The 288,358-nt window shown below is 41.0% G+C and overlaps 11 protein-coding genes and 2 non-coding genes across 24 annotated transcripts in view; 3 read left to right on the forward strand and 10 right to left on the reverse strand.

The window, feature by feature from the left end:
• Positions 1-18,429: 18,429 nt before the first annotated feature.
• Positions 18,430-22,484, reverse strand: LOC125884052 (alpha-2 adrenergic receptor). Its single transcript, XM_049568793.1, has one exon. It carries the CDS (start codon positions 22,151-22,153, stop codon positions 20,852-20,854), a length of 1,302 nt encoding a protein of 433 aa, XP_049424750.1. The 5' UTR covers positions 22,154-22,484; the 3' UTR covers positions 18,430-20,851.
• Positions 22,485-79,726: 57,242 nt separating this feature from the next.
• Positions 79,727-140,713, reverse strand: LOC125884047 (protein Dok-7-like). 5 transcript variants are annotated; one of them, XM_049568781.1, is made up of 13 exons: positions 140,693-140,713; positions 140,287-140,557; positions 140,141-140,186; positions 138,452-138,682; positions 132,608-132,808; positions 124,931-125,050; positions 116,213-116,311; positions 114,738-115,543; positions 109,133-109,181; positions 108,312-108,950; positions 105,256-105,344; positions 100,352-100,421; positions 79,727-81,549 (listed from the first exon to the last, which is right to left on the reverse strand). In XM_049568781.1, the coding sequence occupies exons 2-13, from the start codon at positions 140,338-140,340 to the stop codon at positions 81,413-81,415; spliced, it is 2,541 nt and encodes an 846-aa protein (XP_049424738.1). In that variant the 5' UTR covers positions 140,341-140,557; positions 140,693-140,713; the 3' UTR covers positions 79,727-81,412. The 5 variants fall into 5 exon arrangements, with proteins under 5 accessions (XP_049424738.1, XP_049424737.1, XP_049424736.1 ...); XM_049568780.1 differs by lacking the exon at positions 140,693-140,713 and adding an exon at positions 88,370-88,549 and having other exon boundaries at positions 108,312-108,926; XM_049568779.1 differs by lacking the exon at positions 140,693-140,713 and adding an exon at positions 88,370-88,549 and having other exon boundaries at positions 108,312-108,929.
• Positions 140,714-141,625: 912 nt separating this feature from the next.
• On the reverse strand, positions 141,626-157,471 carry LOC125884051 (hepatocyte growth factor activator). Of its 3 annotated transcripts, XM_049568789.1 has the most exons (15): positions 156,819-157,471; positions 156,653-156,716; positions 156,168-156,261; positions 152,755-152,828; positions 152,522-152,665; positions 150,770-150,901; positions 149,391-149,501; positions 148,877-149,051; positions 148,058-148,155; positions 147,070-147,111; positions 146,677-146,941; positions 145,718-145,857; positions 145,265-145,405; positions 143,668-143,804; positions 141,626-142,062 (listed from the first exon to the last, which is right to left on the reverse strand). In XM_049568789.1, exons 1-15 carry the CDS (start codon positions 156,882-156,884, stop codon positions 141,889-141,891), a joined length of 1,857 nt encoding a protein of 618 aa, XP_049424746.1. In that variant the 5' UTR covers positions 156,885-157,471; the 3' UTR covers positions 141,626-141,888. The 3 variants fall into 3 exon arrangements, with proteins under 3 accessions (XP_049424746.1, XP_049424747.1, XP_049424749.1); XM_049568790.1 differs by lacking the exon at positions 147,070-147,111 and having other exon boundaries at positions 141,627-142,062; XM_049568792.1 differs by lacking the exons at positions 147,070-147,111; positions 148,058-148,155; positions 148,877-149,051 and having other exon boundaries at positions 141,627-142,062.
• Positions 157,472-160,166: 2,695 nt separating this feature from the next.
• rgs12a (regulator of G protein signaling 12a) lies at positions 160,167-206,775 on the reverse strand. 3 transcript variants are annotated; one of them, XM_049568775.1, is made up of 18 exons: positions 206,611-206,775; positions 203,479-205,315; positions 200,937-201,029; positions 182,976-182,997; positions 179,950-180,119; positions 179,103-179,195; positions 177,180-177,323; positions 176,405-176,587; positions 176,143-176,293; positions 175,573-175,670; positions 175,073-175,258; positions 174,686-174,759; positions 174,465-174,591; positions 173,889-173,985; positions 172,281-172,339; positions 171,693-171,804; positions 170,906-171,457; positions 160,167-161,442 (listed from the first exon to the last, which is right to left on the reverse strand). In XM_049568775.1, exons 2-18 carry the CDS (start codon positions 205,234-205,236, stop codon positions 161,156-161,158), a joined length of 4,206 nt encoding a protein of 1,401 aa, XP_049424732.1. In that variant the 5' UTR covers positions 205,237-205,315; positions 206,611-206,775; the 3' UTR covers positions 160,167-161,155. The 3 variants fall into 3 exon arrangements, with proteins under 3 accessions (XP_049424732.1, XP_049424733.1, XP_049424734.1); XM_049568776.1 differs by lacking the exon at positions 206,611-206,775 and adding an exon at positions 206,444-206,463; XM_049568777.1 differs by lacking the exons at positions 200,937-201,029; positions 203,479-205,315; positions 206,611-206,775 and adding an exon at positions 195,955-196,259.
• A 946-nt stretch (positions 206,776-207,721) lies between these two features.
• Positions 207,722-215,323, reverse strand: msantd1 (Myb/SANT-like DNA-binding domain containing 1). Its single transcript, XM_049568182.1, has 4 exons — positions 215,271-215,323; positions 212,533-213,416; positions 212,156-212,449; positions 207,722-209,058 (listed from the first exon to the last, which is right to left on the reverse strand). Exons 2-4 carry the CDS (start codon positions 212,784-212,786, stop codon positions 208,767-208,769), a joined length of 840 nt encoding a protein of 279 aa, XP_049424139.1. The 5' UTR covers positions 212,787-213,416; positions 215,271-215,323; the 3' UTR covers positions 207,722-208,766.
• Positions 215,324-215,746: 423 nt separating this feature from the next.
• Positions 215,747-231,913, reverse strand: dtx4a (deltex 4, E3 ubiquitin ligase a). 3 transcript variants are annotated; one of them, XM_049568930.1, is made up of 9 exons: positions 231,318-231,913; positions 230,506-230,720; positions 227,967-229,146; positions 218,851-218,912; positions 218,349-218,510; positions 218,181-218,242; positions 217,752-218,072; positions 217,572-217,661; positions 215,747-217,471 (listed from the first exon to the last, which is right to left on the reverse strand). In XM_049568930.1, exons 2-9 carry the CDS (start codon positions 230,711-230,713, stop codon positions 217,241-217,243), a joined length of 2,316 nt encoding a protein of 771 aa, XP_049424887.1. In that variant the 5' UTR covers positions 230,714-230,720; positions 231,318-231,913; the 3' UTR covers positions 215,747-217,240. The 3 variants fall into 3 exon arrangements, with proteins under 3 accessions (XP_049424887.1, XP_049424886.1, XP_049424885.1); XM_049568929.1 differs by lacking the exon at positions 231,318-231,913 and adding an exon at positions 230,938-231,282; XM_049568928.1 differs by lacking the exon at positions 231,318-231,913 and having other exon boundaries at positions 230,506-230,864.
• Positions 231,836-231,907, reverse strand: trnaa-cgc (transfer RNA alanine (anticodon CGC)). The gene has a single exon. It is a non-coding gene; the product is annotated as a tRNA-Ala (tRNA).
• A 5,931-nt stretch (positions 231,914-237,844) lies between the features above and the next one.
• Positions 237,845-244,792, reverse strand: si:ch211-119e14.1 (uncharacterized). The gene is made up of 4 exons (XM_049568774.1): positions 244,573-244,792; positions 244,034-244,145; positions 243,646-243,789; positions 237,845-239,024 (listed from the first exon to the last, which is right to left on the reverse strand). The coding sequence occupies exon 4, from the start codon at positions 239,020-239,022 to the stop codon at positions 238,426-238,428; it is 597 nt and encodes a 198-aa protein (XP_049424731.1). The 5' UTR covers positions 239,023-239,024; positions 243,646-243,789; positions 244,034-244,145; positions 244,573-244,792; the 3' UTR covers positions 237,845-238,425.
• A 2,865-nt stretch (positions 244,793-247,657) lies between these two features.
• On the reverse strand, positions 247,658-258,589 carry coro1b (coronin, actin binding protein, 1B). Its single transcript, XM_049567773.1, has 12 exons — positions 258,269-258,589; positions 258,007-258,151; positions 255,665-255,870; positions 255,296-255,418; positions 254,859-254,988; positions 252,008-252,189; positions 251,752-251,871; positions 250,809-250,913; positions 250,561-250,706; positions 250,307-250,364; positions 249,810-250,154; positions 247,658-249,719 (listed from the first exon to the last, which is right to left on the reverse strand). Exons 3-12 carry the CDS (start codon positions 255,866-255,868, stop codon positions 249,597-249,599), a joined length of 1,536 nt encoding a protein of 511 aa, XP_049423730.1. The 5' UTR covers positions 255,869-255,870; positions 258,007-258,151; positions 258,269-258,589; the 3' UTR covers positions 247,658-249,596.
• A 777-nt stretch (positions 258,590-259,366) lies between these two features.
• trnar-ucu (transfer RNA arginine (anticodon UCU)) lies at positions 259,367-259,454 on the forward strand. Its single transcript is given in 2 exon segments — positions 259,367-259,403; positions 259,419-259,454. It is a non-coding gene; the product is annotated as a tRNA-Arg (tRNA).
• A 626-nt stretch (positions 259,455-260,080) lies between these two features.
• LOC125883479 (oxysterol-binding protein 1-like) lies at positions 260,081-276,192 on the forward strand. Of its 2 annotated transcripts, XM_049567771.1 has the most exons (17): positions 260,081-260,418; positions 261,422-261,594; positions 261,838-262,046; positions 262,187-262,355; positions 262,800-262,911; positions 263,087-263,270; positions 264,172-264,289; positions 264,617-264,674; positions 264,943-265,107; positions 267,012-267,257; positions 269,144-269,264; positions 269,547-269,650; positions 271,335-271,430; positions 271,620-271,807; positions 274,832-275,067; positions 275,182-275,220; positions 275,330-276,192. In XM_049567771.1, the coding sequence occupies exons 2-17, from the start codon at positions 261,458-261,460 to the stop codon at positions 275,470-275,472; spliced, it is 2,325 nt and encodes a 774-aa protein (XP_049423728.1). In that variant the 5' UTR covers positions 260,081-260,418; positions 261,422-261,457; the 3' UTR covers positions 275,473-276,192. The 2 variants fall into 2 exon arrangements, with proteins under 2 accessions (XP_049423728.1, XP_049423729.1); XM_049567772.1 differs by lacking the exon at positions 275,182-275,220.
• Positions 276,193-282,094: 5,902 nt separating this feature from the next.
• LOC125884228 (N-acyl-aromatic-L-amino acid amidohydrolase (carboxylate-forming) B-like) lies at positions 282,095-286,671 on the forward strand. The gene is made up of 6 exons (XM_049569084.1): positions 282,095-282,339; positions 282,429-282,624; positions 282,763-282,856; positions 282,951-283,058; positions 283,183-283,295; positions 285,400-286,671. Exons 1-6 carry the CDS (start codon positions 282,095-282,097, stop codon positions 285,643-285,645), a joined length of 1,002 nt encoding a protein of 333 aa, XP_049425041.1. The 3' UTR covers positions 285,646-286,671.
• Positions 286,672-287,821: 1,150 nt separating this feature from the next.
• Positions 287,822-288,358, reverse strand: part of LOC125884229 (claudin domain-containing protein 1-like) — a 5,719-nt gene continuing 5,182 nt past the window's right edge. The window contains exon 4 of the mRNA XM_049569085.1: positions 287,822-288,358. This exon is cut by the window's right edge and continues 105 nt beyond it. Within this exon, the coding sequence (XP_049425042.1) occupies positions 288,243-288,358 (116 nt within the window). The 3' untranslated portion in view covers positions 287,822-288,242.

The raw sequence follows: 288,358 nt of genomic DNA on the forward strand, positions 1-288,358 counted from the left end.
TAGTAGTAGCACTAATTATAATACTACGAATAAGAATAAGAAGCAGCTTGTAAAGTTACAACGTGCTTTACATGTCAATAATTAAGTCAGTAGTGCATGTGTTGAAACTTTACATTTCTTTACGTTTCAACAGCGCTGTGGTTAACGTGTAGTTACGTTTATGGTTCGAAAAAATCATGTTTGGGCTAAAAATACATGTTTAGGTGGCAAATCACAGCTGGTTCTGCACACTTAGATCTGTGTAGTGTTTCACTCTATTCCTGAGCTTTCATCAGAGCATACATGAATACATGACAAGCTGGAAATGCTGCATATGTCTTTTCTTAAATATACCCTCTTTTGGTGGAAAAGTCACCGCTGGAAATGCTGCTGTTGTCTCACCAAAAAACATACAGTTTTGGTCACGTCTTGCTAAAAAATACCCACTTTTGGTAGCTATAAATGTGATCGTTTGCAAACGATACTTTTGAAACATACAAATATAACATATCTTGTACAATGCCAACATTTTCTTCTGCTTGTTAAAAAGGAGATCACTGTTATTTCAGAAATCACATCTGTGCCAGTCAGGGATGTTGACACTGAGGGGGCTTGAGGGTGTGAGGGATGTGAAGTGTGTGTGAAGGATGTGAAGGGTGTGAAGGGTATTTCCCCAAAGACTTGACTCGAGTTGCAAATGTGAATCTTTGTTAAATCCCATGAAACAAGCCTGAGCACTGCCATGAATACAGACTGCTTTCTGTGTCATAGATCCAAAGTGTAATCTTATTAAGGTGGATAATCCTGTGAAGGATGATGGTAAAAGTGACATTTAGCTAAATATATTGAGCTGTTTACAATCACTAGTCCACGTTCAGCGAGGCGAATTTGCGGACGCACAAATAAGAATCAGTGTTAAATCATAAACAATGGCCGGTGAGTGGTAAATATGACCAGGATGGTCGTATGGTTGTTGTTGACTGGAGCTAAAGGATGTGGTATCTTCCTCCAATGACAACAGAGCTGTAAGTTTCAGCTTCAGAAACCCAGCATCTGTGGGAACAGCTAAAATGTAATTAAAACAAGAACCTCTTATGAATGAAAACCAAACATCGGAGTAAGCTAAAATAAATTTTAAGTGGGTTTGTTTTCATTTCAGCCTTCAGCCCAGACACTGGTAATATCATGCCAGGCTCTGCTAATTTCCCCGATGGCCTGGCCTGTAATATACAACATGATATTCAATTTGAGGTGGAGCATTTGTTTGGGCGGCAATAATTCTTAATGGAAGATGAACACTCAGACGCGTGTGTGGTGCCGGGTGAGGCGTGAGCCACTCCATTAACCGAAAAATCCCAGACCTGCCCCGAGCCGAGTTCCATTACTGCAGAAAGTGGTGAATGGGAAAAACTGCTCTATCAATAATTCTCCTGTAGTCCCAGCTGACTTTGCCCGCTGTCTAAACTCATTTGCAGTTTGTTTGCTGCTATGTGAATGATGCTGTCAGAAAATTAGAAGCAAAGCCCTCCGTCAACTCGTTTTCTTTGACGCAGCATGTTGGAAATAATCTTGGATTAACAGAGAGCACACAGAAGTCAACAGCTGATAAAAAGTAAACAACGAACTAATGTGATGATATAATTGGGTGTTTTAATCACTAAGTTTGAGTCTAATATCATTTAGCTGAAATCTATAAACCAATTTGTGAGGTCTTGTGTTTCTCTTCAGTACTCACCCTTTGTGTTTCTTGGACTCCGCCGTGCTCCTGCGGGTAAAAAGTGGGACACCAAAGCCAGAACCGGTGGGCCTGCAGGTGCTGAAACAAATCCAGTGATCAAACAGCAAACACTGTGTGCCAGCCACAGTTAGACTTAGTCAGCTGTGGCAGGATGAGACTTCATTCTCTGTGTGGGTGACGGAGAGAAAGAGGCCCGGCAGGAACAACAGTGGGAAGCACATAAACACTGTTCAAACAGTTTTCACAGAGATGACGTCTCCGAGTGAGGACACTGCGGCTCATCTATCGGCGCTTTTGTTCACATGAAAAAAGAATGTCACGGTCTTGTAATGCTGTTATGAAGCTGTTAAAAAGTTGAAAAGGAGCTACTGTAGGAAGCTGACATTAAAGCACATTGTTAATACTTGCGCTGTGTCCCATTTCTCTCCTCCCCCTCGCACTCGAGATTGCACAAGACTTTTAGCAACCACACTCGGCATCAAGGGCTACTCATACAGGGTCATAACTGTGCTTTCTCGAAGGTGACTCATGGGTCCAGATTCACCCAGTGCAGCCCACCATCCCCAAGAAGTGTCTGAGTGGACACCAGATTTTAAATTGGTTTTGCGTAATAGTTACTCATTTAATTGTTGTGTAACAATGTGCTAAAGGATTCTCCACATTCCCAGTGATGTAATTATGGAGGCCAACTTCACTGTGTGGTATTTGTCAGTAATTGAAGAACGTCAACTCAGGTTTTTAAAATTCCCAGTGACAATAGTAAGGACATGACCCCATTGTCCACAGAAGTAGCTGTTGTATGGTACCTCATAACAACTTGCAAGTATTGAAGATGAGCTTCAAAGATTTACTATGCAGGATTTTCTTAAAAATAATGTGTGGACTCAAAAGAAGTAGTCCCTCTCATCCATCACACACTCGAAGTGTGGCAGTGTATTTATCAGCAGATACTCTGTCCTCTGCTTGTATTTTCTTATCTTCTTTTGTTGCTGTGTTTGGGACGTTCCTGGGACAGCGCTTGGGCGAGATCGGGACTCTAGCAGTAGGTAGTGAGAAAGTAGAGAAAGCTACAAAAATTGCAGACACGGCACTAAAAAAATAACCCAAAAGCAAACATAGCTAACGAGAGTGAATCTGGATATCACTTACAAACAGTAACCGACAATTCCTGCATAGTATATGTTTAAAGGGTACGAAACATTCAATGAAGAATTCTTTTGATTGGTGGTAATCAAGGAATGGACACATTCTGACTTTATGGCAGCTTCAGGTGAAGGGAGTCACCATTTGTTTTTCATCATGCAGGTAACTCAAGATGAATTATGGTCCTCTCTGGTGCTCATGGTTTCAATAAGATTAACTGAATGAGTTGTGGAGAATCACACTGACGGGATGCACGATCTAAGCAGCTAACTAACATTAGCTCAAGTGGGTAGTCAAACATCCAAATAACTAATGTAAAAATGAACTGCTTGGCAACCAGACCAGGCCTCTAATTGAGACAGGCCTTTATTTGTCAAAATGTGTAGCTATATCAGGCTAGTAAAATGGACTGGACGTTAAATTGAAGCTTTACAGTATTCACTGCATTGTGGTGTCAGTTTCACGGAACTGAGATTAAACAATCTACAAAAAAGTATGTAGAGTCTTAGCTGCCTTCGTGCCTCTTAAACACACACACACACACACACACACACACACAGTTTTCATTGTATTCTGACTTTCAGTTGTCGTACTGTTAGTTGTTTTCCCCACGACAAGATCAGGATGATGGTGGTAGCTATGCATGCTCGTTGTGTTGCCCATGCCCTTTCCTTTCATGAGACAGTTTTTGCGTTTTGCGTAGTTATCAATTTTGTTTGTTCCATCTGTGCTGTAAAAGCAGAAGGGGACCCACACCCTTGAACTGAAAGATGACAGTGCATCTCTGACTTGTTTTCCCCCACAGTCTGACTGTGTCATGGGTGTATAAAGAGAACCGTTCGAAGCAGGGCCTTGTTCATTCCTATGAAAGTTGCTGAGTGGTGCATGAAGCCAAAAAAAATTCGACTTCCAGGGTATAAAATTACAGAGGTCTTCCACATCGTTGCGCCCATAGAGCACATGCACTACACTTTCGCAGGCAGAGTAGCTAACTTCTGGTTTAGTGCTCCGCAAACTTGTACGGAAAAAAAGGATTTAATCATGCGTTTTTCTGAGACTTGCAAAACATTGTCGGACTGATCAAGTCCTGATTGTTAAACAAGTCATTTGGTCGCACGGCATTATTTGATGGACCCGGAAGTTGTAATTCCACTGTTTGGCCACTACGAAAATTGTCTTCAAAGCCAAGCGCACTTCTTGGGGGCCTTGACCTTGTCCACCATTTTCCACCTGTGAGTTTATTCTTCACCGCAAGCTGTTTACTTCCGTTCACTTGGCTCTCATTTATTTGATAAGCGCCACCACGAGAAGTCATGAAGTAGTGACTCTAATATTTGGCACCAGTGCATCAGTAAGATATCACAACAGGAAGTAATATAATATATTCCAAGATTGATATTTTGTGCAACACCTACTGTATATGTAGTTCTTTTGCATCAGTTTTACTACTTTTTGAATTTAATGTGGCATCGTGAGTTCAACAGTGTAATAGGAGTGCAATGCTGTATTGATCCAGAACTCTTAGTCTCGTGTGTCCTTGGGAGAGAGGTCTAAGATTGGTGAGCATCCAAACTATCAAGAGGGTCGTCTGTTAATTTAAACGGTTCTTGCTATGACACGAGTACAATCCTGGTTCAGCTGAGGACGTCTGAGGAGGGAGACAAACATTTCACTGACTCATAACTTGACTGATACTACAGATGCTATTGAGATTTATCTACGGATGCTTGAGATCTCCTGGAAGAACGTGCATATTGAAAGTGGTGTTTATCATTTGTCAGTGAATCAACACAAACCCACTGTTCATCATCCTGAATGAAATCCTACAGATGTAAAATTGTGCATCGCTTGAAACTGAACTCAGCTGGCAATGAAGTCATTATCTGACTTTGTGATTCATTTTAAGGGGTGCAGGTTAGATTTAATTTGGTCACTTATAACCTTATTTATCATTCTGGCAAAGTTTTGTTTTGCTGCAAACATAACAGATCCCTATTGTTTCCCTGTAAATCCATTATACCTCTCTAAGTTAATGTTTTAAAGAATTCGGTTGCCTAAAATCTTGCATTTCATCATGTAAAAATTCTCCATGTATAATACTTAGCATTACTGTTATTGTCAGACCACAACTGTACAGCAGCAGGTGCATGTTGTCCTCAAATAACTCCCATCCTCACATATTCATTTCAGAGTCCAGTGCTCATTTCATCAAACTTTAACAGACTGTGGTGTGGGTGAGGACGCTCAAGAAAAATCTTTGCTGTGACACACACTAATGCACGTCTAGAGGCTATACTGTACAGGTAGTCACTTCAGAAAAGAAACAAAAGCATCTTGAGACCTTGGGGCAGATGTGGATGTTTGCTTTGATGATGAGGCTGTGTAGGACTTTGTATTCTGCTGCTAACAGTACATGTAGAACTGATGACCTCCATCCTCTTTACCACCTCCACTACCTTATTATCTCAGTTACTGGCCAGTCCGTGACTTTCATCCTTTTGGAGGTCCCTCTCTGATTACACCATTTACATAAAACCCGACTGTAAAGCCTTCAATGGCATTTAATTTCCTTTACACATTTGTCAGTTCACCTCAAGATTCAGTGTCTAAATGCAGGCTCAGAATTGGTGTTTGATTCCACACAGGACACAAACAGCGGTCTGCTGGGTGAAAGTCCAGTTTTGTTTAACCCATCCACCACCTGTTCTTCCCACCCTACTTAGACTTCCACGCTCTTTCTACTGCGTTTTTGCCTTGGATGGGTTTACAGTGTGTTTAGTTAATAGCTCAGTGCGTCCCATACAGATGCTATACGGTGTCTTGTGCGTCAGTATCAGAAGTCAAGGGCCACTGACCAGGCTGTCATATTTGATGCCCTGGAAATGAGGACAGGGTAATATAGGAGGGGCTGCTCATATGAAACCACAGAGAATTGTAACCTGACAGTTATTTACAGCTCCTCTCTGCTTTATGGGGCTTTGTAGTGTCTTTCAGCTCATTATTTTGGTTTTATGGCTGCAACTACAGCTGTTTTGATAAACTCTCGCTGCTCTCATAGCGTCACTTCATGCAGCTTTACAGACCTGGGACTGGTTGCACAAAACACCTTAACTTTTCTCCTTAAGTATGATACTTAAGGCTCAATTTCTCCTTAGCTGAGGGACTTACACAGTTACACAGAACCCCTTAAAAGGTTTCCTATGTCAAGGAAAAACTAATTGACTGCGTTGAAACAGATTTTACAGCAGTACAAGTTTCCATGCAGATTGTTTGTTTGCTCAGACTCACGCTTGTGACGCCTGTTATTGTCTCACATAGTTGGCTTATAGTTAGATAGTGAAAAAATGGCAGGAGAAAAGAAGACAAGGAAACCATATTGATCAGAGGAGGAATGCATGATACTATTACAAAGTTGATTTTATCCCCAAATACCAGAAAACACATCTCCTGGTTGCAGAACACTGTCCTCTGGGTGTGTTAGTTTTTTTCATTTATCACCATAAACTCAGTCATGTTGCAGTTAAGATAGAGTCAGAGGTACCTTGGTTGCTAAGGTCTTTTGTGCAACAGTCTAGGGATTCCTTAAGTAGAAGACAAAGGCAAGTATAAAATGACAAATACTTAGGTGACCATTATAAGGAAACCTTCAAGAGAAGACTTAAGAGTGTTTTGTGCAACCAATTTTATTTTGACGAAACCTTAACTAGGACATATAGAAAACTCTTAACTTAAGGTGTTTTGTGCAAGCAGCCCAAGGAATATTGGCAAAAGATGGTAAGTACACACACATTTGCTGTTCAGAGATGCAACCCAGTGGCCAGAATAGATGATGTTAATGTGTGTTTCTGCAAACTACGGATATGTTACATTTGTACATTTCATATGTAGCACATATGTTGAAACTTAACGTTTATTTACGTTTTGATTTATGTTTTAACAGTGTTGTACTTAAAGGTACAGTGTGTAGGATTTACGGGGATATAGTCACAGAAATTGGGTACATTAGGCTATTTCTAACTATATTTTGATTAGTGCGTAATCACCTGAAAATAAAAATAGTTCCGTAGAATGAGCTGTTTATAGCTACATATGAAAGAGCTCCTCTTGCATAGAGTCTGCCATGTCATTTCTACAGTAGCCCACAACGGACAGACCAAACACTGGCTCAAGATTCGGCCACCACAGTTCTCCTACATGCTTGGCACTCACCTCACTGCTGTACGCAACTAAATCCTACACTCTAGACTTTTAAAGGGTTGTTAGGATTAGGCACAACAACAACTTTTGTTTAGGTTGGAGAAACAACCTTTTTGGCTTATAAACTCATTAAAAACTACACACTTTTGTTACTGCAAACACCCCGGCAGTATGTAATCTGAGCTACATCACACCTATGAAATGTACAAATGCAGCATATCAGTGGTTTGCAGAAACTGCAACGCGAAGATTTTATTCTGGGCTATAGAACTTATTGTTGAGTCCTGCAGTACGCTTTGAATTAGTGTTGATTTGTTGGTTTTGCCTTAAGGTCTGTAAATGATAACTAGTTTGACAGCACAAATGCAACACACACACACTCTTCTGTACTTAAAATCCCTCCTTGGCCTTACAGCATCCTCTGTTATCCCCCAGTGTAAAAGCGTTAACTTTGACACACAAAACAGTGGCCCTACGAGATAATAAAAGACATCTTGTTTTCTGTGCTCTCTCACGCCCTGCACAAGTAATTATCACCAAATTCACACTGTGCCCCAGGCATTGAGTTTCAGGCTATAATTATATTTTGTAAATTAGATTCGACAAAAAGGCCCTGCCACATTGTTGGACACTGTTAACATGGGAAAATTACTCATTATGTATGATTGGATTTGAACAGCTGTGACTGGTTTTGCAGTCGACTTGGTGATGCAGAAGAGTCAACCTCTGCCATGCTGTTTGCCTTCATGTCTTCCCCGAGGCTGGATGAGCTTATTGGAGCAAACAAAACAATAAAAGTGACTTATGGGGTGTTTAAGGGTGCGCCTGTGCTTCTGTATCTCAGTGTTGTTCCCTATGAGCACGGGATAATAAAAACAGTGCAGCCTAAATGTAGAGATAAATAACCTTTGCTTAGGTGAGGTGGTTGGAGTGTTTACAGCTACGAATTTACAGATCAACAGGTCAACAGAATGCTTGTACACAACTGAAGTGTTAATTTGATGCATTTGTACTTTTCATGTCACTTTCTAGGGAATCACTGCCCTTTTTACTTCACTACATTTATGAAACAGGTACATTTACTGGGTGCCTCACAAACTAAGTTTCCATATATGGTAAAAATATGATAATGTTCTTGTATATCATGAAGCAGGGTTATTGATTAAACTACCCAACAGTGTATAAAATTCTTCATATTAGCATGCTCTTATCCAGCTACAACAGTAAAATTAATGTATCAGCAATCTAATATTTATAGTTATGGCTATTTTTCTTCATTGAGAACTGCTGATACATTAAGTACATTTTGCTATAAATACAACAACTGACACTAAGTCCTGCTGCTCAAACACACAAAATGTGCGTTACTCCACGACTGAAAATAGTCCCCCAAAATGCATGTTTACTCCCATCCCAGTCTGTTTGACAAATAAATGTGGATTACACTTAATGTTTACCTACAAAGTGTCATACTTAATTACGTAGTTACATCCATGTTTTGACACACACAGTATGGGTTAACCCTGTCCCCTAGTAATTAGAATCAGAGTGTTTTATTGCAAAGTAAATTTGCACTTTCAAGGCATTTGACTTAGTGAAGATTGGTGCTTAACATCCAAACACAGTGCAAAAGTACATTTGTATACAACTCAAGTTTTTTCAGAAATATGTTGTGGTGACAACGCTGTGTCAACTTTAGCCTGTTGCATCCATTGTGTCTTTTCAAAATATACTTCTGTTTTCACAGGAAATGTACAGTTTACATATAGTCTCTTTCAAAATAATGTACTACGTCAATGTGTTTTTTTCCATCGACAACAAACACACGTGGTTCAGTTTAGGTAACAAAAGCACATTCTTGGGTTTAGAAAGAAATAACAGGATTTGGCTTTACAGTAGCGTGGGAAGTGAACACCAGTTTCCCGAGTGAAAGTCAGTGGACCCATCCACCATCCCTCCCACTCCCCCTATTTGGACTTTTCTCCCCTTTAACTTATGTTGTCGTCCAGCCACACTGATGGCACCTGTGTATCATACCGACGTGAAATGAAGGCTTTTTTTAGTCTGAGTCTGACATGGAAGTTACTGTCCAAATGCTGGTATTCGACAACTTTGGAATGAGGCCAGGTTGCCAGAACAGACAAACCAAACTCTGGCTCTAGAAAGGGCCATCCATTTTCGCAACGTCCACTGGAATCTGCAGCCGCAGTGCTAGATGCCACTAAATCCTACAATCAATCATCACCTGGAGCGAGCTGTGGAATATGGAGTCCAGCAGGCTAAGTTTCACCATCAGGGCTTCTTATGATGTTCTTCCCTCTCCAGCACACTTACATCTCTGGTTTGGAGAAGACCCAGCATGTCTCCTGTGCGCTGCCCCAGCAACCTTGAAACATACCTTAGTGGGCTGTAAGATCTGTCTGACCCAAGGAAGGTACACCTGGTGGCACAACCAAGTGCTGAAGTGCCTAGCTTCTGCAATTGAGCACAGGAGAACCACAGCAAATGCCATCCTGCAATCGGCTCAGACTACCTTCCCACAAACATCAGCCTTCATCCGGGAAGGGGAGAAACAGCGGACCAATGCCTCCATGTCAGACCCAAGCCCACTAAATGCAGCCAGGGACTGGGAAATGTGCATCGACCTAAGCCAGAAACTCACCTTCCTCCCAGAGATTGCAGTGACCAACCTGCAGCCAGATCTCGTGCTCTGGTCAAAGTTCTGCCGCCGTGTCTTCATCATCGAGCTGACGGTCCCTTGGGAAGATGCCATCGACGAGACTCATGAAAGGAAAAAGCTGCGCTCTGCCAACCTCGCAGCTGAGGCAGAAGATCGTGGCTGGAGCGTGAAGGTACGCCCAGTAGAGGTGGGCTGCAGGGGCTCCTGAAGGAAGTTGGCATAGGAGGGCAGACCTTGAGGAAGACCATCAAAGAGCTCACCACAGCTGCAGAGAAGAGCAGTCACTGGCTGTGGCTAAGAAGAAAGGAGACAGCGTGGGGAGTTAAATGACCACTTAGTCCCATGCAGCACACACCCAGGTCTGATCAGCTTGTGGTGGGCCTGCCTCAGCTGAGGGTGTCTTGTGATAAATGGCTGAAACACCCAGTGAAGCTGAGGTACACAACTGAAGATGTGCTGCATGGGAAGAAACATCACTAAGTGGTCATCATCAAGCTCAACCCAACCCAGAGGACATCTCTCTTTCAACCCACTCAGGTAAAGCATCGAACTGAATCATTACGGATTGTAACACCTAGTCCTGCTAAGAATTCTACACATTACACCTTTAAATGTTTATACGAATGATAATAAAAAAAAATAATAAAAATGCTGTAGCCACTATGAATGGATAGTGTATTGCAGTATTGTCTATTTTGGCAGGATTCAAATGAAATACAGTGTCAGTGAACAGTTTACTGAAATGCTCAAGATCAACATTTTTTCACTCAGCATGATGTTTCCCTCACATGTATTTGCTGTGTATAGAAGACTCGTGCCTGACTTGTGTGCCTTTGTTTCACTGCCGTCTTGTTCTATGCCTGTACTAAATTCCACTGTTTGTGGTCCAAAGTAAATAAATCTGAATCTGTAATTTCTAGGAGACAGGACCAGTCAAGCTCTCTGAAAAATAACGGCACTATATGATGAACACAATGATTTTTATCCTCAGTACATTATGAGCAGTACGTATACTGAGGCAACAGATACAGAGAACCATGGTTTTGGCTCAAGCTTCTGTTTCAAAAGTTTCTAAAGTTAAATTGAGGAGAAAATCTGCAGCAGGTGTTCAGTCACTTTCCAGTTGAGTCATTTGCACTTTCTCGTAACCGAGACGTTTGGCAGGACGGCCGGCCGGCTTTCTGCTCGGGCAGTGAATTGTGAGCTCAGCTGTGAGAGTTAGTGAGCAGTGACTGAGGTGCTCTCCATCATCATGTGCGACAGCTACACTGTGATGTATGATTGGCTAAAGTCAACAGATGGGATAATTCATCATACACCGAATGTAGATTTAGGCGTCATATAGCTTCGATGCTGCTTCAGCAAACTTGACCGCATTACATCAAATACTAATCAAATGTTGATTAATAAGCAGCTCACATAAATAGACCATGCATTATTAACACTTAAAAGGTGGTTTTTATTATATTTTAGAAAAGGTTGTATCAGTTTATGGTTTTAAATACATGTGTCGTGTGCTGCTGTACACACTTAGTGTAAATTCTTTTCACATGATGCTCTGTGGAATATTTTGAGACTTTATAACGTCTCCTGATCAAGACCTGTTTTAAGAATCTATATACGCAGTTGTGAAAGTTGAGGACAAACCAAGCGCTCCTTTATGCATTCACGGTTCTTTGGGCTGTAGCTCTGTGGTGGTTTGTGGTAGAGTGATTTGGAGTATACATGTGGAAAGACTGGAGTCTCAGCTTTCATTTGAATAACGTGGTCGAGTTAGAGCCCGAAATATACAGAGTGGGTCGGGATATCGGTGCTGTTTGGAGTTGTTGGAGTTAGTTGTTGTTTATTTAGTTGATGTTAAAACTGAGTTTGGGGCATGTAAAAAGTTTTTTTTACAGCCTTGTAGCTGAGGTTCTGCTGTTAAATTTGATGGGCAACATTACTATATTCTTCTGGTCAGTGTATTGATACACACCAGGCCTTTATTAGCAGCTCTAGAGGTCCCCCAACTGGGGGACTTTAAGGTTCAATAAGCGCAGTTGTGTTTCTCCGACTGGCCCCATGCATTCACGGTTCAAAGGGTGAAAAATCCGAGGACGACTTTGAAATGTGCTTTCAAAGGTAAACACATAAATTTGGATTAAACTTTTTTTTCCCCCTAAGAACTGTGCCACCAAATAGCTCCTTTGGGATGGAATTGCTGTTGCAATCTCATGATAGCCGTCCCATATTTCCCCTCTGCCGGGATCTGATGTTTGGCAGAAAATTGAAGGCAGTCAGGTGTGGCAGCGTTGTAACGACAGGACTCGGAGGCCTTTCATCTTTCACGAAATTTGCCAGGTTTAATGATAGCATGAGAAACCTCATCTGCTTTTGAGTGAAGTATGTTGAGGAGAGGCAAGCATCAATGCAACATTTACTCTCAGACAATGATGTAATTTTCAACAAGTGAATTTGAAAACATGCTAATTAGTCAGACTATACCTCCTGATTAGGTTAAAAAAATTGTACTGGATTGTTTGGAGTGTATTCCCTAATAAATATTCAGCATTTAAGCATTGCCTAATGCATATATCCACATGTATGAATTCCTGTGGTTGCTCTTCACTATAAACTTCGAATATATTTCATTTTTGTGTTAAAAAAAAAAAAAAATCAACAAGAAGGCCATTTTCTTTTAACTATATTTACCTATGTTTATCTTAAGGAAGGTGAGAGGCAGATTTTGAAGAAGCATTAACATACCAGCATGTATCTGGTTTGTTTCTAGCTCAGAAATACATAGTATTTTATTTGCTAATTGCTCAGCACTTATTAAAAGTAAAATTAAAGCTGCACCAATCAAAACCTTCATATCACTAACAGTGGATCAAATGACTGAATGAATGTGTTATGTGAAAGGAACTGCTCATAGTGACAACCCCACAGAGACTTAGAAGGGCACTCAGAGAAGGCAGACCTCCATCAAATGTCCGATCTTGCAATGTTAAAGGTGCAGTATACGACATTCAGGGCATTGATATAGCCGCAAACAACCACTTGCTATGTAAATATGGCGGAGTAGTGGGTTCCTAAGCAGAGAATGAAGTCACGCAACGTCTGTGCACGTCACTGTCCAAGCTTCTCTGTTCTTTGTTTTGGTAGCCGGGCTGGCCATGCATGTATGTTACTACATTTGAATCCCTGAGTGTGTGTGTGTGTGTGTGTGTGTGTGTGTTTTCTACTGGCTAGCTAATTGCCAGGCTAATTGGGTGTTCGTGGGAGAATGATGCTCAGGCAATACTGGTCCAGGCTATATAACTAGGGTTGCAACAGTGCGATAATCATCTCAGAAAATATTGCGGTTTCATGGTATTACAGAATTTTTATTATTATCAGTTCCGTCGACCCTTAACGGAATGAAAACAGAAGTGTTTTCCTTTAGTTGAAAAAATGTTTTATTCCTATACTTGGAACTTGAAATCACTTTCTTCTGGGAGGATGTATAAATAATCTCCCAATTTTTATTTTCATATCATAGTATACCTTAAAACCGGTATACCGCTACAAACCGTTGTCAATTGTAACTTTAACGACTGTGTCAAAATTATTTGTGTATTCACCTCCTGACCCAAATTTGATGGGTTCGTCTTTGACCCGTGCTACATCCTTCTACCAGGTGTGATGAAAAACAGGCCAGTAGTTTTTCCATAATCCTGCCAACAGACAAACCGAACCACAAAAATAACTCCCTTGGCAAAGGTTATTTTCACCAAATTCTGCAGTTCCCTTCAACTCTTTGGAGCTTTTTAGCCTCCTTCAGCTTGTTTTGGTTTTATGGCCCAAGCTTTACTATTTAGTTCACTCCATGGATGTATAATTAAATCTGGATACTGGGCCCCAGGATGGCCCCTATTCAATTCTAATAAGAACTGCTCCCCTGGCACATATGCCACAAAAAGTTTCTAGCTTCTAGGTTTACTTCTGAGGTTTGCGGACCCTTAATATAAACCCTGACCCTATTTTATAGGCCTCTGCTCGAAAATTGCATAACCATAATGAAATGAATATATCTCTGCAACCACAAGGTCTGTTTGAATACTTTTGGTGTCATGGTAAAGGGAACACTTGTGAGATTTGTTAAGATGTGTAAATATCAGTATATGTGTTATATGTGAAGAGTAAATGAAGATGGCGCACAGCACAAATGAAATATTTTGAGGTTCGCCTAAAAAAAAAAAAAGCATTTTCAGGATGAGTATCCCTTTGGAATGATGCAGCAACAGCTCTAAACCTCTATCACATCATAGTACAATATGTGAACATTAACTCTGCAAAGGTTGATTCTGATAAAGTGAAGCAGAGCAATATTAGAGAGGTTTTAGTACAGAAAATTCAGGCGAGCTCTCCAAAATTGTACCATGTTTGCATGTGATTTTTGTCATGTACAATCCTATATCTTTCGTTTTTTGTTTCTGTAAATCCCTACTGATGTTTAGGGTGTACACATAGAACTGTCTGTTTTGTTTTTTTTACTCTATTTCCCACTTCAAACTGACCAATATGCACCTACTACATTTGAACCTGAGTTTCTATTCTGAGCTTTGGAGGCTCGTATCTCCGCGACAGCTTGGCCGATTTGAGTGATTGACACCTCGTTTGATTTGTTAGAGCCAATAGAATGACGCTATACCCACCAAAACAAGATTGACAGCACTGTAAGCCAATCAGAGTCAGCAGAATGTGTTGTGAGGAGATGCCGGCTGTAGTCATTGTTTTTGTTCCCCGGAACCTTTTTTTCTCCCCGGATTCATTTGAATGACGGACAACTTCCGGTAGTACGCGAACGGAGCGTGAATCAACAGCAGAATGCACATTTTACGGTGAAATTAATAAGGTAAGAGCCATATTACAAATATATTTTGGCAAAGAGATTTCTGTTGTTGTTCTTTGGGCTGTAGCTCTGTGGTGGTTTGTGGTAGAGTGATTTGGAGTATACATGTGGAAAGACTGGAGTCTCAGCTTTCATTTGAATAACGTGGTCGAGTTAGAGCCCGAAATATACAGAGTGGGTCGGGATATCGGTGCTGTTTGGAGTTGTTGGAGTTAGTTGTTGTTTATTTAGTTGATGTTAAAACTGAGTTTGGGGCATGTAAAAAGTTTTTTTTACAGCCTTGTAGCTGAGGTTCTGCTGTTAAATTTGATGGGCAACATTACTATATTCTTCTGGTCAGTGTATTGATACACACCAGGCCTTTATTAGCAGCTCTAGAGGTCCCCCAACTGGGGGACTTTAAGGTTCAATAAGCGCAGTTGTGTTTCTCCGACTGGCCCCACCCACAAGATCCTGCTCGGCTCATAGACTTTTCATCGTGATGAAGTCAAAGATTCAGTTTGAGGAAAGTTTTACAAATATAAAACCACCATGGATCAAACAATTCATAATAGAAAGAGTCATAGTTGACCTTGTTTGCAGTTTGAGGTGTCCTGTCAACAGATTTAGAGATGTTTCTTTTATAGTGGTGGATTTTTTTGCTGTGATACTGCAAATGACCACTGGGAAAGAAATTGAAAGCAAGTCTGAACAGTGTTCCTGGGGGTCTGGTTCACTCACAATGCTCTCATCAGCCTTCATCTACAGAAGCAGTAAACCCTCTGTACACTGCCAACCATTCAGAAAACAAACAAAATCATTAGCTAGCTTGTGAGTATAGTGGAGCACTTGGCAGCTAAAGGGCCAGCTCAGGATTATTGTTCATGAGGGTTTGCTCAAACCAGTTGATGTTTTTTGAGCCTCCATCTAGCAGCCATCAGTGGATTAGCGCTGGATATAACAGAACAGTCGTCATGTCAGAGTATTGCAGAGGGTAACAGGTTCCTTGTAGCTTCAAGTGAGTTGCTTTATATTTTTTTGGTTACATTCTATTAATCATGTGAAATGCCTCTTGAAACCTAGTTTTCCCAATTGAAACTGTGCGACCAATCTCTCTTTAATCCACAACCAAAGCCGTTTCCCTGGCGACACCTTCACCTTGATTTCAAGCCAGAAAAGAAATGAATCACCTTCCACTTTTCATGAATTGCTGTCTCAGTGCTGACTTCTCAAACAAAGTGCAGACTGTAGGGCTTTTGAAATCTTTAAAATCTCAGCACCCGGCAAAGTTATCGTCGAGTCACTGCAATCGATCACAAACAGTGTTGAACCACTGTTTGCTTTCTGCCTCCCTGAACCTTAGGGAGTGTATGTGCAGCCAAAAACATTTTATTTATCCACTGAGGAGAGCACTGTCCTTACCAAACCTATAAATCTGAAGAAGAACATTGGGAGAACGGCACGCGTAATCGGATTCATCTCTCTTTGACCTTATGAGGACATCCATTTAGCTTAGGTTTCAAAGCGTGCTATGATTTAGCACAGTCTGAACATAAAGTGACACTTTTGTTTTGGACAGTGAGAAAAACAATAGAGCACTTTGGCTAAATACAATATACACAGACTGGTGACAGAGAGATATTTCGCCTGCTGTTTTCCATCAGCCACTTTACACCTACCTGTTTATTCTCGTTATTCAAACAATCAAACAGACTGGGATACTGTTTTCTTCTTTCATTTTTGGGGACACAAATCTCTGATGGCTGCAACCAGCAGTTGGAACAGCAGCAGATGGACTCATAACATGTTACTAATGGCTTTTGGCTGCGCTGTCAGCTGTGTTGTCAGCCACAGCAGAAAAGTAGGAGGAAAACAACAAGAGTTTGGTGTGGGGAATTTAGTTTCACCTCAGTTCTGCCCACAGGGCCTCGGGGGAATATTAGATTATGAGACAGCCAGAGCCAACATCAAACCTGTTGAGCTGAAAGGTCACAAACACCCTGAGACAGGCATGACCACTGTCCATTAGATCGACTGAGCCTATTATTCTTTTTTTATTTTTTGACCCCATCGTAGCATCCTGATTGATTTCTGAGTCCAATCTCAGACTGCTGAGAGTGGAATATTGTTTGGAGCTAGAAATGTGTCCACTTAAAGTAGTAGTGTGTAGGATTTAGTGGCATCTAGTGGTCAGGACTGTAGACTGCAACCAGCTGAAACGTCTATAAGGATTCCTTCAGTGTTCATTGTTCAGGGTTTTTTACCAAGACCTGAATTATCCACAGAGGTCTCTTCCTCTCCAAACAAATGGACCAGGTGACTAAACCCGGTAAAAACACTGAATAAAGCAGTTTCATCTTAAAAATCAAATGCTTTCTGACACTGTTCGGCTTGTCGCAGAGGGGCTGCTAACTACAGTGGCTGACCTAGATCCACGAATAGCCCTATCTAGATCCAGCGTTTGGTTTGTTAGTTCTGTAGAAACATGGCAAAACAACATGGCCAACATATTCTTACTCCAAACTCACATATCGCTGCTTGTTTAGTGGAATTGTAAATGACGAGCTAGGTTGGGTGCGTCCATTGTTGACATTCTGGGACACCGTCTCAATTTACATCCTTTACACAAATTGTGACTTTTGTTTTCATAGGAGAATGGACAGCTTCTGCTCATTAGATGCATACACTCGTTTTTCAAAATAAAATTACAACGTCGGTAAAAGACCTGCTTCTGCAACAAACTCATGGTTAGGTTTAGGCGACAAACGCACATGGTTAGCTTGAGAAAAACTGCATCATGGTTTGGCTCAACATTCAAACGGGAAGCAAACACCGGGCTCCTGGGTGAAAGTCCAGTGTTTGTTGGACCCATCCACCAACCCTGCTGCCCGCCCTATAGGGACATTACAGTTACAAGTTACATAGTTTTCCAGCAGCATTTCAAAATGATGCCATCCAGCGGCATTTCATACTGCTGCGTAAGGTTTTTTTTCCGTTGATGTCTGACGGGGAAATCACTGACCAAACAGTGGTATTTGACAACTTTGGAACGAGAACGGGTTGACATGGCGGACTCTGTGGTCGAGGACGTGCTCCCATGTAGATATGAACAGCTCATTTTAAGGTAACGAAAACACAATACGTCTTATTTTTAGGTGATTATACACTAAGGAAAACATACTTATCATATTCTATTCCATGTCATTCAATATATCCCCCTGAATCCTCCACACTGGTCCTTTAAATTGGCCACATTGTGTAAGTCTGTTGACAGAGATAATGAGCAGTTACAGTATGTAGTTACCAATCTGCTTGTCATTGTTCAATCTTTCCACCAAATTAAGACATGTGACTACACAACACAGTGAAACCAAATGTCAGATCGCACCCGCTTTGCATAAATGGGGATTTTCTCTTTCATCTGGAAAGTAAACTGCTGAGTTGGGTTTAATTAACACGTGTCGCATGTTAATTTGATGAACAGTAATTCGTCTGCACTTTGAGAAACAACTGCGCTTCATCTGGAGCTGTCAACATCTGTCAGGGAAGGAATGATGGCCTTGTAATTAGCTGCTGGAGTACATAGTCTCTGCCTCTCTAACTGATTTTCCATTAAAAAAAATAAGCCTGCAAAATCATTTCATATGATTGCATCTATTGATGTGCGGGACCATTAAAGGGCTCCGTATCGCATAACATCACACCAGGGGTTCACATAAGACTTCATCTTTTATTTTTGCACGACAGCAGACAGCTTAAGCAGAGGAAAGATGTGTACTGCACTTTGCAAAATGTAACTCCAAAAACAAAAGACAAAAACTTAACAGAGAGGTAGTTTCTGGAAAATTAAATGCAAAATAAATGCATTTGTTCTTTCGTACTCAGTAGTCTATGGCCACTGTGAAAATAACATAAAATAACTAGCTTATAGTCTGAAATGTCAGCCCTTCTCAGTGCCGTCTAAATCTTTAAGGTCCAGTCAAAGATCAGAACAAACAATTTTGCCATTTGTCAGCTGTGTTATGAATTACCATGATGATACTCTGATGGTGTAAATGCTCTCAAAGGATCCAGATACTTGAACAACACAGGTAATTTATTTTTCTTACACCCTTACTGTTTTTACAGCAGAGACGCTCATATAAGGCTGTAAAAGCTGACACGGCCAAGAACATCATGGCAAACAGACAAAATGAAAGGAATACTTTGCCAATTTTTAACCAGGTCTGTGTCTTCAAGGTATGGCGAGTGTGTGCAAATGAGCAGTGTAGAGCCTCGCCTGTGTTGACAGCCCCGGGAACTCCCCGCCTGTGCCGTGAGCAAAACACGTCCTTTACTGTCACAGATGATGTGTTTCATGTCATATGTTGGCTCACAGACAGGCTGAAAGCTCCAGGAGCTGGAGGCACAGGGGGAGGCTTTAACACCTTTCATCTGCACACACTCTCCACTCCTCCGTGGCACAGACCTGGTTGAAAAGAGGCAAAGTATTCCTTGAAATTCAGTGTTTTCCTGCCTAAGGGTCGGACTCCTCACAGAAGCTGCAAGATAAATCTGGACCATTTATTTCATTTTCATTCATATTCTCTGACTTTCTCTTTCCAATACTTCTCTTTTTCTTGTGAAATTCTAGATAGTTTTAGCCCATCAGGCTTAAAATAAATAATTTAAGAGGGAAAAATAACAGCGGCAAAACTGCAATTGACTCAAAGACATATTGAACATGTGTCAAGGGGCCACGTGTGAACAAAGATTCATTTTCAGAGGAAACAAGTGAAAAAGAGCTGGAAACCTCTGCTCTATGTGCAGGATTATCAGCCTGGGCTGACTGGACAGCTGCCACAAGCTCCAGGCTTACTATGGGTGAACTGGTTTGTGCTGACTGAACTGAAACTTTTCACAAATATGCAAAACTAAAACAACACTGACATGGCAAATGGCCTTAAGATGGGTTCTGCCTTGTCATTTTATCTTAAAGAAATAGTTTGACACTTTGGGATTCACACTTTTTGCTTTCTTGCTGGGAGTCGATCTGTAACACTCTCATATCTGCACAGTAGCTATGAAGCTGCAGCCAGTAGCTGGTAATCTTAGCTTAGCATAAAGGCTATAAACAGGGAAACAGTTAACCTGGCTATGTTCAAAGGTAACAAAATCCATCTGCCAAATCATCTCAACTGTTGCTATGGCCCCCCTGTCCACCCCTTGGCAGTGCCACTGCTTGAAAAGCTCACTGATTAACACACAATGTCTTGTTTGTTCAATCTGTGGGAAATTCAACGCTTATAAGAAAAACGGTTCTATTTTACAGGATCAGTAACTTCATTGAGTTTCCACTGGTTACCTGGTAACTGGTACAGACAAAGACTAGCACATAAACCCCTGAGAAACAGCAGATTGTTTTTTTCATGCTCCCATTTCTCTACAGATTAAACAAACGAGATATAAAGTGTTAATTAGTAAGCTGCAGACGAGCCACGAGGCAGATATTGCTACCATTAGAGAGAGACAGTCCATCTGTTTCCCTCTGTTTCCAGGCTTTATGCTAAGCTAGGCTAACCAGCTGCTTGCTCCAGCTACGTCTTCACCGCACAGGTGTGATAGTGGTATTGATCTTGTCGTCTAACTCACACACAAAAGCGAAAAAGCATTTTTTTCCCCCCAAAACGTCAACTGTTGAGTTAAGGCTCTGTTTTTAAAAGGATCCCTGTGTCAAAATCAAGTTTTAAAAACGTAAATATCTCAGGTTTGTGCTTATGTATGTTGCATATCCTAAATTAATATGTTACCACACAGCAAATCTGTGGCCAAGTAGTCATCTAACACAAAAATATAGAAAAATTGTACACATTGCACAGGGAGTGACATGAACTAAGTGGGGGTTACAGGGGGCCCTGGTGCTCCATTTTGCCCTGGGGCCCCCAAGCAGATAAATTCGGCCATGTGTATCTTTCGCAGATGTATAAAGAGCTTCATCAATGATACATTAAAAAGCATTACAACACACTTAAGTAGGAAGAAAATAATGATGGTGCTCACTATTCGGACTGGGAAAGCCTGTAGTGAAAACACACAGTATGTTGAAGCTTGTAGAGACACCCATAGGTGCTTGACGGTGTGCACTGCCATGACTGAATTACAACAGGACAATGAGACGTAACAGTGAGTAAGGAGTGGCAGTAAAAGACAAAACAGGCTTCTTATTTTCACTTTGATATTTCCACAAAGATTGTCACAGTGGTGCAGCAGTTCTGCATCAAATCTAAAAGGACTTTTTCCACGACTTGCAAAGGATCTTCTGGAAGGCGCGTCTGAAGTCCCGGTTGAAGATGGTGTAGATGGCAGGGTTGAGGGAGCTGTTACAGTAGCCAATCCAGAAGAAGAATTTAAAGAGCGGGTCGGGGATCTTACAGGAGTCCCTGCACACACCGTACAGGCTGTAGCTGAAGAAAAAGGGGAACCAGCACACAACAAACACCCCCATGACCACAGCCAGGACGAATGTAAACCTCTTTTCTCTGGCTTGATAGACCTTTTTCCTGGCTAAGGAGCTCCGGCGACGTTTCCTCCTGGAGGCGAAGAGGTCCATGGACTTGTTACTGACTCTGGAGATGCGTGTGGACTGTTTGGAGATGGAGTTTTTCTTTCTGTTGGGCTTCTTGGCTCTCTGGGCGTCCTCCCGCTGAAGTTTGTGACCTTTGCCCTCTGAGGAGGAGCTCTCCTCCATGTCAGCATCCTCAGTTTGTGGCGCGATGGTGACGGTGCGTTGGCTGGGCGTAGGCGGGCACTGACAGTGACCGTTCTCTCTCTCGCCATGGAAAGGGGAGGTGGCTTTGCTCAGTCCATTCTCAGTATGTGTAACGCCATCTGGCTTGGGATTCTTTCCCGACATGCTTCTGGTTCTGGTTTTGGCCACCTGATATATTCTGATATACACCAGCACCATGATTAAGCACGGAGCGAAGAAGGACGCGGTGCTGGAGGAGAGGATGTACCAGGTGTCATCATTGATCTCGCACTGTGGCTGAGAGCTCATCTCATTGTTGCTGTCTATAGATATGAGCGGCGGGGATGAGATGAAAGCAGATATGAGCCACACAATTAAGATGATGCACTTGACGCGTTTGGGAGTCCGCTTCAGGTTGTACTCTACAGCCTGCGTAACGGACCAGTAGCGGTCCAGGCTTATTGCGCACAGATGGACAATAGACGAAGTGCAGAACAAAACATCCAAAGCCAGATAAATACCGCACCAAACTTTTCCAAAATACCAGTAGCCCATGAGTTCATTCGCCAGGGAAAACGGCATCACCAAAGTGGCGACCAGGATGTCCGCGGTGGCCAGGGACACCAGAAAAAGGTTCTGTGGGGCTTTCAGCGCCCTGCTCGTCAACACCGCAATAACCACCAGAATATTCCCAACAACCGTAAAGAGAATGAGAAAACTTACAAGAGCAGCAATGCTGGCTGTCGCTGCTAAAGAATATCCACTGTCCAGACTCCAGGAGGAATTCAGATGGACCACCGTGAACGCGTCCATTCCGCTGGCGTTAAACGAGTCCATCCCGGCTGTGCGCGCTTTGTGTATATCCCGAAGTGTCTGGATCTTGGCATTAACTCACACTCAGCCCTCTAACGACTGAGGAGTCCATCGAAAGCGCGCAGCTCCGCGGCCAATTTACAAATCTGACGACATGGATACGCGCGCATGAAAAGATCCCCACTTAACGGAGTCTGTGGCGGTAATTGACAGCCTGTTGATCACGTGCATCTCAAGACAACTCACTCAAGTAAAAATTATATCCCGTGCCCCCTTTCATAGTCTTGTCACGCGTCTCCTGATTGTCAGGAGGTGAGAGTGCCGTCCAGCCGCAGCTCTCCTTCCCTCAACATGGTGCGCTCTGGCTCCTAATGATGCCCCATGTGTTGTTCTCAGAAAACTCACCCACTGCTGCCCCGCCCCCGCCACACGGCATTATTTTCATTTTGTTTGAATATGATGAAGCTAGGGACAAGACTGTATTTCAGCCTCGTGTCTCAGTTTCCAAATTATGAATAATAATAATCTATTTTTGTGTTGTAACCCTCAGCATTTCCAGTTTTTATGACTCAAAATGAAATCAGTGTTTTTAGCGTTTTGACAGATTTTCTCTCCTCTCCTTCTTTTACCAAACCTCAGCTCACTGGAGGTCACACTTGCTGCACACACAATGAAGTCTTTTATACTCTATAAGCTTCTTAGCATTATCTGTAATCATAAAGCAAAGAGGTTGTCAGGTTATTTGAGGTAAAACACAGCAATGTGCGAACAAAACCCTGGCAGACTTGGAGTTGTGTGTGTTTGTGACAGCAGTTTGAAGAGGAGGGAGTGAAGGAGTAGTGTGAGAGAGTTGAAGGGGGTGAGTTGAGCGAAGTTGAAGATGTGAGGATTGATGGGATTTTGAAGTTAAGCCCATCGTTTTGGATTGGGTTTTTTAACAGTCTGCCTCTTCTTCCACACCTTCATGTCCACATTTTTTAGGCTTGTGTTTCCACGGCTCATGCACACACACACTGCTTTGGGTAGAACTCACACATCACACATCACGCAGTCCAGTTGGAGCGAAGGTCTTTTCAGGTTTTTTTTTTCTCTTATAAAACAGTGAGTGATAGGAGAGGCTCTGAGGATCATAATTTCCACAGCACCATGGCTGTTCTCCACTCTGCAGAACAGCACGCTGCACACGCCTGTAATGGAAGTCAAGTAGCCATCTTTTTGTTTTCAAGAGCCACGAACCTAAAAGGTTGAGAACTTCTCACTAATAGTACAAATTGCTGCATTTCACATCTAATGTTTCGTAACAGAAATGTTCAAAATGGCATCTAACAAACCACATAAAAACACGAGGTGAGACAGACAAAAGTTACACAATAAACCGTGTGCTAAGTAGGCTGACAGTGAATGTGCATTAAAGTGTATATTTCAATGAGCCTAAAATTGAGTGACTCTTCAGTTAATGGTCGTGCATGATCCCTGCCGGTCTCAATGAATAGCATTTATCATTCAAAGATATTTTGTTCTTACTGAAAGTTATCTGTGAGGCAGATAATTTAAGAAGAAATAATAGCCCACTATAAACCCGATCCTTGAAAATCCAGCAGAAATGTACATTTGATTTTAGCCCTGGATTCAAATGCATTCATGTGAGCGATTACGATTCACACAAACATAGTTAAAGAATCATTTCTCTCTAAACTAAAATATACCTGCAACAACACTCACATGATTGATTTGGATTTCTTACACATTGCTCAGCTTTGTCTGACATCTTTTTAAACTCTATGAGGGTTATGGTGGATAACAGTGAATTTTTTTTTTGTTTGTACAAAAGACACGTCATTATTTACATGGACTATGTTTGCCCTTGAGGTGTTTCTTCCTTCTTTCCCCTTGATTTTTTTCTTGTTCATAAGTGAATTTGACCAGGGGCAGAGATGGTTGTTATTAATAATTGGGCTTAGGCCAAACCAAGGGGGGTCAGGTGCATGTTCCCCTGTGAAGACCCCCCCCCCCCACCCACCCACACCCCATTTACAGCAGCTATATGGAATTTCTTTTAGCCATTAGAGATGAGAGAATGCCTAAAAATCTGTACATTTGGGAAAAGCATAATAGTTGCGAAGGAAAAATATCATCCTGTAGAGCCTACATGCAATTTTGTATTTAATAAGGATTAGCAAGTATCTGTATCTGTATCTGTTCAGCCACCTTAATGATCTGTATCTGTTCCTGTATATGTGTCTTTGTCTGTATCTGTGTTTGTGTCTGTATCTGTTCAGCCAACTTAATGATCTGTATCTGTATCTGTGCCTGTATCTGTAACTATAACTGTAACTGTGTCTCTGTCTGTGACTGTATCTGTATCTGTATCTGTTCAGCAAACTAAATGATCTGTATCTCTGTCTGTGCTCGGAACAGGTGGCATTTAAATTGAGAGTGGGCGGGACTCAAACCAAAAATTAGTGGTAGCTGACTGGAAGTTGTGATTTTAAGCCTGGAATAGATATGGGTTGATCAGAAGTTGCTGTATTTAATATTTGTCAGAAAACTTTTTGCAGAGCAGCCTCAGAATTTAGCTTCAGATCATTTTTGATTACAAAAGTAAGATATTGAAAACAGCTACCCAAAGCAGGATTTTCCTTCATCCTGAGTATGGATATTGATGCATTATACTCCAATGATAACAGGAAAGTATATGTATCGTATACTCTTTTCATCCGAGCATTCGGATCAACCCTTGTATTTAATTTCTCTCCAACTATTTTGATGTTTTCTTTCTGAAAATATAACACAACAGATGTTGAGATTAATTTTCACCCCTGCCACTGTAAAAAGAGGCAAAAACTGTTTGATGTCACCATTAAGTTACATAACATAGGTCAGGTAGTAAATTCAAATAGTAAACAGCATTACTAATTGAACTGAAACATATTTTTGTGATATTAATCTGGAGTAGAGTTCACACAATGAATGCTTAGCTGGCAAATCTGCTACATTTAAATCCAAACCATAATAATCTGGGCTGCTCTAACTGTAAATCAAGAATCCCCCAAAATGCCAAATAAATGTAGTCTTTAATACTCTGAATTGAATATTAAGCCATCAGACGAACATTAGCTCAATTATATTAATTACTTTGGGAGATAGCAAAGATTTGGGGCTTTTGAGGAAACATTCAGGGCTGGAGCCCCAGAAGCCACCCCACTGCTCCACCCCTGAACTTGACTTGTGCTTTAAGAAGAGTCTGAGAGGTTTAATAATAAAAAATGAGTGTTAGTCTTGACTTTTAGGTACAGTTGCACTGCTTTAGTAAAAACACATAGTCCAGTGTCCAGTGCCCTCTTCAGCAGTACTTCAATATCTGTTGCAGAGGGAGGTGAGAGTATGACTCACAGTCTTACCTCATCCTGGTAGCTTGTCCGGGGAGTTGAACCAGTGACCTTTGAGTTACAAGCCTGCCTCTGTCAGCTGGTCTCTTAAAGCTCCCAGTAGCTTCCACACCACGGCAGCAGCAGACCTGCAGGTCCACTTCCACAAATTCAGAGTTGCCAAATGAGAACAGAAAAGTTATAATTCATTCTCTTTAGTGCTACTCTTGTGTTGTGAAGTATATTCTTCAATTATTGATTGGACGCTCTTCTCCATGTACTCTTATCTTCTCTTGAGACAAAAAACAAACAAACCTGGCAACGCTTTTCTTTGCAAGAGGAGAGGAGGGTAAACAGGTAGTGGTGGTCTGTAGGGCTCAAGATGTGTTGATTGTGCATGAGGTGCGATAAGCTGTCAGACATTTCATGTTTGTTTAAAGAACTCAGTGATAGAAAATGATGCCTCTGCTCTCAGCCATAATTACTGCTCTGCTCTTGTTGGGCTTCACTGTCAGTGCGTATCGCCTCAGTATGAAGGGTCTTCTTTTGTGCGTTTCATATTCCTTCACAAGCTTTGTCTGTTTTTACGGATCTTAGGTGTATTTTTTGTGTCCTGCTTGGTTTAACCAGTTCGGATGTTTGGTTGTTTAGACAGAAATGTCAGGTGTGAAAATGAGTGCAGGGCATGGTTATTGGTTTTTGTCTGAGATCAGACTGAATCATGATAAATTACTGTATTACGGTCCCACTGCACATGTGAAAAGACTTTTTGTGTCTGCAGAAGGAGCTGTGTGAAATAAACGCATTGTGTGTATCCTTGAGGTCTAACAAATGTGTTGAATGCATTCCTTCTTCATAAAACATTTACAAAGCCAGTTTATAAAAAGTATTTTAAATATGGCAGTAACAAGAAACGCAGCAGTCAACCAGCAAAGGAGAGTGCAAGCAAGTACACGTGGATGTGAACAACGCTGTATTTAAAATACAATCAGCAGGATTGTGTATTAAGTTACCTGTGTGAGCACGTGCCTCCATGTGCTTCCTCATTCATATGTACAAGATGAACAAAGCAGGAAAAAAGAATTCAGAAAGAGGTTGAAAAAAAAAATGCACCAGATAAGGATGTTATCAGCCTATTGAACGGCCATTTGTATATCCGAGGTTGTGAAATTGCTGCAGTTCTGTTAGGGTTCAATTTCACTTTCTTTAGGTGTAGACTTAGCCTGTCCTTTGAAAATTTGAAGATCTGAATCATCAGCTGGAGACCCCTCCGTCGACTGAGATTCTTAGTGTGCTTCCAGACCTAGAGTCATCTTGCTTTGGTCCCAGTCAGGGACTAATTTTGTCACAAAGTTGCTTAATTGCCTAGAGTTGGTTCGTGTTCTCACGGACATATTGCTTGTATTGTTCATTTTAGACAAACCATACAGTTTGGAAAAGAGGTGCAGCTCCAACTAGAAAACAATGTTTTGATGTATTGGATGTGCCGAATGTGCATTTTAAGGCAGTACAGGAGGACTCATGCTTGTTTAACCCAAACACTGCGTAATGTGACTGCAGTTGGTTTAGATCGAGGTCTGAGCACGTTCACACCACAAACGAACCGTACCAGTCATTTGTAACCGGACCGAGACCACCTCTTCAGGAAGGTCTCAGTCTGGTTGTTTTGGTGCGCACCAATTGCTGTGTTCACACCTGAACCAAAAAAGGCAGGTGTGAAAGCACCCTTGAAGTTCAGCAGTTGTTTTTTTTTTTTTTTTTTTTTTTTTCAGGCAGTGTGCAATGCACATCTAGGGATGTTTCGGTGCCCCAGATTAATCTGTAGAATGAGTACTCTGCTTTCATGCTGCTCTCCAGCACAGGCAGCTGCAGACCCAGAGCCAGCCTAAATCTGAGTGAGAGGGATGCAGTAGCACAGAGGAAGAGAGGCTTTGCCTGGTCGCGCTCTTAGATATATCATTTTCCTCTGCCTTGTGCTTAGAAGTGGTGAATTTGTAGCTCACAGCAACTTATTACAACACAGTCTCTGGCTTTTGCTTGATATCTAGTGTCAGCAAATTTTCTTTTGCACATTTCCAGTCTGTCATTAGCGTAGTGTGCATGCATTAGCTTGGAGCGCTAACTTGGCTTGTTAACAATATTGTGTGAGTATTACCGTCACCCTGAACACCCCATCGAACTTTGTTCAAACTCTCAAGCTCTATATGGAAAAAAGGAACAAATGTTTACCAATCCTGGGTAAAAGTCCTGTGTTTGTTTAACCCCTACCACCATTCGCAGATTTTCTCGCTCTTTATATTACATCACCTGACTTCTTCCTTTGCCAACGTTGTAATTATTAAAATCACAAGAGTTTGCTGCCTAGGCCACTAGGTTTAGCAGGCCCCTTTTAACCCATGTGACGCGTCAAATGCTGGAATGCACCCACTGAACAACAGTGTTCCGCCCTAGTCCCACCCTACTGTGCTGTGACCATGTACCATGATTGGTGTGTCAGGGTTAGCGGCGGTTAGGGTCAGGGCAAAGAGGTCATGGTTAGGGTTAGTACTAGCCAATCACAGCAGAGTAGGGCGGGATGAGGCGATGCACTGTCATTTGGTAGGTACATTCAACCTGTTCTCATTCCCAGGTAATCAATACTAGCACTTTTTGCACCCCTCAGCATATGAGAACAACGCACAGGGCACCCTTTAGCATCTCTTGGTGACTCAAAGCTGAAACACATTGTAAAATGTGGCTAATATTGTAGAACAGCCATGGATAGATTTGGGCAACAAAACTACTTGGTTAGGTTTAGAAAAAAAGTCATGCTTTGGGTTATACAGTAATAAGTCCGATTCCTACATAACGAAACATGACGTCAATGTACAAAGTCTCTGCATAAATTGCGTAACGTTACGCTGACTCAGCATTGACTTATGGTTTCACACAGGATATGAACTTTGGCCTCTAGGATGAAAGTCCAGTTTTGTTTGACCCATGCGCCTCCCCTCACTCCCGCCTCATGCAGACTTTCTTGGTATTTGATGCCTTGGGAATAAGAATGGGCTGGTACATTCTGGCATTTACCATGTGATGCTTCTAACAGCCGAACTGGCTAAAAAACTCCTTTAGATTTAGTTTAATTAGTTTCCCTGCGGTCACTTGTTTGCAATCAGTTCCAATGTGTCTTTATGTGAGGGTGGATGAGTGAAGGTCTGTGGCTTTAGAGCAATTTAATGGTGAAAACAAGTTCACTATCAGAGAATTTGACTTGAAATATAGGAGACACAGAGAGAACCCTATTGCCATTTAATCTTGAGAACCAAGATGAGAAACTGCAAATCAGTTCTTTTAAACTTTCGAAAAGTGCTGTGATTCTTCACCACACCTTCACAGATGCATCAGCTTGCCAGATGCGTAGCATGCACAGAGTTGAAAAGAAGCAGAACTTGTACAGAAGATAAGGTTTATAGTGTCAGCAGTGTCGAGTACCCAGCAGCCAGTCGAGGAGAGCTGAATGAACAAACGGTCTCTGCAGAGCGCTGCTGAGGAGTGAGTGGCGTATTGTTAATTGAGCGCAAAAAGCACTTGTGAGGCATGACAAGGAACTATGAGGGGGAGAGCCATCTGAGTGAAAGCTCAGCATGAACCCTTTTGTTGGCCGATCATTATGGGCGACAAGCCTTACAACCCTCATTAGACATTTATTTGCAGGTAATAATGCAGAATTATTTATTTAATTTACACATTAGGTGTCAGGGAAATAGTTCATGCAATGTTAATGCATCTGAATTGTCCACTTGATTGAAAAGAACATTTTAAGTTTGGAGCGAGATGCATCTTCACTGACTTCTACACTTAATTAAAATCGGACAAGTGATTTTGGTAGCTCCTCCTTCAAGCCAAGTATTACCATTAATACAATTACTAAAGTCTTTTTAAAATCAAATCACACATTGTTAGTTATGTGTGTGCGCTTTCATATGAGTCAAAAGTATTTTCCTTCAGTTACAGTGCTCAGCTGGATGTGTAAATTAGGGCCTAAAATCTTCTCCAAAATTATGTAATCGCATTGCGGCACATGCATCAGCACGAGCAGCTCTTATTGAGGATAATGTAACGTCATTTACAAGGCTAAAATGTGTTAATGATGATTAAAGTTGCTGCCACATGCTGTCAGTTGTTGCTGTACAGTCAGTCCCATTGAGTGATACGATGTAATTAGTGCTGGAAATGGACAGCCCATTGATGTATAGCATGAATAACTTCCCGACTCATTTGGATTTAATGGCACTATTTCTCAGTTGTTCCCTTCAGTCAGGAGAACAGTGCAGTCCGGTCAGGATAATAATTTTTGTTGAGGCAATGTTAACTTAATGGTGGTGGTGAGCGTTCAGGCTGCATTTCCAATGATTTTTAAACCCCCAATCACAGACGCCTACAAGTTATCCTGTGCCCAGGAGGTAATAAAATATTACCTTTCAGAGCTTGTGGGCTGCGTGGAGGTCGGATAAACTATGATATAGAGCCAGCTCACATTAGTGTGAAAGAATGATGAGAAACTATTTTGGAGAAGTATAATACACTGTTGTTCTGGGAACAGTTATGAATTGGAGGGATGTTAACTTCATTGTCTGAATATATTATTGTTTAAAGTTTATTTCTTACCCTAGAAAACACCAGTGGACAAAAAAACCCTCACCTCAGACTAAGGTCTTTGTACGCCTCATTTTCACAGCATGGTATGGTTCAACTTGACTCCACTCTAATTTGTTTTCAATTGCAGAACTCCGTGTAGCTCCGTGTAGGCGGAATTCTTAGTAATCGCTATAGCAACACTGCGTGAAACTGGGAGGACTCCTCATCGGCAAACAAGAAAGGGGCACCCTGCAGTGTATGCCGTGGTTTTGCAGGCTGCCATTTTTCAAAATCTCGGTCACTACTGATGATAGCTTGGCTATTCAAAAAAGGCTGGTTGGTGCAGGATGTCCCGTGTCGTGCTAGTGACGGTTCTCTCTGACCAACCAGTGGTCTCATGCAGTGAAAATGTGACATAAGTGGCTGTACTGGAAGTTTGGATCAAGTCATCATGATGACAGCACATGGGATTGGATAACAATGAATTTTTATTTATTTTATGATGACATGATGATCTCATGATGACAGCATTCTGATGACATGATGACATGACGATGACATGTTGATGACATGATGATGACATGATGATACCATGATGACATAATGATGACATGAGTTTCTGATGACATGATGACGACATGATGATGACATAGTGGTAATGGCTTGATGATGACATGATGACGGCATGATGACATGATGATGTGATGTTGATGACATGATGATGGCATAATGATGACATGGTGATTACATGTTGATGGCATGTTGATAACATTATGATGACATTATAATGACATTATGATGACATTATAATGACATTCTGATGACATGATGACGACATGATGATAACATGATGACATTATGATGACAAGGTGATAATAGCTTGATGATGACAGAATGATAACATAAGGATGACATGAAGATGACATATTGATGACATGACGATGACATGTTGACATGGTGATAATGGCTTGATGATGACATAAGGATGACATGACGATGACATCTCGATGACATGATGATGACATGTTGATGACAATATGATGACAATATGACATGTTGATGACATGATGATGACGTGATAATGGCATGTTGATGATGACATTGTGATGACATGATTATGAAATGATGATGTATTATGACAACATGATGATATGTTGATGACATTATGATGGCATGATAATGACATGACAATGACATGACGATGATATGTTGATGTCATGTTGATGACATGATAACATTCTGAGGAAATGTTCATGAAATGATGATGACATTATGATGGCATGATGATGTGATGACATGATAATGACATTTTGATGACATGATGACATGAAGAAGACATGTTGATAATGGCTTGATGACAGGATGATTTTTTTCATTTCATTTATTTATTCCTTTTGACCCCTCTCTGGGGTAGACAACAAAAAATAATGAGGACAGGCGGCAGCCAATGCACAGCAAAATAAATAAAACAGAATTTGATGATATAAGGATGACATGTTAATGACATGATAATGACCTGTTGATTACATAATGACATTAATGAAATGATTATGGCATTATGATGACATGATGACGTAGGACATACAGGCATGACATGTTGATGACATTGTCTTCATCAGCAGATCGAGGAGTTGTTGAGGAAATATAGATCACCCTCTCCAAATGTTATCAGTAAATAAAATCAGTATTATAATTTGTTATTGCTCTCATATTTCTACACCTACTAATAGGCCAAAATGTGCATATTATTGACTCTTGTCCTTGGCTTTTTGCAGAATAATCCAGATCCATTTACACTGCTGGATTTACGACTGACTCCAAGTCCATATGCCAGCAAGTCCTATATCTTAATAACTGTCGGTTGGAAACAGACGGGCCACTGAGCTTATTAAAAGTTAGAATATGACCCTAACCCACATTCACAGTATGGTTGTGATGACAACTGATAATGCCTGTTTAATGAACTCATACTATACCCTGTGAGGGTCTTAAGCCTTGTTAATACTGGTTAATACTTGCAATATGCTGCTTGAAAATATTCTAGCTAATTAATAAATGTTATCAAATGTCTAGGGGCCACTAGCTGACATTTAATACCTGATTTACAAAAACATTTATTAAAATCAAGTTGGTAATGTTTTTCCAATATTAGGATACTATAACATAATAAGCATATATGTATAAAGGGTAAAACACGTGACAAATTATTTGGAAGAAACCTTTCACAGATATGGCAGAACTCCTCTATCACTTCTTGCCTGCAAACACAGCTCAATGTGAAATGTGTCAGCATTTGAAAATGTTTTTGTAGATCACGATCAGTGCGCACACACAGCTGCATTTATTGATGCAGTAAATTTTTATGAAATATGTCCCCCGGCTGACAAAATCCTCTTTGTCTGCCTCGTGTTACATTTACTGCTGGAAATTTACTGGTTCAATTAGCTGTTGACCCCACACACAGTCATCAGTCACATTAAGTGCGTCACAACTCTTCACTGAATTTCAAGTAGCAGCATGTGATGTAGGAGGCCTCTCCAGTGTGGCTTTCACTGACACATAAATACAGAATATTAGGAATTCGTCTTGTTCTCGTACGTGCTTCGGCTAATATAAACAAACTGCAATTGTAAGTGACAACAGACACAATTTGCATGCCGTGTCAAGTTGAGTTCATGCCAGTTTTAAGGGCAGCTGCTGCACTGGCTGTCAACACTTTCATATTTTGAAGGCCTGTCACTGAGAAGCATCTGTGTTAGACCTGGAGCCACTCCAAAAGGTCCTTTAATGCTGAGCACAGTGTCGGCTGTTGTACCTACAAACTAGAGGCTGACATCGTATCAGAAATCCTGTCACGGCAAGCATCATTACATTTTGACGTCAGGGTTGAAAAAGAACAAAACTTCCTTGACTTCCTAAAGTCACTGTGTGTGCAACATCTGTTCCAGGATACAATACACCTGTTTTTACAAATTGGAACCAGCTCAGTCGAGTGAACATTTATAAGTGCTGACACTGATATTCGCTCTTACTTAGGTTTGGAAGTGGCTCTCTAATAGACAACACAAAAATAATCTCCCAGGAATTAAAGCTCCTAAAAACTTGGTTTCATATTCAAAGTATTTCTGTCATGAAGAAACTCACATGAAATATTCCTGATTAAATGCATGATTAAAAATTAAAGTTGGGAGGGAAAAAGCATCCTCAATCATTATTCATTGAGAGTAAAACACTCAGAACTGAACCAAATTGATTGACAGAACCCGGCAACATTATGGATATATAAAGAGAACTGGATCCAGCAATGGAGGCCTAACCCTGTTCATTCCTATTTCTTAATGGACCATGAAACAAAAAAACACAACTTCTGGGTATAAAATTACGCATATCTTCAGTATTCATAGGTCCAAGTTTTCTTTCAGTCACGCCTCTCAACTGCTATGTCTCGAGCTTGCTCACATGGATGACAGGTTATAATAACTCTGGATTTGGCTGTTAGTGAATTGTACAACTTTTGGGAAATAGTGATTTTTAAAAAGGACTATTTCAGTGTTTGTTTCAATCCAGTGATTGACCAGCCCAGTCAGCAAAAGAAAGTGTTGCATTTGCATATTTGATACGCATCATATCAGCAAAGTGACGTAGTATATGATTTGACTTTGTCATTAAAGGGTGGGGGGCTGTGACATGTCATCATGTCACCCCTGTTCGAGTAGTACACAGTGTGAACCCTTATTTTGTGTAATCTTGTTTTGTGTAGTCTGTTATGGTTAAGTGAATTTTCTGATTCTGCATTAGCATAATTGTTAAGGTATTGTTACTCTTCAGTTATACGTTCATCATAGCAAGCTAGCAGCAATACTACAGGACAGTTTCACAAACACAGATCAATAACCTTGCACACATGTATGGGCACATAAAATCTGATAGCAGCGGAAATCTGGCAATTTGAGATCAGATATGTATGTTCTACCTAATTGGCAGAAAAGGGGGGAATATGTGGTGGCGAAAAGGCCTAGAAATATTTGACCCTTAAGGTCAAGTTGGAAGCAAAACATGTTTACTAAAATTGAGTCATTTTGAATGGTCTCACTCTGGGGAGAATTCTAAGAACAGAGGGACCTAAAAAATACTGTGACATTGTGTGGCAATGTGACAGGAACAAGTTGTGGTAAAGTATTAAGATGGAAATAAGCACAAGTTCAGGGAAACTCTATGAGGCTGTTGAAGTTGTATGCTGTGTCTTCAATAAAATCCTGCAAGGCTGCAGATTGACCCCGAGCCATAGTACCTCTCTTCAACAGTGGATGGCGTGTCACCTAGGCAAGACACCTTGCCGCTAAGCTGTAGACCACTGTTCAAAACAATTAAACAACAAAACCAGTTGTTTTACTTAGTCATTCCTGTGTTTCCAGAAGCTTATTAGGCTTCCAACGTGGGTGTTTTGTGTGACCCATTGGTGGGTATAGTGCTATGAAAAGTGTTTTTTTTGTTGTTGAGACACTGCTGCGTAAAACAGGATCTTTCCTAACCATAACCAAGCAGTTTTTGTGCCTAAACCTAACCACATGTTAATCGTGCTGTTGAAACATAAAGTATCAATATATCCACTACATATTTAAAGGTAGGGTCTGGAGGATTTTCCAGTTGCTGTTTGTAAACACACATTCAAATTTGGCCCCTCCTATCAGGCTCAACTGCGCGCTGCCCCTACCCCTTCCGGCAGTTGGGTGTTACACAAAATGATTCAAAGCTCAATCCTCACACTACATCAAGCCATATATTAGCTAAACGTAAAGTTATTTGCATCGGTTGATAGTCGGAATTAGCCTCCACAACAAACTACGTAGGAATTACAGTTGTAATGGAAAAGTTGATAAATTAGCAAACTAGCACAAGCTAACCGGCCTGTATTTGGGATTTACCTGTCAAACAGAAAGCAGGCCAACTCCACGTTGCTGTATATCCCGGGCCTCTCCTTCAGTGTTTGAAAGCGGGTGAAAACCACCCCGATATTCACACGAGTTTTGGCCCGCGCTTTATCGGCACGGCGTTTTGCCTCACTTACATTTAATTTCCTTTCTTCGTGGGTACGTCTGTATCCGCCATTTCTCCCGGGTGTACCGGGCCCGGAGGTACAGAAGAAGGCTTCACAGAAGAGATTCAGGCAAGGCTCGCGCTGGTGCACGCTCGGACACGCTCGGGCACGGCACCTGAGCTTTCTCATTGGCTGAGGAAATCTCCGCCCAGAAGTGGTCCGAGCTCACAAAAACATCAAAATACAATTAAAGGGCAGGAGCTCTGCAAGCAGAGTGACCACCACACATGAGTAGAAGCCCATAGGTGATGATTAAGCAGGATTTCATTTGTATATGTCTATATATTGTTTTGTTTGAAAATCCTCCAGATCCTACCTTTAACATACAAATAAGGTTTCCGTTGGTTGCAAAAACATACAGCGCCAACAGTCTTTCTGGTAATTAGGCTGGATTTACAGACATCTCTTTTACAATGTAGGTCTATGGGGAAAAGTCTTTTAGGGCCCCATGGCATCACTTGATGGCCCCAGAAGTTTTAATTACAAGATTTTACCATTAAATCAAATTGGCTTTGAAGTTCCCAAGGCGCTGTTCCCAAGGGCTTGGGCCACATGAGCAACCAACTGTCATCAGATTCAGATGTTGCTAAATCCTCATTGGTTCACGATAGTGCACACATTGCCTTTTCCCAACTGAGCCCGGCCCACTCTAAACCACTGAAGAAAGCACAAACACAGAAATCTCTCAAGTGAAATAACCAAAAGTGTGGCTGTAAGAAGATGAATGAGAAAAAAAATGTTTTTGGGGCCCTTTTACAGAAGTTGTGAGCAAAAGGTTCTGTCGAGTGGCCTGATGCCATTTCAAGTGTTGCTTTATTTCTCCAAAGTTAAACTCAATGAAACGTACCCTTATGTAGATTCCATCTGTGACTGGTGCAGATTGCTCCTCGCTTCTGTTGCCAGTAAGTTTTGGCACTGTATATTGAGAAAATCAACAGTTAATTTACCAAATTTTGGAGGTTTGTTTTCAACATGTTGACCGATAATTTTGGACAGCCAATACAACCAGATCCTCTGACTGCAATATTTGTGATCTCAGGTGAAAATAACTTCAGCCAGATCGACGATAATAACCTTTGTAACACTACCTGCAAGCCCACAATTCCTTGTCACACTAAGTATGGATCGTAGTATGTTCAAAAACCACATATAGCCTTTAAAAAAATCCCACAGGTTTTTGAGTTCACTTCCTTCCTTCAGCAAAGAATTATTTCACAACACCACAACATCTCTTGAGGAACAAAACTTTTACTTATTCATCGCTGTCAAATTCTTTTCTAGATGATCAACGAGCCATCTGCCCAGCAGCCAATAAAACTAATAAGTGACGTGCAATTTAATGCATCACTGCAGGGTGTTCAGCATTGTTCTGAGCTTTGACAGGTGTTTTAATAAGAGCAGTGCTGAACACAGGTCCCTGATGAAGCAGAAATGCATTGGTGCTTGCTCTCGTATTTGTTCCAAGCAGGCCAGCTGTTAGGATATATTGGCAGGGGCACAACATTTTCCAAAGTGGGCCCATTCACACCCACTGTGACTGATGAAATTACTTAAGGGTATTAAACCATAATATCATAAGATAAAATCCTGAGTGAATTTATTTTTCTAAACTTCGAGGGCTACTTGGTCAAATTCTGTGCAGAACTTAAATTGCGTAAAGAGTATATGGCTGTCAACTCTCAGTTTTAAAATATAAGTGTGCAGACATATTTAAATACGCCATTTTGAAAAATGGAAATGTTCCCTTTTCCCTTGCCAAACTTAAGCGTAACTTTTAAAGATAGCATAACATGGTTGGTAACATGGTAGGGTCACCTTAGACCTTTTCATGAGTATATTGCTGTCAACTCTCAGTTTTAAAATACACTAACATACTGAAAACCTGTTGGTTGGTAGAGAGGGCTGGAGGTTCGATCCATTTCACCTCATATTACTCTAGATCGATGCTTCTCGACTTGTGGGTCGCGGTCCAAAAATGGGTCAGGGGTCCACGTGTCAAGTTTGTAAAAAAACGCACTTTATTTTGACGTACAGCGAAATTCTGGTGCATAGCTTTTATTTGAAGTCCCATTTTCTGCTGAAGGGTGAGTGACTTATAATACTTGACAGCAAACGAGCTCGACAACATGGCCATCTGAGTTTGCTGCTTGTATACTAGTAAACTGGGTATTGGACAGGTTTAGGATATGGTGATAGGATTTTTTTTTACAGGTTACTAATGTTTTATAGACTGATAGAACAATTAATTGATTAATCAAGACAATAATCTACAGATTCATCAATAACAGAAGAAATTCTTGGTAATGCTGTGCCATAGGTCGTCTTCAAGAAGACAGCCACTTCAGAGTGTGCTGATAGAGGGCTGTTAGAGATTTTAGCAAGGCTGCAGCTTTTTGTCTGTGAGTAAGAATGGACTCAGGGAGGATTGTGAGGAGCTACAGCAGACAAATGGAGGGTTTGGTAAATGTAGTGCAGCAGACATTACTTTGGTTTGATCAATAATAATGGAGAGATCTTGTAAGGGAACAGGATTGCCCAGGGAAGAGGAGCAGCTGCTCACTAAGTGAAGTGCCCAAACCCAGCAGAAATATTGCAGAGCATTACAGTAAAACACCTCACGACTGTAATGTCGGGACGAGCAGATCACTCGAATAATGTGTGCACATTTTCAGGGTATTTCAGCTGGCTCTCTGCTTCATTAACATCCCTCACAAAGCAGCTGTGGAGTTTTTCTGCCTGTCATTTGTTCTTTATAATAGACTGAATATGTGAATAGCTCCCAATTTTCCATCATGTGATTCTGGCAGTGCTCCATGACTAAATCAAATGAGCAGTTCCCTCCTCATTAAAAGTGTAATCTTTCACTCGCTGACGTCCGACATGGGAACACCGACCTATCAGTGCCCTTTAACTGCAGTGTGGTCTCTCTAAAACAGTGTCAGTCACCAGGTCTCATAAGATTGATAACTTGTCAGACACTCATCCATCATGCACCCGAGGTTGATGTGAGACACTGATATCTTAAGTTGATTTTTATTCATACACAAAAGACGCTAACAGGCACTTCCCCTCAGCAAACCTGTGAGCTTTTTGGCTTGAATAAGGTATTTTAAGATCAATTAATAATAATAACTTTGCCAATTAAGTTCCTGTTAGTCATATGATTGATTAAATTAATTTATCAGATCCAATCTTAATCTGTACACGGTTTCTTAATTGATCCCTCTCAATCAACACTTATGATCCACTGTGGCAGTGTACTTTTCTGCAGAGACTCTACCCTCTGCCTGTATTTTCTGATTTTCTTCTCACAGTATTTGCTCAGGAAGTTTAGGGGTGTGTAGTCCCACTGTGCTCAGATGAGGTCGGGGCTGTATAAGAAGGTAGCCACTAGGTGCCAGACCAAAAGCAGCATCCAAGAGACACAAATGCAAATGTTCCGAGGCAAAATGCCAAACAAGAGTGAATCTTGGGTTGGCTTTTACTTTGACCTTGGTTGGCAAGCGTTTTATGTCAAACATTCATTCATTTCCCATAACTGCTTATCCTCTTGGGGGTTGCGGGGTGCTGGAGCCTATCCCAGTTGACATTTGGCAAGAGGTGGGGTTCAGGACAGGTCGCCAGACTATCACAGGGCTGACACATAGAGACAGACAACCATTCACACTCACATTCACACCTACGGACAATTTAGAGTCACCAATTAACCTGCATGTCTTTGGACTGTGGGAGGAAGCTGGAGTACCTGGAGAAAACCCACAATGACACAGGGAGAACATCCGAGAGAGATGGGATTTGAAGGATGTTATGCTGTCGGACTGTCGAATGTGTGGAGGTAGGGTGTTCCAGAGCCTGGGGGCAGTGCAGCTGAAAGCCCTGGCACCCATGGTGCTATGGCATGAGGTGGGAATGGTCAGCAGAGGAAGAGCACAGGGAACAGTAGGGGGTGTACTCCTGGAGAAGGTCATGCGCCATGCAAGACTTCAACATGCAAGGGACCACAGTGTAATTTAAGTGTTTATTAATATTCATGGTAGGTTAAGATTTGTCATTTAACAGCCATAACAGACAAAAAAAATCAATATTTGACTGTGACATTGACCCTCACAGTTTATACACATGTAAGTCTCTGCCATCTGTTTCCTGAGAGAATAAGAATAACACACATAAACGAGTCTGTGTGTTTAGCTAATTTGTGTTCACAAAATGTTTATTCAGGCCCTGGACATGCATGTGACATTGAATACTCAGCTTGACCATGCTCTTGTTGGGATGCACACGACACCTAATAGCTGTTTATACTTTCCATTTACTCCCATTGTATTTCAAGTAGATCAGGCTGGTTCAGCTTTGATAAATTCATGAGTTGTTTGCTTTTTCTTTTCTATTTTTTCTTTCTGCAGTGGTTTTCCAAGAGATTAAGCAGGCCGTGATTATCTGTGTATTATGCATGTCTTTTCTAATTCAATCAAACAGATACAAATTGTCCTTTTCGCACAGTGTGAGTCATGGTGTATGAGTAACACAGTAAATGAAGGTGCTTCGGGGATCCTTTGGGCATCAGTGTTCATGTACTGGGTCTGTATCTTCCCTGGTAATTTGCTCAATATCACATGTTCCTAATTAGAAACACACACTGATTCCTCATTGACCTTCAGAATATGTGATATTTGTAAATCAATTTCACTTAATTTTTAAAGCAAGTATCTGCTCTGCTTATGTGTCCTTGAGCGAGACCTCACTGCTTAGGGAGTTGTGCCAGAAGAGATTTTCTCTCTTTAAAGATCAATAAAATATTACATTATTATAATTTCTTCTTTGGATATTAATAATGCATTGCACTACTATTATTATTTGTCAGATTTTACATTCATACACAGCAGCGTGTAAGATAAAGTGAGGAGCTTAGCTACCTCAATATTTTCCCAAGAAATAATGAGCAAGACCCTATGAATAATTGATCAGGCACAGATTTATTTATTTTTTTAATCTGAAAGGGACACTCACCATATGCCGCGTGTGCTTTGCCATCATGACCTTCTGAAACATTCACGTCACTCATCTTAAGCTGTGCTCAGCATGGGAGCAGAGTAGAAGATAAAAAGTGCTCACTGAATGGCGGCCTCTGTGAAATAATAAGCAAAGAGAACTCAATGGGGATTCACTGCAGGATAAAAAATCCACTCTACAAGTCATTCCATTTATTACTGAGACCTAAAATCCATTTTGACCGAAAAATAAAGAAGACTGCCCGAGGTCAGATAATTGTGGCTCTGTGCAAAGAAATGTACAACTTCTTTCTTTGATGTACGTGGTATAGTTTCTTTGTTGTTATCGCCTAATTTCAAGGCATCAATACCAACAGCAAAACAACTTTAAAGTTGTATGAATGGGTCAGATGATTGTGTAATATGAAAGGGGTTGCTTAAAGTGATGAACCCACAGACAATTATCACCTTACTCTGATCTTTACCTCAGTTCTGAGAAACGTTTTAGCATCTTTCAGTCCATTGTTTTGGTTTTACTGCCTGTGTTCATACTGTTTGCTTTGTCTAAGGGCTCATTTATGCTCAAAGTTTGATACGGAGATGGAGACAGATGGAGCCCTCTGTCAGTACTCTGCGTTCATTTCGTCCATAATAATGCACATTTCCTGAAAGTTTGTTTGTTGTTGTGTGAAACTGTCGACTCTGCTGTTTAAAGCCATTGATTGGCTGTATCTATGCCAACATGAAGGATGCGTGGAAGTATGAGGGTTGTGATATTTACAGCATTTGAAACAGACATATGTATTTTTGTACATTAAGGGAGTATTAATGAGCCTTTATTGCTCTCATAAACCTCATCTCCAGCTGCAGCAGGCAGATGATTTCAATGGAAAAAGCTCTGATAAACTTGCTGTACGCTGCCTGCCCAGCACTAATCAGCAGACAGAGTGGCCAAAAAATTAATGAATACATGAATAAAGTTAAAAAATGTGCATCACAAACTTCAGCCAGAAAAGTATACACAGAGGAGAGCCACTAGACAATACACATGGTGCAGAAGTGCCCTCACAGTCAAGAAAGCGGCGCAGATAACAAAACATTTATTATGCCTTACTTTAGTGGATTATAATATATTGGGTATGGAATTAATCTGCATATGCTCCGATTCAGATGAGACCATGGGTGTCAGCTTTTGAGCCACAAGAATGTGAAGCTTCTTGTTTTTTAGCCGAGACAACTTCCAAAAATGCCCTTCACTCTGTGCTTTTGCTATGTGATTTTTGTTGAGGTCTTGCTGCCCTTATTGGTCAGTTAAGAGGAGTGAGGAGACAGCAACCAATGACGGCGTAAAACAGTCAATAAAACAGGTTTTAAATAATTGTGAATCCCCACAACCATGAGAGGTCCTTGAGCGTACCGTCATGAATGTCATAAAACAAAATATTAGGCTGATTGGTCCAGTAGTATGCAAGATTAGCTGCAGACAGACAGATACACACATTTTTGTATTGTATTGTCTGTCGCTCTGTAACTTGATGTGGAAGTTGCTGCTGTGATACAGGTCGCACTTGAAAATGAGACCTCCAGTCTCAACGTGATTTTACCTGTCCTAAATAAAGGCTTAATAAAAAATACACACATGCACACCCACATGCAGACACATGGCCAAGCCATTAAAAAAATACTTCACTGCACATATATTTGCAATATTGCTCATGAGTAGTAATCTTAGTCCTCCAAAATAGGCTTGAAAAGACAGTATCACCACAGTTTGCCGTTAGTTTCCCTTTTAGAAATAATATCAGGAGCTCAAGACTCTCTAACCTTGAGAATCTCTTTTATGCAATGAATAATGGGTGTATACTGTATGATACACTGATGTGTCATTAAACCCTAAATGTTATAATCAATCATACCTGCCTGTATTCACCCATCAATTTGCCAGGACAGACAGGAGCATGATTAATGAGTATGAGTTCAAAATATACTCTGCATGCAGTAAATAATATGTATGTGAAACCTAATGGGATTTGTCTATGCGTCAGTATAATAATGAACTCTTAAAGAAACTCTTTCACAGTCCTGCAGGCAGATATTTATGATTATTAAAGGACACTGAATTTTAATTCATCCCAAGCCGTTCACTGTGAACCTAGACTGGACCTGAGGACTTTAAAATCACTGACAGCTTCAACATAAGAGCGCCTCACCATTTCAATCCATTGGGCATGAAATGGGATCTAAACAAGATCAGCTCATATCACCATTCTCAGATTATCTACGAGTGAAGCAAAGCAGAACGATGGGATGGAGACTGAGATGGAGATGGTGCAAGTGCAGTTCAGTGTGTGGTCAGATGGTTTTCACGTGCCTCATCAATACCATCAGTGATTTTAAAAAAACAGCAGCGGGTGGTCGTGGTGATAATGGGGATAGCTACATAAGTACATGTTTAGGTGCTGGACACAGACATGTAGTTGTCTAATCACCAATCCAAATTTTTTATTTTTTAAATTTGAGATATATTAACACATAATGTTTACTTATAGGTAAAATCATCAGTTTTCTCAATCATTCAGTTAAAAATGCAGGTTTCTTACAGTGTTTTAATTTTTACACATAATTTACTATTTGCTAAACCTTCCCCAAACAGCCTTTTATAATCTATTCAAAAACAAAACCACAAGAGCAATGTAAGTATATTTAGAGTGTCCTTAAATGATGGTTATATTAAAAAGTCAACTTGAAACAGCATTTTTTTTTTTTTTTTTGCTAACGGAGCTAGCGTTAGCTTAATTAGTGAGCTATCTTCAGCTAACAAAATCTGGTGGCAACAGTTGTTCATTTGAGGTAGACTGTACTGACAAATAATGTTGACTTGTAGGTTAAAAAATTTTCAATTGATTCATTTCGGCCTCAGTTAATCACATTTAAAATAAAGGTTTCATACAGTGTTTTAATATTTTTTGCCCATAGGCCATGGGTGCAGATCTGATGGCAAGTTTGGGGGGGACACAATCAGTTATGATTTTTTTTTTTAATTGCACACGTGCAAATCATGCCCACTGAGCGCTTGAGATTGCCAGCATATTTCACGATTTCATAGAGGCTCATCACCATCACCAAGTCATTCAAAAGCACTACAAAGAGAATCATATGCTTACCTTTACTGTTTATTTCTCTTAAACAGCCAGTAGTACATGGAGCCAGGCATCACCCTCCTTTTCACTGCTTTGCTGTTAGTTAATGCTACTTCTACACTGAACAAAAATATAAACGCACCACTTTTGTTTTTGCTCCCATTTTTCATGAGCTGAACTCAAAGATCTAAAACATTTTCTATCCACACTAAAGACCATTTCCTCACAAATATTGTTCACAAATCTGTCTAAATCTGTGTTAGTGAGCACTTCTCCTTTGCCGAGATAATCCATCCCACCTCACAGGTGTGGCATATCAAGATGCTGATTAGACAGCATGAATATTGCACAGATGTGCCTTAGGCTGGCTACAATAAAAGGTCACTCTGAAATGTGCAGTTTTGCTTTATTGGGGGGGGGGGGGTCAGAAAACCAGTCAGTATCTGGTGTGACCACCATTTGCCTCACGCAGTGCAACGCATCTCCTTCGCATAGAGTTGATCAGGTTGTTGATTGTGGCCTGTGGAATGTTGGTCCACTCCTCTTCAATGGCTGCGCGAAGTTGCTGGATATTGGCAGGAACTGGAACACGCTGTCGTATACGCCGATCCATAGCATCCCAAACATGCTCAATGGGTGACATGTCCGGTGAGTATGCTGGCCATGCAAGAACTGGGATGTTTTCAGCTTCCAGGAATTGTGTACAGATCCTTGCAACATGGGGCCGTGCATTATCATGCTGCAACATGAGGTGATGGTCGTGGATGAATGGCACAACAATGGGCCTCAGGATCTCGTCACGATATCTCTGTGCATTCAAAATGCCATCAATAAAATGCACCTGTGTTCGTTGTCCATAACATACGCCTGCCCATACCATAACCCCACCGCTACCATGGGCCACTCGATCCACAGCGTTGACATCAGCAAACCGCCCCCCCACACGACGCCTCACATGCTGTCTGCCATCTGCCCTGAACAGTGAAAACTGGGATTCATCCATGAAGAGAACACCTCTCCAACGTGCCAGACGCCATCGAATGTGAGCATTTGCCCACTCAAGTCGGTTACGACAACGAACTGCAGTCAGGTCGAGACCCCGATGAGGACGAGCATGCAGATGAGCTTCCCTGAGACGGTTTCTGACAGTTTGTGCAGAAATTCTTTGGTTATGCAAACCGATTGTTGCAGCAGCTGTCCAGGTGGCTGGTCTCAGACGATCTTGGAGGTGAACATGCTGGATGTGGAGGTCCTGGGCTGGTGTGGTTACACGTGGTCTGTGGTTGTGAGGCCGGTTGGATGTACTGCCAAACTGTCTGAAACGCCTTTGGAGATGGCTTATGGTAGAGAAATGAACATTCAATTCACAGGCAACAGCTCTGGTGGACATTCCTGCAATCAGCATGCCAATTGCACGCTCCCTCAAAACTTGCGACATCTGTGGCATTGTGCGGTGTGATAAAACTGCACATTTCAGAGTGGCCTTTTATTGTGGCCAGCCTAAGGCACACCTGTGCAATATTCATGCTGTCTAATCAGCATCTTGATATGCCACACCTGTGAGGTGGGATGAATTATCTCGGCAAAGGAGGAGTGCTCACTAACACAGATTTAGACAGATTTGTGAACAATATTTGTGAGGAAATGGTCTTTAGTGTGGATAGAAAATGTTTTAGATCTTTGAGTTCAGCTCATGAAAAATGGAAGCAAAAACAAAAGTGGTGTGTTTATATTTTTGTTCAGTGTAGTTTCAGGGTCTCAGGCATGTTATGTCCACTCACTTCTCATCTCTCGCCTCTCACGGATTCCCATTTCTCCTCATCATCTTCCCTTTTTTTCCCAGTATATAGGACTACTGTATACATTTGTTCAATTTCAATCATTTAAGCTATTTAGAATTGGGGGGGACAATTTGTGTTTTTCAGAATTTGGGGGGGACATGTCCCCCCCATCCCCCCCGGGATCTGCACCCATGCCATAGGCTAATTTATCATTTGCTAAACCCTCGCCCAAACCACCTCTTATTCTTTAAAAACTAGAAGTAATCTTATGTTTAAGTAGATTTACAGTGTCTTAAAATGGTTCAGGTGGCAGTATTAAAACAACTGGAAACAGCAAAAAAAAATTTTTAACCAACTCACTGAGCTAACGTTAACTTAATCAGTTAAAAGTTTACGACAACAACAGTTGTCATTTATGATCTGAGGAATATTGAGACATAATTTAACTTGACTTCTAGGTACATTTGTTAAACCTGTCTCCAAACAACCTTTTTTAGTCCTTTCAAATCCACAAAAGGAAATGTAAATCTCATTTATAGGGTCCTAAAATGAGTTAGCCTGACATATTATAAAGTCAAGTGGAAACAGCATTTTTACCGAACTCATGCAGCTAACGTTAGCTTACTTAGCTAGCTAGACTCTGGTGGCAACAGTTGACATTTTAGGCAGCAACATTGAGAGCTGCTGACTTGGAAGCAGACAACTGCTTTTGTCTGCTTTGGTGTGAAATGAAGACCCTATTGATTTAAAAAATTACAAAAAATTTCAATGGCAAATTGGGAACGATGTGGCACTTGTGCAACAGCAACTAACTGAGGGGACAGGGTCGAGTGGTTGGTTAATGTAAGCAAAATTTTAACAGCTTTAGAATAGTCTACATTAATAACTAGGATTCAGTTGTTGCTGCCACCTGGTGGCAATTCTTTTGGTTTTTGTCTTTAAACATTGCCTACAGAGACGAGGAAATAGAGTTACAGACAATCATTCAACTGTTAAAAAAGATTTACAGTATAATCTTGCATGTGTCCACCTGCAGTCAAACATGGTTTAACTGATTGGGTCCGAGAGTAGATTCTGGCACGGCAAATCCACTATAAAGATGAAGACACAGTTACAGTACACCGGGGTATCCCTCAGCCCACAGCATCACAGCAGATAACAGATCGAAATGAATATTAATGCACTTGTCTGTTAATGGGCTGACTGTGCTGGCTTGAAAAACACTTCAGAGGACAAGTTTTGTCAGCAGTTTAGAAGTCGCTCTATGTCGGCAAAAACAGACCTTGGCGATTTCAGAAAGACCATTAATGACTCTTCTCTCAAAGTTTATGGATCAAGGCAGCTTTTGTTGTCTCCTAAAAGAGAAAATAGTCTTGGAATAAATGCATCTTTGCATAAAAATCTGACTTGTCACAGCTGCTAAGCACGCTATTCACAAAAATGTTGATGTCATATCCATAAAGTACATCTTATGTCCTTTTAGAAAATACATTTATATTTAAATAATTCCAACCACAGAAGAGTCAAAGAGGTTTTAAATGTTACTCACATATGTTACAACACTGCTGTAATCTTCAGGCAGCACACTTTGTAAGATTTATGTCATTAAAGCTTCAAATGTAATGACATTCTAACTCTTCTTTGCATTAAAGCCTGGGAGTTAGCCTGCTTATAATAAAGAGTTATATTTTCCTGAGAAGAAACAAGTCAATTCACATACAGTAATTAAAGATTTGGGGCGAGGAGGGGAGTGGTCAGTGTCATAACCCGACATTATTCTTTCACTGTGGACAGGAACACAGGGCATTGCAAACAAGGCTGACTGCTTTGTAGCGGCACTTATCAGTTCACTGAGCTGTGAGCGGCTCAGCAATGCCACACATCAGTGGATCATCTGGACATCTGTGCAAATAATGTCCGACGCTGTGTGAAAATGAAATAATGAATCACTGCCATCCCTCTGATGTCTCCACAACTCTATCTGCTCACTCGCAGTAAGCCGCTTGCTTGAATCACTTCAGCAAGCAGAGAAAAAGCGCATGTGAGGGCGGACGTGCTCCCCATCGCCATTCCTGAAAGGCGTCAGAGCCGCTTCACAAATTGAATTCCATTTGCAACAATAGCTCATTCTGATAACAATAAAACACTCAGAAAGGGAAGGTTAATAGATCTTTGACTCAGCTGCCTGGCGCCCGCTCCTTTGCAACAGCTTCAAGCTAAATTAAAGTTTGATTGCCGTGGCGTCACTGAAAATTTACCAGGGTAAATTGGGTTTAAAGGTCCCTTAATTGATTTTAAGAGGCAAATAAATTTATGATTAGGGCTGTGGAGACCTCATGAATCATATTTATTAGTAATCACATCAACAATAATTAGAAGATGAGAAACATCACCATGTTCTGTCCCTTTGATTAAAGGACGTAATGTGGATTTAAACTCCAAGATCCTCAGCAAGAAATTATTTTTGTCATGTCAAAGTGTTCTTTGTCCTCATTTCACTCAGTATTCATGAAGTAAGTAAGATAAATAAGTAAGGACAAGATGAGGACTTAGGTGACTTGGACTCAAATCATACATGAGTCACAAATTTACAACACATTCACACTCCCAACCTGTGAAATACTGACACTTGGTCAGTGGCCCTATATGACAACCTATGATACTTTTGGTACCCCTTCCCCACCAGCATCATTGTGTCTTTTCAAAATAAACGTACTGTTTTGCATGAAATGTACAGTTTCTGCTCATTAAATACACTTGGATTCTCTTTTGAAAGCAGACTTTACGTTTACTTCCTTAGGGTTTAGGCAACAAGAGCAGGTGGTAAGGTTTAGATAAATAGGCCTACTTCATGGTGTGGCTTAAAATAAGTAGGTTATTTCTAATGTAATGTAACGTCCCATCATAAATGCCACATACATTACATGACAGACGTCACTAACATAGTATATTACAAATACTAGCACACTATATTTCACATGAGAAATGAACAGCGGGTTCCTGGGTGAAAGACCAGAGTTTGTTGAACCCATCCACCGCCCCTCCCATCCACCCTATACGGACTTTCTCGCTCTTAATACTACACCAGTTGCTCAGAGCATTTCAAAATGTAGCCGCCCCGTGTGTCTCATACCGCCGATAAAGGGTGCTTCTGTGCATCGGTCCCTGACACCTAGGGCCACTGACCAAGCATTGGTAAGTTAGTAGTGACACCAGGATTCAAGCTTGACTTGGACTTGAGTTTTTTTACTTGAAAATGCTTGATACCTTCCCTCGGGCCCAAATATTTTAAAATTATGTTATACAGAAAGTGCCACGAATCAATTTCACTTTATTTCCTGAACTACCTAACATAAAACAATGTGCAATATCACTTTAAAGGAAGAACAGTCTCAGAGAAGATGTCTTACAAATATGGGAAGTGAACGTTATTGACAATTTTTCAATACAAGATGAGGTAAAAACAACAAGACAGGATGGAAACTAATAAACTTCATTCTGCTGTAGTAGTATAAGCTATGAAAGTGCCAGTATTAGCATTAATTTTTATGATTAAAACATGCAAGATTTTGCAAATTAAATATATTTTTACTCTGTTGTTAAAATGGCATAACATTTGGTAAAGGAAGCATTATGACCTGTTTAGGACTCAAACCTCAAAGTTTAGGAATTGGGACCTGAGTGCAAAGATTTGAGACTTACTTGAGACTTGTAAAACAATGACTGGGTATGAATGGGTAATAGTATTCACGTACTTGATAGATACTTCTCAGAAAAGTTTTCCTGGTGTTGTTGTGTCTCCAACCCTGAAACCGCACACAACAAACAAACCAGAAAAACACAAAATGCACAAAATTCCTGATTACCTGAATGTAAATGACCTTTAATTGGTCCATCCAGGTGCTTTGTATCAACAAAATTAATTTGCCTTGCTGAATTTACAATTCAATAAAACAAAGTCTTAAGCCCAACAGTGCTGTGAACTAAATGCCAGATGCTAATGATGTTTAGCGGGTAAAATGTTAATAGTACTATGTTATGTAATCTTAGTTAAGCATGTTAGCATGCTAACTATCAGCATCAGCTAATGAGTGTTGCAGAAAATATAGCTAAGGCTAATGGGAGTGTTAGTTCTTCCAATATTTAACAAATACAAATTCAGAAAAAAAGTTGCTCTGAAAAAACACCCAAGTCATTAAACTTTACTGACATGCGTGTCCTTACCAAATTTTGTGCTAATCAGTCTGGTAGATGTTGAGATATTCTGCTGGCTAAGTACAAACACTGATATTGTGGTGGTGCTATTTTAGTCGTGTAGTAAGTTATATAGTTTTCTGTAGTTTAAGAGCAGATTATACCGTTACCAGTGACAATGAATCGTGTTAGTGGGTATTGTCATGCTCATGCCTGGTAAGCATCATCTCTCAAGGCTACACTGTACTGTCACACACATGCTTATTCAAAAAGTTATTCCAAGGTAATGATGTGTTTGATATATGACCATTTGACCCTTTTTGATAAAGCAGCACTTACCTTCACTGCAAACTCAATTTTACATCCTGAATTGCCATACTGTAGAAAAAGAAAAGAACCTCCGATAGCATTAAATGTGATAAGGCTGCATGTGAGAATGTTTTTGAAAACAGGCTCCCAACTTTCAAGGGTTTTTATGGTAAAATGTACGAAACAGGCTCTTTCTTTTTCTAAATGCATCTTGTCATGAAAACTCCTTGATAACAAATTTATTCCACATGCCTCGGGTCTGATAAGAGAGGCACACTCAGTTGATTATTAGCTGATTAGGCCTGTTATGAATCATAGGGCACATTGTGCACAGAATGCATTTCATCTTCTCTGAATTTAATTAAAACCAAACATCACAGTTGATGAGCCTGAAAAGTCTGAAGATGAAATTCTCTCTGCATTTTTTTTTTTGGCACACAGCAGACTGTGTCTGTGCTTGATTTGCCCAAACAACATGTAATTGCGTGTTGAAGCCTTTTCGTGTGGACAAAAATACCATAAATTGTAAATGTTTGCCCTTTGTAAGGCCACCAAGATGCTTTAAAGCCTTAGAGCGTTTTTTAGGCAGCCCTAAGGGCACAGTCCTTAATTGAAAGAGACAAGGAGAACAAGGGATAGGTAGGGAGTGCATAGGAGGTTAGAGTACTTCCTCTCCTTCCACCAGTCAAGAGTGGGATAAATGTCAAGCCATGGAAAGGCCAGACTCAGAAATGAAGATAGCTGTTGACTCCCTGAAATGTCAGCTAATATTCCAGCAAAGCAAATTCATAATTACTACTGTACATAACCTCAGCCAACGTGTTCTAAACTCTCAATGGAAATTTTTCCTAAATACGTACATTTTAAGTACTCAGTACATGAAAAAACAGTAGTTGACTTCGACTCACCGTTAAGAAATGAAGGGTGTGCTAAAGCCTTTATGACATGATGAATTGCTGTGGGATCCTGAGCTTTCTCCTCTGCCTCCAAACAATTTTAAAAGGAGATGTTGGTCTCACTTCGCTGCCCCAGCTCACTAAAACTTATTGACTTTTTGGGGAGAAATGGATGCTCATGTATTTTATCACATTTTCAATGCAACTCGGGTCAAGTGCTCTTAGGTTATGTGGAGGATGAGCTGTGACTGCAAATGAAGATGCAAATTAAACACAAGTTAATAATTTACTATCATGTCTTGCCACTTATTAACCTCTGAAAAAATGAACACTGAGCCGTTTCCGCTTATGACAAGATAAAGACTCCTATTTTTCAAATTTTGGACTGAAAACTGTGATTCTTTAAAATTGTAATCCTCATGATTTAGGTCCCGGTTAATCATCACAGTGTAACACCAAGTCAGTGAAACTTCAGGGATATCAATCTGTCAATTTAGGAAGCACAAGTGATTGTGAATCAGTTTCACCTGCTTTGGTGCAAATGAAAGTGACAACAGGAGCAATGGAGAGGCAAAAGCAAGACAACCCCCAAAAAGGGAATGGTTTTACATGTGGTGGCCACAGACAGTTGCTCTCTCCTTATCCTTCCTGACTGATTCTTCTCTAGTTTTGTGTTCTGCCAGTGTCCATGTCACTACTGGTAGCATGAGGCCACACCTGCAGCCCAATTAGGCTGCACAGGTAGTCCAGCTCCTCCAGGATGGCACATCCATACATGCAATCATAAACAAGGTTTGCTGTGTCTCCCAGCACAGTCTCAAGAGCATGGAGGAGAGACCAAGAGACTGGCTGTTACATGAGGAGAGCTGGACGGGCCGTAGAAGCAGGACTGTTATCTGCTCCTTTGTGTGAGGAGGAACAAGAAGAGCACTGCCAGAGCCCTACAACACAACCTCCAGCAGCCTACTGGTGTGCAAGTTTCTGACCAAACTGTCAGAAGCAGACTCCATGAGGGTGGCATGAGGGCCCCTAGTGGGACCTGTGCTCACAGCCCCGGCACCATGCAGCTCAACTTGTATTTGCCAGAGAACACCAGGATTGGCAGGTCGGCCCCGTTCTCTTCACAGATGAGAGCAGGTTCAAACTGAGCACATGTGACAGCCGTGAAAGAGTCTGGATACGCTGTGGTGAACGTTATGCAGCCTGTAACACGCACAGACCTCCATGTCATAGCCAACGGTACCCTGACTGTTGTTAGGTACCAGGGTGAAATCCTCAGAGGGACTGTCGGACCTTAAGCTGCTGCAGTGGGCCCTGGGTTCTTCCTGGTGCAGGACAATGCCTAGCCTCATGTGGCCAGAGTGTGTAGGCACTTCCTGGATGATGAAGGCATTGATGCCATTGACTGGCCCTCTCGTTCCCCTGACCTAAATCCAATTGAGCACCTATGGGGCGTTATGTATTGGTGCATCTGACGCTGCCAAGTACCACCACAGACTGTCCAGGAGCTCACTGATGCCCTGATCCAGGTCTGGGAGTAGAGCTTAGATTCTCTGCCCAAGCCTGAACCCGGCTGTAATTTCCCGCCACTATCCTCGGGCTCGAACGGGTCGGGTTCCTCATAATAGACCTAGGCTATGGAACCAACTACTTATCACACCTGGGGGGTGGGGCCGCGGCCCCCCCTTGACGGCACTACTGGCCGCGCACATGTGAGTTGTCGACGATGATGACGTGTGTCGGCTTCATCGAGTGTACCAAGTGCAGCACCATGCTGGTATGACAGCAAAAAGACGGGGACCTCGACACTTAAGACGTTACATGATGAAGACTTGCCATTGGAAGAAAGACGGGAGTCAGCCTTCAGTGTCTACGTTCGTATGCTTAAAAAAAATGTCGGTTTTAAACTGGGCTCAGGCTCGTAATTACAGTTAAAGGGACGGGCCAGGCTCAGACAGAACATGCACGGGCTCGGGTGGGGTTGGGCTGGATTTTTTGGGCCCGATCTAAGCTCTATCTGGGAGGAGATCCCTCAGGACACCATTTGTCGACTCTTTGGGAGCACGCCCAGACGTTGTCAGGAGTGCATACAGGCACATGGGGGCCACACACACTACTGAGTCACATTATGAGTTGCCTTGATAAAATTCACACAAGTTGGATCAGCCTGTGATTTCAATTTTAAACTTTGATTTTCGGTGTGATTTTGAATCCAGCCCTCAGTGGGTTGATGATTTTGGTTTCTATTGTTATGTAATTTTGTTCTCAACACATTATACAATGTTCATCAGTAAAGATTTTCAACTTGAATAATTTGTTCATCAAGATCTGATGTGTGATTTAAGTGTTCTCAATTTTTTTGAGCAGTGTAGTTTTAAGTAGTACGACGTGTTGTTCGACCGACAAAGCTGCACCTAGATCTTGCTACAACCATTCTGTCCAGCTCTAAAAGTTCATAGATCCCCACCTTTACATCCAGCTACATTGCTTCCATTGATTGCTTTGAACGATGACCTAATTACAAACGACTGTAAAACAGTAGTAGATACTAACCAGACTCAACTTAATGCAAACCACAAAGTCCAAAGTCCAAATTTTGATCTGATTTTCTTTTGCAGTTGTTCAGCAACGACGCCCTTAGACACTATATATCTCTCAGGTTATACTGTAACTACTGAAAATGTGTAGTGGAGATGTGTGTTTTGCCTCTTGGAAAAGCTGAGTTGTAAACCATAAAACATGCCTGTACTTTAGCTGAGAGCAAGACTGCCACAAGTTGCAGTCACAAGATGAGTTTGTTTTGACCCATGATTTTGGTTTTTTTAATCCAATTTACCGAAAGCCATTTTCTTGTCTTCAAACCAGCAATGGTAAAATACACTGCACACATGATACTGATTATGGTTAGGTAACACACTAGCTAACTATGCTACCAAACTATGCTACCAAACATGTTGCACTTAACTCATCTCCAAAAACTACTTTCACACTGCTGTGTGGCAACCGCCCTGACAACCACCGAGCTGTGTTCCCCAAAAAAGCAATGCGTTTTTAAAAGTGGCTGCTGCTCTGGTCCAGAGCTGCAACGACTAGCAGGTGCTTTAGTGAACATCACTGGTAGAAATGCAAACTAGTTTGGTGCTAGGGTGGCAGCTGTATATCATGAAACCGTAAACCATGGTAAAAAAAAAAAAAAAAAATTATATCATACCTTGTACAGGAGTCATCCATGGTGTAAATGTGTGTAGGTTGCTGATTTGTCCTGTAGGGGTCACATTATTGTCATGGGTGTCTGCCAGTATAGGTGGGAACCACTGACTGAGAGACAGTTGTTGCTAGACAGGGAGCACACATAGTTTTTTTGCCGCAACGCCAGGCCACATTAAGTGAGGTGTATGGTGCTCTACTGTATGTATTGGTGAAAGTTTGTGTATTTCGATGGTTTATGGACACAGATTCGATGAATTCATTTGCAAATTTCATTCAAGACTACAATGGTGATAACTAAACTATGCATCAAAGAAGACGAAGAAGTGGACTCTTTGTTTTCACCAGAGAGCAGCGGTTGGTTTGGTCAGGCAAACGCGTCAATTATTAAGTAGCCTGTCTATGCAGCCCCTCAGTGGCTTTAAGTTTAGGCTTAGTCGCTATACCTTGTATATTTGCTGATCGACTGTATTGAAAAAATGCAGCCAGATGGAGAATCTTACCTACACATGTGCATATTCTTTTCTGTTTGATGCCTGTCAGACTTGTTTCAAATTTTAATTATAATAAGGTATTTGTTCAATCAAAAAAAACTTATGTTTTAATTATTTTAAGGGTATACTGTATACCGTGATATTATCTTAGATGGCTATTGTACTGTGAAAATCTAATACTGTTGCAACTCCACTTGGCACTATGTTAATAATTTCCCCAACAAAATAATCACAGTAAAATCTGTGTGCCCTTACGTGGGCGGCAACCACTTCATACCCTTACCAGCGTGTTTGAAACCGCTTCCCCCTGCCACCTTGCCCTCATTAGAATAACTGGAGGTGGTTAGTTACCGCACAGCAATGTGAAAGGCCCTCCTCCATGTGTTTACCCAGGTTCTGTCTCACACATGTAAGAAAAGTGGGGATGAATCATGTGATCTGAACCTAATGGTTCACTCCAGGAATAACTGCAGTGAACATGTCGGTGGTAGGTAGATTCATGGTGTGCCTACGCAACAACAAGGGTAGAAAGGTAGCAAAACAGCCCGTTGTTCCCTCAGCACCCATGATTCATTTAAGAAATTTTCACTGTCTTGCACTGTCTAAGGAGCATAGTTAGTCTTTTACCCATCTCCAGCCATATTGAATTGGGATGTTTAACTCAATATGTGCGTCCTTTGATCTCTGTCAGAGATCTCGCCAACTCTTTTCTTTAAGCAGCCTCCTGTTAGGCAGTGGGGGACAGAGCTCATCGGTGCATGAAAATTGATGTTTTTACTTTTACTGATGTTGATCTCATGATCAAAAAGGGGAGAACTGTGGTAGAAAAACTATAAGACATGAAGGAATGTGGGATTTGTGCATTATTTCCATGACCATGGTTTAGTATTTTTAGAGGCGCCAGAGTCCCTTACACGAACTTAATGTGAGGAGACTCTGGGTGTCTGGAGGTTAAGATAAGAGGACCATGAGAGTTTCATCGTAAATGTTCTTGACCAAGAGTTACACAGCATTGTTTTGCCTCTGTAGTGGTATGATTCAGGCTGTTCTCTTTCACTGTTTGTACTTACTTACAAAAAGAAATGCACAGGTAACGTGGTATAAGGAGCTACAAAGGGTGGTTGTGGTGGTGCTTGGGTAAAACAGAAACAAGACTTTAACCCGGGATACTGTGGTTTGTGCCTGTGTGAAACCAAAAGTGCAACCTGGTCTCCCCTCTGAAGTCATCAAAATTGGACGCTTGGGCAGTGACTTGTGGCATCAGACACCGACGAACAAAGCTTTCTTTTCACATTGTCATGATACACGGCCGATTTTCGTTAGAGTTTAACGGCACTCAGCGTCAGGGGGAAACGCAGTGGAAGAAGTGTGAAAGTTAAGGCGACAGAGGTCCGAGTGAGGCATGCAGTGGGGGTGGATGGATCCAACAAACACCACCTTTCTCCTGGGAGACCAGTGTTTGCGTGCTGTAAGATTCTAAAGCCAAACCCTGTTCTTTTTCCTAAACCCAACCGTGTGCTTTTGTTGCCTTTACCCAAACACGTGCGTTAGGAAATAAACGTTAATTTGTGGTGTTGTACCAAGGTAGTACATTTATTTTGAAAAAGACTGTATGTTAACGGTAATTTTCGTATGAAAACCGAAGTGTGTTTTGAAAGAAGACAATAATCATATGAACCTTTGTGTGAGAATGCTTGATTCTGTGTGACGTATGACATACTGTACATAGCTCAGCAAATGCTATGTTTAAGTGTTTGGCCGTGTTTGTTATGTGCCGCAACAGATATTTTCTGATGTCAGATTTGTGTTGTAATAATAACAATGACAACTGGGGCTCACTGAGTTTTTTTATTCATCTAAGTGAAGATTGGCATGATTTACAAGTTTTCTACATTGCAAAGTTATCAATTTATTTCATACAAAAGAAAAACGCAACAAAACATCTAGCTCTCCTATCAAAATCTGGCACCCTCCTAGTGACTCACACTCTCTTCTTTGCAGCTGCTTCACCCTCTGAGAGCTAGACTGAAGTTCATGTACTTTTCCCCATCATGATCCTCTAAACCCTCCCTGGTACAAACAGCAGTTAAACTTAAGTGCTAAACCATGTCTGAGCAAAGATAAGTCACAGCACTAAGCCCGACGATCAACAGTCAAAAGCTTTTCTTGCTCTCTTGCAGAGGGGACAAGTGTCCATCTGCTCTTTGGTGGCTTTGTATTGAGTCGCCTCTATCTTTCTCTAAAGATTAAAAACATTAGAAGTTTTTGGGCTGATGTTGTTTACAAGCTGCAACAATAGTTTTAAGAACTTTTCACTTCTTCTTTCAACTTCACTTCTGCTATAACCTTACCAAGGCTGCAAGCATGGAGTTTGTTTTGATAATGAAATATGTACCTCACTGTGTACACTATATCCTTAACAACTGAAATATTAAGTTTCGTATATTTGTATCTGAATAACATTTTCTTTCGATGTTGAACCCACAAATTGTCCAAAACTTTGTGAATGCCAACAAAAAAAATCCAAATCTTCTTTTTTACAGCACTACAATCTGAATCCTAACAAGCTTCAGGATCAGTAACCCCAAAGCATAACCAAATCCTTCAAAGCCAAAGCATAGTCAGTGTTTTCCCTCGTGTCCCTCATCTTGCTGCTTTCATGTTTGCCTCAAGGACTCTTGAGAGATGGGCTGGGTTAAAAGAGGGTCGAAGGTCACTCTTTGATGAGTTGCTGCATCTGCGCCTGTCTCTGAATGCCCCTCCAAACTGCCACGCTCATTGTGGCTTTGAAAGCTCTCCTGCTGTTTCACAGTTATTGCTACCTGCTGAACAAAGGACAAGCAAAGGATACATCATTTGCCACCTGCACACATGGGAATCTCCAAACATTAAAGTACTACTGATTTATTCAAGGGGTGAATGTAATATTTTTCTTTTTATAATCAGTGTTTGGTGCCTTTCCCCACTGTGTTCAGCATGTTGAAAATGCGTCGTTTTTTGACCTTGATCTTTTACCTTACCACGTAGTTTTAGTTAGAGAAACTTTATTTCAGTCAGGACCACTTCAGTCAAAGAATACTTTATTTCCATTGCAATGTGATATTTGGCAGTATTGCTCTGTTCTGGGACCTCTCTGCCCCTCCACGAGCCTACGTGGAAAGCTGAAGGCAGAGAGAGCACACCTTTCTGCCCTTCCATGCGCCTACATGGAAAGCCTGAGGCAGGGAGAGCAGCAGCAAAGACCCCTGTGAACAGAACAGAGCAGCATCAATGACAAAGAGAAATGACATTGATAAGTCAGACACAACATCAAAAGGAGGAGCTGGGGTGGAGGCAGGTTGAAAAGTAGCTTGCTGAGGAAGCAGCAACAGTAGGCAGGCTAAAGCTACCCAGAAAGGTCGCAGATCAAACAATATGAATAGTTTTTCTGTCTCGTAAGGATTGTTTTTTAAGGCAGTAACAAACAACCTATTTTGTTGTTTAACTATGAGGATGCAATGTATGTCTTTTTGTTTTTTTAACACATCCATTTTGATAGACTGTGCACCAGGGCTGGGTATCAGTACTATCAGTCAAAATAACCCACAAACAAGTAGTGTCAAAACTTTTCCAGTCAAATGGTACCTGCGTTCAATCCTTTTTGAACCCAGATCTCTAAAAAAAAAAAAAAAAAAAGGACTATTTGTATGATTTTGCTCGCAGCCAATCACTTCATATGTTCTTTTTATTTAACGTGACCCATGATTGGCCGACTACCGCAGCAGCTGCAAGCCATACAGTCTTTGGTGTGGTGAATTTACAGAAGGTCCTTGAAAGTCTGTGTTCAGATCCTTCCCCTGCTGCCTGCACTCCCCACTGTGACAAATACTGTAGTAGCTCAAAGGATAACAACAACGAGTATAAATAACTGTTTGATAATCGTTTTCTGTACTGGATGAGCAGACTTCACATAAAGTCAGGGGAGAGAAAGAAAAACTGACCCTAATATGATGAGATTGCACACACATTTATTCTACAGTAATTAACTCAATTAAAAATTAACATCATTTTGAGATAAAAGTCTGACTTGGTATTCATATTTTTGGAGGTGACTCACAAATCTAATTACTCTTGAGAAGGTATTAAGTGATAATTAGTTTGAAAATTGTGTTGTTGAAAGGGAAGGGAAAAATAAATGGCAACACATCTTTGGCTGATTGAACAGTGAACCAGAGCTCAGGCTGACTTCACAATTAAATTAAAACCAAGAGTTTATTTTAGAATAATTCAATGTATAATCAGTTTCAATTGTATGCATGTACAACTAATGATGAACTTAATTAGTTTGTTTTTTTTTTTTTAAATCAGTGCATCTAGAGGATTCAAAATTTTCTTTCTGCGTGGCAATTTACTGAACTTTTTTTTTTTTTAACATAATTTTAATACACTGTCATATCCATGTATATAAATATACTATCTCAAAACTCATCAGCTATCGGTCTGACAACGATAAGCCTCTGGGAGCAATGGCCAATATTTAGGGACATCCATTGTAGCCAGCGGGGAGGGCCAAGACTTCTCTCCATTTGCTGGTCATTTCAGCTAACGTCTATAACCAGATATCTGCATATAAATGCAGATTTAAAAAAGAAAATAAGCTATTATAAAGCTTCTTCAGGTGATAGTCGATGGGTTCCAAGATTGTATTTCGGCCAATGTTTTCTGCCTCTCTAAATGGACTGTTAACCAGCCGCTCAAGTGTCAAAATCAAAGTCTTGTCCTGTTGCACACAGATTGTGCGTACATATAAATATATATATCTGTTTATAGAGATTAATGTGTACATGAATTAACTTTTCTGTAAACAATTTTAACCTTCTTCAGCTCATAACAACTATTCCTTTATCTTTAAAATATTTGAAACTGTCTCTTGAACAGACCCTGCTTGCAATAGATGCTGAGAGGAAAAATCTATCAGGAGAGATGATACAACATTATAGTATTATGATACACTGAGGCAGAACATGTGCACAGTTTCCAACAAATCTATTCAAGGACTTTGATCTCCAGTTACAAAGCAGCGCAGATCACTGCTACAACATTTTGCACAAATGGAAAAAGAATTACTGCCCACTGTTGTAAATTGCCGCTGATTGCCGTGGACAGATTGCTGTTGAATCTGTCAGCATTAAGGCAACTGAGAGGCCCGAGCATGCCAGGTCATCCCTTGTAGATTACAGAAGTACAGTCTACTCTATGGTGATTGTTTCCTGGCCCAGAGTGGGGACAGCCTCATTGATTCTGTCCCCCTCTTCAATCCATTATAAAGCCTCAATCAGGACAGCCAGGAAGCCTGCGGTTATCTGATTTCCCATTTTATAAGCAGGTTGGAAAACAGCCACCAAACTTTGCAATTATAATAGGGTGGTCTCTGTATCAGTGTTTTCCCTCATGACACTCGCACAGCAACATAATCAACGCTTTCCCCGCGCACACATACATTCATATACACATGCACAAACACACACATACCTGGGAGCTGGTGTTGTTATTCTGGTGTTGTTGATCGCAATGCAGAGCAGTAAGTGACTCGTGTAGTCCTGAAGCCTGGTGTCTTAATTACACTGCTAAGTCTGATAATTGCTTTATAATGACTTTGCCTTTCCTTTGCTCTCTTTGTAGTTATATTTCTTTGACGAGGCACTTTTCATAGCTCGGGGTATTTCCCCGGCGAGTGTCACCAAACCAAGAATCAAAGCGTCTTGAGTCCAGCTGAGCCTGCTAATTGTGGCTTTCGGTCTTTCTTAGAAAAGCATTTTTATTTAGGCCTAATTGGAGTTGCCTTATTCCCACAAGAAATCTATGAAAATAGTCGTACAGTTAAAGGAGAGGTTTAACATTTCAGGAAATGCGCCCATTTGCCTTCTTTCCAAGAGTAAGATGAGAAGATTGATACTGTGTGTTAACTATGGAGCTCAAGTTATGAGGCGATTAGCTTAGCTTAGCATAAAGAAACAGTGGGAAAGAGCTAGCCTGGCTCTGCCCAGGGTTAAAATCCATGCCTACCTGCATCTACAAAGCTCAAATCCATACACAAACAGAATATAACAATTAGGATTTGTGGTTTTTGGGTTAGTTATGTTGCTCAACTATCTCTTGGAAAAAATAGCGCACTGATGTTGCCACCATACGGTTGCTAGGCAACCCCTGGAACAGCCAAAGACACTTAAACTGGGTCACATTGCCAACTGAAGCAGCCATGCAAGCTTTGGCACCAGCAAGCTAATGTGCTAGCATGTTTACCACCATTGGTTATAGATGCTGTAGATCACTATTTGATATGTATTTGACGATGTCATTAGTTTTATTATAGCTAATTAGCATACCTGGCAAGTTGCAAATATGTTGATACTGAATGTATCAGCAAAATGTTTACGGACAACGTATTTCGTTTATTTTCAGCCAGATTCTCATTTTGCATTACACACTACGTAGTGACTACAGCATTTATTTTTATTATTACCTTTTTCATTAACATTTAACTGAAATCACAATCTTTCCATACCTTATTCGAAATGCTTTTGTTGCGTTAACATAACCACGGATGGATTTGTCACGGTCCTCCACTTTGCATGTCCAGCATCCACCGGACCACCTCCCCTGCAATTATAGCTCGGTACATAAATGCAGTGTTTCATAACTCTAAGAAAGGTTAGTAATGCACAAATGTCATTTCTAGCCTACAGGGTTGAAATTCTGAAGTAACATAAGCTATTAAAGATGTCTTTAAATGTGGGTTTTAAAAACCTTACAAGATTTACAGTGCATGTAGCCTCCCTAGCAAGAACAAGAAGTACTGGTTGAACGATAACAGTCCAGTTGCCAGAAGAAAATGTTGGAGTTGTACATTTTTGTAAATCACAGATATAGTACAACTGCATGTTTCATACATATCATATCAACATTTTTAAAGTGACGTAATATATGAGCTAAAGGCACCTGTCAAGCCGCAGACTACTGTTCGAGACCAACAAACGACAAAACAGCTCAACAAAAAAGCTCCAGTCATTTGTGTTTTGTGGTGACCCATTGTGTGGATAGTGCCACGCGATTGGTTGCTACTGAGACATCACTGTCTTTCCTGCTGGAATTGTGTTCCCAAAACAGGTTATTTTAAGCCAAGATCTTTCCCCAACCATAACGAGTGTTTTTTGTGGCTAAACCTGATAACGAGTTAACCACAGCATGAAGTTTTAATGTATCTGCTAACCTGCCAATGTAACGAATCCGTGGTTTGCTGAAATGTTCAATGCCAGCATTTTTTCTCTTTTCTCAGTTGAGGACAAACTACTTAAAGCATGTACTTCAATCCACCTTAAACAAACATGATACCTGTTAACCTATCCATGACGCTTCAAGTGGACAAAAATGTCCACCTGTCATTTAGCCATTTGTTATTGTTGCTGGGATAAAAATGCATTACAGGGTCAAATAATGGATTTTTGTGCTGAAAGTTGAGATTTTGAAATTCACCCAGAATGACACCCCCATGCAAAAAATCAGGTTTTTCCTATTTTATCTTATTTTGTTTTATTTCTCCCTCTCCTCTCGCTAGAAGCGTCGGACCTCCCGCCTCCCGCTCCCGTCTCAAACACGGAGGTCTCCCTCTCCGCAGCTGAGCACCCACGGCGCACGCCTGGCCTGTTAAATAGCCTGTAACAACTGTGTGACACAAACTCAGTGCTTTGGTCATTAAATAATGTCGGGCTCGGTTCAGGTTTGGACAGAAACATGCTGCCCGTGCCGCACTCTAACACACACACACAAACACACGGAAAACCGGACATTATCATCAGTTCATAAAACCCCCCGGACGCCCCGGAGGGGACATGAAAAGTGGAAATGTCCGGGCAAAAGAGGACGTTTGGTCAGCCTATCTATACTTGATGCACTGATATGAGAATGGTATTGACCTTGGAAAAAATCCCAACAGAAACATATCACAGGTTGGGATAAAGAAAAAACATTAAAAACACATCAGTGGTGGATCCACTATGACATAACAATCGATACTAGTGTTCATAGTTTTTTATTTCATAAGACGCATTTACGATATCTCTCATGGTTCATGAACTCTGTGAGTCCGCAGTGAAAGCTAATCAATGCCGAGTATGACAGAGGTCTCTGTCTTTCTCTCTTACTATCACACCACGTCAACATGCCTACTGTAAGTGAACACCCATTATCTTTTATCAACATGCCATGTCAATACCCCTTTGTAAAACCCTGCATCAAAATATATCTGTTCCAGTTATTCATGAGAGTGTTCATTACAAACTGTTAAGAGGTGCCATCTCGTTGCGTAGGTCCATCATTCAAATCTGTTTGTTTGAGGTGGCATGCTGTGACAACTCCCACTCATCCTCTCTTGTGTGCAAGTGAAAAGAAAGAGGAGACAAGAGGAGAGATTAGAGTGGCTTTTAAAACACTGCAGTTTGAACGAATTGCCATTTAAATAAAAGCAGGACTGAGCTCCAGAGGCATCACGCTAGTCTTAAAACAATAGCCCCATCAATGTGTGAATATTGAAGGCTTCATGCTGTGTTACTGTATCTTCTGCATCTCTTCCTACATGTGTGCTCACTGGTGCTTTATTCTGTGTTTGTCTTTATATTTTGCTCTGAGCTTCAAACACAAAAATGAAACCAGCAATTCTTTAGACGAAAATGTTAAATATCCACCTTCCACCCCATTAAGTTGTCGGTTATTTTCAGCTCTGATCGGTAATGACGCACATTTTCAATGCATCTGTGTTTCTTTGAATAAAATACAGAAATAGAAGCGAAGTCGCATCGAAGCAAAGCTCAGACTGACAAAAAAGGATTAACCTTGAATACTCAATAGTACTCTCGCTATTTATTTATTTTTTTAAATAAAAGCGTTGATACAGTTTTAAAAAGTCTTTTCATTGTCAAGGAGAAACCATTCGTCCCCTCCAAGTGATGCATGTCCAATTATCAAAGGAGCACAAGGACAATTTAGCAAAAAATAGAGTACTGATGACTGACGTTTTGTAGTGGGTGTATTGTTAGGAGTGTGGACAAATGACCTTATCACCTCATTTTTTAATATAATACCTTTAATATTTCAGTGTTTCTCATCAAGGGAACCCTTTACTGTCATCGAGTGAACTGACGACCCCTGACTGCGAGACATATTTGTGGGTAATTCATATTATATTCAAAGTATAACATAATAACTCAAAACTGTACAATTAGCTTAAATATTGAACACAATAACTGCAGGAAGTTTTTTTTTTTTTTAAATAAGTGATTTAGATGAATTTTAAGCAGATTATTTCCTGTGAATACTGCATCAGAGATGAGTTTTACTGATACTTTTAGGAATGTTTTACATAATTCTCTCTCTGTGTTATGTATCCTTTAATGTCAACAATTATCCATACTAAACAGGCATTCTCTTTTGACAAATTCAGTGTTTTCTTCTCTTGTTGTTGTATTAGCTCTTTGGTTGTTTTAACTGTCTTTCTGATGCAGGATGAGGTCATTTAATAGAGAGTGAAGGTTCTGTTCATATAGCTTGCATTCAGATCTTAATAGTGCCCTTATCCTCTTATTCACAGAATTGAATTAAATGCTTAGATTGAGGCCAGCTCTATATATCTATTTTTAAAAGTTTTCTTAAAGCCATGACACACTAAACTGACATCGACATGGACGAAGGCTCACGTTGCCTGTATCGCAGCCAAAAAGTTACACTGAAGGCACCTCAATGACTATAACCTATGGCCAACTAGCACGTATGTTCAGTATCTGTGTGAGAGGAAATCACTCTCCTTTCCAGCAGGTGATGGTAGCCTGTATGTGTCATTCAAAAAAGGAAACAGGAAGACCAACAGGACAGATTCAAGACGCTAGTAAGCCAGTTAGCACATTGACAGCACAAGCCAGTGTTGAGAGAACTAACTAAATATCCTTAGTTCTCACAAGCCAATGTTGAGAGAACTAAAGATATTTATCAAGCTCTGATGAACAAAATCACACCCAACACAAGTTTGTTTCAATCTCACGTTCTCTTTACTTTTGTCTTTCTGCACTTCTGTTTCTCTTCTCATGCACTGAGTTGAACTATCAGAGCGCTTTTATTCACCAGTGGGCTTCACTGTCCCCAACTCTGATTCAACATGCTGAATTGGCTGAAAAGAAGGTAATTTATGTGCATGAAACAACAAGGGCCATGTATCCCCGGTCACTAATGGCCCGACAATGATGGTTGGGTGTCTCAGAGTCTTTATACACCTTAAAATCAAAACAGTTTTTGCAACCAACTGAGAAGCTTTGGCGGCCCCTAATGGGGGTTCGGACCCCAGGTTGGTAAGAAGTGGACTTAGTTATTATAAATAATTAACTAGTCCACTGATACTAACAAACTAAAGTCAGTACAATTAATATGATGCTGTACTGTTTAGCTATTTTGCTTGTTTTCAAGAGCTTGTGGCTGCTTCTTCTGGAAGGTTTTACATGGCACCACAGACATATGTGATGTATCCGATAGAGATTTACAGCCAGGGTACAATTAGCTTAGCTTAGCATAAAGTAGGCTGACCAAACGTCCTCTTTTGCCCGGACATGTCTACTTTTAATGTCCTGTCCGGGGCATCCGGGGGGTGTTTATAAATTGACGATAATGTTGGTTTTCCTTGTGCGTGTGTGTGTTAGAGTACGGCACGGGCCACATATTTCTGTCCAAACCCAACAGTCATTCTGTGTTGTTATGTCCAAAACCGAACCGAGCCCGACATTATTTAATTACTAAAGCACTGAGTTTGTGTCCCACAGTTGTTATGGTTACAGGCTATTAAACAGGCTGGGCGTGCACCGTGGGTGCTCCGTGAGAGGGAGACCTCCGTGTTTGAGACGGGAGCAGGCAACGGCAGCGGACGGCGGGAGTGGGCGGTGGGAGGTCCAACACTTCCAGCGAGGGAGAGGAGAAATATAACAAAATAAGATAAAATAGGAAAAACCTGTCTCCCTCTTTTATTTAATTTTTAGCGTTTAATCAAGGCGGAGGCTGGCGCCAATGTGTGTGTGTTATGTTCAGGTGTTGACACATAAATAACAGTCCCCAAGCAATAAACAGGACAGACAATAGGATTTTATTTATTTTTACACTACATTTTCACTGAAAGCTGACCGAATCCGACCCGAGCCAAAATACAATTTATACATTTTTGTCCGAACCCGGAACGACCCGTCGGGACCTGTCGGGCTCGGATCAGGTAGCCACACTCGAGTGCATGTGTGTGTGTGTATGTGTCCCCTATCTATAGGGGCCTATCTGAATTTCTGTCTTTGAGAGATATTATTTTATATATTGTATAATATAACTGAATTTTCTATCCATACATATAAATTTTAAATATATCAAAATTATAAGGCATCTTTGAGTAAACTGCAATTATCATTTAAGTAGGCTATCTCGTGGTCTGGCCGAGTGTCCTCTTTTTTGGAAATCAAAATATGGTCACCCTAGAAGACTAGAAGCACAGAAAACAGCCAGCCTGGCTCTCTCCAAATTAAATATTTGCCCACCAGCACCTCAACAGCTCAGTAATCATTGCACTGTATCTTCATTTCATTTCATTTCACCTTTGACAGAGTTTCTTTCAACTTTGTGTTTTTATGCTAAGCTAAGCTAAGCTAAGCTAAGCATCTCCTGGCTGTAGTAGCTTCATATTTAATATCAAAGGAGGCTAGGTCTCACAAATGTCCTTTTAAAGATCATCTAATCTAGGCAGCAGAGCAAAAAACAAAAACGGACGTGTTTCAGCCGTAAGCCTTCATCAGTGTTGTGACACACACTGATGAAGGCTTATGGCTGAAATGTGTCCGTTGTTGTTTTTTGCTCTGCTGCCTAGATTTAACTTGGATATTTTATAGTTTTTTGTGGCCGTGCACTTCCTTAATTTTTTTCTATTTGAGTGTTCTCACGTGTTTGCTCTTTTTGTAGCTTCATATTTAGCATGCAGATATAAGAAAGGTATCTATTACTACATTGCTGTATTCCTCAGATAGTCCCATTTCTCAAGTTGGAAAGTAGCTCTTTTGCCTTTGGAGTGTTCATGAGCTCTTAATCATAATGTAGAAACAACACAGCAGCTGAAAAGATGTGTTATGTATTTTATTGCCCATAGTTTTTGAATAACAGTTTGAAGCTTTGCATTATTGATTTTGTCCCAGACTTGTTTCTGCGCCCGTATTACCTTACCTTAGTTGTTAATATTTTAAATGCTAATGAATAACTTTGAATAACTCTATGTCACTTCACATGGACAGTTGCTGAAGGTTACAAACTAATACAATGTTATGAATTACATGTAAACAAAATTGATATGCAATACCTGAATTAATAAAAAGCTTTTCTTACCTGCAACCAAACACTGACTTTCGTCTGCCATGTTTCTGTGTAAAATGACGTCAGCAAGTTGTGTAGCAAAATTTTCACACATTTTCTGAGTTGTTGTTCCGACTTTAGGGAGCATTCACACCATTTTTTTCCAAGTTAGGAACGAATTTTTCATATTTTTCCGACACCACATGAATGCAGGGTATCTTTTCATCTAATTCCTGGCAGGAAAGCACAAATGTCCCTAAATGAGAAACTATTCTTTTATATACAGATGTATGAAATGTTTGCAGATTAGTCTCGGACATCTTTTGAAAAAACTACAGAGACAAGGAAGTTGCGAGCAAAGGAACAAGAGAAGTGAGATCAAAAGACACAGTGAGCTGGCTGATACACAGTTGGTTCAGCTTTGGGAAGTCAGGACAGCAGCTACCAAACGAGACGAGTGAACCTGTCTCGCATATTAAACAGACAGACTAAACAGACATAAGCTTTCCTCCTGGATTAGTGGTATCCTCAGAACATTGTCAGATTTGTACAGTAGTATGACAGTATCCGCACAGACACTGACTATACAGAGATAATCTCACCAACATTTTGCTGAGCAATGGTTATCTATTTCCACAGCCCACTCTACTGGAACCTTGTGACTCATCTCCAAAATGTCAAGTCTTTCAGTGTGTGATATTTTTTTCAATTGATTCTGCCTTGGAGAGCTAAATGGAGGCCATGTTTTCTGCTCTGCACAGATGTGCCGGGAATCCCCTTCAGTCTACTGAGAGGCCCAACAGGGAGGCTGAGGATGTTAAACCAAAGAACACGACAAAGGTAGCTAATCTTTTTTCTTCCTCAACTTTTAACCCCATCAAACTCTACATCAAGAGCGGCATTAATAAAATAACTATCTTTGATGACTCATAATAATCAGCAATGCAAAAAGAAAGCAGCCCTATTGCAGCAAAACATAAATATAACACCAAACTATGCATAGACTATTTCACCACAGCATTACAGTACAAGAAGTCCACACTGTCTCCCTGTCCAGACAGATAATAGTGTGTTTTCCTGTGCGGATCACACTCGGTCAGTGTGTGTCAGACTTAATGTAACGCAGCTCCGAGGCCTCTGCTCCAGGACCTGTCTGCTGATGCCGTACCTCGCCCTCTCTCACCTTATCTCATCAATAGATGATAACACAGATCAGGCCTCCTCATTTCAGGATGTCGGGGTCTTGCTTTAGGGGGGCGCTAAGTGCCACATGCCCCACTTTGCAGCACAAAATGCATCATGTGCATTAAGTGCATCTGGAGGTGCCATGTGATGTGATAAATGGGACATCATGCCGTGAAAGGAAGACAATGAATTTGTAATAATATAATAATATTGTTAGGGTGTTGATTTTTAGCGCTTAAATTAAATTGAACAATAATTAATTTTCTGTAGGAGAGAATAGAGACAGCAGAAATAGATAAGAGCCAATCGCAGACCCTAAGGGAGGAGGAAAACACAAGCAGAAAAAAAGGCAAGGAGGAGCACGGCATGTCAGCATACACATTACATAGGAAGACATTATACAGAGATCTCATAGCTTTTATAAATTGCACAGATCAGGGAATGCACAACTAATTCGGAGCAGCAAAAACACCCAGGAGAGAGATTTAGACATTAAGGAAGGCACTGGAAGGCTGCCAGTCTGCAGTGTAATGCCCCCTGCATACTTGGTCTGCTGTGCAATTTGGAGGGTAGTTTAGAAAAGGTACCAACAGCTTATCGAAAACTCTCTCTTTCCTCTTTAAGACTGCAACTCAATCCGCAAATTAAAAATTTCTCTGTGCCACTTGTTTACCGTAGGAGGTCTGGGCTTAGTCCATTAAAATAAAATGCATCTTCTTGCTAATTGGAGAAGCTTGTTTTAAAGATTTTGCTCGACACTTGTTGAAGAAAGTACCTTTTCTGAGAGATTCAGCAGAAACAGACAATGATTCATTTGTAATTTCTTTAAGAAAAACGGGTTGCTGTGAGACTTTGTCCCAGAAATTAAATATCAAAGAGCAGCGCAAATGCAGTGTATGTAAGACCCAACCTCTTTCTTGCACTTAACACATAGGAGAGAACTCCCAGGATAGAAAGTGCTAAGTGTTTGAGAAGTGTGCTGCAATCTGTGGATAGATTTTCCCTATCGACTCCTCTGCACCAGATCATGCCACCTTTCCGGGTCCTTCTCTCACATGCCTTTATTTCTGTCACTGTTGAATGTGTTTAAGGACTGTAATCTTCCATAAAGGTGGGATATGAGACAATTGCAGAGAGTACTGGCTGAGTTTCAGCCAAATTAAGATTGTTGTTGGTAAAGTGCCTGATATGTAGAAAGCCATGAAAATGTTTAGATGGTATGCCATATTTGGCTGTAAATGTTCAAATGATAAAAAAATGTTCTGCCTCGAATAGATTACTGATAATCCTAATACCTTGGTCATGCCAGAATTGAAATATGTTCCTGCCCATTGCAGGAGGAGAGGCTTTGGGTGCGTTCCGAATGCCATACTTTTTCTTTTTGCTTTTAGGAGGTACTGCAGCTGCCCTTAAAAAGTACGTACTGTTACATGCAGTATGCACGCAATCGGGACATACTACTGCCTCATAACGTGACACTCTGAACTTTGAGGAGAGATCTGCTGTTGTTACTTTGCAATGTGTGTAGTTTAACTTAACTGCACAGGTTGTACATTCTATTATATTATATTTGTGACAGTGAAATTGCATCTGTGGTTCTATTTTTATAGTTATGTTCTTTTGTTATTTGTTATATTTAAGATTTTTTTTTTTTACTTAAATAATCAATATTCATGTCATACTTGATTGGTCATCAGTCACTTGAATGTGCTGTCATCTGTCATTGCAACTTGCGACAGCTGTCAATCAGCTGTCATCTGTTTGCGGCTCAGTCGATGTGACGTAACGTCCACTGTGCAGAGGACTGTGGGTCAGAATGGCCAGAAAAGCATGCAGGCTTGCATACTGCAAAATTAGACCGGATGTAGTAGAACATCCGGGTATTTTAGGCATACTGCATTTGACATACAATGTATTGAGACATACGAAATATTTTTCTGGCATACCAAATAGTATGACAGTGGATCGCACAGTTTGTGTAATGGGGAGCAGGGCTGATGAGGTACCTTGTGAACCTTACAATATCGTCCAAGGTTTTGATCATGCCAATCATAGTTAGTTTTTGATCTCGGTTGAAAGCAGGGATGCTTCACCAGCACTTTGTGCAAAACTTAAATGCTGAATGTGCCACTTGTCTGTCACCATAATCTGTTATATTTATATCTGCGTGTTGTGAGGACAGCAACCTATATAGGAACCACAGACTGTAGACAAGTAATGGATGTAGCCACTGTGACTTGTGGACCCCTGTTTTGAAGCCTGAAGTTTGGCATTTTGGCCATCACCATCTTTCAAGTGACCATATTTGATGAGAGGGTGGAGCTGTGGAGGAGTGAGGGGTGGATCTGGTTCATTGTACTGACAGTCTGCCTCTCAAAGCAGCCATGCCTTTAATTAAGCCTTAATAAAATGGAAATGGTTGAGTTGTATAAAAATTCACCCCCGTACAGTTGTCATAAATGTTGAAATTAGCTGTAGGGACCAAAACTGATTTTGTACCTGGCTGTAAATATGTTTATTTCTGCTGTAAAGTTGGGCACTTTAACATGGAGGTCTTTGAGAACAGTTGCCATTGGAGGAAATTTCAGTTTTTGGCACTTTGACGTCAGCTTCATTTCTCTGCCTGGACATTGCTGCTTGATAGAAACACATACACAATCTACAAAGTCCAAGTAGAAACTAAAAGGAGTGGTAAAGAGGACAATTGCAGTTATTTTGCTAAATGTTTTGCTTAAATACTCCTCAAACTTTGGAGCATGCATTTCCTGTTTAACTGTCAATTATGAAAACATCCTGGCATGTGCTCTTTGCTATACTATTAAAAAAATGTTTATTCTAATGAGAGGAAGCAACTGAAATATAAAGAACATCCCAGGATATGGCAATCAGCTCATACTGTAAAGCAAAGCCACGGGACGGAATCAGATCTTCCTCATGAATCACTTTTCCGTGTCATCTCCAGGCTCCGACTCGCATCCCTTTTGAAAAAGTGAGAAGTTATTTCCCCAAAATCAGCAAGTCATTTAAAGGATCGTTTGTATCGTGCTGAGTTGAGTCACACTGTGTCACGCAGCGCTCACTGTGATAACTGTTCTGCATTTTAAAGCAACTTTTCTCAAGCATTTCTGTCATCCTGCAAAACACAGAAACGCAGACAGGAAAGTGAAGCGAGGATAGAATCAAGACGTAAACATCGAGGCGAGGTTTAACTGAGCTTAGGTGAGATAAGAAAGTGTAGAAAGGGTAAAAGGAGGAGGAGGCTTTTTACAGTCAATCTGTTGTTTGTCTAGTTTCTATCCCTCTTTTATTTCTTTATCTTTATCACACACTCTCTTATATCAGGTCTGATGTTCTGTGTATTTCTGTTTTTTTTGTTTTTTATCTCGATGGTGTATAGGCGACCATTTTATCTCGCATTTTGTAAAGCACTTTGTAACCATGGTTTGAAAAGTGCTACACACAAAAAAAATCTATTATTATTTTTGTCTCAACAAAGGACAAGTGGAAATCAATAGTTGCCATAGAGAGGACAAAGGTGGGAAAAAAAACTAAAGCTTTAGTACCGAGGTAATGATGTCACTAAGTGGATGATTGTCGCTGCACTTGTTCTCTGAGCCACTTCACAGTTTCTGTTGTTGTCCTCCTCTCAGTAACAGTCAGCAGATGAGCATCACATTATCAGGCTGAAGTGTTTGTGTTTGGCTGGACATTCATTGTTGGTCGCTGCTAGCAGATACCAAAAAGAAAAAAAAAAACGGCCCCCCATTTGGTGCATTATGTAACTCACACCCAAACAAGGCTTACTACAGCAATACAGCTCACTCCATGTGTCACAGGGAAAGAGGGAGGTCAGAAACTCAACGCTTTTACTGTAACATTCCCTAATGCATAGCAGAATGTAGCAGCTGTCGGTACATGACTCTGATGCAGTGATATGATGAATTCTAAGAGCTCAAATATGTTACTCGCCTGTGCTCAATCAATATTTGACACCATGATCATCTCTCCCAAAGCTATAAGTGAGTGAATCATAACTACAGATTAGGAGCGCAGCCTGGGGTAGCTTAACAGATAATGAGAGACTGAGAAATGACACAGCAAATTTGTTAGCTGGAGTGTTCGCATCCAAATGTCCTTTATGTTGTGGTGTTATTAGGGCCGATACAGAACATTTAGCCTCCGGGGAATCTTCACAAATACTGTTGCCGTCTCATTTTCCACTTTATGATAATTTGTGTGTCTGTGTGGACATAAGGAGGGGTGCTTAGGTGTCTGCTTAGGTAGAAACTGAAATGAACCAAGCATTTATCAAGATTTATAGAGCCGTTCATCTGCAGGCAAGCTGACCCAGTAAGACCAAAAAAAAGGGCCATAAAAGGAAAAAAGGGTATTCGGGAAGCTGAAGGCATCTTTGAACACTCAGTGCTCAGCATGAAGCGAAACACCCATCAGCTTGTGTCAATGAACATATTGTGAGAGCTAATGTACCGTCACTGATGTACGGTTTAGTGTGTCTGCGTTCAGTGCTCAGCAGTGAGTTCATGTGGAGATAATGATGATGTTTGTATCCTGAGCTGTCCTTACACCACCAACTATGATGCAATTAGCAAATTATAACAGACTATTAGCGGCATATGAGCAAATTTTGAAAGTGAGAGAAACACAAATAAAACCAACTTGGAGGCATCAGGCAGCCAAACAGCTGCAGCCAAAAGAGAATAAAAGCAACAAAAAAAGCATAAAGGCGTTGTTTCCTTTGCAGATGCCTTGTGGGCACTAGACTGCAAGAGGCTCTTTGTGTGTTTGTGTGAGACATTAGAGGCCGTAATTGAGTTGGGCTGAACAAGGCCGATGACCGGGGCCCAATGACCAGAGCAGAAAGGTCAGCGGCTCGAGTTTATTGGGTTGCCGTTTGAAAATGCTACCAAACCCTGCAGGCTTTGACCATTTGCAACAAATCTCTTCCGACAGATACGCCGATCAGCTGCTATTTGTGGAAGCATAACATTTACTTAGAGGCCATGAGGTTGTAGGTTCAAGCATCAGTGCGCGAGTTAAGAGGCTGTCATTCAACACTTAGCAAAGCCAGACTCAACACTTGTGACGTTACGTACTTGTGAGCCGTTTCAACTACTTTATGACTCCACGCATGCCTCAGTCTCATCTATGTCAGCGATATTACGATTAATATTTACATACTGTAACATACACAGTCTGGTCTGACGTTCAGTATTGTATCTCAAGGCAGGTAAAGACATTAACCCTACAAATGACTAATTTCCATGTCCTTTATGATCTGTGTTGCTCTGCCAGACACCATCTGAAGAACATGTGCTGCAATAATCAATTTATCGCTGTGCACAACACAGAATGAAAATTAATTGAAACATGAGGAAAAGAGCGGCATGAATAACAATATCATGTTGTGAGAGAACACAATTATCAGACCGTTAGTCAGTGGGAAAATGAATTTTTTTTTTCATTACCTGTTGGATGAATTAAAGACCACCTCCAATGAAAATTAAGTTCTTAATCTTGTCCATATGGTGTTCTTTCTATATGCCATAAGACATATCATGAGAGAAATGAGCAGTCAGTGCCGTGGCTTTTTGCTTTGGAACTGAAGTGCACCGATGACAGTCTCAAAAACACAGCCAGGCTTTCATTCGTCACATATTTAACACCTCTTTCTGCACAGTTTTATTTTGTGTCCGAATTTCCATGTTAAATGCAAGGAAATGCATCTCTATGGCTGGATAGAAACGCCACCATAAAAATGGCATAAATGTTAATTCTGAGTGTTTCTCTCCTGTCCAATCTTGTGGAATACCGTAAAACTTCAATTAAGGGTCTTTTCACGTATAGTCTTTTTAAACAAATCAAACTCAGTCCTCTCAAAGTGCACCACAAAGTGGACCAACAGAAAAGGGACTCAGTTCTTCTTTTGTTCACACTATAGCCTATATATAATTTATATTGACATGGATTTGTTTTAACTTTGATGTGGCACTGCAGTGTAGTTATGAAGCTCCTTGCTTTCATATTGGAGGAAAACCTTAGTGTTTTACTTTCATTAGTATTTCATTGGATGATGACATGGGTGCAGACACGTCCAGCCGCCTCTCCATCAGCTCTCCTAAATTTGGACTAAATTTCTTCTCTTATGTCTATTTTTCAAACTATCTGTGTCTTTTGTGGGTTGGCTCTGGACGGTGGTGTCTTTTTGTAGCTTTGGATGATGGTGTCTTTGTGGCTAGCTTGGGACGATTGTGTCTTTTTGTGGTTGGCTTTGGACGGTGGTGTCTTTTAGGGTTAGCTTTGGACGATGGTGTCTTTCTGGGGCTGACTTTGGACAGTGGTGTCTTTTTGTGGCTAGCTTGGGACAATGGTGTCTTTTTGTGGCTGGCTTTGGACAATGGTGTCTTTTAGGGTTAGCTTTGGATGATGGTGTCTTTCCGGGGTTGGCTTTGGATGATGGTGTCTTTTTGTGGTTGGCTTTGGACAATGGTGTCTTTTGTGGTTGGCTTTGGACGATGGTGTCTTTTTGTGGTTGGCTTTGGATGATGGTGTCTTTTTGTGGTTGCTTTGGACAATAGTGTCTTTTTGTGGTTGCTTTGGATGGTGGTGGCATGAGGCCGCAAGTCACTCCTTAAGACAAGAAAATAACTCACCTGTTTGTAAACTTTCTTGGTACTTTTGCGGAGGCTTTCAAATGTAAACATCCGTAAACATTGAGCAAAAGTTGGAGGAGAATGGGCACCAACTGAACTGAATAATATCCATGCCGCATCAGCTTCCAACAGGTTATCAGGAACTGAAATATCCTTTGATTCACTGAATATGGCTAAGTCCTGGACAGCTGTATTCAACCAGGAGGTTCTTTTTCCACATGTTAATGTGACAGAGCAGAAGGTTTTATGGTTTACATGGACTGATGTATCGTTGGGAATGAGAGGTTCTCTGCTTCAGTTTAAGGGAACTACTACTGTGGACTGAGCCTATAGACTAACCCATGGCTCAAAATGTTGATTCAAAGTGTTTTGCCACCTCAATCTATAAATACTTACTTTAGTGAGTGACTGAGGTAAATGGTCAAGTTATGGTCATTGGACATCAGATGATGCACACTGAGAATCAACAATATTGTGCATGAAGAATTATTAATGCACTTTGTGGCAGGAAATTCCTGTCTAGCCTGAAAGTGCTGTTGCTTGAGAATAATCTCTCTCCTCGTTCCTGCATAATTTATGATTATTTATTTCTTCTGAGTCCTATGAAAGGAGCGGTGGGATTAGTGATGAAGTACCAAAAAGCAGAGGTGGGAACATGACCTTGCATGAATAATTAAACAGATTGAGTTGTTTGAATTTGTTTTCTGACAAGTAAGTATACGATTGACAAAGCAAATCAGACTGTTTGATTTGCAAGTACCAATTACTTATTCAGTAGATGTAATTTTCCAAAAGGCGAAGGAGATTTCAGATAATTGAACCAGTACAAAGAACAAATTGAATGGCCCCAGATCTTTAAACACTGCCTCTACAGCCTTTGTTCTTTGAACCCAATGTACCCGTGAATCTGAATACAGTGTCTGTTCAGTTATGTAATGGTGGGGAGGCAGCATTTATATGCTCCAGCACATTTCTTGATAGAGTGACAGTGAAGATAGCAGAGCTATTTCTAAGGCTCGTCTGAAGTCAGTTGGAATGTTAAGTCCAAGTCTTGTCAAAGTAAGTTTCGATTCAATCCCCAAGACTTGTCAAACCGAGTCTCAAGTCAAGTCTTCTCAAAGCAGGTCGCCAATTGAGTCTCAATACCTGTGAATGAGGCTCAGTCAAATCTCTCGATAGACGCATGTGTGAACTTAATGCGAACCTTGGATGGCCAGCTTTTTCCTTTTTATTTTGCACTTTTACCACAGTCTGTCTCAAATCAGTTAATTCTGACTCAAGTCCGAGTCTCAAGTCTACAGTTTTGGTAGTCCTGAATTAAAACTTTGGCATATTCACTGTGGATGGGAGGGATTAAAACTCTAACCACAACAACTAAACTGCCATTCTTTGCTTCAAAATCAGGCACTGCAATTACACGCAAGCTGTCTGTGGATTTGCATAGTTCATTTAACTACTGCCACCAGTTTCTCGATGGCATTAACATTAATTTATTTATATCAATATTTGACCACAGAGACAGCCAATTATGCTTTATTCCTCTACTGTCTCTGACTAAATTTAATGAGCAAATGAGTTTCCAAGACACGCTTCGCTGACCTGTATGGTTTCGTTCCAGGTCAGCGAAGCTAATGTCCATAGTGGGAGTGACTGTGTGACAAGTCAATGCGAATCATGTCGCTCTGAGAGCTGGTATACTATTCAAATATATATATATATATATATATATGTGTGTGTGTGTGTGTGTGTGTGTATATATTTCACAGCCTGATCTGTAGCACACTGTGAAAATAATGTGCACTGAGTTTCTCTTGCAAGCTTTTAAACTGCCAAGCTGGGGCTCCCAGGTCCTCTCCTGCAAAAATGTTTTGACTGCAGATACAAACTAAATCTCTGCTGGCCAGAATTGATCCTGTGACACCATCCACACAAGTTTTGAAACACCATAGATTACTATGACATTTTTTATGACAGTTTTTAATGACATACTATACTATGACTTTTTTTCATGATTTTGGACGACATACTATACTATGACATTTTTTAATGATTTTGGACGACATGCTATACTATGACTTTTTCTCATTATTTTGGACGACATACTATACTATGACATTTTTTAATGATTTTGGACGACATGCTATACTATGACATTTTTTAATGATTTTGGACGACATACTATACTATGACATTTTCTCATTATTTTGGACGACATACTATACTATGACATTTTCTCATTATTTTGGACGACATACTATATACTATGACATTTTTTCATGATTTTGGACGACATACTATACTATGACATTTTCTCATTATTTTGGACGACATACTATATACTATGACATTTTCTCATTATTTTGGACGACATACTATACTATGACATTTTCTCATTATTTTGGACGACATACTATATACTATGACATTTTTTCATGATTTTGGACGACATACTATACTATGACATTTTTTAATGATTTTTGACGACATACTATACTATGACTTTTTTGTTGATTTTGGACGACATACTATACTATGACATTTTTTCTTGATTTTTGATGACACATTATACTATGACTTTTTTCTTGATTTTGGACGACATACTATGCTATGACATTTTTTCTTGATTTTTGGACGACGTACACTGCCCAAAAAGTAAAGGGAACACTGAAATCGCACATCCCAGATCTCTATAAATGAAATATTCAAGACGAAAATCTTTATTGATTACATAGTGTAATTCGTTGAAAACAAAATAATGTAAGAACAGTCCATGGAAACCAAAATCATTCACTCATTTAGGACTGGATTCAGAATCATACCCAAAATCGAGGTGGGAAAATTAGATCACAGGCTTATCCCACTTCTGTGAATTTCCTCAGGACAACTCATAATGTTGCTCAGTAGTGTGTCTGGGCAAAGTCTGGGCATGCTCCTGATGAGACCACGGATGGTCTCCTGAGGGATCTCCTCCCAGACCTGGATCAGGGCATCAGTCAGCCACCGGCGGGCCAGTCAATAGCATCAATGCCTTCCTCATCCAGGAGCTGCTGACACACTCCAGCCACACGAGGCTGGGCATTGTCATGCATCAGAAGGAACTAGCCCACTACTTTTTTTCATGTTTTTTTTTGACAAAATACTATACTTTGACTTTTTTTTTTTCATCGTTTTTGAGAACATACTAGGAATAATTTTTTTTTCATGATTTTGAATGCCATACTATACTATGACTATTTTTCATGGTTTTGGACAACATACTATACTATGACCTTTTTTCATGATTTCTGATGACATACTATACTATGACTTTTTTTCATGATATTGGACGACATACTATACTGTGACTATTTTTCATGGTTTTGGACAACATACTATACTATGACTTTTTTTTCATGATATTGGACGACATACTATACTATGACTTTTTTCATGATATTGGATGACATACTATACTATGACTATTTTCATGATATTGGATGACATACTATAGTATGACTATTTTTCATGATATTGGACGACATACTATACTATGACTTTTTTATCCAGTTTTGAACAACATACTATACTATGACTTTTTTTTCATGATATTGGACGACATACTATACTATGACTTTTTTCATGATATTGGATGACATACTATACTATGACTATTTTCATGATATTGGATGACATACTATAGTATGACTATTTTTCATGATATTGGACGACATACTATACTATGACTTTTTTCATGATATTGGACGACATACTATACTATGACTTTTTTCATGATATTGGATGACATACTATAGTATGACTATTTTTCATGATATTGGACGACATACTATACTATGACTTTTTTATCCAGTTTTGAACAACATACTATACTATGACTATTTTTCATGGTTTTGGACGACATACTATACTATGACTTTTTTTCATGATTTCTGATGACATACTATACTATGACTTTTTTTCATGATATTGGACGACATACTATACTATGACTTTTTTCATGATATTGGATGACATACTATAGTATGACTATTTTTCATGATATTGGATGACATACTATACTATGACTTTTTTTCATGATATTGGATGACATACTATAGTATGACTATTTTTCATGATATTGGATGACATACTATACTATGACTATTTTTCATGGTTTTGGACGACATACTATACTATGACTTTTTTTCATGATATTGGACGACATACTATACTATGACTATTTTTCATGATATTGGATGACATACTATACTATGACTATTTTTCATGGTTTTGGACGACATACTATACTATGACTTTTTTTCATGATATTGGACGACATACTATACTATGACTATTTTTCATGATATTGGACGACATACTATACTATGACTTTTTTTCATGATATTGGACGACATACTATACTATGACTATTTTTCATGATATTGGATGACATACTATACTATGACTATTTTTCATGGTTTTGGACGACATACTATACTATGACTTTTTTTCATGATATTGGACGACATACTATACTATGACTTTTTTTCATGATATTGGACAACATACTATACTATAAAAGTCATAGTATAGTATGTTGTCCAAAACCATGAAAAATAGTCATAGAATAGCATGTCATCAGAAATCGTGAAACTGTCATTAAAAACTTTTTTATGACAGTTTTTGACTTTTTAAATGACATACTTTACTATAACTTTTTCATGACAGTTTTTAATGACATACTCTATCATTTTTTTATGACTTGGTTACTGGTGTACTCTTCTATGACTTTTGTCAAAAATTACTTTTAGGGAATATTATCCTATGGCTTTTTTTTTAATAATGTATTTACCGTAGTATAAATTTTCATAATTCACTTAACTGTGACTCACTTATCACTCTTTTATGACCTATAAAACAATATTTTTCATCACACTTTTAATGGAATACTGTACTTTGACTTTTAATGACCTATTGTACTGTCTCTGATTTTTTTATGACCTACTGTACTACGACATTTTTAATTACTTATATGACCTACTACATTATGACCTTTTTAATAATTTTGTTGGATACTATACAATGAGAGATTTTATTCAAATTTTTATAGCATAGTATACTGTACCATTTTTGACATTTGACATGACATTTTCTATGACATACTAAATTTAAAAGCATTTAAATGGAATTCATGATTCTTTTTTGAACCCAAACATTAATTTAGTTGTTGATAGATAGAATAAGCAGGTGACACTGGGCTGTATAAATAAAATGGACTTAAATTATTTATTGGCAAATTAAATATTTTAACTTTTCTTTTTACTTGGAGTTTGATTATAACAAGATATAATTATGTCAGTGGGACACTGTATAGCCTAAACGTTTAATTTTTTTTTTTTACATATATTCTGCTAGCATGATCAGAGCAGATTGCCTTCATACTGTAGATCAGTCGACATTTAGTGTCGATACTTCGTGATGAATGAAAACAAACGTCAGTTGTACAGGTGCTTTATATAATGTTGTACCAAACTGGTTTACAACTGTACATGGGAAGAAAAGTCCAATATATGATTTACTGTAGCTCTAGAAAAAGTGAACATGCACATCAAAGCAGTACTTTACTGTAAATAATTTACAAGAAAAAAAGTATGCATGAAAAAATAGTGCCGTAGGAGGCAGGCACTGTCCTTGAACCCTTTCCATATATCCTTTCTGTACATACATTATATCTTGACATGTATATTTTACAACAAGCCACATCAGCTAAATAGAAAGAAAATGTATTTACAGACAATAAAATAGAGTGTAATCTGAGTCGGGTATGAGACCAAAACAGGCTGCTAAAGTAGCTCCTAGAAACACATACTAAATACCTTTTTTCCTTTTTTTTTTTTTTTTTGCAAAATTGAAGAAAATAATAAAAAAAGGACTTAAACTACCTCAGCAAGTATAAAAAACAACACTTCTTTTAAAATACACAAGTTCGACAAACAATGGCCATGAGTGCCAGACAGGTATTGTTGCAGAATGATTATCAACATTCAAAGATTTTCTTTTATCTTCTCTGCTTTGCATTATTGATGATCACTTTCCATAGTAAATCCCACTCCATATGAACTAGGAAGTAGAGGAAAACAAACAATAGCAGCACTGAGATTCTGATAAACACCAATCCATAGGTTACACTAAGGCAAAAACAAAAAGTCACCATGCACAATCCTGTTCTTACTTGTACATTTTTTCAAATCAGTGAGCCTGAAATCTGCAGCATTCTGAGTAAGACTGGATGGAAAGTTTCCCCAAATATGAATAAACTAAAAAGTGAGTTTCGTGCAACTACATGTGGAATTACTGATGTGGTTGTCACTGAGGAATAAATAACTGTGAACTCCTCCTGAGAATAAACAACCATCCCTGCCTCCTCTCCTGCTGCCACCCTGCCCCGCTCTCCCAAACAAGGGACAAAAACAGCATATTGCATGTTATTAGGGATGGCCCGAGTGAGCTGTGAAATGCCTCTGCTCTGGGGGTTTAATCGGGGCCGCTGACTCAGCTCTGGGCTGGCACATCTTCCTCCAAGTTAACCTGAGGCCCCTGCACGGACATAATGCCATTTAATGAAATGCTCGAGACTAAAAGGAGACCAAGATTGAAAAATTGCTCCTGATCCTTCGCCAAACTTTTCTGAGGAGGCTCCATCTCTAGGTTGCTTTGTGATGATGGAGGCAAGTCTGAATCTAAGGAAATGGACATTGGGCAGATATTTCCTGGGACTTAAGTGTGGATGATGTGATGAATTCCAAAATGAATTCCACAGCAAACCTCTGAGGATCTCTTGGTAACAGTCTCAACTGAAAACTCCCTCAGAGAGATGTTTCCTTCAAACTGGAGTTTGATGTAGTACACTGGTCTTGGGCAAAAAAACATCCTGCTGAGATCATCAGTTCAGTGATGAAGAAATCAATGTGGTGTCCCCTTTCTTCTCAGCTCCAGAGTGTGCAGGCCCTCCTGGCGACCCAGGGCATGCTGTGTGCCAACTTTGTGGGCCGTTTCTGTGGCGGTGATGTCAATCTGGGCGTACTTGGTGGAGCTCTTTCCTGTCAAGACACAAAACAGACCTCTTAACTTTAGGTAAGTCAAAGAAAGTCTAATAGTGGAGCTAATATCTTGCTTCAACAGAGCTAAAATGATTGGTGGATTGATAGAAAATTATAGGAATATATTTTTAAATGAAAGCTTTTAATTTAGACCTTTCACAGCCTCAACTGTAGCACACTTTGAGAGTAATGTGCACTGTGTTTCTCTCTCTTCCAACGCTTTCACACTGCCAAGCTGGGGCTCCCAGATTGTTTCCAGAGTCAGAGTCTCTGCTGGCCACTCATCCTGTGACACTGTCCATATGAGCTCTGCAGCCAAGGCACAAATACTGTAAGCAAATGTGGCTCCATCATAGAGCAATACTAGAAAACTATTTATGCATTAATCAATGCCTCTCTACCACAATTCTTAGCCTAACAAAGTTAATTTTGGCATTTGATTCCACAGGTGTTCCTGTTATTATGTCCACCCTCTGTACGTAGCAAAGGGACAAGAAAAAGTGTGCAGCAAGGTAATTATCATGATGTGTGATATGGATTTGCTTTCAATTCTGATTTAAAAGAATACACCACCCAAATGATCAACAATGACATGATGATGACCACGTGTTACGGGGCAACTAAAAAGAAAACTTTGTTATTCTCACATGCCTCCACAGTGAACAAAGAATCAAAAAACTGAGAAAATTTTTGATGAATTGAAGTCATAGGGGGTCACATTTAACAGCAGCAAAACTATAGCAAACCATCCATTTACAGACACTCACACATCTCGTGCTGTATAATCCAAGTCTTATTTGTCCAGTTGCAAGCTCAGCACTTCCACATGCATTTTCACTGAAACCTTACTATTTAAAACACGTCTGCACAAACAGCCTCACGCAAAGACCAGTAGCGCACCTGGGCCAGTATATTAAGGCTGCCCCTAATAGTGGACCAAACGTTAGTCGACCAGAAAGGTCATAAATCGTCAAGATTTCATTGGTCACTTAGTTGTGGGGGAAAAAACAAACAAAAAACAAATGTGAAACTCTATTAGGAGCTGCGCCTTGTCAAAATAAATCAAAACCTGAATGACTGGACCATGTGGGAGTTTAATTTGAAAGGACAGACACAGGAAGTGCCCACGCCCAGCAGTCAGACAGGAGTCAGGTTAATTTCCAGGGCTGATACCTGCGGTTATTCCACAGGCTAGTTAACAACATGTCGGGCAGGAAATCCAAAGTGCGGGATCATTTTGAGAAGGTGAAGGACGAACCCAAGGTGATATGTAAACTCATCTTCATTGGTCGACTACAAACATGACGTATCATCTGAAACATGGAAGTAGCTACATGCCCATTAGCCCACAGCGTCATTAACAGGCGGCTCGCTCAGTGTGTGACGTGCACTTGTAGATATAATATAGGCCTATATTAATGACGGTTCATTAGTACGGTTAATGTAGCACAGTGTTAACAATGTTACTGATACTATTCTTTCTCACACCTTCAACTCAAACCACTGTGTTGCCCTGCCCCAAAATATATCATATAATAAATAAATTAGTATTGTAAACATGTGGGCGACTAGCCGACTAATGGCCTGACATGATGACTACTGGTCGACTAGGAAAATTCTTAGTTGGGGGCAGCCCTAAAGCATATGCTTCTTAGAGTTTATATGGGCCTGCCCAGGCCTGAAACCTTACTATTTAAAACTGAACTGAAAGTCAAATGTATCTACGCTCTCTTCAAAGCCACACTCTATTTTTTACCTCGCTGAGCATGGGAGCTGCTCTACCACTGCCCTGATCAGGAGTTTGTTTGTGACGAACGAACTCTTTTAAAACAGCAGTCACAACATAACAGAAACAAATTGAGCCAGCAGTAGACCATGTAAAATGAGCCCCCTATGACTTCAATTTATCAACGATTTTCGGTTTTTGGATTCTTCCTTTACCACAGGCATGTGAGGAAAAACAGTGTTCTCCACAAATTCATTGTTCATCAGGTGAGTAACTGATTTGCGAATGGTCATTTGTGGTCTGAAGTGGCCACCAAAGGGTGTGTAGTATCAGGCAGATGCATAAGAAAGAGGAACAACAGAGAAAAATTGAAAGCCTTTAAATTAATTTTATGATTCTTTTTTTCATCCAAAGATAACTTATCATTTAAAGACAAAGAAGGATCATTTTTGATTAGTTGATTTAACTATTTTCATTTTGAAGTGAGTTTTGGGAAAAACACTTTTACACTTTCTTGCCAAGAGTTGAGGATTGATACCACTCTCATGTCTGTCTGTTCAATATAAAGCTCCAGCCTGCAGCCAGTTAGCTTAGCATAAAGACTGGAAACAGCTAACCAGGTCACTGGTTATTAACAGTGTGGGGAAAAAAAGAGGGGACGGGGGTGGACTATCTCTAGTCATTTCTTGTGCACTACAACTTGTACAACAATTAGTGCATGTAAGCTGTCTTTTTTAAAACATGAGAAAACCTGCAAAGATAGGTGATATGCAGCAGTAGCTCAGCCCATTGAGATTTGGCTTGGGAACCGGAGGGTTGCCGGTTCAGGTCCCCATACGGATCCAAGTATGGAGCGCAGACTGGTAGCTGGACAGGTGCCAGTTCACCTCCTGGGCTTTCTTTGCCTCAAGGTGCCCTTGAGAAAAGCACTGAACCCCCAACTGCTCAGGGCGCCTGTCCAGTCCAAGGCAGCCCTCTCGCTCTGACACCTCTCCATTTAATGCTTGTATAGGTCCTGTTTGTGCACGTGTGTGTATTTTGGACCTGTGTGTATATGACAACAGAGTGGGAAAAAGAAAGAATCTCCCCTCAGGGATTAATAAATGTATATCGTCTTTTAGTCAAAGAGTAAAGAAGTAGACCGGCGGTAGACCAGAGTCATTATTTTTTTTTTTTTCTGCGTCATGTTCAACGTCAATGATGGGCTGGAAAACAGGTGTCCAAACAGTAGGAAGCAGCGTGAAGGCCAGTGTAAATGTTGTCGTTACTTAATCAGTCTCTCAAACTCAGTGCTGAATGCTTTTGAAGACTGCTGGAATGCTGCTTTAATACAGACTGTATTATCTGGCAGCCCATCGTTGCATTGCACCGGTTAGAATTAGCATTTCCATCACTGCTGACTGGAGCTAGAGCCGATAAATACCTGTGACTGATTTGACGTGGGAAAGAATGCTGATTGTAGCTTTTCCCATTAAATAAAAAGTCAGATGATAGAGGGTGTCAGTGGGGTTTTTTGTGTTGTGAGACAGGGGCTTTAGAGCTGCTGGTGGGCAGATTTTGTTACTTTCAGACCGAGTCAGGCTAGCTTTTTCCTCGTCTATTCATGCTAAGCTAAGCTAACTGGCTACAGCTTCATATTAAGTCAACAGACATGTAATCCTCGTGAAGGAAGCAATCTTTTAATTGGCAACAATCTGAAAAATCACTTAATTGTTCTTCATATTTTTTTTCAGGCGTTACTGTCAGAAAATCACTGGTACTAATATTAGCAGCTTTATTAAGTCTTTTATAAACACAAACTAAATATATTTGGATCTTTTAGCCATTGGTTGAACAATAACGGAGACATCTGAGGACTTCACCTTGAGCTTGAGGAACTTGGAAAAGAGAATTTTCACTTTTTGTTGACATTTGGCTTAAAAATAATTACTAGTTGCAGCAATTTGTCCCTTTAGTAAGTTAAAGGACGTCCTTGTTGTAGGTGACAGTAAATCATCTTTTTTTTAAAAAATCCAATTTCGAGAACTGATGAAAACATCCAAACAAACATGACAGTAGAGAGTTCAGAGTGAAGTGAATCACTGCCCTTGCTGCCAACATGATTGCTTATGGTATGCAACTGAGCGTCGCCACACAAAGCAGAGGAATATGCAAATGATTCAGATGAGGCCTTTGAAATTCCCCTCATGCACCGTGTTCCATATGCACGTCACAAGCACTGCCATCATTCGCTGACCTTCCTTGTGTGAAAATCAAATAAGCGCGATGTTTGGCTTCGGTCACTAAAGCATCTGCATGTCACTGTCGTCTCCTGTCTCCTGCTTGAGTTATGTGTTTTACAGTCACATAAAATTGAGCAAATAACAACCAGCTCCTAACGAGCCATCAATAGTCCCTGAAGGAGGATCCCATTTGAGCCTGTGAATTCACAGCTGTGATCTGAATGCCCTGTGACCCCCTTTCAGTGGCGAGATGAGACGCTCCTCCTCCCAGGTGACAGATTAATGAGGCCGCATGCCGGGATATAAACTGTATTGCTGACATCAGATATTAACCTCTCATGTTAGAGCTCGAGCCATCCTCATATTCCTGAGGGGCAATGACGCTGATGGCCAACTTGTCTGTCAATTACAGCTCACTACAGCGTCTCCAATGACAAGGACTCAGCTGTCTTTTAGTGAGACGAGAGGAAATCGGCTCAATCGTCTGGGAGCGACTCGTGTAACTCCGACAAAGTGAAATAGAATTACAGAACAATTGTGTATCTGGAGCAACTTTTCATCCTTGCTTGGCATTGATGTCCTGGTTTGTTTTAAGTTCTTTCATATCTCTCTCAGGGTTTGAGCCTTTTTTTTATTTAAATGCGGCAGCACAGATGAGATGCGTGAGCACAAATTAGAAAGCCTTGTACATTGTGTGAACAAAGGCGAGAACATGAGGGCAAGGCTGGGGTCATTTTACTTTAATCAGTTCAGGATGTGGACTTTCTTTTGCATTCAAACCTTTGCATTAAAAATCTGCTTACATCTAATCTATGAAGGAGCCTCATTAAGATTTCCTAATGGGGACATGAATATGCATTAAAAAGCATTCAGGATTTTGTAGTTTGTGATGATGATTATGGGCATTTCCAGCATGTCCATGTGGGCAGTGCTCTGGTACGAGTGCCCACATTTATACAGTGGTTAGCATTCATACAGTGGAACAGTGTATTAATAGCAGGATTTAATAATGGTGTCTAATAATAGCAAAGGAGTTTTGTGTGTCTGCCTGTGTGTGCCTTCACTGAGGTTAGACACCAGTGTAACTTTAATATTACAACTACCGTCAAGGGCTGTAAAAAATGTTGTACCTGTACCTACAATACCTTGCAGTCATACTAAAACAATACTTCATATCTGGCACCAAGACAAGACTTAATATTTTACACTGAGAAATCTCCATGTGTCTTTCTAAAAGGTTGTGTTGTGAAATGTGCTGTATCAACGTTGTAGATGCCATTTCCAATCAGCTGATTTGTGCTTGATAGAAGTCTTTGCGAGCATGTGTATCACAAAACAAATGCACACACCAGCTTTATGCTATTGGCTGTTAGGGGTTTAACGATCCATTGATCTGGATCGATACAACAATGCAGTGATGAACGATCCAGAGCAAAGTGAGAACAGTTATGTTTAGGATGCATTTATTTCAAAAGTCTGTGTTACCGTTAAACAGCGGCAGGTAGATGGCAAGCAGCCGAGAGAAAGACGATGTGGATAACGTTATTTATTTAGGAAAAAATTAGCAGTGTGGAAATATTTTGGATTTCGGAGAAATTACAGGGCAACAGACAAAGAATATGCCGTACATAAACAATGCCGTTACGAGCTAAGACATGACGTGACTTCTCATTACAGCAACTTTAGCTGCTCTGTTTGAACAATGTTCGGCTGAATAATCGTGCATACAGGCTGAAATTCAACTTAACTGTTCTGTCGGGAGATGCATGACTTAAACTGTCCATGAGTAAGAAAAATAATAATGTTACATGCGATTTATTAATGTATGAGTAGAGGAAAAAAAACTTGCAAGCTGCTAAGCTAATTTATGCAATGTTAACATGCTTAAGTTAATATTGGGTCACTAGCAATTGTTTTGTTTTTTGTTTGTTTTACTGAGCTGAATTTGATACTTGTGTTGAACGAAGTTGTTAAAACAAGTTTAACGGCTGTTGGGAGGAGTTTTCCTTAAAGACTTTCTGGCAGACAGCCCTGAAGGTTAACTTACTTACTTATATGTGTGTTAGTGGAGTCAGTATAAAGTAAATTTTACTGCACTTAAGCGGTTACAGCAGTTATTTACATTATTTCTAAGTTGTTTTCATCTCTTATGACAAAAGAAAAAAGAAAGGGATGGCAGCTTCTTTTATAAATGACTGTGTTATATGGGCAGATAATATCGTCTAATAACGATGGCAGGCTCCTGAATCAAATCGAACTTATATCGTGGCAGATTTTCTAATATCGGAAAACATTGTATCATGATGAAACCGGTGATTTGCACCCCTACTGGCTGTGGTGGTTCACACTATACTGCTCAGCAACTGTTCGCACAATTGTGAGCTGTTGTACGTTCTTTTTATGAGCAAAGATGAGCAAGACAATTAACTTATTTTATACGCCGTTTCTCTGCGCTAATGGTGCCATGTTAATTGACGTAGTTTCACTCTAAACACCTGTTTATGACCACTAGCAGTGCTTGTTGTATAGATTAGTGTATCTGAGTGGATCCTTGTTTTGTTTGTTGTACATTAAGGTGCACTTGGGACAATACAATGCTTTATGTGTTGCTTATCTGCCTCAACAACTGTCACCAATCTTCCAAGTGTCTCAATTTATTAAGTAGTTAATTCCAGTCCAACAAGCATTTCTGAGATATACTTGAGTTTTGAGTGGTGAATCTTTGAAGTGACAAGTGATTATTTAATGCTTCTTGTTTTTTTCTCCACAGTTTGCCCAACTGACTGTTCAACATGGCTGCTGTCTGAATAAGGTAAGAAACACTCATTATTTCTGTCAGCACTTCTACTTATTTAAAGTGGTGCATTCTTACTCTGAGCGGGGAGATGTGCGACGCTCCCTCGGGGGCTGGGACCGGGCTCCTGCAGCTCCAGCTCCATGTAGTTGAGCTGCTTCTTGGATGTGGGACTGACAGGAATATTCACATACGTCACAGCGTCACTGCGAGGCCTTTCGGGGAGCGGTGCCTCGGGGGGGAAAACGAACACGGTGCCTGTCAACAGAGGAAGAACAGCGTGCTAATTAAAGTGGAAGTAGACACGTTTTCAGCTTTTCCTCTCCACGTTTCCAAGTGGTGTTGTGTTTGGGCTGCTGTTGCAAAGAAAACCAAATCTCTTTCTCTTTTCTTCAGAGACAAAATCTACCACAGTTACTCCAGGTGTTCCACCACCCGCCATAATCTGCTGCTGAGGATAGTAACTACAGACAAATTACTATGATACGGTAGCCGAGGGCTGTGAGTTGCACCTTTACTTATGAGGGTCAGATAGTAAGATAAAGGCTCCGTGGTCTCACATGGTCAGTGGCAGTGCATTACAGCTACACTCCTTCTGTTGTTACCTTTCACAATAAAAGCCCAAAGCCTACAAATACCCACATATTGCGATTATTTTGACAGATACTGCAATTGCAACATGAGCTGTGATTATTGTGGGAATGGCAATTTTTGCTGGGGTGTACCAAACGAGCATGTTCCCTTATGTCTGTGACACATTTTACCTTTATAAAAACATTGCAGCCTAACCCTAAACCTTGGCCATATTCTAATTTCGATGTACTTTGCAGACCTCCTGCTCACCAGAGGGGACTTAAATTCATCCAGGGCAGTTCGTTAAAAGGCAGCTCAATAAACTAGCTCACAATACTCTCTGGTAAGTGGGGATTTCTACAAGGAAAAAACAAAAGCGCTATTCTCTAACTCTGTTAGTTGCACAATGCTTGACACACTTCCTCTGTGCTGTAAGTCAGGCCTTTGTTTTCCCAGGAAACTGTACCTGGTGGTAGACAGAATGGTCACGCAAGAATCACATGTAAATCCATCTCGTCAGGCTTCAAGTACTGCATTTTAGGAACTACAACATCTCCAACAGCTCCTAAAGAGGTTAGCATAGATGCTGCAATAGCCTCACTTACGTCATAACCCTTAAGTATTTCTTCATTGAACGAAGTGCAAAGGCTTTTCTTGATCGGCAAGATGTTTTTGCTCTTCTCCCGACTGGGTCTGATTGGTTGGAGTTAGCCGTGGTAGACGGTGATAGACAGACGGTTTATCTGATCGCCTGCCGCAGTACTTTTCAAAGTGTCCCTTTCCAAACAGTTTCCAGTAACGGCTTCTCACAAGTCCCACGATACAATACTATCATGATACTAAAGTCAAGATATAATAATAGTGGTTTAAATGTTTTGCAACATGCTGAGTATTACGATTTATTAACTTAACTTTTTTTTAATCTAACAAGTTTTCAGTTGGTTCAGCTCACTTCAATCATTTTTATTGCAGTGTCATGTATTTAGTTGACTGAAAAAGCAACTGATTTTATCATTCAAGTAGGCTACCAAAACATAAATTTGTATTTGTGATATTAATAATTTAGATAAGAAAAAAATAGATAGAATATCACCACACAAAATATTGTGATACTATGCAGTATCAAGTTTTAACCCCACCCCTGGTAACAACCCACTGGGGCGTCAGGTTAAGGGTTAAAGAGAACCAATCTAAACACTGATGGTAATCAACATTCACTTCATAATGATAAGTAAAGCAAAAATCATTTTATTTCCTCTTTCAGCTCAGGAGGAGTTTTGTTAAGTCGTGTCATTTTCTTTTTAAAAGGTGTGAACACTTATTTTTAATCAACATAATCCCAGAAGAAACCGAAACACAATTCATCCTATGAACAAGATTTGTTTTTGTAGCCACAGCCTGATAGTTAATGCTGTGCCTCCATGCCAAGTAACTCCATTGTGTCATTCAAAAAACATTTTAAACACACAAAAGAGGCACGTAGTCGTATTTGGACTGTTTCTTCATTACAGTAAATCTGGCCTGTTATTCCACAGTATTGTTCATTTTAAAAAACAATACATCACTTTCACGCAACAGAACAGCTCCTTTATGTGTTTCTAATAATGCCGGACAACAATGGAGTTCGATTGCACAGAGGCTCCACCAGGCTGTGGCTACATAGACAGGACATAGTTGGATAAATGTGGCTTTTCATGGGATTTGTCAACAATATTAAAAATATAAAATAACACCAGCTTTACTCTGAGACTTATTTGAAAGGAGAGGATTTGTTTGTCATTATGACCTTAATTAAAAGATAATAATGAAGAAATCACGTATACAGCGCTTGTTATTTAACACTTTGTCACTATAACCTTCATCATAAGATAGAAGATTTCCCCCTCCTGGGTTAGTAGCTCTCGAGGCAACAGTCCTTATCGACAGCCTGATGTTAATTAGAGTCATTCAAATACAGGCATCTGCATTAAAGTCACTATATTATGCTCAACAGTAGATGCGAGATCAGCAGCTATGCTGGCACACAGTGTATCCCACTGAAATGCCCTCTTCCCCAGGGGTTAATTGTACATAATTAGCTGATCGGCCCCAGGGATAAATTATGAGATGCATTATGGTCATTTTGTGTTATGAGGCAGTAAAGCTGGAACTTATTGCCCTTTTAATTCCACCATCAGCGCTCGGTATCCAATATCCAGCTCCTTGGACATGTGAAAACATTCTGCTGCGTTTACAGGCCCCAATTTTATGTTTTTCTTTATCTAATTATTGTTAAACCATACATTTTATTTTTCTAGTTAAAAACAGGAGCACCCACAAAACTAAATACTTTTTCACCCAAACTAGCCTGTTTATGTGGGTTTTTTAAATGCAGGAAATCCCACTAAAAATAGCCGATAGACTCCCCTTTGGTGTGTCAGGTTCAGTGTCACAAACACACTCAAAAACAGCTTTGTAAACAGAGGAAAGTGTATGAAGGCCAGTGAAAATGTTTCAGGGGTTACTTCTTTTTTATATTTCCAACTTATTCAGTCTCGCTTTCAAACTTGGTGACGACAAATTTTAAATAATGTGTGATCGCCACTTGTACAGAAATGGACAGCGTTTTGTTGGTTGGGGTTTTTTGTGTGCAGCGGGAAGGGGGATAAAGTTTGCACCCTAATCTGATTCACATGAAATAAAATAAATAACTTTTTTTGCAAATGAACATAAAATTTCCAATATTAACACCAAGAAAGTTACAAATCATTGGCAAATTTCTCTATTTGCAACCTGTTTAAAAGCATATCCATCCACACAAGCAGTAATATGTTCTCAGTTAAAACAGCTAATGTTTCCACAATCTGTGCCACTGATCAAATAGTGCAGCCAGCAGAAAAAAAGGGTGCCAAGTAAAGCTAACAAGAAATGTCGCCCCAACCCATTTAGACTGAATGGCTTTTCCTGTCAAACACACAAATCATAGCCACAGTGTTGCCTGAAGTACACTGTAATGTAATGTATCGTGCTTGATAGATGGCTTCCAGTGAAAACAGGAAGCCCCCATTGGTTTAACCTGTCATAAACCTAAAAGCCACCCAGGATTAAGAGGTGCAGAGTAAACGCTGTTTAGCTCAGTGTCTTATTGATACGGTTTTAGAATCATGTAAAATATGGACATATTTCTGCTCTGTGACACGAAATCACCCAATGCTTTTCTATGTCTACAATGCCAACAAAGATGGCTACAACCTTCAGAAACAGGAGGAGAGTACACTCAAGGAGGCCAAACACGTGTCTTGCAATACGGTTGTTATCTCCAGTTAAGAAAAAGTATAATGTAAGTTCTTTGTAGTTATGATCCCCGATAGTGAAAATGGCGGATGGTGGAACAACCAAATAATGAGCTGTGGAAACTGTGGTTCTGAGGAAAATCCCTTTTGTCTTTGTACTAGCAGCAACAACATTAATACCATTTTGGAATCTGCAATTTTGCAAGTAATTATTTAGTCCATAAAATGTTTAAAAATTGTGGAGGGAAAAAACCTATGACATCAGGTGACACCTTTAAATCGAACTGTTTGTCAGACGAACAAACAAAAACCCAAATATAATCGGTATACCATGATAGTGTATGTGACAAAAAAAAAAAAGCAGAAAATCCACGTCAGTACAAACTCATGTGCGTGGCCAAGTAGAGTGCCTGCACATGTGCATGTTTGAATTCTCAGTTGCTCCAGGATTTCCTGGTCTGTTTTTCCGATTGTTGTGGTCTGAAATGGATTTCACGGTGGCTTTTCTAAAAGATTGTGATGTATGTTGGGTTATCCATGTGCTGCAAACAATCAGCCCTGTCACTATGTGTGACTTTGTCCCATGTGCAGCAGTAGTTTCATGATAAATAGAGACTGAGAGCAGGGTAAGGCCCCGATCACACAGAAAATGTTTTGCAGGTTGCAAAACATGAGGAGCACAGCACTGCCTTTTTAAAAAAAACCAAAAAAAACCAAAATGCCACTCATAAATAAAACGCTTGCTGTGCCTTTTTATTGTTGCCAGGCAACCACGGACTCACCTCCTTATTCTAACCTTCCTGTGTAATCAATCTACTGTTTATTTATTTATTTCGTTATCTGACAGTAATTAGTAGCTGGTTCCTAAAATGTTGAGGCAGAGGGTACTTGCTGTAGCTCTAGCTGGGGGTGAGAGGCTGTCAGTAAATAGTTTGTTGGGCACAGGGAAACAGATCTGTGGGGATACATGAGACCCTAAAAAAGAGGATCATGGGGAGTACCACCAGTTGGTCCAGGAGCTTCGCATCCATGATGGCTGTTTCCAGGCATATTTTAGGATGACTCTATCGCTGGCCGTATAGCTCTGGGTATCCAGCAATAGGGCTGTCAAAATTGCTCAAAAATGACGTTAGAATATTCCTTCTAAAAATAACTCACAGGTTCGAACCATTCAATTCTTTTTTTTCGCATTATGTCCACAAGAGGACAAACTAATACAAGGAAACATACCTGTATATGTATTTATACAAGGAAACATAACTACTTATTTTTAATTCAACATGAACGTCTTTGAAAACATTTACATACCTACACATTAAAACACATAAAACAATTATCTATAACATTACGTTATAAACGACCGCGGACCTCTCAACCCCCCCCCCCCGCCCACTCGCAAAGACGACAGCTGCGGTGTTTTTTTCTCCACAGTCGAATATCAATTTTGACATTCGAAGGTCCATTTTTTTTTTCAAATGCGAATTTAAATTCAAATTTAGAATATTCGTTGACAGCCCTATCCAGCAACCACCACCACCAGTTTCTCCTCCATTGTTCACCAACTGTAAACTTGTCAACGCTTTTCTGCTGTGAGTTGAAGTTTTTTCAACTTGAGGAGTTTAGAGCAACTGCGGGCAAAAATCTACATTCTTATTTTAAACTACTACAAAAAGCCGCCTCCAGCTGCTAAAACACTTTCTGTGTGATCAGGGTTGATGGCATTGTGTAAATACGATGTGAGCAGCTCTCTACAATGAAATGAGATTTTACCCATTTAAACTGACAAATTTTTGGTAAAGTTGTGGTGACTGGACAAAATTTGCAAAGTCACTCTGAATTCAGAGGGGTTGGCTAAATTTGCGTAATTGTTGCAATCGCATGATCGTGAAATCCTGCAGGGACTGAATTCTGTTTAAGTGGAGCTCATACAAACATCCATGCTCAAACACACTCAGGGTGCGCTACCTGTAGGTGCCAATGTCGTTAGCATGTATTCACGACTGGATAAATGATACTTGGATTATACCGCACAAGTTGTGTCAGACTTTGTAAATGGAGGTTTTGATATTTGATCAAGATGCAATTCAAGAAGACTGTTTGCCTTTTTTGGATTCTCCATTCACAGTGGAGGCAAGCCAAAAAAAAAAAGTTTCTTCACAAATTTAACATAACACATTGAGTAACTGATATACAAATGGTCATTTTACGGGTGAAATAGATCTTTAAGTAAGTCTTTAATTAGCAGCTGATTTTCAAATTGTTTCAGCTGTACTTGCCACTAGAGTTACGAATCACCGAGCTACTCCTTGTCCTATTTATGAATGTGCAAACTAGAGCCGGACCAATATTTTTCTTATCTAAAATGATAACAATGTGTGTTTATAGAGAACATAAAAAATGTTGTCTGATGTATCATAATCCAGTTTTTAAACCTTTAAATATCAATACTGGCCACAAAAACATAATACCAACTCATCTTTACCTGATTCAGGGGTGTGAGGCTACACCACCCATACAGCGCCTGCATGTAATTCATATCAACAACTGTTCATCAGCTCAAACTTTTACTCCTAAACTATGAGCCTCCTCTTGAGCATTACCACTTCATAACAAAACAAACACCATGTTTAGCGCAGCATCATAAACACTGCTGAAAATCTGTTTATTCTATGTCAGTAACTGCAAGACTGCGGATGTTTGAAGATTAAAGAGAATATGTAGATCACAGAAAACTGATCGTAACTACAGTTGCTTTGTGTACAATAATCCCGACAGCAGTGGGAGTGCAACAACAGAGAGCAGTTCAGCTGAGGGCACTTGCTGCTCAAAACACAAACAATAATGCGGTTATCTCTGGAAGACTATAGTTATTATACACCTCTAACAGTAAATATAAATGCACTGTCTTGTGTCAGAATCATATGATATGAAATGCATAAAATACATTTTAGTTTTAGAGTCGTAGGTTCATATGTATCTCCATTGCTACAGCTGGGTTTTATTTACACTATCATGTCATATCATGTAGAAACAGCGCTGTAAATCCTATACAGAGGCTGCTGGGTAATGCATAACATTTGGGGACAAAAAAGAATCCACCTGCTATTGACTCGTTCTAAATGGCAGCAGGCAGCGGCCATTACCAGCAGCTCAGAAGCATCAACCCCAGGGGACACTCATACAATCAGTGAGAAGACATTAGACGCCAGCAGAGTCTTGGTGGCTGCAGCCTTTGGCATCGTCTAAGAGGCCTGATCCCTAATTGATCAGACACCAAGCAGCCCTCGCAGAAGTGTGGTGTTTTATAATGGCTGCCATTACAGCAGTGGGTTTGCCCGCAGCTCCAAGGCTGAGGGACTTTTCCAATAATACGCTTTGTGAAGCCTCCAGGGGAGAGGCTCAAGACAATACCTGGCTGAGCCTAATGACCCAAACACGAGTCACTAGCTGTGTTGAAACAAGCCATTCCTCACATACAAGTCCAAATGTGAAAAAGATTACTGTTGAATAAACAAACCTGCCAAACACCAAAAATTCTTCATCATAACGACACTGTTTTTCCCCTCTTCTTCCCCAGTTTACCTGCGAACAGGGACTTCACCTGAACAACTCTACTGCTTCCCCATTCCCATCCTCTGTGCAAGAGGCCAGGCCAACCAGTAGGAGACAAAAGCTGTGCTCCCTCACCGGCTTCCCACCGGAAACTCATCAAATTGCATAACCAATATGATACAGCTGTCAGGGTCTCTGCTGTGGTGGGTGAGCGTTACCTAATCTGACATGCCTCAAAACTAATCTCATAAACTTTGTGTAATATGGGTCCAGTGAAATCTTCGTCACAAACTATGTCAAAGTGATATGCACCGATCAGCCAAAACATTAAAACCACTGCGCTGGGAAACTCATCAAATTGCATAACCAATATGATACAGCTGTCAGGGTCTCTGTTGTGGTGGGTGAGCGTTACCTAATCTGACATGCCTCAAAACTAATCTCATAAACTTTGTGTAATATGGGTCCAGTGAAATCTTCGTCACAAACTATGTCAAAGTGATATGCACCGATCAGCCAAAACATTAAAACCACTGACAGATGAAGTGAATACATCGATTGTTTTTATTCCAATGCACTGTTCTGCTGGGAAACCGTTGGCCCTGGCATTCATGTAGATGCCGCTTGATGCGCTCCACCCATCTGAACACTGTTGCAGACCAAGTATCCCTCCTCATGGCAATGACACTCTCTGATGGCGATGGGCCCCACAGCAGGACAATGCCCCTGTTCAGGAATGACCCAAGGAATGTGACAAAGAGCTCAAGGTGTTGACCTGGCCTCCAAATTGCCCAGACTCAGAGGATCCTCTGCCAACGCCCTGGTGCAAACCTTAATGCATGCACATTAGAATGGCCTCAACATGAAACTAAAATATATGAATTCAAGTGGTGGCTACTAACAGCACTGTTCCATGAAATCAGGATCTGAAGCTGCTGTAATATGATGTGTTGCCAAACTACTGTAACATCACATCTTTTACTCGTTTCAGTTGCCATCTAGCCCGCACCCTCACGTCAACCTGAACCGCTGGACTTGGCCGCCTCCTGTGCGTCCCTCTCCATTAACTGCTTGCTGAGGCAGGATGATGGGAAATATGACATGGGGGCTGCGCCATGTGTGTGTGTGCAGGTACATGAACATGACTGATAGGTTTGGTGCCACATTGTGACAGCTGCTGGGACTTCCCAGAGCAGGTGTGCATTAGACTGAGGGCATGTTTCTGGATGTGGGATGCTTAAGTGGCCAAACGTCCCCTGACAACTGTCCTCTCACCTCACCATCAGGGCAGGTATCCTGTCACGCGTCCCTGCTTTCTCTGTTTGCTTAGACATCCCTGTGGTTGCTCTAGACACAATTGGTTCTTATGTAACTCGAGTTTATGGCGTTACATAAAATGCAGATGGATAAATAAATGTTCACGCTGCAGTGAGCCCTCCACTACACAACAAAAAATAAGAGGTCACTGAACTGAGTGCTTTATTCTATATTATATTAATGGCAACTCAAATTACATATGTGACTCATATCTGCATGTGCTCTCCTGTTTTTATCTCATAAATGAAACACGATTATTATTGCCCCCATGTAGCCCCACTCTGCTTTGATGTACTGTCCATACATTTGAGCCATAGACCTAATCACTTTAACTCGTTTCTGAAGTATTATATTAATGGCAACTCAAATTACATATGTGACTCATATCTGCATGTGCTCTCCTGTTTTTATCTCATAAATGAAACACGATTATTATTGCCCCCATGTAGCCCCACTCTGCTTTGATGTACTGTCCATACATTTGAGCCATAGACCTAAGCTTCACCTTTTTTAACCAGTTTCTGAAGATTTAACTTTACATGTAGCAACATACAAACATTTAACTGCAGATGCCAATGTAAACTGAAAGACAATCAATGAATGAGAAACAGCTTAATTAAGAGTACAAGGCTGGCAAATAACTAACTAAAATTAAAAATATTCTTACTGGATGATTATTGTAACTATTTTATGGCAGCTAATGATTTAATGGGGAACTTTCTTAAAAGAAGTGCTCAGTTTAAACACAGATAAATATTCAGTCAACATTAATTCATTATAGTCTACGCTAGGGTAGCTTAGCATTTAATTGGAATTAATTAACCGGAAGTGTCTTTATTTTACCTCAAATTGCTGCCAAAATACATCATTATTTTGAGGAAACCTCCTAGGAAATTACTGGGCATTTACAGACTTGTAAAATAAAGTGATACCAAGAAAAATCCCTGGCAATCTTTGAAAAATGCAGAACCGTTATAACCCTTACGCAATTAAAACAACATTTCACCTGCAAATGACCACTCGTATATTAATTACTCAAAGCATGTTACCTCAAATTCGTGAACAAAAAAGGCAAACATTCTTCATGAATGGAAGTACACGTGGACGACATTTAACAACAGATGCATGCATTTCCACTCAAACAGCAAGATTTAAAACATGTCATGACAAACATTCTCATGCAAGGCCAAGAAGCGTGCCTGGACACATGCCCGAGTTCATCTGAACCCTGCTCATATGCAATGCGTGCCCAGGCACACTCAGGACCACTGCTTATCGGTGGACATGTGATACTGTAGTATAATCCAAGTTTTATTCATTCAGTTGTATGCTCAGCACTTCCCAAACACGTGCATTTTTACTCAAATGCTACAATATAAATACACCTCCGCCTTCGAGAAGCACACCATCAGCTTACCTGAGCGTGCATGTGTGTATGAACTCAGTCTGAGTGGAGCTCATCGCATGTGTGTGGGCACGTTATTTGGCCGTGCATGAGACCATTTGTACACTTGGGATTTTTCTAATCTTAATTTTTGTAGTGACACACATGTTTGGGAAGTACTGCGCATACAGCTGAATGAAAGAGACTTGAATTATACTGCAAGTTTTGATATAGTTTTGCTGTTGGTAAATGTGGTCCCCATTTACTTCAATTCATCAAGAATGGTTGCCTTTTTTGGATTCTTAGTTCATCTTTAAGAAGGGATGCGTAAAAAAGGTTTTTTTTGTTTCGTTTGTTTTTTAAACAAATTCAAGGTAAAGCAGTGAGCTCAATCTTTAACCTAGTTGTGACTGTAGTACCTGTAAGTGAAATATCTCTTTGCTTATTTTCTACGTTAAAATTGAAATATAACGTAAATTAATCATTATAAAAATAAGTGTAATAAACAGTAAAATGTAATTTTGCTGATGCGTCACACAAGGAGATGAGTCACTTCTGTCCAACTAGGGTCACAACATGGAGAGAATCTTGTAGTTGGCCAACAGTTTTAATCCCATTGGACAATGAGTATTTTAAGACTCTCAGAAATTAACTTTCAAACTGCAGCAAGCGCAATTAAACAACCTTCTGGACGTTTTAAAGATTGCCAGGAATTTATCTCTCAAAAGAATGAAAGCTTCATCCTGCGACTTGAATGTCAAATGATTTACTAAATTTGGTTTAAACCACTTAAATCTCTTGGCTCGTAACAACTTCTGTAACATGTAAATTACTAGCTAAGAAATTCTGTTAGCACTGTCCAATCAAATGGAATCAATTAATTTGTAATTCCTCCACCTGCCATACATTCCTGTTTGATGTGATGCTGTCATCACCCCCTATTATGTAATGTTATATTGTTTCATAATTTCAATTTATTATTAGTCTATTTTTATTAGTTATCTGTTTTGTTAGAGCTTCCAAAGCTGCAATGATTAGTTGATTAATTGATCAACAGAAAAATAACTACTATGGGGACAATTTTGATAACTGAACAATCATTTTAGTGATTTTTTTTAAGGAAAAAAAATTATAATATATATTATAATAAAATAAATAAACGTTTAACCAAGAAAATAATGGGCAGATTACTCAATAAGGAAAATCATTGTTAGTTGCAGCCCTATAGGCCTACACTACACTTAGATATATCTGTGTTTCAGATTTCAGCTCCTTATGTTAGAAGTATTGTTAGAAGTATTTACGCGGTATTAACACTACTGTTTTATTGAGTGTCATTTTTGTGAAATGTAATTTAACAATTTTGATCAAGTGTCTGGTCAGATATGTTAACTATAATCCATAATCTCTCTCTCGGTCTGCAGGAGGATGCAAATATTTAGAAACAACTAGCTCATCCCTGTGTAACAAGGGGTTTGTATGCGGGACTCTGCTTTTATTTAGAGCTGCTGCAGCTGGCTCCATATATTATGAGTCTGTACGCAGCACTGTACAGTAAATGCTTTGTACTTTATGAATACAACTTCCTGTCAGTGTCACAGCGCATTACTCTGAATAAAGTCAAGTAAACACGTGTGTGGAGTGTGTGTGTTCTTACTGTAACATCACCTGTGTGCATGCAATGCCTTGTGCCAGTCATGCGCTCAGACCCTGAATGAGCCTCATTTTCTTCATGTATTCATTCATGCATGCGCACCGTGATGCACAGGTGATGTGTTTGTGGCCCTGTCGATTCAGGTGCATGATTCATGAATTGAAGTCACTTTTTGTAAATGAGGTCACGGTTGTTGTAAGAAGGCTGGGAAATGCACGGCCAGGAACCAACAACCTGCATATGTTTAACTGACTTGGCTGAGAAAAACAACCCGCTGGTGTTCATGAGGTGACGTCATGCTCACTCACCTTCAGTCTCTTGAAGGAACCGTTGTTGACCACAGCTGCCCATCAGCTCGTACTTGGTTTTTTCTTCCGCCTGTGAGACACAAAGACAGTGACCACTGTTGATTATAATGGATCGGTGGACACGTCGTATTTACAGACAGAGGCAGATATTCAGGATTTACTGAGAACTCAAGGCTGCGTCTTAAATGTGGAGACACTGTCTGCAGTGGCTCATCGTTATGGATGGATAACCATGCCTTTTAAATTGCGGCCATGTAATCTCTGATTCCAGACAGCCACTGTAAGCACAGCTATTGTGGTGTGAAAATTGATGGTGGAGTGCAGCCATAGTGCCATTAGTCTCACTGAAAGGCCACCATGCACACACAGAGGAATTCCTTGACTGACCATAGTCATGCTGAGAATGAATGACGCCACAACATAAAAGTGGATATCTGCAGAAAGCATCAGCTGATTACTGTATACTGGTGTTTACTTGTACATGTACTTCCTTTGTTCCTATAATTTAGATGAGGATGACTGATGTCACTCCCATGTCTGTGCATTTAGTGTGGATCCAGAGAGCAGTCAGCTGAGCTCAGACAACAGTTAGTTCAGACTAATTACTTTGATGGGACAGGAGGGATTCAAGCCACAACAGCACCGGGACTTTTAACCACACATGTATCACTCCGCTTCACAGGTCTAACTGTAAACATTAATTAGCCTACATAAACAGTTGTTGTAACAAACCTAACGCCACAAAGATGAACATATTTCCTCAAATAACATTTGAATTAAATAACAAATGGCCGACAGAAGAGGACGAACGGGAGGAAAGAAGCCTGGAAACTTCACTGCAAATCAATAAATCATAATCTGTTGTCTCTTAACACCACTAACCAAAAAAAACAGCACTGATAGAACTGTTGTATAAAAGCAATATTGCACTTAAGGTCGTGCTGTTGTACTGAATATCAGCACAGCTGCGATAACTGCTAGCATGGCTACAAGTTAAAAAACGCTCACCTCTAAAGTTGATAATCAACATGTTGAATCATGGTTGTTTAACCCTTATTCAAACGGCAATGTAAAAATCTCATCTAACTCTTTAAAGGAACACGAAGAAGCATATTTCCTAAATGCTGAATTAGTCCTTTAAACGAAGCAACAACAGTCAAGGTCAGGTTCAACCAGTTCAGCCCATGTTCCTGTCCAAAAGTTGTACTGATGTGTCTTATAATGCTTTTACTTTTCATTACAGAGGTCAATATATCAATTAATCAGTCCCTCCAGGATCTCGCGGCAAAAAAACCTTGAATTTGCAGACAATTTTGTCAGAAAGTCACATAAAAATTACGGCATTCTGCGGCACTTTTTGCGGGAAATTGTGGCTAATGACAAAAGGAGAATATATATATATATATATATATATATATATATATTTTTTTAAAAACTACGACCTCTTTATTTGCGACATTTCGGTACTAGAGCTTCATTACTACCTCAAAAAAAAGAAGTCATGTAATCACTAGGGTTGGGTCGGTATGAGAAAAAACAAAAAACAACAACAACAAAAAAAAAGGGTCCAGTTTTTGTGAAAAACCACATCAAGTCGGTAATACCGGATTTTCGCCACATAAATAAAAAATGACCATAGGACAACAGAGTGACAGTAACATGTTGTTTCTTTTATTCCTTACAAATAAATTTTGCAGCTTACTCAATCAGTGCAAACAAGGGTTGCCTCCTTCATCTGGCTCAAAACCAAAGTGTTGCCATAATGGCGCATTCTTTGATTTCTTCGAGACTAAATTGTCCGCCATTATCAACTCCCCAGGCTACAGTAGAAGCCTCGGCGCATGCGCACTCGCACCCCCTAGCTCAGTCCCTGCCCCACCCCCACCCCCCTCTCTCTCCTGCTCGCTGTGTGCTTGGCGAAGAGGCAGACACAGGTGCTCACAGACTCGGGCGTACTTCCGCGTTGTAGTTTCCTGTAAAAATGTCCGTGAAAAATCCCTGTGATGTGAAAAATACATGCCGAGCAGTCTTGTGTGACACTGGTGCGCGGAGCGGAGTCACTTTAGTTGTTCTTTTATCTGTATGTATCTGTATACAGTACAGGCCAAAAGTTTGGACACACCTTCTCATTCAATGTGTTTTCTTTATTTTCATGACTATTTCCATTGTAGATTCTCACTGAAGGCATCAAAACTATGAATGAACACATGTGGAGTTATGTACTTAACAAAAAAAGGTGAAATAACTGAAAACATGTTTTATATTCTAGTTTCTTCAAAATAGCCACCCTTTGCTCTGATTACTGCTTTGCACACTCTTGGCATTCTCTCCATGAGCTTCAAGAGGTAGTCACCTGAAATGGTTTCCACTTCACAGGTGTGCCTTATCAGGGTTAATTAGTGGAATTTCTTGCTTTATCAATGGGGTTGGGACCATCAGTTGTGTTGTGCAGAAGTCAGGTTAATACACAGCCGACAGCCCTATTGGACAACTGTTAAAATTCATATTATGGCAAGAACCAATCAGCTAACTAAAGAAAAACGAGTGGCCATCATTACTTTAAGAAATGAAGGTCAGTCAGTCCGGAAAATTGCAACTTTAAATGTGTCCCCAAGTGGAGTCGCAAAAACCATCAAGCGCTACAACGAAACTGGCACACATGAGGACCGACCCAGGAAAGGAAGACCAAGAGTCACCTCTGCTTCTGAGGATAAGTTCATCCGAGTCACCAGCCTCAGAAATCGCAAGTTAACAGCGGCTCAGATCAGAGACCAGATGAATGCCACACAGAGTTCTAGCAGCAGACCCATCTCTAGAACAACTGTTAAGAGGAGACTGCGCGAATCAGGCCTTCATGGTCAAATAGCTGCTAGGAAACCACTGCTAAGGAGAGGAAACAAGCAGAAGAGATTTGTTTGAGCCAAGAAACACAAGGAATGGACATTAGACCAGTGGAAATCTGTGCTTTGGTCTGATGAGTCCAAATTTGAGATCTTTGGTTCCAACCGCCGTGTCTTTGTGAGATGCAGAAAAGGTGAACGGATGGATTCCACATGCCTGGTTCCCACTGTGAAGCATGGAGGAGGAGGTGTGATGGTGTGGGGGTGTTTTGCTGGTGACACTGTTGGGGATTTATTCAAAATTGAAGGCACACTGAACCAGCATGGCTACCACAGCATCCTGCAGCGACATGCCATCCCATCCGGTTTGCGTTTAGTTGGACGATCATTTATTTTTCAACAGGACAATGACCCCAAACACACCTCCAGGCTGTGTAAGGGCTATTTGACCAAGAAGGAGAGTGATGGAGTGCTGCGGCAGATGACCTGGCCTCCACAGTCACCAGACCTGAACCCAATCCAGATGGTTTGGGGTGAGCTGGACCGCAGAGTGAAGGCAAAGGGGCCAACAAGTGCTAAACACCTCTGGGAACTCCTTCAAGACTGTTGGAAAACCATTTCAGGTGACTACCTCTTGAAGCTCATGGAGAGAATGCCAAGAGTGGGCAAAGCAGTAATCAGAGCAAAGGGTGGCTATTTTGAAGAAACTAGAATATAAAACATGTTTTCAGTTATTTCACCTTTTTTTGTTAAGTACATAACTCCACATGTGTTCATTCATAGTTTTGATGCCTTCAGTGAGAATCTACAATGTAAATAGTCATGAAAATAAAGAAAACGCATTGAATGAGAAGGTGTGTCCAAACTTTTGGCCTGTACTGTATCTGACATGTATTAAGGTGTAAAATACGTTTTTAGGCTTCAACACATATTGTATGTATTTAAACAGTGCAAATTCTGATGTCAATACAGAGCGTTTCTCCATACTGCAATGCGATTAGCAGGATTTGATGACATGTCTGATGACGTCGCATGCGTGAAAAACGTGGAACAATCGCAGGACTTTTGACAAATTGCAAGCCCCCCACAAAAATTGAGGACTTTCGTTGAATTTGCGTTAATTATTGCGATCGCAAGACTGCAATTTTCTGGAGGGACTGACTAAGATATGTTTAGGGATGGGACGATATATGATTTTATCATGAACCGTAATAAAAAACACAATAAGTTGATTGTGGTGAATTTCTATTTTCACGATAATCGTGAGTGTGTCTCCAGCAGCACCGAAAGAGACTGCTGGGAAACTAACAATAAAAGAGACTCTGCAAAACAGCATACATACATACCAACCTCAAAAACAAAAAGGATCTTAATCAATCATTGGCATGTTTCATATCAACAGATATGATACCATTTCAAGGAGCCAAAAAGCCTCGCTTTTTAAACTGTTTTTTCCTAAAAAGGATGTTCACTAAAAAGATGTGTCCTCTCTGTGATGTAATTAAAATATTTTTTTTCCTTAACGTAATGTGATTCCAGTATGTCTTTGTGCCATTTTAACAGCTTCAAGCGTATTTCGATGGTTATCAGGACAATATTATGAATCTCAATTATTTTGGCCAGATTTATATCATCCCATGCCTAACCACGTTACACACTCAGAGTTATAACACCAACAGCATTCAACAGCACCACAAACAGCAGCCTCCAATATGACCATAAAGTTGAAACAACACCTGACTAGAACATCATTAAATGGCAACTATGTGATGTCATATCTCCAACTCTACTCTACTGATGCTTGACTGCTTCCTTTGGGCTGAAGTAACACCTCAGAGGACAGTTTGTCTCATCATAGACACACTTTGAAATCCAAAGCATAAAGTTATGCTATGTTTAATTTTAGATATACCTCAAGCCTCTTTTAAAAACAACCGGTATTCCCATGATGTGAAACGTTCCCCCCTAATGTTTAGCTGAACACAGAGCACAGTGAGTTACACAGCCAAAATGTGTAAGTGGTTGATAGCATAAAGCGGATTAGAGAGTTTTGGATTGGCCTACCTCTGAGTTCCTCTCCAGGCCCCGACTCTCCATGATCTCATAAGCGGGATCAGCTCTGCGTCTTTCCTCTTTACTATTAAGCCTTTTGTCTGGTGGGAGAGGAAAATATAGTGCGTTTTAAATATAGGAAATTAAACCGCAATTTCTTTCGCCAAGAAATTAATCTCATATTGTGCTTTTCTTAAAATCCACTTTGTGAATCACATCAGACGACGTGCACTCTGGGTACAAGTGCATGGATCTGTCCAGATCCAGTGGTGGGAACAATTAACAGTGAATTTATTCATCATCTCACAATACATCCCTGGTGCTGGAGACAAGAGCTGTGTTGACAATGTGAAAACATGCAAGGGACAAACATCACACAGAGATTCATCATGCAGCAGACAGTTTAATGTAATGTCCTGTCTAAATGCTAACATTTAAACAGTGATACTTTGAGTTTCATACTGTGGAAAGGCTTTATATTGAAGCTCGACTGATACACAACATTGATGATATCTGACAATTTAGCTTATAACACATGTATTGCTGCTGGTAGGGGATTTTTAAGGTCAATATAAATAGATATCTGACAATTAAAACAAAAAAAAATCTGCCATTTGTTCATTTTTTTTAGATTTTAGAAGTGGGACAGTTTCCAGACTCTAGCAGATTTATTGCTTTAATTTAAACAGGCTTACACAGTACACACTCAGTCGGCAGTTTATCACAGCTTGATAAAACTAAAGCAATCTACTCCAACAGTTAGATTTAGAAGGTTATAATGTTCAGATTTTGTTCAAAGTGTTTTAGAGAGGTGTTGATGCAACTGTATGATCATTCTAAAGGATGTAGTTTGTGCTGCTGTTGAACCGTATTGCTTTATACAGAAAGCTGTTTCTGTTATTTCGCCTACCACATAAACTGTAGAATAATAATGGTCGTAGCCACTCTGACATCATCCATTGGTTTGTGGACTCCTGTTTTGAAGCCTCAAATTTGGGAATGTGGCTGTCGCAGTCTTGGATATTTAGAGCTAAGTGACCTAAGTTGGAAGTGCGGAGGAGGGAGGCGTGGATCTTACCGAGAGCCTGAGGACACTATCGGCAGACAGCCTTCCACAGAGAGCGGCCCACATTTAATTATTCGTAACTTTGGGCCTTAAAAAAATATGAATGGGTGAGTCGTAAAAAATAATTCACCCCTTAACAATTGTTACGAAGGAAGAAATTAGCTATGGAGGCCACTTTTCAGCCTTGACGGTTGCTGCTTGGCTTACCTTCAATGATATAAATGGGACGAGCCAGATAATAAACACCTGTCAATATAACTCAATAAAATGCAGGGTTGTTGTGTTGGAGAGCTTAAGTTTTAGCTAGGTGTACCTAATAATTTGGCAGCTGAGTGTGCATCAGCAAAAAAGTAGCAAGTAATTTCATAACAGAAAAGTTAAAAATACTGTATGTTCAAGATACTTTACTGTCAGTGTCACCATCACACAGTGTGTCCACCAGAGGGTGCCGACAAGCTTATTTTCTAACTTTTTTTTTCTTAACCAAATTTATGTAAATTTTTTTTTTTTTTTTTTTTAAATTTAACTTTTTTTTAAGGACTATTTTGGTACCACTATCCAATAACGCAACCCAAGTTTTAACAGAGGCCAAATTAGTGGCTAATAAATAATTTAATAATGCTTTACAGTTCAGTTATAAGCCATTAATATGAGGATGCTTTAAGTTGCCAGATATTGTAAAAAAAAATATGCTCAGGCTGGTGTTACTCTTCGATAAATGAATTCGAGGAAAGGTATTAATAAATACCCTTTCCCTAAAGGTAAGGCATCATTAAGGCCTTTGCACACCAAGTCCATATTTACCATTTGAAATTGTTTAAGTTTTCAGAATAGGTTCAATTTTCTGTGTTTCGTCTACATTTTCTGCAGTTGTTGTTTCTGCAGCTGCAACAAGAAGCAGTGAAAAAAATGTGACATAACGTGGGATACATACAGCTGCTAAAGAGAGAGGAACAGGGTGTGCAGTTTCTTTACATAACTCAGAAAGATTCCTTTCAACAGGTCAGATAGTAATATTCAGGTGGATAATGGTGACAAAGAGCAAGGTGAAAGAGACAATGAAGGCTGCATGCAGACAGAGAGAGAGAGAGCAGCAGTGTGGAGAAAGAGAAAGAGGACAGCTCAGCAACTTCATGTAGCCATGGTGCCAAATGCAAGAGGCAGGCGGAGTGGTGACAGCCGGGGAGGTGCCTCCAGAGAAGCATGGGAGCAAATGTGTCTTCTCATTTGTCTTGTAATGCAAATTTTCTCAACAAATAGAACACTGTAACACCTTGGACTCAGTGTTAAAGTTTTCTTTGCGTAGCAATTTTTACAGATGACTGATAGAAATGGAAAACACAGACTTGTTGTGCAAAGGCCTTAAGGTGGAGATTTTTCAGAGTCTGGCAACCCAAAAGTTGGCTTTGAACTCCTTTAGAAGGCATTAGTACAGGATTTATTCGCCATGAATAAAGACATTACTTACAACAGAACTCTTTACAGTAGGGTAAGAAAGTGGTGCAGACTTTGTTCAGCACTAAAAATCTAAATGCAGAATTTTTGCACACCTGAGGGTCGACAGGTGCGTAGGGGAAAACCATGGGTCAATTATCACAGAACAAAGAACTGCACACTGTCTGCTAGACTTGCAATAATAGGAATGTTTTTGGGAACCCTCAAGCCTTAAATCAGTCAGTCTCTATAAGAGCGTATATATAATTTATGATTTCATAACTTGTGCAATAACTTCAATCCCCTGTTTTTCACAGCCCTCAAGAAGCTTAGTTGTACAAACAACACAACACAAGTAAAGACACAGAGTGCAGGAAGAGAGAAAACAAGAAGATGATTAAACAAAAGAAGCCAGGAGGAAAGTGTGTTTTTATTGAAGATAAGCAGAGCAACAGGACGGAAACAAAGAGAAGATCCGTTTCAAAGGACTGAAGAGGAAAAGGACACCAGAGGAATCGTAGACGCTTTGTTGTGAGTTGAAGACGAAACTGGAGAAGAGGCCTCTTACCTTCACTGGTCACCGTCCGACCATTCATCTCTTCGTACTGACACTGCCCAGCCACGCTCTGTGATCCATCACTGGCAGCTTCACACAGCAGCTCCTCATTAGCAGCTACTTCTTGTTCTTGGCTTTCCTTCAGGTGCGGCCCAGTTGGAAAGGTTTGTAAAGTGGAAACGTTCCTGTTGCGGTATGTCTCAGCAGGTACGACCCGTGGGGGAGGGTGGCAGTTCTCTCCTTGACACTTGAAACAGTTCTCGTAAATGACAGCTCTTTTGTCCTGCTGTGAATCTTGCGGTGGCGCACAGGTGCCAGTTAGTGTGGATTTGAGCTCATTCCCAAAGCTAGGGCTCATTGACTCATACAGGTTCAGTCTGTTAGTCTTTGCCTCGGGCTGCCTGTCTACGCTTGGAAAGCCTAGCAGATCAGCCAAGAGACTGGCTAATTTCTCTCTTCCTTTTTTTGGCAGCGCTGAATCCTCACTCGTCCTCACTGTTGGCTTCTCCAAGCTGTGGATGCTTCCAGAGCCAGGAGAGGCACAGGGTTTCTCCAGAATTTTCTTCACTGCAATATTGTGTTCACTGGCAGCGCTGGGTCTGCATGGTGATTTGTCAACACTTGGATCTGCTGGATTGAAAATATGATGTTCTGGAGGCAAAAAAAAACCCAACCTTTGACACACTTTAATTTCTGTCCCTAAATCAAATCGCCAAGCTGTGGCTGCTACAGAAAATGATAAATGTTTTATTCTCAAACATGCATCAACTGTTCATGCAGGCAAGAATTGATACATGCAGCATGCACTTAATATTTAAACTGATTACACTTACCTGGTATGGCAGGGACTGCTGAACCACTTGCAGGGGTGTATGGTGTCCCCTGTGACATGACATAAAATTACACAAATTACCTGGTGTTTGAATGTGTGGCATTTTAAGGGAAAAGGCTGGTAATGATCTGTATTTCTTTACATGCTGCTGTGCCACAGTGCGTCAAATGACCAAGCAAAGTTATTACTACTTTTACTGAAAGATCTGTACCTCTTCCACCTCTGCATAAGTTTAAAATCATGTGTGGACACCTACTCATCTAAGCTGATTTCTCACCTGAAGAGCCGATCTCCAGAGATTTGACTCGCCAGGCAGTATCTTTTTAGCCATGGTCTTTATTATGACAGGATTGTGGGTCATTTAGCTCAGGATATTTCTCATCCTAAACAACATTTCTCTCCTCATTCATTCTTTGCCACACATGAGACACAGAGTTATCTTTGCATCCATGGTGAGGAGAGGAGTCGAGCTGCTACAGGAGCAGGTATGTACAAGCAGAGAGCAAGTGGGGGGAAAATGCATTTGATTCCAGGGCCGGCGAGGCTGGAAATAAGAAAGTGGCGTAAAGTGCCCGCAGGGCAGCACGTCCATGAGTGCTGACACGTCTTGCTTGTACACCGAAAATAATAAGACTGTATTTTTATTTTTGAGGGACGCTAGCAACAGCCGTAGATCAAAATGCCCCTGACCACAACTGGATAGATTTACGACCAGCTATAACAACATAACGTGATGTTGTGCTAAGCAATGGAAAAATGTAAAAAGACTAATTACTTTGATAGAAAGTTCAACATCAGCTGCAGCCAATTTGGTTGTTATTCGAAAATGCCTCAACCTCACTCCTTTACCAAGTCTCGGAACCCTTCGGCTATCTATCTGATGATAATTACAGCCTCTGGGGGCAACGACCAATATTTTGGGAGAGTTGATGTAGCTGGCAGATATTCAGGTCAAGACATCCACTTCTGTGCACCAGTCAATTTGGCTAATGTCTATAATTAGATACCTGCAAATGAATGAGAACAAATAAAAAAACTAGAATTACCACCCCACAGTTATATGCCTCTGCGCACCGGTCAAGTTTCTCTTAGAGTTTACATCTATGTCTGTGAAAACACCCACGCCAACTGTCCCTCCAGCAGCACAGAAGATCTTTACAATCAGCACAGTTTCAAGATGGACATCAAAGATGACTGTCAGCAATTAAATATCTGACCAAATGTCTCCCCTTCTGTTCCTGAGATATGACACTGAATAATGACCAGAAAAGTGATTTATGCAGACCATTATGATGTCACAGTGAAGTTGACCTTTGACCTTTTGGATACAAAATGTCATCACTACATTATTTTATCCTATTTTAGCCGACATTTGTGTGAAGTTTTGTCGTAATTAGCGTATGAATTCTTGAGTTATGGCCAATGAGGTCACACTGACCTTGACCTCTGACCACAAAATTCTGATCCACTTATTCTTCATCGAAAGTAGACATTTGTGTAAGATTTAAAGAATTCCCTGAAGGTGTTCTTGAGCTATGGCATTCACAAAAGTGAGACAGACAAGGTCACACTGACCTTAGACCTTTGACCACCAAAAACTAATCAGTTCATTGTTGAGTCAAAGGGGACATTTGTGCCAAATTTGAAGAAATTCCCTCACTGTGTTCTTGAGATATCTTGTTCACAAGGATGGGACAGACGGACTGACAGACAGAGGGAAAACCCAAGAACATAATGCATTCAGCCACAGCTATGGCTGGCAAAGAGACACAAACAAATTTTTTAAAAAAAGCCAAGGTTTTGAGCTGAGTAAAAAGTGCACCAAAACCACCTACACTGTATCAAATAAAACATGTTATATATGATTCTGATTTGTACACAGAACATGCAACTAGTAACAACATGATCGGTCGATCATTCAGACTACAAACAGAAACCAGAACACTTCCAATACCAAAATCTTGTCTCATTGCCCACAGACTCGACATACATATACAAATATCTGTTTATAGAAATTACTCTTTACTAAGCTAAATTTATCCCAGCCTTAGTGTCCCCAGCACAAAGGTGCAACACATAGTTTGTGTAAAGCATGGCCTCTAAGACGTCATTGTCTCAAACATGCCTCATCTTAGATAAATGGTTGTGATTGGCCCAACCCAGGCCCAGTGGGCTCAAAATCTGTCTGAATGGTTCGGGGACCAGATGCATCTGCCAGAGCACATAAAACATGAGCTTGCAGATCTGTCTGGCTCCCAGGCTAAACAATCCCATGGAAAGACGAAAACTAACAGTGAATTTATCCGTCTCTCAATACTCATGCAGCCTGTCTATAGTTTTCAGCCAGAAGGAAATCGGTTCCTACAGAGGATATAACACTTGGAAAAATGCATCACAAATATATACTTTGACTTTTAGAAAAAAGTCTACATCATTTTCTTTTAAGAGCTGGGCACCTTGAGCAAACATTTCCCAAACAGGAGGAAATAATGCTGGGGATATGTTCAGCTGTGATCTGGTACTTGGCATCCTTGTTTTTAATTCCTGATAGTGAGATGGACAGGGAAGAGCCTGGGTCAGACTCAAATCTGAGCTGCTGCGGTAAAGACTCTGCAGTAGTACACAGTTTACCCAGTGACCTACCAGGCCAATCTATAAGACTCTGGCTATACAGATAATACTTGCTAGTGGGAGCAATTCATTATCTTTTCATGGGATTTGTTGACAATAACAAAAATGTACAAGATCACCACAGTGGACTGTTTAGCTTCTGTAACGTCAATAAATGTTATGTTCCATAGTTGAGAGGAGTCAAGGCTGTGAATGCTCTGAATGTGTCCTTGGCTGACGGATGACTACATCACACACAACATTTTCCACACCTGACTTTTCTTGTAAATGTACTACCTATACTCCCCCCTCTTATTAAACCAGCCAGACAGAACCCTTTAAAATCTGCTCACAATATGGTACAATTATTATGATAAAAATAAATTAATGCTTTCATAAATATACACTCCAAAATGTGAAATTACATGTATTTGTATGGTGTGCAGTTTTCTCCTGAAGTGTCCCTTTAAACCGTGAGCCAGTAAACACTACAGGGGTGGAATGTGTTGCTCAGGCTGAGGTGATAAATGCCCTCCCACACTGCTCGTGTCTGATCCATCAGCTCCAAGCCAATAACTCTCATGTTTAATTTAGTTCGCTGAGGACTGACTGAAGAGAAACCGAGAGAAAGGGAACATTCTGTTCAGGTAATATAATGCAATTTGCTCTCTAAACTAAATGCACTACCAGCAGGTGGAGCTATTTGTTTAGAGTATTCAACAAACGTGACTCACAGCTGACAGACCAGGACAGAACAGCTTTTACTGAGTTTGCACCTGGATGTTTAAATTATACAATCTCCAAATAAACTGAAATTATAGCTCAAAGTCAGCCTTTAAGAGTGCAAGAAGGTATTTGATAATGAACAGCGGAGAATCAGCACAGACATGAAGAAGAAATAATGAGGATGAAACTGCTATAAATGATGTAAGACTTTCTATCACAGCCAAGAAGGATCCATCTCGATATCAATGGGCAAAAACCAATTCATCCTAAACTCCGACATCTCTTCCTTCACTTACTGCATCTTATCAAGACTAACAATGATGAAAAAACAAAGTAAAGCTCAAACAATTACAGAATCAAAGCTTCAGTTGGTAACTTTGATGAAAGTAACTGTGATATCTGCTGTCACTATATTCACATAGTGGTACATGAGACAGATAAACCTTCCTCCTCCCTTTGCTTCTAATGCCATTCACTAGAATCTAACGCAGCTCACAGAAAACAACCAATCAGGGCCTAGGAGTCTCTCGCGCCACTGTCAATCATGTCAATCACTGCTTATGAACTCTGGTCAAACTTCCGAACTAGGCAGCGCTGATGTGGTCACTTCATTGCCTATTTCTCGCCCTTAAATGTTCTTGGGAACATATTTTAGTGCACTGTTTAGCTGTAAAATGAGAACGTTTGTGACCCAGCTGCCATGTTGGAAACAGGTGAGTCAAGCACAGCCACCAGCATCACCAGCTTTTTCATCACACAGCTAAACAGTAGCTGTGGGCTATGGCTCAGAGGTAGACCAGGTCGTCCACTAATCGCAAGATCGACAGTTCGATCTCCGGCTCCTCTAGTCTGCATGTCGAAGTATCCTTGGGCAGGATACTGTACCCCTAATTGCTCCTGATGAAAATGCCATCAGTGTGTGAATGTGTGTGTGAATTGGTGAATGTGACGTACTTGAGCGGTCAGAAGACTAGAAAAGCACTATATACAAGTGCAGTCCATTGACAGTACACTAAAATAGGTTTCTGAAAACATCTGAGGAGAGAAATAGGCAACACAGTGACAGATCTTGATTCGTATTTGCCCAGTCTGGCAGTTTGACCACAGTTTACGAGCTGTGACTGACATGATTGACAGCTGTGTTAGGGACTCTTTGACCTTGGTTGGTTGTTTTCGTTCACATGGGGTTATGCTATGAGAAGCAAATCGAGGTGACAGAAGAAGAATATTTTTGCTAGTTTATCCGTCTCATTTACTGCCGTGTGGATGTAATAACAATTTCAGCTATAAATATGACAAAAAGTTATTATAACTTCAGTGGAACAGCTCATTGAGAGAGTATGAATTGATAGCGAGATTAAAGTCATTCTTAAGCGACATGTCAAACTAAATATTTGCTCATTTTCTTAGACGTCTATGATATTAAACTGGATCTCTTTGGGTTTTGGATTGTTGGCTGGACAAAACAAGTGATGTGAAGATGTAAACTTTGGCTCTGGCTAGTGTGATGGGCATTTTTAGGTAGTTTCTGACACTTCATGGACCAAACGATTAAGATAATAAGCCCCAGATTGATCAATAATGAAAGTAATCAATGGCTGCAGCCCTAAAACAAACATGAAACAGAGAAAAACACAACTGCCATCCTACAAAACCACTGGACCTCATACTTCATATTGAGAAGCTTTCTTTTATTTTGGGTATCTTATCTTAGCAGTGAGAACGACCTTCAGTTTCCAGTTTACATGTACTACCCTCCCTTAGCTCAGCAGCATCACATTAAACAATAAATAGGAGGCAGAGGTAGGAAAGGAGAAAACGGCAAGTCACTAACAAGGTCTACATCTGCTGGTATGATGACAGTGTCGGCCTCAAATGGCTGTTGAAATGCGAGCTTGTTAAGACAGATGGGCCACAGGACTGTTGGTTGTTTGGACACATAACGCAGAGCGGCTTCACCGTCAGCCTGCACGGTACCGCAAAGGTCATATTGACAGCGAGCTACAGAACAGATGATACAGTGATAACGCCGGCCTGCACAAGCTGCTACTGTATGACAAAGAGTTATACAACAGAGCACGTTCAGGAGACCATTTAAACAGAGGATGCTGGGTGTTTTTTTAGGTAGACAGATGGCCGGCGAGTATAGACTTAATAATACTACACTTATACACAAGCTTAACCCAAGTGTGCTTCTGGCAGAAGGGTAACAAGACAAAATATATATATAAAAAATGACCACAAGTGACAGAAAGATATTTCCTACTTACCTTAAATCCACCGCAGACTGAGCAGATGGTCACAATGGTTTTGGGGACAGATGTGAGAGGGCTGCAGATGTGACAGGAGTCTGGGTGTTCACTTGAGGGTGCCACTTTTGTTTTCTTACTCTCCTCTGAGGAGCCTTGTAAGTGTTCACTCACTGATGCTCTTTCACTAGTTTCTGAGGGACCCTCAGAGGTCATGGTGCTGCTTTTATCCCCCTTTGCGGAGTCTGTTGTGAGGCCTGAAGAAGCAGGAGTGTCCTTAGTTGGCGTGGAGGATTCATTGTCTTTGGCGCCCCCACCTCCCTCCTGTAACACACTCCTGGGGCTGTCATAGAGATACCTAAGTGATGTTGGTACTTGGTATTCATGTCCAGGGACAGTGGTGCAACTACAAGGGCTCAGGTCTTGAGCCAAGTGGGGAGGCAAGCTGAAAACAGACCCAAAGTCCTCCCCGGGGGCGATATCCAGGCTGCCTGTGTACGAGGAGAAACTTCCAGAGTAAGAGGAATGGCTGCCGGTGGCGATGCCGCTGTCAGAGGAGCTCTGACGGCCGATCTCCTGGAGCTGCCGCGGGGGCTTGGCAGCAGGTCGGTTCCCTCCTCCCTGGTTGACGGAAAGCTTCTCGATGCTCTGTAGTGCCGCTTTAGCTCCCACATGGCCGAGGTTTTCAGAGGGGTTGGAGGCCGGCTCGGTCCAAATGGCCATCCGGCTGCCAATGCTGCAGTCTGATTGGCTGGTGTCCGATGTGTCGGAGGAACCAGATATGCTACGATCATCGCCCCCAGCAGACGGACAGTACGAGGACGAGACTGCAAGGAAAGACAACATTGATAAAACTGAATTTAATCAACTACTTAAACAAAAACTGCTTTCATCAATAAAGAGCATTAAAGTCTCGCGACATCTTCATGGCTGTTTTTGCTCCATGGTTTTTTACCACATAATGGGAATAATAAATCACCCGTGTGAGTAGCGTCTAATCTGTAAACTTAATTTGAATGTAAGTGCAGCATTATTAAAAGCCAAAGTACTCTCTGTTGGAGGAGAGGGATTGCTGCAGTTAAAGTGATTATGGGTGCTTTGGGATAATTATGGAACAAAGGATGCACATTCAGAGCAGGAAGATTTGTAAAATGGGCAATCTTTTAGCTGCAGTTTCACCTTCTTATCTGCTTTGAATCTGAGCACAGCCTTACGGCCCTGACACACCAAGCTGTCAGTGAGCCATCAGCCAATGTCAGGCGGTCGGTGAGCTTCTGTCTCCCTAGTATTTGCAGTGTGTCCTGCACCGGTGGCACTAGTCGGCCCTTGTCTGCTTTATTTTCTTGGCCTATTCAGCATGTAAAATTGGCGTCAGAGATGGCTGTTGGTTGTAGTCTTTGTTGAGTGTTTAACTGCAAGTTTTTGGCCAAGACATGGGTGACGCAACAGTTGATGTTGGTTTGGTGTGTGTGGACTTTAACAGTAAGATGCTGTACCTGTGCTGCTCCTGTGAGACAGCATGCTCAGTCGTTTCTCCAGCTCCTGGGCCTCGTGGTTCAACCTCTCCTCCGAACTCGTCTGGCTGGCACTGGGGTCTGTGAGAGAAAGCATTACAGAATGACATCACCCACAAAGGTTCAATTCATATATATGTATATACATATATAAACTTACATTGCTGTCATCACACTAATTAATGACGACACGCTAAGTTTGGTGAGCCGTACTGCTGTCACTGAGACTTGGGATCAAATGTGACGCAGCTGAGGATTTTGCTCTGCAGTGACACAGGCACAGCTGTGAAAACACATCCAACAACAACTCCAGAGGAACAAGGGACACTTTAAACCACAAGGGTCTCGCTCATGAAAGCTGTGGCATCGGGAAAATAAAATGTCAGCCACAAGATGTTGGTGAAAAGAATAACTAACAGGCACTTTGGCAGGAGTGTTGTGTACAGGACGTGCACAGGAGAGGGTCACACAGGGGAACACCTTGCAGTATTTGTGCAACACTACGGGGTTTATTAATAGCGCTGCCACGTGGCTCTGTTGGTACGCACTCTGCTGCTTGTGGCTAAAGATTGTTGGTGCTGTTCAAGGATCTTATGTACCTTGGAGCGCCAAGGTCAACTCTAACACTGGATCGATGTTTTTTCCGAGCCTGCGGCAGCAAATGGTTGAGATCACATCCTACATGTGGAGTATTAACTTACAGTACACAACAGACTATTACTCTTAGGTGAGTCTTGCCACTGGCACTCGTCTCATGCAGTTACATGTTGTTTACATGAATCTCATTTCTTTCCTTTTGAAACCCTTTCTCTCCCTGGAAGGCACCAAGTTTGTTTACCCAGATGCACATAAAACTTCAAGAAGCACATATTCCCAGCTGCAACTTTAATGAGCCTAATGCAGCCACATTCTCGTACATTTCTCTTATATTTTCCCTTAATGTTTTTGTAGCCGTCTTGCTACCCCTGTGAACTCCCCAGCACAGACGCACAGATTCAGCACTCTGTCTAAATGCAATACTTTTATTTTCTGCTTCCCAGCACACAACAACAACAACAACAAAATCAGTCAACAACATGTGCCTATGGCTGCCTGGCTCCTCTGGCTCAGTCTTAAACCAAAAACTCAGGCAGTGTCCCTCTCCCTCTCCCTCTCCCAGCACACTACAGCATGAGAAAGGGAGAGATGTAATCAGAGCAAACCAGCAGCAGCTGTGTCAATCAACTCACCTGGTACTACTTTCATCAACCCCACATCTCCCCTCTGCATCTGACCACTAACCACATCCACCTCTACCGTTTTGTTGAGAGAAAAAACAAGAGAAGTCAACTCCAAATACACCAAATGTTCCTAATCATCCTTATCTGCTCTACCCAGGTGTGCTGAATGATGCTTCCAAGTTGATGATAAGTAACCTATTAGCATAGGCAAGCCTGTTAAACACCATATAAAAGCGGGTGTCGTATGCCCAAGAACTGGATAGATGCCACCAAAAAAAGGTTGTAAGAAGAGGAAGAACTTGTGCTTAAGTGAAACTGATGTACTGTTAAATAAACTTAAATTAAATGTGAGTGAGTGACAGTACTGAAGTTACAGGAAAATCAAGAACCCAGCAATGACAAAATATTAGTGATGCTGTAAATGCTGTGTCAGCAGCAGGGATGGAGGAAATATTCAGATCCTTTACTAAAGTAAAAGTGCTAATATCACACTGTAAAAATACTTATTAGTAGAAAGTCCTGCATTGAAAAATGTTACTTAAGTAAAAGTATGTAAGTGCAATCAGCTAAATGTAATGAAGTATTACAAGTAAAAGTAGTCAATGCAGAAATATTAAATCAGTTTAATAAATCAAAATAATTAAAAGGAAAAGCAATGAGTCCTCATATTTGAGTAGCTGGAACATTAAAATGTTTTTCAAAATACAGTAGTTGCCAATTAATTTTCTAATTAATCGACTAATTGTTTCAGTATCTGTATATTTTCATGTGGTTTGTGCGTAAAAATCTAAATTTGTCAAGTAACTAAAGTTATCAGATAATTACAGTAGAGTAAAAAGTGTAATATTTTCCTCTAAAGTGAAGTGGAGTAGAGGTAGAAAGTGGCATGAAATTAAAATACTCAAGTAAAGTACCTCAAATTTGTACTTAGGTACAGTACTTGAGTAAATGTACATAAGTACATTCCACCTCTGGTCAGCAGAGGGACACACAGCAACTGAAATTACAGTAAATAGGATCAATGGACCAAGTATAGTTGTATTTTTTTAGCCCACAAACTTAATGATACAATCATTGTAATTACGCTTAAAAAGTGCATGCGTATCATATAATCAAATTAAGATTATATTTAAATGTTCCTCAAATTTAAAACCTCATGCTGGACAATTTATGGACTGTGAAAACAAGGGCGCTCTCAACCTAAAATTTCCTCTTAACAAAGTGCGAATGTAAGAAAACAACAGCGAATCACAAAAATCAATGGGTTGTAACAAACATAAGAGAAAAGCTGTTCATATATTGCCTCCAGCATAAGGCCCATTTATTATACATTTAGTTTTTAAGAAATGTATTTGGTCCCCTACTACTTTGTCTAGTAGTAGACAAAGTAAAATTACAGTCAGTATTTATTAAAACCAAACTGAAAATTTAGAGCCAAAATTTCAATTGTTTATTCTAACATTTAAACGTTTCATTTAATCATACAGTTTTAAGTTGATTATGAATTTCCTCTCCTTCATTTTGAACTTCTGTGTGAAACTAGAGAACGAATGCTCCAAGTCCTGCTGTTGTGTGCCAAGAAGCACATCACACAAACATCAGGTGGCACAGATTCCTTTGGTTCCCTGTTGGAAAACATATGTCCAACAATAAATCTCACCAATCCAAAGAGACAGGACTTCACATTTTCAGGAAATTTATTTCACCTGAGAAAACCTACATATGGCAGTCTAGTTTAGAGCTGAACTCAATATCAGATCTGGTAAGATTCAAACTAAGAATTTAATGTTTTAAACTAAGATTTCAAATAAATGTTTCATATTTGTAATGGTCACAAATGATACTTGTAAAATCTAGCCAGGACATTCTCATTAATTTTTTCTCATTATAACCATATGTTATTGTCATGGGAAAAAAACCCACTTTCATTTTAACATGAAAAAATGTGAGAATGTTTTTTTAACAATGGCAGTTCTAGTGTCTTGTGGGTGTCAAGAACAAAAGGCTCTGTGTGCCATGTAAACTGAAGTGTACAAAGTGTACCAGCAGCATCATAAACAATACAAACTGATATCTGATATCACATCGGTTGTCATGGCTGCATCCAAATATAAAAAAGAGCTGCCAACACTTAAAAGCTGTGAAAAACTACTACCGCCTTGCCGTTATATGCCTCCACCAACCAGTCAAGTTGCAGTTACAGTTTACATTCAGGTCTGTGAAAACATCACACACACCCTCCCCCCGGCAGCACAGAAGATCTGTACAATCACCAAATGTCTCCCCTTCTGTTCCTGAGTTACCATGTTGAGTAACGGCCAGAAAAGTGCAGAACATGATGATGTCACAGTGAAGCTGACCTTTGACCTTCTGGACATAATATGTCAAGACTATCATTTCATCCAGTTGGACATTTGAGTGAAATTTTGTCATAATTAGCATATAAATTATTGAGTTCTGGCCAAAAACGTGTGTAGTGATCTTGACCTTTGACCTTTGACCTTCCACCATCAAATTCCAATCAGTTCCTTCTTGAGTACAGGTGAAAATTTGTGCCAAATTTGAGAAAACTCCCTCAACACCTTCTCCACGTGTAGCATTCATGAAAATGAGACGGACACAAGGTCATAGTGACCATGACCTTGGCCACCAAATTCTAATCAGTTCATTGTTAAGGTCAAGTGGTAGTCTGTGCCAAATTTGAAGAAATTCCCTTAAGGTGTTCTTCAGAAATGGCATTCACAAGAATGAGACACATGGGTCACAGTGACCCGAAACTTTGACCACTAAATAATCATCCTTGACTCAAAGTGGACATTTGTGCCAAATTTGAAGGAATTCCCTCAAGGTGTTTAAGATATCGAATTCACGCAAATGAGACTGAGGTGAGGTCACAGTGACCTCATCAGTTCACATTGTATGACGTCACTGTGTTCACAAAAATGAGATGGGTGCAAGTTCACAGTGACCTTGACCTTTATCCACCAAAATCTAATCAGTTAATTGTTAAATTAAAGTTAACGTTGGTGTCAAATTTGACGAAATTCCCTTCAGGTGTTACTGAGATATCGCATTGACAAGAATGCAACAGATGAGTCACAGTAACCTTAAACTTTAACCACAAAATCTAATTGGTTCATCCCTGACTCAAAATGTATGCTTGTGCCAAATTTTAAGGATTTTAAGGCGTTTGAGATATCGCATTCATAAAAATGAGACTGAGGCGAGGTCACAGTGACCTTTATTATTAAAATCTCATCAGTTCATCCTGAGGTCCTTAAAAGTTTGTGTCAAATTTGAATAAGTTCCCTCAAGGTGTTCTTGTGATATTGTGTTCACGAGGATGAGATGGGTGGAAGGTCACAGTGACATTGATCTTAAACCACCCAAACATAATCAGGTAATCATTAAGGCCAAGTGAACGTTGTGCCAAATTTGAAGAAATTCCCTTAAGGTGTTCTTGAGATATTGCTCTCACCACAATGGGATGGATGGCTGGACAACCTGAAAACATAACACCTCCGGCCACAGCTATCGCCGACACAGAGACAAAATAAAGCCAAAGTTTACCAGAGCGCTGCCTGCTGCTGTTTGATTATCAGCTGACAAAGATCCAGCATCATCCACGCAGCCTTGTATGACACCTGTCTCCCTGCCATTGACGCTATGTAACAAGCAGCACACCAGCCTGACCAAATGGAGCAAAGCCAATGAGATCAGGAAGAAGTGGGGTAATATCTGCTTGACTGGCAGGTGTCGCAGCCTATCGCACGCTGTCGTTTTTATGGCTTGCTCATCCCAGCTAAGCTCCACTAACGCCTCCTACCCTTTGACCAAATAAGGATTTTCTGGCTACTGTAGCTGGCAAAGACCACATTTATCTCACATCTATAGATACAAGATAAGGAATCAATCTAACAGCTTTTACTGTGCTCCAACTACATACAATTTAAAAATCATACAATCTTAATTTATAAATGTATAAATTGCAACTTTAAAGTATAGTTTGACATGTTAAATCTGCATAAATATGAAGTTACAGCCGTCAGCTGGTTATCTTATATTAACATACAGATTGGAAACAGTCCTAACCATACACATTTTCCACTGTATCTCGAAGCACCCATTGTAATCTTCATTCCCTATATTTACATCCCCTGAGGTGTTTGATTACAATGGCAATTTTCCTAGTTGAACTTTCTTGTAATTTAAGTGTAATATCCCCCCCCTCATGGGAGTAAAGTTTGTGTCCTGGAGACTAAACAGAGCGGGAGAGTTAAAAGCGGTGAGAAGTGGAAACAGTACAGCACGCACCAGTGACATACAAATAAGTGAGCCTGGGAACATAACAACAATTAATTAAAACAGAAGCGGAGAGATTTAGTCAGGAGCTGTGCAGGACAGAGACACACACACAAGGACTGAGAGGTGAACCGCAAGTGAGAACGAGACACACAATTAAGGGCTGCAGAGAGGAATAAGATCGAGTATAAAATGAGAGACGGGAGGGGAGAGAGGAGCGGTGGGTGACCGAGTATGAAATGAAGGGGGGGGAGGCATCAGTGGAATCCTGTGGATGAGGTTACACACATGCCCGGAGTGATTAGGAGGCTTTGGCTGCTCTGCTTGTGTGAACTGTGACTTTGACCCCACGCTCTCCCACCGACATCCTCCCTGCTATTTATTCTACTACGCACCACAATAATAGGAGTATGAGCTCAACCTGTGATTGGGCGGCGAGATGTGTGAAAACCAGAATATCTGCGAGACCCCACAGCTGCCTGCTCCACATTTCCTGTTAAGTTGCGCACTGGGTGAGACTTTTTTTTATTTAAACTGCTAGTGTGGAAAATCGAGGGTGTTGAAGTGGACAGGAGGAGAGCGGATAATGTTTAACAGCTTTAGTTATATTAGATGAAGCATCCAAATGTGTTAATGAAATAACAGAAAGAAGAGCAATCACATAGAAAAGGAGCAGGGTTGAGAGCGTTTTCTTGTATGATTCTTGGACAGTGACAGGGATAATTTGAAAATTAGAGTTTAAAGATGCCAAAGTACACAATATGTCTGTAGATTATTACATTGTGTCTGCATTATTTTGTCCATGTGCCAAGTTACAGTTTCAAGTTCATTTTAAATACAAACCTGCAATAACTATGTTTTCTTTGGCCACATGGGGGCAGCAGAAACAAGCTGGAAATACAATTTATCGCCTTAGAAAATATACACATCCAACAGATTCGGAGCAACATAATCATTCATGTGGCCACCTGACAAATTTAAGTTCAGTATTCCCTCTCCTTTTAGCCCTGTTTTTGGTCTCCACCAACTCCTAAAGGAAATATCTGGCACTTCAGCTCCTAAATGCTCCACTACGATGACCAATTAACCTCTATCATTTTCCATTTGTCATTTGGTGGTGAACCAGTAGTGTACAGCGACAGCTTTTTCGCTAAAATTTGCGGCCAAAAACAAAGCTAATGAGAGTAGGGATGTACAGTTTATGTATGTCAAAGAAAAGCATCAAATTCTCACATTTAAGATGCATGAAACCAACAAATGTTTGGCTTTTTGGCTGAAAAAATTACTACAACGATAACCTGAGTATCAAAATAGCTGCCACTTTAATTTGTGTTGATCAACTAATCAATTAGCTGACTCATCATTGCAGCTCTGCTTTATACTATGATAGTATTCCTAAAATTACATTTTTTAAAAATTGCAATGAATTAAATAGTGAATGGAACTGCATTGCCAAATTCTTGCCAATCCACAGCCTGAGCTGACAGTGAGTCTAAACATCGAGGTTGCAGGCTCAAAATCGAAACCAATGAGCTGCAAGACATCAAATCTCTCCACAGAATCGAGGATCCCTACGTTTGATCCTTTTCACATTGCCGTTTGACCCACTGTCAGTATAAAAATATTGATTATGGCAGCTTTTTTTTTGTTTGTTTGTTTTTTCTAGATTATTTTTAATCTTTTTTATTTTTAATTAGGCTTTTCTGCCTAATGGATAGGACAAGCTTAATGAGTGAAGGGGGAGAAACAGAGGGAGTGACATGCAGCAAAGGGCCGCAAGCTGAAGTCAAACCCGAGCCGCTGCAGCAAGGACGGAGCCTCTGTACTTGGGGCGCCTGCTCTAACCACTAAGCCACCAATGCCCCGATTATGGCAGCTGAAAGTTGAGAGGAACAATGTATGCTGATAAATATTTCTTGCTTATTAATTTGTTTTGACTATTTAATTAGTCAGGAAACTGTGAAAAATGCCCGACACAATTTTCTCAGAGCCCACACTGTTTGTTTTCACAGTGGTTAGTCTGAGCAACAGTCCGAACCCGAAAGCCATTCAGTTTCTTATCACAGAGGCCAAAGAAAAGAAGCAAATCCTCACAGGACAGAAGTTGGAGAGAGAAAAGTTTGCCATTCTTGCTTGAGAAATGATAAATGATTAATTAAATATCAAAACTATTGGGGATTCATTTTGTTTTCCACTTTCAGCGCTGAAATTAAACAAACAATGCTGACATTATCTTACAAAACAAAAAACTTTTCAGCTAAGAAACTAAGCAGAAACTTTTGAGTTCTCACAATGGGTGGCAGAAGAACAGGAGAGCAGAGGAACTGAGGGTGGACGTGATAGAGCTCAGGGTTCACAGACAAACCTCAGTGTTACACAGGAAGACTTATAATATTACACCCTATTAACTCTTTGGAAAACCTACCAGACTCAGGTTTTCAAATAATACAGAATGGAGATCATGGTGTCTTCATATTAAGTCTATCATTTACCAAGTGGGCTTGGCATCTTTGACACACTGAATTCTTGCCAGACAACCCTGTAGTAAGAGTTTAGAAAAACCCTAATGGCTATTTGGAACTGTGCCCATCCTCCAGCTCTTCCACCGGTAGCACTACACCCTCAACTATACATAGACTACAATTGAATTTGCTTTCCGTAAACACAGTTAGTACAGTAGTCATCCTCTGACTGATGTATAAGGTGACCCTTAGCTTTACATTCACCACAGTACACTTAAGTCAGGGGTTAGGCTGTTTGACTAAAATTATAAATTGCTTCAGAGGATTACCCAATTACATAAAAAACAGCTGTCAGTCATAGTATAGTCACATCAAAGCACATCCATCCACGGAGGAATCCTCTGACTCATTCTGCCAAAAATGGTCCGGTTCCAGGAAGGCAGCACACCTAATGGCCGTGCTAATCCCTGGAGGCACGGGAGGGGAGCCATGCACGGTTTGCTTCGATTTAAATGGCAAGTGTTGACTGCTCATACTCCTTGGCAACAGCCAGGCTATTCATTATCCAAATAAGCACCACGCAGAGATCCACCATATTTCTTTAAATAATAGTCTTTACAGCTAAACTTTCCCCGTCTCTGTAGGTCTCTCACACACACAGTTGGTTTTTTCTAGTCCCTTCCAGCCGAGCAGCTTTAAACACCTCTGGTACTGACCTGGCAAAACTGGCCGCAGTCCAAAAGGGCCTCTGGTGGGGGAGATGCCTCTGACGATGCAGTCGAATAGAAAGCTGATCTGCTCGCTCTCAGCAGACGCGAGCAGAAAGACACCGGCCCCTGTAGAGAGCAAACTTTATTAGTGTTGGCAGCAGCAGGCCAAATATGCTGTGATAAGTACAGTTTTGCTATACATGAGGAAATGATGTAGAAATATGTGAAAAGATTTGCCAAGTGTCATTGCACTAACATGCACCAACATGATTGACACCTGCTGGGGCTGCAACTAACAAGTCATCTCATTATCGAGGACTTGTTTGGTCTATAAATGTCTGATAAGTGAAAATATCCATTACAATTTCCTAAAAGCCAAGCCTTTGCAGTTAACTATCATACAATACTATCATACCTGTATACATGGAAACAGTCAATATATTTTAGCACTACTTAGCTGCACATATTTTGATGGTCAAGTGGAGAATTTATCAGCAGATTAGGTAAAAGTCATGTGAACATTTGCAGGCAAGTCTAGTCGCAGTTGCAGCCATGTCAGCAGTACAATGAGCTAGAATCAAACTGTATCTTCATAAAACACTGATCACAAAAAGTACTTTTTGGCACTACTTTTGTGTTACTTTCACGAAAATGACCTCAGAAGAATGAATACATATTATAAATGGATGAGCGTCATGTTGTTTCACAGCGGGTAATCAAAGCACAGAACCTCTGGTTAATTACAGTTCATTTCAAATCCAGTGCTGCGCAGGTCTGACCCATTCCTGCGTTCACACACAGTGGTTATTACGTTGTATTAAAATCCCCTGCTTCTATCAATAATAACATGATGACAGTGAAAAATTAAATAGCCTAGACCTTTTAAAATAAATGAATAGCCTTGGACACAGGGAGGGTCAAGCAGACCTGATAATTATGAGATATGGATAAATATTTGTGGGTCTATGATATGAAAGACAATAAACAAATACTGCGGTTAGCCATTTGACATTTGCAAATTAAAACACCGGCACTGGAAAAACCCCCTGCTGGTTCCCGGTGTGCCGATCAGCTACAACAGCACCAGAGAGAGAGTTATGTGTAAGAATGGGACTGTGTGCCAGTGTTGCTCTGCGGTTTTTGTAGGGGATGTGAATGGAAAGAAGCAGTTACTGTAGATGTGAGGTCTATAGGGTTGATCTCGGGGTTAAGCAAAGATTAGGTTAATAAACAACTAGCTTATCCAAAAAGTGATGTTGGGCACAGGAGGTAAGGCACCGCCCCCTGGTGAAATACTAAGTTTGCAGGGAGTCTTGTACAGGAGACACAGCTGCACAGCTAATGTTAGCTACACACTGAAGTTAGCCATGTTCCCCATCTTAGTTCAGCATGTTAGCAAGCTAATATTTGCAAGTTAACACTACACACAAAGTGCAGTTGTGACTGATGGTACCTGATGGTAATGGTACCTTTCTTTGATGAATATAAGCATGCTTTTATTTAAACTAAGAAGTCAACTGGGAACTTTACCTAAATAAAATATAGGCTAGTCTAAAATTTAAAGGAACTACATGATCACAGAATAAGTGGAAAAAAGCTGACCAGTGCTAACTTAATAGTTTTTGAAAAATCTGTGCCAAATACACACTGGGTTTCAAGAAAGTATTGAGGTCTGATTCTCAGCCCTTGTCGCATAGGGTGACCATGTTTTGATTTCCAAAAAAGAGGACACTCGGCCGGCCACGACATAGCCTACTTAAATGATACTTGCAGTTTACTCAAAGATGCCTTATAATTTTAATATATTTAAAATTTATATGTATGGATAGAAAATTCAGTTATATTACAAAATAATATCTCTCAAAGACAGAAATTCAGATAGGCCCTAATAGGGACACATACACACACTACAGTGTGGCGATCCGAGCCCGATGGTACCCGACAGGTCGGGCCGGGTTTGGTCAAAAATGTAGCTATAAATTGTATTCGGGCTCGGGTCGGATTTGGTCAGCTTTCAGTGAAAATGTAGTGTAAAAATAAATAAAATCCTGTTGTCTGTCCTGTTTATTGCTTGGGCACTGTTATTTACATGACAACACCTGAACATAACACACACAGACACACATTGGCTGTTTGTTTCTACCTCTCTCCTCTCTGGAAGTCTCGGACCTCCAGCCACCCGCCTCCGCCTTGATTAAACGCTGAAAATAAAATAAAAGAGGGAGACAGGTGTCTCCTATTTCATCTTATTTTGTTTTATTTCTCCCTCTCCTCTTGCTAGAAGCGTCGGACCTCCCGCCTCCCGCTCCCGTCTCAAACACGGAGGTCTCCCTCTCTGCAGCTGAGCACCTGCGGCGCACGCCCGGCCTGTTAAATAGCCTGTAACAACTGTGTGACACAAACTCAGTGCTTTGGTCATTAAATAATGCCGGGCTCGGTTCGAGTTCGGACATAAATATGCGGCCCGTGCCGCACTCTAACACACACACACACACACACACACACACACACGGAAAACCAGACATTATCATCAGTTTATAAAAAAACCCCGGACAGGACGTGAAAAGTGGACATGTCCGGGCAAAAGAGGACATTTGGTCACCCTATTGTCGCAGCTGCTGTTATGACTTTTATATTAGATAATGAAAAAAAATTCCTCTTTATTTCTCAGAGTCTTTCACATCAATCCAGGATGTCATCACAGGTGATATAAGAATGCAAAGGTTAGAGTTCATGCTCTCCAGAGGTCTTTGACCTCCCTCTGACAATACAAGAGGCTGTCCATTACAAGGTGTCACCATTAAAGGGTTGTTGTGTCGCCTTGTCCCTGAGACCACCCAAATCAAAGCAGGCCCCAATCACATTCCCGACACTCCCCTAGCAGTGAGCAGGGTCAAAGGTCTGCAGTAAAGTCTGCACAAATGTCTGCACCAGTTGAAATTGGAGATGTATTGCCTGCTGATGTGGATGATATGGATCGAATTAGTTTAAGTAATTCTTTAAATCTCATCTTATGCTCTCCAGTGGAACAGGAACCATTTAGTTTGGCTCTGAGGCTGAATTTAATCTCCTCACATTGTAGTTTTTTCTGTGAGGATCCACATCTACTTGTGTCATGCCTGTAAGAGCAGGTGACTGAACATCAGGTGCACAGCCAAAAGCAACAGTACAAAAAAAACTACAAGGCAAAACAAAAGGACAGGTGGCAGAGCGCATTTAGTTTACAACAAAGATTCTGTGTAGGAGCAAAAACAACTCAAGTCGACCCTTCTGGTCTCTCCTCTGAAAAGTGATAAAACACAGCGTCATTACAAAGCAACAGAACTTATAAATCGTGTTGGGTAAGTGGGAAGTGTAAATTAGCTCGAGTCTTCACCAGAGCAAAGGCTGGCCTTTCTATTTTTGCAGCAGCAAAATCATCCAAGCAGGAAAACTTTAAATGGATAGTTTGTTTTTGGATAAACCAGACTATTTCTTTCTACAAGTGACACAAACTCATAAATTTATGAAACCAGTGCCAGCTTCCCTCAGTGGTACCAATATACACCTTCTCCAACACACGAATTTCTTCATTAATAGTGAAATTAGCAACTTTATAAATACACATTTTAACAATGTCTAGTTTAGTTCCCCTGCAAAATAAAAAGAAATAGCTCCTAAGCAATTACTGTGTCTCTAAAGCAGAACAACAACCAGGAAACAACACTGACAACACTGATTCACAGCTAATAATAAGCCTCCTTTTAGCTCTATTTTTGGGCTCCACCAGCTACAAAGAGAAATATCCAACCAAAACTGCCAGAGAAAAGTTTGCATTGTAAGTTTCTACAAACCACGGACATTCGTACATCATTTAACTGCAGATACTTTGAAACTTAGCATTTCTCAACAACAATGTGGTGAAGGTCTGGTTAGGTTTAGGCACAAACTGTATTTATTATTTTACAATAATATACAAAACTTAAAATTAAAATGTAGAATGTCAAATTTAAAAAATAAAAAAAGCAAAAAGGAGGGGGATTCAAATAAAATCTATAAAGTAAATCTTAACAAAAACAAAAAAACAAAAAAAAGAAAAGGCGGGGGAATCATTAACCCTGGTCAGAAGATTTCATATAATTGAAGTAGTCTGCCAGATTTTGTAGAATTTCTCCTTATTTTTTCCAAGGAGAATTTAGAGAGAATTTTCTCTAGCTCCAGGTGCTTCATTACATCATTCATTAGATCTGAATGTGTTGGTGCAATTTTCCATCAATCATTGTCCATCTGACTCGTTTTAAGCCCTTAAATCATGTGTCATAAGTGTTTCATACACAGAGTACAGAGTACAGCACAAACAGTGAATGCTCAAAAGAGGCCACAAACACCTCTCCTCAACATCACACTTTGGCTCGCATTTCCTCCTGAGAAACTCATAACACTGAGGATAAACCATCAGGAAGGTTGTGGACAAAAGGTCGAACAAATGCTGCTCACTGTTCTACAGCTGCGTCAACCAGAGGTGAGATGTCCAACACTGTTACACCACTTCTCCCTCTGCTGAGAGATTACATGTCACAGGAATGCATGCCCTTCAACACTTACATTTCGATGTACCTTCACACACATTTTGCCCTTTTTCTGTACATGACAGTGTATGTGACGTCTGACCACCATCATATTATCTAATATCCACTGCTGAAGCTTTAATGGGGCTAAATAAATCACACATCGCATACTCAAGAGTCATGTTTCCAGGGGGGTCATCGCATGTCTGTAACGCTCTGATGTCTCTGGCGTTCCCCTCGTGTCTGTCTCTGTCCCCTCCAGGTGTTGACACGCTCTCGTCTCTGCTTTAATGGTTTCATGTCTGTTCCAAGATGCAAACCACGGTTTCCCTTATCACACGGACACGCACAGCCAGGACTGTTATAACTGAGCTGAGGGGTAACTCTTGTTTCTCAAAAACAACCTCTCGGGAGTGACGCATGATGTTGAATTTTGGGCACAGCAGGAGTGATCCTGCACAGCCTGAATGATTTCCCCCCAGCAGGTTTCTTGTTGTCATGAAGCAGCTGGTTTTCTAATGCACCATCCACTGAGTCAGAGAGGAGGAAACTCTAATGAGAACAAGTGAAAAATATTTTACTGCCATCATGCGCTTGCCATTACTCATTTAGGTGAATCAAATTACCAATAACAGCCCACTGTTTCATATTAGACATCAACACTGCATCCATATGCAATTGTTAAACATCTCTCTGTAACACAGCATGAATCTGCTGCTAGTGTTTCCACACGGTTATAAAACCAGTGATTTGGTCCCAGTCAGCCACAGGAGTGTCAGTGAGGCTGGGCACTAATTACTGGGCAATGAGGCCGGGCTCAGTTGGTGTTGAGTGGGTTTACAGCCAGGACAGTCAAGTTTCTGCATGCCAAGAAGTGTTGCTACAAAATCTGAGGCACCTTGTGTCTAAAAGAGATTCCCTACCATGATACACCTACTTCTACAGCTACCAGGAGCTAACTGGGAAGACTGTGGTGCAACTCAGCAAATTTGACAAAAAAAGAACAGAACAGAAATAATGATTTGAAAAAAAAATATCCATGATTGTTTTTAGAAGTAAAATCCAGAAATAGGATTACAAATGTGAGACTCTGAATTATATCTAATAGAGGTCACCAGAGAGTGGATTTTCAAAAATCAATATAATAACAGTAGTTTGGAACAGGAGAAAGCTGATAGCTGATTAACTGGCACAGGAAGTGGCAACACTGACTCAGTCACAGACTCACTTTTGCTTTAACTCTGGACCTACTGCTGCAGTCCAGCCAAAACATGTATGTAAACACATGTTATAATGACGAACAATACACGAGACAGAGTCACACAGCAGAAAGGACCTGGTTCTCTGACACCGTACACACTGATCAGCTCTGTCTTGATCCATTTAACACCTCCAATCTTAAGCTTGGGTAGGTGTTGTACATCCTTGTGGGACTGTTGGAGGCTCCGCAGCCATCAGCCACTATCAGAGCCAAGCTAAGCTGATAACAGTAGTTTATAAAATGTCCTATTGGCCCAGATCAATCGGCCAAACCGGTAAATCTGTCAAACTCCAATTAATGCCATAACACCCAACAAACTGCCAGATATGATAGGTCACCTGCACAGATACACTTCAGTTTCCCAATGACCTGAGTCTGATGTAAGGGCAGTGAACGTCTGTTGCCCTAGTTGGTGCACTGTGTCCCGCACCATTGCCCCTCGTCTGCTTTTTATAGTTGATTTAGCATGCTGAATCGGCATCAATGACAGCGGAGCCTTTTTGTGAATGAAATCACTCTGATTGGCAGTCCAGCTCAGTGCATAAGAAGCTAAATGGAAGTGAGGAACGTAAACAAACAGCTTAAGTCTTGATGGAGTGAGACCAAAACAAACATGTTACATAAGGTAAGATTATTTTTCTTTAGTCAGTGAGCTCTTTAGCAGAAACGTTTCATGATTGTTTGTGTTATTTTTCACTGGTGCACGGTAAATATGCTATGGTCTGTCAACACTGCATTGTGTTGTTCACATGCTCGCTGGCTAACGAGCATCATGATGGTCTTTTGGTTTCCCTTCTTGAATGAGAAATTCAGACTTCCGCCTGCTGGTGTGCAGTTATTTCCTCTCACTAAAGTGCAGAACGTACGTAGTGGTTGGCTGTCGGCTTTTAGTCTTTGCGGTGTGTTCATGTGCAACATTTTGGTTGAGACACAGGCAACGTGAGGTGACACACCAATTGCTAGGAACACAACAATTTGCTAGGATTAAGAGTGCATGAAAACTAGTTAGCAAGCAGAGAAGCCAAAATGGACTGCTTTAAAAAGGGACAGTTCACCAAAAAAAATACATATTTTTCCTGGTTCCTATGAGTAGATGTACGGGTTCACATGTGCAACCACAAATCCACCAGGGGTACTTCAACACATCTCACAAGGCTATGGAGGTAAAAAACAAAAATATAATTGTACGCTGTAGCATTAAGATTCCCTCAACTGGAACTAAGTGAAAGAATGAAAAACAGACCCAGACAAAAATTACATAACAGCATTTTCCCTTATTTAACTCTAAGTTGCTCGTGACATTATTGTACTGAGAAGGAGCCTCTTTTTCACAGAAACTGTTGAATGAAAGCTTCACATGAATCATCTCAAGTCACAGCCGGGGATTATTCAGTCTGCTGGTGAAAAGACAAAAGAAAAACACAGCTAGATACTTACTTAATGAGCTATTAGCCTCTAATGATGCGACCAAATTTTGCTCAAGAGACACTGATGTCATGAAATGATGAAGACAGAGTGAGTCAGACATGTTTTTTGGTGCTCTTTTTCTATTATGTTTACTTTGCTTTGCTTTCTGTCTTCATATTGCTGTAATGTTCTGTTTTTTAATCCCCCCATTTTGTCAACCACTCACTGTTATTTGTGGTATTGAATTAACCTTACAACTGTTTTTATAGTTCCTTTAGTATCCCTCATTCTTCCAAAACACAAGAGTGCTGTTTCAGCCCAATAACTAATTATCTTGATGTCCTGAGGAACCATCTGCCAAACATAAAATACCAGTTTATGGAGCCACATAATAGCTAAAAGGCCAATTCACCTAAACTAAACACATCTGTAGCATAACAGCAGCAACACAAGGAGTAATAAACTTACAGTAACCACATCTTGTTCCTCCCTCGAACACAAATCCATTGGGTACAGGCCCATATCTGCGCAGGTCGGGAAGGTTCCAGTGGCCGATAATAACAGGAGGGACGTCCCGGGCCAGAGCCAGTAGGTTGTTACACAAATGAAGAGTTGCGGGTCCACTCTCCAACTTGGTCCCTGGTAAGACTCCAACACTGAATCTGTGAACTAAGCAAACAGAGAAATTAGTAGAAGAGCCAACAATAGAAACTTAAGTCTTGAAACTTCAGGAGAGAGACTTGCATCTTTCTGGATGTGGCTCTCCAATACTCTACTGGACCAGTAAAGTCTGCCTAGGAAGTATCGAAAGCACATTTTTATGATGTAACAACATCCACTGTAATGAGGCGTTGAGGTTTGCAGGAATGAAAAATACAGTTTAAATCACGTCAAAGCAACTGTCAATGTAGAATACAAATTGTAAGAGAAATTAGCTTTGAGAGATACTTGTCTTGACAGCCTGCACATTACATGTTTCACATAATCAACATATAGTCACACACAATAAACACATGGACAAATAAGGACATGTGTAATATGCATACTCATATATACTAGGGATAGGTCTCACCCCAAGACATGCAGGGTAAGTTAAATGGTGACTCGAAATTGGCCGTAGGTGTGAATGTGCACGTGAATGTGTCAGCCCTGTGATAGTCTGGTGGCCTGTCCAGTGTGCACCCTGCCTCTCACCAAATGTCAGCTGGGAAAGGCTCCAGCTCCCTGCAACCCCTAACAGGATAAGTGGTTATGGATAATAAATGAATGAATGAAAATAAATGTGGTTGTACTGTGGTGGAAATGAGAAGCCAGATGACTGGCAGATGCAACCACACTGCTTATGTGGTGAAGCTTGAATCTGTTGTTTACAGCGAGTTGAAGTGAATGTGCAAAACAAGACAGAAAGTCCCATTCCAAGTGTTCATCTTCAAAGGCTGGTCAAATAGTTCCCAGTGAATATGGAATACTATTTTGGCTTGAAAAGCCCATCTCAAATCTTTAGATTTAAGATAATACAAATGTATACACTCATACATACAGCAGTAAATAAGCTTTTTCACTCAGGGTTGCAATGGACAAACTGCCCCAATAAAAACACAAAAAAGTATAAATAAGAGAACTTCAGAGGTGCTGGTAGACAGGCTCTGTTACCTTTGGACGAAGCCAGGCTAGAGGTTTCCCCTTGTTTCCAGTCTTTATGCTAAGCTAGGCTAGCCAATGGTGATAGCTTCATATTCAAATGGACTACATTTATAAAGCATTTCTCTAATCTTAGCAACCACTCAAAGAGCTTTACACTGCAGGCATCATCCACACACACATTCATACACTGGCGACCGAGGCTACCATTCAAGGTTCCTCCTGTTCATCAGAAAATCATTCATGCAGACTCACACACCAATAACACGGCTAGTGTCTTGCTCAAGGACACTTAGACTTGTACACTGCAGGGACCAGGGGTCGAACCGCCGACCTTCTGATTAGAGATTAAGACATGCTTTATGAGCTTGAGGGTTCACTGCAGGGCTGCACTTCACCGAGGAGCTGCACACTTTCACAATCAAGATCCAAACAGGAAACAAGCTGCCTGGATTTTGGTCAGAATCCATTGACATGAAGTGGAAGAGAGCCCGCACTCAAACTAGCTGCAGTTAGGCTTCACAGGGGATAGAAAACACAGCGTCCTCACAAAATGATTACTTCAGCACAGATTTGATTTCATTCAACAATAAAAAGTAGAAACAGCTGCACAAAGAGAATGACATCACAGCAGGCTCAGATCTAAAGCCCAATGCAATCCATCAAAGCCTGTCACAAACATCCGTGTAATTGAGCCTGTGTACTGTTGCTAATAAGAAACCAATGAGGAAAACTGGATGTAAAATTAGAACTAAATATGAGGACTCCATTTGTGTTTCTGCCTGTGAGTTTGTACAACATCACTGAACGCATGTGTGGAGTTTCCCAGCAGTACTACACCAAAGACTCTTACTTCAGCAGGTGAGAATGATGGAGCCGATGACGACGAAATGTCGGCAAGCTGCGTTGTGTCATCACTCAGGTTAAGAAAAATTCATATGGTGTCACACATGGCAACAATAGCTCTGTACACAGTGGCCCTCCTCAGCTCACAGCCTGGCAGGTGACATTTCTGCTGGTTGGACGAACTCCACACACACACACACACACACATTCAAGGACAACACACTTTTAACTAGCTCTCTCAGAACACACAGACACAGGTGCATCCACGCAAGTGAGCAGACGTTTTCACACGCACTCATGCCAGACTCGAAGGGACAACTGCAATGCAATTTGTCTTTAGCACCATGTCCTCTACCACACAGGCAGGTTTAATAACACTGTCATTAGTGACTGCTTTAAAATACAGCTGGACGCCAGCCACCAGCTGAACAGACCAACGCTATTATTAGCCCCTGCTTTGTTTATCACTTACATAACTATACAATAGATCCACACAGTAGCCTGTATACATGCTGCGTCTTGACGCTTGGTTATAACTTAACTTTTAATTCTATGATGAGCGTGGAGGTATGAACAAAAATAAATACCACAATAATTCTCATCATCATGCCTTCAGTCTCAGTAACCTGTAATCAACTTTTAGAAAGTTTTAAAAATGACCTGCCCTGACAATCAGAAGTGCTCATCACAAAGAATGCTGATCTGTTTTGGGTAGGGGAGATGAGCAGAGGCATGTGACCGTAGGATGACTTAGAGCTTGTTTATACCAGGTATTAACATGCGTCTTGGATGATCCAATCACAAGTGGACAGGTCTATGCTGGTCTGCATTAGAACGCGTCTCCACATGCATCTCGAGTGACCACATGTGATCGGATCTCACCTGCCTGCTCTATAGGCGAGTAAACATGTGAATCATTTGCTTGCAAAGACCAAATGTGTTGTTGTTTGAAACCAGCAGAAGCCTTGAAGTTCTATATGTACATTTATAGACTGTACTATCCATCACCCATCCATCCATTTTCATCCGCTATAGATATGTAATCCCTCCAGCATGTTCCTGGTTCCTCCTACCAGCGGGACGTAGTGACGTTCACGAACGAACCGATTCTATTGAACGGCTCGTTAACATGAACAATCGCAGCTGGGAACCGTTTTTTTTTTTTTTTTTTTAATATCACTGTGTGCTCCTCCTTTGCTCCTCCCCTGAGCAAAATTCATTGTAGCCTGCTTTGTTTTTTAATGTTTATTTGTAAGTGTTAAGGTCACGGTGTTGCATGAATAACAAGTCATGGTAGCTTACATACAAACAATTTGTATAAAGGGTAAATCCAAAATAGTGATGTCACTGTCAAAGCAGAGTGATATGGCGCAACCTTGTGGAATATTTACAATGAATCCAGATCAGACTTTAAAATCTAGTCCACACATGTCAAATGAGGTTATAATCAATATTTCAGAATAATTCAAACTCAGATATTGGTGGGATATCTAATTTTGTATTATTTTGTTCTAAATCTTACCCCATCATACCTCCCAGTGATTATTTCCAAGATAAAATGAGTTACCACCAGGCTGGCTTCTTAAAACTTAATAAATATAAAAATCAGTCGAGCCAGTTTTTTGAACGGCTCTTTGAAAGGAACGGCTCACCAAGATCCGGCTCCCCTCAAAGAGCCATAAATCCCATCTCTAGTGGGACGTGCCTAGAACACCTCCAGCAGGAGGCGCCCAGGAGGCATCCTGATCAGATGCCAGAACCACCTCAACTGACCCGTTTCGAAGCGAACGAGCAGCGGCTCTACTCCGAGCTCCTCCAGATGTCCAAGCTCCTTACCCTATCTCTAAGGCTGAGCCCAGCCACCCCACGGAGGAAACTCATTTTGGTGATTAGTATCCGCGATCTAATTCTTTCAGTCACTACCCAATGAGTAAAACTGTAATTGCAGGGTTGAACACAGCGTACTGACAGCCCTTCGTCTCTCTACACCCGTTTAGACTTGTATTTAGCCCTGTCCACTTCGGATTGGATCACCCAAGACACCTGTTAATACCAAGTATCAACAGGCTCATAGTCATAGTTTTTTCAAGAAATGTCTGCAACCTTTTACGTGTATCGAATCAGCAATGTAAATTTTAGTCGAAACATAAGTACAGAGTTGGTAAAAACACCACAGTTCCTACTGACGTCACCGTCTCCAGCCTGCTTCTTTATTACAACTGTTTCTATCCCTCACAGCTTCTGATATCTTAGATATGAATGAGAATGTGTTTTTACATTTTGTTTTCATCACAGAAGCCTAAAAGGCCGACAGCAATTCGGAAAACCATTCAAAAACCTCAATAAAAACACCCAAAGCACATCAAGCAATCAACTGCATCTCACCAAGTCAAAATGAGCACGAACATAAAATTGTTCCTCATTTGCAGATGTGTTTTTCTGTCATAACGGAAGCTAGGATTTACTTTTGATCAGTGCATGAATCTGTATGGTGTTGTTCCCTTGCTTACATTAATTTTCAGTCAAGAAACTGCAGCTTTTCCAAAATCCTGCTGCAACATTCACCCTGCGCCCTGCCTTCATTCCACTTGCCTCAGGTGATTCTGCTCATCACCTATAAGGCTTTCATAGGACTATGAATGTATTCATGAACTGCCGACCCCTTTTCTCCTCATGGCAAGGAGCATATAAAAGGAGTGGATGTAGCCTCTGGGTCTTTAAAACGAAGCCATTGCAAGCCCATTTAACCTGCATTCATTCTAATGGCCAGCAGGGGGCAACGCCACTGACTGCAAAAGACGATGTGAAAATGGCTCTTCTTCTCATTTGATTTATTACCTCAATAAACATTTTCCTCATGAGTTTATGGACTCAATTGCTAGTTTCAAGTCTTCTTCAATACAGCATGATGTTCATTTTGTAAATTATGGTCCCACTTAGAGTAATATAGACAATAAAGCAGGGTATACTTTAGGGTGTGGCTACCTTGTGACTGAAAGTCTCCACCACAGCAACCTCTCAACCAGGATAGAGGTGTAGCTAAAGGCGTATCTATGGCACTGTGTACATTTAAATAGCTGTGGACTTGGTTTTAGTCTTTGTCCATATTTTCGTCTTAGATCTTTCACCCCCTCTAAGTGTGCATTATTTCTGCAGACGTGTTGCTGGTACAGTGGGGCATGTGTTGTTGCCTCAGGTTCTTAGTCACATCAACCCCTGCTCCTCTCCAGCTCCACTCTGTTGTCCAAATATGGTCACTTCTTGCTCCAAAAAACCCAAGATGGCGACAGCTAAATGCCAAACTAGATGATGATGCTTAGATGATGTCATGCTGGCTACATCTACTTCTTTTACAGTCTATGGGCAGCACTCTAAGGCCATCTGAGAAGATTGTAATGCTTGTTCTTTGGTTTAAAATCAAACCATACCTTAAACTGCATCTATAAGCTTTGTTTTGCTGGCATCATCACTGCTGTTGATGGCAGTTTGTTTGTCTTACACTCTTCCTTTTGTTGACATCTTCATATAGAAAGGTGCATACATACTTACTTGTGATTAAAACTCTTGTTTCTGTGCACAGGTTTGGCAAGTTGCAGGGTACCTCTCTTTGGCTGCAGAGAATTTTTAAACACTGAAACCTGCCAGCATGACGGATGAACCTCTCCCCTTGCTGAGAGTTGCCTTGATTACAGAACAGTGAGGTCTAATGTGGTATCATTCTGTAAAATTTACAGCGATTCAGATTTCTCGAAAGGTTGCGAGCACTGGAAGGGAAACACCAGGAGAGAAAAACATAAAAACCAAAGCACAGGCGGATCTCCTCACCTTCTCCGAGGCTGTATCGTAGGCGGGCGTCCCACGCCAGCAGGGCCTCCTTGCTGTCGAAGCCCAGTATAGCAGCCTGGTTTAGGCAGAGGATGGCCAGAGTAAAAGCCACACCTTCATACCACTGTCCCACTTCCAGACCGCAGATCTCCTCCAAGGTCACACTGACCCTCTCCTTGTTTCCCTGCGCTTTGTCTGACTTGTCTTTGAAAACCAGCAGCAAGAGGCAGTCTGGAGGAGTCACAGAGTAGAAAAATAACATCTTGTGCCTAAGAACATTTAACATTTCATTTTTGTATTATTTTTAGACGTATCAGTTCTCTGAAAATAATTGGGAACACAGCTAAAACTCATAATTAATTACACTGTCAAATACTAACAGGATGCATTCTGACACACAGTAGCTGTTGTCGTGTCCTGTAGTCTTTTGGCACCTTCAAACAATCAGTGTCAACTGACAAAACAAAACTGTGTGTGTGCATCCTGCTCAGTCACACACACACACACACACAGACACACACACACACACACACACACACACACACACACACACACACACACACTTCTTAACCCACATAACTGAGGCATGAGCACAGACAGCTGTGATAACACTGGCATCAGAGATCTGAAGAGCAGCAGCAGTCAACCTCAGTCTAACCTGTAGAGCAGGATAAGCTGTGAGGCAAGAAACCTTTCTGTGTAATGCAATACAGACATTTCATCCTTGTTTCTTATCCATAAAAAAGGCCAGAGGCAAGGTAGGTGTCAGACAGCCTCAGACTCAACTTTATACAAGCTGAAGCCTCCTCTTCAGATGTGACTGAATAACAAGTACAAATTCATTAAGAGCACAGTCAAGGTGCATCTAAAAACACAGCAGGGCTCAGACTATCTGTCTTTAGCTGATTAACTTCAAAAATTGCTAAAATAAGATTCAATACAATTTTAAAGCTTGTGGAATCATGTTTAGAAATATTTTCAAAACTGTGGGTGTATATCTGCGTTTGAAAAATGAGAAAGGCTTGTTAGCGTGTAGAAAAGCAGTGATGCATCTACAAAAAAAATGAGAATGTCAACATCAAATGTGTCAACAGTGAGGTTAGACAGAGTACAGCCACAAAGCAAGGAAATGAATACACATGAGGGCACATTTGAAATGACAGGAGCAAAATTTAACCCTGTTTTTGCAGCCGAAATCAGGGCAGACATTTGCACTTTAAAATCACTTGTTTAAAAATTCACTTGTACCTTCTACTTTGAATCTGTGCTCAGATATTCAGAAAAATAGTTGTTTTTTCAATTAGGTTTTGGGTCACCTCGCTGTTTCTCCATAAATTTTAGGTATTTTCTACAAAACAAACCTTTTCTATTATATTACTTTAATTTCTCGTGCACAGTTTTGTCACACAGGTATCTAAAAGTCTTTCCTGTTTTATTTCACAAGGTCTGACTCTTTTTTGACCCTTTGAGCCCACAGACAAGGCCTAAAATCTGAATATACGAACCTCATTAACACAGGCAGGGTCCATACAGCTGGACGACATGCAGGATAGCACCTGATATGTTTAACTTGCTAGCTTCCTTCACTGTGGCGCAGCTAACATGCGCATTAATTGTTTACCCAAAGCTTCACAGATAAGTCACAGTTATTAGAAACAAGGTTCAGCTGTGTAACAAGGAGGTTTTTACCTGCTACAGGCGACGGCTTGCGGAGAACGAGCCACCTAGTTTTCCACTGTGGGAGAAAACACAAGTAGAGACAAACTTTGTTGTGAGCACACATTCAAAGTGCGTTGAATTACTATCCGTCAGCAAACACAGGCACGCTAAAACACCTTTTTTCCATCTCTGAGTCTGGCATATCCCTCCACGACAACAGAATCCGTCATCTTCAGTCATGGTTCCTGACAGCTGCACGGTCGCTGCCTGAATGAGGGGTCACTTTCAAAATAGCTGCTCTGTCTGCTAGTGGGGCGCAAACTCGCCCCCAGCAAGCCACATGGAAAATGGCATGACCACTATCTGTCTGTCTGCCTGCCTGCCTGCCTGTCTGTGCACCGGCCAGCAGACCATGCTGCTGCCACCTGGGCTCGTTTACACCACCTGCTACTGGAGGAAACATCACATGCTTCTCATACTACAAATGCGACATTTTACATTTCTGGAAGTTAAAGGTCCGGTGTGTAGGATTTAGAGGCATATGTTATATTTATTAAAATATTTTCATTAGTTTTTAATCACCTGGAAATAGGAATTTGTTTTTTTTTCATTAACTTGGAATGAAGTCCGCCATCTTGTTTCTACAGTAGCCCAGGAGGAACAAACTAAACGCTGGCTCTAGATTGGGCCATTTTTTCCACATCGGCCACTGTAGTCCTCCTACTTCTGAAACTTTGCCACTAGATGCCATTAACTCCTAAACACTAGACCTTAAAGAAGTATCTTCACAAACACTGGTTTAAGAAATAAAGACACAGAAATGTCCCAGAAAATCCGAATTTTAAAGCAAAGTACTCCTGAAAGAGTTATTCCAAACTCCACAAATACCGCTGCTTTGTCAGTCAGCACAAGACGTTATAGAAAAAAAAAATGTAAACATGTTAGTCTGACTGAAATTGTACTAAATCAAATTTCTCAAAGTCGGACTAACACCCCCAGATAATCAAAGTTCAAAAAGTTCAAAACGTTTTTATTGTCAATTTGCTATATGTGCAGGACATACAGAGAATTGAAATGCTGTTTCCCTCTCACCTAGTATTAATGTCACACAATTTAAGCACTGGAACACACAATTTTAGGCCATGTTTACACAAAAACGATCCACTGAAAACAGAATCATTTCTCATTTTTGTTTTGAAAAAAGTTCCGTGTTTAGACAACGTTTTGATAACAATCGCCGTGCACACAGATCCGCAAAAATGACCAAAAACACTGCAGTATACATGCCAGGCTGGTAGTTGGTGGTGTAACACTTATGCTTCCGTCTTCAGAGCGGTGATGTATAAACAAACAAAATGGCAACTGCACAAACGTTTGTCTGGACGGACGACGAGGTGGAGTTGCTACAGTAAATCTACTCTATGATGGGGAAGCGTTGATTCAATAGGGTGAGCAGCACAAGCAGAGCTGGGGAGTCCGCCATTGTTGTTGTGATGGTCGACTTTCTCTCTGTAGAGAGAGGGATTCTGTGTGGTATGGTTGATAGCTTTGGAAAAAGCTTAAAAGTGCACCTACAGTTATGATCTCTAAAACAGAGCTCATTAATTAAACAACACTCACAGCCTTATCAAGTCAGTAAAGGTTTATTCAGTCACAAAATGTTTCACAGTTAAAAAAGATAATCTATAAACTTCCAGAAGCAATAAAAATAAACACAGTTAAAATACAATATCGTACAATATCTCACATATTAAAGTTACTGTCCAGGTCATGTCCATTCATGAAGCCTTTGGTCTGCTTTTGATTACTGAATCGATCCAGTCGATATAGTTCCCCACTTTAGTGTAAACACCGGGTTTTCCAGAGCGGCCGCAGCCCTCTCCCCAGCTGATGATCCCATACAGGAAGCTGACATCATTCCTCGCACAAGCCAGAGGGCCCCCGGAGTCGCCCTGGGGAAACATGGGGGGAAAAAAATAGATACAGTCCACACACATAAACATAGATGCACAGATCAAAGCAGAGTCACACAAACAGCTGAGTCACACGCTTGAAACCTAATATATTGTAAAAATCGCACTCCACCTGTGAGGTAAACAGATAAGCGTGACATTTAATTCAAGAGGAAGGAGCTTAAATGTTATTACACCGCAGGTTGAGTAGGTAGTCTCCACTCAAGAGAATCCCCTGCTGCCATCTTAAATGCCACTCCGTTACTCTGATACCTCAAGTCAACTTTCTGATATCGACCCTTTCAGAGCCAAGGGAGGAGGTCAGCAATGACGTGGGCTCCAGGAGTCTATTTTTCCCTGGAACACTTTATGATCAGTCCTAACTTCCAACACTCAGGAGCAACAGGACTGAAAAAACAGCAGAGTGTTCCCCTATCTCTTCATAAAGCAAACTTAAACTTGTTTTACTGTAAGAATTTACTAAGTGGAGATTTATGCATCACTAAATTAAAATGTGGTGTATCACACAAACTAATTTTTACATAAAGTTAAGTTTACTTCATAGTTACATCTATTAACTGCCAGACGTAGGTATTAACAAGCTAACGGAGCCAACTGATAAAGCTAATGCTGGCATATAACCTGTTGAGAGTGAAGAGTAAAATAGGCAGTGGTTGACACAACTGCTCTGACACTTAAAGGGATAGTTCGGACTTTTTGAAGTGGGGTAGTACGAGGTATTTATCAGCATATTACAAACAGTACATGTTGGTCACCACACCTCCAGTTTGGAGAAGCAGACAGGATGACCAACATTAAAGCAATGCACTGTTGTTAATGGGGGCAGCAACAGAATGTATTATAGTTACCTGAAATAAGTCGCCCCGAAAGAAATCAAAAATTCTTTAGGGGCAAAATTTGCTCAACTGAAGCCTTGATATTCCTCTCTTCAAAGCCAGCCTCCCATAAGAAGAACAGTAATTTAACATCGCTGAACAAGAGGGCTGCTGGTCTACCGCTGCATCGATCAGTCTGTTTGTGTTATCGTGTGACTTTGGCAGGAAAAAAGGTTAGTTCGGATTCACCAAAGTCACACAGTAGCACAAATAAACTAACTGATCGAGGCAGCGGTAGAGCAGCAGCTCCTGTGTTCAGCTAGCTAAAACAGCTTCCGTGTTGGAACGGGCTATCTACATTGAGGTGAAGAGGTGAAAAAATTCTCAATACAGTATACACTGTAAACTGTATTTGATATTTTTAGGTGCTAAAATATGTTTTGCTGCTGTCCCCGTCCACAGCAGTACAATGCTCAGCTGCTGTGTGAGTCCTTCTGCCTGCTTCTCCGAACTGGAGACGTGTCGACCAACATCTACTGTAGGTAATACACTGTCTATGGATATATACCTCATACAACCCCACTTAAAAAAATCTGACCTATCCCTTTAACTGAAATGCTTTTAAATAATAATGCAAATTGGGAAATTTTAGCTTTAACAATCATAAAAACAACACAATCTGACTAAAATTACAAAAGTCATGCCAATAATGTCAGACTAAATGAACTTATTAGGATGCTTTCAATTTGTTTTCAAAATGTTTTCCTACCTGGCAGGCGTCGACACAGCCGTTGAGCCCCGCGCAGATCATGTCGGAAGTGACATGGTTACCGTAACTCTCCTTACAAGTGCCATGATTCATCAGTCTCACTCCACCCTCCTGCAGACTAGAGTAACCTTCTGCCTCTGTCAAAATAAAGCACAAATAACTCATTACATTACAACAAAGTCGACTTATGACCTGAACAGGGCCAACGCCAAGCCCCGCCCAGGACACAAAAAATACATCTAAATGTTTACTATTGTTTGGATGTGTCAGTTTGTTGTTGATTTTTCAATTACACTGTCTGCACATTGTATTTAAGACCCCAACACACCCACAGTCCACCCACACAGGTGCTTCCACTAATGTCTGATTAGAACTGTGTGGGCTCAGACTGACTGTGCTTATTGAAATCACTTCACTCTCATGTGAGCTTTGTCATCAGTCAGGGTGGAATAATTTACACTGTTGTTCTTACTTTATGACAACACATATTTTCCAGCATAGCTCCACCCGATTTCAACCTCACTTAAGGTTTACCTATCCAGAGTGACAGAAAACACCTGTGTGGGTGTGCAGGGCCGTGAAAAATCAACAAACGCAACACACTAATTTCTAACTGAAATAACTGCCTTGTAATTAATACCGAAATATGTTGTTCTTTCCAAGAAACATATTGGGAAGTTATCACACAACTGTGGATTTACAACTTCCGGGTCCGTCACATGATGCCATCGGGCCTAGAAAGACTTTTTCCAATAGACTCACAATGTCAAAGAGACATCTGTAAATCTGTGGATTATTTTTTTTTAGCATCACAACACCCATTAAATGAATCGTTTCACTATTGAGATTTGATGCATTTTGTCTGATAACATTTCTACAGTCTAGAGGAGCTGCACGATTAAATTATTTTACCCCATTCAAGTTAGCAAAGGCCTAAACCGGAGGTTATCCGTTCGGCCAGCCAGAGTCTCTAGTGTGCTTGCTCTATGGTCCCATGGATGTGGAAGATCAGGGTAATTTTTATCCTGGAAAGTCGAAATTTTTTTTGGTTCATGCACCAGCTGAGCAACTTTCATAAGAATGAACAGGGCCCTGCCTCCAACACTGTATCCAGGACTCTTTATACATCCATTGCTACCCCCCAAAGTTCCCACAAAAGGACATAACCTCAGTGTCCTTAATGGTAGCTACAGCCCTGAACCTAAAGCCATTTATAGGTCATTGCTTTTGGTTTGTTCTTGCCACAGATGTTATCTAGCACCGTCTTCAAGAGCTAAGACATTTTTCAGCTCTCAAGTTTTTATGGGACAACCAAATTTACTAAATCATCTGTTTATTAAAAGTTAGCAGTTTCTTAGAACCTTGGAAGAACTTCATGCACAAGTGCAGTGATGTATTTGCATACACTATGCATACAACACACAAGTGAATGAAGCTAAAGTGCAACCAACATGCTCTGCTCTGACAGTCCAATACAAAAACAAGTGAATTATTTATTGGCGCTCCACTACCCATACTGAAAAAACTGTCTGCTCTGGTGTATGAATGTAGACAGGTGCCGTCTTGATGACACTGAAATGATTTCCTCATCACTCACTCTCATGCATGTGTCCCCAGCCGCTAATACTACAGCAGTAGTCATCAGGGAACGCCATGCCTTTGTCTGGGAGACAGATGGGTCTGATGAACGGGGTTCTCCTCACACACCGCCCGTCCTGCTTCGCCAGTTTGATCAGAACTGCCAAACAGAAACGCAACATGATGAAACAGGCGATAAAAAGTGGAGTTCAAATAATGAAACAAGTGCTAGACTTGGAGACTGTGTTGCTCCGCCCAGCAGTCAGTGTGTGTGTGAATGTGTGTGTGAATGTGGGGGAGCACAGGGACACAGCTGCTCAGTGACGCACAGCTGTGCACGCAGACCAGGGTCTTAAGTGAGTTTGTGTGTTTCTGAATGGGGACAGGAGGTCTCCTAGTTTATGTGAGTCACTGGTGTGTGTGTGTGTGTGTGTGTGTGTGTGTGTGTGTGTGTGTGCATCTTAATGCTTACCAATGTCGTGTAGTGTTGGGTTAAACACTGAGAACTGTTTTGGAAAGATGTACTCCTCCACTCCAAATGTCCTGGTGTTGGGATCGGTGACGTTGAATCTCTGCTGGCCGAGCACCACTCGAATCTGCGACCTCAGAGGGCTGAGAGAAGACACACGATTATCAGTCGATGGTACCCATAATACTCCATCTGTCTGTCCAACATTTTAGTTCAGAGCCACGCTACCTCGACAACTGCCAGCTGAATTTCCTCGAACTTTGCTATGGATGATCCCCAGAGGATGAACCCTGGGAAGCACCACCATTAATTCAAAATTCACGTTTGCACAACAACTATTAATATCTAAAGGGCAGATTTCTGTCTAGCACTTTATACTCCCCGAAGTATCAACCCTTTCCATGTTAGACCTCATTTAATGATCTCTTGGCACTTTGAGTGCTGCTGGCAAGTCTCTATTAACAGCTAAATGTTCATTATGCCCGACACTTTTGTGCTGCGGGGTGTCAGGAACACAGAGCACTCTTCTTCTACTTTAAAAATATTTTCTGCAGTAACAGTATGTTAAATGGAAGCCTTGCAGAAATCACACTGTGTCCTTTCTGAAGATAAAATGTCTTCTGCGCACCTCCGTTCCTGTCTAGCAATGTCTAATCCCATGATGTAATGCTTCAGCTGAGGATCTTTGAACTCGAACATGACAACACACGCCTGCCTACTGACATCAAAAGGGAAATGTATGCACTTGCATGTAAACAGCATGTGCGCGTGAGACGTTTTTAGGTTTTCCTCGAACTCAAGCTAAATATAGCGCGTTCGTGAAGCTGTGATCCTGAGAGGTCAAAGTCTTTGAAGCTGCGACCTCTTGTTCAGGTGCAACAGTCAGAAAATAGTTAAAATAATGCAGGGATACTAATACAAATATCAGCATCCATTGCAGCTGAAGTGCCCTCATGACATACTTGCGGAAGAAGCAGTGAGCCGCAGAGATGACCCAGCAAGAGGAGATCAGGCTGCCGGCGCAGAAGTCTGACTTTCCAATGTAAATGGCTGCCATCCAGGGGTGAGTACCTGGCAGAGCTGATTTTCCACCCAATATCCGCCCCCTGGCAATCGATAACCTCTTCTTGTGCTTTTTCCCACACACGTGCTTCTTTGCAGTCTTGGAGGGCCTCCGTCTTTTAATGCCTGGCAGGACATTAAATGGCATAATCCTTCGCGGTGAAGCTGCGTGAGAAATACAAGTTAAAGGGCATGATTCTTTCAAACTTAGTGGCACAACTGCGACTATGAGCTACAACAAAGCACAACAGGTCTAACACCTAGAATATTTAGTTAACACATTTCCTAAATACCTCTTCGGAATATTTTCATTTTTGTCGCTGGCTGATTCTCCCCTGCAAAAAGCATAAAAAGCTCTTGTATAGGGTGATAATGTCAGAGTAACAGAGCAACCTCATGCTAAAAATCATATGCTTGAGGAGAGCACAGCAGATGGGAGAAGCTTGTGGATTCTGTGCATACCCCTGGCATTATGACAGACAGCCAACTGTGCAAAATCCCACTCACCACATAAACATTTGGCTGCACCTGACATGACATGTTGATTCAGGGTGAGTCATGCTTCATTTCCCCCTTATCACATCTAGCCCACGTTTTCAAAAAAGCTCCGCCAAAAACCAGCCAACTTGGCTGATTTCGGCTTTTGCCGAGCGGCGTGACTCAACAGAGATTAGCTGTATTCTCCGTGCTTTCTGTTTTTATCACAAACACTGGATTTCCAATTAAATGTGGAGGCATTTAATGAGGTGTTGAGCTGTTTTGAATATGTCGCTGACTGTGTCATATCATCATCAAGGCTGCGGGAATGAAGATATAGAATGATGCAGCGAGTGGCCTTCGTAAATAGTCTCAGCTTTTCAATCTTTATAAAGATGAGTTCAATGTTAAAATAGGGGTCTGTGATAAGGACAGCAAAATGAAAATGCAATCCTTGATAAGGTGCATAAGGAAATATGTTCATTTGGCTTTGACTTACCTAAAAATAAGGTTAATAATTAATTGAAAGAGCAGGAATAATAAGTCAGGGGTGGTAAGAATTTGTTTCCAAGTGGAGGCAAATGAGGAAAAACAAACTGTATTAACAACACCCCTGGCCAAGCTAACAGATATATCATGCTTTAACCATATGGCAGAGCAGCAAAATATATCAATACATCCGTTTAGTGATTAAACGGGTGTATGACATTTCTGTCCTGACAAAATGTTTCAACGCACATTAGCCCTCTGACAACAAAAAAAAAAACCTCTCCAAAACTCCTTTCCTGTGCCCCGTTTACTTACACACAGCCATCACACAGGAGGGGACGTCACAGTACTCCCAGGAGATGGCGCCGTCATTTAGCGTGTAGCACCACGGCATCTTGTCTTTATCTGGGTTTCTGCACACACACAGAAACACAACGGACAGAGTGTGTGTAGGTGCGGCGCCATTGTTTTCAACACCACACGTGACTCAGGACAATGCAACAGCTAAATGGCTTTGTCACTTTTGAATGTGGAGGCTGAGGAATGATTCAGTTTCTCTGCTTTTACATACAAATTGTGTTAAATATTAGGAGTAATGTTTCACTGAGCTGCAATATGCAACTTTGAGTGTGAGCGTTTCAGACACTCTTGAGTGTTTGTGCACACAGGTTTGCTTGAAATGGGCTTTTCTTTGATGTTTTGGGGCACATGCCATTTGCTGTAGGCCTGCCATATGGGCACTGGGTAGTCATAGCAACGAAGACGACTGAGGAAGGCAGTAAGAAATGGAAGAAGAGTGAATGTGGGGGAGATAAGTTTTTTTTTTTATTATACACAGGCTGAATTCAACATGTGCGTCTTTAATGCTCACGGTGGTTTTATTGTTGCCAGTTTCATCTGAGGCTCAGCCACATGAGCGACAAGTGTTGGAACATGAACTTCACAGATAAGGGGCACAACGAGCATGCAGCTTTGCAAGCCCCGGGTAAAAAGTTGGATATTGCAGCTTTAAAGTATTATTCATGGGAAAAGTAAAAGGAAATCTGGCGTTAAAGATAAGCCAGTTTGCACTGTAGCACCAACAATATGAGCACAACATCTACTGCCAGAATTAGCAGATGTCTCAACACACACCTGCAGAAGGCATGTTCGCCGAGGCCCCTGAGGGGCGAGGCAACCACCGTGCCCACATGGAGCTCGTCATACAGTAGGTCTGAGTTCCATGGCACACAACGGGCACCGGACACCGTGGCGCTCACTACCCCTCTGTAATCTGTGCCCCTGCCATTATAGCACTCGGACTCTGGCTCTGCACACACATGCACACACAGGCGCAAACACACAAAACAAAAACGTCTTAATCAAGTCTCCATTCCGCAGCACAACACAGGTATGTAAACAATATGAATGCAATCAGACAGTTTCCAGATGTGTGATGACAGATCTATTTGCTTCACACTAAAATCAGTCAGAACAAGTCGGTTACCACGGCTACAACCACTAAGTTTAGCGGCTTTCTTGTGTCTTCATCTGCCATCATTAATCAAACCATTGTTACAAAAGCACCTGCGTGAACACACATGCGCTGTATGAACATGCACACATAACAAACATCACTTCCTGTCACTACAGTGCTGCTTTAACTCACCGAGGCCGCAGTAGGGACCGCTGTAGCCACGTCTGCAGTTACACACTTCCTTGCTGGTGGATGTGATCAGTCGACACGTTCCGTCATTCTGACAAGGGTTTGAAGGGCACACTGGACACATTGAGGCAAACCAGGTCACATGTTTATACCATGCATACTGCATATTTCCACAGTAAGCTATTTAACGGAATATGTCTGTTCTTTAAATAGTTAAAACCTGCATTAAGGTTTTTTTTTTTCAAATATTCACTCTCTTTTAGCTCTGTTTTTGGTCTCCTCCAACTCTTGAGGGAAATATCTGGCTTTTTACTCGCACTGCTCACTCATACCAACCTCATGTTCAGCCACAGCAGACGGCTGTTACGCAAAATAAGATCTGAGAAACTGAATGTTCACTACCTGCCCACCACCAGACACCAGACGGACAAAGTTAATAACTAGCTGTAAACACAGTGGCCGCAAAAGAGACAGATATTCCCCTAAAGAGTTGGTCTGCTGGTTGAATACGTGTGAAACAATTCGCTGACATTAAGTGGCAAGAAAATCATGAACGGCAGGTTGAACGAAGTAGATCTCACCACTGAGATGCAACTTTTATCTGTGCTCAAACTTGTTTTAGCTATTAAATTTGTCTTTTTTGTAGTTCGATTAAACCAAAAGATAAAATTTAACTTGGAATGGAAATATAGTCTAATTTAATTTGAAAGCCAATTCAATGGAGATGCAGGTGCGTTTATTTAAAGGACAGATTTGTTTTCACTGTAAGATAAGCTCCTACCGTCAGGACAAAAAACAGTTTCGGCTCAGGGAGCATGAAACCACCTTAGTGCCTCTCGCTTTTATGCCAGGGAATCAGTTAAATGCCCACGAACATCCCCCCATTGAGATGAAAGCACCTTATGGACCCATGGGGTGTGTCCTAAAACACCATTCCTGAGTCACAGTGAGTCATATAATCTGTCTATTCTTCCATGGCAAGGTTTGTCTTGTAACTATGGAGCTGTGATCAAAGAGAAAAGGCATGTCTCCAGGGTGGGAGGAGACCTGACACTTGTATCTTTTAAGGCTTTGTGAAATTAAAAAAACCTACAGACATCTTTACATAGAGTGCGCTATTCTACGTTTTGAGTTAATATATCAGGTGTAAGGTATTAAAAAATGAAGCGCTCCTGCAAACTTAGCTAATATGTGGTAACTTCTAGTAAAGAAAGTTCACCTAACTGACAATCAGTCTCACAGTTTGTGGACGTGAATAGTGTCTAAGTGATTGTAAATACATTCCCGTCTTGGGTTTCACTCTCATCATCTCAACAAAAGCCGACCCCAGAGCAAAAACAAGACACAGTTGAAGCAGAACAACAGCTGAAAGCCCATCTTACTTGTGTAGCGAACCCTCTCACACTTGATTTCCCCTGCCACGCATGTGCACTGTTCCACATTACGGAGGTGAATCCGTCCCCAAGACTCTCCGATGTCATAATGGCGCAGGTGTACGGTTTCATAGCACTTCTCTGTAAAAGCCGACACAACACATAAAAAGCAATAGGTTGAAATGTGAGAGGAGGCTGAGGAGTTCAATGGAGCGTGCAGAGCAAAGTTTGATGGCTGAGCTCTGCGAGATGCATTTTAAGTGGATACATTTTTGTGTGTGGGGGGGGGTTTTGTTTGGGTTCTGTCTGATTGGGATTCAAATGATTTTGGATGCAAAGTGAAACCTATTTGCAAATGACTCATTACAGAGTTCTCTGAAACTAAAGGCGAAGGTTCATCAAGGAGGGTATGAAAGTTCATTCTTGATCTTAGAAATAACAGTTTGACAAAAACAATTTCAAGTAAAATTAAGACTTTAAAAAGTACCCATGTGCACTTCATTATTTGCAAAGCATGTCACATCAAATATGCTTTTTAATCCTTTTATAAATAATAATCCTATAAAAGTAATCTAATAATTTTCTTCTTATCAGCTTTTGCCAAAGCGTTCAAACACATCTCTGTCTTCATCAGCAAATGGAGACAGATTCAGCTGACCTCAGTATAGTATTGAACTTGTGGTACACACAGGGCTGTAGTCAAGACCAGCATAATCAAGTCCAAGTCAAGTCCAAAGGCAGTCGAGACCAAGTCAAAGCCAGTCCAGAGCAAATTGAGTTTTGCTGAAGAAGTCAAATTTAATCATGGTGGTATGATCTCTCAGAAATTTATGCCATCTAAAGTTAGCTGAAGTAGCTCTGTTAGCAGACTGCGCTGAGCTCAGAGCCAGTGTTGCTTGCAAACTTGGTGCACTGCCAGAGAGGAACAGGCGGAGGGAGGTGTATTTTTTACACGCATCAAGTTGGTAGAAACATGCAACATTCTGTGCAACTGATCCCAAAACAACAGCCAGAAACAACTTGACCACTTCTCAACAGAGTGGTGCAGGAAAGAGTCCTTAAAGGTGGAAGTGAATGAGCATTTTTACACTTCTGGTTCCCTTATCTCAACTTCAGTGGAGTTTTTTCTTCATGGGTTTTTGCTTAGACCTACAAAAAAGTCATCCCTGCAGTACTCTATAACTGAGCCCAAGACCAAGACAAGCACAACACTTCAAAAAAGTGGTCTTGAGACTGGATTCAAGTAGCAGTCAAGAACTCATAGTTTGTCTTTTACCAATGTTCATTCAACTTAATTCAACCAACTGAACTCCATTTGCTGATGAAGACCATGCGATGCTCTGAAAAAAGTCCTGTAATCAAACCCTGAGTCAAGATTATTCTGTCAAACAGTTTTTTCCAGAGTACATGAATAAACTTTGAGGCTCAATTTTCACCATGACTGGAAAAAAAGCTAACAGAGTGAAATGATATCCCTGTTAGCACATGTTTCCTTTACACATCATGAACCTGATGATAGAGTTCATAAGTTGACAAGTGTTAAGGAATTATTTCCTGGCAGAGACCTCCTGTTTCCTTCTGTGGCCATCAGGTGATTGACAGTAAGCTGTCTTATGTGCACAATGATATGGAAACACTAAACTATAAGCATCATGGCAAAGAAAAATTGAAAACCCAAATTAAAAACTTGAATGGAGGACACACACACAACAAAACAGTGGTATTATACTTGTCAGTCCTAAAAGAACAATGATCACCTACTCTGCTCACAGAGTGTCCCAGTGAAGCTCTCAGGACAGGAGCACTCAAACGAGGGTCTGTGTGGGATCAGCGTGCAAACGCCTCCGTTCTGACATGGATTCACCTGACATGGATCTGTGATTCGGCGTGACGTGTGGACAACAACTGTAACACATCAACGAGGAAAAACACAGTTAGAAGATAAACAACACAGTTTAATGATGAAATACTGTGCACTTCTTTAGTAAAGTAACCTTCTGGCTGAGTTTCCTCTGTTGCACAGAAGCCCCACTGCCGATCCCGGTCAAAATTATGTGTGAGGGAGCACCTACAACAGAAGAGACAGAAATATAATACAGTCATCAGTCTGTCACCTGGATTACAAATCCAAGAAGCATTAGCGGTTAAATAAGGGTAGGGCACTATGACAACATGACCGTGAGATACTGTTAGAGATTTCGCCACCTTTAACATCTCAGGATGTCTAAGGCCATCATGGAGAACGCTGCAAAGTAATGAGTGGGGCTGCTTTATGGCAAAATGTAGCCAAGTTAGCGATAATACTTTATAGATGGCAATCTCAGTCGGTCAGTTTGCCACTTGGCACGATTGTCACTGCAATTAATACAAGCATTCACGGTTACAGGGAAAAAAAAATTGTAATGACTCTGTTTCATTTCCTGACTTTCCTTGAGGCAATGAGCAGGTTGACATTTGTAGTCCTGTGTGAAATGTCTCAACAGCAACTGGATTTATTGCCATGAGATTTGGAACAGACATTCAGACTTTGGTTTTTGATCAAACACCCACAAAACTTCCCATCAGCCTCAATTGTACTTTGTATTCAGTGCTAGTTAGCAAATGTTAGCATGCTAAAATGCTGAGTTAAGATAGTTAACATGGTTAGTCTTGCATAACCAGACCTATCTCCACACTTCGTTTTAGTGCTGTGCCAATGCTGGAAAAAGGTCTGGCTCAACCCATCGCAATCCTGTACTAAGCTAAAAAAAAGCTCTGCGTTGTTAGTATTTCTTTAAAGCGATCACAATCGTCCTCTGTGGTGCAAAACCCATGATGTAAAAATGGTGCCCTTGCTAAATAGTTTTGTTTGGGAACTTGTTTTGGTGGAACATTTGCACGTAGGAAGAAGAAGATAAAACACCAAAAAAAAAAAAAGACATTAAAAGATGTTTTAGCGTGTAGGTTGCTAGCTTTGAGGTTGTTGTTGTGTGTGGTGATTTGCGTTGCTATGCAGGACTAGTTTTACGAAGTGACGGGGATTTTGAAAACAGTAACATACATTAAGTGTCTACATCCTGTGAGTCTAAACGTGGTAAACACAAGTCCCCAGGAAAGCCGTTCGGCCTTACAGCTAATTATTCCCAGTGGCCACTCGCAGTATTGCAGCAAAAAACTCCCCTGCAGCCCAGAAAGCATTTTCCCTATAGGCTGCCATTGTAAAAGAGACATCTGCAAAACTGTTGACAGGACACCTTCATGGTGGTTTTATACATGTAAAACTTTCGATCTGTGTCATCATCACAATGTAAAGTCTATGAGCCATGTGGGAACTTGTAGGCGGGGCCAGTGGGAGAAACACTATTGAGCATATTTAGTAGGCTGCACACAGAAGTAAATTCAGAAGCTAGAAAACGTTTTTGGCGTACACACCAGGTGAGCAACTCCATTGGAATGAATAGGCTCCATCTTTGTGTCAGATATTTAGTTACTATTAAAATCTATGGGTAGACATTATCTGTGTTATACATCAACATATTAATGTCACTGACACTTGCATTTAGCTCTAGTACCAAAAGGAAAATGCTCTGTTTTTTTTTATCCATTAACAGTTTCTTTGTTGATTCTGAAAGTGTAATACACTGACATTGTGACATAGAACTACCTGAGAGAGGATTTTACCCACCCCTAAATTACATCCTTTGAACCTTCAAGTACTAACAAGCTGCTCTAACAATCTGTGACGTAAATGCTGCCTTTTGTGAGGCCTGTTTGATCGTGAGAAAAAAAAGGAAAATCTATCTAAACCATAACCCATGACACTCACTAACTCTGTCAATCATCCACCACTTTAATCAAAGTAACATCAGCATTCTTCTGCGCTGCTCAGTGAATCTGCAGTACGTAATGACAAACCTATGTCGACACTGAGCTCATGAGCACATCGTGAAAACACGCAGGGTCATATTGCAGTAACTTTATGTGTAGGTGGACCAGAGACATTGGGCCATATATAATTGCATTCTTGTTGCTCCAACTTGCTGGCACGCACCCGCCATGTCTCAATTCTAAGGAATGATGACTGGAAAGCCCTTCAGCATGTTTTTTTTCCAAAATAAAAATCTAATAAAAAGAAGATTTTGTTGCTGTGTCACAATCTGAAGCATTAAAAACGATGATTTAACTGTGGCAGCTGTTTATTCACCCTTAGGATAAACTGCAAGTAGTTAATATGTTTTAAACTACAGCCAGATTTTTTTGAAGTGGGGTTATATTAGGTACTTATCCTTAGTCAGCAGATCACGTTCAGTAGATATCAGTCGGCACTCCCCCAGTTTTGACACAGAAGCGAAGCAATTTCCAAACAAAAAGTACTTTAGCCATCTAAAAAAAAGTCCCACCCTAAAAGATCAATATCAATTTAAGTGTATGCTATATTGAGAGTATTTTCACCGCTTTACATTTACGTCAGACAGCCCATTTCGATGGGGAAGGCGTTAGCGGCTACAGTTTCCCATCTGTACTCCGGTCAAAGTCACCAGGCTCCTTTGAGAAAAACTCATTTTAGCTCACTGTAGACAGCAGCTGCCATTCTACTCCTGCTTTGATTAGTTAGTTAGTCTGAGTTATTGTGCGACTTTGGTGAATCCAAACTACCCCTTTTATATGCCAAAGTCACACAAAAACGCAAACAAACTAAATGACCAAAGCAGCAGTAGACCAGCAGCTCCTGTTTTCTACAGTGTTAAATCACTGTTTTTCTCAATGGAGTCTGGCTGTGAAGAGCTCCTGTTGGAAATTACTCTCTGACGTTAAGGTAAAGCAGTGAAAATACTCTCAATATATTGCAGTTAAACTGATATTAATTCTTTTAGTTGGGCTGTCCGTTTTAGACAGATTTTCTACATTCTGTTTTAAGTCACCTTTAAAAAACTGCTGGTTATATTAAGTCTAAATTATGATGTTCTAGTGATTACAAGTGATTTATTAAGGCAAATTAGCTCATTACCTAATTAAAAACTGCATTATGTTTCCTGATGAAACGGCTGCATAAATCCCTAATTACTGTGAGCTGTAATTGGGTGCGACTACCCAACCAAATTACACGCTGCATTAGGGCCCCTTCGTCAAATCACTGCCATTACTGCACTACCACTGATGGCAAATATCAGTGTCTTGTTCCTTTGGAGGTCATGCCAATTTTAGGGCAAGTCATACAAACAGCTGTGATGAAACACCTGCTGTCTGTGTGAGAGTGACGTAGACGAGGTGTGTGGTTTGTGAGTGAGTGTCAGAGCAAAACCAAATGTGACGAGGCAGCACTTCTACCTGTCAGGTGTGTGGTAACTTTGTGTGATTACGCACACATTAGTGATTGTTTGGGTAACCAAAACAGGAGATCCAGACGGGCTGGCTAATGAAGACTCACCATGGTTTTGAGGCTAGGATGGTGAGGCAGTGATGATGAATCCTTCCACCCTGACGAAATGGGAATTTGCATTCCTTGCCTGTTGTAGTAAGAACTGGCAACAGAGAGAAAAACAGCTTGTTAGTGATTTTCAGCGAGCACAGATGGGCAAAACACAAAGGAGTGAAATCAGAAAGTGTCTGAAAAAACATGTGTGCGGTTTCCCCCCTGCACCTCACACACAAAGACTCCTTTGGCTCTGCACACAGCTCTGATCAGAGAACAGTAAATCCATGATCCTCTCCTCAGATAGCTAAATCATGCTGTTACAAGGCAGGTCACAGACCTATACAAACACTAGCTCCCACATGCTTTAGATTCATGTTGCAACAATAACTTTCTCTGTTACTGCAGCTGAATATATATCACAATCACTGCCAGTTCAATGTGCATCCCCCTCCCTCTTTTCTCCTCTAAATCAAACACAGCACTGAGGTAAAACCTACCTTTCCTGCTCTCCTTGTATGGCTCTTTGGAGATGACTGTTTCATTCCCAGGGACTAATATTCGCTGTAATCAGGGAAGAGAAGTTATTGCACTGTTTCTTGCTCTTTGCGCACGCAAAGTGGATGAAAAATACGCACAGAGGTGAGTAGGATGGTTAAAACTTACCGCCCGCATACTGAAAACACAAGGTAGAAAAAGTAACAGAAGGTATGCCATGTTGAAAGTTTGCATCTGTTGGTCCCTGGTGTCCGGAGAGGCTTGTTTCCAGAAGTCGGAAGAGGGTCTGTGCGCCTGTCACGTTATATCTGTCAGTTCCCGAGTCCGCAGCCTTCTTTTGGTCATAGGAAACGTAGGAAACCCTGCAAGTATTATCCTGTCCCTCACAATTTCAAGCTGTATTGAGTAAAGTCGTTGCGTCATTAGGCATGTCTATCTATGAGGCATCCCATGTCCCGGCTGGTGTTCCCTCTGCACTTTCTCTGCAGACGCCCACGGTTTGTCATTGGGAGTTATCCCCGGAGAGAGGACCGAGCAAAACTTTCCAGAAGCAGAGGCAGAGGTGGGGGCCGCCGGGCCGGGAGATGGGGCTGCATCTATCCCCAAATCCTCCCCGTCCAACCTCTGGGACCGTGTAACGGTATCGCGTTACTCTGGTCTGACGTTACTTCTAGTTTGCGTTGATTATATCAAATCTGTTTCATGTGTTGCTGAGAAAATAATACCTACTTTAAATAGGTCTTGACGGTTTTCATCGGCTGTAAACTGCAGGTGACCGTCCAGTTAACCTATCTATTGCTTACTGAATAGGGCTAAGGGAGTGTTCTTAACTTGTCAGAGGCGGGTGGCTGGGCTATGACTTCAGGTTTGTTTTTGTTTTTCAAAATTTTGACCCTCCCTGAAGCTACACATATATTACCTTGAGCCTCCCTGAGTAACTAGTGGAAATGCATGACCCTCCCTTAACAACAAAAAAAAATAGTTATTAGATTTTTAAATCTTACCCTTCGATGTTTAAAAGTCAAAGGTTGAAAGCTAAAGACATTGAAAAAAGAAAGCCTTGGTTTTTTTTTTTCCACTCATGTCGTGCATGCTGGTTAGTTTGTGCAAACAGTTTATTTTGGGCCAAGTTTTAAATGAATGACAAGGTGATTTTGATGAAATATCACAGTCTCAGGCTCAATTTTGCTTAAGTTTTTTCCCTGATGGAAGCACTCATTCCACATGATGTGCCTAAGGACACATGGAAATTCGAAAATCCAACCATAATTTTGTTTTAAAAGTTTCTTGCTATGATAAATGGTGTAATTTTGGTGATGTTTAACGAAAATATGCGCATTTGGAAGGCGTGTTTTCTTTAAAAATCAGTGGAGTGCCTCAAAAATGGAGTGGCTCAAGGACTATGTTTTTCGGAGGTTAGCACTGGTTTCCCCTTTCAAAAAGCCTATGCGAATTTTCCATTGGATTTTGGATAATTGCAGAAAATAAGCTCTGTGGCAAACAAACGTTGATGATACCTACACGTTTTGTTCAGCAAGATCATCTCCACAAATGAACACCATCATGATTATTGAAGCCTAAATGCAATTGTCAGAGGTAAAAAGCTAATGTTAGGCTATAAACAAACTAACTTACACTACAGTTGCACAATCTAACGTCACCACCATAACAAGACTGAAAGCTGTGTTCGGTGCAGCGCAGCTTGATGGCCTTCTGTAGTCTCATTTAGCCTCTTGTTAGCAACCGCCTTTTTTAAGACACATAAAAGCTTCAAAGTTCACTGGTGGGGTATTTACTGATGTGTTTTATGTCATAGAACAAAACATGAAAGTCTTTTTAGCGTGTTAACCACAGACCTTATTTCAGGCATCTAACAAAAAACCCATTCAAAAAACCTTTTGACTTTGAGATAAGGGAACTAGGAGTGCTAAAATGCTAACTCAATTATGGGTTTTAGGAGTCATTCCTGGGACACTGTATACAACCATTTAAATTAATGCGCCCCTTCCCGAAGACAAAATTAAAAAAAAAACAAAACATAAGTCCCTCACCTGTGTTTAAAAATATTTGACATGCCTCCTCCTTTTGGCATCACCACCTCCCCTCTTTATGAATAGCAAACAGTCCCTAACGCAAATAGCATACTAAGCTAGCTTAACAGTAGGCCTATGTAACATTACGAGAAATAACGGTTAAAAACGTTAGCTAATTCAACCAAGTGATTTACAGCATTATAACAGCAACATTAGAACACAACACTTATATTACAGCATTCAAGAGTATTAATTTAAGCTCATAAAAAATAGCTTTTAAGTAAATTTTAATTCTGAAATCAATCCAATTAGTGTCTTATTCTAGCGTTAATTTAAGATAATGCTAGTTCAGGGCTGAAATGCAACCCACGTAGGTTTCCTTGGCCATTTTAAGTTAATTGAGTATAAATCCAAAATTAAATAGCAATGTAGGCCATACTCACATAACAACTTCATAAATAACTCCACAAGAAGTTAAGTTTTGTGTCATTTTTCATTAAACATATCAGTATTTTAGCATGCTTAGCAGTTAGCTAAATTTACAGTAAGCTAACTGGTAACCACGCTTAGTTAGCTAAAATACATAATGAACAAAACTTTACCCTGAAATATATTGCTGATAATAATGATAGCTTCCTGTCAGAGGATGTGACCAAGGCAAAGTAGCTAATGACATAACAAGAGATGTTACTTTGTCTTTTTAAAAGTCCTAAAACAAGTTAAAAGTGCATTCCACACTAGCATTAGCCCCATCACACACAGTGCCAGAGTAGCAGCTATGTGAACTGGCAGAGAAGCAGAGAGTTGAATCAGTCTAGACATGAAAACATCCACAGGTGGGTCATTGAGTGATATCTCAAGTTTTTAAGATAAGTTCAATTGTAGAGTCTATCAAACATCTGGAAGGAAGTACTGTTCTAATGAAATATTCAATAATGACAGCACCTTTAAACAATGCAAATATGAAAAGTGAAGAGCCCAACCAACCACTGCTGGGCCCTCATGTGTTGTCAGCATTCCAGCAGTGACATGCTGTGTCAAGACAAACTCCCCGGTCCCATAATCTAACCTCTAATTTTCACCAGCTGCAATAATCTCTCTCCAGATGCTGAGCTAAAAATACAGAGAAGAGGCTGGACGACTGAACAGCACGTCCACACTGACTACAAATCCCAAGGTGAAGGTGGTGTGTTTCTAAAGAGGGTATTGTTCAACTAAGACAACTAAACCGTTAATTATTGACAGTCCTGACTAACTTAGCAAACACATTTAGCTGGCCAAATATGACAAGTGGGAGAATTCAGGGCTGCGGACGTCTTATGTAAGACTTGGGGTTATAAAATTCAACAGAGGAGTATTTCAGGTTTCCTTTAACAACGGGAGATAGATGTTAACATAGGAGGGTGAGGATTTTCCTGCTGTCAGAAACACCAGGATTAATCATGCCTAATGAACAAAAGAAGCAAGCGTCAGTTTTGTTGGAATTACAGCCATCAAAGCTTTTTAATCATTCAACATGTGGACAACCTCAAAACCACAGAAGCAGGAAGTACAGGCAACAAATGTACCATCATGTATTATTTGTAAAACATAATATACAGGAAATAGTTAAATATGCAAGAAAATTGTGATTTGCCTCCCTTTTGATCCTAAAAACAGAGTCCTTCCTGACATATGGTCCAACAAAAGTGGGTACCGCTTTCTAATGGGGCAAAATTTTGACAAAAAATGAAAACTCAAGGTTCACTTACTAGTTTTTTTTTCTGGTTAGGTGGACGCTGTGCGAAGATCTTTGAGTCATAATGAGTTTAGTGTTTGTAAGTAATAAATAGCTTCATTAATGAATGAATAATTTAGTAATGCTGTAGAAATCAATTTTTCCGGAGCTTTCAACTGCTTCTCACAGTCTTCCTCCGCTCAAGTTGGGGGGAAAGGCTTGTAAGTGGACACTGGGTTAAGATCTTTCTCTCAAACTTGATAGAGTGTCTATAAATTGTAATTAATTGCACAATTAATAGTTTATCCCTTTGGCTTGTATATCGTCCATTAGCATAACTTACTTTCAAGTTAGCTCTCACATTAGTTTTGATGACTTACTAGAAAGTAAAGACTTACAATAAACCCATTAAATACAACTTATAAACTGTTTGTAATTCATGCCTGATTAGAAACCGGTACCCTAAAGTTCATTTTAGGCTTCTTCCGTGGTTGTCCTTGGTCTAACATGGCTCATAATAGAATTGCTTTGCACTTCATTATTAAACTATACCATAACAAAACATATCACTGTCCAAAAATTACAACCAATACTAAAAATCAACAAGAGGACGCCAGAATTCGTAACAAATATACAATATCTATCACCATAATATTGGTTTTGTTTCTAGAGTGTACATGCAGCCCATTATTTGACTAATTCCCTTTCAAAAGACAGTGCCTCAGGCTTAAAAAGTGCAGCAGTGGGGGTTCCCTTTAGACAATTGTGGCCTTGTAAAGGTCTGTCTTGCAGTCCTTGCCCTCTGGTGGGTTGCGGCCGTTCTGGGGCATCTGGGCGTTCCTCAGCTTGCTCTGGCACTGCCGCAGCTCAGCGACGTAGCCCTGGAAGCTCAGGCTCAGCTCAGAGTCCTCTCCCTGGGATGTCTCGACTGTTCCCTCCTCTAGATGAACCCCCTCCACGTCCATCACCTCCTGAGCCGTCTGTGCAACGTCGGCTCTGTCGGCGGGTGACTTGGTGTCAGGGTTTGGATCTGTAGTTTCTTCTGTGCATGAGGGAAAAGAAAGAAATGGAGGATTTATGATGAGTTGGTGCATTGTGTACGACCATGATAATATTTATGAGGCTGGTTGTGACAAAATGCAAATAGGCACTTGAAGCTTAAAGCTGCTATCATCAATTGTTTTGGCCAGTTGGGGGCAGCAAAAAAGAGAACTCATCATATTGGTAAATCATCACCTTAAAATCAAAAAGTGGACAAGTCAACAAGTGGACAGCCAGGACACATTGCCATTCACATCTGTACGTCTCCAGCGGACGTCTTGTGGGGTGCTTGCTAGTCATGTCAGCAGTTGTGTCGCTCTCAGGAGAATAGGGATGAACCGATCCGATATCTGGATCAAATATCGGCCCCAATATCATCAAAACAGATCGGGTATCGGAAAATGCAACCTATAGCTGAGGCGATCCTTTCCCTTTAAATCTACTGTGACACAAGCTACATCATATGTCATGGAGCGAAAGAGAGAATCTGCTGTGTGGAAGTATTTCACACTATTTCAACTGCTGTTACACAACTATTTATTTTTGTTAAAAATAAATAGTTCATCATTGCGTTAATCTGTTTCATCTTGTTTCATTTTATCTTAGGGAAGAACTGTGTAGTCATCAATGCCTGATGCCTCTAGTCTTTTCTGTTCTACATGTAAAGGTATATAGCTTTTTAGGTCAACCATGGTATCGGATCAGTATCGGGTATCGGCTGATAATCAAAGCCACAGCATCGGGATCGGGATCGGAACTGAAAAAGCTGGATCGGTGCATCTCTACAGTAGAATCCAACACGTACCCTTCCATTCGGCAAAACAATGAAATAAACAGTCAAACTCATCGTAAAATGGTCAAGTTAAAAAGAGTTAGCCTGCTGTCACCAAAAACAACCACCATGTCCTGCACTGATGATGTAGTCCTTGTCGGGGACGCGTCAGGACGCATTAGCACCCACATTACAAAAGATATCTGGTCAAGTGTACCAGACTTTGAAGCCAATTTGGCAAAGTGTCCAAACTGTGTAAATACAACTTACAGGTCAATCAGTAGATACATGCTTTGAAGGTCACAACCCCTGCAAAATGACTTGTTTCACTTTTAGAACATGATCCATTCAGAAGTTAGCCTAGTCGACCAGTGGAAGTTAGCGACACCACCGGTGAAGTCTCTAGTGTGCTCGCTCTTAGAGCCCAGTGATGAGGAGATCTGGGCAATTTTACACCCGTGAAGTTGAACTTTATTGGCTCCATTAACCACTGAGCAACTTTCATGAGAAGGAATGAAGCCCTGTCTCCAACACTGTATCCAGTTGTCTTTATATATCTATGGGTCAGTGTGTCCCAGAGCACCTCAGCAAGTGGTTTGAATGATTGTATCACATTGTGTCATGGTGGTTGTTTACGCATGTATTAGCGCTGTCTGCTTGTGATCGGATCACCCAAGACACATGTTAATACCAGGTATAAACATGCTCTAAGTCCAATATTCACCTAACTATAGGTTCTGAAAAGTATTTGACTTTTTAGCTGCTGAAGCTCCATCGTGTTCACCAGCTAAGGAAAAGAGTCAGACAGAAAAGAGTTGTTACATAAAACTGCTCACAACAAGGTCTGTGGATTATCTTGAGTAACAAAGTCACGATATCTGGAAAGAGACATTGCTGTTGAGTTTTTCCAAATGCATTCTTTGGCACTTCGAGCACCACAAGCCGAGTGTCATCTGGTTCCATTATATTCGAGAAGGCAGACATCTCGGCTCGGCAACTCACACAAAAACAATCTGGACTGATCCATAGCAGTCCTACAGTTAAGAGCAAAATTGTGTATTTAGGATTTGACATACGGTCCTCACAGATATATTTTATATAACAGTCACTAGAATCAAACAACTCGTTCCATCTCTGTGCATCTTTGACTCGAGGATCTTCAGGCGACTGAGCATTGGCTTCACATTAGACTGCACGATGACCAGATGCTTCGCACGACCGTACGAGATGTTACAAGAAACTGTCACCCATCGCGTGCACATGCATTTTAACTCTACATCGCTCAAATGAACACATCAGCGTAATATGTTTGTGTAATCTGACAATAGTATAGTTGTGTAATCTGGACAGCTGTTGTTAAGACAAAGTTGATGACATAACCGCTTCAGCTCAAACTTGCTGAACTCACTCGCCAATTCCTGGGAAAGACGAACTGAATGAAATTGCAGCAGGATTAAATGTATTCATTCACTGACTTGTTGTCACATGTGGTATATTTCAACATTACCACTTGTGCTTCAGTCCAAACAATGCAGAGCTGCATGACCTCATCATACAGCCCCGAACTCAAGTTAATGAAACATAAAATCACATTTAAAGGGGGTGTGTTGGGCATTGGGACGCCAACATTTCCCTCCTCTCATGCAAGTGCACTCACGGGGCTAAAAACTGAAGTTTCCGGGACGCTGGCATTTAAGTTATGATGACCGATAAACTCTCCACTTCTCATGTGAACCCTGTGGCCCCAACAGACTCTAAACACAGAGGCCAGAGTGACTCAAACACAGCACTTCAACACATAGACTCTCCTAACGGCGCTGACTGTGATTCACTGCTGTTCAGCTCAGATGTAAACACAGCCTGTGAGCTCCAACATCCGACCTTACACAGACCCTCAGCAAAATAACAACGGTGCAACATGAACCACTGAGGTGAACATGAAACACATTCAAGGAGTTCTCAACGACTGCTGAGGTCTTCTCTGAAGTTCAAGAACGTGATACCGACTTGTGTTTGGCAATTAAGGCCTGACATTGATTATAATTAGATATAATCAATGATGTCGGCATCACAGGGTTTTCCACAGGATGTGATGTATTGATGCTGGTATGCAACTTCTAGATGACGCACTTTGATGAATTGGGCTTTGCCTACTGCTCACTCCTGTCACCATTCTGAACCAAGTGCGTAGGTTGCATTGGGTGGGGACACATATGAAACAGGGGGTTTCCATCCTCAGCCAAAAAATGTTGAGCACCAAACACTTGACTTCCTGCGTTCTGGTGAATTTTTACGCACCAATTCATGTTGTAATCGTCTTTAATTATGTCAAAATGAAAGTCCTCTGCTACTTTCATGTGTTTATTGTGGGGGATGCACATGCTCTAATTACCGAGCAGGATGTGTCCCATATGTCCGCCCCCAAAATCTACACCTGTGTTTTCAACACCACTGTTCCTGCTATGGAAGCCTTCAGGTTTCTGGAATCCACCATCTCCAAGGACTGAAAGTGGCCATCCAAATAAACACCATTAGAAGAAAGGCACAGCAGAGGGTGTACTTCCTGCTCCGATACTTCCATCACTATGTGTTCTGAATCAGCCACTCAGCAGGACAGGAACAGACTACAGCAGACAGTCAGGACTGATGAGAAAATCACTGGTGCCAGCCTGCCCTCCATCCAAGACCTATTTACCTCTAGACACAGGAAATGGGCTGGTAGCATCAGAGCACACCCTTCACACCCAGGACACCACCTTCTCTCCTCTGGTAAAACAGCCAGACTCGAGAACAGTTTCATTCCACAGGCTGTCACTATGATGAAGACTTAACACCAGTCACATAGTGTCAGGAACAATGCTTGTGCAACACCAAGCATCACCTAGAAATCTGTTGGGCATAATTCAAGCATGCTGTATACAGTGAATATATTGTCACATCCAGCTACCTCATGGATATAAAGCAACTTATGACATATATCATTCTGTATTTAATCCAGCACAATTTGCACTTTGCGCTATTTTTCTGTCTATATATAACTGATATAAATCGGTCCATGATCAGCTTTGTTGTCCATGTTTTTAGCTGTATGTCTGCGTCTAAGCCAGTGGTTCTCAAATGGCGTGCCACAGCAAATCCAGGTGTGCCGTGGGATTTTGTGATAACCACACATTATTATTAAATTATTCAACTGGGCCTATACAAAAAGCAAGAGGGTTCCTGGTTCAATCCCAGGAAGTAGCCAGGCTGGGTTTTCTCTGGGTACTCCGGCTTCCTCCCACAGTCCAAAGACATGCAGGTTAACTGGTGACTCTAAATTGTCCGTAGGTGTGAATGTGAGTGTGAATGGTTGTCTGTCTCTATGTGTCAGCCCTGCGATAGTCTGGTGACCTGTCCAGGTTGTACCCTGCCTCTTGCCCAGTGTCAGCTGGGATAGGCTCCAGCCCCCCCACGACCCCCAAGCGGTTACGAAAATGGAGCGATGGATGCCATTTCCTAATAAAGAGGCAAACTCTAGCTAAAAATGTAATTGCCATTGTGAATTCTAAATCAAAACAGCAGCAGCAAAGCAAATTACAACACAGCACCAGCGAATACGACCTACCACGGACAGAAGAGAGAGAGAAAAAAAAAGTCAGTAGACAGTATCAAAAGCTACCTGTCTGATTTTTTCTTATTGTTATTATCCAGTGTTCGTTATAGAAGCTGTTGTGCACAGATATAAATACAGGTGTGCCTTGAGATTTTGGCTTGTAGTTTGAAAATCAGAGCTCCCAAAGAGTTTTTGCTCTTTATTCTAAATGAGCCACATAAAAATGTGCAGTTAAGATATCTTCTAAACAAATTATCTAACAAGTGCTGATGATGTCACATGCTGTTTCTTGCAGCCGTAGCGTTTATAGAATAATTAACCTCAATAAAACAATTTTGGATCTTTAATTTAACCACTGCTTTTGCAGAAATTCTCCCACATGTATAGGCTCAGTGGTTCATCCGATTAAATGAGTTTGTCTTATTTTTTAATTAAAGCAACTTTCTTTAATTACTATAATGTATGGTGCTGTTTGTTAATGCAGGTGGTGCCTTCCTGGAGTGCAGCAAGCCGGAGTGTGACTGCAGTAAGAAAGTTGGTTTTTTTAAAGGCTCAGCGCCATCAAATATGAAATGAAGCAGAATATTTAGTAAGATAAAAACATGGTGAGAATTTTGGAAATGATTACATCCATCTTTTTTCCATAATTTTTCTCTGGGGTTGGATTTTACTTTCACGTTTGCTGTGGTCGACAATCCTGCATGGTTTTCCTTTAAGGGTCATGATGACTGTTAAGGATCAGGCAGGAGGTTGCAGCCTATCCCAGCATGCACTGTCTTAGGGGCAGGCTGCCAATCTGCCACAGGGCAAATGAAAGGAGACTGTCCTGCTGTAACAATTGAGCCACAAGTTTTTACACAAAAATGTAGGGCTGGGCGATACAGAGAAAATTAATATGTAACAATAGTTTTGACCAAATACCTCGATATTGATATTGCAGCAATATTGTAAGGTTTTTTTTACAAGAGATGACTTGAGACACTGTTTAGGTTTTGCTTACTCATATGCTTTTGGCAGGAGGGGAAACTCCAATACAGTGTTTTTACTTTAACTTATATGAATCATCTTGCCTTCTCTACAAGCCACATCACTAGAATAAGTGTATTTTCCTTCAGGTTCCATTATATACCCATGAACCTCTCTCAGTCAAACGTGTTTTCAATATTCAAGCTTGCTGACTCTGCTGTTACGTGTAAACACGAAGCCCTGACACAGCCGTTTAACACAGCCGTACCTCCTGTGGTGACGCTTGTCCACAGACATGGCAGCAGCTGGGGAGCTGAAACAGACCAGCCAGTCTGGACCGGGCCCAGCGACCATCCTCGCCCAGGCCGACTGCCAAAGATCTGCATCGAGCCCTCCTCTAACCGCCAGATGGATGATACGGCTGGCCCAGGGTCAGAGGCTGCCAGCTTGGAGAGCTGACACAGAGGCATGAGGAGGCGAAGATGGTGAAACAGGCCTGAAGGAAAACTGAGCCATATGGTGCCTCAAGTGTACTGCTGAGTCATTACAGAGCACTCTTTGTAGATAGCCTCGCCTCAGGGAACATGTCCCACTCACTCCCAGGGATCTTTTAATCTTCTCCGTCTGGGCCAAACGTTTCTTCTGAATTAAAACTTGAGTATCTAACTTCCAGCTTTAACTGCAGGGAGGGGAATAAAAACACTATTTCAACATGAACTCACTGAATTAATCAGTTCTACTACTCCTGTCTTACTCCCCAGCTTTATCTCTGACTAAACTTCATGCACTGGGTTCAAATCAGCCATATGAATAGAGTTACACTGTGTGATGTCGCCCCCTAGTGGACGTTCTGATCCATTCCAACCAAGCGTACAGACTCTGGTGCTTGCCAGACAGAAAGAGGTGATTACAGCCATGATTAGAAAATGATCATGGAAGCATGGGGCTGCAGTTTTCAGTTCAGCCCTTCTGGATGAAGACCAGAGGCCCTCTGGTTTGGATTTTAAACATCTAATTAGGGGCTAATTTACACGCGATATGCCAAGAAAATGGAACCACTTGTAGGACGTGAAGTACTCGTGGTACTACAGATCCCTGTTTTAGATGCAAATGCTTATACTGGTGTCAGCGTAGATTGTTTTCTAGTGCAAGAGGAGCTGTCAGGGTGTCTACAGGGATTTGACACTTTAATTTAATGCTTTTCGAGATCATTTTTTATTCAAATTTAAGACAGAATTTTCAGACAAATCACCTTTTTCTTCATCAAGCATTGCAGATTAGTATTAAGATAAGTGTAAAGGCAGGTAATATGTATGTAGTCCTGTGCAGAGGTTTGTTTTATATGGGATTATGGTTATTATTAGTGAGTCAGGTTATCTACATGTTGCAAGCTTTTATTACATAGACGAGCTTGACTCATTTTGACAGAAATAAATTCAAAGATGGGTGAATGAAATTAGATCAATTATTGGCGGCAATTAAGATCTAAAAATTCAAATTCAGAACTATATAATGACTTAAAAAGATTCATATTAATGTAAAATTTAAGGCTTTTCAGTGTGTCTCTTGAATGCATTAATTAACTTGTGTGGTTTGGTGACTGCAACAGAACCAGAGGAAACGATTAAGTCCCTTTATCCTCTGCCTTTCTGTATTTCTTTATTATTTATAGCACAGCAGCAAGAGTGTTGTAGGAACATGTTGATCCACCTCAGCAGCAATTATTTATTCCCTGGGAACAGCAGAGGGCATCAGTTTAACAGTGATACACAATCCAGAGAAGGACGTCTGCAATTACTGAAACCCAGCAGATTGACACAGTAACAGAGCATAATTGCTACTGAACCGTTGCAAACTTGTTTGGACTGAGTGGCCTCTGACTTATTCAGTGGGTGTTTGTCTCCTGAACACGTTATTAAGCCTGCGAGCGCGGCTCTCCACCACCAGAATTTAAAAGTAACAACTTAACAAAGTCTCTAAAAAAGTGGAGGCGTGTTAACTCTGCTGCATTTCCATGTTTGCAGATCGCTCGCAGATTCTGCCTCGCCGAGGTGGCGCGCAGCGTTAGAGATACGGGCACATTGAATCATAGCTGTGTTTCTATTTTAGCTGGTGGGAGAAAGGGAGAGGGAGACGGAGAGGAATAGGCTGGGAGATAGATGAAAACCAGCAGTGACAGTTTCTATCTGTAGCTCAGTCAACTCGTGGATAAGGTTACCATGGCGCCCAGTGGTGGGAAGAAATCAGGCTGATGCACTTAGCAACCAGAAAAGAGGAGCAAGCCTGTGGAGGATCTTCGATTCTTCCTCATCATCCTGTGTACTCATCACCTTACATTAAAGCCTTGCTATTCATATGAGGCAGTGAACGTGTCCGTGCACTTTCCATAAAGCGCTTTGAAGTGCTCGTCAGCTTTGTTGGTGGAAAACATTATCTTCTCTTTGTGTGGAGTTCACAGGGTTTCAAAGGGGGTTTCCTGGGATTTCCTTCAAAGACAAGAGTCAAAATGTGTTGCGTCTAATTGGATATCTGAACACAGGAAGCTCTTTGGCCCCAGTTGATGTCTGAAAATCTACCCGTCACCAATACAAATCAATTCACCTTGCCTTAGAATCTCAGACACATACACAGTGGAGGAGTGGGGGAAAATGACATGGACGGGAAACAGAAAATGAAATCCATCAGCAGGAGCTAATGATATTGCACTCTATAAACAAAGAACCGACACCCCAGCACATAATGGCAAGCTTAGAAAAAACACACGTTCAACAGCAGGCGGGCTCAAATAGATCCACAATGCCACGCTTTCAAAAGCTACACACAACAGAGCAGCGACCCCATCAAACAACAATAACACCAAGCAGGTAGACCAAGCAACGAGAGCGCACCACACTACACAATCTGAGCAGAACACACACACACACACACACACACAGCGAGCAGTGACACCCTGAAGCGAGCGCACACAGAAAAGTACACAAAGGAGTGGGAGCTGATGAGAGGAGGGAGCCACAAGACAAAATGAGACGGAGCTAAGGGAGAACGGGAGGAGGCATGCGGAGGCGGAGAGGTGGTGGTAGTGGAGGAGGAGGAGGACGAGGAGGGGGAGGTGGGGAACTGAGCTCACAAACGTGTAAAAAGACAGACGAGAGTGATTTCCAATTCTAACATTTATTAGATCGACTCAATCACAGGTACAGAGTTTATTGGCAGTGATTATCTACAACAGGAATCTAAAGAGGGAGTGAATGACCCAGATAAAGAATGAAAGGCAATTCAACAATGTCACCAGCGCTAAGGAGCACTTGTCCTCCAATGACTAATTATTTTCACCATTGCTCAAATTGCTACAGCAGCAGCTGACACCGATTCATGACTCACTGGTTTTGGTGAGTGAGAAGAAAATAAGCTTTTTGACATTGTTGAATTGCTCTTAACTGGAGGTGGTGGGATGGAGAGGAACACAGCATTTGTTTTCGTAATGACTGTTTAGCATTCGCAGGTCCAACACTGTAAAACAATTTCATGGCTCTGCTTTGCTTCCATGTTTTCTAATTGCACACAATGAGCCTGTGATGCCAGGAAACTGCTGCTAATGTCATTACTTTCAATTGCTCTGAATTATACTCCTCAGCACAACATTCACTGACTACAGTACTGTCAAATATTGATCATTATCTGTATGCACTAATATGCATAAATTATTTATTCAGAAGCTCTGCAATCAGTTACATCAGCACTCTCATGCACCCAACACTACTAAATAAACTAAATATTTAACTGGAGTAAACTGATCCCAGTCATGTGGCGAACCCAACAATTTGTGGCATGGGAAGTGACATCCAAGTAAACGTTACTCACTGAACAAAATATACACATCACTATTTACAAGGTGATCCGAGTGTAATTAAGATCAATCACACACATGCTTTGCTAAGATTAATCAAACAAATCAGTTTAAATGAACGGCAAACTGAGAAAGAGTCAATTTGTCATTAAAGTGCATCAGAGTCAGTGTAGAGGGAGTTTTGTCGTGAAGGCAGTCGGGTTCAGACCGCCGGGGAGAGAGCGCACACATGCACGTACAACACACGCAAACACACAGAGCACTGGTTTGTTACACTGTAGAAATACCTGAAGTGGACTTTCCCTCTTCACCTGCGTCTTGAGACTTGGGGCAGGGTGGCGGCGGGGTGAAGTTGGCTTCAGGCAGGCTGTTGTCGAAGGACGGTATGGAGGACGGCGATGGAGGCAGCAGGGTGCTGTTGGGGCTGTTGATGTCGCCCTCCCCCACCAGGGTCAGGTCAGTGTGGGTGTCCTCCTCCACCGTGCGGAGGCTTGGCCGGGAGTCTATGGGCCGGGGGATGGGGGACAGGTGGGTGCCAAAAGTTGGGTGGCGAGGAGGGGGCATCAGGCACCGCCTGGTCCCGGAGTGTCCGTTGGCGCTGGAGCTGAGGGAGGAGTCCAGGCTCTCCGAACGAAGGCTGGCGGTGAGGGCCCCCCGTGAGGATATGCCGTTCTCCCGGCGGTCGGGAGTGGAGCAGGCCAGGTCAGAGGAGATGGAGCAGGAGGAGGTGGGTGGAGTTAGACGCAGGAAGTCGGGAAGCACCAGGTCTTCTTTGCTCAGGAGTCCGCGCTGGTCGTTGGCTCGGGTGCTCTGCGCCCGGCTCAGCAGCTCAAAGAATTCTGCAAAACACATCAAACAAGTCTCCTCACTTAAACTTTCAACACAGGTGAGCACCTGGAAGAGAGGGATTAGTGGAGGTTTAACATGCAGCGTAGCAGCCTCACACCTGACGGAGAAAATAACCCTCCACAGCTGCCAGAGATATCAGTTAGTCCTGACGCAAAGCAAAGCTAAGAAATCCACCATTAAGTCCAAAAACAGAGAGAAAGAGAAAGAAGGAAAAGAGGGATTTACCTTCAGCTTCATCTATATTAATCTTTTTCTGTTTTCTCTTTTCCCCTGGGAGTGCTGAGTCTGGTCCACTTGCTCTCAGAGAAAAGTCCTTTGGTGTTGACCTCTCATCTCCCTGCAGATGCAACAATAACAATGCACTCTGTTAGGGGATGGAGGGACGGCGAGGGGAGGGGGGAGGAGGGGGTCGTGAGGCTAAGCATGAGCTGCCGAGCACCCTACTGAGCAGAGTGTCCAGATTTACTGAGACCCTCATGTAAAGACGAGCCTTGTCCATCTGCCGGCTCTGCGTCTTCACTGACCTCGCTAGCATCTAGACCGAGTGCTGTCTGCCTACATATGGTAGTAACTCAAGCATGGAAAACACGAGCGAGTGAGTCAGCCACAGGCAGTGTTAGGGCGAAGGATACCAACAAATCAGGAAATACACACCAATTTGAAGCTTGTCAAAGATTGTAAATGTTAATAAAGATTTGTGTGGGCCACTAAACGATACTGAATGTTGCAGAAGCAGCGCAGCAATAGGAAAGGACACCACATCTGGATTTTTTAAGCAGCATGTATGAGGATAGATATGTTGTGAGTACTTACTGCAGCAGAATAACTCCTGGTTGGAGGGTGGTTTTTTAGGGAGGAAGACTTGGGTTTGTCTGTTTGAAAGAGATACAAGAGAGAGATGAAAAATTCATCAGGGTGAGAAATTGATGAGGAGAGTGAGACAGAGAAGAGAGAAGAGGACACTTTACACAAAACAGGCATCAAAATTTGAATATGTTAACCAGGGGAATAACAGAGGTGGACATGATTTACAAATGGCAGTTAAAGGTCCAGTGTGTAGGATTTAGGAGGACATATTAGCAGAAATGGAATTTATTATAATAAGTATGTTTTCTTTCTAGTGCAAAATCACCTGAAAATAAGTTGTTGTCTTTTCTTTAAAATGAGCTGTTTGCATCTACATAGGGAGCAGGGCCTCTCCATATTGCACCACCATGTTTCTACAGTAGCCAAAAACGGACAAACCTAACACTGGCTCTAGATAGGGCCATATGCGTTTTCAAATTAGCCACTGTAGTAGCAGCAGCCCTTTAACGACGAGCCCAACAGCTTTGGAAAAACACAGATTTTTTTAACATGGATCTGCGTTAATCAGTGTTTTTACTGGTTAAATTTGTCTCCTGATAAAAACCTCTTGAACCTCCTTAAGTTATCAGACAAAAAAAGGTGAGCACATATTAGCAGGCGCTGTGCTAGCAGCCCATCTTTGACAATCCAAACAGCGCTGGATGAACAGCAATTTGTAAGATGAAACTGCTTTATTCAGTGCTTTTAACAGTTAATAATCAGATTAATTAATGATCTGATTGCTGGTAAAAAAAACCCTCTGAACACTGAACACTCAAGGAATTCAAACCATGAGTTCACACTTGGCACATGGGAGAAGTTTTAGCTGGTTGAAATCAGCAATCCCCACCACTAGGCGTCACTAAATCCTACATCAGGAATACTCAACTTGTTTTCCCCAGGGGCCACTTTCACAAAATTTCAGGCAGCCAGGGGCCGGTCGCAACTTGCATACGTCAGCTTTACGTAGGGGCGTTTCTAAGTTTCTTCGTAATTCATTCAGCGCTTAGCCTGGAACCTCTGTCAAAGGTCAAGGAGATCTTCCCCTGGCACTTTTTTGATATACAATATATACTATTTTGATGCTTTTAATGCCTTCTGGTACCTTATTTATCTTAAAAGCGCAAAAAAATCCAACTTTTAATGAACTTCTTTTCATTTCGAATTAAAAAATGGTTGGAGAGCCACATGGAACATGGTCAGTGTCCTTGAAATTTCTCCTTTAAAGTCCAGTGTGTAGAATTTAGTGGCATCTAGCTGTGATGTTTCAGAACTAAAACTTCTCCTGTGTGCCAAGTGTGTAGAAAAACTACAGTGGCTGACGTGAAACATGGCTTTATCTAGATCCAATGTTTGGTTTGTCCTTTCTGAGCTTCTGTAGAGCAACATGGCAGACTCTCTGGAGCAGGAGTGTTGCGTATGTAGATATAAACGGCTCATACTAAGGTAAGAAAAACACAAACATTCCCTGTTTTCAGGTGATTATGAAAATATAGTTAAGAGTAGGGTTTTTTTTGGTAAATCTGTAATATTAAGTATTAAATATTGGGTAACAGTGTGTTTTGATGGCCTTACCTTTCCCTGAAGCTGGGTCCGTTCGCTCCAGCACAACCCGCAAACCATCCAAACTCGATATGGGGGCACCCAGGTCCAACGGCTCAGTTTCTCCGCTCTAAAACCAAACACAGTTTACTGGTCAGCACGTTATTACCTCCAACTGTTGTGCACAAGTCTATGGTACAGTTTCTCTCAGCATATTGAGCACATGGCTGATATTTGAGTTCAGGAGCCTTTGCTTAATTCATAAACCATCTTTCAGCCCGGGTCTACTGTATAATACAGTTATAATGCCTGGAAACCCAAAGGACTAAAATAAATCATCTGGCAGGGGTTTAGGGGAGGAGTAAAGAGTTGGCATGTTTGAGGAGTGTCGTCATTCTTAATTATAGCCCTGGTGCTCCATCTTCGGAGGCTGGGCTGAGTCAGAGTGCTAACCACCGTGTAGAGATGGAAAAGGATGCGGTCGCTTCCCTCCCCTAACCATGATACTCCACCCTGCGGCACTGTCACACACTACACATGGGCTGCTCCCTGGACACACACAGGAGCTTCAAAAAGATCGAGGCATCGTAGCCACCGGGGACGACTTACTATTTTGGCCACAAGATCGCTGAGGTGGAGGCCGTATTTGGCCACCACGGGACGCAGGACCTCAGTGACTGGTTTGGTAGGTTTGGCTTTCAGCCCCACGGAGCGGTTAATGGGCACCAGGTCCAGTCTGGGAGCAGGAGGAAGAGCACAAGTTAATTTTAGCTTAGACAGGAAATGTGACTCTCAAAGAAAATTGACAGATCCAAGCAAAATATTCAGACCTAAACAAGGTCCTCTTCTCCAGTCTCAAATCTCGTGAACTAAGGGTCAAACAGTCTTGGTCCAACACCAAAGGCTGTGAGAGAAAAAAAAATCCATTAAACTACACATCAGCAACACACTGAATACTGTAAACTATTTACACAGTCATTGTCCATTTTAATCCTCAGCTTTTGTCTCTGAAATTCTAACAATGACTCCTCACAAAATAAAGCATGTGTAAACGGCAAGTGTTGTTGTACTTTATTCATTAAACTTTGATTTATAACAAACAGAAAGTTGAGTCAATTCATTCAGGATGTGCTTGCAGCAGTGTTCCGCTCGCTGATGTATTAGCAGCAGATGTTTTCAGCATTTCTCAGTGTTTTTTTGGCGCCTGCCTCCCTCACCTTCTCCCCTCCCACCAGGAAGAGGTCAACAGCAGCGATGTTGATGTTAATGTTTTGACAGAGATCTTGGAGGACTTCCCTTATGGAGGCTCCGGGCCGAAGACTGATAGAAGAGCAGGAACCGTCAGGCAGCATCACACTGCAGTGTTTGGGGGAGCGCTCCCAAACTGAGTGGCGATTATCAGCCTGAGGACACAAGATTTTAAAAAAAGAGTCAAAACTTAACATGCCTTCAGAGTGCAAGCACAAGCAACAGCTGACTGCAGGTCACCCTCTGAGAGAGGTGTCTCTAACAGCAGAATACAGAACCTTTAACTATACATAGATTCAGTTGGAATTGCAGATAGTTTTTCTTTACAACCTGATTTATGCCATCCATACACAAATAATGAGTGGGCTGACAAGCAAAAAAAAAGAAGCATCAACTCTGGCCTATTATGATGGCTTCACCAGACACTGGGCTCTGTGTTGCCATGGTGATCTGTCCAGAGGAATCTTACCTCAATCTTGCCAGCAGAGCAGGAAGTCGGCATCTCCAGACTGGTACCGGACGACAAGGAGCCCTGGGACTCCCTCCGCCCATTACTGCCCCAGTAGTCTGCGGAGACCAGCACAGAGGGTGATGAGTTCACGCAGATAAGAGACACTTGCAAACTACTTTCATTTGATGACAATACGCAACACGGCGACAGTGTCAAGCTATAGCTGACAAGTTTTTTTGGATTTATGGTCATAGTTTGACCCAAAGTCTTGGCAGGAAAAGAGATATTTTGCCTCCTTCAAAACTTAGTGGATGAAACTCTTTGGTGTGCAAAAATGCCAGAGTTGCATCAAGTATGTTTTTGCTAGTGTGCCAGCGTTGTGTGTGTAATACTTTGATGACCGCGGGGCAGCTGTGTTTCTACATGCCTCCCCCGCAAGTAGCTCATGGCAACCCTGGAGTTGGCAGAGATTTGGTGTCTTGTTCAAGGACACATCAGCACTTGGGGGAAGTTAGTGTGGTGCAAAAGCTTAAAACCGCGGGGATCTCTGTGACCAGCAGGCGACGGGCTTGTTAATCAATTTCTCACCGAGGTTAATGTCCCCTATGTCCTTTTTCTTTGGGCCCTTCCCGAAGCTCCTGTTGCGGGACCACGAGAAGAAGATGCCGCGTTTTTTGTCGGCGCTCTCGTCCCTGCTGTCTTCATTCAGTGACCTCCCTGACCTCTGCTTCCTGGCGTCCTGTTGATCGGAGGACAAAAACAAAGATTTAACCTGCTGTGTCTGGTTGATGAGCAATGTCACCTCCACATCGTATTTCCGTGACCAGCTGCTGTGAAACAATAGTGGTACCTTTTTGGGAGTGGAGAGTGTAGAGCGGTCAGAGCTGGCACTGTGTTTTGAGGGCGCAGGACTGCAGGGGATCTGGTAGGGGTCCGGCAAGGGTCGGCCATCCACCTCTGCACGCATGCACTCTTGGTAGAGGGAGGACTTGAGGAATCGTGAATAGCTGTCAAACTTCATCAGGTTGAAGATCTGTAGATGTGAAAACAAAGGGTGGTGTTAGTGAGAGAAATAAAGCGTTGGAGAGCAAAGAGGCATGTAGGGAAGAGCAAATGAGACACAGACAGAAACAAGAGAGAAGAAACTACTAGTGTTAACATATGGTTACAGCTGATGTTATGACAGGTGTCTCAACAGTTAACAATTTATCATGCTCGTGCGCAGGCTGGAAATATACAGATCTCTGACTGCATGTCTATGTGTCTGTGTGTACACTATGCGCTAGATTCTCTGTGGGTGTGTGCCAGTTTGTGTTTATCTCTCTGGTAAAGGCTCAGAGCCTTTTCGTAAACAAACCCAGATGGCCACCGAAAAAACCCAATATGCTTGAGCAAAGTGACTAAAGGCTAGATGAGAACAACCCCCCCACCACCACCACCACTGTCAAGAAAAACATCTTGATCTTCAGTGCTGATACGGAACGGCTGAATTATTTAAATAAGCGAAAGTCTAAATTAACCAAAGATATGAAACATTTAAATATTTGCAGAAGAAACACATTATTTACCAACTAATAGGCTATGGTTATTAGATGAGCTTGCTACTGCTGCTGTCTTGTTAGTACCTGTAACTGCTGCGTCTTGAACATGTCGGGCCGTGGGGAGGTGAGGACGTCATCGGCCAGCTGGGCTTGGCTGTCGATGTTGACCGGCATGGTGGCCTTGCTGGACAGGAAGCTGTTGTAGATCTCTCCAGCTCTCTGAGACAGCTGCAAAACAGAGGTTTGATGATGCAGAGTTTCAAGAACAAGGACAGAAAATTATGTCCCTACATTTCTTTATATCTTCTCTTTTATTTATATATTTTGCAGACAAATTATATAAGCATCAGGATGTAACTTCATGTGGACTGAATCTTTGTGAGCAGTTGCTATTTTATTATTGTGGTTGCAAAGACTTCCTGCTTTTCTCAACTAAAATGACATGGAATATAATTTCAAGACATTTAAGAAGGTCTCCTTGGACTTTTAGAAACAAAGATGAACATTACTCACTATTTTCTGCCATTTTATAGACCAAATCATTCATCAGTGGCTCTAAAAAATAATCTGCAGATGTATCTTTAAAAAAATAAATAAATAAATGTTAGTTGCCCCATTAATTATTTCTTTATTTCTTTTCTCCTTTAAGCTTCTGAAATATTATTCAAATTAAATAATTTGGGGAAGAAAACATCGCTTGATGTTTAGTCTCTTGAGGGGGTCACACCTGGACTCTGTGTTAAAGGGGACCAATAGGCCGTGGCCACACTGCATGCATGAGCAGAGCATGACGGCTGCCTCACTCAGCTGACGCGGGCTTGCATGCTTTCAGTGTTCACACATACAGCGTTGTTGCTGCCTGCTGCTATATCTACTGTATTTCCACAATTAATAGCCAATACTCCACTCATTAAAGGATTCTGTCCACATAAACGTTGTCAGAGAGCTTTTATTTTGAAACAGAAACTGGATAGGTTGAGTAAAACAGAATTATTTATATTTCTTCATGTCTATGAGTGATCTAGACATTGAAACTGTATTGAGAGGTGGTATAACGTCACTAAAGACCATTTTCACTGTTCATTCTTGATGGGAACTGCATGCATCACGTGTGAAAAATGACAGGCCTCCAAATCTCTAGATGTGCCACAGCTGAGCAGCACTGCTCACACAGACAGTGTGGCTGTTCTAACCATGACACAGTCACAAAAAATGACACACTGTTCATGCATGCAGTGTGGGCCTGGGCTTAATGCTCATTTTCAGGTTCATACTTGTATTCTGGGTTTAAACTAGAACATGTTTACACAAGTTAATGGTCATAAACACTTTATTTTCCTCACGCTGTCTGTGCTGGAACACCAGTATTCACCCTCTGTCTGAGACACTTTGTTTTAGCGCTTGTCTGCTCTGATTGGTCAGTGTTTTGTGTCTGTGCTTTCTGCATCTCTGCACCATCACTGCAGTTGGAGATAGACTGTAACACAGTACAGTGACACTTTCTACCATTAAATTCACCGACAAAAGCTGTGTCCACAACTGGACGTGTTCCAGTAGGAATATGATCCAAAATAGAGACAGAATTAACAACATCGGCAACCAAGATTGCAAGTTTCCTGACATTAGCATGTAGCTACATGTAGCACTGTAGCTACATGATATAAACCCTTGCAGTAGCGTGCCTGGAGCAGATAACCATAAAAAGAAATCACAAGCTGACGTCAGCTGGTTTCAAAAGTAGATAAAAACACAAAACATCGTAAACAGAGTATTCAGGACCATCTGCCTGAGGTTTCTGCTCACAGGGATCGCTTTTACATACCTCACAATTTGAAATTTAAGCCACATTTAACATGAACATCTGTACAGTGTGACATTATATAAATGACAGAGAATAAAAAGCACAATAGTTCCCACTTAAGTCTATATAACACAAAACGGTTGGGAACCATTCCAGTCAGTGTATATGTTTTTAGCAATAGGATGTGCGTCACACTGTGGACTTACCTGCTTTTTATCAGTTGCAGGGACATGACTGAAGTATTCACAGGCCTGCCAGAACAAGATATTCTCCTCACTGAATTCTTTCTTGAGAAATTCCTGTGGAGACACACATTACCAGAGTTTCGAGATGATCTCAAACTGGTGATCATTTCTTTCTCATCTCTCCAGTGCTGTTGTTTTGGAGACCAGTAGTGAGGAAAGAAATTATTGGGTGTAATGTTGTGAACAAGATTGGTGTAAGTGTAGGCGTAGGAGAGTGTAGGCGCACAGAGCGGCTCTGATCAGTGTTGAGGGAAGGTGAGGAGCGAGGTGGTTCTGGGACGCCAGAACTTGATGTTGAGCCTTCTGAAGGTGTTGTGGGCTAAATTCAAAGACACATCTTTTATGTGGGAGGCAATATAAATGAGGTGCCTGTACTCAGTGAGGTTGGAGAACTGGTTCTGAACTTGAACTTAATTCAAGTCAATATAAATCAAGATTTGTTAAAAAGCTGTTTCAAATGTGTTGTAAATCTGAACTTACTGCGTTTCAAGCCATATAGTGATACAACAAAATATAATAACAACGCAAATAAAAATAAATGCATGAAGGAAGGTTGTCTGTATAAGAATGTCTAAGAATGCAGCACTCCAATCTAATTAGGTTTCCTTTCCTTCTCCAGTTGCATGCTATGAATCAAAACAGCGCTTCAATAAGAAACAGAAGCCGAATCAATAAAACCCAAACAACACACAACCCTACTGCAATTCTTAAATCTGAGGCACCGAAACACTTCATATGTCAGCTGTTTTTCACAACACTGTTGGTGAAGTCTGACTGAATTTAATCAACTTTTGAAAACTTTTCTTACCGAGAAGTAGCGCACACCCACTGGATCCTGGAGGAGGCGCTCGAAGCAGCCGGCCCAGCTGGCTACGCGCTGCTCCGGAACCCCTCGGAAACTGCCTGCTCCTGGAAGACTGCCATTACTGTTCAGGCTGCTCTGGCTGCAGCATCCCTGCAACTGGACTCCACTATAGTCTGCAAGACGCAGAGAGCGAAGTGAAAAGGTTAGAGGACGCTATGTTAAAGGGTAATTTCAGCTGGAGGGACTGTTAGAGCTACTTTCCTGTTTGCCCTTTCAACCTTCTAAATATTCCTGCATCTTCCCTTTGGACAATTTTACCTTTTTGAGAAGGCAGACTGAGTTAATTTAATCCTTAGAGGAGAACACAGGTTTCATAAAGACTTTCTTCTAAGACACTACAAACAAAATGTATCTTGTATGGGCACAGATCTTCAAAAGGACCTCACAAAAGCAGATATGTCAATGATTTTTGGAGATGTATTGAACAAATTAACCATTTAACTGAACACAAAAGGCACCATTAAAAAAATGATATTAACAATTTAAAGTGAAGTTTAAAATGTTAATATCAATTAACATTAACATTTTAAAGTGAAGTTTACAACTGATACTCTCTTAACTAACTCAAAAAATCCCTGAGTGCAATAATGCAGTTTTTTCTCCATGTGTTTATTGATTTAAAAACAGTATTTTGTGCAGCTCTAGTGCTGATTTAACTAATGGCAACTGCTACACCAAAAACTGTCACTACAGTCTTCAACTATTTCCATTAGTGCACATGTTTTGCCTGGGTCTTGACCTTGGAATTTCGCACACTCCACCAAGTCCAAGTTGACTGATTTGTCGGGCATCATGATATGACACAGATGTTTCTCAGTTAAAATAAAAATATACTAATGAGCACTACAGTGGGACTCAATCAGCCAATCAGCATACTGGAACCGATGAGGAGTCATATGAACAATGGCGAGTGCTACAGATTTGGTCCCTGTTTACTTCCTGTCAGCAACTGCAGCAGGAAATACACTTGGACCCATTTAGAATGTTTATGTTGTCAAGTTTGAAATCATCTATAGACAAGATAAACGCTGCCACCCAGGCTGTTCTGAATCAACTTGTCTCCTCAATATCGCCCGACATCGTGATTTGTTTTGCGTTGCTCCGCTCCACTATGAAAACCTGGCAAACCAGGTATGTTGGCATGACTACACATCAGTGTGGACTCAAAATGAAGTTAGATTCAGGCAGATAAGTTGGTCCCACAGAAATCGGTTAGAGTGGACACAATGTCAGACTGAAGATGAGAACAGAGTAACGCAGGCAATACAAGTTTGGCTTACAGAAATTGCAGGAAAGCAATTTAATAAAAGTTTTGATCCTATTTGAGTTAAGAGAGGGAAGAACTTGTCATAAAATTATCTAGACACAATGTGGAGCCAAAAGGTGCCTTATAACTGCACCAAACATAATTACAAACACACACTGGATCAGACTATAAGCTAAAGGTCAAGGGATAAAAAAGATGAAGGCTAATGGCTCTTTACTGTACCCTTTGCTACACCTCTCACTGCTGAACGCTACACATTAAGTGAATGTCAAAGTTCAAAATATGTTGTGTGGGAAGTGTGGAGCACAAGGCTAACAGATCTGATTGCATCTCGAGAAACAGCAGATGTCAGTCAGTTAGTAAGAGAGGAGCAAAGGGGGGGGCAGCGGGGAGAGGACGCAGAATAAAAGGGAGAAGAAAGAGAGGAGACATGGCTGATTAAAGGGACACAAAAAGAGAGGAGAGCGGGTGAGGATCCAGGAGCTGCTGGTCAACTAAAGTGGGGGCTTTGGCCTGCACAGTACCTGCTATCATGGCAGCAGATGGCCACTTTAGTGCTGTGGGCCGAGCAGACAGGGAGTAAAAACAAAAAAACACAAAAGGATCACAGTGAGATTTGTTACAGATACATAGCTGTTGTCATCCTGTTGAGAGTCAACTGGTTGGCATGGGCAACTGTGTATAAACACAGTGTATATTTGCTGTTGAGAACAGAAATGTTAGCTAGGTCAAGTAAGATACAATGCTGCATCTTGCCAATACGCCTGCACAGGAAGCAGGGTGGATTTACAAATAGGTGTAGTTCAACTGTGGCGAAATAAAAGTAGTGCAAATAGCGCATGATGTCACAATCAGCCTTACAGTGAGGTCTTTCAGATTATTACTAAGGTGGCCTCTACATGACCTTTTACAGTATATATTAGTCTCTCAGCAGTTAGTCCAACTGAATGAGTTGATGAGTCATTAAAAACACATGGGCTTTGGGTAAAGTATGACAATCTGAGATGCTGTGGGGTTTTCTTTTTTTACAATATGAGGCCAAATGGCTGGTTTTCCCTGTGCCGCTGAAAGACCCTGTCTAAAGTTTGCTGACAAGCCATTTGTTTGGACATGGTTTAATGTATTAGGACCGAGGCTGTGGGAGACGTGTTTACCACATTGTGTGCAGCTCACTTAATGAGATGGGCTTTAGAAAGCAAACAGCCGTGCATGTCTGATGCGCATCCACAGTGAAAGGAGCGGAGCTGCAGCCCTCACCGCAGCCTCGGTCAGCCTGTTAGCAAATGTTATTAAAAACTGCTATGAAAAGGGAGGACCAGACAGCGTGTACGCTAGCCCCGACTGTAACCCAAAACACACTCGGCAAACATCCTTTGTTAATGAGGCATGCTGCCTACAGTGAATACATCATCCTGGCTACGTCTTTTTATTAGAGCATTTTATTGAGCAACTACAAAGTTCTGTTTTGAGGGGAGAGTGGAAAAGGGGAAATAAAAATGCAAGACACTGGAAAAGCTCGACAAAGCAGTGCAAGCTGGACAAGATCAAACAGTTTCACTGTGTTAGTAAAAGGGGATGATTAAGAAAAAGTCTTTAGATCTTGTTAGCCTTACATAGCAGACATTATTTTCCACATATCAAATAAAATGGTTTAGATTTTTAAATTTTCTGTGAGTTTAAAAAGTAAAGGAATTGTACTCACCACCATCTGAGGAAGCAGCAGACTGAAAGAGAACAAAGAGAGACATGAGTGAGAGGTTGCCCTCATGACCTCCTGTGCTGAGAAAAGAGACTGAAGATAGCAGAGTCTCCTCAGGCATCCCACCAGTCGCTCTGAGGTGTGTGTCTTTGTGGTTTGCGAGTGAGAGTGTGTGTGTGCTACTGGGAAAGGGTTGGATCTCGGGTCCTCACACAAGGCCATTAATTTGTAAGTGGGTGGACCCCAGGCCTCTACCACACACAGCTGTTCACACCTCCACACCAGGACCCACCCTTTATTTTATATTATCCTCACACACACACACACACACACACTCACACGGCTCTGAATGTGTGCATTCCTGCTAACTGCAGTCACAAAGATCAGAGCTCATCAAGGCAGAGCTACTTGAGAGGCCATCACTGGCTATAATGGTCCTCTTTTCACTTGCTAATTCAAGGAATGAGTGCTTCATGCATGTGCAAGCGTCCCTGAATAACATGCAAACAGCACCTCTGGTGAGCATGAAAATTTCACTGTGACAACGTTCCATAATTGGGTGCAATTATAGCCGGGGAAAGATGCTAGATAAACACCACCCGTGTGTGATCTAGTGATGGATCGACAAATATTTACTTGGCAATACTCTCAGCTGAAATCACTGCCTTAGCTAAAACCTGTTAGCATAATGTTGGTTAGGCTAATGAAGAGATTAAAAGCCTAAATTGTGAAACTGCCGTCGCAAATATAATTAAATGCAGGGGAGGATATGAGAGGCGCATCTTAGGGTTCTGTCCAAGAACACTCGCAAAAATCGGTGCGTTGGAGGATTCATCTGAAAAGGGGAGACTATTTCCAGAAGAGTGTTTTCTGAGCTGCCACTTCAAAGTGTGAATATCCAAGGCTGATAATACCTCTAAACAAGGCTCTTACTGCCAGGCTGGAGCCTTGGTGTGAGCAGTACATACAGTTTGTACTTTAGTGAAATTGCATAATACTAGACTGAGAGCTGCAATATTACAAAACAATGAAAATTAACACAAATGATGCACCCTGGTGAGACTGTTTGGTTTCAAATGTAAAACAAGGACACGGTTTCAACAATTCTTGAGAACAGGGACGAATCATGTCCTATCAAAGAAACCCTTAAGATTATAACTTATCAACACATTAACTTAGTTTCTAGAGTGAAACATTATTTTTTTGAGGATGTATATGTATGAAAAAATATGATTTAGGCTACAAGATAATTCAATCTGCTTTCATTTTTTTTAAACTTTGGATTTGCCCTGTGCCAGGCAAGAGCTTAAAACTTTAAACAATTAAAAAATGTGGTAAAAGCCCTTAAAGTCTTCAACTTACTGCACATACTGATATCATCTGCGTAAAAATGCTGCTACTACTGCTACAGTCATCTTTGTTGGCCCTTTAAGATGCATCTCAGACTTTTGTCAACAGATTTCCACAAACACGTAATTTAATCAGGCATAAAAGAGGTTAGCGATATCTCAAGTTCTCCTATCTCACTTCCTGGTTTCCAAAAAGGCAGGTATGCTATTAAAGTACTGATTATCTTTCTATTTTTTGACAAATTCATGAAATAATATTGCTATCTGGTGTGTCTCAACCATAACATGCCAACTCTATAGTCCTTCTCAATTAAAACTTAAAAATAATTCTGGTTTAAACATGAGTATTTTGACTAGCATTAAGAGAACTCTTCGCAACTCTGAAAAATAAAATGGCTGCCCATTACGACTGCTGTGAATTTAATAAATATATAACATTTTGTCAACTTTGTAAGACGTCAACTCTGACATCTACATGTAAGCTATTCAAAAAAGAATTAAATCACTGGGAGGTTGGCCCATTGAAAGGTTTAATAGTCACGACTTTGATCTTTTAAATCATATTTTCCCAGAGTAATTGAAGAGTAATAATAAACCCCCCAAAATGTGAGGTGTCTTTCTCTCATGAATGAGTGCTTTGTTTTCCTGTCTGATTTTACAGTAGTTTTTCAGCTTGATCACAGCTCAGACTTCTTGAGAACCAGGTCATTGTTCACAGTTTTTGTTGCTGCCACTGGTCGTCTGAAGGCAGGCGACGTAACTGCGGTCATGTGATCTGACGTGACGCTTCGTTCCATTTTGGGAGTGACCACATGTAAAAGCTCTATCAGACACAGACCGCTAAACCACTAATTGTCTGTCAGAGCCTCTTTACAACTGCGCTGCTGCTGAGTCCAACCCCCATATAGTCAACACCCAAAAGCCTCCCCTTCTGTGGTGGCTAGCATGTGTACAGTAATCATGGGCGGGTAGGACGAGGACCAACATGAAGCCGAAACAGAAGAGAGAGAACACCCACTCCATCTGTCTGTCCCTTAGGGTCTAAAAACGGCAAAACCTCAAGCCCTAAATATATAGAGTGTGGTTCAGTTTAAAAAACAAGACAGACATCACACAATTTGACGTAAATGTCGGTTTTGAAGAAACAAAAGGTCTCCAGACATTGAAATTCTGAATTGGAGTATTCAATTCTACTTTTAAAGTTCGATTTTACCTCTAAGGTGACAAATATGATAGATGTGAATTTCTTCAGAACATCCTTTTATTCACAGACATATGATACGAGTGGGAGCGTTACAATTAATCATAATGAATGCTCCTCTTTAAAAGCATGCTAGTGTCAGAGGAGAATTATGTTGATGACAAATATGTCATGAGTTGCGTAAGGAGGCTAAAGCGTCTGAATGAACTGGAAATGTTGCAAAATCCTGCTACTAGTATGGCAAATGGCTTTTCTAATGAATTATACTAAAGTTCTTAAATGGAGCAACTAAAAATATTTTCATTGTTGATTCATTTGTTTATTTATTTTTTCAAATAAGGGCTGGGGAATATGTAGAAAATCGAATATATTATATAATCTTACATCACTTTACTGTAATGTAGCCTTTTAAACCAGGAAAAGACAACACCTACATGATCTAAAATCTAAGACGATATCTAGTCTCACGATATCACGATATAATCAGGGTTTCTACAGCTTAAGGCATGTTAGAAACAAAAAACTTCTTAAGACCGGTTCATGGTTTTTTTTTCTTCAGTTACTTAGAGTTAGGGACAATTTTCTTATATCATTAAAAAAAAGCTTGGTCATTTGTCATTTGATTGGATGTTGTATAGGAATACCGGTATGTGTTTTGTTTTGTCACGTCATGATCTGCGTGACGTTAATGCAACAGGCAGTCTGTAAATTAAAATAAATAGACGTTACCAATTATTTTGAGATTTTATAATGCCACTACTGAATTAAAAAACACTCATAAAATCCTGCGTCCCAAGTCGTATTTTTAAGACTTTTATATGGTTGATTTAAGACATTTTAATACCTACTAAGGCTTTATTTTTTAAATGTATATTTAAATGCCTTTTTTGACTTTTTAAGGATCAATGGGAACCCTGATTGTGCCGACAAATTGCCCAGTCCCATTTCAAGTAATGATTGTTTGCACTATAATCTGACAAAGTTGTGAAAAATGCATGTCCAAAACCCCCAAACATTCAGTTTACAGTCATATAAAACTGAGAAAAGCAGCAAACTTGCACCTGAGAAGTTGTAAACAACAAATGTTTGACTGTTTGACAAATGACCTAAATGACAAATGCATTATCAAAGTTAATTTGTAGATCATCTTATCAAGTACTTTTATATAATATGACATAATGACATCACACTTGTAAAAGTTGACCAGGCAGGGCTGGTAAATATACAGAGGGTAATGTGTGTATGTTTGCATATACGAGGCTGCAGGGGTTAGACCACACACATTACTTCCTCGCCCACAAGTTCCCTGCAAAAACGAGGCCGCAGTGATGACCCAGGCACACCATCACCTCCTGTCCACACACTCTCTTCCTCTGTTGACACCTCTGGTGACGAGCCGGTGCACCATGGGTGGCTCTGCCGTACTACAGACCCTCTTTGATCCTTTTCATATAAGGCTGAATTGCAGAGATCCCATTTCCCAGCTGGAAGGGAGGCTGTTATCAACCAAATGGACAAAATCACAATTCAAGTCACAGCGAGTACCCTGGCTCCAAACGGAGCAGGATTTGGCTCTCCGGTTGGAAAACGCACTCCCAGCTTTACTGTGGTACAGCCCCCACGCCGTACAGTCTGGCATCCCGAGACACCACATGCTGAAGGAACGTACATGAACCCACCAAGACAGATTTATGTGTGTGATCTGAAGTGAGCCACCGCAACAAAAACACACTTTCGCAGGTGTTAAATAGTTGAAGGATAAGCCGCAGTCACACAAATGTTAATGTCACCCATTAACACCTCTCGTGGAGTGTATTTCTCATCTTTTAAAAGTGATTTCTTGTATCTTTTGGACTTGTTTAGGCATGTTCCTGCCTTGAAAAACTGGGTTGTGATGTACCCTCTTCACCACAGTCGCATTGAAACAGCCTCTTCTAAACTTTTACACAAGTCAAGGCTGATTCTAGCACCCCACAAACAAACAACCACGAGTCCCCGCCGCTTCAAACAGCTGTTCTGAGTGGGAAAGAGACGAGCGACAAAGAGGGAGATTAATGAGAAAAGCAGCTGACTGAACAAAAGGAGTCTCCCGGCTTCATACAGAGGAGGAAGAGGAGGCTCGCTCGGCAAACCACAGTTTACTTACAGTGTTGAAGTTCCAGGTCCTCTTGAAGGAAAGTCTCTTTTTGAGACTCATTGTTCCCTCGTCTGCTACACCAGCAGCACACAGACAGATTGTGTGTGTGTGTGTGTGCAAACGCATACCTGAACATTCCCCACCCAAAACTCTGCAAACCATGTCTGTACAAGTCGGAGAGAGGGGAAGAGAGGGAGGGTGAGAGAGGCAGAAATCTGACAAGGTACTGGACAGAAAGAGAGAAGAAGAGGAGAAGGAGGAGGAGGAGGGGAGGGGGTGAGAAGGAGGAAAGAAAGATTTCCTTACTCCGCAGCTGTTGCCATAGCAACCCGCCCGACAATACATACAGCCGCTGCCACAGTGGCATGAAGGAATCAGATGAATTAACCCCCCCTTTATTCCCCTCACAAAAAAACCCACACACTAGCCATGTCAAAACCACATCGGCCTTCCCCCCTCTTTGTTTCCAGTTGGGGCACTCTCTCTTTACTTGAAAGAGAGAAGAAATACCCAGTCAGTTCAAATTGAAACCAGATGAATTTTGTTTAATCAAAATAAAAGTTTGGTAGCCCACGAGTTGAACTCTGAGCTTCATTATCCGCTGTCACAGGGAACCATTCTTACTCCTCCAACGTTAATCATGTCAATTGGTGTTTTCTGCGAGCAATTTAGCTCATGTACCGGCAAAAGAAAATTGGGTTTTATTCTGGCATCACTCCTCGTCTCTCCGCCACAGCGCTGTGCCTCCACATTTCTGGCAAATCTCTACAATCAGCACGCTGACTGTTTTCAGACCAACTATTATTCTTGAAGCACTGGTGGCGCGTTCGGAGGTTTTCCCGTGGCACATGAGCTGGCATTCTTTGGGCCTAATTTTGCCATAAATAATGGATGAGATACAGTGTTTATTAACAGCGTGGTTTTCACAGTAGATTTCTCCTGTTTAATTGGATTTTCTCACGGTCTGTCACTTTGAAAATTGGATGTTTGTCATATGTGCACGGCTGTGTTGATGGTTCGGAGGGGGCAATCACAGATGACACCCCAACTCAGGAAGGGTGTGTGTTCATGTATGTGAACACATGAAAGAGAATAGGCCTCAGTAGGCTTATAGCATACTAGCTTGTACAGTGTGTTTAATGGCACGGAACTGCACATGTGGATATATAACAACACAACACTTTCATATGTTGCACATGGCTGTACACACATATAAAGTGTGAAGACTGAAAACAAGAGAGGTTAAGAATGAAGGTCAAATTCGAAATACTTTCCCACCTCTACACACCTGGCCTAGTGCTGCATAAAGTGAGGGTGCTTGTTGAATTGTAGATCTTAGATAGTTAGAAGATTGTTGGCTACAACCTCTCCAATCTACCATGAGTCAGTCCACAATAGCTTAACAAGGGAACTGCATTTTTTCACACAGAGCTAAAATCAGTCTCAACTAAGGGGCAACCTCTGGAGCTGACAAATGAAGCCAACACTGAGGTGCCAAAAACTGCACTTCCTCAACCTCCATTTTTAGAGCAGCAGCAGAAACGAACATGTTTACAGCCTGATGCTGTTTTGGCCTTTATAGTTAATTTCCCCATTGGTGTCAACAGCATGCTGGGTGAATCTTCATATAATTCATCTGTTTAAGTGTTACTAAGGCTTAAAGTTAAGCATAATTAAGGGTGTGGCTACTTTGAGTGACAGATGGGTGCTGTTCGTTGACGTCGGCTACAACGGTGACAATTGCTGTGGTTGCTTAAGTAATGTAACCATGGCATAACCCCAGATTCAAAGAGTATCACCGGAGCTGTTGCTATTTCAGTGTGTTGTCAGTTCATCAAGTTTGACTGTAACATTTTGGTACCTCTAAAAGTCTTGTGCAGTGTTTGGTTGTACTTAAAAGACCCTCCAAGGATCGAGATATTGGGGGATTAAGAGGCTTCTAGCGGTGACAATTACTGAGATGCAACCAGCTGAAACTTCTCACAGCTAGAATTCCTTCAGTGTTCATTTTTCGGGAGGTTTTTACCAGGAGCCGAATTATCCACAGAGGTTTCCTCCTCCTCAAAACAAAGTATTTAAACTGGTAAAAACACAGAATAAGCAGTTTCACAACACAAACATCGCCTGTTTTTCAATAGCAAACATTAGCATTAGCATTAGCAAAGTTAACCATAAACTGTCGATGCACTATGCTGACCAAGCTAGCAGCTAGCGTTAGAGTCAGCCCCACCCTCTCGTCCAAATAAGGTCAATTCTGAAGGTCAAAATGCCAGACTCGAGGCGTCAAATCGGAAACAGGTGATGTCACAGTGGCTACATCCATTATTTTTATACAGCCTACGGTCTGAATGTGGCCTTAGATGATCCAGTGAGTACTTCATGTGATGCATACTGAGGCCTAAATAAAGAGAGAAAAAAAGCTGTGTTCCAGTTTTATTTTACACATCACTTCAAATTGGATTTTTAGTACATATTGCATTCATACAGAAAATGTAGCAAAAATCAATTAACTTTATTTCTGATTGTGCTTTTAAGGCACTCCAATGTCCCATAATGCAAGGCACAAAAGACCTAAACAAGCTACTTGCAGCTGGAAAAATTGACAACTAATTGCGAACAGCGTTGATACAGCTCCAGGAACATCTCAGAAATATAAAGTAAGGTATTAAATCTCCGGAGGAAGATCTTGTGTTCTTTTTCCAAATCTGAATTGGCAGTAGCTCTCCAAAGCCGTTGATGTTCATCAGCGCACGTGTTGTATCATTTCCTGTCAGTACAATACGGTACATTCATTTAAACCATTACACTATTCAGATAATTACATAATGTATACTAACTGCAACACAGAAGGAGAATGTGTATGCTTTCCTGTGCAGATAAAAATCAGTCATGCAGTAATTAGAAGCTATTCTTAGTGCTGAGATGAGTCATCCGCAACTGTGGTCCCAAAATCACAGGACACAGAAAAGCCTGCAGGTATATTTTTGCCCTTTGACCTCCCTGAGGCGGAGTGTTCACTGCAACCAGGTGAGCATGTCTATAAGCACATAACAACAGTAAAGCATGTTGGAACTCTTCAAACCAAAAGGCCTCCAGGAAAAGCATGTCTTGCTTCAGTGTTGCTTGCCGATAACTCTACTGCTGCAAAGAAAATCGGTTTTCACGTGAGCTCTGAGCCCCCACTCGAATTAATCAATTTGTGAAACCTTTCCAGACAGGCTTTAGAGCGACAACGAGCGCTGCTTGTCAGAAGACCTTACTAATTGCATGTCAACTTCTCCACCAGGCAATCTTTAGAGAAGACGGAAAATAATCTGGGCCTGCTATCTGTGGCAGACGACAAACTATTCCCTGACAATAACATCAAGAAAGAGCCTCGCATGGAGGGAACTTCCTTTTGAGGGAGAGTGGGGCGAGGGTGCGGCGACTGATAAGATGGAAGAGACATTTCTTTCCCAACCAAGCAAAGAGTGTGTGGGGGAGAGAGAGGGACTGACTTAGAGAATTTTGAAACTCCTCTGACAATATCTGAGTGAAGATAGTGCAGACAGACAAGCTGGTGTTTGATTTTAGGAGGTTAAGGAGGATCCAGTGTTTTTATTGTGGGAAATCTTGTTTGTCACAACAAATCTGCCAGACGCTCTATCACATTAGCAAGGATCTGATGAGGTCAGCATGCCTGTGTGATGCTAGGGGGGCAGGAATGGTAAACAATGTGAACACAATTAGTGTCCTCTTAGATTTCCTATCTGCATTATATCCATAGTTCAAGGGCTGTGAAAGTCTATATCGAGTTCCTTCAGACAACAACATATTTTCATGGCATATCTTATAATATGTGGCTTACGGTCATGCTCCGTTGAGAAATCCTATTTTTGTCATGAGAGCCTCAGAAATGATGCCAGGGGGCGAATTTAACTTCACTTATGATCTAATTTAGTTTCACATGTTCTGGGAAATAATTCGATTTTTATTTTTACTGGAAAGAAGGTGACAGCAGGAGACATGTGACGTAAGCATTTGGGGTTTCATTTTTAGACAAAGGGTAATGAAGTTATTGCAAAACAAAACATTTAAAAAATGTGTCTCATGGTGTATCCAACTTCAGATTCAAAACCTGCATTTAACCAAGCAATGCTTCAGCAAAGGGATTATGTCCTCCAAATTTTGGCTAAATCTGTATGTGTTATCTTACAAACAAAGATACAGGGGTGAAAAGACACATCCTTCAGCTCTGCGGGTGAAGGTCATTATCTCACCCAGCTAGCATTGTAAACAGATGAGTATTCACTTGATTGTAAGAAAAGATTACACATTTAAGGCTCAGATTCACAAGAAAACCTTGTAAAATCTTGTCATGTTATCTACGCAAACAGAAGAGACTGTCTCAGGGCTCAAGTGGGAAGCCAACATTTCTGATTCAATCATGTTGATCTCTGAAGAGTTTAATCTAATAAAACAGGGAGCTACGATTAAACAAATAAACAAAGATCTTCAATCAAACCATACAATGATGCTGGCCCTCGGCCCCGAGCCCCAAGAGTCCAGACTTGTGCAGAGGCGTCTCTTAAATGTAATCCCCTAAAATAACAAGTGGGTTGTTCTCAATGTCTTTAAAGACACGAGTGATTTGCATGCAAACAGAGGCCATCTCCACAATGCGTTTCATCTCTTAATCCCTCCGATCGGCAGTAATCTACTGCCTATTCCCCAACTCTAACTGGTTAGCCACAGCAGATGGGCACGGCTCTGCTCCAGCCTGGATTAAAGTGGCATTACTATGATTTGTGCAGTGCTGCCGGTGTGCATGTGTGTGCTCGCCACTTGTTGCTGATAAAAAGTCTGACAGGGAGTACTAGCATTCCTCTGGATGGAGATGTTTACCTTTTTTCCCTCCGCTGCCCTACTTCTCGCGGGGTCAGGAACGTGACGCTTTAACCAATATCAGGATTTGTCTTTCCCAACTTGTGACGACAATGTGAATTCTGATCTTAGCCAGTGTCAACTCTGCCTGAACCTGCGCAGCTCATGGCATCAGAATCACTACCTGTAGCTTAACTGTGAAGCCTAAAGGCATGCATTAAAATACGACGTTAATTCCCTCTGTTGTGTTGAAGTAACAGAAAAGAATGCTAGGTTAGAGGAAATGCTATGAGTAACAAATAAATTACATTTCATTTACAAGGCACAGCTAAACAAAAATAGAATAACTTCAGAGAGGGAAACTAGACCCAGCCACCACGACCCCTCCCATCTCAATTTATTATCATAGAGAAAGGGCTGCGCTCACAAGAGCCTGGAGGGCCTGAGGTGGCTAAACCACATGAGATACCACCACACCCTATTACCGCTCTCTTTCTCTTCCATAAAAAACACCAGAAATGGACTTTCCAACCTGAAACCAGACACTTGTAATTAGCCCTGTGAGGTTTTTACGCCAAAGCAACTCACACGAAAGCTCAGTGTACAGTATTTCAAGTAGTCTGGGTGCTTGGGTACATTTGTTGTGTGATGATAAGGCCAGGATATGGATGACTATCTGCCTCCTGCTAGTGTACAAGGCTATTTGTTGCCACTGACAAGGAACTGGCATAACTGTACACTTCCTGTTTAGGTCCCACTGACCTCACACCCCACTGCTAATCCTTTTACTCATGCACACAACCTGAGCTGGGTGAGTGAGACTGGGAGAGCAGGGAAGGCAAGTTTGGATTAAGTTGATCCCTTTAGGCTAAGGGCTATAGGATGGCATTTTATCTGTTAGGTACTTGGCATGGCGACAAGTCACATTGTCTACACACAACACATATCTTAAAGAAAGACTTATTTGTCTTTATCATGTGTATTAACTGGTCACCTTTTACTTAAACATGTATTTCATAACATGACAGTCATTCATCACTGCATCGAGCTAGTTAATGTTAGCTGTTAGCAGCCAGTGATCGGAGCTAACACCTTATGGAGGTTGGATTGAGTTATATTATGATACAGTCAAGTTCTAAGTCATGTGTCAGCTATTGATCAAACTGATATAAACATGGTTATCAGTTTCAGCCCAGAATTTCACAATGGGTGCATCTCAGGAAACCTTTTTATCTTTCGCTGTTAGAAATACCATGACACATGGTGAAGGTCAAGACATGAACAATGTGTAGTGTTCTCTTGAACCTAAAGCACTGAGGTCATGCAATACCAAAGCTATATAAACAGATATATCATATTCCTCAATGCTGACCACAGGCTGGAGATGTTATAGAAATAGTTCACAAGGGAAAGTTAGTGTTTAGACTGCCAGAGCGGAGTGCGCCAAGCCAATCCCTCACAATCACAGGGAGAGTAACTTGGCCGCCCCAACAATCCGTGTTTATGACTTCCACGGTGCGGAGTAGACAAGGCTTTGGCCTGGTTCTGCAGCATCTTGCGCCAACACAAGGTCAAAATGATACCCACTACTACATTCACTTTCCGAGCCTCCCTGCAAGCCTCTCTGGTTCAAACAAGGCGAGCTGTCTTGCTCAATGTCTCTAAGACGCAAAGCAAAACGCGCCCTGACGTCGTCTGAGCTACAGGTGTGAGGTAAAGAGTTGAGCATGACGAGCGGCCCACTGTATCCCAGACATGTCTAAACTGTTACCAGGGAGGTGATAAAAGACTTTGGCACTTCTAAAGCCGTTCCTTGTTGAGTAACCTCCACACCCTTGGCAGTAGATTCTCTTTCAGTGAAGCAGAGAAATTTAATAATAGTACGACTGAGGAAGGTAAACAGTGTGTGGGGAATGAATCACCTCCAGAAGTTGTGTATCACATCCACAGACGTCCTGGTTCATACACTCTTTCCTATAGCCAATCAACACAGGATGATGAAAAGCTGTGTGGTTAACTAAAAAAATACATCATAATCCTGAATGTCGATAGATGATGTCATAGCGTTGGTGTGACAACAGCCAAGAGCGGAGCTGCAGTGCATCTCCGTCCAGGGATGGCGAGGCAGCGGGTATTTTCCGTGGTCACAGTTTGGTCAAACAGCGAACTCAGCAACCACAGCCACATCTGGTCATCTGGTTATTGGCTGTTGCATATTCATACTTGGAGCAGCTGGACAGTTAAACAACTTCTACTCAAGTTTTGTTGTGTTAATATACAGTTTTTCCAGTCGGTGGGTTTGGAGAGAGAAGCCCGTGTGATTGCAATAAAACCCTCTTGCGGGAGGAGAGAGGAAGAGGAGGAATCATAGTGGAGACATTCGGAAAATGTCAGGCTGTTTAGTCTTTGCATCCTATAATGCTAGCCTAAGGACACATTTTGTGAGCGCAACTGTCCACCCACACTCAAGAGCTGGCCATGTGATGTCAGCCAGATAAAAGTGCGTCGTGTTCTCCTGCCTCTACAGCTAATCCCCTGGAACGCACTATTCCTGCTCATCTTCTCAAATTATAGCACTCACATCAAAAAATGGAGGAAAGAATTTATATAATCATGTGTGGCAACTCATTTTAGCAGCTATTACAAAATCAATAATAACCATAATTCAGCTTGTCAGTGAATATAGGTTGGTTGCTTGGATATACTGTACAGATGTTTCTTTAAAATGTACTGTATTGGCAGCAAAGATCATGCAGTAGTTATGCAGCACCAAAAAAAAAAGATGTCTTTTTGAAATAAGTGAATAAGAGGGCTGGTGAATCAGAGCGGGGACATGCCTGCACAAATGCAAAAAGGGCAAAGCAAAACCACAGGCAACCATTTCAAGTTCAAACTAAACTGCAGCTATTACATGATTACAAAATACGATGTGGAAGAACATCCACTGAGCATTTACTGACAACAACCTCAGATTTCTGTTTTATTCACACTGAATCTAACTTCTCCCAATGCCACCAACTGATTGCAAAAAGAGCCACCTATCAGGGCGAGCGCAACACAGCACACTTCATTCAAAGGCCCATAAGCGACCCTTGAAGTGCAGTTTATGAGAATAATCTTGAGTGACTTCACAGAACCCTTTTTAGTATAACGTCTAATTTAAAGTCAGCGTGCGTCCTGATATAGACGCTAGACCGCATTTTGCTGTATAGAGCAGCGCAGTGTGTGTCATACAGCACATGAGAGTTCAGCTGGCACTGGTCAAAACATTCCTCTGACAGGCCACACAAACTAACCACTGTATGCCGCTCAAAGGCTACAACAGGAGCTACAAAGAGCCCAAAGACGAAGAAGTAACGGCAGCGGGGAAGATGAGGCTGGCACTGACCAAACAGGAGAGAAGTGAAGACAGACGAAATAATGAAGACTTACGGAGTTGAGAGTCAAAGTTTGCTCCATGTATAGCGCTGTGTGCGTGCGTTTGGCTCGTCCTCAGCGCTGCTCCACACGCCTGGTGTGTGTAAACCAGTCCATCCGCTGGAGCTCCGCGGCGCGTGTGCGAGTCAGTGTTTGCAGTGCAGAGAGACAGAGCTCAACGGGGGAGGAGAGAGCGTGCAGGAGAGCCGAAAATCCTGACAGCTACTGGGAGTTCAAAAGCTCCCTCTCTCTTCCTCTGCTGCCGGTTCCTCTCTCTCCCTGCCTCTCCCTCCCTCCCTCTCTCCCTCTGCTGTAAATTCCTCCTCTTTCCCTCTCTGTGTCTTCATGCCCTCTCTTGGTTTCTGCTACGCCCACAAGATAGATATATTACCCGCAGGCGTGCAAACAGAGCTACTAATGTCTCCATACCTAAAACGAGAAAAGAAACTTCACGGTCACAGAGCATGAGAGGTGCCCCAAATTTCCCAGCAGGCACCTACAGTGCGCCTTAATAACACAATGTGCTTCAACTAACTCGAATTAACAGATGTTTTCACACACAGCAACACTTCAAAAGAGAGTCGGTGTGAACACGTGCACAGCTGCCTGCTAATTGTGTCATCTCTGCAAAGTTGAACACACTGTCATCTGCAGAATGTCTCTGGTGCAAGGCATCTGTTTGGCGCTGGGAACAAGGAGTCCGTGATGAGGAAGAAATAGGCTTGTAGTGGTGGAGTGGTGCGGTGGGATGTGGAAGCATTTGCATCAGGGATCTGCGTGGAATTAAGACAAAACGGCACATTCTTTGACATGCCCAAGCATAAGGGGATGTGACAACAAAGGCTCAGCGTGCATCAAAACAGCCTTCATCACAAGACGCAGGGAAAACCAATCAGCATAAACACAGAAATGTACGACAGTTTCCCCCTCTACTGAAGCAGAGAAACACAAACTGAAACGCATCAAAGAAGCACGAGATTACATATGTGCTGCTCTGCCTCTGTGCGTGGGATTGCAAAGGCTACATGTCACAGCCGTTGTAATGTGGAGAAAAATTTTAAATAACAAGCTCATTCCCATGTTAGCCACTGTGGCGCACAGCGCCAGCCATGGAAAAAGCAACACGGCCACACGCATCCAAATTGTCCTGGGCGAGTCCACAACATGCAGCGAGGCCATGTACAGGGGTTATCCGCAGGGGTCTGCCCTGAGCACTGATGGTGAACTCCAAAATAGTCTCACGGTGTCCTTGTGAGTCCAGATGCATGCACTGACTGAGAGCTTATCACATATTTTTGCTGAACTTGCCATGAGAACAGTCCCACAGAACATCCTCAATAATATACAAGCTAGAGAGTGCTGCAAAAACCAAACACTTCAACATCTCAAGTCTGTACCCACACTAGTAGCGCTGAATAGAAGCACAGAGTCATTTCAGGTCAACAGCTTAGTGTAGTTCATAGGCTTGATAGGTTGCTGGTGCTCCTTCTGATGTACAACACAGCCTTCAAAAGAAAAAAGTTCTCAGGCTTCACTTTCTGGCCCGTCTCTCCCGTCTGATGTACAGACACTTTGCAGAGAAGTTCTTGCTAAAGTAAAACCGACAACTCTCGCATGCATTTGCTAATGCTGTTGGATGGGCTTTGGTTCACTGTGGCAGGGGCTTTTAGAAGTGCACCATCTGATCCCTCACCATGAACCCAGGGTGAAGCTCAGCCCTTGAAACAAGAGCCCAGGGGCAAGTGCTAGGTGAGGATCTAATTGCCTTTGATAACCATAAAACATTCCCTGTGGCGTCATTACCTGGAGCGTATAAACCTACCATGACTTGAAGCCACACGGGGTAAATTACTGTTCTTGATTAGATGCGCTCTGAATACCTACATGAGCCGGATGCACCGTGAGAGCTGATTTTCTGATTTCTTGCATGTTATCTGGCAGGAAGTGGAGTGATATTATCTGCAGATATTACCTAATATTGCAGCAGGAATGCCATAGATATGTTTGAGGCACTTTAGGAACAGTGTTGCCGTTAGATAGTTACATAGTGTCCACCGGGAAGTAGAGGCAAGTTTTTGTTTCAACAGTAAAATATCCTGTTTGTCTTATGGGGAAATTGAACGTCTACCTCTTTTCATTCCTTCAACTGCTGCAGTCGATATGGCTCTGTGCAAAACAAACAGCAGATACCTCTGTTTGCACAGCAGTGACTATGTTCAACTGTTTGAATTGAAATAGATTCCTACTAGTGTTTTAAAAACTAATGTTTCCATTAAGACAGACGATTAATCATTATTCTGTTTGTCATCAACAGGTGTTATGATACATAAGACCCCTTGCATAATGTAACCAAGGAAACATGGGGATATACCATAGACTGTATAAAAATAATGAATGTAGCCACCATGATGTCACCCACTGGTTTGTGGATTCCTGTTTTGAAGCCTCTAGTCTGGCATTTTAGCCGTCACCGTCTTGGTTTTTTTTTGGGAGCCAGAAGTGACCAAATTGGGATGACAGGAAAGAGCTGTGGAGGCGCAAGGGGTAGATATGACTCATCGACTGTGGTGAAACCTCTTAGACGCTGGCTGCTAGCTTGGTTTACACGGTGCATTTACAGTCTATATTTAAAACCGTATTCTTATGATTTCGTGTGACTAACAAATTGACTGATAACTGTGATAATACTAATGTTCGCTAGCACAAAACAGGCTTAAATCTGTTAAACAGAATGTGCTTACTGGAAAAACTGAACAACCCACTCCTTAGAGGGTCTTTAAAGTGCAACCAAACGCTAAACAAGACTTTTATAGCAACCCAGAATATTAAATTTAAACTTTCACCTGCTCTGTGAATCTGGGGTAACAGCATGGTTGCGTTGTCTAATCAAAGTTGTTGCCTTGTTACCTGCACCAAGAACCACTGGTGCAGCTTGCAAATTTACGAAACCACTTGACAATGAGGAGTTTGAATTAGCCAGTTCTACACAATATATGCCCAACAATGAAAGATTTACTCTCTCAGTACTCAGTAATTCCAGCATCCCCAATCCAAGTCTTGTTTAACTATAATTATACACACAGCTATTCTATTCTATTTTCCAAAATACATAAATGCTGAACTCATCAGCCTACTTCAGCTGTTTTCAGTTAGTCTTTCAGTCATTAACTCAACAGCCAACATGTCAGAGCTTGATAGGGTACAAAAATCCTGTTCCCTATGATGCTCATGCACATGAGAAGCCAGAGTTTTTTTTTACATCAATATCAATGACACTTATTATACCAGCCTGAGCTTGCCTCTCCCTCTGTGTGTGTAAAGTCCAGGTAGTACTGCATGTGCACAAAACATAATGTTACAAAGGAACTGAAGGTGTAAAACAGACATCGCATCACAATACTACAAGTGTGAAAGTATATCGTGAAAAATATTTCAACGTGGTAGGTGTAAAATAGAAACAACAGCCTGAAGCTTCTCAGTTCTTTACATTTTAAACTTTGTTTAAGTGTATACCAATGCTTAGAAATTAGCTGCATTAGTTGTTAGAGATGATTGTTAACTTATAAGGAATCTTGAGAGATGCAACCTGATTTGTAACTGCCGGGGATCCATAATCATAGCAACTAACCAACAGAAAAACATGATGAGGGGATCTCTGCACATTAGCCAACTTGGAGCACAGAAAAGAAACTAAAATACATGATTTACAACTTGTTTAAAAGTTTGTAGCTTCACTGCCAAGAATAAGTGAGAACTAACTAACCCAAACAAGTTTCCTGCAGTTTGAACATACAGTGAGGATAAGGGGGGAGAACCATTATGTTAATCAACAATGCAAGAAGGCATAAAAGTTGTGCTATGCATCTGTCATAACCTTTTACAGCCATCTTTATTCCTGTGGCTGTATATCTGGGGCAGACCTGCTCAGTACCTGGAGCTTTTCAAACAACAGCACTGTTTAGTGTGTGTAGGGACAATCCTGACTGAAGAGATCTGTGGTGTGCCTCTTTGAGTACAATGTGTGGTCTGCGGGTGTGTCTGTGTGCGGCTGTGACTAATGTGTAAATATACAATATAGTGTGCCACTTTCTGGTTTGTTTTTGTGTCTGATCGTGTGCTCTCAGAGCAATTATGAGATGTAGGACCAGTGTGCGTGTGTTTTTGTGAATATGAATTAGCGTGCATGAGTAATGCACGCATGCATGCAGAGACCATTGGACAGAGAGAGAGTTCCCCGGCAACATTAATATGAGAAAATGTGGCCACGATATTCAGTCGTGCAGCAGTGCTCATTAGCGAGGCCAAACAAACAGGACCACGCCTCTGGCCCACACAAAGACCACTTTGTGAGCCACCCCGTGCCACAAGTGCGGCAGCAAACGCAGAGTTCAAGGCGACGGAAATGAAAGGTTAAAAAAGAGCTGAGAGTGGAGCAGAACGAGAAAGGGGGATGGTTCAGCTGAATGTCCACATTAGTGCAGCAGACCATTAAAAACCACTGATGGTTTTGTATTTTCAAACAAGTTTTGATAAAGACAAACAATGGCAAAATAAATCCAATTATAGCTTGAAATATATAAATGTTCTGATTCAAATCAAATAAGAAAAATAACAGAAATTGAAGGTATACTATGTGGGAATTGTCAGTAACTGTTGTAAATGCGCTCGCCAGCAAAAGCGAAAGTTAAGGCCGACCCCAGATTCACTCTAGTTTGGCATTTCGCCTTGCTATACTTGAGTCTCTTGGATGCCTGCTGCTTACAGTCTGGCAACTTGTCACTACCTTTTTATTAAGTCACTTGAGTGCTTTGGGGATACACGCCCACAAATGTCCCAAACACGGAAAATAAGAAAATATACTGCCACACACTTCTAGTTGGTCATAAGTGATTGAGAGTGATTATTGCTGTGAGTCTATACATTGTTTTCATCCTGCATACTCTCTCTTTTATCCTCTTGGAAAACCAATGAAAACAAACAAAAAACTTGGTGCCTACCTCAAGGTCATCCAGTGATCGTGCCAGGCTGAGACGTTTGGCAGAGCGGCGCTTAGAGGCGCGGGCAACACCCATACCCCAAAACCTGGAGCCCTATGAGAAGAAGGAGAGACAGATGAGCACAAAGAGACACAAAGACCAAGTCTATTGACAGTATTATCAACACCACTATCAGCGAACTATTTCTAATTCTGGTTTTGATCTTGCATACCCTTGGGGGAATTAATAGACTGTCAGGCGACAATACTGGGTCCAAGTCACTGTTATTCAATTCAAATCAATTTAATTATAATCAGTTTATTGTCACTGCTGGTCTTGAAATTCCTCAAAAATGTATCTTGCAAGATAAACAGGGAAAAGTTGTGGGAAATGGTTGTTCTTTTCAAAAAGTGGAATCATTTTGCATGCCTACATACTTTACATACTATTGTACTGTATCATTTTTATTGGGGGTGGAATCACTCTTAAGATGCACTGCCAATTCATTCTCTCCTGATAGATTATGTCTCAATACAAGAAAGTCACAATTTTGTGAGACTGGGCTGTATGTTCCTTACAGTTCACCTAATTGGATGGTAAACATAACGGAGGTAAACATGTGCGTCACGTTCACTCAGCTAAGACACTTCTTGAGTTCAGAATAGCTACAAATAATAGACATTGAAAGTAATTCAATCTGCTTATTTCAATTACGAATCCTTACAAATATGCTGTGTTTTTAAAGTAGCAAGTAGTCACACAGTGTGAATAAATAAATCATGTGCAGAAATCAAATACTAGATGCATCAAGTGCATCTATAACCTTTTTATAATCACATCTTAGCCGTCTAAATCAAATCCTAAGGTGCCTAGAGATTCCAACCACTAATTTTCATCTACTCAAATTTCTTAAAATGTCACTTTTAAAACACTCAGAATGGGTTATCACTGACTCTGAGATAATGAAATAATAATCCAAGAGATAAAGTGTCTGTGTGCACTTCTGGGCTGATGATGACATTTACTCATGATGTGTATGGGAAAATGAAGATGTAATACTATTACCAAAAATTAAGAGTGACAGATGACTCTGAAGTTAGTCAGCTGAAGTAGATGGTCTAGAAATCTCAGATTTTCAAATAGATTTGGTAGATTTCTCTGCTAAAGCTTCTGCATTTACATATAAAGTGACATGACACAGTTCTCTCTGACAGCACACAGACTGGTGACATTAAGCTAACCTAAACTCCCACAGCCCTGTTCCAAAAGTACTGACACAGAAGCACTAATTTCACAGTCTAACGGTCAAAAACTACCCTAAGAGATCAGACAGAACCACTACGGTTTCACTTTAGAGAAGATTAAGGAGTTTCTCCAGTCACCAGCGTTCTTATGATTGGAGAGGTTGTGTGTGTGTCTAATGCCTGAACGAGAGTTAAAGAATTGCAGATAATTACCGCTGCATGACATGGGCTCTACCCTGTAATTTGCCTGGCTTCCTGTGCAAAATTGTCTCCTTTCTGTTTGATCTAATGCAGGCTGGGGGACAAGGACACGATCTGCTTTGAATTCATAAACACAGCAACATGCTTTACTTAAATAAGGTTAAAAAACACCAATAAAAATAGTAAGTGAAGTCAAAAAATGATTTGTGGCTGACCTGGATATGACCTAAAGCACTGAATTCTGATTTTTGGCTACTTACAAAAACATGTTTGCATACATATCAATTAATTCTATTCATCCCCATGGTTTAGAGAAAAAAATTTAATTCAGAGACACTGCATACACATCATTAACTTACTAGGGGACCCTCATTTCCGGGACTACATGGATACACAGGGCCATCTTGTGGGCAGCGAGGACAGTGCAATAAAAAACACATCAGGTTCTCTCTCTCTGCACACTTATGACAATGACATCATTGATCATTAAAACAGGTGCTTTCTTGGTTGAATTCACACTCAGCACCAATTGACTGTTGAAAAACGTGGTATTGTGTTTCATTTTAGGTGCCACCAAGAACAGGCTTACTAACACCCCCTCATGTCTGGAAACTCAACTCCGTGTGACCATTTAATACTTCCTGTGTCGCTGTGTTAAACATGAATGAAGTGCAGAAACAGATGTCTTGGTCAGACTGTGCTTACAATGGAACGGTTTCATGTCAGTGTGTGCGAAAGGATTTCTCATTAACACATGGATAAGGAATTATCTGCAAGGATACAGTACGAGCAAACACAAGACTCAGCAGTATTCAGGACCCTGTAGTATCTAGAAAGATCACACAGAAATCAAGCTTGGGGGTAAGGTTCATAGCCATGGGTAGACTGTTTCCACCTATAATCAAAACTTTGAGGTAGCAATCTGTAATTTTTCACTAATTCCAGATGGTATTTTCGAGCTGGTTCCTGTCATTGATGTTGTAAAAATACCTGAAATCTGTACATAAGTACAGTTCTTGAGTAAATGTACTTAGTTACATTCCACCACTGATGAACAGCATCTCTTTCTATGAGATTTCAGTTATAAAATGCAGGGGAAAAAACAATGTCCTACTCACAATTTTGGTATCTTTGCGCTGTTTCTCTCTCTGTTCAAGAAATCTTTGGGTCCATTCCTCTCTGGGAGGGAGCATCATGACCTCTGCTGAACAGTACCTGTCTGAGGGGATCTGACTCATGGGGGGAGGCAGGATATTTGTGCTGGAGGACCAGTTGTTGGTCACCTGAGGCTCAACATCGCCACTTTGCACTTTAGGCCACTTTGACTTTGAGAACCACCTTTGGCTACTTCTGAGGGGGTCCCCAAAGAAGTTTGTTTTTTTACCAAAAGGCAGTGGAGGAGGTGGGGGCTTAAACTGGAACTCAAGCCTGGGTGGGGGACCTCCATAAAAGCTATGAAGAGAATCAGGGCCAGGTAGTGACTCTGAAAGGGAATGTGTGCTGGCACTGTTCTCTGGATTTAGTTTTTGGCCATTCTTGGAGAGGTTTATTGGAGTGAGGTCTTGAGGAAGAGGATAATCCCATGGACAGCTGGGGAGGTGGGACCCAGGGTGGTTTCGGATTGCAGAAGGGAAATCCCTGTCCGCTCTCTCCTCAGGGGGTGATGCATTTCCAATTCCACTGTCCCCATTGCTGCTGGCGCTGCCTTGTTTGCCTGTGCTGCCATTCTCCCTGGCTTGCTGCTGAGCCTCCATGTCCAGTTTGACTCGAAGCCTCTCCACAGCCTCCCCCAAGTCACTGTACAGCACTGTGACAAAGTGAAGAACATCTGGGGGAGTCTGAGGAAACTCCAGGCAGCCCAAGGCATCTGGATCTGGAGTGCAGTCGAAGCCAAAGCGTCCAGCAATGCCTATATGGTCCTCATGGTTTCCCAGCTCTGGGTCAATAAAGAAAACATGGCAGGAGGCCCGCAGAGGACCATCCTCAGGTACACGGCCATTGATGATATGTGCTGTAGTGACCAGGCATAAAAAACGTGGGTCTTCAGCACACACAGCCCCCAAAACCAGGTTCTCAGCAGGAAAAGCTGCCAGAACAGCTCCTGCATCATCACAAAGTCGGATACAGTCAAACATGATTTTCATCATCACCAGAGTATGGGTACTCTGCTCTGTTCCCAGCTGACGTATTCGCTCCCGAATGGCTTTTAAACAGTCGTCCTCTGATTCTGTAGTGTTTAAAATCAGCTCTGTGGAGCTCAGGTAGCCCACCACCAAGGTCATGTTTAACATACTCCAGTCTGGATTAGCTTCTTCTGTGTCTGTAAACACAGAGTCTGTGTCGCCCACTCTGGAAGTTTCCTCCTTTGCCTGCACAGCTAAATTATTCCACTGCTGTGACCACTGCGACATGTCAGGTTCGGACACCGGCCTCTGTTTGGCGCTGATAGCATGACCTGAGTTATGGCTTGAATCATACGAGATAGTGCGGAGAACACTGGCCTTTTGGAAAATACCATTTTTCTGTCCATTCCCAAATTTTGCATCGTTAAGAATGGGGTTCCCCATGATTCGGCTTGCAGCATGCACCACCAACTGCAAGGGTCCCTTGCAGGTGCCAATCAGCTGCACCACAGTCTCATGCAAAGCAGTGGACACGTCGGTTCCATTGATGGCCATGATGTGATCCCCCTGTTTGAGTCCCACCAGTTCAGCTGGGCTCCCCTCCAGGATGCCGCTCAACAGACATGGCCGCTGTCCCGAAATAGTAAAGCCATAACCTGCCCGACCACGGATGACCTCCACAACCCTCAGCTCCCCGACTGCATTTAAATCCAGACGCCTCCTCGCACCCTCAGGCTGTCCCTGTATCCTCATCTTTGTTGTGGGGCACTTTGAGATCCAGCGTGTGGGAGCAGAAACACTTGGTTGCCAACACTATTGTGTTGTTGTCATCCTACAGTCGCACAAAGTGGATGAAATCAGACAGAAAGAACATTAGAAAGCAGTTATTTTGCCATAAGAACAGAGGAATTATCACACAGGATTGCAGAATAATTCAGACAGTTTCTCATCAGTTCTCAACAGAGACATGTCGTGATTAAACACTAATCTGAAGCACTTTATTGGGCTGCAAAACTTATTTTCATTATCCTTGTCAATAATTTGAGTTTAACCTTGTCAAAAAGTGAAAAACATCCAATATATTTTCCTAATATTATGTCCATACAACAAACCAGAGCTGCAAAATTAATCAATTAGTTCTCAACTATTAAAGAAATCTCCAACTAATTGATAATAGATTCATTGGTTTGAGGAATTTTTACAGAAAAATGTAAAATGTAAATATTTTCTGGTTTCTTAACTCCTTTATGTCAGTAAACTTAATAGCTTTGGGTTGTGGACAAAACAATTCATTTGAGGACGTCAACTTAGGTTTTGAGAAACACTGATTGACACTTTCCACCATTTTTACTAAACAACTAATCCATTAATCAAGAAAAAGCCCAAACAAAAACCCCAAAATATTTAGTTCACAGCCATTTCAAGGTAAAAAAAAAAAAAACAAACAAAAAAAACCAAAACTGGAATATCTTAACTTTTAAGAGGCCATAACAAAAATTTTTTAGGATTTCTTGCTCAAAACTAATTCAAACAACTAATAAGTCGTCAAAATTGCAGCTTGTTTCAGCTTTAAAATACACAGCTATTATTCTACTTGAACAACACACAGCCAAATTTTTGTTAAGACTTTTGTTTAAAACATAATTACAAATACACTTTACAAAATACACACAAACCAAATTAAGGGGCAGGGTGTTTCCCTAGCTCTTTTTACTCCTGCCTAAGTAAATTATAAACCACATAAAACACCGATATCAATCTTCTTTAAACAATTATCCGTCAGAAAGGACACAGACAGCTTTTATGGCCCAGCTTGCAAAGTGCTCCCATGCACCCCTCCACCCACTCCCCCAAAACAAAGTGCCAGCTGGCTCCTTACCCACCACCAACACTTAAATGACAACCAGACTCTTTGGTTTCGGTCAACCACTGTTTCTAAATGTTCCAGGACCCTACTCACCACACCAGTTAAACACTTTCAACACGGCAAAACACCTGACGAAGCATAGCAGCGTCTTTGTTTTTCACCAGCTATTAAAAAAGTTAGCTTAAACTGCTATTACTTTAACTCTAGACCCGAAACGATCACCACAACGAGGCTGAGTGACGGCTCAGTTTTTAAATTACCTTTTCCCGACGGTGAAAAGTTCCCAAAAAACTCCCACGAGTTTAATTTCACGCCGCTAAACGTTTAAATATTTACATTTTTCAAATTACACGTCCATTTTTTAACAATTCAAATCAATATTTCCCTGCCGTGATTGAGCGGCGCGAGGGCACCTCCTCCCTCCATTCAGATCACAAAGCGTCTTTCATTGTAACCATGACAGCGTAACGTCTCTGGCGCACGTGACGTCCCTTTCCGGCCAATCACAGCGCACGTCATGTTCGATATTCAAACGACTGGAGTGACGCTATTGGCTGATAGTGATGACAGTGGAGTCTCTTTATATTGCGCTAAAGTGAATCAAATTTAAAAGCCTGTAGTCTTTTTTTTTTTTTAAACAAACAACGCCATTTAAATACAGAAAAAAACGGGATTTAAACCACCTCTGAAATTATCCCGGAAACATGTCACTAAGGTTTAATTTCAAAACGCACCTTCAATGTAAATAAGTTCTCAATAAAATAATGACAATAAATACAAATTGTTAGTCTTACCTAACGTTATATAATTGCTGTTACTGCAGTCACTCTCAATCACTTTGCATGTCGTCGCCCCCTCTCTCCACACTGGAGCAGCAGCACTTGACTGCACGCTGTCTATAAACAATACCTCACCGGTCAAAGGGCTGCAACGGCTGCACACACTGTCACATGGTTTTATTACACATGTGCAGCAGCCTACACATTTGTGGTAGAGAAGGAATAACTGACAGAGGGGTCACAACATGCTTAACAATAATAAATGATCATAAAAAAAACTTAATGATATTTGCCATGAAACACTAATGTAGTTTTTGGTAACAGCAATAACAGGTAAGAAATATTCAGTTACATCTTAAACAAATAGCACTGCATGTGCATTTCCAAGAAGGAGAGTCTTCCATGGAGCTGATGTAGAGTGTGTGATGGAACTAACTTAATCCCCAGTTTCTCCAAATCCTCTTAAAATAGGCTGAAAGGCAAAGACCTTAACATTTCTGGCTTTATCGGGCCGTACCTTCTGTGTGTTTTGCATTTCAATAATTACTCTGCAGTAACAATGAAAGACAATACATAACGGCAGACTGTGTGATGTTTTATTCAGCAGAAAATGCAAGTAAGAACAGGACACCTTTGCATATTAAAGTATTAAAATCTCAGAAAAAAAAGTCTAGGGGTATCTATTTATATCCAATCTGAAGAGCACAATACCACCCACAGTAAGATGTTATTTGTTTGTCCTTAGTCAGTCCAATTAGTGTGCAGGCAGAGAGCCAATCTGTGTGGTCACAGTGACGCACAATTTGAAGTTGCAGGATATGAATAGAAGAATGAGACAGTGGGGTCTGTGTACGTGACCCAAAGCTCAAAATTTGTCTGATTTTTATCTATTGCATCTAAATAAGATTCACTTCGAACTGATCAGTTAAAAGCAGAAAATGCACCTTTGATCTCAGAATTTTTTCTCTACAGCAGCATCATTGCCACAGCCATCAGCCACACTGTATTGCAAAATCAAGGTTGGAAGCTACTCTGTCTCACCCGCAGGAGACGGTAGGCCAGCATGTTTTTGTCAATTCTGGCTGTGCTGCTATTGAGGGCTGCAGTTTTTGTTGGCTATGTGGCCATTTGCTGACAGATTCCTTCCAATCACTCCATAACAGCAGAGATTATTGCCTCAACTTCTGGCTCATAATGCTAAGAATTGTCCTGTTTTGGCATCAAACATCCCCAACTTGTAATTATCCTGGAGCAGTGAAAAAATGAAGTGACAAGATGAATCTGTTTTTTGCAAGGCCGTTGTTCCCACAGTAATTTTAATAGGGTACTTGACAAATTAGCAAGACAGAGGATCTGATACTGCTATTTCTACAATGGAAGCTCACATTAGAGCCTGACATACGGTAGATGCTAAAGTGCCAGCGTATGTCATTATGGTTAATAACATGGTTGTCTTCCATGAATGATATACAGGCTGATTACACCTTCAGACACCGCAACGGCATATTTTTGTACCTCTCTATATATTCCATGTTGAACTGAAATCCAAAATAAATATAGGTACAGTAGTCTCGCTTCAACGAGGCTATAGGTGAAGCAAGACTTGATCTCTTCCAGGCAACCATAACCCTCACACTTCATGGCTTCACTGGGTCTTTGCCCCCACTCTGACCCCATGATGCTGATGTGGTGGAGGGAGGCTGAATCATCTTCTCCAGAAGGTTCATCATGCGCTCCTGCAGCTGCAGACACTGGACCTGGAGGAGGTTCTGTTGGTGCAAAGCTCGACGGACTTCCCTGCATGTCTCCTCTATGGCCCGGCTCGACCTCTTCTGTTGCTGTAACATGGCCTGCATCACCCGCAGTTTCTTTCTCTTCACGGACAGGTGCCTGTTTGCATGTCTTTTCCTGCCTGAAGTAGGGTGAGAGCTGGAGAACAGAGAATGGACCTTTAAGAGCAGGAAGAGATTACCTCTGGGTGCAAGAGCTCATTGTTAGTCAGTCAGCATGTAGTTCAGACCGGAAAAACCAGATAGACGTGTATGTTTATATTGCTATGACATTGCCGATTAAAATCAAAGAAAACACTGAATGGAATTTCAAGCTATCAGCTACAACACACAGCTAAACACCAAACCAAACAGTTCACTATACAAGTAAGAAAGCCAAAAGCTAAAGCTAGGTGAAGATTACCACATTGAGCATTGCCTTTATCCTTGTCTAAGGCTAAATGCCAACCCCAAACCCTTAGCCTATGCAGCTGATGCCAGAGCAAATGAGCCAAATACAGTCAAAGGGGAACGCCACCTAAATTAATAATTCTAATATGTCATTTCCACGGTCTAGCAAAACTCAATTTATATCTGAGCGTGAGCTACCCCTTCTCAAATCCAGAAACCAGAGAAGTAGTCTAGGTCTTAAGGTGCGGACATACCAAACCGACATCAAAGAACTAGCGGCGACGAAAGCCAACTGTTGCGTCGTCTACGTCGCCTCACGTCGCCCTGTGTCAGTTGCATTTGAACACACTACACGGGCTACATCGGACGGCCAAGTAGCACGTATGTTCTGCGCCTGCGTGAGAGAGAGCGGAGTGAGAGATTGGTGCATCCTATCATCCCAGGGGTTTCCTATCTGTGCAGCCGAGCACCACAGCACCTCAACGGACTATTACATCCAGACGGTCCTGGTGTTTCCTCATTAGGCTCCACTTCACTCAGCTGTCCGATAAACCCTCTGCTTCTTCCCACTTTAACCTGAATAACAAACCAGGGCTCGGTGCTCCTGTTGGATCCAAACGGAGAGCCGGGACTAGCTGGGAAGCTAGCGGAGGCTAACTGGCTGTGCTTCCCTCCGGTCATGCTGAGGCTAACGCTCCGCTAGCCTCACAGCTAGCTCTAGTTTGTTATTCAGGTTAAAGAGGGAAGAAGCAGCAGATCTGTCGGGCAGCTGAGTGAAGTGGAGCCTGAGGAGGAAGCACCGGTTAGCCCCGGTTTCACTACAGGCAGATTCACTCACTACAGGTGCGAGGAAATAAAACCTGAACAGCCAATCAGAGTGATCTCTCTCACCAATAAGCTCCGCCGCCGATTTAACATGCTCAATCGGCCGAAAAGCTGCCGACGCCGAAGTGCCGATAGTGCGGGACACACTGCAAAAACTAGGCCAACAGACGCTCGCTGACGGCCCGACTTTGGTCGGCGGCCTACCGTCGGCATGGTGTGTCAGGGTCTTTAAATGATGTGATAGGGTATAAAGTCTGGAGCCATATACAATGACCCTTTACACAGAGACTGAACTAAAGGGGTGCTTCAAAGTCCCTTCTTAATGCTCAGAGGGTAAGGAGCTCCCAGACTGCATTGTTTTCCCAATTACAGACATATTTGGCTGCTGTTCTTCTTTGAGTTAGCTGCTAATTGCTAGCAGCTACTTTTCAAATCTCCCACGGTGGCTTGCATGCATAACACATTGTCAAAATGTCACATCCATGCCACCCATGATCCCATTCTGCCAGCTGTCCCTTTTATACAGACATTGTTTCGGCACTGTTATTACCTCCGATGCTGCCTTAAAAGCAAGACAACTCTGTCCCTCCATTCTGCCATTGTACCTTTTATACAGAACGGCGTGGCAGCATATTGGTTTAAGATTCCCACCTTGAAGAGGCAGTGTCAAAGGGGCCTAATGAATGGAAGCCTGATTTTGTGGACCAACAGAATGTTTGTTTTCTTTCCAATACCAAAATATGCTTTACTGTAGCGTAGTGTTCCCAGTTCTGAAACAGAAAATCCAGTATACTCAGAATATTCCCTTGGCTGCTCTTGATGTCATCTAGAACAGTGGTTCCCAACTGGTCCAGCTACCGGGTCCAGATTTCTCCTTCGTCATTAATACAAGGTCCACACAGTTACATACATTCAATGTCATACTTGAATTTGGCCGTGTCGTCGAGCTAGCGTGCTGTTTCTGTCCAGTGGCTGTCCGTTAGTCATTCAGTCTACAGCAGGAAACCACACATCAAAATAAAAGCTTAGTGCCAAAGATTCACCGTACTTAAAAATAAAGTGGGTTTTTTACAGATTTGATAACTTTGCGAGTCACTTGCTGTCCATACAGAATGGACCTGTGACCCACTTTTGGACCGTGACCCACCAGTTGGGAACCACTGATCCAGAACATCTTTCCTCATTAATTGCTCCAGACTTTATCCCCTATTACATCACAAATTTTGACTATTAGCACTCTAGCTTTTAAATTTGGAGTTGTTCGTGCTCACCAGTCATTTTAGACTGTTTTAGATGGAAGGAATAACATGATTTTTCGAAATAGGCGTAGTTCCCCTTTAAAGCTTGCTGAAGATAACGGCTGCTAGCCATTGCTAAAGCTAAATTTAATTCAATCTTCCCCCAGCTGTTTCCTGTAATTGAAAATATAAATTTTGAACAACTAATTGGTAAACCAATAACCAATCAAACTATCTGGTTATTTCTTTATCTATATATCTAGCAGAAAATAACCACCTCTTAGCCTTGTTTTAAGCTTAGGCTAAAGCTAAGTGTATCCACCCCCCCCTCACCTTGAAGTGTCATTACTGTATTTCAAAGAAAACAGGTTGTAAAATTTGAAATTACTACAAAATGCAAACACCAAACCATAAACTATACATGTATCCATGGCTAGTCTGTCTATCTATCTATCTATCTATCTATCTATCTATCTATCTATGTAAGCTAACCTGATATAGATCAAAGACACAAAATGTTCTTGAGGTACTCTAGAGTTTGATTTCTCAACAATATGGTTTGCAGAGTCATATTTTTTCCATGCAACAGGAAACGCATGTAGCAACATGACTGAGTAAAACTTTGTAGTACGACTATGTAAGCTTAGTTGACACCAAAACTTTGGTGGACTGCTTCTCTGAAACAATACAATACAAAGGTGAGACTGTCAACCTGTTATTACCTTTATCAGTGACATACATACACACACACATACAACATATGTGCAGTCTAGTTCCTGTTACCTGGAGCCCTGTGTGTGCTCACTGTCAGAGCTCAAAGAGTCCAGCTCTTGTTTTATCTCCATCTCATCTGAGGAGCCTGTGTACTCTGGCAGGAATCCCATCATCCCCTCCTCTGACTGGGGCACCAGGTTGTCTGTAGTCTGGGAGGAGGTGGAGGGACCTGCAGCAGAGGCCTGAAACTCTAAAGAGTTGACTCGCCCGTTCTCCAGCGGCTTGGACAGGATCTTCTCGATGGCCTTATAATACGGCCAGTCTGGTGCCTCCCCACTTTCACCGGTTATGGTTTTCAGTCGCCTGTTAGATCAGAAATAGATGTTTAAAGTCATGCAACAGCTGGAGTTTGAGGTCATAACTCTGACTGGATCTGGTGCACTTGCCTGTACTGAAATGACATGTTGGTGATTTTCATCTTGATCTCCTCTTTGAAACGCTGCTCTCCGGTCAGCTGGAAAAACCTCTGGGACATCTTCTCGTAAACCTTGGCATTCCTCTTGCTCATTTTCAGTTCGTTGTGGTGTTCCTCCCAAACGTACAGGAGAGCTTTCATTTCCCCGTCGGTCCAGTTCGGGGCCCGTCTGTGTTTCTCACTGTGACCTGCCATGAGGTAGCTGAAACCGTCCTCTGTTGCCATGTTTGAAATGGTTTCTCTTGGCCTGTGCTGGCTGTGTTTGCAGGATCTTTAGTGGATCAATTTGAAAGTCTTTTACTGTGCTAAGAGCTGTGTTGAATCTGCAGTGAGGGAGTGATAAATGCAAGCAGGCACACACACCGTCCTGCCTGTGCCCTTCCCCCTAGCCTTGCTGAAAGAGGACTCAAAATGGGGCCTAAGGCGGGAGAGGAATCCGGTTAAAAGCTTTTAGTGGTGCGTGATGTCACCGTGACATCAAGTTGCCTTGGCAACGGCCGGGGAGGCACTTTATTTTCCCTCCCTCTCCTCTAACCACTCCCATGTGCTCTCCTTTCCCCTCCACTCTGCTTCACTGGCAGCACAAAAAGCTTTTAGCTGAAAGGCAGCAGTGTGAGCGCATGAGATTGCTGACAGTTTTGAAATATGAGCCTCTAGGGAGGGAGGAAAAAAAGGAGAGCGGAGGGTATGTGTTTCCCTGGCAACAAGGCACTGGATTTGGTCGTCAGCCAACACACTGCTCCATTTAAAAGCTTTTAATAATAGACAAGTCATTTTGAGATGGGGAGAGGGAGGATTTGCTTTATCTGGCATGATGTAGAGGAGAGGAAAACCCTTCCAGTCTGCAGTTTAGACCTAAAAGGCAAGCAAAAGCTTTTCACTGAAAAGCTGTGAAACACTTTAGGAGGAAATATCAGACACAGTGGCAACATGTGGTGATCAAACATAGGCACCCCTGCAATGGCATACAAAATGCTGACTGCTCTGTAATCTGTAATCAGCTTTCTATTCATTGCTGTGCTTTATAGACAATGGACCTCTGCAGGAAGGGTCTCTCCTCTGACCAGTTGGAGACCCCTCCCCCATTTACATCTCAGCAAGAGGCGGATCTTCGTCTGCCCCCTTCTCAAGCACCCTAATCTACCATAATTATGTGCATTTATTTCCCCTTGTCTCCTGTTCCCTTTCTCTCTACCTCCCTCCCTGTTCCCATCTTTCTCTCGAGAATATTTATGCACAAAACCGCGGTTAAACCTCCAAACCACTCTTTCCCTGCAGCATTTTCCCTCCTGCTTTGTCTCACCATATTCACTTCTGAAAGCGCAGAAATGGTAATGCACTGACACAAGCCCACCCTCACTTCATCTTTATTAGTGCCACTAGTTGCTGTCAGTCCGGCTTAACTCAGTTCTGGCCTGATTAGACCCTTAACCCATCTGCTCCCTGGTAACCTGACAGGCGGCCAGTGCATTTTCATACCACAAATTGGCAGCTTTGCCCAATCCATCACATCTGTCACTTAAGACAAACGTTAAGCTCAGCCGTTGCAGAAAAGGAAGGGCAAATGAAAGTTGGTGGGAAAGGGTTTTTTTTTGTGTGAGTTTGTTTTTCCACTGTTGATACCAGTGTGTAGTTAAGAGGCTCAAGAAAGTGAAGAACTTTGATGTTTTTTTTGGGAGGTATGGCTTCATATTTATCGCTTTCCTCAAAGTAATATATTATTTTTGCAGGGTTGTGATTGTTGCCTTGACAGTTTTCGCTCAGAATTAAGCAGAATCTTTAAATTGTCTTAAAGATACACAAAGTAAGTCTTAATGCCTATGTTTAAATGCATACTCACTAACATACTAACCCTTTCAATATCATGACCGAATCCTCTTGCTGGGGTCCACTATAATTGTTTTTAATTGTCTCCGTACATTTTTTCATTTGTTTAAGTGGAAGTAATCCAGACTACTAATCCAGGAGCCAGACTAATCTACAGATAAACTGGTCATGCGCCGCTCATTTCGAGTAGTACCAATCAGCAGTGTGGGGGGATCTATATCTACATGACAAGACTAACCAGGATCTATTCATCAGGAGCCATTTTTAGATTTCAAATTTACTCTTTCTCATAATGGAACAAAATGTCTCTATAACTGAAAGTCAAAATAACAGTAAGTTTACAACATGTGAATGCGAATACTGTGTCGTTTTAAAACTGCAAAAACTAATTCTGCTATTAATTAGTCTGTTATTCTTTAAGGAATGGCTGAAATCTCAAATAAAGATGTCATAATATAGTATCATAATACGCTCCCCATATTCTTATAGTATACCAACCCCTGTTTGTAATCAGTTTTTGATTGGGTATCTGCTAATGATAGCATTTGTCCAAGGTCGCATTAATCAGCAATAAACGTAGGATCTAACGTTATGCTCCAGATAACGGCCATTTGAAACAGCAGATTTATCTTCTTACAGATTAAAAGTTGAATTCATAAGCAAACAAACGCAGCCTTGCTCAGGTCAATACACTTGTACTAGTGTCATTTCGTCTGGTATGACAAGTAGCCTATGGTGGCTAATGTTAGCTAACGTTAGCAAACAGATTCTTCTCTACTTTTGCTAACGTTACACAAAGTTTTACCATTTAGCATTATCATCTATTTGGCATTTGTGGCCACAGTGTTTGTTCTTAATTAAAAGTTATGTAGTCTTACTTACTCAAAATGAGCGTGTAAGTTGTCTGCACACAGTTCTCAACATGGAGGTGGCTGAGCCAGCGGCTAGCAGCTAACGGTGCTAACTCCACAGAAAACAGCAACAGTGGTAACAGCTGTGTTGATGGAGCTAATGGTGTTAACCTGCAGTTAAGGTATGTGTCAAAGCTACGCTTTCATGACAATGACATACCAATATCAGCAGTAACCACCAACCAGTGAGATACACACATGCACACACGGCCAGACAGCATAACACAACAAACCACAAAGAAGCTTGGATTACAACACACACAGAGGTAGCATGTATTCATTCTCTGCTCAGGATGCCATTAGTCTACTCTATTTTTACATAGCAAACAGTGGCTTGCTGCTATATTAATGAATGTTGCATAGAGTTCTTTTAAAGTCATAAATACTGCGTAATTAACCATTCATAAAATGAAAGAATAAACCAGGAAGAAGTGTTTTTATCTCTCTGAACCTTAGAAAAACGTTTAATGCAAATTTGTGCACATAAAACACATACATACAGTACAGTGCATACATAAAGTATCATAAAGTATAAATGCTTTTAATGTTGGCCTACATTAGTATGTCAACACATACCGCTTTACATCTCGTCTATCGTACCTCATAATAAACCGGTCCACAATGGACCGAACGCAAACTGACTGGACCACTTTGGCCAAAGCTGGATCCACAACAAGAGATAGTCTTCTGCGCCTGCTCATGGCAAAAACAAAAGATGATTAAAAACAACCGATGAGCACATTTTGTAGTGTGATTAGAGCATTTGAGGCTGGTGTGTGTGTCCTACACAACAATACAGTAGATACAAGCTGTCCGGTTCTTTTTGATACTAAGTAGAAAGCTCTGTGCAAATCTGAGCTCAGGCAGGAGGTCCAATCCTAGCTTTTTGGGAATTAACTCCACCTGGGGGGAATGGTGTAATCCATGGTAGCTTTTCCTCTATCAGTCCTTAACATTAATGCAGATACAAGAAGACATAGAAAGCTATTAAATGCACCCATGCTCTGAGGGCAGAACAATTAAGGAATGTCAGTTTGTGAACCTATCAGATACAAAATACTGAAAATGACTTTTTTTTTTATCTTTAAAGAAAGGGGGCTGGTATATGGCATATAAAGTGTCAGGCATACTCTGGTACACCAGCAGCTTATCTTAACTTCATCCCACATCTCATCCGTCACGCCACACCCAAAAACAATTCAAAGGAACACACCATAGAAAACAAAATGTCAAAATTAAAATATAAAAACATGATAGAATGAAAACAATATCATATAATATAACAAGTATTCATAATATACAACAATACAATTGAATAAAAATCAAACCTAAAAAGGAATGTAGTTCTGGAAAAGTACCACTAGAGGTCAGCAAATATTCATGCTCAGATATCCAGTTATACACTTGAAATATTTATCTTTAGTGACAAGTTTCTTCTGCTTGTGGACCAACACTTAAAAAAATCCTTCACTTATTTAATCAGTTTAAACTTCTCTCAGTTCCACATAGCAGCAGCAGTAGTAGTGGTAAACACTTCTTTAATTCAGCAAAATTCACTTAGTTACATTCTTGATATGAAGTCTCACAGTATAAATGACAGTTTTTTTTAATCTAACACTGACTTGTATGTGCACAGTGGTCTCAAATGTCTCACTGAAATAACATCTGCAATCTTGACACTGTTACTGCATTGGGAAGCAAAAAAATGATTTCCCACGTATCGAAACTGACTCATGCAGTCATAAGAGACATTTTATACTCAGCAAATTCTGCTGAAACAATTTCTGCAACGTTCGTGTAAAGAGTTTCTGAAGTTGTTTTCCATCTCTGGCGATTAGAGTCCTCTATCAGATTCTGAAAATAATTAATCTGTCCAGCTGTGGATTCCTTCACAGGATCGTGCGTTTAATCTCGTGTCTTCAGCGTCTTGAATGTCTCTGTTCAGTCTCTGGGTAGGCACTCCTCCTCGGTGATGCCCTGAGCCTTGAGCTCCTCCAGAACGTTGTCCAAGTGGCCCGGGTCAGGGTAGCCGTGGCCCGTCAGGTTGGAGCCAAACTCCGTCTTGTGGTGCACCTCGTTCCAGATGACTGTATCTGACTCGCCGGTGGTGCTGGATGTGCCCACAGAGAAAATGAGCCGGCGGTCCCATGCCACCAGAAGAAGCCTCAGAACCTGGAAAAAGAGACAAAGACAATACATTACATTTCTGCCACTAAATCCCCCTAAATCAAACACACTGACCACACACTGAAGTGAGACAGTTCTTATTTACCTTGCGTCCCTTCTCACTGTCAGGGAGGTAGCAGTGTCTGGGGAACCCGCGGGCAGTGAAGGGTTTGCCAGGATTTGGGTGCTCTGGGCCCTAAACAGCAAACGCGAAGTTCATCACATCGTCCAAGCAAAACCACCTTCAGTATTCATCATTTCAAATTGTCATGTAAGCATGGGTTACCTGGATGCCAGGAGGGATGTTATAAATGATCCGGATGGTTTTGCAGTCCGGGTGACCAGGGAGTGAGTGGGGGATGACGTGGTACTCCATCTTGCCCGGGGGCTGGTTGCCGGTCTTTACTCCGTAGATGGTCTTGCAGGTGGGGCACTGCAGGCTGCCGTCCTTGTTGCCATTGTTATACATAGCAACGAGGCATTGGAGGTGGTACTGGTGACCACACTGTGCCAGGCGGCCCACCGACTCGGCCCGGGAGATGCCTCCCACGCCGGGGCCTTTGTAGCCTGATGGTCCGGCCAGGGCCTCCATGCAGATGGTGCAGTCCTGAGATCGGCAAACAAAGCTTGTGTTTTCCTTATGTTGGGATTTTATGTGTAGCCGATGTAAACAGATCTTTTCAAATGAATGAAATCATCAACAGGGAGAACTCACCTCCTCTGGGGGATTGCGGACTTTCTGGAGGTACCTCTTCACCACCTCCTCAGGGGTCTTTCCTACAAAACCAAAACACAAAGCATGACGATCTGTTTCTGACCAAAATGCACATGTGTGTATGTGTGACAAAGCAAGAACACAAGCAGACCTCATCATCACACCCACCTTTACGAGCCTGCTTCTTAGTGGTCTTGCGGCAGCAGTGGCCCAGGCCGGGGACGGGCTTGATGTCACTCTTGCTGACAGGTGGAGGATGAAGCACCAGCTTGGGAGGGCGGGTCAGGCAGACAGGAAGTCCTGCTGCGCTCATCAGGATGCCTGTAATACCTGGATACAGCCAGCAGAGGGGGAATGTTAGACACTATAGTATTTGGGGTTTAGTCAGTGCGTGATGAGCTCTTTCACCAGGGAATTATCTATTAACCATACTCGTGATATCTGGTCTGTGGATTTACTGGTTGAATATGGGGCTAAATGTCACTAGGTGTGTGTGTGTGTGTGTGTGGGGCAGTAAATAAGTCGAGTGAATTATTATTTATATAAAGAGCTGGAAGGTAGAACAAACTTTAACAATTAAGATGACTCTTTAAAGTCATGAAATCTGATTTTTAGACCCATTTTGAAGACTTACGATTAATTTAAAGATGATGAGTATTAGTATATCTACCTGCCAGTGCAGGGTGTACAGGGCTTGATCCATTCAGGTTCTTCACTGGAACAGTTGGCACTCTGAAACACGAGAAAAACAAACTCATATTAATCGACAGATTGCTGATGCACTCAAGGCAGACTGCCCTGGTCACCTAAACCCAGATCCAAGGCGTCAGAATCTGATGAGTCACATGTAAACAGGTGGAGTGACACACAGCAGACGCTGCCTTCTACTTCACCTCATGACAGCAAGCTAAGGAGCTTTTGCCGAGTCATGCAGAGAAACAAACAGACATTGCTCGTCACGACTTGACACACTGTCCTATAAGTGCCATGTAGGACGTCCTGCTATGTAAGGCTTAAGATTAGGATGCATATGGCAGCATTAGACACCTGGCGCTTGACAGATTAGTGAGTTTGCTATTTGATATATAGAATCTATCAGGAACCCAGGAGGAACAATATTAGTGATAGCACAAACTTTTGCAAAAGATGCTCTAGAAATATACAGAAATTGGGAGGCGCTATCCATTTTTAATTTTTCAAAGGAGCACATGAATGAACTCCTTAAAGGAATATATCATCTGCAAAATAATCATTTGTACATTAATTTATCACCCTGTGTTATCCTGAATTTGTAAGAAAAAAAACAAGTTTTTCTCGCATGATGTCATGGTGAAAGAAGAATCTAGGAATCCCAATGGAAATAAGCTTGTGGGCTTTATTGTGTCTTATCCTTTTGGCATAACTGTATAAAGATACTTAGAGTAAAAGTGGGCGGTGTCTAACAGCCAAACTATACCCTAAAACATCCTTTTACACACACTCACTCAACTTGTGTGGTGTAAGCCAAGTCTCATTTATCCAGGCATATGTTCAACACTTCCCAAACACATGCATTTTCCCTTACTGTTAAAAACACATCTGCACTGGATTGTCCAGGCACACTACTCATATGCAGAAGTGTTAAAAATAGCAAGATTTTGGAGCATATGCAAGTGTTTGTAAAGTACTGAGCATACAACTGGATAAACGAGTCTTGGATTATATTGGAGCAGCAGCGTAAGTTTGTAAACAGATTTTTTGTTATAGTTTCACTGTTGTTAAGTGCGGCCCCCATTTATTTCAGTTCATTAAGAATTTTCTCAGTTTTTGGATTCTTCGTTCACTCTGGAGGCATGCTAGAAAAACAACATTTCCTTTGCAAATTCAGTGTAACACAGGGTGAGTAACTGATATACAAATGACCATTTTGTGGGTGAAGTGTTCCTTTAAATCTGCTAGTAAAACAATTAAGTAAACATGCTCTTACAAAAGTCCACTGTCAAACCATCTGTAACCACAGCAGTACTGTATCTGGGAAAAATAGGTAAAACACATGATACTATCACGACCCAGTCAGAGGTGTGTACTTACGGTCTGCCAATTTTGATGATAGTCATTTTTCCTGCTTGGAAGCGCCAAAGACCTCAGAGACAACCAAAGATATTCCACCAGTAACTCCCAGTCGTCGCAGTATCTGACTCGCGTCTCTCTCTCTTCCTCTGTTTGTGACTCAGTGTCAGATCTCCTGCCTCCTTTTATAGGGCTAATCCACCTGTTTCCATCTGTTGACTAAACTCTGGCTCCGTCACAGAAGGGATTACCTGTGAGTTACCGTGTCACACTGCCAGGCTGCCATAAGGCTGACAGACACAGGCACATACGACTTGTGATGTACTAGCACGCTGCCACCGCAGAGATATCACACCTCCTGTCATAACCTCGGATTTGGACAGGATGATTCAAATCTTACATCAGTCAGAGCTATCCTTTAATATTGTCGTCTAAACTCACTGGGATTGTACAGTCCCCATATATAGGCATAAATCATATTGCCACCAACAAGCATTAATAGAGGGGAGAAAATTAAAAATACGTTTTTATAATTTAAACTGAACTACATGTGAATGCTTTGGGTGTCTGAGGGCCTTTGCTGCTCAATCAATTTATTTTTTATCTATTTTTTTTTTTCTCATGAGGACAACCAACCCACTACCCTTTATTCTATTTTTTGGTCATTCTTTTTTTCCCCCTGTATTTCTCTTTTGTCTTACTTTCACTTCACTCTTGCAATTTAGTTTTTTCTCTTGATTTGGAACAACATGCAGAGCCATTTAAAGCTTTCCTCATTTTTATCCTTAGGGCAATTTCAATCTTTAACTGTATCACACTTTACTTCTAGATGTTACTGTTTTACCTGATTAATGGTTTACACTTTTACTGTTTTTATTCATTACTGATACTTTTATTTATTTTACTTCTTGTTGCCACTTTTATGTAAGTTTATTATTTTACTCGACTATATTGTAAACTAGGTCTCTACCTCAATGTATTTCTGAGTTAAAATAAAGGAAATAATAATTTGTGAAATGAGAAAAATAAAAAAAGCACATAAATAATTATTAAAAAAAAACCAAACACTTTCCCTAGAAATCATTTCTCTCTTAAAGCAGTTTATTTAAATATGTATATCATTAATTTTTTTCTACTTTGTATTTTAAGTATTTCTACTTCACCTGTCTTTCTTTTTGTGAATATTTTGCTTGTATTATAAAGCACACTGTACTGGTTTTAAATATGCATTTTATACTTTAGCATATATCATGTCTTTTACTAAAATTTTAAATTAATACGGAAAGCAGTAGGGTGCTCTTTTTGACTTTAATTAATTCACTGACACGGGTCTGCAAAAAATTTAAAAAAAAATAATAATAAAATAAAATAAAATATTGAAATAATAAAATCAAATTGTTTAATTATATCCAAAGTCTTTGTTTATGGAAACATATTTCAAAATTAATGGGAATTATTAAAACTCACACATTAGTTGACAGTTGATCAGTAATCATATATATAAAATCTTATTTTATCACCCTTATTATCAGGGTAAAGATAAGGTAATATCGGCTTTAAGGCTAAAGCTTTTGTTTTGGCACAAACACAGATGGTAACAACACATTGTTTTCACTGGCTGGAAAATCCTCTCTGTCCTGGTATTTGATGTAACCATGACACGGACAAACTTCCAGTCAAGAGTTTCTGAATTGTACTGTCCCTGTGCCTGACAATGTGCTTACACTGCACTCTGTCACTACATTTATTTGTTTTGTTTGTGCCTGAGCCATAGTGTTAGCTTCCTGTGTGGGTGCCATATGTGATTCACAAAGTCCCAAAGTCACAAAGACACACTGACTGACTGACTCAAACCTGAGCGTGAACAAGGTGATCGACTTCTCAGGTGGGGAAATGTGAACAATGATAAACACAGATTAAAGGAAGGTGAAGGAAAAGAAGAGAAAGGATGAGCAACAAGAGGTGTGTCGGTCGGTCACGTTTCTCTGATCCCGGCTAATCTAGTGGCATTAGAGCCGCCTCCATCTGGACTGCTGCTGGCTGACGGAAACACACAGGCTGCAGCATATGGCAACAAACACATTTATACACACTTTGGCATTGGTGACATACTTGCAGAAATCAAACCCGGTACGGCGAGAGGAGAAAGGGTCACAGCAGGCGTGTGGGTCAAAGGCGACTCTCGTCACTGTGACAATCTGTGATGTTGGCGACCCCTCAGAGTTTAACACTACACTTAGAAACCATCTGCTCTGTTTCACTGAAGGCCCCCTCTCAACAACACAACAATAACAAATGCTATTCTTTTAAACTTTATTTGGCTTTCAACTTTATTTAATTCCATTCATTCCTGATAATACAAACCCAAGAAGTTTCATCCAAACTGTGTGTTCACAAATTAATGCCCTGGCTACATAGTATTAGCCTGTATCTAATATGTGATGATCTGTGTCTCAAAACAGTTTGTAGTTTGTTTTCAAAGCTTCATTTGGCCTACCCTAGATGCTCATAATATGGTTTTCTGGCTTTTTCAAGGTTACATATCTGCGCTTGGCATTTCGTACTTTCTTTAGCTGCTGTACCACTTAAATCTTATCCTAAGTATTAAACGATGCATTTTAATAACCCTGGGACAAGTTCTGTTCAAAATGTAAAGCATTAGAATAGAGTGGTGCAGGGATGACATTTATTTGCGGGCCAACGTCGCCCTGGTTCCCTCGCCTCGATTTTTCCACTTGATTTTGGATTAATACAGAAAATAAACTCTGTGACAAACAAAAGTTTATTATACTTGCACGTTTTACAAGACACTTAAAAGCTTCAAAATTAAAAAGTGGGTTATTTACTGACATATTTTAAGCATAAAACAAATAGGGAAAATCTCTCAAGCTTGAGAACAGGAAGTGCTGAATGCTAACTCATTTCTAAGTTTAAGGACTCATTCCTGTACCACTCTATTTATTAGAAATCATCATCCTGATTTACACTGAATACATTTTTATTTTTTACTGCACTACAAATCAAAAAGTTGCATTTTACGTAGATTCTTGTAAGCTAATTTGATGCTAACTGGACTCATCTTTTCGTAGCTGGAAAGTTTAGATATCAATTTTCAACCAAGTATGTAATTATGCGTACCAATTTCTCCTATATCCCGCAGATGTTGCCTTAAGGCAGCACAGATAAATATTTTCGTATCAGCAAATGGTGATGCGCAATGTTAAAATGGTTGCTTATAGTGATGAATTAGCACCCGACTGCAGTTCCCTTTAGTTCTAAAGAGTTTTGACATGCCTTTCAGTGCATTGTTTTGCTTTTTTGGCCAACATTTTTTTGCCAGTTTTGCACTTGACGAAATGTAATATTAGTCACTTCAAAAAACAAGTGCGAACCCCTCGCTAAGCCCCGCCCCTTTGTAGTGGTCTGTCAAGCTGTTGGAGCTAGCATGGAGCCCACACTGTAACTAACGGCACTTCCTGAAGAAATATAATCATATTTTTGGAAAAACAACAAAGATAGAAGCAGACAGAGGGGTCTCCAGTCTGTGTTTGAAGGACATATCCAGGATGTTGAACTCACTCAGCGGCAAAAACAAGCTAAAAAGACAAAGCTAGTTAATAGCTAAAGCCGAACTAAAGGCTACAGGTCATAGTGAAAAAGTGAATCACCACTTCATCTGGTGATTGAGAGAAAAGACAGTGAATATAAAGGGAAATGTCGCTGTTTCGTGTAAAGTAGGGAAGGTTTTTATTCACAGCAGCATGTGTATACACTCAGTAGGCCTCACATCAAATAGCTAGCCAACGTTAGCTAGTTAGCTAACCCTACACTGTAGAGGGTTTGACTTTGGTTTTGGCACAGGGGAGAAATGTTTATCTTTTTCCAACTTCTCCTAGTGACGAGAATCATTGTTACACGTGTTCCTTACAGCTTAAAATCCACAAAACCAGCTTGAAAATGACAAACATCTGAAATGACTGCATGAGAGTCTATGGACCCTGGTTGGAGCTGGCTGAAGTTAGGCTATGAGTGGCCGATCTCGAGGGGCGGGACATAGCAAAGGGCCAATAACCCACATGTAATTAAGAGGAGGCTTTTCCTCCACTGCTCTGCTACTCATGTGGTGCCACTTATGAATTTGGGGATAAAGCCATAAGACGAAGACAGCAGGAGCACTAAGTGGAGCTAAGAACAAATAGAAGGAGAGAAGAAGAGCGAGCAGCAGCAGTATGGTGAGCACAGAATCCCGGGCTGATGGGATCAGAGTGACTCTTGATCTGTCACGTTGGCTGTTTTACCGCAGCAGCAGGTGCTCTCGCCCGATAGGTTGAAAGAATGGGTCAGTCGCACAGCTCACCTGACACAAAACACACAGATTACCGACGCAAGAATATTAAGCCTGTGGTATTTGGTATTAATCTGAGGCTTAGCGCTGGTAGCTAATGCGAGGATTCAGAAAGTTAGGGTTCTCTGCTGGGGTAATGTTGAGTGTGCTCATATGAAAATTCTCCTCAGCATGTGGTGGTTTTTCAAAGTTTAATGGCAATACAAGCAGCTCCATTCAGACCTCCTATCACACACAGATAAAGTGACTGCATGTGTTTGACTAATGTGGGAATTTGCATGTTATATTATATTTGAAGCGACAGCCCAGAACCATCTCTTCCAGTGAGATTTAAGGATTGTGAGGGCAATGTTATAAAAATAAAGACTATAATTTGTATCTGATGAAATCTAGATACTACAGTGTGTAGCGTGCTCACAACAAGATGCCAAAACAAACCAGCTGCAACACAGAATGAACAGCAGTGCTCTTGGTCCAAAAGCCTTCTAAGGACATGTGTATAACAGTCACCACAAATGCCTTGCTGACCAGCGCCCTCTGGCTACGACACCTGGATACTGTGGCTTCCTTCATACATTAAAGGGATAGTTTGGAGTTTCTTTTGAAGTGGGGCTGTATGAGGTATTTATCCATCGTCAGAGTATTACCTACAGAAGATGGCAGTTGGCACGCCCTTTATATCTCTCTCTTCAAGGCCAGACTCCATTGAGAAAAACAGTAATTTAACATTGCTGAATACAGGAGCTGCTGGTCTACTGCTGCCTCTATCACCTGGATTGCTTGTGTTATTGTGTGGCTTTGGCGTTGAGTTCAACACATTGGCGTTAGCTTGGATTCACCAAAGTGACCAGACCACCAACGAAATGATAGAAGCAGCGGTAGATCAGCAGCTCCCCTGCTGAGCTTGCTAAAATTACTGTTTTTGCCAATGGAGTCTGGTGGCTTTCACCGGAGCGTAGATGGAGTCAAAAAGGCCCAAAGGGACACTTAAACTGATATTCGTTTTTTAGGTGGAACTTTTTAGGCAGCTTAATATGTTTTGCTGCTGGCCTCTCCATAGCAGTTCTGTGTAGTTACTCCGTCCTGCTTCTCCAAACTGGGGCCATGCTGACTGCCATCTAATGTGGGTAATACACTGACTAAGGACGCATTCACGCTGGCGCTATTTGGTCTGCTTTAAACAAACCCTGGTCCGCTTCCAGGGATAGTTTGGTTTGTTTGGAGTGGTGGGAACGCTCATGACCAATCGACGAGCTGGGTTTTCTTCCTAGTCATGCTTTTTTTCTTCTTGGTCAGTGTTTGTTTCGGGCAATACCGCCCCCAAACGAGCAGCTGTTGTGGTTTGGTCCACTTTAAAAAGTGCAGTGTGAAAGTGAACCAAACCAAATGAAGGTGTGAAATTTTTTCGGCATTCCCCGCCCAATCGAACTGGGTCCCCTGGACCATCCTGGTGTGAAAGTACCTCATACAACCTCACTTTAAATCATATGAACTATCCCTGTAACACGAATACTGACAACTTTTAAAACTTATCATTTACCACCTAAAGACCACATGGTCACGGAGTGAGTCTTTCCACATATTGAGGACAAAATACTCTGATTTATATTATAATTTGTTTCTAATATGGATTTTCTACAAAAAAAGTTAATAACTAGTAAAAATCTTTCTCCATCAATAAAAAATCCAGAATCTACAAATTTATTTATTTTTTTAAATACATGAAATACTATTAGTATATATATATATATGTGTTGTTTTTGTTTTATTTGGTTTTGAAAGCCCTGATGAAGATGCAGTTGTCAAAACATGTAGTCTCTTTTAATGATTTCGCCACTACAATAAAGGCTTTTTAATATTTCCTTCTTGTTTTTCTATATTGCCTTCCTGTGGATACAAATATTTTTCATTTTGAATATTAAACTATGAGAAATAAGGTGTCTCTGACTTTGTGGCTGAATTAATTCCCAGATGATGTGCACTTGAGGCTTCAAGTTTCCACATCACACTTGTGTAAGTCGCATATTGGTTTCCAAACTAGTGATGATGTCACAAAGCCCTGGGTCGTACAAACATGTCTGAAATATAAGGTGAGCACAGACAAACTTCATCCAGTTCTCTAGAGTCAAAGATCCAAATGAAATTTTGATATTAGCATGCTAAATTTCTGTTTACACTACTCCAAGGGTGATGCTGCCCTCTCGGACAAATTGAATATTGGGAAAGGATAGTAACACAAAACCCTAGCAACATGTTACTTCTGCCACCAAACATTCAACCGAATAATTTCCAGTGTCAGACTAAAGCCCCACAAGACGACAAAACATCTCAGATTTTGTTGTTGAATCTTGTGCTCATGCTCAAATCTCCAGCACAAGATCACTAATGGAAATATTAAGCATTCCATAATGATGGGGACGTGCCAGATGTTACAGACCCAATCCAGATGTGGGTTGCTGAGTCAAACCTGCAGCGTGTCTTTTTATAATCAGCCCATGTTTCAAATCTGAGTTTTTAAACAGCAAAGTTACCCAGATAGCTGAGCAAACCTGCTCTGTGACACAAGCCCCAGGGCCACACTGATTGCTACGGTTACCAACCCAAATGCTCAAACACACACACACACACACACACACATATAACCACCAAGTGTTTCCAGGCTCGTCTGATTTCTGAGGCCCGGGGCAACTAACTGTTTGCATGAAAACTATACACAAACTATCTACACACATGTGTGTGAGTGTGTGTGTCTCTGTGAAGTAAATCCATCGTTAAGCGGTTGCATGACAAATGTCTGGAATGTGAAGCACTCGTGAGAGCTGGGCTTGTTCAGTGTGAATGCTCTCCATTGTTTTTCCATGGAAATGAATGAGCCCAGTGGACTTTGTCACAAAGATTAAAGGCTCATGAATGCTAATGAGCGCTGATGTCAGACACTGTGTAATGAGGGCTTCAAACAATTTACAGAGTCCTGTCTAAATTGATTGTCTTACATTTCTGGTTTCGTTGGACTCATTTAGTTTCATATACACTATATTGAGAGGGGAAGAAGTCTCTGAGGAGCTGCACGCTGCTTATATATGTCTTATCATTTCTTTTACTATTTTTAGCTTTTCTTCTTCTCTGATTTGTCTTGTGTGTTATATATTTATAAATGTGCTTGTATTCTTCGACTGAACAATTGTCTTTTAAGCCACAAATGCTCACCAGCTTGTCAACAACTGTTTGGTGCTGGGCAGGTAGTTGACACCGGATTTTTAGAGCTTTAGCACAAAAAAAAAAAAAAAAAAAAGAAAAGCTGCCTGCTGCTGCCTGGGAGTGACAATTCTTACCTGTTCTTGGATGACCTTTTTGACTGTAAAAGAAAACTGATACAGTAGTTGTGCACTCACCCAGAGGCAATAAGGGCACGTGACTGAGCCATGGCGATGCGCTGCAGTGCAGGTCGGCTCAGCCCTGCTAGGCTTGACCGGGGTGGGAGAGGGGCTGCGCAGGCAGCAGCACCGGATGAAGACACTGGACCCAGGACGCGGGCAGAAGGCGAGGGCGTGCAGGTGGAGGCAGCCGTGGAGATGAGAGGCGGGCCTGGAGCGGGCACTGTAGGGGCAGAACAGGAAGCGGAGAGGGAGGACGAGGTGGAGGGGTGAGGGGGAGAGGTGGCGGCGGATGAGAGTGTGGTGGAGGGTGGAGGAGGAGGCGGTGGAGGTGGGGGGAGAGGTGGGGGAGGGGGGCGGTTGGAGGAGATGGAGAGGGCGGCGGTGGCTGAGCCAAGAAGGGAAAGAGAGTGGGGGAAGCCTCCTCCGTAACCAAAGCTGGCATTGCCAACACCACTACCACCGACGATACCTACACCTCCTGCACCACCCATACCACCTAGACTGTAGCCACCTGTCGCCCCAATTATAGATGTCCTGTGGGGGGAGAATGACCGTGTCAGGGACGGAGGGCGAGGGAGGGTTAGTGAGTACGACCCTCCTGGAACAGGGTAACTGCTGATTTTGGGACTGGGGGGCTTGGTTTGTGGCGGTCTGCGACCCAGAGTGTGAGCAGACATGGCGCCCGCTTTGACACTTAGCACCAACATACACTGCTGACAGGCACAGGGCTGTCCCAAGGAGGTGATAGCCGAGGCAGGGAGCGCCCCACTGGGGTACGCACTCCCGTTTCCAGTCCCACTGCTGCTCATCCGGATCCCCATGCCCACACCGGATACATCCACACCAAGCAGTCCTCCATGGCTGGGCATGGACATGGGCCCCCAGGCGTGGTGAGATTTGGGCAGGGGCCCGGACACCAGCGGGTACGCCAGGTCGGAGCGACGCTGGATGCGTCGGCAGCGCTGCGTCTGCCCGTTGATTTGGGTCATGCTTTCGAAGTCAATGAGGTAGCAGAAACCCAGCGGCGCCAGGTCCAGCCAGGGCTGCTGTCGATCACGTGCTGCCTGGATGGCGATGCCCACCTCCGTGTCGTACGCCGTCCAACTGCCAGCGTCGTTCTCCCACTCCCACAACCAGCCCTGGCCAGGCGCTGAGGTGGGGTCGTAGAAGCTACGTCGTACCGGTCGAAGGGTACCTGAGGCAGAGATCACGGGGTCAGAACAATACAAAATGCACATTAGCAAGATTGTGCACAGTCATAGTGCATTTGTAGCATTCCACAACTCGCACTTTGGACAGACTTACACGTGCAAAACTATAAAGTTTAACCATCTTCCTGTATCGACTGCTGTCATGATGCCTGGTAGTTTCAATAACTGGTAAGTGTCTCACTGTGGCACTTTCTACTGTGGACAAGTAGATTGCAACCCTAACAAATTCAACATGTCTGTGTTTGCTTGCTAAGAATTTGGGCAAACAGGTTGCCCCTGGTAACGGCACACGGTGTTCTGAATTCTGATTGGCTGGCAGCCTTGATCCGACCCAAAGCTGGCTGTGTTTGCTTTCCCAGGGTGTCCAGAGAAACTCTACAGAGTCCTCATACTGTAAAGCCTTCACATATCTGGAACACAAAGGGGTGCGGAGATTTCTCTGAAACGCACTTTACAGGTACATTTCACAGTTTACAGTAGTATGCTGTGAAATTAAGCATTTGAAATACACGTAGCCCTTTGAATAAACAACAAAAATAACCTCATATAGAAACAGTTATATATAAAAGTTAATGGGAATGTGTACCATACAGTATGCCTAGATCAGGGGAATTCATTCATGACGTCCGCTCCCATCGACCCCATTTCATCAATGACCTCGCACTCCTGAAATTCTTCCCCACCCTTCCCCTCTCCCTCTCCCTCTCCTCCTCCTCCTCCCTGTCTCCTATTTAGACTGGGGCACCCTGCCCGCCTCCCCCAGTTCAGCTTCTGCTGGGTTTGGAAAACAAACTTCACAAAGGCTTTTGTCAGCCAATGTTGAGAGAGAGCGAGCGAGGGGGGAAATGTTGGGTTCTTTGCCAAAGTTAGACATCTGACAACTGACAATTCCCTTCTTTGTTTTCCCTGCTCTGCTCGCCTCTCTTCTGTGAAGCTGTGACTTGTGAAAGATGATTTCTTATGCCCCATACTCTGCTGTAAAAGACAGTGGCACTGATGACAGTGTGTGCAGATACAGAAAAAAGGTGTCTGTGTTTGTGGCTATGACTGGACACTTTAGCTGCTGCTGTGGCCTTGGTGTTACATGCAAAACACAGCATCTCTCCATGTACTTTAAATGAGATGTAACGATACAGAGGAGGTGTCACCTATGGGTGATTTGGGAATCTGAAATTAGAATTAAAGGCATTGCTGCAGAAATAAGACGCCACTTTGCATCAACTTCTGGAGCTGGATCAACATAAGGGCTCGCACAGATACACATGAGCAATAAAAAGGCCTCCACCTCAGGCCCGGCTCCACCGTGCCACCCTCCGCCCTGTCCCCCCCTCCCCGCTCCTCACCTGTGTCTTGTCGGAACTGGTGCATGGAATGCAAATCGATGATGTAGGGCGAGAGGCGAGAGTCCACCTGGCCGAGGACAACACTACCACACCGCGGGTCGCTCCGGATGACTGCCTCGATGTGATGACAGACAGCCGGGCTGTAGGGCCGCCAGCGTCCGTGCTCGTTCAGCCATTCCCATACCACTACGGCGGATGCTAGTAACATCCTACTCCTGCAAAGGTGGAAAAAATCACACTGACAACACGGAGGCATAAATGAAAGCGAGACCGCGGGGATGGTGGGCATTTAAAGACACCCCGCTGCCGCTCCGCCGTGCCTCCCTGCGCACAGCGGCGCTGCATCCATCTTGGACAGTTTGCAACCCAGATGTGTCTCCTATCTGTGGATATAAATATATATATTGGCATGACACTACATGCAAACTGTACCTTCCATGTTTGTAGTTTCGGTTATGCAGCAATTAGAGGGTCCTTTTGTCACACGGCGAGGGTGCAGAGCGTTTCTGGGCGCAAAAAGCCTTGCAGGATGGTTGCATTTTACTCCCTATGCAGATGAGTGACGTCTACTGAAATCATTTCTCCGGCACAATCAAGTTAGGGTGAGAGGAGAAAATGCAACTTGGATGCTCACGGTGGTGCGGCACTCGTGAAGTAGGTTACTGTGACAGACGGGCTGTGATCGTGCAGTGCGAGCGTGGATGTTTCTTTCTAACCAAATCTGTAGTGTGTGTGTGTGTGTGTGTGTGTGTGTGTGTGTGTGTGTGTGAGGAAGGATCAGATTCATGGAAGCAAATAGCTGAGATATTTACCAGGTTAGATCCAGTGTCTCCAGTCAAATCACTGCTTTGTAGAACACTTTGGGTGCTTTAGTCATGATCCATCTGTCACTGAGAGAGTGTCTTCAGTCTTGAGGTAAAATCCCGGGTATCTGGTTACATAATTACTTTGATAATGTGTCTCCACACTTGTGTTGACTTTGACACACACTCGCTCATTGGCTCGTGCATAATAATGTCTCGATCCAGTGGCTCTCACCCACCACTGAGGATAATTTGGCCAGTGAGAAATAAATGTTTGACACTCGCGTGCGTGAGCACTCCCACACTCACGCTCCTGAAGATCTCCAGCATCCAATCCGATTTGAGCAGGTGCACCGTCTGGCCAATCACGAACGTCTCTCATACAGACGCGTATTGTTCACTGTATCGCCAATGTTATCTGTTTTTATATATGCTTGTCTTGAGCACAACACAGCTTTCACACTGCTGCCTCTTCGTGCGGTGTGTTTTATTGTCACACAAAAAAAGAAATGCGTTCAAAATTTCAGTGGAGATGCCGGGGATTGAACCCGGGACCTCATACATGCGAAGCATGCGCTCTACCACTGAGCTACATCCCCATTGGATAATACTCGTACAATATTGATACTTGTACCTACCTATACTGAGGTTGATGATTGGTTATTTTGCACCTGAGGTGTCTCAACACATAAAGGCAGAACTATTAATTTGTTTGAATGCACAGTGTCCCAAAATGAAAAGCAGTAACATTTTTCCAACAAAACACTTCATTAAAGAGCTTTTAATAGATTCAAGAAAGAGTGAGGTACGTCAAATACTTAAATGTATTATGAGACAGTGGGCCCCTGGGCACAGGTATGTAAGGGTCCCCAATACCTCCTATACAGGAGCAATACAGACTTTGTGGTGGTTTTGTGTCTCTTTTTAGTTATTATGCATTTTTTTTGTGTGTCTCTCTGTAGTCATTTTCTGTCTCTTTGTGGTGGTTTCATGTCTTTTTAGTTGTTTTGGACTCTTTCAGGTAACTTTGTGTCTTACTGAATTAATTTAGTGTGTCTTTCGTTCATTTTGTGTTTCTTTGAGGCAATTTTGTGTCTTATTGAAGTACATTTGTGTGTTATTGAAGTAATTTTGTATTTCTTTGAGGTGATTTTGTGTGTTATTGAAGTAATTTAGTGTGTCTTTCCTTAATTTTGTGTTTCTTTGAGGCAATTTTGTGTCTTATTGAAGCAACTTTGTGTGTTATTGAATTAAATTTTTGTGTTATTGAAGTAATTTTGTATTTCTTTGAGGTAATTTTGTGTGATATTGAAGTAAATTTGTATTTCATTGAGGTAATTTTGTGTCTTATTGAAGTAATTTTGTATTTCTTTGAGGTAATTTTATGCATTATTGAAGTAAATTTGTGCGTTATTGAAGTAAATTTGTGTGTTATTGAAGTAATTTTGTATTTCTTTGAGGTAATTTTGTGCATTATTGAAGTAAATTTGTGCATTATTGAAGTAAATTTGTGCATTATTGAAGTAATTTTGTATTTCTTTGACGTAAATTTGTATTTATTTGTTGTAATTTTGTGTGTTATTGAAGTAATTTTGTGTTTCTTTGAGGTAATTTTGTGTGTTATTGGAGTAATTTTGTGTGTTACTGAAGTAATTTTGTGTTATTGAAGTAATTTTGTGTGTTATTGAAGTAATTTTGTGTTTCTTTGAGGTAATTTTGTGTGTTACTAAAGTAATTTTGTGTGTTACTAAAGTAATTTTGTGTTTCTTTGAGGTAATTGTGTGTCTTATTGAAGTAATTTTGTGTGTTATTGAAGTAATTTTTTTATTTCTTTGAGGTAATTTTGTGCGTTATTGAAGTACATTTGTGTGTTGTTGAAGTAATTTTGTGTTTCTTTGAGGTAATTGTGTGTCTTATTGAAGTAATTTTGTGTGTTATTGAAGTAATTTTTTTATTTCTTTGAGGTAATTTTGCGCGTTATTGAAGTAAATTTGTGTGTTGTTGAAGTAATTTTGTGTGTTATTGAAGAATTTTGTGTTTCTTTGAGGTAATTTTGTGTGTTATTGAAGTAATTTTGTGTGATATTGAAGTAATTTGTGTGTTATTGAAGTAATTTTGTGTGATATTGAAGTAATTTTGTGTCTTATTGAAGTAATTTTGTGTTTCTTTGAGGTAATTTTGTGTGTTATTGAAGTAATTTTGTGTGATATTGAAGTAATTTGTGTGCTATTGAAGTACATTTGTGTGTTATTGAAGTAATTTTGTATTTCTTTGAGGCAATTTTGTGTGTTATTGAAGTAATTTTGTGTGTTATTGAAGTAATTTTGTATTTCTTTGAGGCAATTTTGTGTGTTATTGAAGTAAATTTGTATTTCTTTGAGGCAATTTTGTGTGATATTGAAGTAATTTTGTGTGTTACTGAAGTAATTTTGTATGTCTTTGAGGCAATTTTGTGCATTATTGAAGTAATTTTGTGTGTGTTATTGAAGTAATTTTGTATTTCTTTGAAGTAATTTTGTGCGTTATTGAAGTAATTTTGCGTGATATTGAAGTAATTTTGTGTGTTATTGAAGTAATTTTGTATTTCTTTGAGGTAATTTTGTGCGTTATTGAAGTAATTTTGTGTGTGTTATTGAAGTAATTTTGTATTTCTTTGAAGTAATTTTGTGCGTTATTGAAGTAATTTTGCGTGATATTGAAGTAATTTTGTGTGTTACTGAAGTAATTTTGTGTGTTGTTGAGGTAATTTTGTGTGTCATTGAAGTAATTTTGTGTGATATTGAAGTAATTTTGTGCGTTATTGAAGTAATTTTGTGTGTTACTGAAGTAATTTTGTGTGTTGTTGAGGTAATTTTGTATTTTGTTTGAGGTAATTTTGTGTGTTATTGAAGTAATTTTGTGTTTCTTTGAGGTAATTTTGTGTGTTATTGAAGTAATTTTGTGCGTTATTGAAGTAATTTTGTGTCTTATTGAAGTAATTTTGTATTTCTTTGAGGTAATTTTGTGCATTATTGAAGTAATTTTGTGTCTTATTGAAGTAATTTTGTATTTCTTTGAGGCAATTTTGTGTGTTATTGAAGTAATTTTGTATTTCTCTGAGGTAATTTTGTGCGTTATTGAAGTAATTTTGTGTGTTATTGAAGTAATTTTTGTGTTATTGAAGTAATTTTGTGTGTTATTGAAGTAATTTTTGTGTTATTGAAGTAATTTTGTGTGTTATTGAAGTAATTTTGTGCGTTATTGAAGTAATTTTGTGTCTTACTGAAATAATTTTGTATTTCTTTGAGGCAATTTTGTGTGTTATTGAAGTAATTTTGTGTGTTACTGAAGTAATTTTGTATTTCTCTGAGGTAATTTTGTGCGTTATTGAAGTAATTTTGTGTCTTATTGAAGTAATTTTGTATTTCTTTGAGGCAATTTTGTGTCTTATTGAAGTAATTTTGTGCGTTATTGAAGTAATTTTGTATTTCTTTGAGGTAATTTTGTGTGTTACTGAAGTAATTTTGCATTTCTCTGAGGTAATTTTGTGCGTTATTGAAGTAATTTTGTGTGTTATTGAAGTAATTTTGTGCGTTATTGAAGTAATTTTGTGTCTTATTGAAGTAATTTTGTATTTCTTTGAGGCAATTTTGTGTGTTATTGAAGTAAATTTGTGTGTTATTGAAGTAATTTTGTGCATTATTGAAGTAATTTTGTGTGTTATTGAAGTAATTTTGTATTTCTTTGAGGCAATTTTGTGTCTTATTGAAGTAATTTTGTATTTCTCTGAGGTAATTTTGTGCGTTATTGAAGTAATTTTGTGTGTTATTGAAGTAATTTTGTGCGTTATTGAAGTAATTTTGTGTCTTACTGAAGTAATTTTGTATTTCTTTGAGGCAATTTTGTGTGTTACTGAAGTAATTTTGTATTTCTTTGAGGCAATTTTGTGTGTTATTGAAGTAATTTTGTGTGTTACTGAAGTAATTTTGTATTTCTCTGAGGTAATTTTGTGCGTTATTGAAGTAATTTTGTGTCTTATTGAAGTAATTTTGTATTTCTTTGAGGCAATTTTGTGTCTTATTGAAGTAATTTTGTGCGTTATTGAAGTAATTTTGTATTTCTTTGAGGTAATTTTGTGTGTTACTGAAGTAATTTTGTATTTCTCTGAGGTAATTTTGTGCGTTATTGAAGTAATTTTGTGTGTTATTGAAGTAATTTTGTGTCTTATTGAAGTAATTTTGTATTTCTTTGAGATAATTTTGTGTCTTATTGAAGTAATTTTGTGCGTTATTGAAGTAATTTTGTATTTCTTTGAGGTAATTTTGTGCGTTATTGAAGTAATTTTGTATTTGTTTGAGGTAATTTTGTGTGTTATTGAAGTAATTTTTGTGTTACTGAAGTAATTTTGTGTCTTATTGAAGTAATTTTGTGTGTTACTGAAGTAATTTTGTATTTCTCTGAGGTAATTTTGTGCGTTATTGAAGTAAATTTGTGTGTTATTGAAGTAATTTTGTGTGTTATTGAAGTAATTTTGTATTTCTTTGAGGTAATTTTGTAACATATTGGAGTAATTTTGGGACATAATTTTGTGTCTTATGAGAGCAGAGTGTTTTTTTTTTCTTCAGTAATTTATTGCCTTGATGAGGTAATTTTGTTTAATATTGGAATAATTTTGTGTCTTATTAAGGTAATTTTGTATTTCTTTGAGATAATTTTGTGTGTTATTGAAGTAATTTTGTATTTCTTTGAGGCAATTTTGTGTGTTATTGAAGTAAATTTGTGTGTTATTGAAGTAATTTTGTGCGTTACTGAAGTAATTTTGTATTTCTCTGAGGTAATTTTGTGTGTTATTGAAGTAATTTTGTGTGTTATTGAAGTAATTTTGTATTTCTTTGAGGTAATTTTGTGACATATTGGAGTAATTTTGGGACATAATTTTGTGTCTTATGAGAGCAGAGTGTTTTTTTTTCAGTAATTTATTGCCTTGATGAGGTAATTTTGTTTAATATTGGAATAATTTTGTGTCTTATTAAGGTAATTTTGTATTTCTTTGAGGTAATTTTGTTTAATATTGGAATAATTTTGTGTCTTATTAAGGTAATTTTGTATTTCTTTGAGGTAATTTTGTGTGTTATTGAAGTAATTTTGTATTTCTTTGAGGCAATTTTGTGTGTTATTGAAGTAATTTTGTGTGTTACTGAAGTAATTTTGTATTTCTCTGAGGTAATTTTGTGTGTTATTGAAGTAATTTTGTGTGTTATTGAAGTAATTTTGTATTTCTCTGAGGTAATTTTGTGTGTTATTGAAGTAATTTTGTGTGTTATTGAAGTAATTTTGTATTTCTTTGAGGTAATTTTGTAACATATTGGAGTAATTTTGGGACATAATTTTGTGTCTTATGAGAGCAGAGTGGTTTTTTTTTATTCAGTAATTTATTTCCTTGATGAGGTAATTTTGTTTAATATTGGAATAATTTTGTGTCTTATTAAGGTAATTTTGTATTTCTTTGAGATAATTTTGTGTGTTATTGAAGTAATTTTGTATTTCTTTGAGGCAATTTTGTGTGTTATTGAAGTAATTTTGTGTGTTACTGAAGTAATTTTGTATTTCTCTGAGGTAATTTTGTGTGTTATTGAAGTAATTTTGTGTGTTATTGAAGTAATTTTGTATTTCTTTGAGGTAATTTTGTGTCTTATTGAAGTAATTTTGTATTTCTTTGAGGTAATTTTGTGCGTTATTGAAGTAAATTTGTGTGTTATTGAAGTAATTTTGTATTTCTTTGAGGTAATTTTGTGACATATTGGAGTAATTTTGGGACATAATTTTGTGTCTTATTAGAGCAGCGTGGTTTTTTTTTCAGTAATTTATTGCCTTGATGAGGTAATTTTGTTTAATATCGGAATAATTTTGTGTCTTATTAAGATAATTTTGTATTTCTTAGAGGTAATTCTGTATCTTGATGGAGTAATTTTGTGTCTCTGCAGTTCCTTTGCATCTCTTTGTGGTCTTTTTGTGTCACTTTGTGGTTGGCGCTTGTTGATTTGAATGACGTTTTGCAGAAAGGGGTGGACCCGTTCCGTCCGTGATGTCAGTAGTTGTGAGTCTGTAGTAACTTTACTGTAGTTTTTTTTCATAGTAGCGTCATTATATTATTTAACAGCAAATATGTATAGATCTTAATGTTATAGTTTTGCATACAGTACATTCAACACACTAATTTACTTTGACTACTCATTAAGCCACAGTGTAACAACATACATAAAGTATGAAATGTCACTTGATGGAAAGTTTGACTCCCACCTATGATAATATAACTCTCACTGTGACTAACTTTACATTGTTGATATTCTGCCCTTGTCAGTTCGTCATCAAAACTCACTCTAAAACCCCCAAAATATTCAGTTTGTAACTATGACACTAGTTAACATTTAAATTCTGTCTTGTTTGCTTTAATAAAATGATTTAAATTTAATGAGGATTGCTCATTCAATTAACTGACTAATTGTTTCAGCTTGATCAAGAACAATAAGGACACAGTGAAATATATTTTTGTTTTTGTTGAATTTTTTTTTAATTAGAAAAAACATTTAAAGCAATAACACATACAGTGTGTCAAAGTCCACAATACGCAGCATGCAATAGGCGGACACAATAATACAGTTTGATTTCTTAGCTGAGCAGATTTACGATATAAAAAGTAAATTCCTAAACAAACATTCAAATTCCAGTGTATTCCTGTTTATGTATAACAGCTTCATTCATCAATCACCTTTTTATCCTGATGCCATAACAGGAAGTGGAAGTAAGACCAGAGCTGTAGCTACCATTGAAGACAATGTCCTCAGTGTGTTTAAGGAGGAATTTATGGGGTTTTAGCATCCTGGGGGAGTCTACGTTCTGCAAGTAAAAACTAACACATGGTGGGTGTTTTATAGGGTGATTCCGGTATTTTTAGACCACTGTTCGACTAACACAAATAGTTTCTTTCCTAGCTGTGTGGAACAGCCTTTAGACTTTCATGTTGGGAAGTAAAATGTACAGAAAATTTATTTTAACAGCTAATTAGGGCACTTGGACTCATGACCTCAGACTATTTCCTGAGATTCCCTTTTATTTCATGATCTTTCTAATGTTGTTCTCACAGCACAGTCATATCACCGTCCTTGCCCTCACGTCCCTCTTCCTCAGACCAGATGGCACTTCCAGAGAACTGCTTTATATCTATCAACAATCCAGGCCCCCCACTTGCTTCACCTTTACCTTCCCTGTCACCCACTTTCTCCTCTTTCTCTTCCTTTGCGTCCGCCTGATCCGTTAGCCTGGCTTGCTCCCCTGCCTCCGAACTCTGCACACTTGAGTTATCATCTGAAGCGTCACCTTCTTTTTCCTTCACACTATCCTCCTCCTGGTCCTCTCCCTTGCTGTCACTCCCCTTGCTACCACCTTCTTCCACCTGTCCCTCCTCATCTCTGATTTCCTGCATTTCTTCTCCATCCTCCTCAGTGTCGCTTTGAGGCCACAGCTGGACTCCGAGACGTGACTCCAGAGCTAACGCTGCACCTCTCACCCGGTCCCTGACCCCTCCCTCCTTATACACCATGCGCTTGATGGTATATTCTCCATTTGTATCCTTGTTCAACTTCTTGTACAAGAAGATCAGCAATAAAAGTAAGCCTATTAGGCAGAAAGCCAGGATCAGCACAGTCTTATTGGGTGTGTTGTTAGAGTTACTCATGCCTGAAGAGAAAAGAGAGAAAAGGGTTAGCATGCTCACACACTGGGGTTTATTCACTTTGATATGTTTTTGTATTTATTGCCTCTTGAAGATGTAGTTTGATATTTTGGGAAATATTATTTGCTTTCCTGTTGCTCATGGTACTCTCATGTCTGTGTGGTCAATATGTAGCTGAAGTAGCTGGTTAGCTTAGCTTAACATAAACACTGGAAACAGGGAGAAGCAGCTAGCTTAGCTCTGTCCGAAGACCCCAGGCTAAAGGAAACATTCTAGCTCAAAATCCCTGGTAAAGCAGCAAATTAACGTCCCCTCCTCCGTTTCCAGTCTTTATGCTAAGCTAAACTAGCTGGCTGCTGGCTGTAGCTTCATATTTACTCTACAGGTGAGGTCTTATGAGACATTCAAAGCATATCTACAATTCAGAGTCTGAGGCAGGGTTGTCTGCACACGGTTCTCATCACTGAGGTAGCTGAGCCGGTGGCTAGCAGTTAATGGTGCTGACCCCATAGACAGTGCTGACAGAGCTAACATTGTTGACCTATGCTTCCGTTGCTCCGATACCAGCGCTAACTGCTGTGTGAGCGCAGTAGAAAGCAGTGGCAGCGATTAGCTAGCCTGTGGGATACACTCATAGTGACTCACATGTGCTAACTTTCACATGTGGCCAGACTGTCTACCCTAAAAACCAACACAACAGCTTGGATTAAAACACACAGAGAGGTAGCGTGACTTCATTTTTTGCTCAAGACGCCATTACCCCACCATATCTTACATAACAAATAGTGATTTGCTGCTTTATTAATATTTAGAATCGTACATAAAGCTCCTTTAACCCTTAAATGTCCACACTAAAAAAGAAGCGCTGGATTTTTACTTTGCATTTTTTTTATTTCCACAGGGCAATATAACAAAAATCAATGTTTTTTTGTTTGTTTTTTTTAACAGACCCATAGTTTTTTAAAAATAGGCCTCTAACAAATGGATTAGTTGCTCTAATTTCAAAACTGAAAGAAAATGTCAAAATGACATATCGTGTACTGTTATAATACTTGTGATATGTTAGTATGTTAGTATACAACATATTAATTTGTTACCAGGGAATTAGTAGTATTACCAATACTAGTATTATTCCCATGCAGTTACACTGGATATTTACCATTACAGTAATTTGAAAACATCTCAGAAATGGTGAACAATCATACCAATGTAACTCTTTTAATTAAATATATAATGGAATAAAATTAAATATATGTTATTAACAACAGGGAATATTCATTCTTTTGATAAAATTTTATTTTTTTGTATTTTAGCATCACTACCTTTTCCTTTTGCACAGTAAAAAAATCCTACTTATAATGGATAGCATTAAAGGTATAATTTAAAACCAATCAATTCTTTATTCATTCTTTATTCATTTATTTCCTTTTAACCCCTCCCGGGGTATAAGGGACAGACAAAAATAACATTAACAAATCAGAGCAGGCGGCAACCAATGCACAACAAAATAAATAGAGCAGAATTAGTGCACACACATACAAGTCAAAGCAAATCAAGAGAAACTATTTAGGATTTTCTTTAAAAGTTTCAACAAATTTGACAAGACCTTTACTTTTCGAGATAACATTAACTTTTGAAACTTATAAATATTTGGATTTACTCTATAGAACTGTCCGACTAGCTCTCTTCTCTCTTTGTTAAAAAAGGAACACACAAGTACATAATGATATTTGTCTCCTCGATTGCCAGTCAAAGAGTACATTGCCGTGGGACATTTTTATGGTCATACCTGCGCTCAGAGATAGGTAACTTGTGATTTCCACACTGAAACTTAGACAAACAAATCCTTTCAGCAGGTCTTAACATAATCAGATAAGGTTCAAAAGTGAAATCCGTTTTAAACAATTTATAACTATCACATAAAGGGTTGCTTTGTAATTTCTCATGCCATCTCTGTAGTTCCATGTCAGATAATCTACGTTCAATCATTAATTTTAAATACTTAGGGTTCATCTGTCCAGCGTCATGCCATAAGTACGATAAACCACAATCATCAAGAATATTTTTAACTTTGGAAATCCATTTACACTTAAAAATACTGTCATCATACAAAATCTTGAAAACAATAAACACAATCAAAGAGATTTTTGTTGTATCATGACTAATTAAATGTACCCGAAAGTTAATCATTCTCATGTTTACCTTTAAATCTAGACTATTTCGACCAAACACCATTCAACCAGTGAGTGAAGAACAAAAATATGGTCAAGGGTTGAAAAGCCTTTCCTAAACCCTGCCTGCTCTTCTCCAAGAATTCTTTCAGACTCTATATAAGCAATTAGTCTGTAATTTATTACAGCTGTAAAAAGGTTACCAATACAACTAAGTAAAGTAATACCTCTGTAATTTTCAGGATCATCTACTGGTCCCTTGTTTTTGTACAGTGGTTTTATCACTCCTAAACACCAGTCAGTGGGACTATACCTGTTATCAGTACCAAATTAAAAAATTTAACTATAATGTTCAACACTTCCAAAGGGGAGTTCTTTATATATTAATTTATAACAACAAAGTAAACAAATCATTTATGTATTCATTTGTAGGAGAGGTGACTTGTCTGAGGTCAAATTGCTGGTCTTCTGGTGTACAATTATCACTCAATTTTTGGCTGAGTTTTTTTTAAAATATTCAGCAAAGGTTTCTATAGATACATTTCCTAATCTTCCAGATGGTTTACCTGCATTTAAAATAGACCAATATTCATTACTATTAGATTTTTTAAGTGTACGAAGTTTCCTATGTAAAGAATCATAGTACTGCCTTGAACATTTCCTTATGATGGATTTATACTTTCTAGCTATACATTTTATTTCAACTTTAGATTGGACAGAGCGGTTAAATTTGAATAAGTTCATGGATTTAAAATATTTTCTACGAGCCTCAATACATTCAGCATTAAACCAGGGTTTTCTCTTCTGTAGTTTTTTTGACGTTCTACCAAATTTGTACAGATCCTGACCATATGCCTTACATAAACCCAAACTTTTAGCAGGATCTACCATAATGTCACATATACCTTTACTAATGTTATTTATTTCAACCAGATTTGTATAGGAAATATTAATCGCGTCAATCATTGAATCATACATTTTTATAACCTCTAAATTAAAGGTTTCTTGGTATGTGGCTTTTAACTCAGGTTTCCATCGGTGTTTAAATATTAAATGGGTCATGTGTCTATAATCTTTTTCAGGATCATAATAAGCAGTATCTGTAAGAGTTTCACACTTATGAGTACCAAGGTTATTGGCTCTTATAGTTAAACTAATAGGGCAGTGGACATCTGACAAGCATTTATCCAAAGGTTCAACACAAAAATAAATAATCTGTGCTAACAAACAAGCTGACACTATGGCATAGTCAATAACGCTGTTTCCATTATAATTAAAACAGGTGTAGCGCCCAATGCCTTTATCAGACCCAAATCTTCCATTTACAATCTTCAACTCTGAACTTTGACATAAGTCAATTAGGCTGTGACCATTATTATTAGTCATTAGATCTTCACTGACCCTCTGTAGATCCATCAAAGAAAAATCATTCATTTCACTATTTAAAAGCATTTCGCCATCAAAGGACAGCCCATTTCTAATATTCGTTCCTACGTCACCAACATTTAAAGAGTCACTCAGAATACCAGTTCTTGAATTGAAATCACCCAACATCACTATTGGTAAGCTGTATTTACTGTTCATAAATGAAATATCTTGGGAGACATTTCCAAAATAGTCCTTTGCTGAAAAAAATAGATCCTTCATGTGGCACATAGACTGTTCCCAAGATGAATTCAAACCCAAAAGCTGCTTTGGCTACTTTAGATCAGAATTGTTTTTATTTTGTAGCAAATCGCCAATTTATATTACATTAGCTTAGCTTCACTAGCTTTACCATAAAAGGACAAATCAACCATTTGGTAGAGCATGTTTCAAAAAGATATTTGACCCTTACAAGACTTTTATTTTTGTATAAAGTTACATAAATCTGTTCAGTGAGGCCCCTGAAACTACAAAATGTCAAACAAATATGCCTACGTTTGAAAATCCCGCCACACGGAGCCTTTATGTTTGGAGTGAGTTTTTTGTTACTGGCTTCCTGTAGGATTTGATCTGAAGAGGACCACTATTTAAAGATACAGTGACATCTAGTGGACTTTTTTTTTACACAACATATCTAAACCGAATGATAGAGATAGCTTAATCAGGCTGAAGTAAGTTTAACCCATTTTTATTAAGATAGTAACTAAAGATGTGCTCTACCAAACAGTTGAGCAGAATGTTAAAGGGTTTTAATAAATTATCTTAGCTCTTTTGATTTGAAGAAAATGTTTACATGATTTGTTTCAGGCTGCACTTCGGGTTTGTCGCATAAAACAATGCCTTATGTGCAAGGATGATTAGATGATGTCAGCACATACAAATATTTCTTGGAGCTATCTCATCATGGGCTGTTTGAACCAGGTCACAATCCATTGCTATTCCTTTCCAAGAGCACCAGAAATCCTCTCATATTTACCCAGCTGTAAATCCCACAAAACTGAGGCAGATTAGATTTAGAAATGCACTTTACCTCCTTAGAAAATGTCCTGTTGAGTAGAAAAATCCCACTGGCTTGGTGTTACAGTTGCAGGCACAATTTTGCAGTCCGTGTACTTGAAAGCAGTTATGAAGTTTTCATCAGAAGGAGATCCATTGGTAGATTTATATTCAGGATCTAGACAGAAAGAAAATTAGAAAATTAAGTAACATTGCATGGTGCTTTCAGAGGATTATCCATTCAGTTCAATTTTGCTTTAAAAAATCCACACTAAGGTGAAATTATATTTTAGAAGCTGCTGAATCTTAACATGAAATACTTTTTCAGTACTGATATCTAATCCTGACACAATTACATGAAGAACCATCCACACTGGCTGAAACTTAACCAAAGATTCATAGCTGCAATAAATAAGACGTACACTGGAGATGTAACAGGAAGTCTGTAATGCCTTGATCTTGTTCGACTATAAACTGTTCGCGTTGTTTGTGGTGACAGGAAGCTAGCAGACCGCTCGCAGAGTTGCTGGTTTCCTGTCAAAATGATAATTGAACAGCATCAGTCAGCCAGCCATGGGAGGAAACTTTTTTAGTCATGGTTAATCAAACTTCTAGAGATCAGACCTTAAAAGTCACAACATAATGTTAAATTAAAAAAAAAATACATACAGATGCAAAATAAATGCACTTAATATGTAATAAGGGCTGAAATGCACGAGGATAACTGACCTAGGTGGTAAATTAATGCCTGCAATACTGTAATTTAAATCATGAAGTCCATTAGGTAAAAGACTCAAGCATCTAAACTCAGTAGGCCTCTGTACATGTAGAGCTGTAATTAAATACAGAAGAGCAGACAAAATATGAAGCATTTATATTATGATTAATTAGGAATAGTCGAGTTAAGATGCTGCTCAAAATACAAAAAAAAGGGGAAGGAAATAAACTGTATAAGACTTACCCAAGTTGCGAGCAGAAGATAAAATTTGTGGTGCCAAAACACGAAGCCTGGTAAGAGACTAACTTGTGTAACTTAGGGTGTTGTTGAACCGTGTGACAGCATGGGCGTGTGTGTGTGTGTGTGTGTGTGTGTGTGTGTGTGTGGAGGAGACTGAGAGAAAACGAGAGAGAGGGGGTGATGACATGTGGTGAAGATAGCTTGCTGCAGCCCTTTGAGGTAGGTGGAGGCTGAAGGGGGGGAAGAACACAGATTCAAGTCAAAATGAAGCAGGGTGTGGTGGAAAGCACAGATAAGAAAATGCGCAATTATTTATGGAAAGAGGAAGACATACAAATTTGAATATTCCCCTGCAAACTGACTTGTGTCACTTTTAGTTTGCAAGAAAGGGGCAGGCTAAAATATTCAAGTGTACTTAAGAACCTTTATGCACTTTACTGACTGTAATTCACCGACAGGAAATGTACATGATACAGTATATTTATTTCTTGTGAGACATTTCAGCCTTCAAGCATATGCCAGTGGCTGTCGATAACACCTCCACAAGGTAGCGTGAAAAATCTTATGTACTTGCACAGTTATGTACATTACACTGAAAAAGAGGAGTCTAAAAGTGCTACATGAGCTCACCACAGCCCAAGAACTAAACCACGATACAGATTTATGCAAAAAAAATATTAAGGTTATTATTACACACTGCAGATTTGAGCCTGTATGAAGAACACATCAAGTACAAATGCTGCTCGTAGCTTCTTAAGGCGAAACAAGTCGGCCACATCCTGTTTTCGCTCCGATGGCCAGGCAGCCACAGCCCCTCCTCGCTACAAAAGCCGCTGTGCTAAATCTGTACACTCACACTGTATCACTCAGTTGAGAACATGAACATGAGTGTCTGGTGTGCAATCATGAGAAAATCTAAGTTTACAGACAGAGTGCGAACTTCCTGTCAAATATTTCACAATTCAAGACCAGATAAGATGTCAGAAATCATCTCTATTTTGTTTCTAACTATAAATGAGAAAAATATTTCATCTTTTTATTGTAGTTTTTCCCTGAAGGTTAGTGAGGGTGCACTTCTTGTCTTGTTTTTTTCCACCTTATATCTCACACTTGTTTTCTGTCTTTTCAGTGGATGGTTTGTCACCAGTTGTGACAGTGGGGCTGGTATTGTTTTCACCTTGTGAGTGTGTGTGTGTGTGTGTCATCATGGCAAAATGTGGTCCTGGAAACACCAAGTATAGCGGGGAGTTCTTTGCCAGGTATTTATATGTCTGTCTTTCTGGGGACAGATTTTTTTAAGGAAGTTTCATCACAATAGTACAGGATTCTTCAGGTGTTTTTACACAGCCCTGGTTCTGGAAATGGGGAACAAAAGCCCCGTTTCCACCAAACACTTCCAGTATGGTACCTTTGGAACCAAAGTAACCCTTCAGACATGGTACCTAGACCCTAGCATTTCCACCACAAACAGTACTCTTTATGTGAGCGGGGTTGTTGTCACTCACTGCTCCGTCCAGCACTCTCTGTATTTCCTCCTTTGTCTGCACCTTGTTTATCGTCCACAGAACGGGGCTGCACACGACTGGCTGCAGTGAGAGTCTCTCACCATGGGATGTTAAAAGCAGCGGTTTGTGCATTTAGTCCTTCTCAGGCAAGCTCGGGGACTTAGTGTTGGTGAGGATTAGAATATATGCCTTAAAATAACCCGTTGAAATTAAATTATATATAGACTTGAAGATCCACTCATTACTAAAAAGTGTGTCATATAAAAACTAAATAGTCAAAGTTGTCACAGTGAAAGTTAAGGTGTGCTGATTGATTCACGTCATCAACTCATGCATTGAGTAACATGACAAGTTAAGGTTCCACCTTAAAAGCTGCCGGCAGTCGGCCCAGTGAATTAGGTTAAGCAAAACATCCTTTATTTTATAGTTACATTCTACTAAAACTCTCCATGGTATGAACAATGGTCACATGAAACCAGCCACAGCTCAGCCCTGAGCAGAGTGACCGTCCTCTATTGACCTGTCAACAGACTGCAGTGTTCACAGCTCCACCTTTTAGTGCCAGATCGGTGTGCCAGGTACCCCAACAGAGGGGGGACCAAAAATGGGGACAGTATGGAACGGTTCCATTGGTACCATCCACAACTTTTCACAGTGGAGAAAAAAGTACCGAACTGAACCTCACCGTACTGTACTGCTCAGTGGAAATGGGGCTAAACAAAGTGGCTGTTTGGTCATTTAGCAGCTGGAACACCTGTCATTAGGTCACATGCAACAGCGTTTCAGCTGGACTGAGTTAGAGGATTCCACTGAAGCTGTGTAATATCCTGTTATCTCGTTTATCTAAACTACACCATTATTCATGATACCACCACCAGCCACTTCACTGCCTTGTGGTGGCTCGTGTGCCTCGATGTAACACTTCGCAGTCTGCCAAATTTAGTTTTTGTTTTGTCAGACCATAGCTATTCATGGCATACTATAGTTGACCTGAACTGGTTCCCTGCTGTCAATCTTTCACGCAGGCCAGTGTCTGTTGTTATGTCATGGTGCCCATCTTGGTTGGTTGCTCAGTTTGTTTAGATGACCTACTAAAGACGAGAGTCCCAACTAATTGTGGAGATGGCTGCACTACTTTCAATCTCCAATACTTCTTAAATGGTTTCTCTCTAAAAGCTACAGACAGCATCACTTAATTGTAGTTTCTAACCTGGCATCTGCCGTCTTCTGTGGGACGTCGTCATTTGTTCCACTCAATTTAATTGGCCACTTGTGAACCCTGATTCAGTTTATGAGACACCTTAAGGATATTTATAGAGCATGAGAAGTTCAGATGACAAATGCCAAAAAAAGCCAACATAAAATGTGAGAAATCTTCAAGGTGTTGCGTCCTTTATACGGAGGCAATGTGTTTTGTGTTTGTGCATATGTCTATTTATTGTAGGCAGCAGTTGCTTGGCACAACACACTCACACATATGTATGCTATCCAAACATTACTTGGCCAAGTAATTATCACATATCCACAAATGTAAGATCACAATCACAACATTTCTTTAGTGTAAATAAAAAGCCACAGCATAAATACAAAGGAAGGAATGAATGTTTATTGAGTTTCACATTGGAGTCTCATTTAAACTGCTACTGGTTTTACAGTTAGTGTTAAAAGGTCAGTGCATAAAGGAATATAAATCAATAAAGTAATAAAGGGATAAGTTTCACGTGGAATGTACCATTGTTACACGATCATCGACAGACAGAGGTAACAGAAAAATGCCTCTAAATGTAATTGCAAAAAACACAAAACTAAAGTAAAAAAACAATCTAAAAGATCTTTCCACCTTTTAGAGGAATACTTCGCCCTCAAAAGGATCATGTGTATAGTAATTACTAACCAAGTATTGCCTTGGATTTGTGATAAAAAATCTCCAGGGAAAACGAAGAATCCAAAAACAGAAAATTCTCGATGAATTGGAGTAAAAGGGGGCAGCTTTAACAACTGACATTTTATTTATCGGATTGCACCTTATTTCCACCTTAGTGGTACCTAGTTTTTAAATTTTGCATCTCCTGTGTTGTTTGTCTTTTTAAATTTTGCACTCTTTATATCCACGCTCCCCCAACTTTGATATGCTTTGTATCCTATCTTCTTATAAATGAGACTTAGGATTATGCTCCAGGAGTTGCGTTAAGAGTTCGTAAACAGATGTTATTATATAGTCTTGCAGTTGTTGTTCAACTCCAACTTTAGTCCAATTCATCAAAAAGTTTCTGTTTTTGGATTCTTCGTTCACCATTGAGGCAAGCTAGCAAAATGTTTCCGAGTATTTATATACAAATGATCATTTTGTGGGTTAAGTGTTTCTTTATCACCAATATAAATTAAAACTGTAGAAAATATTTCTCATTTCACTGCAACTTTCTTTCTTCTGGCTGCAAATGATTTTCTGAACTGCTGTTCTGGATAAATCTAGTGTGTTTTAGTGTGACTGCACTCTAACTAGTGTTGGGTTATGTTTGTATGCTACTATATAGCACAACTTCGACCATATATCCAGAAGCAACAACTAAACTCAAAATCCTGGTTCTTCAGAGGGCACCAGATACTGCAGCCTTTCCACACGTCAAAAGAAGGAAATAGGGAAGTGTTTCTGTGTTTATATCCTAATGTGGACCAAATATCTTGCCTTGTGATGTAACAGAAAACCTCACACTGCCGCAGCTCTTTCCTCATAACACGAGGTACAAAATCACAAGTGTTACCTGCAAAGACTACACAGAATTACGATACACATAAATATTCAACTACACTCCCACCAGCTATCAGTCCCATAATTCTCACTGTCAAGGTCAGAATTTGTGTACCGGAAGATTCTCCTACCGTTAACCTTACACAAATGAAGTAGTAAAACAAAGCACAAGTCACACAATGACTTAACAACTGGGGGTTTGATATGACATCACAGTTTAGCAGCTTTAACTACCTGATTAAATAGCCCTAATGGTTACATTTGTGAGTGCTTTGGAGAAAGAAAATCATATTGGAGGTACTTCATCGCTTTGCTATAGTATGTCAACCTTCATTAGCTTTTAATATAATGCTTTTTATCACTACTTTGTGCAGTAACTTGAGGCAATGGTGCCACTGTAATGCCTTCAAAGCCCTTCAAAATTAGCGTAAGGATTTTGCAAAGCTCAAAGCTGCACGATATGCACCACCAAAAAGCTGCTACAATACTCCTTCATATGAAAAACAAAACATTATCTCACTGTCAGACTTAACTCTATGCAGATGACACCCCGTTCTCAGCCACAGTCTGGAAAACAATCACGGAAACAAATTGTGGTCTTGCTTTCATCACAATAAATGACCTGGTGGTAAGCCACTGTGATTCACAGTTAGTTGCAACCCTACACTACATTCTTCCACTCACACAGCTTAAGGTACTGTTGATTCTAGTAAGGCTATGGTCTATGGATTTAGTAAGAAAGCCCTCTGAATGTAGTGGTTCTTCCGCCCTCCTCATACATCCCCATCCTCAATCCGAGCCAGCTGCCTCTCCAGCAACTCGATCCTCTGGCTCTGAGCGAGGACGACTGCACGCAACGCCTTCATTTCTGCTAACAACTCGTTCAACAGATCCTCCTGAAAGAAGGGAGGAGAAAAGGAACAAGTCTGAACTTTGAGCATTTAAAAACATTAGTAAGGTCAACGTGTCTCATTCTGTCGACTCACCTCTTTCTTCGGCCTCTCAGCATTTCCATCTGTCTCCCTTGTGGCTACTCGTGGCTGTGGCACCTCTTCTTCTGTCTCCTTGGCGGCAGAGCTAGATGTAGATGTAGGTGTGGGAGCTGCTGCATTTCCTGCTGAAGGCTGGGCGGCCCCAGTCCCAGAGTCTTGTGAGACGAGCTTGGGTTTGCTTCTGAGGGTGTCTCTGTGCTTGGATGGAGGAGCTGAGTACCCACCGCTCAGAGAGACCAATAGGGGTGGTGCATCCTGCCCAGCAATCCATTCATCAGCCAGGAGCGCCGGCTCCAAACCGGCTGTGTCCGGGTAAAGGTCTCCCTGAAACAGATCTGACTGCGGAGGCAAGATGGAGACAGAATTTAATTACAGTTACATATAGACTCCCTGGGCATGCATGCTTTTAATTCCTTATAGAAAATAATAAGTAATACAAACTGTTTAATTTAATATTGCCTGATTTGTTTTAAAGGCTGTGCAGGGCTTACCTTTCGTGGTACAGTCATAGAAATGGGCTCCACCTTTCTTTCATGCAGTTTGTAGAATCTAGAGAAGACCAGGAAATTTGTATAATCTCATAAAAGGATAAGGCTGCTGCATTTTACGTTTTTAAAAATGCAACCAAACCCTATGAAAACACCAACACCGAAAACATGTCTCCAAATGCTATATGAGGCTTTGGCTACATGGGCAACATTTAACAAGATCAATATAAAAAGAAAACATGACCAAACATATTTACCTGGCAATTTCACACTTGTTGACATCGACACCTCTTTTACTAAGAAAGCCTGCACCTCTCTGAGGCTCCTTGCTGCTGTATAAGCTGAGGAAGTGAACATAGGGGGATTCGTCTGTCACTTCGAAATACCGGATGGTGCAGTCCCCCTGAAAGATAATCTAATTTAGACAACTGAACCAAAAATGTGAACTGACACAAATTTACCACTTGAGTAAATCTGTGTTCTCTGCACAATGTCAAGTTAATACCTTTCCACACAGATAGACCATGTTCGTGTCAGGGTCATAAAAGGGTAGAAGAACCCCATTACTTGTATCCATCTCCTGCACTGCCATTGGCTCGGAGAGATCCTTCTGTAAAAAGAAAGAAACATTGATTTAATGCTACTTGTAATTGCAATGTAATTGCTTGCATAGAGTATGTACATTCAACCCACCACAAGAACTATGACTGACAGTGTGAAAACATTTTGCAACTTTTGTGTAATGGAAAATCAATTGCTACTGCTGACACTAAAAAACTTTTCCATTTTCTCCAAACTGCACCAGGTTACAGGACCTCCTCTCACTCTGAATCAAAGATATTTTAAAGTAGTTAGAGAGAGGAGAGACTCCAACTGCTGGCAAAGAGGCCGTTCTGAATCTGAAGATCTTGGCAGAGCATGTATGTGTAGACACAGCCATACCAACCATACCATATCACTCATTATACAGAGCTGTCTCACACTGGAGTCTAAACATCTACAAGGTCTTGATCTTACAGAATCTTAACCTTCAGAGACCTTGGAGCTTCGTCACATGCCTGCACACAGACAGCGAAGGACTCCGAGGCCTCCGAAAATACCTAACCATGGCCATGGATGAATCATACATTCATACAGTCACTATTATCACACACAATGGCATTCAAATACTTTTATATTGAATAGCTTTCCCACAACACCAATGGTTATGGAATGCTGAGGGTTAGACAGGTTAGACAAGTTTTATCAGGTGCCCGTATGAGCACTGAAACACTTTTTGTCTGCTGTAAAAAGAGATCTTCTTCATACTAGATTCCTTCATAAAGTCCTTCCAATGTAAGTGATGTGGGTATTGTGCACTACTTCCTAGACTGACACAGAATGTTGGCATTGAATATCAACAGTACACTGCAGAATCATTAAATATGAAGGTAACTGGTAAGACTTACCGTATCCCATAATGCCATCTGTCTCTCACTCATACGGCTGAAGCCTGTGGTCAGGATCTTCCCATCTGAGAGGAACACAGCTCTCATTGGCCTGGTGCCATCATGGACCTTCTCTTTCACCTAGGAGAACAATAAGAGACTGATGAAGGACTCATGTGGGAGCAACACAGCAAACGAGCCACTGGCAGGATGCATGCATGCACGATGTAGTGTAGTATAACTTCTTTGGTGTGTCTCTGAAGAAATGTGAAATCACCTTCAGCACGGTGCCCCGTCGCGGGTCGATGACACGCAGAGCCTTGTCCTTGCACACAGTACAGACAGCGCTGCCGTCCTTGTTCCAGCTGACACTGTAGATCACATCTGGGTGGGCATCACTCAGCTGGTACACAAGCTCCCCCGTGCCCACGTTCCACACACAGATCAAATTATCGCAGCCTGCAGGGAGTACGGCACATCAATCAATTCTTGAAGTGCATAACTGCTAAATGCTTGTACATAAAAGTGATCTGGTGCATTGTGCATTGCGATTGGCTGAGTTTATAAAGAAGGAGCATGTCTCATATCTACTGAGCGATGCCACTAAGAGCTTTGCATGCCAAGAGGAGGATCTGAAATTGAGATGCAAGATGTACATGAGTACAGTTATGAAAACAACAGGAAGCCAGTGTGGGTTTCTGAAGATCAGAGTGGTGTGTCTGACTGGTGAAAGAGACAGCAGACAGATGAGACAGAGGAATAAACCTTTACAGATATGGAGACACAATTTGAAGCCTGAGTACAGAGATCTGGGAGACTCGGCAAAGTAGGATTACTTTACTGTAAGGATGAGTCAGTTCTTTTAAAGAGAGAAGAGGAAAAGATCACTAGCTGCTAGGCTAATTTATACAATGTAAAATGCCATCGGCTTGTGCTAATAATGTTAGCATGTTGTATTTGTGGGGAAAATGTGTCCAGATAAAGACAAGTGCTTTTGTACCCTGCCTCTCGCCTGATGTAGCTGGGATAGGCTCCAGCCCCCCCCCCCAACCCTCAAGAGGATGAAGCGGTTAGAAGATGAATGAATGAATGAATGAATATATATATATATATATATATATATATATATGTATACATACACACGCGCACACACACACACACATATATCACATTTTTCACGTCACTATATCACCGTTTAGAATAATCTGGTGTTTGTAAAGTCTATAAACACAATGACTGAACAAACATTACTATTTCTGTGTGCACGTTTTATAATTAATAACAGGGTTATCGTAGATTAGCTGGGCTAACCGTTAGCTGTTAGCCCTGTTAGCGGTGTCTGTAATGACTCTTCAACTCAATGAACGGTCCGTAAAAAAAATAGGTTTTTCCAGTGGATATCTTAGTTACAACAAGATTGAGCTAGCAAAGCAGTTTTGTGTTGCTATGTGTGGTATTTATTCAGTTTTGGGAAATCACGATGTCTAGAAAGTATCAGTGGCTGCAGCTGACAGGGACAGCTAACAGCAGCTGCAAAGCTAACATCAGGACGTCATCTGTTAAAGGCCTCCCGTTGTCGGATACGACATGAAACTACTCCAGTTAGCTCAATGATGTTGTAACTAAGACATCTGCTGGAAAAAATATTTTTTTCACGGACCGTTCATTGAGTTAATGAGTCATTACAGAAACTACTAACGGGGCTAACAGCTAACGGTTAGCCCAGCTAATCTACGATAACCATGTTATTAATTACAAAACGTGCACACAGAAATAGTAATGTTTGTTCAATCATTGTGTTTATAGACTTTACAAACATCAGATTAGTATAAATGGTGATATAGTGACGTGTAAAATGTGAGATATACATATATATCTATATATATATCTATATAGCTATATCTATATATATCTATATATATCTATCTATATATCACTAAACTCTGCTGGTTTTCTACCCGGAAGTATTTGTAAACAACAAGGCAATTCCCTCAATAGTGAAGCTGATTTGTGTACTTGTGTTTGAAATGGTCCCTATTAAGCCATGTTTAACATGTGTTTCGGGTGTGTTTTTAATCAACTAAACTTTACAGCACTTCACAGAAACCTCCGCCGCCCACGAGCGTTTTGGAGGTGCAACTGCAGAGTGACACAGACACACCACCGCACAAGTATAAATGCTCAGAGCTGATGCACCTGCTTAGTTTCTTATATTTGACACCAACTCCATGATTTGCTCATTTTTTTATACACATCTTTATAGTTAGAGGTTAAGCTCTTGCACACCAAAGTCTACTAGAGCATGTACAATGGTATACACATATGACTATTTTCTAAGATAAAACAACATGTAACAGCTTTGGAGCAAAGTGTAATTATTTTTCTAGTGTATCACGTTCTCCTTTAAACTTGCATTGCACACTATTAATCACTTGGAAATCCAATTCCTTGCTTGTATAATGCAGCAGTATTCGAACTGTCTGTCACTGAACACCAACACAGTAAGATAAGAGCTGTTCTTCAACTCTCACTGTTTACAAGCAGATGGGTCACTTTTCTCTGTTTAGCACATAGATGACATAACTGGAGTGTTGTTGGCAGACATGTTGGTCATGGTTATCAGCATTTAACATTCAGGGAGCTGGATTTTAAAATAAAAGCTTGTAGGTGGTAACAGGAGTTTACTGGAGGGTACTGGACAGGGCTTGATTTTCAAAATAAAAGCCCCATGATGGTAATATTAGTTTACAAAGGGGCCTAGACAAAAATAAATTCTCAAGATTAAAACCCATTGATGGTAATATGATCAAATTTAAAACTTTTTAAGTTCTTAGTAGTTTCAATGAATTGAAAAACTCTTTAACTTCACTCTACATGATACATATATAAACCTCCTGTGAGAAGGTCTGCCTGCACACACCCTTCTTTTTGTGTTTATGTAAATGTATGTAAAACAACACATAAAGCACACTGGTCTTGTTGCATGGTGGTACAGCTCAATTCGTCTCCCTGCAATGCACAGGTAAAAGAGCAGCGTCTGACCAAGTTATGTTTCAAACAGTCATACACAATCTGAATAGTTTTCTGCAACCAATTATGTGGCACCAGGATGTCATAAATGGTGTTACCTGCAGTCAGGAGGATATTGAAGGCAGTTGGGTGCCAAGCCAGGATTCCAACTCGCTTACTGTGTCCCTCGAGGGTCACAATGGCCTCAGTCATCGGGCTCGTCAGGCCCCCGTCTGGGATCTGCCACACCTTCAAACCACCAGACACAGCAGACATTAACTTGTGAATGTGTTCCATTCAGGTGCATGAGAGCTACTGGTGTTTTATGCCATGTATTAATATATAACAGCAGAACTTTTGGGGGTCACAGGCCAGGAAACTATGAGCAACAATATGTCACGTCCTTTAATTGGAGAAGAGAGAGTATGTAAACCCAGTTTACACACTGTGGTGAGGGTTACCTATGTCATGTGACAATGTTTGATACCAATAACTGATAAAGAGCCACAAAACCACCTACATACAAGCTTGAAAAGCCTCAACAGTGTAAACCTGCCTTTACTGTGCAGTCCTCTGAGGCACTTGCAATGATGTTGTCGTCATGAGGAGACCACTGGATGTCCAGCACTGGTGCTGCATGGCCGCACACTGTGGGACAGGACTGATCGATTCTGCCGCTCTGTGGGAGAAAACAAAAAGTTAAAATCACGACACTGTGGCAGCTGACTGGAGAAACTTTAACACACTGCAGGACTATAACCTTTGTCCACTATCTGACTTTGAACTGTAAAAGCATTACACTGAGCGAGGCCTCACTTGCTGACATATTGCTTTTAGCATCTGAGTAGAACACAGGAAACAGGCTTTTAAATCATATTGATCCACTGTTTATTTGACGCTGAATGTGATGCAGACGGGGCTGAACCTTGCTGATCGGAACAACGAGGAAGGCCCCTCCTCCGCCGGCCTCGATGATAACGGCGATGAATTTGGGGTTGACGGCGCAGAGGGGGCTGTCCCACGTCACGCGGGACACTCGGACATCGTCGATGCAGTGCTCAGCTTTCCACGCCTGGGCGAAGACGTGGCGGAACTTGCTCTGCCTGACCACACCTCGCCTGAAAGACATGTCTGTGGAGAAAGGACAAACATGACCAGTGAGTGATGTGGCACAAACACCTGAAAACAGTGATGAAAACAAGAAAGCAAAGAGGAACTTAATACTTTCTGTTGTAACTTTAAATAAATGTGCAATGATTTTAAAATGTTTGATTAGGCCTAATTGTTTCAGTCAATGCTATTTTTCTTGCACCACTTAAAATAAAGAATGCCTCGCAACTCCCCATGAAGCTCTGTTGATCCACAGTTGGGGTTGGGATCTTTGATATTAAAATGTTTTAGGGCTACTAAAGGGGAATATCACCAATTTACAAAAAGGCAAACATGTTATTCCTTAAGTCCAAAACAGTCTAAAAATATAAGTAAAAACGAACAAGTGACTTTCAAACCTAAAAATTAGAGTGCTAAAAGTCAAATTTGTGATGTCATAGAATATTAAGTTTGGAACTGCTCCACAGACGAGGAATTTGGAAAGATCTAGACCCAACTGGGTCGTGGTCCAAAAGTGGGTCGTGGGTCCATTCTGAATGGACTGCAAGTGACTTTATCTTTTAGTACAATACAATTCCAGCACAGAGCTTTTATCTTGAGATGCCATTTCCTGCTGTAGAGTGAATGATTAACAGACAGCTACTTGACAGAGGCAACAAACTACCTTGACGACATGGCCAAACACAAGTGTGATGCTGAATATATTAAAATGTGGGACCTTGAACTAATGACAAAGTAGAAATCTGGACCCCGTGGCTGAACCAGTTCGAAACCACTGATCTAGATGACACTGAGAGCAGCCAGAGGAATGCTCTGAGTACATGGGGACATCTTGTCTTTCAGAACTGTGAACACTACAATAGAGTAAAGCTCATTTGGGTGTAGAAACCAAAAAGAATCTGTGGGTCCACAAAATCAGTCTCCCATTCATTGTCTATGGAGCAGCTCCAGCTCCAGACTTTATACCCTATGACATCATAGGTTTGAGACATCTCTGGTTTCCGGTTTTGAGAGAGAGGAGCTCACGTTCACAAATAATGGAACTTTCCTGGCCGTGGAAATAACATCCTGGAATTCATCATTTAAGTGGTGTTCCCCTTTGAATTCACAATTCCAGGCACTGCTCAAGTGTCTTCAATGTGCCACCTTAATGGTATGGAAGATTTGATTTTCTAAATGTGTTTCACTAGGACCCACACAATTCTTTGTTTTTGGATAAAAAACTGTTTCCTCTAAGCATTTCTTTTTTTTTTTGTCCCACAGTTCTGATTTGCATGCGTTATTTGAACGTATACAGCAATACTTGTCCTACCTGTGATGTTTGATAAATAGCTTATAGTTTGTAAACCCATGTGGGATGGGTTTAATGATTGACATGGACATAAAAACTAACTACACGCACATGCAAAATGATCACTTTAGTCATTGCAGTTGCTAAAAAGCAGAGCAACCTAACTTTGTTCTAGCATTATGCATCTGTGCACAGCTAATTAAGATCCATACACATTCAGTTACTTTACAGCTCATTCAGGCAATCCTTAACATCTTTAGGGGTTGTCAGCGAGAGAGAAAAGGGGGCTGTCAAAACAGCAGGCAAATTCTTTCATACTGGGAGTCTGTCCTGAAAAGTACAGTCAGGCTCCAGTGGACAAAAGGGCATGATCCGCCTGAAACCAAAACATGCTGTGGCAGAGAGGGGAAGGGGGTTGGGCAGTCCGAGCTGCTGAGGCAGGGGAGCCAGTAACCCTATATGCCATCTCCCTAACGCTTCACAGTTGTCAAAGCAAATTGTATTTTAGCAGGTAGACAGGCTCCATTTTTGTTCACAGCAGCTTGTGAGGCACATCCCTGCACCTTTGTATAGCAGAGCCCAAGACTGTCACACATCCATCGGTATTTATGTACTAAATTGTGATGTACAACATTAGGAAGCTTGTAATTTCATATTATACTGTTGCAAAAATACCCACATAGTATTTTACATAATTTATGCTGGGGTTTCTATTGTTGTCTGCACACAGTGCGAGGAAATGTAGATTTCGCAAAGAGTAACTACAGGCATGAGCAACAAAGGACGTGCAGCAATGCGTAGTTTATCCCAGAATGAGACATTTGGAGGAAATGGCAGGGTTATGAGTCCGGAGCACAATAGCATACCTGGCTTTCGACCTCTCCTAATTGGAAAAAGGATCACCAAAGACTCGGGCGTGACAGGAGGAGGCCAATAAAATAATCCGCCGCCAGCAGCAGTAACTTAATCCTCTCCTGTGTCCAGGCAGGCGTTCACGTCGATTGCGCAGACCTATAACAAAATACGTCCATTAGAAATAAGCACACATTCGTTTTGTTGCAGAATTTGCAGCTATTCTCATGTTGGTTACTCAGTAATTACGCATGTCTGCTGTAGTAAAAGCCGAACCTGAAAGCGCATGTCCCGTGCTGAGATATGTCTACATTAAATGGTGCACAGCGACGCTGAATGGAGCCAAGCTGGTGGTGGTGGTGGTGGTGTGGGAAGAAATGCAGACGGTGTTCGCCCCCGTCTCCCTTTACAAACGGCTGATTTGAAGGATGGATTCGGCAGAATCCTAGACACTTCCGCTCATGGCAGGATATATCAAAGACACGCAGGAGTCAAGAGGGACATCATCCGTCTACATCCACATTCCTGTCTGACACACCGGATGTGTGTACACCTGCCAAATATACCTTGAATTAGCAATGAAATATAAGCTAGTTTTAATGACCGAACCACCTAATTATTAAAATATCATTCATATGTGGTGTCCAGTTTCACCTTACTGCGCATGCGTGAAACAAAAAAAAACAAAAAAAAACATCTTTTTTCTTTGTTTTTGAAGATACGACTTTTGTAACTTTTCACAAAGAGGCTGGGACATAAAATCACATTTGACTCAAGCTTCAGCTGACTTTGAAAGATAAAGGTGGTTGTACGTTTAACAAAGGAACATTTTACGACAGCTTGTTTGCCGTAATGCACCTCGCAAACCGGCAAACCCAACACTCGCAAATCACATTTACCATGTTGCCATGGTAAAGTTACGGCAAGCCGGACGCGTTTCAGTGTTTCTGCTGTAAACACTTGGACAGATAATTCGCAAAAGTTTAGTCAGTATAAAATATTTTATTTAAAAAAAAAGTAACAGACACAATAATATACTGTAACGAAATCACTAATTTTAATACAGAATTTCTATTAAAACGCGAATGTTTTGTCTTTATTCGTACATTTTTATTATTTCAATTGTAATAGCATTTTATTTTGGCAGAACCAATGTGTTCAATGTGTCAGTGGCCCTACAGCGCCACCCAGTGTTCAACATGGCACAATGCAGGTTCATTATTTGTTCCCAACAAAGTGGTGTTTTAAAGTTGGTGAAGCGAACGGCGGTGTTCGCTGCACTAACACAATGGCCTCACATATAAACCATATTAATGTCATATTTCAGTACCATGTGTACTTTATATACAGTGACGTGGCCCCCATGCAACAGGTGGCTCCGTGGCGCAATGGATAGCGCATTGGACTTCTAGGCTAAAGCAAAGTGATTCAAAGGTTGTGGGTTCGAGTCCCACCGGAGTCGCATTTTTTATTCGCGAATGATCGCTAGTTGGTACGTGTTAGCTATTCCTCTCTAGCATAAACTGGATGCTTGAACCATCAAAAATCCAGTTTACACTGAAGTCAGGTTAACTTTGACTTTTTTATTTGCATGCAACCCAGCGTCAACACAACTAAGTACTACTCTCTGTAATGAGTGCGTGATAAATGTTATGCTTTAGTTTAAATTAATTTTACATTATGTAGCTGGCGAGGAGAAAGTTATCGTTGGCTAAGCTAGCCAGTTAGCAGTAAATAATCAGCTGGAGCTGTTAAGTTAGCAAGATACAATCAAATTAGTTTCCGGTGGTGTCCTTCAAAATATAACATTCTCGGGATTAAAAAAAACAAACAAAAAACCACCAGAGCCAAGTGCTGTACTTTATAATTCACTATATTTGCTTATACTTATCGTTGCTTTTTACGTGTAAAATCATATGATAAACTCATATAATATAAATAATAATAATACATAATTTACCCAAATACTGACACAATGTACTATTACTTTGAAGGCCAAAAAAGCTGGTTTCATCCGGCTAAGCTGTTAGCTTGAAGCAGCCAATCGGGAAAACAATGTAGCTAATGCTAACTGTTTGTTTCTAGACGAGACCAAATTGTGTTGCACCGGGTGTAACCAACGAGCTAACGTTAGGCTAGTTAGATGTAGCTAGCTAGCTTTAGATTCTTGTCGGCGTACGCAGCTGTAGAATGAACATTATACACACGATTATTGAGGGATACTGAGGAAAGTCGTTGGTGTCACTTTATTTTACAACCACACTGCAGTTGTCGTCGACGTCTTCTGCTTAGTTATTTTCACCATTAGCTGTCCCGTGTTGGTCAGTTAGCTACGTTAGCTCGATACAGTAGCGTATGGGTGTCAGAGTTAGCCGTGACTTCACCGGGTGTCTGGTTGCCTGATCTCACATTTCGGACACGTCAAGGTAAACATTTAGCCATTGACGAGTTTGAAAGCTAGCTAGCAAGCTAACGATTGTTGAGCGTTGCTTGAGTCGCATTGTAAATATGCACTTGTCAGCCGGTGTATTTCGAGCAAACATGTCAAATTGGTGTTTCTTTACTTTAGCTCCTGTTCGAGCAATGAGCTGTTATTACCCGAGACTCCCACTAGCCTTGGAGCTAACGTCGGCTAGCTTCTGGTGTCAGCTCATTAATATGTCAGGAGTTTTACACAGTTTATGTTGTTATCATCTGGTTTTCTTTGTTCAAAATACTGGCACGACTGTCACATGTACCTGAGATAATAATAGCACATTTTAAAAGCTTGCCATCTGTGTTAAATAATGATATATAGTGTATAAGTAAATAGTCAAAATCACATTAACGTGTTTTAAACACGTCACACCCTCCTTTATGCACATCGAATTCCAGCTTATGCTCCAGTTTTGCAGGTAGAATATAACAGCAGTGGATCTGTATTGACTCCATGGTTAATCTTTGACCTGTCACTCCACACTGAAAGATCAATATCAACCACCAGTAAGGAATTATATTAGTGTAACGTTAGTATACAATGCTGAGATGGTTCAGCATTAAAGTAAGGCTTTGACGAACAAATAATTTCATTGTGAATTAATCATTTCAGCCTCAAAATGTCAGAAAATAGGGGGAAAAGGCCTACTGCAGTTCCACAAAGGCCATGATGACATATTGAAACGTCCTGCATGTTTGATTAACAGTCTAACATCCAAAGATACTCAGTCTAATACCACAGAACATCAAGAACGTTAGCAAATATGAGCATTTGAGAAGCGTGGATCAGTGAATTTGTTGTATTTGTGTCTTAAAAATGAGTTAAAATAGTTTGTGATTAATTTTATGCTGACCCACTAATGTTTTATAATTTCAGCCCTATGTGAGAGCACACACACACACACACACAGTTGTGTCATTTCTAAGACTTCGGACTTTCATTTTCCTTTTAAGGTTCCTCAAATCTATCTCTTGATTTTGGGGGCTGTGATGTCGGAGCCCAAGACCCCCACTCCCACTCCTGCTGGCGACACATACAAAGGATGGGTGTTCAAGTGGACAAACTACATCAAGGGTTATCAGCGGAGGTGGTTTGTCCTGAGCAATGGGCTGCTGTCATACTACAGGTATGCTTTTCTTGTAGAACAGATAAAAGGAAGGAAGGACATAGCTTTGATCATGTCACCAGAGAAATCAGTCAGCCTTGATCTGCTGTCAGTAATGTTTACTTACACCCAAATAGCTGTTGATTAAGCAGGAAACAGTCAACCTCACCTTATCGATATTTCTTTCCTATTTTAATATGATTTCCCCGTCAGTATTGGTGTATGGTGTATTTTCTTCTTGGCTCAATCTCCTTTGATTATTAGGACCCAGGCCGAGATGGGCCACACGTGTAGAGGCACAATCAACTTGGCCACGGCGACTATCACTGTGGATGACGCCTGCAACTTTGTCATCTCCAATGGCGGGGCACAGACGTATCACCTGAAGGCCAGCTGTGAAGTGGAACGTCAGCGCTGGATCACTGCCCTGGAACTGGCCAAAGCCAAGGCGGCCCGCATGCAGGCTGAGTCAGGTAAAACATACAAACACACAGGTAGCTGGAAAAAAAGTGCTTTGTGAACCTGAGAGAGTGTTATGAGAGTGGCAGATGTTTGTGAAGGCTTTTTTAAGCTGTTGTTTTTTTTGCTTCCTTGTTGCTTTGCTTATTAACAGATGACTCGGGGGACGACTTTTCCCCATCGTCTCCACCAGCGGCGCCCGGACAAGGTGGCGGGTCACAGAACTCAGAGGTTCAGTCTGCTCTCAGAACACTAGGCAGCAAGGTGGAGGATCTCAGCACGTGCAACGACCTAATTTCAAAGCATGGCTCTGCCCTCCAGAGGTCAGGCTTTAACACTCTGTTGCTCTCTGTTTGCTTCACTCCCGCTTCGTCAGTCCAAAGTTTCTCGTGTCTCTTGTATCTTAACTTTTATCTCATCTGAAGAATCCAAAACATTAGGACTAAAAATCCACTGATGTTTACTAATGTTTGACAAGATAATGCAATTTACTTTTGAAGTATTATCTTTATGTCTAGAATATAACTCTGCTGCTGCATGTTACTCTTGCTTTGGAATTTACATACTCAGTTTGGGTGTGGTGTTGCACTATTTACAAAAGAGTAGGCAGCCTTGATTAAGAAAAAATACTGCAGTTAACAGAAAAAACAAAAAGTTTTAGAGTAATAAAACCATTAAATCTCACGTTAATGGCCCTTTGCTCTGTTATTTGATGATATATTGTCCCAGCTGTTTATCCATGTTTGACACTTTGATGTTCACTTCAGGTCTTTATCAGAACTGGACAGTTTGCGTCTGACTGGAGAGGCTGGGGATAAGATTCGCCAGGTGACAGAGAGGGCCACGCTGTTCCGCATCACTTCTAACGCCATGATTAATGTAGGTGTAGCCTCTTCTCTCATGATATCTATTTCTGTGGAAATGAGAGTGGGCTTTGTGAATCTACACTCTGTGCAATCTGCACAGCAAATTAACCGGCCAAAATTGCTCGTATTAATTGGATCAGGGGTTTCAGTAGTTCTGGTCTGACCCTGTTTTATGTTTTCCCGCTCAGGCGTGCAGAGACTTCCTCGCGTTGGCTCAGGCTCACAGCAAGCGATGGCAGAAGGCCCTTCAGGCAGAGCGGGACCAGCGAGTCAGGTTGGAGGAGACTTTAGAGCAACTGGCCAAGCAGCACAACCACCTGGAGCGAGCGTTCAGAGGAGCTGCACAGGCTAACGCTACTGCAGACAACAAAAGTAAGATGTGACTCCCAAGTTCCCAAGCTGCAGTTTGGATATGATCACTTGTTTCCTGACTGATTCTTCTTCTTCTTCCTTTGCACTCAGGAGAGTCCTTCCTTTTTCTACTCCAGTACCTTTATTTTACTGATTTTCTTTTTGTGTAAGTCTTTACAGATGTTAGAATCCACATGCCTATAAACCTCATAAACAAATAGACCAGGTGATTAAATTAGTAAAACCACAGAATAAAGAAGTTTCACATTAAAAATCAGCGTTTTGGCTCATCACAAAGGGGCTGGGGGCCCAGGGTCCTGTCAGTGCTTACTAACCTTTTTCCCCTGATATCTTACAATGCAGACCTTCAGGAGGTTTTTATCGAGACCTGTATTATCAGCAGGGGTCTCCTCCTCTCCAAAACAAACAGACCCAATGATTTAAACTGATAAAGAAAAGATAAGATAAAGCAATTCCGCGTTAAATATCAGTGTTTATCTTATTTTGTTTGGCATAGCAGGGCCTGGAGCTGAGCTGCCACTAACGTTTGCTCTGCTTGTTTCTCTAGTAACATAAAATCCAGTGACTAAAATGCTTACTCTTGACCAAGATCTTAAAAGTGTATTGTCAAGATGACTTAAAACTGTATAAAAAGTAAATTTATGTCAACCCTGGTGCATTTGCAAGGGGATTTGACACCACTGACAGGCGACAGCAACCAAATTAATTGATTAAAAGTACAGATTTCTCTGGGTTTGAACATTGTTGGAAATGTTTGGGATGATGTAAGTACACATCCCAAGGTGTTGTCGTTTTAAGACATTTTAACGTGGAGAATTTAAATGCTATATCTTTAAAAAAAAGTGTAATCAGGTTTTTAGTCACTATATTAGAAACACTGACTGATGTGTTTCTTTCTAAGGTGCTGCCGGGCCGGGAAAAGGTGAGGCCAGCGACGAGGACGATGACAACGAGTTCTTTGATGCCATGGAAGAGGCTCCTGAGTTTATCACTGTACCCGCAGATCCCCAGTTCCACAAGTCAGTGCGCACTCACCTCACTCTCACTCGTCCCACATGCGCAGTCATACAAGGAAATCGTTTGTGAATTCCCCCAAGCCTCCAGTGTCTCTCTGACATATTTCTTTAACCCATTTCCTTGTGTGAAGTTGGCACAAGATGTAATAAAGCCAGACAGGCTGATGGCTCACACTTCCCTTATTTGTAAAATCCCTGATTGAGTTGGTTGCTCAGTATCAGTCGAACCAGTTTATGCTCCGTTTCCTTGTGTGTTTTAAATGGCTGTTTGTGTAACCAGAAATCTTTCTGACACTGACAGAGTCTCTTTATTTTTTAACCCCTTTACAGACGGTCAAGCAGTAACATAAGCGGTTTCAACAGTGAAATGTGTCCTGATGATCAATCGGTAGGTTCTGATCTGGCCTCTAGGATGAATGTTAAAAGAGTGGTTCGCTGTTTTTCGGCTAAAATCTCATTAAAATGTTTACCATGATTTTTTAAATCCTGAATATTAATGCAAGGTTTTATTGAAAAGCTGCAGCAGGATTGTAGATATCTCAAAACTGCTATAAACTGTAATAAATCAGATCAGAAACATGTTTTGAAAAATCTGTTTTACTTAAGTATTTCCAAAGCTATTGTGCGGTGTATTGACGGGACTGTCTGTCTTATAGCTTAATGAGGAGCCTTTAGCGATGAACCAGGAGTCTCCCTCTCAGGAGCTGGTACCCCTGAAGAAGAGGCGAGCACGCATCCCAGACAAACCCAACTACTCTCTCAACCTGTGGAGTATCATGAAGAACTGTATTGGCAAAGAACTGTCCAAGATCCCCATGCCTGTGAGTGTTTTTCTTCAAAGGTTACTCAAGATCAAGTGTGACACACAGGAAGTTTGTTAGTCGGCCTGGCCAGTTTCATCTCCTCTTCTGCTCCGCCATTTAATGCCTTTGTGTGGTCACATTAAATGGCACTGACTCTAACAAGCTAACAACAGCATGTTAAGGTGACGCAAGTAAATCAAAGACTTTTGGCACTGACATGCTCCTGTGACGTGTGTTCAGCCGAGGCGGTGATCATCCCGATGGCTGCAGTACCGGGTCAACGACATTCTTATACATCAGTGTCTAAAATAGCTCCAGTGACAGATTTAATGAGGGAGAACTGACAAACAAGCTGTGTTTGTTTATTTTAAAAACTTCAGGGACCTGTAGATTCACATATGTGATCTTTATTTAGTTTCCTTTATCTGGAAGTGATTTGTCATTTTCACAATATTCTGCTCTGTCATGCTTATGCTGCTGAGACGGCATCGTTCAGTCAGCGTGGCAGATATAGAAAGATAACTGATGATAAGAAAAAACAAGGTCCAGCAAGTCTCAAATGAATGCAGACAGAATCATACATTTATTTGTCAAGCATCAACAATCTAACAGACCAAGGCAGTGCATTCTGAAAAATAACAGTGGCGTAACATGGCGGTAACGGTCATTTACCATCTCTGTAACATGGCGGCTTATGTCAGCCTCTGCTCAGAGCGTAAGGAGCTCCCAGACCTCCCAGACCTCATTGGCTCCACAGTTTTAATGTGTTCTAAAAACTGTCTATGGAGCAGCTTTATACCCTGTGACATCACAAATTTGAGTTTTAGCATTCCGTCTTTTGGGTTCAGGAGAGAGTTGCTGAGGTTTACTTATATTTTTGGACTCTATTTGACCTCAGGAATGACACGTATGGAATTTGGAAATGGGCATAGTTCCCCTTTAAATCTGGTTAAGAGCTAACCTGAGGGAGAATTGGGACACCACTTCCCCTCATGTGAACACGCAAAACCAAGGGGAAGGGCCAAGACAAGGGCTAAGGAGAAGAAATGGAGTTGGTCCTCGGTCTGTGAAGGCTTAGGGCTTGAGTCAACGAGTCTGTAAGGGATTCATTTGGGATTGGGGGATTGTATGTCGTCACAACGTCACACCCGTCCCATCCATGGTCCTGTCCTGCCAGTTGTCCCTTTCGCACAGAGATTCATTGGGCGCTAGCACTACCTCCGCTGCCGGCTTAATGTTGAGGCAACTCTGCCCCCCCTTTTTGCAATTGCCTCTGCTTGAAGAATAAATACATGAGATTATTTCACCTAAAGACAAGGTGCCTTTTTTCCATGCTTGCTTTCATTAATTTAAGACTTACTGGATGTTGTTTTCTGTACTTGCACCTGCCTCACTGAAGAGCTCTTGTCGGACCAGCCATCAGAGCTGAGCGCCGCTTCTTCCACTGAAAACTGATAATATCAATTTATATTTATAGCACAAACCTGGCACTTGTTTTTGCTTTTGTTTTGTTGTGTTGTCAGCATACCACACATGATCGCTTGCCACAAACATAAAAGAAGACCATAACAAAATACAGGTTGAAGCTAACTCTAGGAGACCAGAATAGACGTATGTGCTAACCCGGTTGCTACCTTTTTGTTAAGGCCTGATCACACCTGTATGCTGTGTCCAGGAATATCCTGAACACTGCGAAACACTGGTAGTGGATCATAAGTGACGACTGTGAGGGACTACTGTGTGAATCAGTACATTTTATCTTTAAATGTGTTATTTTATTGGGATAAAAAATGCAGTGTATCATCTTATTTTGTACACTCTGTAAGCGGCGTAGAAAGGCCCTGATAGTAGTAATGTTATCATCCCTATAAATGATGAGGAATGCAACCATTACTTCACATCCGCATCACTCTGCCCTCTAGGTAAACTTCAACGAGCCCATTTCCATGCTGCAGCGGTTGTCGGAGGACCTCGAGTACCACGAGCTGCTGGATAAGGCTGCCAAGTGCCAGAGTTCGCTGGAGCAAATGTGCTACGTGGCCGCCTTCTCCGTCTCTTCCTACTCGACCACTGTCTACCGCACGGGCAAGCCTTTCAACCCTCTGCTGGGAGAGACGTATGAGCTGGACCGTCGGAGAGAGAGCGGCTACCGCTCCCTCTGCGAGCAGGTGAAATGGAAAGAAACACAGAAAGATAGAGGGCTTCTAACAAGGAAGTGAAACTGAACAAAGAATGAATGTCACGGAGGGAGATTTGGGGAGTCACATGTTAAAGAGAAGTAGCAGTCATGTTTGTGTAAACTGATCACATCAGGAATACCAGAAGGGCAGATTTAGAGGAGTGGTGGTTACACAAACGTGACAGTGTGAGTGCAGTCTTTGTGGTCACAGTTTAAACTAGTGTCATTTCAGGTAATTATAGTCGCGGCATTTGGCATGAAAATTCAAGAAGCTCAGTGAAACAAAATGTGACACAGCAACTTTCATTTTCCTCTGAAGCAATAAAGAATAAAGAAAAGCATGTTCAAAGAAGCAGAGACAGGAAATGATGGCGCGTGGCGAGTGCAGGACACAGAATGGAGGCTTAATGTTAGAAAATTAGACTGGCAGAAAGGTTTCTATTCCTGAAGACCAAGAAAATATATCCAGTCCAATAACTAATCCAATAAATTGTGCTTTCAGGCAGTAAATCCGGTGATCAGGCAGCTGTGGAGGAGGCTATATTTAGAGCATGGGCTGCTACACATATATAGACTGGTACAGTTCTGTCACAAAGGCTTTAAATGGGATTGGGTTAGTAGGAGAAACTATTAAGTCCTGTTGTGGATGAGTAATATAATTGGATTTGAGATTTACAGTGGGGTTTTTTATGCTCTGCTGTATAACAATAGGCTTTTTTCATGTATGACAGGTCAGTCAGTAGGTCTGTATGTCTGTGTCTATATATAACTTTTTATGGGGTCAAAACTGTTAGGGCGCAGTGTTAATTTCTGTCACAAAAACCATAATTAAATTTGTTAGTCAACGAACATTTTTCCCATGACTAAGACACGACGCAAAGAGGTCAATAAACTCATTAAACACAAACTGTGACTTTATCAACTGTTACAGTACCGCAGCCAGCTAGCAAGGGGGCGATCAAGGTGTTTTGGCTTCACTTTTGGGAAGCTGTTGGCTGTCATGCCATATTATAATATACAGTCCAAAATCACATCCTTGAATGCCTTTTTAAATCCCTAACCCAAAGATATTCAGTTTACTGTCATTGAGGAGTAAAGAAAACAAAAAATATGAACATTTAAGCAGCTAAATTTGGTGAATTTGACTGTTTTTCCTCAAAAAAAAACAACTTCAGATTTATCACTTAACTAATTAGTCGGCAATTAATTTAATAGTTGACAAGTAATTGATTAATTGTTGCAGCTCTGTTTTGTTTTTTGTCCATGTGGCCATGGTTTCAATTCTAACACTTGGTACTCAGTGTAGAAATAACCTCAGACAATTTATTCAGCAGCTGGGTAACAAGACGGGAAGCTTTAGCTGGGCTAGAGGAGAGGAAGCATTTATGTAGGCCCATGTTGGTTGTACTGCTTAAACTGATACCACAGGACCATCAGACCAGACACTTTTTGCAAAACCTTAATCATTCAACGTGTTTTTTCATGAAATAATTATAAGATAAAGTAAAAAAAAAAAAGACAAACTAATTAGTTTAAGCGGGATTAGAAATGTTAAAATATAATCTGACGACTAAAATGTCAAACGTTCTCATCGACTAATACTACTGAAATAGTTGTGGTTGTCTTTAGCTAAGGTGAGACTAAAATGTCCTTTAGTGAACTAAAACTAACATGATGAGATTGACTGAATATGATGACATCTAACGAGGACATGTGACCCAGGACTAAGACTAAATAGCTGACAGAATAAACACTATGAGGAAGGAACCAAACCTACAGAGCGGTACCACTCAGGGACCACTTTTTGATGTCTCAAGTTATGTTCTTTTTTTTAAGCCAACTGAACCCTTGATGTTATTTTCACCTCTCTCTCAGGTGAGTCACCACCCCCCTGCGGCAGCGCACCATGTGATCTCCGATCGTGGCTGGACCCTGAGGCAGGAAATCACTGTTGCCAGCAAGTTCAGGGGCAAATACCTCTCGATTATGCCTCTAGGTAAGAGACAGATCTCATCAAAACATATTAAGCATGCTTTGCGGTCTGATGATGACGCTGGTCGAGGGTGTGATCACAATTTATTTCCTGAACACGGCTGGAGTGGATGAACCATGACTGCAGTGTTTTTGTGAGGGATCAGTGAATAAAGCTTGAGGAATGTATCAGACACACCTTTGTTTCATGGAAGGCTATCTTTAGGACGTTACTGAGAAAACCAAACAATGGTTTGTTCTGTCACATGAAGCTTATTTGGTTCTGCTGTCTACTCTTTCCTTGTAGGCACGATTCACGCAATCTTTGAAAAGGGCAACAATCACTACACATGGAAGAAAGTTACCACCACAGTGCACAACATCATCGTAGGAAAACTGTGGATCGATCAGGTGAGACTGACGGTTGAAAGTAAGATGACAGTTTTGGCATATGTACATTTCACTTTTTTATACCCTGAAAAAATGCACAGCCCACCTTCACTCTAGGTCAGTATACACTTAAGCATTTTAATATTTATTCATTAATAACGCTTTATTCTTTTTCCTTGTTAGTGTTTATAGCACCAAGGTTATTAAAGTTCATGAAAACTAACTGAGACACGGGGTGTCGGTGGCTTAGTGGTAGAGCAGGCGCCCCATGTACAAGGCTGTTGCCGCAGCGGCTCGGGTTCGAGTCCAGCCTGTGGCCCTTTGCTGCATGTCATCCCCTCTCTGTCTCCCCCTTTCACACTTAACTGTCCTGTCCATTAAAGGCAAAAAATACCCCACTAACTTCATAAATCAATCATTTTCAAGTCACAAGTTTTAGATTCGATTTCTGATCAGATATCGATTCGATTGAGGATATTTCAGTAACAATGCCAATTTTTGCTAGTATGTGAAGGAGATTCTCAGAGAACTGATACTGTAGACTTCACAAGAAATTATTTAAAAAGAACAAATTCAGAGCAGGACTACAACTGAATATTTTCTAACTAAATGTTTCTAGAGTAGTTACAGTTATATTACAACAGTAAAGTCACAATATCAACTCAGTATCTCACTGGAAACATCTAAATACAGAGTTAAGTTTAGAAAGACTGAAGAACACAGACATCAGTCAGTATCAGTCCTCCTGTCCTCTCTGCTCCTCTCTCTGCTGCTGAAGAGACTCAGACATAAACAGTTGTTGTTTCAGCTTGTTAGTGACAATTTGCTATTAACTGGAAAACGTGCTGTTTTACAACACAACATCAGCAGCGGTGGATGAGAGAAAAAGCGTATATTAAAATGATCGATATCTGGTCATTCAAATAAAGATCGATCTGAATCCGATGAAGTGATTATTTTAACCCAGCCCTACACATGGCTGAGAGTCGAATGTCTTCACAAAGTGTCGTTTGTTAAGTAGTACCCATTCTGAACCTCTTAAATCTTGGCCTGAACAAATACCCCATGTTATTAAAAAAACACTCAAACCAACACTGAAACTAATATAAAATAAATATTTATATTCCCAAAGCACTAAATAACATAGATGATCTGTGGGAAAAAGTCACACTACTCTGCCTACTCTGTTGCCTTGTAGCTCTTCCAGTAGCCGTGCTGCATGTGAATGAAAACAGCCAATCAGAGCTGAGGAGTCACTAACTAACACAGCTGACAATCACGTCAATCACTGCTCCTGAACTGTGGTCAAACTGTCAAACTAGGCAGCGCTGATCAAATATGAATCAAGATTTTGTCACTGCGTTGCCTATTTTTCACCTTAAATATTTTCACAAACATGTTTAGTGTACTGCTTTGCTGTAAAATGATGTCTGTTAGGGCTGAGCAATATATCAAAAGTATATTGACACCATGATATGAGACTAGATATCGTCTTTTTTACATATAGTATGTGTTGTCTTTCCCTAGTTTTAAAGGCTGCATTACATTAAAACCTCTATAGAAGTTTCAAATGTAAAAAACAATATCCAGTACAGCCCTTTAAAGCGGTGCCCGGCTTACATATCTACTGAGAGTATTTGTAGTCCTACTGCCAACCCTGGATTAAAGGTTAATCTTTTATTTGTTTGAAAATGTCTGCGTCCAGTCAGGAGAGATAGACGTTGTGAACCACACCACCGGAGACCGCTGCCACTTGAAGTTCGCTCCTTACAGCTACTTCTCCAGAGATGTTGCCAGGAAGGTGAGACAAATTCAAAGCCCTTCAGCTGATTCAGTTCTACTTTTTCTCTTTATGTTTATCGTGTCTTTATTGTGTTTATGTTCTGTGTTCTCTGCAGAAAGAAAAGTGTGGTCTCACAAGATCACAGCCAGTGTCAGTGACCCATGCTGCTTTACTCCTCTGTCAACCCTCTCTCTCGTGTTTCTTCAGGTGACAGGTGTGGTGATGGACAAGGACGGCAAGGCCCACTACGTGCTGTCGGGCACGTGGGATGAGAAGATGGAGTTCTCCCGGGTGATGCAGAGCAGCCGAGGAGGAGAGAATGGCACAGAGGGCAAACAGAAGACGGTCTATCAAACCCTCAAAGCCAGAGAGGTTTGGAGGAGGAACCCTCTACCGTAAGTACTATGACTGCATAGTTACGTGTGTCTTTGTCATGAGAGAGAAAGCATTCAAAAGACATTGTTTACCAAGCAAGATAATTTGTTTTTATTTGTCCTTGTGTTTGAACCAGAAATAATCACACAATGCATTGTTATGTAAGACAGTAGATTGTTAAGCATTTCTTGGCAGCCAAACGCAGCTAAAAATAAAGTGTTATTTTAAACATACAGTATTTTGTTTTCTTACTCAAGTAATGTGCCAAAAATCTGAGCCAGGGTTCATTTAGAGCCAGAAATAAAAAGCTGAAATTAAATTTAGTAAGATCTTTATGCGTTTTGTCCTGTTCTCAGTCAGTTAGCAAACGGCCAAACAATAGTCACACTCATTAAATATGATTTGATATTCAAAAATTGTACATCAGCTTCTTTTCTGTGAATGTTAATGTTTTATTTTACATATGGAATATATATAGTAGGCACGAGCCAGCAGCAGCAGCTAACATCCGACACAGAGCTGTTAAACAGTCTCAACAGACCACACCGAAACCGCTTGACTCTGGGGCTAAATCTGTTAATAGTTGTTAGGTTAGCCACATGATGCTACGGTTAGCCCTGTCACTGTGTGTTTGCGGACTCCCTGTCCCCGGCGTAGAGCTCACACTCCTGCAGAAGTAGCCTCTTAGCATCTCCGCAGGGACAGCGGAGAAGATTGAGGGATTGTGCGTTTTGACACATATGTGAAAGCTTTTAATTTTAATTCATGGGCAAAATGCTCTGTGAAAATCAAAATAGGTTTGGGAAGTGTATTGTACTAGTAGGAAACACTAAATTAACACTTGAGAGCTGTGGAATATTAAATTACTCCATATTTGCTCACTACATCTTAGCCTGTCTTAACCACAGACAGTAAAACACTGTGGAAGAACCCTGAACCCATACTTGATCCAAACTGAGCAGTTCTCGATCCTACAGCAGGCGGAGCACTGCACCTACTCTACTTTTTTCACCTCTGTGGCCACCCATGCCTACCATGGATGCTTCAGTAATTGCTAAGGCGTTGCCACAGTGGTGCTTGATTTACTCTTTGTCTTGACATGTTTATGAATTTCCTCTTTCTCATAAAACGTTATCAATAAGCTTTATGTTTTAAATCACCATTCATACGTATGATTCAGCTTGAGGTGATCTACACTGAACAAAAATATAAATGCACCACTTTTGTTTTTGCTCCCATTTTTCATGAGCTGAACTCAAAGATCTAAAACATTTTCTATCCACACTAAAGACCATTTCCTCACAAATATTGTTCACAAATCTGTCTAAATCTGTGTTAGTGAGCACTTCTCCTTTGCCGAGATAATCCATCCCACCTCACAGGTGTGGCATATCAAGATGCTGATTAGACAGCATGAATATTGCACAGGTGTGCCTTAGGCTGGCTACAATAAAAGGTCACTCTGAAATGTGCAGTTTTATCACACCGCACAATGCCACAGATGTCGCAAGTTTTGAGGGAGCGTGCAATTGGCATGCTGATTGCAGGAATGTCCACCAGAGCTGTTGCCCGTGAATTGAATGTTCATTTCTCTACCATAAGCCATCTCCAAAGGCGTTTCAGACAGTTTGGCAGTACATCCAACCAGCCTCACAACCACAGACCACGTGTAACCACACCAGCCCAGGACCTCCACATCCAGCATGTTCACCTCCAAGATCGTCTGAGACCAGCCACCCGGACAGCTGCTGCAACAATCGGTTTGCATAACCAAAGAATTTCTGCACAAACTGTCAGAAACCGTCTCAGGGAAGCTCATCTGCATGCTCGTCGTCCTCATCGGGGTCTCGACCTGACTGCAGTTCGTTGTCGTAACCAACTTGAGTGGGCAAATGCTCACATTCGATGGCGTCTGGCACGTTGGAGAGGTGTTCTCTTCACGGATGAATCCCGGTTTTCACTGTTCAGGGCAGATGGCAGACAGCATGTGAGGCGTCGTGTGGGGGGGCGGTTTGCTGATGTCAACGCTGTGGATCGAGTGGCCCATGGTGGCGGTGGGGTTATGGTATGGGCAGGCGTATGTTATGGACAACGAACACAGGTGCATTTTATTGATGGCATTTTGAATGCACAGAGATATCGTGTCGAGATCCTGAGGCCCATTGTTGTGCCATTCATCCTCGACCATCACCTCATGTTGCAGCATGATAATGCACGGCCCCATGTTGCAAGGATCTGTACACAATTCCTGGAAGCTGAAAACATCCCAGTTCTTGCATGGCCAGCATACTCACCGGACATGTCAGCCATTGAGCATGTTTGGGATGCTCTGGATCGGCGTATACGACAGCATGTTCCAGTTCCTGCCAATATCCAGCAACTTTGCGCAGCCATTGAAGAGGAGTGGACCAACATTCCACAGGCCGCAATCAACAACCTGATCAACTCTATGCGAAGGAGATGCGTTGCACTGCGTGAGGCAAATGATGGTCACACCAGATACTGACTGGTTTTCTGATGCCCCCAATAAAGCAAAACTGCACATTTCAGAGTGACCTTTTATTGTAGCCAGCCTAAGGCACACCTGTGCAATATTCATGCTGTCTAATCAGCATCTTGATATGCCACACCTGTGAGGTGGGATGGATTATCTCGGCAAAGGAGAAGTGCTCACTAACACAGATTTAGACAGATTTGTGAACAATATTTGTGAGGAAATGGTCTTTAGTGTGGATAGAAAATGTTTTAGATCTTTGAGTTCAGCTCATGAAAAATGGGAGCAAAAACAAAAGTGGTGCGTTTATATTTTTGTTCAGTGTACATAAAACATTTAACCTAAAAGGCTGCAGACAATTTAAAATGCAATAAAACTGAATATTCAACACAATAAGCAAGAGGCAACAACAAGCTATGTAGAAAGTTAAGAGCTTTCGTCCGTACAGTTTTTGTTTCCCATGAGTAATGACAGAAGTGCATGTTGATGACCGATCTGTTCAGCTCTGTGAGTTTCAGTGCTGCTGTTCTTTTCATTCGCTCTCCCACAGCGAGGGAGCAGAGACCATGTACTACTTCACTGCCTTGGCGCTGACCCTAAATGAGTCTGAGGAGGGTGTGGCGCCCACGGACAGCCGGCGCCGGCCTGACCAGCGCCTGATGGAGGACGGCCGCTGGGACGAGGCCAACTCGGAGAAGCAGCGGCTGGAGGAGAAGCAACGCAGCGCCCGGCGGGAAAGAGAGCGGGAAGCCGCCAGCCAACGCACCTCCAGCCAATCAGAAGAAGGTGAGTCTAGTGCGTGTGTGCTTTGTCTGTGTTCCTCTCTACCTTGCATGGGGAAAATCTTGGAATAAAGGGGTAAAAAAAATCTCTGTGATCCCCCTCTTCTCTTTCTAAAAGCTGTCGATGAGGACTCTCTTACTGATCCATCCTTAAAAAGCAAGTACTCCTTCACTGCCTCCTCTTCATGCGTCCATTTCTGTCTGAATCATCTGTCTGGATTGTTTCCTTTCGTCTTTTTTGGTAACACAAGTTTTCTCTCTTTCAGGCACACCTCATGACAACTACCAGGCACTTTGGTTCGAGCGCTGCGAGGACCGGATCACAGGTGAGCAAGTCCATATCTATAAGGGAGGCTACTGGGAAGCTAAGGAGCGTAACAGCTGGGAGGGCTGTCCGGACATATTTTGACCTCGGCATTGACTGCCAAGTGCCCCGAAGAGACTGATCCATCGAAGCCGCCTGGTGGACAGCTATCAGCTTGTCCCCACCCTCCCACTTGGACGGCTGCCTCCCTCCAGGCACTCTCTGTTCTAAGAGATCTCCAGAGGGGGAGCAGGGTTTTTCCTCCAGCCTCCCTTGTCCCATTTGGTTCCTGTCCCCCACCCCCTTGTTGCCGTCACACATCTAAGAGGACTGGAATTATTTTGTGCTGCTTTGACTCGGGTCACTCTGAGCATTAGGGGGAGGAAATGAAACGGGCAGTGCTTCCAAATCATCAGTAGATCATTCTTTTAGTCTCTCTGCTCAAGTCTGTGCAGTCTCTCAGATCAGGAGCAGAAGAGGTTTTGTGCTGATAACACCCTGTGAGATAATGTAGTGTTCCTATTGTCATCCACAGCGTTGTGTGCTTTGGTAATAACTCTAAAAAAAAAAGGGGGTAAGACCTGGTTAATATATACATTTATATATAAATATAATTCAAATAATTTCATTAAAATGTTGACTGGTGGCCTTCAAGACGTTAGCAAGGATTTCTTGTTTCTCTCTCTGATTTAGTGTCTTAATGTAATGAAGTGAAGGTTCTAGTGTGCTTGTGTGTATGACTGCATATCAGCTCTTCCATCACTTTACAACGCTGCCTCTGTGCAGTATACTGTGTTTAAAAAAAAAAAAAAAAAAAAAGAAGAATACTGGTTGAACCTCCACACCCGTCATGTTTTATAGTTAGAAGAGATTTTTATTTTGTTTCCTTCACAAAGCTCTGATGGAAATTGTGATGGTGAACATTTTGATGTGGCTAAACACCCTTTCTCTTCGCCTTAGACATGAGCAACCTGCTCTCACTTGTATTGACGTTGTATGACGCTGACATTTGTAGCTGGTTTCTTGTACAAACATTGAACAAACTATGAAGAAGTAATCGGGTTTGCAAAATGGCCGACATCTTGTTCCAGTGCTGAGAAAACCTCACAGTAGTGCAGTTTTATTCAGTAACAATTAATGAAATTACCCCTTTTCACAGCGTTGGAATAACTTGTCGCCATTTTGCAGATGAAGTGAGAAGGTAACTACGTTACATGGCAGTAAAAATGGTGAAGGTATACTTGGTGTGGTTTTGTGTGTTGAGAGGAACACACACACATGAATGTGCAAAGAAAACAAAAGTGAACACACCGACACACAGACAAATAAACGTCACACTTTCATGTATCTGCTGAAAAGTTCATACATATGCAAGTACATTCTGACACCAAAAACATGGGATATAATGTGTGTGTGCGTGTGTCAATTTCATAATTTTGTTTGTAAGTGTACTTAAAAATGAAGAATAAAGAAACAAAGAATTTAAAAGCATTGCAAATAACTATGATTTTATAAATGTATAGAAATTCATATAGTATTGATAACTGTAAGGTAGTTTTTTTTCTTGTATTTTTGCTTCCTCTCATATTACCGGAAGAGGATTGTCTTCATTTTCAGAAAAAAAAGGGAGTTTCCATACTTAACTGAGAGGGGAGACATGACATTGTTCAGTATTTTGTATTAACAAAGAAGAAGAATCTGTAATAAACAAATGCTGTGATGTCAAACAAACAACTTTTCATACTGTTTCTTTCCCTTTCATTTGTTCCAACATTTCCATTAGTGATTGAGGTAATACAATTAGAGTCTTGCCAACTCTTTCTGTCTGTCCTCGTGTTCAGTTGGAGCTCCAGATGGGACGACGTGTCAATAAAATAATAAAGCCCAATGTAAACAGGTTCCCATTAGTTTTCTGCTCTAGCTGATTTTGGGATGCATGTTTTTTGATATTTGATATCCGATATGCCGATATTTAACAGCTCATTTGACCGACAACCAATTGACATATCCACTTTTTTCCCTACCTGCCTAATTTCAGTGATCGTGTAGTCTCTTCTGTTGTGGAATTAACATCATATTGTGCATGCATACTCTTATTGTGACAGCCCACCAGCAGATGGAGACATGAAATAATGCTTTTTAATGTATGTGATATTCATTGTGTTCAGCCATACTTTGTGTTTAGTGCTCATGTGCTAGTGCAATAAAGAGCAAGTAAACGCACAAATTACACAGAAATTTTTAGGTGATTACACCCTACAAAAACCTTTGTATTAGGGACCGAGCCTAGAGGCAGAGGACTAGCCGAAGGCGAGGACCCTATTGTTTTTGGTGCGTTTATTCTTTCTTTCTCCCGCTGCCTCTTTGAGCTGGAATTTGACCCCCTAAACATGCTCAAAAACTCACCAAAATTGGCACGCACATCAGAACCGGTGAAAAATTTTAGAAAATCATGAAATTAACCCCTACAGTGCCAAAATGGGCTCTCTAGCGCCACCTAGGCACATAAAAATGGCTGATACAGCCTGCAGGAACGTCGTAGAAACATGAAACCAAAACTGCCGTGTTCGTCTTATGAAGACCTAAAAATCACGCGCTGACACCCCTGACCTAAATCCAACAGGAAGTGAGGTATTTGCCCTTTCAAAGTAAGATTTTGCCTTAAAACTGCCATTCCTAAAAAAAATCTTCTTGTCATACACTGTTTATCCTATCGGCTTCAAACTTGCACAGATGACAGATCAACTCCTTCTAATCAGATCTTATTTATAACTTTTTCATTACTCGATTAGTTTGGATTTTGTGGCCTCCATAAGGTGAGATGTCAGAAAAACGTCCTGTCGATCTTCCAAAGCTGTCCCATAGGAAATGAATGGCAGCAGGGGGGAGAAAGAGACCAATCTTAGGGCTTTTTCTAGCCTTTACAGCGTCTCCATACTTTGTGCTACAGACTCCATTCCAACTCTCAAATGTTGCCACAGGTCTCATCTATTCACTCATGTTTTCATCTTCTTCATATCTTTTACCGTTTTTGATCTGTGCCTCTCAAAGTACCATGAGCAAAAGTGGAGAAATTCTCACTTTACAATGGGTGTGTATTGCACGGAATGCTGTGAGCTAGAGTGGAGAGGGCTCTAAAAATCGTCTAAAACTTTTGTCTTTAACTCGCTGCCATGGCCACAATTTTCACTGTACAGACACAATTTATACCACAAAACGTAGGAAAATTTGTGCTGATCACAGATATGTTGACATGGAATCTCTCACACGTACACATTTTTGCTGAGTGGCTCCAAAGCGAAGGGAGCGCCGATTTTTTTCTCATTCACTCCCATGTAAATTCAGGAGAAATTTCTGGAAACAGCTTAGGTGCAACACATTTTAAACTCGCTCCTCTGACCACATTTTTGACTGTAGAAATATAAAACACGACACGTGCGTTCACGAGAAGTGGCTGTGTCTCACAATCACTTTATTTTCTTGATTGGACCAACGGTTTGGGTATGGGAAGGACTTGTTCGAGGAGTTCAAACCCATATTAAACAGCCTTTGCTGATCTGCTCTCATGAGCTCTGTGTGTGCCCCTCAGGTGCAGGCAAGTCATTAATCGCCATGACAACGGCTGCACACACACACACACACACACACAGCCACACGGCTCTCTCTGTCTGTCTCACAATCTTTAAAGGACAGATTACAGCAGCAGAAACTTCATTTGAAACAGCAAATACACATTATTAACCCCTACAGTGCCAAAATGGGCTCTCTAGCGCCACCTAGACGCACTAAAATGGCCACTGCAGCCCGTAGGAATGTCGTATCAAGATCAAACCAAAACTGGTGTGTTTGACTTACAAATCACGCGCTAACACCCATGACCTGATTCCAACAGGAAGTGAGCTATTTGACCTTTCAAAGTAAGATTTCGCCTGAAACTCGCTCTTAAAAAAACATCTCCTCCTACACCGTTTATTGTATCGGCTTTAAAGACGCACACATGCCACCTCAACTGCTACTAAACAAATCTTCTGTATAACTTTATCTCTCTCATCATCACATTATTTTCATGATTGGACCAATGGTTTGGGAATGGGAAGAACTTCTTCAAGGAGTTAAATCTCCACTAAAACAGGTCTCTCTGTGTTCTGTCTGTCTCTCTCTGCTCTTCTGCCAGGTGCACCTACTTCATCACCACGGCAACCGCTGTCTCACACAAACTCACAGAAACATGATGTGTGTGTGTGTGTCTAAATCTTACATGGAGACACGATAGGGGCACAATCTCCATTTTAACCCTTTAGGTGCCAGAGTTAATTGAGGAAAATATTCATTTCAACATTTCAAAAGGCTGTGGCTTGAAAGTGGTGAGAGATAAAAGCATACTGTAAATGAGAAAACTATTCATCATGACCCAAAGTTTGGGAGTAAATTAACTCATCTAATTTGCATATTGTGACGTCACTAGGCGGCGGCCATATTGGATTTCATACATCTCAGTAAAACAACATTTTGAACATATTTACACAGTAGATTTATTTTGTTTTGTGTTGTTTTTGTCATCTCTTCCTCAAAATAAAGGAACAGGAATCTGATGGGAATAAATTCACTCATCTAATTTGCATATTGTGACATCACTCATACATACCTACAGCTACAGAAAGCATTCAAACATCAAAACGTTCAGCTCTGTAAGGATTTTTTGATGTTTGTGGCAATGTGTTTGATATTTCTAAATAATTGATGATGACGACATAAGCTGGAGGCTGAAACCAGCACGAGTGCGAGGTCCCGCCCAACGCTGCTTGCAACTTTAATTATATTTTATTTCTACCAATATATCCCTCTAAATCCTACACACTGGGCCTTTAAAGTGAAAAACAGTGTGAATTCACCATAGATGCGACCGTGTCCACCCATGCATCCACGCTGTAGTGGTTCCCAACTGGTGGGTTGCGGGCTCCTTCTGAATTGACCGCATATGACTCGCAGACATTTCGCGTTTGTTAAAAAACATCCTTCGTTTTTAAGGACAGTGAACTTCTGGCACGGGGCTGCATTTTTGAAGTGCCATTACCTGCTATAGAGTGAGTGACTCACTGACAGCTACTTGACAGAGACAACAAACTAGCTTGACGACATGGCCAAACGCAAGTATGACGCTGGATAAATAAAACTCTGTGGACCATGAACTAATGACTAAGGAGGAATCTGTTCCAGTTGGGAGCCACTGGTTTAGCGCATGACCAGTCTTTCAACAAAATCTTGGGCAAGTCTGTGAATCCATTTGGAAGTTATGTGCTACTCCCATTATGCTGCACCCCCTCCCAATTTGACATGAACACACACCTATACACACACACACACACACACACACTTGACTTCCATGCCAAATATCAGTCTCCTCAGTCAAAACCTGTGGTCGCCAGAGGGTGAGGACATTATCCAGACCAACCGACTGTCCGACAGAGTGTCTATAGAGCTGCTGGTTGCAGCTATAGAAAAACCAACATCAGCTGATATGCATGTATCAGTGATGGTAGCCATCTTTAAAATCCAGTAGTGTTCAAGCTTTCACAATAAAGGAAAAAACGTGTATTAAGATGAGATTAAACCTGCTGCTCTCACTTTTCGTCAACAGTCAACCTTCTTGTATTTACAGTTTAAGATCAAATCTGTGTTCTCTTCAAATCACCAGCTGGTTCTCTATTTATTTTCCCTGCGAGAAGAGCTGTTTCTTTCACTGTATACACCACGGGCGCCTCTCTTGCTGTGTCATGCCAGCAGATTTATTTTTAGCCAATTTTCTGAAAGGCAGACTGGAACCTACCATCCTATACATGGGGCAGAGAGAGAGAGAGAGAGAGAGAGAGAGAGATGGGGAGCTGGGGAGGGGCTTACAGTTTGGCGGACCTCACAGCTGTTGGGACCACGGGAAGCAACCGATGCACCACATCACACTCAGGACACACCCTGCCTACGATACAGTGTAGTTCAGTGCAGTGCAGTGGACAAGAGGTGGTAGAGAGACGGTGAGAGTTTGCATAACAGGCAGCTACAGCCTGTACAGAGGGAGGGATGGGAATGCTGAATCAGTGAAACTGCATGAAAGCCTGGGAGAGGGTGGATGAGGGTAAACGGCAGGGGGAGAGGGAAGAGAAAGGGTAGGGACAGGGTAGATTGGCTAAGATGTACAGCACGATGCCTCGTCAGTCATTTCATCTCTTGTTTGTGAAATGTGGAGCTGACACTTCACCCTGTTTTACCTCGAGTTAAGAGACTTTAAGCAGACTTTGAATCTCAGTCCTGCTGTAGAGGCACAGTACATTTCTAGGGTTTAAAGCCGGAACTGCCCCTTTACAGTTTCCAGCAAGCCAGAACGGCGAGGTAAGGTTTCACAAATCAATATCTCTGCTTTGTGTTGCAGTTGTTGGCTACAATGTGCCCAGTGACATCAACACTGGAGTAACTGATACCTCCCACTGAGTGAAACAAGAGGGGAATCAATAATACATGTGTAACTTGATATCATTTGACATTGCTGCATATGGAATAAAAAGAGATACAAGCGGTGTATGAGCAGAGAAAATGCAAACTGTACAAGAACTGCTCAGAACTGGATTCAGAATATAGGGTGATATAGGAAGACCAAAAAACACCTTTTCTTTTGTGGCGTACATACTCAAATTCTTGTACTTTTTCCACTGTTTCTCTGCCTGCTCTCACCCAGATGGAGGTAGACCAGTTGGTGCCTTTGCCAAGGTTGCCCCGGGTCGCTGTGTGCGGCGGTACCCATGGCAACGAGCTGTCTGGGGTGTACTTGGTGAGAGAGCTGCTGAAGGCGGAGAAGAAAGTGATGGAAAAGGAAGAGTCTCCGTCGTTGCTGATGGTGCTGTCGAACCCGCGGGCCATGCAGCAGTGCCGCAGATACATCGACACCGACCTCAACCGCTGCTTCACCAAAGCCAATCTCAAGTAAGGCGAGGAGAGGTGACGATGCTCACGGTAACAGTTCTGATGATGATGATGACGAGCTGTGGTCAGATTGTTTGTCTGTCTCCCAGTGGTCCCCTATCAGACGCCGCCCCCTATGAGATAATCAGATCCCGAGAACTGAACGCCAAGCTGGGTCCCAAAGGAAGTCCCGAGGCGGTGGATCTTGTTTGCGACCTCCACAACACCACCGCCAACATGGGCCTGTGCTTCATCGCGTACTCTGACGTTGACTGGATCTGCCTGCATATATTCAGACACCTGCAGGCAAGCACAAACACTTCCTATACGCTCAAGTAAAATCGGTTCACCCTGCATGTTTGAGAAGCCTTTGGGTGCACCTCAAATAAAGCAAAGAACTGAGATGTTAGAAAACTGAAGTCAAGAGTGATGTTTCATTTTCAGAGGCAGATGCCAGATATTCCACTGAGGTACATCCATTTTGACTTCTCCTGTGAAGAATCATATTCCCTTGATTCAGTGGGAAAACATGGCTTTGGTAAGTCTCATATCTACTGTAACACTAGCTTATGAAAAGCATTTCAGTGTTGGGTAATCTGTCATATATGTCACCTAAAATCTATTTTCTGCAGCCATGGAGATCGGCCCCCAGCCCCACGGTGTGGTGAGGTCAAACATCTACACGGCAATGAAAGTTGGCGTGCAGCACATGCTCGATTGGGTCCGTTCCTTCAACTCAGGTGCAATTAAGCCCAGGTTACCAATTTGCTTCGCTACACCACTCCGAAATCTCACAAATCTTGCAAACTTTGAAGACTTTTTCTGGGGGGGGAATCTTGTTGTAAATCTGTCTTTTATTTCCAGGTACTATTTTTGAAGGAGGATTTGTGGATGTGTTCACCATGATTAAACACATCGACTACCCAAGGGACAGGGAAACTCATAACATCACAGCAGCCATTCATCCTCAACTCCAGGTACTGTCTGAAACGCATGTGAGGCTTCATGCTTTAATGAAAGAAGTTGTCCTTTGGCGGATGTAAATGCAGCTGAGCCTAATGAATTAATTTTGAATAAAGCAGGGAGTGGATAGAATAAGACAACAACTTTTACAAATTACCTAACACGAATGTACACGCCTGCTTTAGACATGAACAATAGAGGAGCAAAGCCTTTGTCTTTAGAAAAATAAAAAAGTGTACGTGTGTGTGTGTGTGTGTTTATAACACAGGGTTGGGCCTTTTCCTGTAAGTGGCTTCATACCAAACAGCAATCATGACGTCCACAACATGATTTTCATACCAGTATGAATTAGCTGTAATTAACTGCTGGCATTTTACATAAGCTGTGACATCCAGTAAATCTTTTTACGACCAGAAACTCAATTGGACATCAAGTCTTTTTTTCTTTTTTTGTTAGCGACACTTAATTTTACATGTCTCTGATTTGAATTTTGTAATCACTCCCTTGCACAGCGTACAGAAAGAATTATGCAGTTTGGTATTATTTACAGAGAGTGTTCAATTGCCACACGCTAACTTAGAGCAGTGGCTCCCAACTGGTGGGTTGTGGTCCAAAATTGGGTCATGGGTCCATTCTGAATGGACCGCAAGCGACTAGCAAACAATTTTGTAAAATGCACTTTATTTTTAAGTACAGTACATGTCTGTCACAGAGCTTTTATTTTTAAGTGCAGTGTCCTGCTGCAGAGCGAGTGAGTCACAGACAGTTACTCAACAGAGGCAGCAAACTAGCTGGGCGACATGGCCAAACACAAGCATGAAAGTATTAACCTGTGTTGACCTTGATCTGGATCCTGTGGCTGGACCAGTTGGAAACCACTGACCTAGAAAGTCTTTTCGTTGGCACACAGCAGGTCCGCTGAACACATAAAAATTTTATTTGGATACAGGCAAGGATAATATTCAGTATAATGGAGATTTTACAATATTTAAATAATAATTAAACATTTACTGGGGTTTCCTATTTCCCCTATCCTCAGTAGCAAATTACATCTTTCTGAGAATGATATCTAACTGATCCTAACTTTTTTGTGTTGTAATAAGTTCAAAAATTGAAATGCTGGTGCAGCATATTGATGAAAGCGCAGGGTAGTGAGTGCTATGCTACAATTACCAGCAATTCACAGAGTGCATCTATGTTCGTATGTAAAAATCTGTACAGAACTGGGGATCTGTTTTTTTTCTCTTCCTTAACACGTCACACATTACAAGAAGAGAAATGCACAGTCTGAACAGGATACGAGAAATGATGATAACAATCTAATTGTGAGACATTGATGATGCCGCAGCTGACACTGTGTGGAAACCGTTTCAGGTATAATAGAGCCTGATAATAATGTGCTTTGTCACAGTCTGAGTGGCTGCCTTTTCATGGACAAGCAGCACTTCACAGTTTAGTCTGTTGAAACTGTTACATAAGGGCTGATTAAGATCTGTGGTCATTTTAAGGGTTGTTCGGTTGGTATGAGGCATGTGGCAGCCATCCTGTGAGTCACTGAGGTTTAAAGTGTCACTGCAGTTTAGTGATTTTTGATCAGGGCATCCAACCATGAGGGACCTTTAGGCCATTGCTAACTAACTATTGATTTTAAATGGCTGGTTGCTGGTGCATCAAAAGGAAAACCTGGATCATGTTTTCAAATTGTTTTTTCAGGCTTCATGGAAGTCCAGTACTAAATCCCTGGAAGTGGTAAAATGGAAATCAATCAAACTTTTTGAGACCAAATGAATTCCTGCTCATTGTTATAAAGTACCCACAAATCTTGTTCTTGGAAGGACTCGTCCTACCAAGGGAGGATCCTTGACTTTGAGAAACGCCAAATGAACAGTTCCCACTCTGCCATATATGTTGAACTTCTCATCTAACTAGCAACTTTCCTAAAACACTGAATTTAAATTTTTTTCTTTTACTCAGTTAGCGGTTTTTGTGACCACTTCTCCAACAGCTACAGTATACAGTGTGTTTTGCTGCCCAGCTGCTTTAAAGCCTCACATATACAAGTGGGGACTGCCTTGTTTCTCATCAGTAATCATCCTAACTGGCTGTCCTCCCCCACAGGACCGAGACTTCTGCCTGCTCCACCCTGAAGACCCGCTGTTCCAGACTTTTTCAGGTGAAACTGTGAGGTATAAAGGCAAAGAACCTCTTTATCCTTTCTTCATCAATGAATGTGCTTATTACGAGAAGGGCATCGCTCTCACCCTGGCGAGAAAAACGCGCGTGATGATACCTGCAATCCGGGTGCAGACAGAGCAGGAGCAACAAGCGCACCAACAGGAATTTGCATCAGAGGAAGAGGAGTGAGGATGGACCTTTACCACGGCCAGCATGATGAGACTGATGTGACGATGCAGTCATTTTTACAAAAAAGCTTTTATTGGAACAACAGCAGTTGCTTGGAACACGCACGTGTACGCTCACTTACACACTATATTTAAGTGTACAGTTATTAACCGTTTCAGCTCACAACTGGAGAGTGAACAACACATTCACTGTAGATTCACAAAAGCACAGTCATACATGGACATTTGCTGTTTATATTTACGCTACAGTGGGTTCAGGGATAGAACAATTTCTTGAATTACAAGGCTGAATATGCAAAATACAATCTGATTTATCACAAGACCCATCAGACCACACACAGTGCATCATTTCACAGACATTCTTTAGTTTTATTGGTGTGACTGGTGGCAATTTATATATTTCTGGAAACATACATAGCATAGTTTTTTAAGGTCATATGTTTTTGAATTCATTTTATTTTTGGGACACATACATCTTCAAAAAATAGAAATTCACTACTGACCACTACAGCAATATTCAGGATATGTTAAAAAATAATTTAAGTGCAAAGGAATACTGTAGCTTGTCACAATATGGCCTTTAAATTACATTCATAATGCCTAACAGGGAAACACTGTTTCCCTTAAATCCTGTTGAAATGAAATGACGGTAGCAAATTAATAAAAAATAAAATGAAAAAATATCAACCAAATAAATAATAACAAACAACTGAATTCACAAAAGGAAACCAATATATATGCGCATGTAAAGGGGAACAAAACAAAATGGTGAAAAACGACGACTATGCTGAAAAAATTAGAACTTTTTGATCTTTTCTACAAAAGCCTACAAAATCAGTCAAAACGTTACAAAATGCTTGAGAATAAAGAAAACAGTGCATTGGGGGTAAACAAATCATAAACAAACACAGTCTGACCTCAATAATGGCCATGAATAAATCAATACATGTCACTTAGGTTAAAAAAAAAAAGGGATGTAAATCTTTGTGTAACAACAGGAATATGTACACATAATAGTCATTGTCTTGCCTCATTTATGCCCATATATCCCGACTATGTTTTGAAGCAGCCGAAGTAAAGGACTGATTGCACAACAGCAAACCTGTCATAATAAATATCTAATGGATGCGTACGAGGTTTTTGTCTTGCTGCATTTCTAGAGAAGCATCTTCAGGGTGTGTCTAGTGCGCTTGTACCTCACTGCCAGGTGTTTTCAAAAGGGCAACGAGGGGAAGCGCCACCACACCCGACTGTGACTCTGGGTGTGATCAGTGGTGCAAAAGCTTTGGAAGTTTCAAACAGAAAAGGTCGGTGAAACAAAAGATGTGTCCCAGCTCCACACCCCAATCTGATAAATATGATGTGCTACTGTAAATAAAGATCTCTATGATATCAAATCAATTTGCAACTTTCAAACACCCCTGCTGGTTAACGTGGAAACAGAGAAACAGCATTTTCAAATGGTACTAGACATTTGGATCACTTTCTGTTTGCCTCAGAGCCTGGAAACTACCACAGTTTCTTTGGTTGTTCCGCAGTCCGCCATTTTCACTACTGGCGATAGTAACTGCAAAGAATGTACAATGATACTCTTTGGCAACTGGAGAAAGCTACAGAGGAGAACAAAAAGTGCTATCCTCTTCCTGTTTTGGTTGTTCAATAGTTGACACACTTTGTTTTTTTTGCTGTAAATCGAGCCTTCATTTTCCAGGGAGATCGTACCCAGGGGCATGAGGAAACCACAAAGTTAAAGCGAGGCCAATAGGAAACAAATTTAAACACAGATAGTGTCAGTATTGTGGCAGACAGCCATTACATTGTGCAATCAACATTGGCTTTATAATGATAAGTTTAAGAAAACAAAAACTTGTCTGTTTCCACTTTAAAGAGCTGTGTGGTCAAATATTTAATTCTTTGTTTTTTGGTTTATGAAAAAATCTCCAATTGTCCACAATTTAATTAAATCTTTTCCCGGCAAACTTCTGTTTGCTTTGTGCATTACATTGTACAATGAGTACACTTCAATTACAAATTCCTGTTTGTTATGATTTGGGTCATTTCTGCTTCTAGATTGCTCAAACTCCAAAAAACTAATATTTTTTAAATTGACACCGTTGTGATTCTAGTCAGATCTTTATCAGGTCAAATTGTTTGAAGATATGTCATGCATATAGGTATGCCTCTGCTATTGTGATAACATTGTGTTAAGGGCAACAGGAACACAATATTCCTTTCCGATGTGAGCGTACTAGATATACAGAACCTGGAAGTAACTGTGTAATATGAAACTGGGACACAGCTAATGCTTCTCAGCTTGGTGTTAAGTTACTCTGAAGCTGACATATGTTGTGGCATATAGATCTTTCTGCTTGACCTTTTTCAAACCAATTCTGTAACCCATAGAGAGAGATAAAAATCAAATCTTTTAATGCAGCAGATAGGGTCATGACGACATAGGACATGCACTTTAATCCATCAGAGGGCAAAACGCACAGATTAACCCACATCCCGTTCCTCTGAGATCATTATAAAATGCATCTTGGTGACAGAGTGGGGTATGAATTTAAAGAGGGCAGAGATCCAGAGCTGAATCTTAGTCTATGCCACCCGGTAGGCGGTCATGCGGTAGTAGTTCTGACTGTGGCTGCGTGCCGCCCACACCAGCAGCGCGGCGGCCATCATGTGAAGTGGCGAAGAAATGAGGGCCAAGTAGA

Source organism: Epinephelus fuscoguttatus, linkage group LG23 (genome assembly GCF_011397635.1).
Source record: "Epinephelus fuscoguttatus linkage group LG23, E.fuscoguttatus.final_Chr_v1".
NCBI classification, from domain to species: Eukaryota; Metazoa; Chordata; class Actinopteri; order Perciformes; family Serranidae; genus Epinephelus; species Epinephelus fuscoguttatus.

Excerpts from the sequence above, each read along its gene's own strand:
- LOC125884052 (XM_049568793.1), bottom strand. The coding sequence starts at position 22,153 with ATGGACTCGTTTAACGCCAGCGGAATGGACGCGTTCACGGTGGTCCAT.
- LOC125884047 (XM_049568778.1), bottom strand. The coding sequence starts at position 140,340 with ATGACGGATTCTGTTGTCGTGGAGGGATATGCCAGACTCAGAGATGGA. Across the intron at positions 132,809-138,451 it reads ACGATACAGCCTCGGAGAAG|TTCACAGATTCAGTGTTGGA; the intron begins GTGAGGAGATCC and ends CTGTTTGCTTAG. Across the intron at positions 125,051-132,607 it reads AGGAACAAGATGTGGTTACT|GGGCCGGTGTCTTTCTGCTC; the intron begins GTAAGTTTATTA and ends TGCTCTCTACAG.
- LOC125884051 (XM_049568789.1), bottom strand. The coding sequence starts at position 156,884 with ATGCAAACTTTCAACATGGCATACCTTCTGTTACTTTTTCTACCTTGT. Across the intron at positions 145,406-145,717 it reads CCCAACACTACACGACATTG|TTCTGATCAAACTGGCGAAG; the intron begins GTAAGCATTAAG and ends TCTGTTTGGCAG. Across the intron at positions 142,063-143,667 it reads GCTGTGTCGACGCCTGCCAG|GGCGACTCCGGGGGCCCTCT; the intron begins GTAGGAAAACAT and ends ATGTTTCCCCAG.
- rgs12a (XM_049568775.1), bottom strand. The coding sequence starts at position 205,236 with ATGAGGATACAGGGACAGCCTGAGGGTGCGAGGAGGCGTCTGGATTTA. Across the intron at positions 201,030-203,478 it reads AGCGCAAAGATACCAAAATT|GGCTCCAGGTTTTGGGGTAT; the intron begins GTGAGTAGGACA and ends TTCTTCTCATAG. Across the intron at positions 182,998-200,936 it reads GATCACTGGATGACCTTGAG|TCTGCTGCTTCCTCAGATGG; the intron begins GTAGGCACCAAG and ends GTTCTCTTTCAG.
- msantd1 (XM_049568182.1), bottom strand. The coding sequence starts at position 212,786 with ATGGCAACAGAGGACGGTTTCAGCTACCTCATGGCAGGTCACAGTGAG. Across the intron at positions 212,450-212,532 it reads AACATGTCATTTCAGTACAG|GCGACTGAAAACCATAACCG; the intron begins GCAAGTGCACCA and ends CTGATCTAACAG. Across the intron at positions 209,059-212,155 it reads GAGCACACACAGGGCTCCAG|CTCTCACCCTACTTCAGGCA; the intron begins GTAACAGGAACT and ends TCTGTTCTCCAG.
- dtx4a (XM_049568928.1), bottom strand. The coding sequence starts at position 230,794 with ATGCCCACCATCCCCGCGGTCTCGCTTTCATTTATGCCTCCGTGTTGT. Across the intron at positions 229,147-230,505 it reads CCAGTTCCGACAAGACACAG|GTACCCTTCGACCGGTACGA; the intron begins GTGAGGAGCGGG and ends TCTCTGCCTCAG. Across the intron at positions 217,472-217,571 it reads ACAGTGAGAAGGGACGCAAG|GTTCTGAGGCTTCTTCTGGT; the intron begins GTAAATAAGAAC and ends CTCTTTTTCCAG.
- si:ch211-119e14.1 (XM_049568774.1), bottom strand. The coding sequence starts at position 239,022 with ATGAGTAACTCTAACAACACACCCAATAAGACTGTGCTGATCCTGGCT.
- coro1b (XM_049567773.1), bottom strand. The coding sequence starts at position 255,868 with ATGTCTTTCAGGCGAGGTGTGGTCAGGCAGAGCAAGTTCCGCCACGTC. Across the intron at positions 255,419-255,664 it reads TCGTTGTTCCGATCAGCAAG|AGCGGCAGAATCGATCAGTC; the intron begins GTTCAGCCCCGT and ends TTTCTCCCACAG. Across the intron at positions 251,872-252,007 it reads GACGGGGCACCGTGCTGAAG|GTGAAAGAGAAGGTCCATGA; the intron begins GTGATTTCACAT and ends TTGTTCTCCTAG.
- LOC125883479 (XM_049567771.1), top strand. The coding sequence starts at position 261,458 with ATGTCGGAGCCCAAGACCCCCACTCCCACTCCTGCTGGCGACACATAC. Across the intron at positions 263,271-264,171 it reads CGCTACTGCAGACAACAAAA|GTGCTGCCGGGCCGGGAAAA; the intron begins GTAAGATGTGAC and ends TTTCTTTCTAAG. Across the intron at positions 271,808-274,831 it reads TGGAGGAGGAACCCTCTACC|CGAGGGAGCAGAGACCATGT; the intron begins GTAAGTACTATG and ends GCTCTCCCACAG.
- LOC125884228 (XM_049569084.1), top strand. The coding sequence starts at position 282,095 with ATGGAGGTAGACCAGTTGGTGCCTTTGCCAAGGTTGCCCCGGGTCGCT. Across the intron at positions 282,340-282,428 it reads TTCACCAAAGCCAATCTCAA|TGGTCCCCTATCAGACGCCG; the intron begins GTAAGGCGAGGA and ends TCTGTCTCCCAG. Across the intron at positions 283,296-285,399 it reads CCATTCATCCTCAACTCCAG|GACCGAGACTTCTGCCTGCT; the intron begins GTACTGTCTGAA and ends CCTCCCCCACAG.